This window comes from Cetorhinus maximus, chromosome 1, assembly GCF_964194155.1.
Source record: "Cetorhinus maximus chromosome 1, sCetMax3.hap1.1, whole genome shotgun sequence".
NCBI classification, from domain to species: Eukaryota; Metazoa; Chordata; class Chondrichthyes; order Lamniformes; family Cetorhinidae; genus Cetorhinus; species Cetorhinus maximus.
This window is the reverse complement of record NC_135879.1, coordinates 115,503,785-115,792,142: the sequence shown is the minus strand read 5'-3', so window position 1 is coordinate 115,792,142 and position 288,358 is coordinate 115,503,785. Positions and strand designations below refer to the sequence as shown.

Sequence of the window (288,358 nt, the reverse complement as noted above, 5' to 3'; positions counted from 1 at the left end):
CATCACAGATCATGGTTACAGGATGACATAGGTTGGGATCTGAATATTGAAGGGTATGTGACATTTAGGAAGGACAGGAAGTTAGGAAAAGGTGAAGGGGTGGCTCTGTTAATAAATGATGGTATTTGCACATTAGAGAGGGATGACCTAAGTTCTGGAAACCAGGATGTAGAAGCGGTTTGGGTTGAGATGAGGAATGATAAAGGCAAGAAGTCACTTGTGGGAGTGGTGTACAGGCCCCCTGGCTAATGGCACAGGAGGACAGAGTATAAAAGAAGAGATAATGGGAGCTTGCCAGAAAGGTACAGCAATAATCATGGAGGATTTTAACCTGCATATAGGGCAAAATTTTACCCTTGGCATGCAGGCTTAGCGGGGGCAGGTGGTGGCGGTCAGGAAGCCAAATGCCGCCTGCAATTGGCAGCGCACCACGATTTCATGCTGGCAGGCCAATTAAGACCCACTAAGCGTGAAAGGAGGCTGGGGAATCCGCGAAAAGGGGTGGGTGGGGGCGGAGACATGATGTCCACTGAGTCCAATGACGACCCGCAGCTGATTCTAAACCAGCCCAGGCAGCCCTTGGAAGGCTTTCACGGAAGGACGCTGAAGTCTCCATGGATTGTGTTGCATTTGGACACAGTAGGCGGGAGGGCAGGTCGGCGGGGCAGTTGGCCCCGCGTTTCTTGGATGAATGCCTCACTGCTCTCCTGGAGGAGGTTGCAGCCAGGAGGGAAACCTTTGTCTCCAAAGATGGGAGGAGGAGGCCCCCACGCCTCATCAAAAAGGCCTGAGAGGAGATGGCATCCAGGGTCAGCTCCCACGATGTGGTGAGGCGCACATGGGTGCAGTGCCAGGAGCGCTTCAACGATCTGCTGCGATCAGGAAGGGTGAGTACCGTGTTGGCATGGGTCACTTTGCAGAACAGTTAAGAGCTGCCTGTCCCCTCCCGTGGATCTCAGAGGTGTTAGAGTGTGAGTGGCAAATATCAATGATACAGGATCTGGCCAAGGGGGTGAGGCCTGGCTGCTTGGACTGAGTGCCTTGCAGCTCCAGGGTCACGAATTGGCTGAGCCCTGCGAGGTGTTCCTCAGGTGGGGTTCGTCATGTGCAACACCTCTCTACATGCAGCACGCAGGTAGAGAGTGGACTAATCAATGCTCCTCTATCCTTTCAGGAGAAGACATCCCATAACAATACTAAGAGGCCATGGACTGGTGGGGGACCCCCATACCTCCTAATCCTCATGCGGTACGAGCAGGAGGCCCTGGAGCTCAAGAGGCACTATGCACTGTGGTCAAGCAGCCGAGGAGAGGTTGGGATGCCAGACCTAAGGTAAGAGTGCAGTGCACTAAGGTGAGAATGCTGGCTTTTGCAATCATTCTAGTGTAGTCTTTATATTGATGTAAGCCTTGAACCTGGAGTCCCCATTGATAATGGAAAGACGAGGGCACCATGATGCATGTCTCTGTCTCACCAGGGTGCCTGGCACGCAAGTGAGTGTCATGACTTAAACTAATGACATGTCCTTCTTGTCACTTTTAGGCTCACCAACTGGCGGTCGCTTTGAGGAGCCTGAAGGCCCATCCCTGACCCTGGAGGACCACCAAGCTGAGCACGCACCTGCATCACACCTTCTCTGTCAAGCAGGCACCAGCACAATTGCCAGCATCTCGGTGGGCATAAGATCACCGTGGAGTATCTCGGTGCACATTGGTGAGGGCACTTCACATTTGCTTGAGGTGCAGGTGGAGGCAGAGAGTGCCCAGGGCACCGGCAGTCAGAAGACTGCTGGGGACCAGAACAATGCTCAGTAAATTGCTGATGATGAGCCTCTGGAGTCGTCCATGAGGCAGCAGATGCTTGATGTCCAGCAGGGTGTGCGGGAGGATCTGGCAGAGATGCATCAGAGAATGCATGCATTGGTATCCGCTGTGGAGGAGTCCCTGTGGAGCATGACCACTGCATTAACCCTCATGGATGAGGGCAATGCCTCCTCCATGGAGAGAATGGCGATTCTAATGGACAGTCTGCTCCAGGGACTCAATCAGGGGCTCCTGGGGATGCACTTGGACATGCAAGCCCTCACACCAGCAATGACCTCAGCTGGTCAGTGTCAGTGTGGGAGATGGATTAGGCACCCAGTATCCCAGCTAGGTCCTATGGTGAGCAGGAAGGTCCAATGCGACCTCACGTTGGCGCACGACCTGCCTGTTGTCTCTGCGGGCTCCTCTCAGGGCGCTCCGGATGACAGCAGCAGCTCCTCTGCCCCCCTGCCACTGACCATGGCACCTGATGAGGCTGCGGCGACTGGGGAGATGCCAGCCTTGACACTGCGTTCCCTCCCAGGCAGGGCCAGCACAGGCTCCACGGGCCAGAGGATGACCGCCAAGGTCATCAAGGCCAACAAGACAACAGAGTGAGCAGGCTGTCTCCAATGCCGGTGCCAGCGAAGGGGGAGCACCTAGACGCAGCACCCGCAAGCTTAAGTGTAAAGCAACTTAAGCACAAGATGGCCTTATCACAGGTGATATTTTGTTCCCCCATTTTGCTTTAAATTTTTTCATGGTGTGATTAAAAACACCAGTTAATATTTATTTCAGCTATGTTTCATATTCACAATTAAACGAGATGTTATTTTGTGCAACTGGCCTCTGTATGCTTCATTTGTTCTGTAGGTGCAGGGTAGGCCATTATGTAATGATGGATGTGTGTCTCCTGAAACTTTATTGCAAAGGCACAAAGTGTATGTTGTTGGCCAAGGAAATGGTCCTGTTAGGGATCAAGTATGGAACCTGCAGCCCTGGCATGTGGCAGTGGTTCATCTTTGGTAGGCTAGCTGAAGGAGCGTTGGATCAAAGTGTCCCGGGTGTCCCTGTCTCTCTGGAGGTTGCCCAGGTCAGCGCCTACCCCCTCAGCGTTCTCCTCACCGTGCTCGTCCATCGACTCACTACTGAACTCTCACCTGTTGCCTGTGCAGCTGCATCAAGATCTTCTTCCTCCAGTGGGTCCCCCCTTGCCAGTGCCAGATTGTGCAGAGCGCAGCAAGCGATCGCTATCAGTGCCACACACTCTGGGGGGTTTTGGAGTGCGCCCCCTGAACAGTCCAGGCATTGGAAGCGCATCTTGAGAAGACCTATGGCTCTCTCTACCACCGCCCTTGTGGAGACATGGCTTCTATTGTACCACTGCTCGGCCCCTGTTCTTGCATGGCGGAGAAGCGCCATGAGTCACCTTTTGAGGGGATAGCCCTTGTCACCCAGCAGCCATCCATCCAGTCGGGCTGGAGCACTGAAGAGCCTCAGCACCTGAGAGTGCCTCATGATGTAAGTGTCATGGGAGAGGCCAGGACAGTCTTACAGAATCTGCATCTTGTGATCACACACTATCTGCACGTTCATGGAGTGGAATCACTTCCTGTTGACAAAGGCAGCCAACTCACCCACTGGCACCTTGATAGCAACTTGTGTGCAGTCGATTGCACCCTGGATGTGGGTGAACCCAGCGATCACTGCAAAGCCTCTGGCTCACTCTGCCTGGCTGGCCTCGTTCATATGGTAGTCATGAAAGTCAATGCATGCCTGAACAGAGCGTCTGTCACCAGCTTGACGCAACTCCGGACAGCTGATTGGGAGACTCCACACAGATGCCCCACTGACCCCTGGAAAGAGCTGAAGGTATAGAAGTTGAGGGCCACTGTGACCATGGGGTGTCCACCCACACAGTCGGTGTTGATCTCTGGCCCGATCCTCTGACAGGTGGAGGTCACTGTCTCACTTGAGAGACGAAGCCTCCTTCGGCATTGCACCTTGGATATATTGAGGTAGCTGCATCACTGCCTGTAAACCCTGTCTTCTGCGGCCCCTTCCACCTTGGACTTCCTGTTGGCCCTGCCCCCCTTGTGTCTGTGCCTATCCTCTCACAGGTCATTCCCCTGGAAGCTGCATTGGAACACCTGGCCTCCTCTCCCTTCTGCCCCTCTCTTCTTCCTCAGAAGAGGTGCCTCTAGTGGAGACCACAATCCCCATTACCATGGTTATTGAAGGCTGTCTGATATCTGGAAGGGCCCAAGTGGTCTGAATCCTCTGGGGGCCTGACAGACAACAATGAGTTCTGAAATGAAGCCTAGAAATGCTCAGAATTCAGCTTTGAAGTGAGATGAAGCTGTCCAGTTCACAGAAGCAACCAGCAGCAAGTTTGATCCAAAACTCCTTACTACTCGCATTGACAATGCCAATGACCCTTCTTATCCTGCCCATGGATGAGCTTTTGCTAATTGTGGACTGCCCGCCTGCTCATTTTGCCTGTGCAATGGCCAAAAAATCGCACGGGCTATGTAAAATCAGAGACAATTGGTGTCTCAAGGGCCTTAACTGGCCTTTTAATTAATGGCAGGCGTGCCTCCGTCTCCATCGTGCACCCACCTAGTGAAATATCACGAGAGTGCGCGTTGACGTTGGCACACTCGGCCGACGTCATTGTGCATTATTTCACGCTCGAGCAGGTCGGGCGCGCAGGCGTCTGGCAAGTGCAAACTTCTGCCCATAGACTGAAAAAATCAGATGGGCAAAGATAGTGTAAATGATGAGTTCATAGAATGTTTTCGGGATAGTTTCTAAGAACAGCACATTCTGGGGCCAACCAATGAGCAGGCTATACTGGACCTCATAATGAGCAATGAGATAGGATTAATTGATGACGTCCTAGTGAAGGCACCCCTAGGTAGCAGCGATCATAATTTGATTGAATTTTACATTCATTTTGAGGGAGAAATGAGTGCATCCAAGACTAGTATTTTAAACTTAAATAAGGACAATTATGAGGGTATGAAAGCAGAGCTAGCTAAAGTGAACCGGCAAATGAGATTAAGGGATATGTCATTGAAGTACAGTGACAGACATTTAAAGGGATATTTCAGAATTCACAGAATATATACATTCCAATGAGAGAGAAAAATTCCAAGGGGAGGGCCCACCATCCATGGTTAACTAAAAGAGGTTAAAGACAGTATCAAACATAAATAAAAAGCATATAATTATGCAAAGATGGGTGACAGGCCAGAAGATTGGAAAGAATGTAAAGAACAGCAAAGAATGACAAAAAGATTAATAAGGAGGGAAAAATTAGAGTGTGAGAGAAAGCTAGCTAGTAACATAAAGAAGGATAGTAAGTTTCTATAGATACTTAAAAAAGAAAAGAGTTAACAAGTGAGGGTTGGTCCTATAGAGAGTGCATCTGGGGAATTGCTAATGGAGTGTAGGGCGATGGCGGATGAATTAAACAGGTATTTTGCTTCAGCCTTCACTATGGGGGACACGAGTAACATCCTGGAAATAGCTGTAAATCAGGAAATGGAAGGGAGGGAGGAACTCTGGAAAATTACAATCACCAGGGAAGTGGAATTGAGCAAATTGTTGGCGCTGCAGGCTGACAAATCCCCAGCTCCAGATGGACCTTACCCTAAGGTCTTGAAAGAAGCGGCTAGTGAAATAGTTGATGCACTGGTTTGAATTTTCTAAAATTCCCCAGATTTGGGGAAGGTTCCTTTAGATTGAAAAATAGCAAATATAACTCCTTTCTTCAAATAGAGAGACAGAAAGCAGAAAACTACAGGCTAGTTAGAATAATATGTCATAGGGAAAATGTTCGAAGCTATTATTAAAGATGTTATAGCAGGGTACTTAGAAAAATTCAAGGCAATCAGGCAGAGACAACATGGTTTTACAAAGGGAAATCATGTTTAATCAATTTATTGAAGTTATTTGAAGGAGTCACATGTGCTGTGGATAAAGGGGAACTGGTGGATGCACAGTACTTAAATTTCCAGAAGGCATTTGATAAAGTCTGGAAAGCCTGATGCTTCAGCAAATTATGGATGAGGATTTCAGCAGCAGATGGGCTGAAGCAGGAGTGGAGATGGGCGACATGATGTCGGTGGAAATAAGCTGCCTTTGTCATGGAAAGGATATGGGGTTGGAAGCTGAAATTAAGGTAAAATGGGACAGAGAGGTAGCAATCAGTCTGGTTTCAGCCTCAGACTTTGGCCAGACAAGGGATGGAATAGTGCAGAAATGTAGTTTGAGGGAGGGACCAAAGGCAAAGGCCTTCCCAATATTTAATTGGGGGAAATTTCTTCTCATCTGATTTTGGACATTGGACAAGCAGCATGACAAATCAGAGGCAATGGAGGGGTTCAGACAGATGGAGGTGAGTTAGAGCTGGTTCAAATAAAAGCAAAATACTGCAGATGCTGGAAATCTGAAATAAAAACAGAAAATGCTAAAAAAAAACTCAGCTGGTCTGGCAGCATCTGTGGAGAGAGAAACAGAGTTAACGTTTCGAGTCCATTGAACTCTTCTTCAGAGTTAAAGAGAAGTAGAAGTGGGATGGATTTTACACTGTTTAAGAGTGGGTGGAGCAGGTGGAGCAAAATTGAAGGTCAGGGATAAGTGGGAGCTAAGGAAAAATTTGAGAAAGACGTCATGGACACAGGACAAAGGGTAATGTTAAAGACTGAAGTGGTAGTGTTAAAGACTGAAGAAGGTGCTAATAGTGGCATAAAGGTAAGATAGCAGAATGTGTTAATAGCAGAACAAGGGTTGACACTATTGAAGCAACATTTAAAAACATGTGACAGACGGCCCTGTGTGGGGTGAGGGGGGTGGAGGCAGTGGTTGTGGAAAAGGTATTTTAAAAATTTAAAAGTAAATGAATAAATAAAAAAAATCAAAAATTGAATTAAAAAGGGGTAAAGATGTAGAAGAGAGTTCATGGTCTGAAGTTGTTGAACTCAATGTTAAGTCCAGAAGGCTGTAAAGTGCCTAATTGGACTGGACCAGGGTGCACGGATGGAACGGTCCCTACGGAGTGCTGCTGGGGGGATGAGGGGAAGGTGTGTTTGGTGGCGGCATCATGCTGGAGTTGGCAGAAATGGCAGATGTTGACCCTTTGAATGCGGATGCTGGTGGGGTAAAAAGTGAGGACAAGGGGAGCCCTATCATGGTTCTGGGAGGGAGGGGAAGGGGTGAGGGCAGAGGTGCAGGAGATGGGTTGGACATGGTTTAGGGCCCTGTCAACCATGGTGCGGGAAATCTTTGGTTAAGGATAAAGGAAGACATGTCAGAAGCACCATTTTGGAAGGTAGCATCATTGGAACAGATGTGATGGAGGCGGAGGATCTATGATAATGGGATGGAGTCCTTACAGGAAGAAGGGTGTGAGGAGCTGTAGTTGATGTAGCTTTGGGAGTCGGTGGGCTTGTAATGAATATTGGTAGACAATCTGTCACCAGAAATGGAGACAGAGAGGTCCTGGAAAAATTTATTGATTTTGCTTCCAACTTACACCCATCTCTCAACCTCACATGGTCCATCTCTAACACTTCCCTTTCCTTTCTTGACCTCTCCGTTTCCATTTCTGGTGATAGACTGTCTACCAATATTCATTTCAAACCCACTGACTCCCACAGATGATAGGTTCCCCTTGTTCTCACTTTTCACCACACCAGCCTCAGCATTCAAAGGATCATCCTCTGCCATTTCCGCCAACTCCACCACCAAACACATCTTCCCCTCACCAGCACCCTCCCCCCACCACCACCACCCTGCCTCCAACATGTCAGCATTCTGTAGGGACCATTCCCTCTGTGACACCCTGGTCCACTCCTCTATCACCCCCAACTCCTCATCACCTTCCCACAGCACCTTCCCATGCAATCGCAGAAGGTGCAATACTTGCCTCTTTACCTCCTCCTTCCTCACTGTCCAAGCCCCCAAACACTCCTTTCAGGTGAAGCAGTGCTTCACTTGCACCTCCTTCAATTTGGTCTACTGTATTTGCTGCTCCCAATGCGGTCTCCTCTACACTGCGGAGACTAAATGCAGGCTAGGTGACCACTTTGCGGAACATCTTCACTTAGTCCATAAGCATGACCCAGACCTTTCTATCGCTTGGCATTTCAACACACCATCTTAGTCTCATGCCCACATTTCCTTCCTTGGCCTGCTGCAATGTTCTAGTGAAGCTCAACACAAGCTGGAGGAGTAGCTCATCTTCTGATTAGGCACTTTACAGCTTTCCAGACTTAACATTGAATTCAACAACTTCACAACGTGAACACTCTCTCCCCCATTTTACCACATTTTAAAATCCAATCTTTATTTTTTTATTTTTTTAATTTATTCATTTACTTTTTAATTTTTTTAAATCCTTTTTCCCCAACCCCCACCCACACAGGGCCAACTGTCACTTGCTTCCATAGACCACTGACCCTTTTTCTGCTATTAACACATTGTGCTATCTTACCTTTATGCCACTATCAGCACCTCCTTTAGTCTTTAACACTACTGTTAACATTCCCTTTGTCCTGTGCCCATGACATCTTTGTCAGGCAATGACCATCTCCAACAAGAGAGAATCCAGCCCTTTGATGTTCAATGGCATCACGATCACTGAATGCCCAACTATCAACATCCCGGGGGGTTACCATTGACCATAAATTGAACTTGACTAGCCATATAAATACTGTGGCTAGAAGAGCAGGTCAGAGGCTAGGAATCCTGTGATGAGTAACTCACCTCCTGACTCCCCAAAGCCAGTCCACCATGTACAAGCACAAGCCAGGAGTGTGATGGAATGCTCCTCACTTGCCTGGATGTGTGCAGTCCCCACAGCACTCAAGAAGCTTGACACCATCCAGGACAAAGCAGCCCACTTGATTAGCACCGCATCCACAAACATTCACTCCCTCCACCACCGATGCACAGTAGCAGCAGTGTGTACCATCTACAAGATGCACTGCTGGAATTCATCAAGGCTCCTTCAACAGCACCTTCCAAACCCACGACCACTACCATCTAGAAGGACAAGAGCAGCAGATAGATGGGAACACCACCACCTGGAAGTTCCCCTCCAAGTCACTCACTCCTGATTTGGAAATATATCACCATTCCTTCACTATCGCTGGGTCAAAATCCTGGAACTCTCCTGCCTAACAGCACTGTGGGTGTACCTACACAACATGGACTGCAGCGGTTCAAGAAGGCGGCTCACCACCACCTTCTCAAGGGCAACTATGGATGAGCAATAAATGCTGGCCCAGCCAGCGAAGCCCACATCCCGTGAATGAATAAAAAAAAATTCTCCTTCACTTCCACCTATCCCTGACCTTCTATTTTGCTCCACTTGCTCCACCCCCTCTTAAACAGTATAAAATCCATCACATCTCTATTTCTACTTCTCTTTAGTTCTGAAGAAGTGTCATACAAGGCTCGAAACGTTTACTCTGTTTCTCTCTCCACAGACACTGCCAGACCTGCTGAGTTTTTTCCAACATTTTGAGATAGTGTTGGGTTTAATTAGTGCATATAGAATTTTATTTTGTGCTTTTGGATAACGTAATTGAAACACAGCATGTGGATGAAGAATAGGAGGGGGCCAAGGAGAGATCCTTGGGAGACTCCAGAGGTAACAGTGGTGTAAGAGTGGAAACAGAAGCTATTGCAAGTGATTCTTTAGCTATTTTTAAATTCATTTTTGTGATGTGACTGTCGCTGTAACCAGCTCATCCCTACATGTCCTTGAGAACGTGGTGGTGAGCTGTCTTCTTGAACTGCTGCAGTCCATCTGGTGTAGGTACACCCACTATGCAATTAGTGAGGAAGTTCTAATTCCAATTTTGACCCAGCGACAACAAAAGAACAACAATATAGTTCCAAGTCAGAATGGCGAGTGATTTGGAGGGAACTTGCTGGTGATGATGTTGCCATGTGTCTGCTGCCCTTGCCCTGTAGAGGCTGTAGAGATTGTGGGTTTGGAAGGTGCTGTTGAAGGAGCCTTGGCAAGTTGCTGCAGTGCAGCTTGTACATTGTGCACACAGCTAGCACTGTGTTCCAGTGGTAGAGGGAGTGAATGTTTAAGTTAGTTGATAGGATGCTGATCAAGTTGCTGTTTTTAGAGCTGCACATATCCAGGCAAGTGGATAGTATTCCATCACAATCCTGACTTGTGCATTGTAGAAGGTGGACAGGCTTTGAGGAGTTAGGAGGTGAATTACTTGCTGCACAGTTCCTGCTCTTTTAACCACCATATTTATCCGGTTGGCCCAGTTACATTTCTGGATAATGATAACCCCAAATATGTTGATGGTGCAGGATTTAATAATGGTAATGCTGTTGAACATCAAGGGAAGATCATTAGATTCTCCTTTATTGGAGATGGTCATTGCCTGGCACATGTGTGGCATGAAGGTTACTTAGCACTTATCAGCACAAGTCTGAATGTTGCCCAGGTCTTGCTGTATGCAGACAGGACTGCTACAGAATCTGACATGTTGCAAATGGTACTGAAAACTGTGCAATCATCAGTGAACATACCCATTTCTGATCTTACGATGAAGGGAAGATCATTGAAGCAGCTGTGGATGGTTGGGCCTGGGACATTACCCTGAGGAATTCCTGCAGTGATGTCCTGGAGCTGAGATGATTGACCTCCAACAACCAAAACCATCTTCCTTTGTGCTGTACGAATTCAGCTTGTAGGCAGTTTACTCCCAATTACTGATTGACTTAACTTTTGTTTAGGCTCCTTGATGTCACACTCAATCAAATGATGCCTTGATGTTTCACCTCACCTCTGAGTTCAGCTGTTTTGTCCATGTTTGGACCACGACTGTAAAATGATTTCTGGGTTGCCTTGGCAGAACCTAAGCTGAGCTTCAGTGAGCGGGTTGTTGCTGAGTCAGTGCCACTTGATATCACTGTCAGTGGCACCTTCCATCACTTTGCTGATTGGGAGTAGACTGATGAGGTGATAATTGGCCAGATTGGATTTGTCCTGCTTTTTGTGGACAGGACATACCTAGGCAATATTCCACATTGTCCAATAGATGCCAGTGTTATAGCTGTACTGGAACTGCTTGGTTAATGTCACAGCTGGCTCATGAGCACAACTTTTCAGTCCTACAGCCAAAATGTCATCACCTATAGCATTTGCTTTATCCAGTGCCTTCAGCCATTTCTTGATATCACATGGAGTGAATTGAACTAAAGACTTTATGACGGTGGGGACCTCCAGAGGAGACCATGTTGCATCATGCACTCAGCACTTCTAGCTGAAGATTGTTGCAAATGCTTCAGCCTTGTCTTTTGCACTGACTGTATAGATAAGAATGGAACCAGTGAGTGTTGTCCCACCCAGCTGGACAATGCTGGCGAGGCATTAAAGGAGGATGGTATAGTCAACCATGTCAAAGGCTACAGATGAGGAGAGATAGTTTTCCTTTCTCACCGAGAGATAGGAAATCATTTGTGACTTTGTTAAGAGGTTTTTTGGTGCTGTGGCAGAGATTCAAGAATTGAATTCTGGGGAGGATGTGCAGAGATTTGGGAGGTCTCAACACGTTCAAGGACTTTGGAGAGGAATGGGAGTTTGGAGATGGAGCAGTAATTTACAAGAACGAAAGGGATGATGGCAGAATTTAAGGAGAGAGATAATACCTGAAGAGAGAGAACCAGTCACGATATCAGCTAAAATGGGGACCAGGAAGGGATGTTGGGTGGTCAGCAATTTAGTGTGAATAGGGATGAGAAAACAGGAGGTGGGTCCCATGGACAAGATGTGCTTAGAAAGGGCATGAGAGGATTTAGGAGAGAAACTAGAGAATGGTGTGATTTCAGAAGAAGGGCAGGGGAAAACTTTCAAGGATATTTGGCCCAATGGGTTGGGGAAGGTGGGAAAGTGGCCGAGGTATCCAAATGGTGGTCTCAATCACAGAGACAAAGACATCGATGAGCTCCTTACACTTATTGTTACGGTGAAGATGGAGGAAGAGGATTTGCAGTAGAGAAAAAAAGGTGTGGATTATCTCTACAAGAAAAGGAGACTGGTCATCTTCACTGGTTGCTACCCACAAGTGAGCAGAAGTTGCCGTGGGCAGAGGATAGCTCAGGAAGCAACTCCCTGGAGGACAAACTTCTGTTCTCTTCTGTGGCAGAGAATGGACATGAAGACATTGGTGATGAGCCTATAACAGAAGGATGTCTGTTTTGCTTGCATGAGCTCCAGGATGCCATGGACTTCCTGCCAGAGAGCCTCTGCGGTCAGTATAGACGAGCTTTCATCTAATGTGCAGGGTGTGTCGCAAGGCACTGTGTAGTCATGCATGGAACAGTGATTAGTTCAATAAATGTTGCAGTTCTGCCTCGATACAGAAACTTCTATAACAAACCATGGCATTTTTTAGCGATATTCATATTGGGGCATTGCAAGCTCCGGGCACCATCACCTCCTCGGTCCTGGTCAGCCTGGGAAACTGTATGAACAGCGGTTTCAGTCACTTCACAGACTTCCTGCAGTCCAGCAGATTAATGAGATTGATGTGGAGTGGCATGGCACTATGGGAGCAATACAGATTGACTTCTCTTAACTTGAGAGCCCACCTGTTCCCTCATCAACCAAAACCACCTGGTGCCAGTAACACAGATGAGCCGTATCACAGAAGCTGGCACTGCTGCAGTCTGTGGCCATGCCCACTCAGGCAAGAGCTCCTGGAGGTTGCCTGAGATGGTTGTGTCAAGAGCCCTCACCTAAGTCAGTGCAACCTTCCAAGTACCATTGACCTGGAATGCCTTCCCAGAGTACTCAGTAACACAGATAGAGCAAATAAGACAGGCACTGCGGGCAGGGGGAGGCGGAGGCGGGGGGTTCACCAAGGTGATCCTTAACACTCTTGCCAGTAAAGTCTCCATGCTGAGGGCATAAATTTATAAACTTATCCCTCATCATCAAAGTAGTTACTGATTTAAAGAAAAGCAGAGGATTGTGTTGTTTAAATTGGTAAAGGCACATTGTAAAAATAAATACATCATTCTGCTCTATGTACAGGGATATTATTTTGGTTTTTCCAGAATATAATTTCTAAACAAATATCACCTATGAACTCCACTGATATATTGATCTAATTAAGCATCTATTAATAAACAATTGCATTGAACATGCTATAAACGCAGTTACCAGTTCACCAGTTTGTAAAGTACCCTGTAGCTTGTGAGATTAGTTAATCAGACCGATAGCCTACCTAATTGAATACCATAGTAAATAATCACTACAAATTCAGAGTAGATCAGCTTTGTGCCAGCACCTCTACTAATGTCTTTGTTTAAAAGTCTTGATTCAACCAAAGTTGAATGTAGATATTTATAGTTACTTTTTAACCTATTGTTAATTACTCCCAATATGTACAGACATATATCAGAAAGCAAACCCAAATGCCTGCTGATTCAGTATTCCAAGCTTGTATTGCATTGCTTGAATACAATTAAGCAAAAGTAACTGTAATCTAAGTGCGTAATAAAATGGGCAGAACATTCTGTAGTCTTGGTTATACCCTTGGATAAGAAGCTTGAATGCTTTTGGACAGTGAGTAGCCAGATTTTATGATTGTTAAAGCACATCATGAATTACTGTAGTGTGCAATTTCAGCATCTGATGTTTTCAATAAAAATGATAGATGCATGGAACTTGGTGGAGTTTATATTTCATACCTAAATTGTTGCCATTGTTTTAAGGGATGCACTTCTGCCCCATCTAATTTTCGCTCTCTTCCAGGCTTGTTTAAATACCAAGTCCAATAGTGGGGCGTGGTTTGACTGACTGCAGTTGTACACTGTGGTTTGGCTGACTGCAGTTGTACACCGATATTCCACGCAAATGGCCATTATTCATGTACAAATCTTGACAAACAGTGGACAAATCTGGTGATCCTGTTTCTCAATCTATTACACATATTTCTACACAAGGTTATTGTATAGTGATCAAGAATAAGGACCTTGACCATTTCCCTCTTTAGAATCCAGGGGCATTGTGACCAAATATACCACCCCTGTTGCTGCCAAATGTGAGATTTGCTAATGCAACAGAAATGATCAATATTAGACTGTGCTAGGACTTCAATGCCAATTAACACTAATTAATGTAAAAGTTTTTTTTAAAAACATGTGATTTTCATGGTAGTATTGCTGTTATTTCTGTATTATTCACCATTACCAATTCAGTTTGCTAAATCATAATGTCTTTTATTTTTAGAAAATATGCAAAATCTACAAGGTGACAAGTATTTTTACACCTTTATGATTCTCCAAACCACTTTACAACTAATAAATTGCTTTTGGAGTGTACTCACTATCTTTTGTACGCAAGCGTGGCTATCAATTTGCACAAAGTAAAGTCCCACAGCCAGCAATGAAATAATGAAATAACCTGGTTTACGTTTGGATGAAAGCATTTAAGTTTTCAGCTTCTCTTTAACTTGTGCATCTGTATGAACAGCTTGACAGTTTAACAGCTCAGCTGAAAGATAACCCCCTGGCAATGCAGCATTCCTTCAGTACTTCACTGAAATATGTGGACGTCACTTGTGTAGAGCTTGAACCCATAACCATCCAACTCCACATAAGTGCACTACCATCGGCACTTAAACTATTGATTTATAAGTTTACATCTGTCACAGATACTGGGCTGGGGATGGTGTGGATGGAAATTCAATTCAATAGTAAACACCATTGGCCGTTGAAAAATAAATTAGTAAAGCAAGCGCGCCAACAGCTCCAAGTAACAGGTCACCTCTCCCAGATCTTATTAGTTCAGAAATGTATTTCACTACTCCAAGAATGACCTCTCATTGCTAAAGACATACTCCCTAAAAATAGTTTTAATTATTCAATGTGTTCGAAGTAAAGGTTTACTCCTCCAGATTGTATATTTGCACAATCAGAGCATCCTGTTCAGCTTTGAACAATTCTGTAACTTTTTTTGCTGAAATGAAGTGAAACAGGCAAAACAAAGCACAAGATGATTAATTTATTTATATTTTCATTTTCATGTTCCAGCACAAGTCATTCGAGCGTTTAGGAAAATTATTCTAATCATTAAAGAGTTGTGAAACTTAATATTTGGAACGTAGCTGTGAAGAACTCTTGCAGAAGCATTTCAGAATTAAACTTTGGTGTACACACACTTATGCCAATCAGGCCTCTAGACAGAAACATATAATAACTCCAAACGGTTGAATACCATCTTGAAAGCTGATTGTACACAGTCCTAATCGATTGAGGACGTTGGATAATATGTACTCAGTCTCAACTCATCACGTTTCAGCGTATCGGCTGCTCTCCGCTAGATTCAGCCTGGGGCAACTCTTATAAGTTACGAAAGGATCAGATCAACAATCTTACAGCTAATGTAGCAGCAGAAAATATAATTAATGATAATTGGCGATTACATAACATATACATGTCAGGCCGTTCAAAGGCTTGACTAGCTGTCTGTACTGATCGCACCATCTAGCCTAATTTCCGCGGTACAGGACAGATAGCGAGAAGTAATGCCGGATTAAATAATTGAAACCGATAATTCATACAGTAAGATTAAATGGAGAATTACATTCTGGTGCCTGTATCAGGGAGATGCAAGCTATATGATTAGGCTATATTTGCTTGCTGATTGAGTTAGCACGGGGCAACAATAATATCAATGCAAGCTGGGCGTGTTGGGCACACGTTTCCATGGAGGTGTGGAGGCGAGAGAACAGGTGGAATTGGCTGACATGGTCATGCGGATACTCTGCTTCAGACACTGGGCACCATTTTCTTCCAACGGTCTCCATTGCTGACTCCAATAGTGCAGCAGGCCAGCCTTTTCCCAGAGTTTCCATTCTGGAGACTTGCTGGGTTACCACCGAGGCCCAGATCATCTTCATGCGCATGTAAGACCACCCCGCGGCCAATGATCGTGTTCATTCCATACAGACTGGCCCTCAGGTTCTTCAAGTGCTTAACGATCGTGCTGTTCCTCACCTGGAAGTTGTTGAAGTCCCCGGGGTGGTTAGGGTGATTGACGTTCCGCGGGTTAAAATGGGGTCCGGTGGAGGAGCAGATGCCGCTCAGGACCCCGAATTTGTGGACATGGATAGCCCGCTTGGGCTGCTCAGCATCTTGTGGGAACCCGGCTAGTTGGAAATACGCCTGGAGTTGGGCCCGGGGGCCGTTTTGGTAGAAGACGATGTAGCCGCTTACAGTGGGCAGATCGGCGGTCAGGTCCAAGCTGCGCTGCATGTGACACACGGCGAAGCGCTCAGAGTCGTACCGACCGCGATTTGGGGTTCTCATCTTGAGCCACATCTCCTTCAGCTGGTCTGACATCCCAACAATGCTCTGGGTGTTCAAATGACCCAGGGTCTGGGGCACCTTCAATGCAAGCATCCCACTGAGCAACAGCAACTGCAGCGCTGAACTGTATATGTTTACAATTCCAGTTCCATTCAGGTTTCGCACTATCTTGTAGCTGTCCTGGTAAAGCTGGGACATTATTGCTGTCTGTAATGTGAGGAAGGTGTGCTCTGCACTGTCCGCAACCGGCCGAACACAAGCAACAAGGACTGAGTGCAGAAGTTACACAACTAGAGAGGAGGGCAACTTCACAACAACACGTCATCCCCCGAGCCACAACAGCCCCTCCCCGCAGTTTCCGAGTCCCAGGGTGTCAGCCTGAGCGCACTTATTGTTGCTGCATTTTAAATCAAAGCCGAACCCACAAATTACATCCATGCTCCAGAGGAGAAACTATATGAGAGTGTGGAGTGGCGAAATCCCTGTCTATAAATAATTGTCTGGCACCAAGTTTGCCAAAGGGGTCGGCAGATTCAAGAAACAGAGAAGTAAAAGAAAAAGTTCAAGCAGTAAAGCGCAGATCAAAATAAAAACCCGGCAGTTTTCATGGAAACGTTTGTTCATTTGAGAGGATTTGCGTACATCTAATAAACAAAAATACTGGACTCCTTTTCACTTTCTACTCTCCTGATGGGTCGATCAGGAGGGCACAAGTCTCACCAACCAAAATTAAACCAACAAAAATGCCCAAATTTTAAAGGGGCACAAATAATAAACTGCAAAATATAAGTAAAATAAAGGTTAAATTATCTGCTGCTGCCCGAATAGTTTAAACCTTCTACTCTTTGGCGGTAAACTGGCGGAACAGAACGTGTCTGATTTTGTAAATCGTTTTCATTTCTCTTGCTGTCAGCCGGATATTGGGAGGTATCAATCGCATAGCTGCTTGCTCACATGTGACAATACAAAAGTGACAATGCCCGGCTTCCAACACAGCAACATCTTCACCAGTTGCGACAACAGGAGAGCCATGTGTGTAATATGATATAGCAAACTTTAAAAAATGTATTTTTATAGATTTATTGTACACATTTTAATCCAGAAATCAAGCACAGTGGATGGTCAGAATAACATGTGGCAAGGGCATCAAGGGAATGCTCTAGGCTTATAGGAAGGAATTATTGAGGATGATTAGCAGCGGGAGGCCTATGATTGGGTCAGCAAAGCCTGCTACACAGTCGTAGAGAGATTATATATTATTCATAATTTTAAAAGTAATAACGTTTTTTAAATAAATCCCCCGAGGTTAAAAATATTTGTAATAGATTTTGCTGCTCATTTTTTTCAATGCTTAATAACCCTGACTCACTCAGAGATAACAGAATTAGATTTGCACACAGGAACTAGTCCCAATGTTAAATCACAAGAATATTTAACATAGGAAACTGCCGTCACAGCGTCATCTACAGACATAAGAGGTACTGCAAATAAACGTGGGCGATTTTATACTGGATTTTCTCACAGTTCAGGTGCCTTTGGAGCTTTCAGTGCATTTTGGAATAAATAGTGACCCACATATGAATTTTACCATATAATAGATATTTCTTGAGCTATGTATTTAATTTTTATGTATTACCTTTTTAAAACTGAGGGAACACAACAAGCTGATGTGCCACATATACCCATTTATAGTCAGGTGCTTGGGGTTTAGCAGCGATATGGAGGCCCTGGGGTATTGTGGTGGAGGATCTAGAGTTTGGCAGCTGTGGTAATGAAGTGCTTTAGCATCACTTGATTGGACATGTAGGATTCATCTCACTGGCGGATTTTTGAGGTTTGTTAAGTAACGACTCACTGGGGATAGTGCACTGTAATATCAAGCCCCACTGTTCCCCTGAGCCGTGACAAATGTGAAAAGTTTGTCCAAATCACCAGATTGCCCCAATTCTACCTAATTGTTTAATTTAGATTAACAGAATACAAGCACCAGGTTTGTAAATTTAATAAGTAAATAACTGTTTATTGAACAAATTGTCTTTAACTAGTGACAAAAGAAATATGAACTGCTAACTTCTAACACTATAACTTAAGCTCTACCCCCTTCTTAAATCCCTATACACACACAAACACGACACATAAGACACACAAATCATGGATTTTAAGGATAAGATTAAACCAATCCAGAACGCAGGATTCAATGAGTCGATTTTGATCGGTGTCTTCCAAATTCCTTTCAGTTTTTTGTTGATGACATGAGGTGGTCTTCCAGCACTTTCAGTATTTAGTTCACTGGTTGCGAACTTGCTTTTCAATGTCTCTAACAGTGGTTTCCCCCTTTTCCTTTTTACAGGGGTTTCCTCAGAGAGAGAGAGCAGATTATAGGGATATGAAGAGAGGTTTTAGATGTTTACTCTTTGCAGGTGAAGAGTTTTCTGTTGTTGAGGAATTACTGGAATCTTCCATACACAGGAGATAGAGGTTTTAGGTCTTGTTCCTTTCAGGCTAGGAGCTATTCAGCTGCACTGCTTCTCACACAAAACCTGGTCACCCAGTTAGGAGCCAATTAAAATGCTGTTGTCAGGCAGCTCCCTTGGTCCAGGTCTCCTTTCCGACACCATCCTGCCTTTCATGGCACACTCTGTTCCAGGACTGCAATATTGTATGTATCTCTCATCCTGTTCCAGTAGACATGTCTTCCAACCTGAAGCTATTGTAATTTTACCACAGTCCAACAGAAAATAAAAAGACATGTTCTTTACAACAGTCCAATAGAAATAAAAAGTTAACACTCAGAAGGGGAAGGACATGCATCTGGACAGCATCGGGAGGGGAGGGTAGGTTTCTAAGTTTTTAATAGGTCTCTATAAACATTGTATTAAATGGTTTTGAATGATCTTTGGAAGAATATTGCTTTACTTAGATAAATAAATAGGTTCCATTTTCTGTTGTGGTATACTTTTAAGGATATGAATATGTATCTGTATACATCACTAGAAGGGTAATGATATAATGTATCATGTGATTCAGTCTTAGTCTCACTCTCTGTATGCAGTGAGCAGACAACAGCTCAGATGTGTTTCCAAGCTCTACAATAATGTAAGACTGTTACCTTCTGCTTTACCCTGAATAAATGTGTTAACCAAACCCCTATGCGTGATTGGTGCCTTGGTGTTAATATAGCAAATAAGCTCAAGGACTTATAAGAACATGACATTTTCTGGGATAGATTTTCCCACAGTGCTGGCTTTGAGCCTGATATGCTCAGTGGAGCAGTGGGTGGATTCATTAATATTTGGCTGGCAAATTTTGGGAAGAAAATGCACTCCAGGATAGCTCTCCAGCTTTGGAGCACTGCAGGATTGGGCAATCAAGCCAACTTCTAAATGGTAGATTTGTGGGGAAGGAAAAAAATCTTGAGATGTTAAATCCTAGAGCAGCAGTAACGCTAAATAATTTTGTGGAGTCCAAAGGAGCACTCCTGATTCTTCTTGCACCACAAAAATATAATAAGACATGTTTTGGGGCTCCTCTGGCTGGACAGATACTGGGTAGAGTGTGTATGGCACATCTGCCACCCAGAATTGTCCTAAAATGACAAACATGGCATACTAAACCTTTCCACAACATTTCTGCGGTGCTGCTATCCTATTTCTGCCAGGGATAAAGCCTCAATATCTCCACTTCACTGTTGCTGCCACTGGTAAATGCATGACTGCTTTCATGTACATGAAGAGTACTTTCAAACAGCAAGATTTAGAAACTCCATTTCTGTATCTCATTGAAAGTATTAATTTTATCTAAATGAAGTTTCTTAAAACATACACTCAACTTTTCTTTAAAACTTTTAAAGAATAATCAAAAAGACCAATCTCAAGTTCAGGTTTTCAAAACTGGTTGATGGTTTCAAGTAAAAACTATGGGCAGAATTTTCTTGTTGTCATGCAGGGGCGGGCTACGCATGCACGCACGTAAAATGATGGGTGGTGATGTCGGGCGAGCGTCCCGACGTCACCGCACGCCATCGCAATATTTTGTTGGGCGGGCGTGCGATGATCTCCGATGCGCGCCCGCCATTAATTAACGGGCCACTTAAGACCCTTGAGACATCAATTGACCGCGATTTTTCGGCACCCTTGCAATCTTCAGGTCGGCGCACAGGCTCAATGGGCAGGCGAGTAGGACACATTTGTAGAAACCTCATCCACGGGCTGGATAAGAGGGCTCAGTGGGGTCGTGAGTGTGCACAGTCAAATATTGATGTTTCAAAGTTACTGATACTTGCCTGTATGATCTGCAATAGTTCAAAACGCATACCAGTTGCTTGATCTGGACTCACAACCTTCAGGTCAGCACTCTGCAATGAGGAATCTTTTTTGGGCCTGCAGGTTTTAAGAAGCCTTCCCTTAGCCTGGGAATGAAAGTTGAACTCTCCACTGGAGGCAGCTCCTCTGAGGAAGAAGGGAGGGCTAGAAGGGGGAGGATGCCAGGAGCACATTCAGCCTCCAGGGGAGCCACCTATGGGAGGACAGGCACAGAGTCAAAGAGTGCAGGGCCAAGAGATAGTCCAAGGTGGAAGGGGCCACAGAAGATGCCACTATCCTGCTGACAGGGTGGACAGGCGGCGAAGCAGCTACCTCAAAATGTCTGAGGTGCAGTGCCGAAGGAGGCTCCGTCTCTCGAGGGAGACAGTCAACTATATCTGTCAGATGATTGGGCCTGAGATCTCTGCGAACTGTGTGGGTGGACAAGCCATGCCAGTGGCTCTAAAGGTCACAGCTGCCCTCAACTTCTATGCTTCTGGCTCCTTCCAGGGGTTGGTGGGTAATCTTTGCAGTGTCTCCCAATCAGCTGTCCACACTTGTGTCAAGCAGATTACAGACACTCTGTTCAGGCGTGCATTGACCTTCATCCACTACCGAAGGGACCAGGCAAACCAGACACAGTGAGCCAGAGGCTTCGCGGCCATTGCTGGCTTCCCCCGTGTCCAGGGTGCCATAGACTGCACACATGTGGCCATCGAGGCATCAGCAGGTGTGCTGGTGCCTTCGTCAACAGGAAGGGCTTCCATTCCATGGACGTGCAGATAGTGTGTGATCACAGGATGCTGATTCTTCAAGTCTGTGCAAGGTACCCAGGCAGCTCCCACGGCGCTTACATCCTCAGCCACTCCCAGGTGCCGGGGCTCTTCAGTGCTCCAGCTCAGCTGGATGGATGGCTGCTGGGTGACAAGGGCTATCCCCTCAGAAGGTGGCTCATGACACCTCTCCGCCATCCAAGACCAGAAGCTGAGCAGCGGTACAATAGGAGCCACGCCTCCACAAGGGCTGTGGTGGAGAGAGCCATTGGTCTTCTCAAGATGAGCTTCTGAAGCCTGGACCGCTCAGGGGGCGCACTCCAGTAGCCCCCGGATCATGTGATAGTGGTTGCATGCTGCGCTCTCCACAATCTTGCGCTGGAAAGGGGGGACGCTGTGGATGATGAAGACATAGACGCATTGGCTGCGGCTGCACACGATGAGTCTAGCTGTGAGTCTGAGGATGAGCACGTACAGGGAAATGCAGAGGGGGTAGATGCTGACCCGGGCATACTCCAGGGAGGCAGAGATGCCCAGGGGGCTTTAATCCAATGGACCTTTAGCTAGCACACTGCATATGGACCTCCAGGACAAGCCTGGGCTGTATGCTCCATATTCAAGGCCTAAGTGCAAAATCTGCCTGGTTAGGAACGTTAACTAAGGTCAAAGCAAAAAACTGCAGATGCTGGAAATCCAAAACAAAAACAAAAATAAAAATACCTGGAAAAACTCAGCAGGTCTGACAGCATCTGCGGAGAGGAACACAGTTAACATTTCGAGTCCGTATGACTCTTCATCAGAACTAAGGAAAAATAGAAGAGAGGTGAAATATAAACTGGTTTAAGAGGGGGTGGGACAGGTAGAGCTGGATAGAAGGCCAGTGATAGGTGGAGATTGCCAAAAGATGTCATAGACAAAAGGACAAAGAGGTGTTGATGGTGGTGATATTAGCTAAGAAATGTGCTAATAGGTGACATTAAGGGTAGAAAGCAGGACAAGCAAGGTACAGATGGCCCTAGTTGGGGTGGGGTGGGGGGAAGGGATCGAAATAGACTAAAAGGTAGAGATAAAACAATGGATGGAAATACATTTAAAAATAATGGAGATAGGTGGGAAAAGAAAAATCTATATAAATTATTGGAAGAAAAGGGGATCGGAAAGGGGTGGGGATGGAGGAGAGAGTTCATGATCTAAAATTGTTGAACCCAATATTCCGTCCGGAAAGCTGTAAACTAAGGTCCTTGTTAATGAAGCTGAATGTCCCACAAAACGCTCATTACACTATTGGAAACCATTCACCTGCAGAACAAAAGAGGCAACCTCAGCCATGGTGACATGTCTGAATTTAATATTGCAACTAAAGAAAATTAATGAAACAAAAAGACAACGGTGTTAAAAATCACACCAACTCATAAAGACCTCATTGTGGACCAACACAAAAGCACCAGTGATAAACCCGTGGTATGCCTAAGGTGCCTTATGTTTACGTTTTCGGGTGCTACACCTTGGTGCTGATCCCTCCCTGGGAGTGGCATCTGAGGCAGCCTGCTGACCCTGCTGTGCTGTTGGCCTCGATGACCTAGGCGGTTGTCCTCTGGCCCATGGAGCCTGTGCTGGCCTCGCCTGGGAGGGAGCTGTCAGTTCCACAGCTGGCATCTCCCCAGTCGTCGCAGCCTCACTGGATGCTACCGTCATGGGCAGAGGGGCGGAGGAGCAGCCACCCTCATCAGAAGCGCCCAGAGAAGAGCCCGCAGAGATGGCAGGCAGCTGCTGCGCCAATGTGAGGTCGCTTTGGACCTCCCTGCTCACCGTGGATGGATGGCACTGAGCTCGGAAAATTGGTGCCCAGACCATCTCCCACACTGGCACTGACCAGCTAAGGTCAATGCCGATGTGAGGGTTTGCAGGTCCAAGCACATCCCCAGGAAGCCCTGATGGGTCTCCTGGAGGAGCATCTCCATGATGGTCGCCACTCTCTCCATGGAGGACGCATGGCGCTTGGACATGAGGCTCATTGCTTTGGCGATAGTCCGCGTAGACTCCTCCACCACGGACACCAAGCCAAGCATAGCCTCATGTATCTCCCACAAACCCGGCCGCATTTCCTGTGCTTGCTGCATCGTGGACACTTCCAGAGGTACATCATCAGGTACTGATTGAGCATGTGCCTGGTCCTCTGCAGTCCTCTGACTGCTGGCACCATGGGCACTCTCTATCTCGGCCAGCTCCTTCAGCGACTGTGAAGTGCCCTCACCGCTGTGCCTCGGGACACTACCTGATGTTCTAATTCCCACCGAAGTGTTAGAATATGCGCTGGTGCCTGCCTGGCAGAGATGGTGTGATGCTGGTGAGACTTCATAGCCATCAGGTGTGAGAGGGGGCCTCTGCTGCTCCTCCTCCCGGCCCTGCTCCGCTGATGCTGAAAGGAAGAACAAGGACATTGGATCAGTTAACATGGAGACAATGTCAATGTGCATCCCTGTTCCACGGATCATTATGCGCTCATCCTTCCATAAGCAATGATCAAGCCAAGTTGCAAACTTCAATCACTGAACATTCAGCACACCCATGGCTGCTGGGATAACAATGGTGACCTCACTGCTGGGCATACATACCTGCCCTTGGCACCCCAGCCTCACCGACACCGGTGGACCTGGACGCATGGCGCCTCTCCAAATCTAGGGCCTCCTGCTCGAAGTGGCTGAGAATCGCTAATTGTGCTGGGCCACCGCCAGTCCTCACCCGCTCAGTGACATTATGTGCATTCTTCTCCTGAAAAGGAGAGAAGAGCATTGATTAGTGCTACTTGTATCTGGACTCTCTTCGCGGATGGCCCACCCCAATCAGAGTGGGACATTGCAGGGCTCTTCTCACCCCGCTGCTGCTGAACACTCACACAAAGATGCTAGGCTTGTCCATCCCCCACCCACCCCCTTGGCCAAATGCTGCCTACATCACATTATGCACCACACAGTCTAACCTTCCATAGCAAGGAAGCACAAGCACGTGGAGCACAGAGGACAGCAGATCGATCGGTGCCACGACATCTTGAAGCTCCCCTCCCAGTATGTCATTACTCTGACTTTGACATGTCCTGCAGTTCCAGCGCTGTGCCTAGGTGCAGCTCCTCCAGGTTGCTCCCAAAACAGTCATGTGGGTCTCAGTGTACCACATGCTGCGGGTGCAGAACCCATCTCTTCACCACCCTCTCAGGCTGACCTCAGCATGGGCAATATCTGCTGGCCCACCCAGCGAAGGACACATGCCGTCAATAATTCAATGCAGTCACTACGCTCAGACTTGGGAGGGAGGGGGGCACCAGGGGGGAAAGCCTACCTGCTGGGTTAAGTGACCAATGCCAACATGGTCCTCACCCTTTCTGAGCGCAACAGGTTGTTGAAGCGCTTGCGACACTGGATCCAGGTGCACCGCACCACGTCGCGGGAGCTCACTACCTCCGCCACCTCCTCCCAGGCATGTTTGGTCATGTGGGGGGCCTCCTCCTCTCGTCCTGGGGTACAAGGACCTCCCACCATGCTGCCACCTCCTCAAAGAGGGCAGCAAGGCAATCATCAGAAAAACGAGGGGCACAGTGCCCCCCTGCCCTACCCTCCTGCCTGGCCTGCTCACCAGCAGTGCTCTGGGGAGCCCTTCCACTGGCCATGATTCACAGCCTTTGAAAGGCTGCAGCAACTTTTTAAAACAGGCCGCCGGGTCGCTATTGAACCCAGCGGTCATTGCAGGCCCGCCACCGCCCGTCCACTCCCGCTGTCCTTGGGAGCCACGGTTCACGCTGAGCGGGCCTTAGTTGGCCCGCCCACATAAAATGGCAGCGCAGGCCCGATTGTGGGTGGTGATTGGGTCCGCGCCCACTCCTGCTCCGACCCTACGCCAGCCAGAAAATTCTGCCCTATAAAAACTTTAATGAAGGTGGTCAAATTTAGAGCCAAGTTTAGTCAAGATATTGTGAAATGTGGAGGGGTTGAATTTCGACAAGTATTTCCCTGCTTGTCTGCCATAATACCAGAAAAACACCATGGCTCTTCCATCATAGATATAGCTGATAAGTGGAGAGCCCATGTGAAAGTTCATAACTTTTAATATTTAAAATACAAACCTTATTTTGGCCATTAGAAATTTCAGCTACTGAGGGTAAAATCCAAAGGCTTGTTTTTTCAAAATGTATTTTGAGTTATCTGATTTATCGGTAGATTCAGAATTGCTTATTTACATAACTCTATAGCCACTTTCTTTAAGTGTGGTCTGTAGACTCCCTATCTCTGCAGTTCTGATGTGCTGCTCTTTTACTATGAGTCTTGTTTGACAACGGAAGTGACATTATAGAAAATATTTAAAATAGGATATGTGTACAGATTCATATTTATAATACATTGTGGATGTACATTTTATAGTTTAGACATGTTATAACTATTTATAGAACATTATATTCATAATTTTTGTGTTGTTGAGTTTTTGTGGTGTGAGAAGATTATATTTTTAATATATTGGTAACTGTCTGACAATGGGTGTATCATTAGGCAGAAAATTGTGGAATAGTGTTCAAGTAGAAGGTTAGTTTTTTAAAAAGGATGGAGTTAAGTGGGAACGTGCTACGTGATTGCGGAGGGATAGGAATGCTGGAGAAATTTGTTTTGAATGGTGAGGGAATACAAAAAGTTGGTGGGAGGAGGAAGAAAGAATGAAGCTATTGTAAAGTTGTTGGTAGTGAGAGAGAGGAAAAAAAGATGGTGAATGGGTGGTAAAGGAGGAGTTTGAGTTTAACACAGGCAATAGAGAAAGGTTAGGGGAGGAAAGTGGAGTTCAAGAGAATTTTGTGGCATGTAAGTAATTGGTAAGTTGAGGTATAAATCATTTACCTTTGTACGGCTATAAAATTATCTCATTTTTAAGGTGCATAATCCACAGAAAGATACAGTAAGATATATCAAATTATTAGTAGGGTAAGGGTTAGTGGGGGTGGGGAGGAGGGGGCAAGGGTGTGTTTTTTTTATTCATTCAAGGGATGTGGGCTTTGCTGGCTGAGCTAGTTTCTATTGCCCATCCCTAATTGCCCTTGGGAAGGTGGTGGTGAGCTGCCTTCTTGAACCGCTGCAATCCATGTGGTGTAGGTACACCCACTGTGCTGTTAGGGAGGGAGTTCCAGGATTTTGACCCAGCGATAGTGAAGGAACAGCAATACATTTCCAAGTCAGGATGGTGAATGGCTTGGAGGGGAACTTCCATGTGGTGATGTTCCCATCTATCTGCTACCCTTGTCCTTCTAGATGGTAGTGGTCATGGGTTTGGAAGGAGCCTTATAGATGGTTCCTTAGTGGAGCCAGACCCTCAGGACTGACCTGTCCTCCCTCATGCTGCAATGTGCCAGAGCTCACATCATTCAAACAATCTCAACATTCAAAGATCATAATGTCTGAAATTTAGCAACATGGAGGCAGGGAAGGTCATTGATGAAGTAGCTGAAGATGGTTGAACTGAGGACACTACCCTGAGGAATTCTTGCAGCAAAGTCCTGGGGCTGAGATGATTGGCCTCCAACAATCACAACCATTTTTCTTTGTGGTAGGTATGACTCCAACCAGTGGAGAGTTTTTCCCCTGTTTCCCATGGTATCAATTTTGTTTAGGCTCCTTGATGTCACACTTGGTCACATGCTGCCCTGATGTCAAAGGCAGTCACTCTCACCACACCTATGGAATTCAGCTCTTTTGTCAATGTTTGAACCAAGGCTTTAATGAGGTCTGGAGCCCAAAGTGAGCATTGGCAAGCGTGTTATTGCTGAGTAATTGCCTCTTGACAGTATTTTCAAAAACACCATCCAGCACTTTGCTGATGATTGAGAGTTGACTGATGGGGTAGTAATAGGTCAGAATGGATTTGTCCTGTTTCTTGTTGAAAGGACATGCCTGGATATTTTTCCACATTGTTGGGTAAATAGATGCCTACATTGTAGCTGTACTGGAGCAGCTTGGCTGGGGGTGCGGCTGGTCTGGAGTATGACTCTTTAGTACAACAGACAGTTGTCAGGGCCTTTGCTGTATCCAGTGCCCTCAACCATTTCTTGATAGCATGTGGAGTGAAATGAATTGTTTGAAGGCTAGGATCTGTCATGCTGGAGACCTTAGAAGGAGGCAGAAATGGATCATCCACTCAGCGCTTCTGGCTGAAGATGGTTGCAAATGCTTCAGCCTTATCCTTAGCACTAATGTCCTGGGCTTCCCCATCGTTGAGGATGGGAATGTTTGTAAAGCCTTCTCCCCTGATTAATTGTCCACCATCATTCACAACTGGATGTGGCAGGACAGCAAAGCTTGGGTGTGGGATAGCTTTGCTCTGTCTATCCCTACCAGCTGCAGGCCAGGTCTGGCAGATATGCCCATCGGTACTTGTCCAGTTTCATCAGCGGTGGTGCTATCGAGCCACTCTTGGTGATAGACATTGAAGTTACCCACTCAGACTACATTATGTGCCCCTGCTACCCTCAGTGCTTCTTCCAAGTGTTATGGACAGGGGAGGGAGGCAGAACTGAATTCCTTTATTTTTTCGCCATCTGTCCGTAAGCAGCGGTGTTTTAATTTTTTGAAATAGGCTGTGGCGTGTTTCCCCAGACCCTCTGTTTGTGAGGTCAATTTGTAAAGTGGCTCATAGCAAACTTTCTTCAGGGTTAATGCAGAAGTATAGTTTATTGACTTATTTAAACTCAGGGGTTGGTTGCAATTTCATACACACTTGCAAGCACGGAATAAGAAGATAGGAAAGAGGAATTTTTACAACTATGAATAACTTAAAGAAAAGCACCACAGATATGGATATCAGTTCATGTGATTGCCAGAGTCCAGAAAGTTAGAGTCCAGTGAGGACTCCTTCACGGATGTGCTACAGTTCAGCTAGCAGGATTTTGCAGAATTCCTTTAAAGTTGATGGTGATGTGGTATGAGATGAGGTTTATATAAAAAGACTTGTTCTGCTCAGCAGATGATAGCAGGAATGTTCCAGAGAAATGGGGTTCAAAGAAGCTTAGACTTGATGCAGACTCTTGGTCAGTTGGCGTCCTGCTTTGGTGTTTACTGGCTGGAGTTTAAACAGCAGACTGAACTGCGAGTCTGGAAATGTAATATTAAACTTTCCAAAGGCCAGAAGCTTAGGTCATGTGATGTTGCCCATTGATGAGTCAATTGCAGGCTAACAGTATCTATGCCTCTGGTCAAAATCCATTGTTTACCTTAGGAGATAAATGGTAGCTTTTAGTGTTATCATTTATTGCAAGGGGAATTGAATACAAAGGTAGGGAGGTTATGCTTCACTTGTACAGGGCACTGGTGAGACCACATCTGGATTACTGTATACAGTATTGGTCTCCTTATTTAAGGAAAGATGTACATGCACTGGAAAAGTTCACAGAAAGTTTACTAGGTTAATGCCAGGATTGGGTGGGTTGTCTTTATTAGGAAAGGTTGCATAGGTTAGGCTTGTATCCACTGAAGTTTAGAAGAGTAAGGGGTAACTTGATCGAAACCTTCAAGATTCTGAGGGGTCTTGACATAGTGGATGTGGAGAGGATGTTTCCTCTTGTGGGAGAATCTAGAACTAGGAGTCATAGTTTAAAAGTATGGGGTCGCTCATTTAAGACAGATATGAGGAGAATGTTTTTCTCTCAGAGGGTAGTGAGTCTTTGGAACTATCTTCCTCAAAAGGCAGTGGAAGCAGAGTCTTTGAATATTTGTTGAGGCAGAGCTAGATAGGTTCTTGATTAACAAGGGGGTGAAAGGTTATCGGGGGTTGGCAGGAATGTGGGGTTGAGGTTACAATCAAATCAGCCATGATCTCATTGAATGGAGATCAAACTTGAAGGGCCGACTGGCCTAATTCTGCTCCGTATGTTCGTATGTCTCTGCAGGTATGGCGAGATTCAATGGTTTACACTCTGTTATAGAACCAGGTTGGAGAGATGGATCATCTGCTGGTCCCTGGTTTCATTGATTTTAATGTGCCCTTACAATGAGAAGTGTGAAATTCCACAAATATGAGGGTTGAGCTTTTGTTCTGTAACTGCTGTTGGAAATTTCCAAAAACTGTAGCAAACTTGTGAATCATGTGACCTGTAGCAGCCATCTTTTGGTTCAGCAAAGTGCACTTTTTTAAATAAGCGAAAAAGGTAGGGATTGATTTAACAATTTCTGATCTGAAAGATGTCTTAGGGACATGGGACAAGTGATGTTCAAAATAGAGGAGTGCTGACTGATCAGCTGAGGGAGGGTGGTGGGTGATAATTAGCAGGAAGTCTCTTTGCCCATGTTTTACCTGACACCATTATCTTTCAAGGGGTCCATGCCAATGTTGAGAGCTACTTTCTCCCAACTGTATACCACTATGCTGCTGCCTCAGTTGGGTCTGTCCTGCCAGTGGGACAGGAGATATCCAGGGATGGTGATAGAAGAGTCTGGGACATTGGCTGTAAGGTATGATTCTGTGAGTATGACTATGTCAGGCTGTTGCTTGGCTAGTTTGTGAGACAGCTCTCTCAATTCTAGCACAAGTCCCAAGATGTTAGTGAAGAGGACTTTGCAGGGTCCACTCAACTGGGTGTGCCATTGTTGTTTCAAGTGCTCCAGTTGATGAAGGTGATCCATCTGGTTTTATTCTTATTTGACTATTCTGTAGCCATTTGACACAACTGAGTGGCTTGCTAGAGCATTTCAAAGGGCAGTTAAGAGCCAACCATATTGTTTTGGTATGGAATCACATGTAGACCAGACCAGGTAAGGACAGCAGATTTCTGTCCCTAAAGGACATTGATGAACCAGGTGTTGTCCTATGTCAAATCCATGCCCTTCTTTCTTGCAAATCCCTTGTCCTCAGCGATCATTTCACTATCTCCCATCCCAGTCATTGCCCCTAGAAGGTCTGTACTTACACCCCAAGTTCATGTGACATAATCGTGAGCATATGTGGTGCATAACTGGCTTAGTAATCCATTAGAGATCTGGTTGGATCATATCAAGTGAAATTGAACTGCATTCTCCTCTCTCAAAACCACCCATTACTTACAGATCATTCTGGAGAGCAAAAGTAACCCAATTTTTTTACTCTATTATCAAACTTAATTTCCTCTTCCCTGCTACCTCCACCCTCACCTTGAATAATGGGCTTATGGACTTCTTTGCCGCCAAGGTTGAGACCATGTATTCAGTTAACTCTGCTGCTTCGTCCTTTGTCCACCAATCCAGCCATCCCCTGCTGGCTCTCCTCTGCCTTAACCTTGAATCTATAACTCTCTCTAGCATCTGTCCCATCTCCACCATACTCATTCTTTATGTTCATGGGGCCCACGTCCTGCTTCCTTGACTCCATTCATAGATACAGTCTTCTTCATTTTCAAAACTGCCATTATCACCCCCTATCTGGTAAAAATCTGCCCTCAACCTATAATCCTTGCAAATAAGCACTCATTGAATGTGTTATCATCTCTCAAATCCATGCTTTTCTTTCTTGCAAATTCTTTTGAATATTTCCAATCAGGTTTGTACTCCGCTGCAGTCCCAACCAAAATTGCAAATAACATTATCTGTGATCATGACCATTGACACATTATTCCTCTTCATTCTCCTCAATCTCTCTGAAGCCTTTGTCAGTCAACCACACAATTCTCCTTCAATATCTCACCTCCATTGTTCAGCTGCTCTCACTTGGATTGACTATTAAGTGTCTCCTTTAGACAGAGTATTTGCTGCAATGAACTTTCTTCCACACCATTGTCTCCAGAGCCTCCCCTGGGTAAATCCTTGGCTCCTTTGTCTTCCTTATCTTACGTTGCTCTTGGTGATATCAGCTGCAGCCTTGGGGTTAGCTTTCACTGTATATTGATAACTCCCACTTCTCTTGGCCCCTTCACTGCCTCTGTGTTTTCAGGTTACTTATTTGACATCCAGTTTTGGGTCAGCTCCAATTTCCTCCGAATAAATATTTAGGAAGACCAAAGCCGGAAGGGTAAAATCGTCCGTGTCCACTGGCGTCAGACATGCTTGGCGGTGTGAACGAACAATATGGCGAGAAGGCCAAAAATCGTGAAACCAGTTTGCGATCATCCACTCAGCCGTTGAAGGCGGGCTGTGTTTCCCACCATCGGATATTGGGAACCTCATTGTAATACATCTGCATATCATTACAAGGCCAGCCCACCAGACTCATCTCCCCACGGTGGATTGTCCACCCACGTCAGAGTGATTACACATTGATGTGTTTCCCACCTGTACATAAGCGAAGTGCACCTGGCGAGCAGCACCTTGTTCGGGACTTTGAGGTCTGTTTGCCTACCTTGCTTTGGGCAGCACTTGCAGTCATCAGCACCAGGCTTCACAGGCAGCACCGTAGCACTTTTAGGGGGGTTCACAGGCAGGTATCTGCCTACCAGACCAGCCATAAGCTGGGGGTGGCTTTGTACAGCTGCAGGGCTAGGGCTTGCTTGGGAAAGGGAGACAAGTGGCCTCAGGCAAGGGGAGAGGCTGCAGAGCGAGGGCTGCACTGGGGTAGGAGGGTATCCCAGGGTGTGTGTGGGGGCACATGTTGATCTGTACAAGTGGCCTCAAGATGGTGAGGGCCAAGTAGGCAGTCTCCAGAGCAGGCGAGGCCAGGTGGAGATGTGAGGGTGTGTGTGAGAGTGTGAGTGGTGATGTCCCTTGAGCTGGCAGTGAGTGAAATGCCAGTAAATGTGTGATGGGCTTGAATGTGTGAGTTCAGAGTGATGAGATGGTTGCCTTACCTTGGCAGCACAGATTAGATCATTCATCCTCTACCTGCATCGGGTGGCCAACCTCTTCTGTGCAGTATTAGCACTGACCACCACTGCCATCACCTCCCAAGCCAGAGTGTTAATGTTGCTGCCCCTCCTGCGGCCAGAGCCGGGGTAGAGGACATCACAACTGACCTCCACAGCATTCAAAAGGCGCTCGAGGGATGCGTCACTAAACCTGGGGGCTGCAGTCTTCTAGCCTTTCGGGGTCATGTCTTCTGTGCAGCAGTCGTGGGCTGGAAGCACTGAGAGGTGTGTGTGTGACTGTACTTTAAATATGGTACCTGGTGTGATGAAGCAATGAGGTGACGACGTGGTGGGCGTATTGGAGCCCGCCTGCCATAGAAATGGCATGTTTTGCGGGAATGCATAATTCATGCGACGGGTTTGGGACGATACGGCGTGAGAAGTCGCCATTGCAGCTGGCGGGTAAAACGTCGTTTAAGCCATCTGCTACTGCGCTTAATACAAATCTGGGGCGATTCCACCTATAGTCTTTGAAGCCCAGCCACAAGCCCTATATTTTTGACACGGATTCCATCTGACTCCCTAGCCACTATCTCAGGCTGAACCTGATGTTCACAACTTCAGCATCCTGTTTGAATTCAAGGCGAATTTCTGATTCAATAACAAAGACTGTCACAATGGCTGCTGACTTCTACTTCTGTAACATCACCTATATCCACCCCTACCTCAGCTTACCTGCTGCGGATCCCTTATACATGCTTTTGTTATCTCCAGACTACTGCTTTCCTTGCTGGTCTCACTTCTTCCAATTTTAATAAACTATGTATCACCCAAAACATTGCTTCCTGTATCCTAACCCAGAGGAAGTCTTGCTCACCCATCACACCATGCTTGATAACCTAGGTTGGCACCAAGTCTACTAATGCCTCATATTTAAAATTCCTATCTTCATGTTACACCTCACTCCATTTTATCTCTGCAGCCATCTCTAGTTCCGTAACGTCCTACCTCCTGAACTTTCAGTTCCTCTGACTGGTCCCCTCTTCCTTTCTGCAACCTGGGTCTCATTCTATGAATTCTCTACCCTTGTCAGGAAGATATAATAATTTTCATAATGTTATTGGAATTTAAAAATAGTAATAGTGGGGTCTATGTCTGTGTGTTGAACTTAATTGAATTAAAGGCAGCTGGTCTGAAGGCTTTGATGTAACAGAAGGTAAGCTAAATTTGAAATGTTAAGTAGGTAAACATAGGTGTAAAGGGAACATTTGCATTTTTAAATAAATCAGACTAGATTGATTTCAAAGGAGGGGTGAAATTGTTTCACCTAGCCAGGGGAAGTTAAGAAACAGTGTGTTTATTTTTCCCAAAGATTACTCGTAAAAATGGTACTATAAGAGATTTTTATTATTAGAGGTAGAAGTCCAAAGACATAGTGAAACAATGGGAATTTGCATTTAAAGGGGAAAATATGTATAAAGGAGGGAAGGCTGTGTGCAAAGGAAGGAATTCTAAGATATAACAAGTGTGAAAAGCCCCAGCATCTATGCCTCAAATGGCTGCCTACAAAGAACTGAAGTTAAGAAAATTCACTTTGAATTATATTGTTCAGGTTATCGTGTTTCTTTGCCTGGGTATTTTAAAATCTGTGTGTCTTACTGTTGCCTTCATGAAAGTGTAACTGGGAGTTAGATTAACTAGGGGATTTAGAAGTTATCATAGTAGCAATTTCTAGATCTATGTGTATACTTGAAATCATTTCTTCTATTAATAAAGGTTTAATTTAGTTTTGTAAAAAACCTATAAGATTCGGTGAATTCGAGGCATGCATCTTGAAATTTATACAAATTGCAAAACAGTGGATGGGAAGAGTGTCCTGCAGTCAGCATCATGGTGAAGCAGCCTTGGAAGAGTGTCCTGCAGTCAGCATCGCGGTGAAGCAGTCTGGGAAGAGTGTCCCACAGTCAGCATCACGGTGAAGCAGTCTGGGGTGTGTATCCTGCAGTCAGCGTCGCGGTGAAGCAGTCTGGGAAGAGTGTCCTGCAGTCAGCATTGCGGTGAAGCAGTCTGGGAAGAGTATCCTGCAGTCAGCATCGCGGTGAAGCAGTCTGGGAAGAGTGTCCTGCAGTCAGCATCGCGGTGAAGCAGTCTGGGGTGAGTGTCTTGCAGTCAGTTCTTGTTGAAAATAACAAGAGTGACATCACAAGACAGTGCGAGAGAGCAGCGGAGAGATCAGAACCAGCGTGAGCGCGGGGAAGCTTCAAAAAGTGACGTCAGCACAAAGATAAGAGTTGATTGGTGAGGAGTGAGTAAGTGTTTTTCTCCAGTTTAAAATAGATTATAAGGAAAGGTAAGAGTTCCAGTTTTTGTTTAAAGTACATAAATAATTTAACTTTTTTTTACAGTATTTAACTTAAAGTAAGGGGTTTTTTTTCAACTAGAGGCATGGCAGGGCAGGTTAGTCCTGCGTAATGTACCGCCTGCAACATCTGGGAAGTCCTAGATGCTCCTTGCGCTCTGACCGACCACGTGTACAGGAAGTGCCACTAGCTGCAGCTACTTGAGCTCCAAGTTTCAGAGCTTGAGCGGCAGCTGGAGGCACTGAGGTGCATCTGCGAGGCTGAGAGTTTTGTGGATAGCATGTTTTTAGACATGATCACCCCACAGCTTACGGAAGCATAGACAGAGAGGGAAGAGGTGACCATCAGTCAGAAGAAAGGTGTCAGGCAGGTAGTCAGGAAATCCCCTGGGTGCATCTCGCTCAAGAACTGTTTTTCTGTGTTGGAAAACATTGAGTGTGACGGTTCCTCTGGGGAGTGCAGCTGCGCTCATGGCACTGTGAATGGCTCAGCTACACAGGTGGGGAGGAAAAAGAGGGGAAGAGCAATAGTGGTAGGAGACTCAATAGTAAGGGGAACGGACAGGTGTTTCTGCGGCCATAGACGTGACTCCAGGATGGTATGTTGCCTCCCTGGTGCCAGAGTCAAGGATGTCACTGATTGGCTGCAGGGCATTCTAAAGGGGGAGGGCAAACAGACAGAGATTGTGGTACATATTGATGCCAACAACATAGGTAGAAGAGGGATGAGGTCCTGCAAGCAGAATTTAGGTAGCTAGGAAGCAGATTAAAAAACAGGACCTCAAAGGTAGTAATCTCTGGATTACTTCCGGTGCCAAGCGCTAGTGAATATAGAAATAGGAGGTTAGTCCAGATGAATGTGTGGCTGAAGAGGTGGTGCAGGAGGGAGGGCTTTAGATTTCTGGGACATTGGGACCTCTTCTGGGGGTGGTGGGACCTGTACAAGGTGGACGGGTTGCACCTGAACCGGAATGGGACCAAAATCCTTGCGGGGAGATTTGCTAGTGCTGTTGGGGAGAGTTTAAACTAACTTGGCAGGGATGGGATCCTGAGAGGAGGTTCAGTGGGGGAGATGCACAGCCAAAATTAGAAGAGAAAGCAAGTGAGTCCGGAAGGCATAGAAATTATAGGCCAGTTAAGGAACAAAGGAGTTTGGCAAGGTTGGATGGTATTTATTTTAATGCAAGGAGTCTGACGAATAAGGCAGATGAGTTGAGGGTACAAATTAACACATGGAAGTATGATGTCACTGCTGTCACAGAGACACGGTTGAGAGAGGGGCAGGATTGCCAGCTCATTATTCCAGGATATAGGGTCTTCAGGGAAAACAGGGAAGGAGGTAAAAGAGGAGAGGGTACCGCAATATTGCTCAAGGAATCAATTACAGCAGTAAAGATGGATGACATCTTAGAAGGCTCCTCAAATGAAGCCATATGGGTAGAACTTAAAAACAAAAAAGGAGCAATCACATTGCTGGGAGTGTACAATAGGCCCCCAAACAGTCAGAGAGAAATAGAAGAGCAGATATGTAGGCAAATTTCAGAGAAGTGTAAAAATAATAGGGTAGTAATAGTGGGGGGTTTCAACTTCCCCAACATTAACTGGGTTAGTCATAGTGTGATAGGTTTAGAGGGAGCAGAATTCTTAAAATGCATCCAGGAGAGCTTTTTAAGCCAGTACGTAGACGGTCCTAATTTTAATTTTAGGGAATGAAGCCGGGCAAGTGGTAGAGGTATCAGTGGGGGAGCATTTTGCAGATAGTGATCATAACTCCAATAGATTCAAGATTGTTCTGGAAAAGTACAAGGATGGGCAAGAAATCAGAGTTCTAAATTGGGGGAAGGCCGATTTTAATAAGATCAGATATGATTTGGCCAGAGTGGACTGCAAGCAGCTACTTTTAGGTAAATCTGCATCAGAGCAGTGGGACTCATTCAAGAAGGAAACAGGGAGAGTACAGGGCCAACATATTCCAGTAAAGATAAAGGGTGGGACCAACAAATCCAGGGAACCCTGGATGTCAAGGGATATACAGGATTGGATAAAGAGAAAAAGGGAGGCTTATGGCAGATACCAAGGGTTCAAAACAGCAGAAGCCCTAGAGGAATATAGAATGTGTAGGGGGAACTTAAAAAGGAAATTAGGATAGCAAAAAGGGGACATGAAAAACATTGGCAGGTAAAATAAAGGAAAATCCAAAGTTATTTTACAAGTACATTAAGAGTAAGAGGATAATCAGGGAAAGAGTAGGGCCCATTAAGGACCATAGTGGTAGTTTGTGTGTGGAGCCGGAAGACGTAGGTAGGGTTCTAAATGAATACTTTGTGTCGGTGTTCACAAGTGAGAGGGACGACGTGGGTATCAGGCAAAAGAACTGTGATATAATTAAAGAAATTAGCATAGAAAGGGAGGAGGTGCTAAGTGGTCTGGCAGGCTTTAAAGTAGATAAATCTCCAGGCCCGGATGAAATGTATCCCAGGCTGCTGAGTGAGGCAAGGGAGGAGATAGCAGGGGCACTGGCAATAATTTTCAATGCCTCTCTTGCCACAGGAGAGGTGCCAGAGGACTGGAGGACAGCCAATGTGGTACCGTTATTCAAGAAGGGAGGAAAGGATAAACCAGGGAACTACAGGCCAGTTAGTCTAACCTCAGTGGTGGGGAAACTATTGGAAGCAATTCTGAGGGACTGAGTTAATCTACACTTGGAGAGGCAGGGATTAATCAAGGACAGTCAGCATGGTTTTATTAAAGGGAGGTCATGTCTGACCAATTTGATTGAATTTTTCGAAGAGGTGACCAGGTGTGTAGATGAGGGCAATGCATTTGACGTAGTCTACTTGGACTTCAGCAAGGCTTTTGATAAGGTCCCGCATGAGAGACTGATAACGAAGGTAAGAGCCCATGGGATCCAAGGTAATTTGGCAAATTGGATCCAGAATTGGCTGAGTGGCAGGAAACAGAGGGTGATGGTCGAGGGGTGTTTTTGTGATTGGATGCCTGTGTCCAGTGGGGTTCCACAGGGATCGGTGTTGGGTCCCTTGCTGTTTGTGGTGTATATAAACGATTTAGACTTGAATGTAGGAAGGTTGATCAGTAAGTTTGCGGATGACACAAAAATTGGTGGTGTGGTAAACAGTGAGGAGGATAGCCTTAGATTACAGGAGGATATGGTCAGATGGGCTGATCAGTGGCAAATGGAATTTAATCTGGATAAATGTGAGGTGATGCACTTGGGCGGGACAAACAAGGCATAGGAATACATGATGAATGGTAGGACCCTGGGAAGCACTGAGGATCAGAGGGACCTTGGTGTGCATGTCCACCAGTCCCTTAAGGTCGCGGGACAGGTAGATAAGGTGGTTAAGAAGGCATATGGGGTACTTGCCTTTATTAGCCAAGGCACAGAATATAAGAGCAGGGAGGTTCTGCTGGAGCTGTATAAAACGCTGGTTAGGACACAGCTAGAGTATTGCGTGCAGTTCTGGAATCTGCATTATAGGAAAGATGTGATTGCACTAGAGCGAGTTCAGAGGAGAATTACCAGGATGTTGCCTGGGCTGGAGAGTTTTAGTTATGAGGAGAGATTGGATAGACTGGGGTTATTTTCCCTGGAGCAAATGGAGATTGAGGGGGATATGATTGAGGTGTATAAAATTATGAGGGGCATAGATAGGGTAGACAGGAAGGAACTTTTCCCCTTGGTGGAGGGATCAATAACCAGGGGGCATAGATTTAAGGTAAGGGGCAGGACGTTCAGAGGGGATGTGAGGAAGAGTTTTTTCACCCAGGGGGTGATGGGAAACTGGAACTCACTGCCTGAAAGGGTGGTAGAGGAAGAAACCCTCATAACATTTAAGAAGTATTTGGATGTGCACTTGCGATGCCATGGCATACAAGGTTATGGGCCTAATGCTGGAAAATGGGATTAGAATAGTTAGGTACTTGTTTGACCAGCGCAGACTCGATGGGCCGAAGGGTCTTTTTCTGTGGACCTCCATGACTCTAGTTATGGTAGTTGTTTCAAGTTTCCCTTTGGGATTTGAGCAGTTCAGCATTTAACATCGGCTGTGCCATAACAACCCTCCATATCTCCCCTGCCTTAAAGCCTCCACTTGGGAGTTGGAAAGAAGGCGGTTAAAGAAAAATGCAAGAAAAAATATGGAATATCACAGATCTGAAATGAAGAGAAACAGTGACAACATGTAAAGGATCTACACAAATATGAGGCAGGAGGAGACAGTATAAATGTGAACTTGAAATGGAAGAGAAAGGCATGCTGGCAACAAATCTGGTAAATTGGAATATAGCCCATAGATCTGTCCAAAATACACTCAACGCTTTACCAAATTTTAAAGAAGGGAATGACACAGATGGTTTCATGATGGCATTTCAACTAATTGTAAACCATTTTAAGTGGAACAAATATGTCTTGCTGGAAAGCTCATGATAGCACTTTGTGGTAAAACGCATACTACATTCTCTCGTGGATCAAATAGAAAGTGTGGGCTATTAAATAGTAAAAAAAAAACACTGCTTTTTGTTTAATACTTGAAGCATTCAGGCAAGCTTTAAGAAGCTGTGGAAAGCTCCTTATGACATTTATAGAGCAATAGCAATAGAACTAGATAATCAAAAATTGTGGCTAGATGGGGAGAACGTTACAGATTCTAAGGGTCAGCATCAATTGATATGAAGGGATTGGTTTCTTGAAGTGGTTCTAGATGATTTCAAAGTATGATTGCTTGACCAGGAGTGCAAGACCCTGAGCCAGTAAGGTGAATGAACAAGTCACACTCCAGGTAACGGTAAGGGAGGACTCATCTTTCAGAGTGGGCTGATATGATATTGCTGAGAAGAATATCTAGAGATAAAAGGCAAAAATGCAACACCTTCAACAACTTACATTTACATAGAGTTTCAATGTCACAAAACACAGTTATGTGTGAGCTGCAAAGTCACTTTGAAAAAATAAAAGTCAGATAAGGGAATGCAGCAATTTCATAAGCCTGAGCCCACCATTCAAACTGTGCTGCTTCCTAGCAAATCTACAAATAACAGGTAATTGAGAAAGCATTTGAAAGCATTGCAGAAGATTATGGGGCCACTATAAGATTGCATTACATTTCATTAAGCAGCCAAGTGATGTTAGAACTGTTACACTGATTGCTAATATTAGCAGAGGTCCTGAAAACTCTACTAAGACACAGGAAGACAAACCAAACACTGATGCTGTTCTTACTGAGGTGGAATAATTGCTCGAAAAACCAATAAAAACTTATGTATGCTATAATTTTAATAATTTGTACCTAGGCTCTAAAAGAACAATTAAATGGTACATAGAAATCCTTTTCTGGAAGGAAGCTTAATTGCAGAGAGTAGCTATTGGCGTACACTACAACGTTACTAAAAAGAAACTTAGAGTTGGCACATATTTAAATGCAATTAATCAAAAAAATCAGCTGAAAAAAATACAGATCGTTGAAAAAATGCTGTACTTGACAAAGAAAGATAGCATTTCAAAGACTAAATTTTCTGAATCCCCATCTTATGCCAGTATATATCAGGAAATCATGGGTGCTGGAAAATCTATCAGATATCAAACTAAAGAAGTTTACTGACAGCTAAATATGTCAGAGATGGAGAAATTGGGGAGCTACAGGTTTGTTTGGACCATTAGCACTTTGTCCAACGGATGGTATGAAAACACATTAACACATGCAAGAACCCTGATGCACAGAGGACTCTTCCTGTGTACCCGCCAAATTTTACCAATGCCACCATTCAATCCATCTCTCTCATTACCAGCCCATGGAGATGCAGGGGGATGGTTCCAGTAAAGGCTCATTATTGGATGAGGCATTGAAAGGGGGGTGCCAGAGGAGCAAAGAATAAAAGTGGGGTATGGCTTTGGGGAGCAGAGGCTCTGCAAATGTCAGCTCCTGGTTCTACAGTCCGTAGACTTGGACTTCAAGTTCTGCTTAAAGTATGTTGAAAATAGGATGTTGAATGAGCATCACCCTCACAGGATTGAATTTTCACAACCCCATGGTATTGGGTTTGGCAGCAACGGGTGGTGAGGGGAGTGCTGAGGTACAGATGAATAGTCGAGATCCACATCAGGATGCCGCCCCAAGGCATTCCAGCTGCCAGGGAACTATCCCAGGAAGGCAGACAGTCAAGTTGCATTGTTAAGGCCTCACTTAGGGCTGATTTTGCAGCTTCTCTGCCATTTTGCTGGCAGAGGAGCAGCTACCGTCCATGTTCGGAGACCTCGAGCTCAATGGTGGCAGCCTCCCTATGGCAGGCTGTGGAGGCCATCAGAGCCAGAGGCTCCATGCCACTGAGGAAGTGTATTTTCAAAGGCCATAGCTGCAGCCAAGAACTATCCAGTGGAGGGGTTTCCTCTCCAACTCTCTTGACTTAATGGTCTAGATCTTGTTATTTTAATCCCTGATGTGCAGACCAGCAGGGGCGCCTCCGATTTGCCTCAGCAGCCCCGTCTCTCCCAGTAGTGCAGCTGAGGCCCCAGAGCTGCCAGCCCTCTGATAGTGCTGGCAGCAATGTGGACCTGCACACTGTTTGTAATAGAATGGTGAATTTGGAGACGGCTTCCAGGAAGATTGCTCTGCCAGTCTTGCACCTGGTAGTATAGATTTGGGGCTCTATTTGGTCCCACCGTCAGGGTTCTGAAGACAGCAGCAAAATTCAGCACATGTGGAGACATTGAGGACCAATTTGGAGGACTTGAGGCAGATAGCATGGGTCACACTGGGGGTCCTTCTTTACAGCCACATCAGAGAAGACTTTAACATAATGCAGCACTGCCTGCTGTTAGTGTCACTACTGGGAATTTGTTCCCCAACTAGAGAAACCTCTAGACCAGTTAATGGCCTTCAGGAATTAAAAGAGAAAACGCCAGGAATATTCAGCAGGTCTGGCAACATCTATGGAGAGAGAAACAGAGTTTAAGTTTCAGGTCAATGACACTGTTACCACGGACCGTCAGGCCTTGGTTGACTGTATGGAGAGTGGCTTCTTAGCCCATTGTGGCACTCTCCTACATGGCCTCTAAAATATAACTACCTCCCACAATGAGGGAGTTCATAAACAATATAACCAAAGCAGAGTTCTCATTGTGTCAAAGAGAAAAATGAAAAACTGTTTCTTATAATGCTTTGGGACATTTTACTGTGTTATAAGCATAAATGTAAGTTGTTTAGATGGCTATAGCTAGCTGTAGTTGAAAAATATTTTCTTGTTGTAATTATTGCATTATTATAACACTGGATAGGGATGATGTAGTTGAGGGGTCAATTCCTGCCTAATCAACGGACTTTTGGCTGTTCTCCAAATTTTCTGGTCCCGCCCACACCAATTCCTGCCGTGTGTGGGACCTGAAAATTCTGGTCAAAGTCTATCTAGTTAGAATTAAGGAATAGAGGAGCTTTTACGCTACTAGATGTGTACAATAGTAGACGGAAATTGAGACCAGAATCTTCGGGTCGGTGTGCGGGGGCGGGCCCCACTCGCCGATGCATAAAATAACGTGCGGTGACATCGGGCGTGCGCCTGCCGAGCTGTCAAAGGCCTGTTAAGGCCATTTAAAAACTAATTAAAATACTTAACAGAGCTGCCCATCCAACTTTAAGGTTGGCGGGCAGGTGAAGAGCCCAGGCGGCCTTCGCATTTCTCATGAAACCTCATCCACGGGTGGGATGAGATTTCATGAAGTGTTTATAAATTGAGGAAAAAATTTTATTCAAGTTCATTGACATGTCCCAACTCATGTGGGGACATGTCTTCTCATTTTTTTTTTCTTTATTAAAATTTTTGACAGTCAAATTAATCTCCCTGAGGCAGCTCTGTGCCTCAGGGCGATTTCTGCGCTCTTTCGTGCGCAGGCCCCGACTCAGCCTCCTTCCCCCGCCCGGACAGGGAGCGCTCAGCACTTCCGGGTGGGCATCACGCTAGGTGGGCCTTAATTGGCCTGCTCCCCAGAGAATCAAAATTGCAAGAAAATTACAGAAAGATGCAAGAACTACAGAGTAATGATAATTGGGACACTTCATAATTATCCTAATACATATTAGGTTAGTAATAGTGAATAGGGTAAAGAGGAGGAGGTGTGTACAAGAGAAATGTGTACAAGATAACTTTCTTGGTCAGTGTTTCCAACCCAATGAAGGTGGAATCATTCCTGGATCTAGTCTAGGCAATGAAGTGAGGCATGTTTCAGTGGGAGATTTCTGAGTAACAGTAATCATTTATTCAGGTTTAGAATAATTATGGAAAAGAACACACTACTATCAAGCATAAAAATACTTATCTGGAAGGGTCTAATTTTAATGAACTGTAAAGGGATCTGACTCAAGTGGAGTGAAATCAAAATTGGTAGGCAAAATGCTAACTGAACAATGAGATGCCTGTAAAGAGATGGTTTGGGTAGAGTAGACCCATAAAGGGAAAAAAGAGCTCTCTGGATGACTAAAGATGTAAAGATTAAAAGGAGGCTTATGCCGATTGTAAGATTCATCATACAGTAGAGAACCAAGCCTAGTGTAGAAAGTACAGAAGAGATCTAAAAAAGGGAGTAACTGGGGAAAAGAGAGAGTGTGAGAATAGATTAGTGGTTAACACAAGGAGTACCACAGAAGTCTTTTATAAACGCACAAGCTGCGCTACCCATCCTACCCTGATTTTCATCTCATTGAATGAAAACCCTGCCAGATGACAGAGAAAATATAGAGTTCCTGTAGATATGAACCTTCTCGATGCGTTTCAACATCTTTCCTTGCACACCAAACCTTGAGCTTTGAATAAAGCTGAAGAGAGTGTTACTACATGACCCAGCTAAGCAAGATAATAAGCTCTGTTCCACAAGTACACTTTACTTTTAAGGACGAGGCATAAGTGATGCAGAGGCATAAGTGATGCCAGAAACGATCTGAGAAGGGGCACACAGTGTGGTCAGTTGGAAGCTCACAACATTGACCAGAGGCACATGAGAGTGATAAGTGGGGGGAGGGACCATGGTGCCACACATGATTTACAACAACACAGCTGATCATAAAGAGGAGGCATACACAGGAGGAAAAGTGAAATGGATGTGATTCTATTTACATTTGTGAACACTACATACATGTGTTTAACACCCATGCCACCGATGTGATCCTAATATTCTTTCACCTTCCTGACCCTAACGCAATGGGCAGAATTTTGTTCTCGTTGGGCGGGCTCGGTAGGGGTGAGCGGGAGCAGTCAGGAAGCCGACCGCCACCTGTGATCAAGGTCCGACCACGGTTTCACGCTGGCGGGCCAATTAAGGCCCGCCCATCGCGAACGCCAGCTGCCGAACATACGAGAAGGGGCGGGTGGAGGCGGGGGCCTGTTGGCTGCAGGGTCCAACGGCGACCCGGCGGCCGGTTCAAAAATGGCGCAGACAGCCCCAGGGAGGAGCACCTTGCAGGGCAGATCCAAATCATGGCCCTCAATGTGCAAAACACTCAGTCCAAGCAGCCAGGGCTCATTCCCTTGGCCAGCTCTGGCGTGATTGACAGTTGGCACTCACACTCTAACAACACTGAGCTTCACGGGGTGCATCAGAGTAGCAGCAGCGACATGGCTGCAAACAAAGATGTAGACACCAGGCAGGAGGTGAGGTCGGCTGGGCACTTGGCACCCTGGTTTTCCAATGTGTGCCTCGCCACCCTCCTGGAGGAGGTGGCTGCCCGAAGGGACACCCTTGTCCCCAGAGATGGGAGGCGGAGGCCACTGCACCTCACAAAGAGGCCATGGGAGGAGGTGGCAGCCCGGGTGACACCTGGGTGCAGTGCCAGAAGCGCTTCAATGACCGGCTGCCATCAGGAAGGGTGAGTATCGTGTTGGCATGCGTCAGTGTGTTGAATTGTTTTGGGCTGGCCATCCCCCCTGTGAAGCTCAGGGGTGTTAGAGTGTGAGTGCCAACTGTCAATCATGCTGGAGCTGGCCAAAGGAATGAGCCCTGGCTGCTTGGATGAGTGTTTTGCACCTTGAGGGCCATGACTTGGATCTGCCCTGCAAGGTGCTCCTCACATAGGGTTGGCCAGGCTGCAATGGCGCTGCAGGTAGGAAGTGGACTAATCAATGCTCCTCTGTCCTTTCAGGAGAAGACATCCCATAACAATATTGACAGGTTGCGGACTGGTGGAGGACCCCCACACCTCATCATCCTCTCCCGGTACGAGCAGGAGGCCTTGGAGCTCGAGAGGCACCAGGCACCTCAGACAACCGGCCGGGGTGAGGCTAGGGTGTCAGGCGAAGGTAAGAATGCAGGGTGTCGAGGTGAGAGTTTCGGATGCTGCAAAAAATCGTGTACAGTCTCATCATTGATGGAAGCCTCCAGACTGGATTCCTCATGGGGTATGTGGAACATTCCTTGTTCCAGTCCTACTCCGGCCCCCTCCCACAACTCTTTCTCCGGTACATTGATGATTACTTCGGTGCTGCTTCATGCTCTCGTTGGGACCTGGAAAAATTTATTAACTTTGCTTCCAATCTCTACCCCTCCATCATTTTCACATGGTCCATCTCTGACACTTCTCTTCCCTTCCTTGACCTCTCTGTCTCAATTTCTGATGATAGACTGTCCACCAATATCCATTACAAGCCTACCGACTCCTACAGCTACCTCGACTACAGCTCCTCACACCCCGCTTCCTGTAAGGACTCCATCCCATTCTCTCAGTTCCTTCGCCTCCGTCGCATCTGTTCTGATGACGCTACCTTCAAAAACAGTTCCTCTGACATGTCCTCCTTCTTCCTTAACCGAGGTTTTCCACCCACGGTCGTTGACAGGGCCCTCAACCGTGTCCGGCCCATCTCCCGTGCATCCGCCCTCACGCCTTCTCCTCCCTCCCAGAAACATGATAGGGTCCCCCTTGTCCTCACTTATCACACCACCAGCCTCCGCATTCAAAGGATCACCCTCCGCCATTTCCGCCAACTCCAGCATGATGCCACCACCAAACACATCTTCCCTTCACCCCCCCGGCGGCATTCCGTAGGGATCATTCCCTCCGGGACACCCTGGTCCACTCCTCCATCACCCCCTACTCCTCAACCCCCACCTATGGCACCTCCCCATGCCCACGCAGAAGATGCAACCCCTGCCCCTTCACTTCCTCTCTCCTCACCGTCCAGGGCCCAACACTCCTTTCAAGTGAAGCAGCATTTCACTTGCATTTCCCCTAACTTAGTTTACTGCATTCGTTGCTCCCAATGCGGTCTCCTCTACATTGGAGAGACCAAACGCAAACTGGGCGACCGCTTTGCAGAACACCTGCGGTCTGTCCGCAAGAAAGACCTCCCTGTCACTTGCCATTTTAACACTCCACCCTGCTCTCTTGCCCACATGTCTGTCCTTGGCTTGCTGCATTGTTCCAGTGAAGCCCAACGCAAACTGGAGGAACAGCACCTCATCTTCCGACTAGGCACTTTACAGCCTTCCGGGCTGAATATTGAATTTAACAACTTTAGATCTTAAACTCCCTCCCCCCATCCCCACCCCGTTTCTTCCCCCTCCCTTTTGTTTTTTTCAATAATTTATATAGATTTTTCTTTTCCCGCACATTTCCATTATTTTTAAATCTATACCTGTAATGCCCTGTCAGTCTTTCCACCCCACCCCCACTAGAGCTGTACCTTGAGTGTCCTGCCATCCATTCTTAATTAGCACTTTTCTTAGATAATATCACCACCTTCAACACCTCTTTGATCCTTTTGTCTGTGACATCTTTTGATTATCTGCTCCTATCACTGCTTGCTTGTCCCTACAACCACCCCACCCTCAACTTCTCTCCCCCCGCCCCCCACCTTAAACCAGCTTATATTTCACCCCTCTCCTAACTATACTCAGTTCTGTTGAAGGGTCATGTGGACTCGAAACGTCGACTCTTTTCTTCTCCACCGACGCTGCCAGACCTGCTGAGTTTTTCCAGGTAATTCTATTTTTGTTTTGGATTCCTCATTAGTCATTGAAATTCGGTGTCACCATGATGCAGATCTCCATTGTCTCACCAGGGTGCCTGGCATGCACAGTGACAGTGTCATGACTTAAACTAATGACATATCCTTCTTCTCCCTTAGATCTGCCACCAAGCAGCCAAGCGCAAGATCTCCAGGAGCTCCCCCTGACACTGGAGGACCACCATGCTCCCGAAGAACCTGTGTCACACCTACTCTCTGAACCAGGCACCAGCACAGATACCAGCACCTCGGTGGGCATTAGTTATGCAGCTAGTACCTCGGTGCACATTGGTGAGGGTACTTCACACTCGCTTCAGGTACAGGTGGAGGCAGAGAGTGCTCAGGGTGCTGTCAGTCGGAGGACTCCTGGGGACCAGGACGATGCTCAGTCAAAGGCTGATGATGGGCCTTTGGAGTCGTCCATTAGGCAGCAGATGCTGGATGTCCAGCAGGGAATGAGGGAGGATCTGGCGGATATCCAAGAGGATATGTGTGGAGGAGTCCCTGTGGAGTATAAGCAATGCGTTGACCCTCATGGGTGCGTGCAATGCCTCCTCGAGGAACAGAATTGGGGTTCCTGGGTAGCATTTGGACCTGCAAGCCATCATGCAGGCACTGACCTTAGCTGGTCAGTGTCCGTGTGTCAGATGGATGGGGCACCCAATATCCGAGCTTGGTACCCACCCATCAATGGTAAGCAGGGAGGTCCACAGCAACCTCACGTTGGTGCACAAGTGCTTGTCGTCTCTGCGGGCTCCTCTCAGGGCGCTCTGGATGATGGCAGCCGCTCCTCTGCCCCTGTGCCAGGGACCGTGGCATCTGATGAGTCTGTGGCGACTGGGGAGCTGCCAGCCGTGGCACTGGCTGCTCCCTCCCAGGCAGGGACAGCACAGGCTCCACTGGCCAGAGGACGATCGCCTAGGTCATCAAGGCCAACAAGACAACAGAGTCAGCAGGCTGTCTCCAATCCCAGTGCTCGCGATGGGGGAGCACATTGACGTAGCAGCCGTAAACATAAGTTTAAAGCACCTTAAGCACAAGAGGGACTGGTCACAGGTGATCTTTTGTTCCCCCATTTTGTTTTACTTTTTTTAATGGCGTGACCAACAACAGTGGACATTAATATAAAAAACAAAAAAACTGCGGATGCTGGAAATCCAAAACAAAAACAGAATTACCTGGAAAAACTTAGCAGGTCTGGCAGCAGCGGCGGAGAAGAAAAGAGTTGATGTTTCGAGTCCTCATGACCCTTCAACAGAAGTGAGTAAAATTAGGAGAGGGGTGAAATATAAGCTGGTTTAAGGTGGGGGGAGAGAAGTTGGGGGGTGGGGGGGGTGGTAGTAGGGACAAGCAAGCAGTGATAGGAGCAGATAATCAAAAGATGTCACAGACAAAGGAACAAAGAGGTGTTAAAGGTGGTGATATTATCTAAGAGAATGTGCTAATTAAGAATGGATGGCAGGACACTCAAGGTACAGCTCTAGTGGGGGTGGGGTGGAATGACTGACAGGGCATTACAGGTATAGATTTAAAAATAATGGAAATGTGTGGGAAAAGAAAAATCTATATAAATTATTGGAAAAAACAAAAGGGAGGGGGAAGAAACGGAAAGGGGGTGGGGATGAAGGAGGGAGTTCAAGATCTAAAGTTGTTGAATTCAATATTCAGTCCGGAAGGCTGTAAAGTGCCTAGTCGGAAGATGAGGTGCTGTTCCTCCAGTTTGCGTTGGGCTTCACTGGAACAATGCAGCAAGCCAAGGACAGACATGTGGGCAAGAGAGCAGGGTGGAGTGTTAAAATGGCAAGCGACAGGGAGGTTTGGGTCTTTCTTGCGGACAGACCGCAGGTGTTCTGCAAAGCGGTCGCCCAGTTTACGTTTGGTCTCTCCAACGTAGAGGAGACCGCATTGGGAGCAACGAATGCAGTAAACTAAGTTAGGGGAAATGCAAGTGAAATGCTGCTTCACTTGAAAGGAGTGTTGGGCCCTTGGACGGTGAGGAGAGAGGAAGTGAAGGGGCAGGTGTTACATCTTCTGCGTGGGCATGGGGAGGTGCCATAGGTGGGGGTTGAGGAGTAGGGGGTGATGGAGGAGTGGATCAGGGTGTCCCGGAGGGAATGATCCCTACGGAATGCCGCCAGGGGGGGTGAAGGGAAGATGTGTTTGGTGGTGGCATCATGCTGGAGTTGGCGGAAATGGCGGAGGGTGATCCTTTGAATGCGGAGGCTGGTGGTGTGATAAGTGAGGACAAGGGGGACCCTATCATGTTTCTGGGAGGGAAGAGAAGGCGTGAGAGTGGATGCGCGGGAGATGGGCCGGACACGGTTGAGGGCCCTGTCAACGACCGTGGGTGGAAAACCTCGGTTAAGGAAGAAGGAGGACATGTCAGAGGAACTGTTTTTGAAGGTAGCGTCATCAGAACAGATGCGACGGAGGCGAAGGAACTGAGAGAATGGGATGGAGTCCTCACAGGAAGCGGGGTGTGAGGAGCTGTAGTCGAGGTAGCTGTAGGAGTCGGTAGGCTTGTAATGGATATTGGTGGACAGCCTATCACCTTAAATTGAGACAGAGAGGTCAAGGAAGGGAAGGGAAGTGTCAGAGATGAACCATGTGAAAATGATGGAGGGGTGGAGATTGGAAGCAAAATTAATAAATTTTTCCAGGTCCCAACGAGAGCATGAAGCAGCACCGAAGTAATCATCAATGTACCGGAGAAAGAGTTGTGGGAGGGGGCCGGAGTAGGACTGGAACAAGGAATGTTCCACATACCCCATAAAGAGACAGGCATAGCTGGGGCCCATGCGGGTACCCATAGCCACACCTTTTATTTGGAGGAAGTGAGAGGAGTTAAAGGAGAAATTGTTCAGTGTGAGAACAAGTTCAGCCAGACAGAGGAGAGTAGTGGTGGATGGGGATTGTTCGGGCCTCTGTTCAAGGAAGAAGCTAAGGGCCCTCAGACCATCCTGGTGGGGGATGGAGGTGTAGAGGGATTGGACGTCCATGGTGAAGAGGAAGCGGTTGGGGCCAGGGAACTGGAAATTGTTGATGTGACGTAAGGTGTCAGAGGAATCACGGATGTAGGTGGGAAGGGACTGGACAAGGGGAGAGAGAAGGGAGTCAAGATAACGAGAAATGAGTTCCGTGGGGCAGGAATAGGCTGACACAATCGGTCTGCCGGGACAGTTCTGTTTGTGGATTTTGGGTAGGAGGTAGAAGCGGGCCGTCCGAGGTTGGGCGACTATCAGGTTGGAAGCTGTGGGAGGAAGATCTCCAGAGGAGATGAGGTCAGTGACAGTCCTGGAAACAATGGCTTGATGTTCCGTGGTGGGGTCATGGTCCAGGGAGAGGTAGGAGGAAGTGTCTGCGAGTTGACGCTCAGCCTCCACGAGGTAGAGGTCAATGCGCCAGACAACAACAGCACCACCCTTGTCAGCGGGTTTGATGACAATGTTGGGGTTGGACCTGAGAGAACGGAGTGCAGTAAGTTCAGAGAGAGACAGATTAGAATTGGTGAGAGGAGCAGAGAAATTGAGACAACTAATGTCACGCCGACAGTTCCCAATGAAAAGATCAAGAGAAGGTAAGAATCCAGAGGGAGGGGTCCAGGTGGAGGGAGAATATTGGAGGTGGGTAAAAGGATCCGTTGAACAGGGAGAGGACTCCTGCCCAAAGAAGTGAGCACGGAGATGAAGACGGCGGAAGAAGAGTTCAGCATCATGCCAAGCCCGAAATTCATTGAGATGAGGGCGTAAGGGTATGAAACTAAGTCCTTTGCTGAGCACTGAACGTTCAGCATCGGAGAGGGGAAGGTCAGGGGGTATAGTGAATACACGGCTGGGGCTGGGATTGGAAGATGGGGTGGGGACGGAGGGACAGGTAGGGGTGGAGGGTCCTAGATGGGTGTTGGTGTCGATGAGTTGTTGGAGCTTGCGTTCCTTAGCACTTGAGAGAAAGAGAAAAAGTTTCTTGTTGAGGCGTCGGATGAGACGAAGAATAAAATCGGACATTGTTCTGTTCAATAATCTGTGAGTTCCGACATTAAGTTACATTTGCTTTTGTGTTACTGGCCTGAGTAAGCTTCATTTTGTTTTGTAGGTGCAGAGTATGCCAGTATGTAATGCTGGATGTGGGTGGCTCGAAACTTTACTGCACAGGCACTGAGTGTATCTTGTATCTTGGGGCAAATGAAAGGGTCATTTCTGCGATCCAGGGTGGTGGCAGCAGCCCTGGCATGAGGTGGTAGATCTTATTTGGCAGCCTAGCTGAAGGAGCGTCCGTGGTGTCCCTGCCTCCCTGGAGGTTACCGAGGTCTGGCTCCATGCCTTCAGCGTTCTCTTCACCGTGCTGCTCTTCTGACTCACTACTGGACTCGTCATCTGTGGCCTGTATAGCTGCATCAACTTCCTCTTTCTACAGGAAAGTGCCAGATTGTGGAGAGTGCAGCATGCAACCACTATCAGTGACATCCGCTCTTGGGGATATTGTAGTGCTCCCTTGAACGGTCCAGGCATCGGAAGCGCACCTTCAGAAGACCTATGGTCCTCTCTACCACCACCCTTGTGGAGACATGGCTCCTGTTGTATCGCTGCTCTGCCTCTGTTCTTGGTTAGCGGAGAGGTGTCATGAGCCACCTTTTCAAGGGATAGCCCTCATCACCCAGCAGCTGTCCATCCAGTCGGGCTGGAGCACTGAAGAGCCTCGGCGCCTGGGAATGTCTCAGGATGTACGAGTCATGGGAGCTGCCAGGGTACCTTGCACAGACTTGCAGGATCTGCATCCTGTGGTTGCATGCTATCTGCACGTTCATGGAGTGGAATCCCTTCCTGTTGACGAAGGCATCTGGCTGACCTGCTGGCGCATTGATGGCCACATGTGTGCAGCCTGGACGCGGGGGAACCCAATAATCACTGCTCAGCCCAGCTGGCCTTGTCCTTACGGATATGAATGAAGGTCAATACCCACGTGAACAGAGCTTCTGTCACCAGCGTGACGCAACTGTGGACAGCTGATTGGGAGACTCCACACAGAGCCACTGGCATGGGGTGTCCACCCACACAGTTGGAGCTGATCTCAGACCCGGTCATCTGACAAATGGAAGTCACAGTCTCCCTGGAGAGACGGAGCCTCCTTCGGCATTGCACATCGGACATATTGAGGTAGCTACATCGCCGCTTGTAAACCCTGGCAGCAGGATAGTGGCATCTTCTGTGGCCCCTTCCACCTTGGACTTCCTGATGGCCCTGTGCCTCTTGTGCCTGCACCTCTCCTCCCACAGGTCCCTCCCCTGGAAGCTGCATTGAGACACAGCCTCCTCTCCCTACTGTCCCTCTTCCTCCTCAGAGGAAGTACCTCCAGCAGAGACCACAACCCCATAACCAGGGTAAGGGAAGGTTGTCTGATACCTGGAAGGGTCCACACGGTCGTAATCATCAGGGGGCCTTGAAGACACCAATGAGTCCTGAAATGACGCATGGAAATGCTAAGAATGAAGCCCTGATCAGAGATTAAACTGACAAGTGCCAATAAGCAATCAGCAGCAAGTTATCTCCAAAACTCCTTACTACTCACAATGGCAATGCTGCTGACCCTTTTCATCCTGCTTGTGGATGAGGTTTTGCAAATTGTGGGCTGCCCTCCTGCCCGTGCGACGAGCGAAAAATCGCACGGGCAACGTCAAATCACCATCAATTGGGTTGTCAAGGTCCTTAGCTGGCCTCTTAATTAATGGCGGGCATGGCTCTGACTTCCTCTTGCACCCGCTGACCGAAATATTGCATGAGTGCACGATGACGTCGGGACACTCGCCTGGCGTATTCGTGCGTCATTTCACACTCATTTGGGTCGGGCATGCGCCCGCCCGATGAGTGAAAATTTTGCCCTATGAATTGGTGCTTCCGCAACATCCACAGCGGAGGTGGAGGCAGCCTGCTAACTGCTACGCCCTTTTGTTTTTGATGTCTTTGGTGGCGTCCCCTGGAGGACTGAGACTTGGAAGGCCCCGACCTGCTTTGCGTCTCCTGCTGTTGGGCAGATGTGCCCTCTTTGGCCAGTGGAGCTGAGTCTGATGGGATAACTGGAAGAGGGCATTGGGATCAGCTGGCCATTCCTGGAGTCACCTGGGCTGTCCCTTCCCCTCTCACGTAGCCACCAATGCCTACACTGATGAAGTGTAGCTGCTGCCGCAGTGCAGGACCTATGTCCTGGACCAAGGTCTCCATGACCTCGGTGTGTTGACTCCTCCATTGTGTGCTGATTTCTGAGGAATGTAGCTGATATCCCTTCCTGATGCTCCTGTGATCGTCTCTGCAGCTCCACCAACTGACATAGGATCAATTCCAGAGGCTTGTCATCTGACTCAGACTCAGCAAAGTCCTGGCCTCCAGCAGTCCTCCGAATGCCAGCTACCTCAGATGCCCCTTCCTCTGCCTGCTGTAGACCAGATTGTGTGCTGTGCTCTTCAGGTTGTGACTCCGAGCCAATTCTAGAACTAGGTCACACTGAGGTGTGTGTCTCTGTGCTGATGTAGAGTGTGGGTGAGCACAGTGACAGGTCTTCAACTATGCTGTCCTCCGCTTCCTCATTTGAGGTGTTGTCGGGGCTTGAGCTGAGGGCCTGGCTGGCTGAGGGTGTTGGGCACTTGGCAGAGGTGCCTATGAAGGAAAGTAGTGATGATTAGTACATGGCAGGCGACTCGAAAAATGTTCAATTAAATCAGGGTATTGGTTTTTACAGGATGAGCCGGTGCACGATCGTCACTTGGGTGATTGTCGCCGACCTATCCATTGCCACAGGAAGGTCCACGTCCTCTCTGGCCATGCGTGATGGCTCAGTTCTCGTACTCAGTGAGGACCTTGATGTCGGGCACTCCACCCCAAGTCTGGCCTCTCCCTCTGATTGAGTGCGAGTTCCATAAAGACCCATGGAGAGCGTGTGAGCAGGATACATGCTAGGGCAGATGAAAAGTACGCCTGCCATGTGTGGACGCTGATGGAGCCATGGACGGGATGAGGACGTGGGCTCCAGAGGATATGAGGCCAGATGGAGATGTGAAGGGTGTATGTGAGAGAGTGAGCGGTGAGGTCCCTTGAGCTGGCAGTGTGTGAGATCCCTGTGGAGTGTCACCTGTGAATGGCTGATGGGCTTGTGAATGTGTGAGTTGAGAATGACGAGATGGTTGATTTACCCTGACAGAATGGATGAGATCATTCATCCTCTTTTTCTGCATTGGATGGCTGACCTCCTCTGTGCAGCTTTGGCACGGATCACCTCTGCCACCGCCTGCCAAGCTGGTGTGGTGATGTTAGTGGACCTCCTCCAGCCAGAGCAGGGTTAGAGGACATCGTGGCAGTCCTCCATGGCATCCAGTAGGTGGCCCAGGGAGCTGTCACTAAACTTGGGGGCTGCAGTCTTCTTGCCTTTCGGAGCCATATCTTCTGTGGAACAATCCTGCTCAGCATGCAGTGAGACAGCTTGTGCGGCTGCTCTTTAAATATGGTGCCTGGAGTGAGGTTCTGGTGAGCTCACACCAGGGCGTTTTTCCCTTGTGCGCATAATGAATAAGGCGGGTCGTGGACAATGTGCCGTTAAAACCCCATTTCAGGTGGCGAGAAAAAAGCCGATTTTCCCACTGGCACAGCATTTGGGGTGAAATTTTACGAGCCCGCTGGCGGTGTGTGTGATAGGTGGCTTGCACAGAAAATATGGTGCGACCTACTTCATGACGGCGTAAAGGCAGGTCGTGATCGTCCGGTCAGCCCGCCGACAGCGGGCCGCGTTTCCCACCGTCGGACAGCAGGAAGATAATTGTAATTATCTTCATATCAGCATATTATTAAAAGGCCATCCTACCAGGCTCTTGGAACCCCGCTGTATCGTCCGTCCATGTCAGCGGAAAAGCACACCGATGTGTTTCACAACAGCACAAGGCAACATGCACTTGGCAGCCTTCACTTTGGGGGAACTGAGATGAGTGAGCAGCAGCATTTTCCACAGCTCGCCTGTTGTTTACGGGCCTCAGGGGCACCGAGGGGCAACTGACTGCCTGGCCCAGGAGGCGACTGCTGAGGCGGGGGGGTGGTGTCTGGGGGCAAATGTTGGCCAGCCTCGGGGGCGACTGCTGAGGGGGGGGTGGGGTGTCCAGGGACAAGTGCTGGCCAGCCTCGCAGGAGACCATTGTCAGTGGGGAGGGGGGGTCAAGTGCTGCCCTGGCGTTGCATCCCTCGCACAGGCAATCAAGGTGGGGGTCAGTGTAAGCGAGGGAAGCGGCCACGCATTATATCAACTGACCATGCCTCTGAAATCGAGACAGATCAGGCGCAGCCACAGTGATATGATTGGGGTCAGGCTCCTCGCCTGCCCACCTATGCAAATAATGCAGTGGCACCAAAGTGCCACGAAGTGCTCCATACCTTACCTCCCCTCCTTAAAGGCACTGAGAGCACAGAGTGGATGAGAGAACTCTGTGGCGCCTGCCTACTACATTCTGGCAGCAATGACCAGCACCACCAAGGTGCAGGCAACAGTAATGTTTCCAGGAAGTGCGAGGCCGGACCATCACTGTGGTCTGAAGGCTGCATAGAACACAGGGAACAGGCCCTGTACTGAGACACCTGCCTTTTATCTTGTGCAGAAAGGTTTCACATCTGAGTGACAAGAGCACTGCTCATCAGAACAAGGAGCCACAGGCAGGGGGACATTCTTAGGAGTTTATTGACAATAGTGAACAGTATGTACAAGTGATCAACACCCATGCCCAGGCTGCGCAACTACTTTTACCTAACTTTCCTAACCTTGCCATTACGTCTTGCTGTTCTCCGGACATCCACAGCAGAGGTGGAGGCAATCTGCTAATTGCGTCTGTGATGACTTTGGCTGGCGTCCACTGGAGGGCCGAAGCTTGGTGGGCCCCGGCTTGCTTTCAGGGTCCTGTGTGGCAGTGCCACCGCCACCCTCCTTGGTTTGTGAAGCTGGAGCTGTGGAGGTCACAGGAAGAGGGGATTCGGATGGGCTGGTCACTTCGAGATTTACCTGGGTGGATGGCCCCGGAGTGTGCACCTGCTGATCCTCCTCCCTCTGGGTGCCCGAGGGCCCCTGGCTGACTCCATGAGCAGAAGGGGTAGCTGGAGTGAGATTGAGCAGCCCAGCACCCCTCTCACATACATTCTGTCGGAGGCCAACAATGGCATCAACAATGGAGTTAAGCCCGCGCAGCAGTGCAGGACTAATGTCCTGGACCAAGGTCTCCATGGCAGTGGTCATCCTGCCAGTGTTGACCTCGGTGCGTTGCAATGCTGGCACTATCACCTCAGCCTGAAGATAGATGGACTCTCCATCATGCCTTGAAATCTGAGGAGTGCAGTGGACATCCCTTTCTGACGTTCCCTAGCTTGCTTTTGTAGCTCCAGCAACTGTGACATGACCGAGTCCAGGGACTTGTCATCTGACTCAGGCTCAGCTATATTCTGGCCTCTAGCCGTCCTTCAAGTGCTGGGGACCTGGGAAGTCCCTGCCTCCGCTGCTGTGGATCAGAAAGTGTGATGTGCTCACCAAATTGTGATCCCGAGGCTACTCTAAAGTTAGGTCCCACCGAGGTGTGTGTCTGTGCGCTGGCAGTGAGTGAGGGCCTTGTGGGTGTGTGATGGGTTTGTCAGTGTGTGAGTTGGGAGTGATGAAAAGAGTGAATTACCCTGGCGGAATGGAGGAGATCATTCATCCTTTTGCGACACTGGGTGGCTGTCCTCCTCTGCAGGGTGTTTGTGCTGACCACCGCTGCCACCACCTCCCAAGCCGGGTTGGTGACATTGCTACCCATCTTGCAGCCAGAGTGGGGGTAGGGCACATCCTGGCGGGCCTCCACAACATCCAGCAGTCGCTCAAGCGACCCGTCGCTGAAGCGGGGGGGGGGGGCTGCAGTATTTTTTCCTTTGCTGGCCATGTCTCCCGGTCAGTCGTGGTGAGCTTCTGGTGATGAGTGCTTTGCTGGCGGATACCTTTTAAAGATGGCGGCTGGCATGATGCAACAGCAGGGTGATGGGGTGTGGGCGAATGAGAGCCCGCTCAACATGGGAACGGCGTGTTCGCAGGAGTGAATAAATAATGAGGTGGGCTAGGGACGATATGGCGTGAAAACCCGCCATTTTTGTCAGCGGGTATGATTCCATTTTACCCGCTCTCTGCCGCACTTAGTGCAGTTCTGGGAAAATTCCGCCCTCAGAGGAGGGGAATATCCCACCCATGGTCACTGCTTTCCTCCCTCACCTATGCACCGCGTGACTTCTCCTGCATGGTGATTTCAACCTCCACCTCAATTCATCGCTCTCTCTTTCTTCTGAATTCACTTTTCTTCTGTCCTTCATATAAACTCACCAAACCATTTTCATGGCCACTACCATGATTTTGTTATCTTAAGTGGCCTCAGTATTGCCATTGTGTCAATCGGAGATAAGTCCATCCCTGGTTACCTCCTGGTTTTGGTCTTGTTATGGACAGGAGGGGGTTTAATTTAAATAGCCCTGATTTTTGTAAACACCCATCTGTAAATAGACTTTTGATTTCCCATTTTATAAGTGGTGGTGCATTTTCACAACCCCTCTGTGATGTTTCTGTTTAACACTTATGTTTTTTTGTAAAATGACATTTTAGTTAAAAAGAAGTGTTATATAAAAAACCTGATATGAGGGTGTGCTAAGTCCTGGATGTGTTGCCCTCTGGTGTAGAATAAGGAATAAAGGAACCTCCTGTTTTTTTCACAGGAAGCTGGGGTTTAGAAGCAGATAGCTATGTGTATGTATTCTTATTTATTAAGACACTTCAAATGGCAACAAGAAAGGGATCATCATTATTAGGGGCTTTTGATCCAGCTATTATGGACTTCGTAGTTTATGTCGAGTAAATGGGACAGATTTTCATTGCGAATGAGATTGAAGAGGAAAAGCAGGCCTCAGTATTTCTTACAGTCATCGGAATGAAAAATTTCACTTTACTGAGAACTCTCTTTGCTCCTGACAAGCCATCAGATAAAAACTTTAAAGAGTTTGTGGACGTTTCGAAAAATCATTTCAATCCCAGACCAGCAATTATTGCCGAGAGATTCAAGATTCCCCAAAGAGAACAGCATGAAAGTGAGTCAGTTTCCCAGTTCCTGGCTTAGTTGAGAAAATTAGCCGAACATTGTGACTTTAAAGGTTACCTGGAAGCTGTGTTGCATGATTGCTTGATTTGTGGACTAAGAAATGAAAGACTGCGCAAAGCATAGAAATGGCAGAGAAACAAGCTAGAGATTTGAAAGTGCATTCTAACAATGCTGAAGTTAAAATAGTAAAGCCAGGGTATACTAGCTTCCAAACATGTTACCGCTGTAATGGAATAGGGCATAATGCACGAGGACCCCCAAATCTCTCTGTGCTGCAGCTTTCTCCATTTAAATAATATTCAGCTCCTCCATTCTTTCTGTCAAAGTGCGTAAAGAACAGAGGAGCTGAATATTATTTAAATGGAGAAAGACTGAAGAAAGCTGCAGCACAGAGATTTGGAGGTCCTCATGGATGGTCTTATGGTCTTCTTTGAAGAAATCAGTATGCTTGTCTAACAAGGACTGTAACATGGGGTTGCAATGTGCTCTATTTATTTTAATCCAGTCCAGCCAAATTTCTTTCAGTCAGTTCCTGCCCTTAAGTGATGGACGATCCCCTTTCACAATGATAAATGGCAACCTTTCTATTTGATCTCCATATTCAGCTTGAACAGACATTTTTCCAAGTATATTCACAGGCTCACCAGTGTAGGTGCTAAGCTGGAGGAGGGTAAGTGGAAAACCGCTGATTGTCAATACTGTTGAAAATAAGGCCACATACAGCATGCATTTACATCAAGGGCTGATCACAGTAAAGCAGTACTGCCAAGAAAAGGGCATCATGAGGAGCACATAGGTAAATCGTGCTTGAAAATAAACAGGTAGCTTAAAAGGTGCATTACTTGGAAACAAAATACAAAAGTAATGCAAGTCCAGATGAGACAGAAACTAACAGCGACAATGCAGTAGAGTAATTGTATTGCATTCAGTCTGATCTGAAACTAAATGAAGGACTAAAAGTTGGCATTGCCTTAAATGGTAAAATGGTTGAAATGGAGGTTGACACTGGAGCATCTGTTTCTATTGCTTCAGAGAAGACATCAGAGAAAATTTTCAAGAAATGCCCATTGGAGCAAACCCTCCTCCAGATTAGCACCTACACTGGTGAGCCTGTGAATATACTTGGAAAAATGTCTGTTCAAGCTAAATATGGAGATCAAATAGAAAGATTGCCACTTATCATTGTGAAAGGGGATCGTCCATCGCTTATGAGCAGGAACTGGCTAAAAGAAATTTGGCTGGACTGGAATAAAATAAATAAAGCACATTGCAACCCCATGTTACAGTCCTTGTTAGACAAGCATACTGATGTCTTCATAGAAAATCATAAGACCATCCACGAGGACCCCCAAATCTCTCTGCGCTGCAGCTTTCTTCAGTCTTTCTCCATTTAAATAATATTCAGCTCCTCTATTCTTTATGCTCTTTGACAGGAAGAATGGAGGAGCTTAATATTATTTAAATGGAGAAAGACTGCAGAAAGCTGCAGCACAGAGGGATTTGGGGGTCCTCATGCAAAAAAGCTAGCATACAAGTTCAGCAGGTACTAGGTAAGGCAAATGGAATGGTGGCCTTTATTTCAAAGGGAATGGAGTATAAAAATAGGGAAGTCTTGCTAAAACTATACAAGGCACTAGTTAGACGGCACCTAGAATACAGTGAACAGTTTTGGTCCCCTTATCTAAGGAAAGATATACTGGCATTGGAGGCAGTCCAGAGAAGGTTCACTAGGTTGATCCTGGGGATGGAGTGATTTTCTTATGAGGAGGGGTTGAGTAGGTTGGGCCTGAACTCATTGAAGCTTAGAAGAATGAGAGGCGACTTTATTGAAACATATAAGATTCTTAGGTTTGACAGGGTATATGCTGAAAGGTTGTTTTCCTTTGTGGGAGAGGACTAGAGGGCATAATCTCAGAGTACTGGGGCACCCATTTAAAAGAGAGATGAGGAGGAATTTCTTCTCTCAGAAGGTAGTCAATCTGTGGAATGCTTTACTGCACCTGTAGAGGCTGGGTCGTTAAGTATATTCAAGGCTGAGATAGACAGGTTTTTAATCAGTAAGGGAATCAAGGGTTATGGGGAAAAGGTCGGAAAGTGGAGTTGAGGATTATCAGATCAGCCATGATCTTATTGTATGGTGAAGCAGACGCGATGGGCCAAATGGCCTACCTCTGCTCTTATGTCTACCTCAGCCTTGAATAGACTTATATACTCTTCACTGCTCTCTGAAATGGTTTAGCAAGCCACTCTATTAAAGACAATTAGGGATGGATAATAAGTGCTGGCCTTGGCAGTGACATCCATGTGAATAATTAAAAAAAGGATATTTGAAAATTTGGACATTAGGACATTATTCTTAAAATCTGGAAATAAAATGCTGCGAACAGTAAAAGTGACTATGAAGCTGTTGGATTATCGGAAAAATGTTTTTTAAGGAAGGAAACTTGCCGTTTTTAGGCAGCCTGTTGATATTTGGTCCCAGTCCCACATGTGATTGACTCATAACTGCGCTCTGGAGTAGCCATGCAAGCCACTCAGATTGGAAGATATGAGCGGAAGTAGGCCTCGAGCTAGGTCTGTCATTCAACTAGATCATGACTGATCTGTACATTAAACTCCATTTACCTGTTTTGGTTCCATACGCCTTAATTTAATCTGTTTAGCCTTGGTACCATCCTGATGAATCGGCGCTCCAACCCCCTTCAGGGCCAATATATTCTTCCTGAGGAGCAGTGCCCAGAATTGAACAGTACTCCAGATGCAGAGCTAAGCAGAGCTTTATCCAACTATTACATAATTTCCACCCTTTCGTATTCCAGCTCTCTTGAAAATGAAGACAAGCATTCTACTAGTGTTTAAATTTTTTTGTACATTACCACTATGCGCTTGTCATGGTTTTTGTATGTGGACCCCTAGACCTCTGCTCCATCATGGTTCATAGCTTCTCATCCTTTAGAGAATACTCTGACCTATCTTTCGGGGGTCTTGGAGTTATTAAAGACGTTGAGACCAAACTTGCTGTGAAAGCCCAAGCTTCTCCAAGGTTCTTCAAACCACGTTCAGTTCCCTGCTCAAAATGACAGAAAATCGAGCAGGAACTAGAATGACTTGAAAGCTTACAGATAATTGAGAAAGTTGATTATGCAGAGTGGGCAGCTCCAAGAGTTCCAGTAGTGAAGGATGATTGGTCTATCAGAATATGTGATGACTGTAAAATCACCATTAACCCTTTCGGGGAAGTGCATCATTACCCACTACCAAAAATTGAGGACCTGTTCACTGCTCTGAATGGAGGTGAATTATTCACAAAGCTCGACCTATCACAGGCATTTTTGCAAATGCAGCTGAGTGAAGATTCCAGGGAGTACACAACCCTCAGCACAGAACAGAGGTCCATATCAATATTAACGACTACCATTCAGAATCGCATCATCACCAGCCTTATTCCAGGAGGCCATGGACAAAATTCTGCAGGGCCTCCCTGGTGTAAGCTGCTTCCAAGACAACATGCTCATCACTGGGAAAAACCTCCCAACTCATTTAGAGGACCTAGGCAGGGTCCTGCATAGACTGGAAAATTACGGCATCCATTATAAGAAATCCAAATGCTTATTCCTGAAGCCCTCAGTGGAGTACCTGGGACATGTGATCAATGAAACTGGCCTCTCAACCTCACCCAGAAAGATGGAGGCAGTGGTGAATGTACCACAGCCCAAATATGTTAAGGAGCTTCGTTCGTTTTTGGAACTTTTGAATTACTACGGCAAGTTCATTTCCAGTTTGGCTACCAAGGCAGCACCACTGAATAATCTGCTGAAGAAGAATGCAATATGCTCACAAGCTTGTCAGGAAATATTCAAGGAAGTCAAGCAAGAGCTCACTTCTGCTAAAGTCCTGCCACATTTCAATGAAAAGTTACCTGTCAGCCTGGCTTGTGAAACATCTGGATATGGTGTTGGAGCTGTCATCTCCCACACATTTCCTGATGGCAGTGAAAGGCCCATTGCAACGCTTCACACATATTGTCCAAGGCAGAACAAAGTTATTCCCAAATTGAGAAGGAAGCTCTTGGCCTAATCTATGGAGTCAAGAAGTTCCACCAATATTTGTATGGCGTAAATTCACGTTAATTACAGACCACAAGTCTTTGACCTGGTTGCTTAGCCCGAAGTCACAAGCCCCGGCACATGCCGCTACACGCCTACAATGGCGGGCACTGATCTTATCTGCTTACCAGTACGAAATTACATTTCGCTCTACTGAGAATCATGGAAATGCGGATGCACTTTCCAGACTTCCACAGCTCCACAACCCGAAGTAAAGTCACTGCTTTCAATGTGAACCAGGTAGACACGCCATCTGTTAAAGCAGATCAAATTCGACTTGAAATGCAGAGGGATACTGTGCTCTCCAAAGTTTACCTGTACACACAGGATTGGTGTGTACCCCAAGAAGTGACTACTGACCTTCAACCTTACTACATACGTAGATTTGAGTGGATTCTGCAAGACGGTTGTTGTTATGGGGAATCAGAATTATTGTTCGTCCAAAATTCCAAACACGAATGTTAGAAGAACTTCACCTCAGTCACATGCGAATCATCAAAATGAAAGCATTAGCTTGTCTACATGTATGGTGACCACACCTGGATAAAGCCTTCAAAGGCATGGTCAGTGATTGTCTCCCATGCCAAGAAATGAAGTCTTCTCCTGCACCTGCCCAATTACATCCGTGGGTTTGGCCTGACCACCCATGGCAGAGACTTCATGTGGACTTTGCTGGACCACTTCTTGGACATATGTTCCTGATTGTGGTGGATGCCCGCACAAAGTGGCCTCACCTTATTCCCATGAAGTCGACTACTTCAACAAAGACCACTGATGTCTCGGGAATGTGTTCACTACTTTTGGATTGCCAGAGCAAATTGTGTCTGACAATGACACACAGTTCACATCATGTGAATTTCAAACATTCCTGAAAAACAATGGGGTCAAGCAGATTCTCATCTCGCCTTACCATCCATCCTCAAATGGTGAAACGGAGCGCTTTGTCCAGACATTCAAAACAGCCATATTGAAGGGGAAGACGCAAACAGATCTGAAGTTGAAGCTGAAGAACTTTTTGATGATGTATCGTAACATTTCACATTCAATAACAGGCGTATCTCCTGCTGCGCTGATGTTTGGAAGACGACTGCGTACCAGAATGAATTTGCTGTATCCGGATTTGAAAGGAAAGATTGGTTCAAGGCAGCTTGATCAGAAAAGGTCACATGACACAAGTAAACCAGCTCATGCGTTTAATCTGGATCAGTATGTTTGGGTCTGAAATTACCGTGGGACTCCAACGTGGCTCCTGGGAAGAATCATCAAGTGTCGAGGACCACTGACCTATGGTGTTGAATCTTTCTGTGGAATCTGGAAGAGACATATGGGCCAGATTAGAGAAGCCAAATCCAAGGAACCAAATTTCCAGGGATCTCCAATCACAGTGGAAGATTTCTGGGAAACATCTGTTCCAGTTGGTGAAATCCGACTTGATTCAACTAACAAACCTGGGTGCTAGCACCTGTAGCTGCAACTGTTGAACCTGAACAGAAACAACTGGAAACAGCAGAGCCTTCCATTTCTAAGCCAAAAAGCTGAGATACCTAAGCCAAATCTCTATTCCACAGAGAACCTGTAAACAACCTGACTGATTGGCTCCTGGCTGAAGGGGGAGGAGATGTGATGTTTGTGTTTAATGTTTATGCTTTTCTGTAAAAGAACATTTTCGCTAAAAAATGTTATATAAAAAAAAAACCTGACAGGACAGTGTGCTAAGTCCTGGAAGTATTGCACTCTGGTGTAGAATAAGGAATAAAGGAGTCTTGTTTTTTACACAGAAAGTTGGGGTTCAGAAGCAGATAGCTCTGTGTGTGTGTGTGTGTGTGTATTCCTAATTGTTAAGAACTGACAAAGTACTTCACCCTCAGTTTTGGTGTGATCCAATTCTTTATTAATAACCCCATAGCAAACTCGAGCTGGGATGAGCTAAAAGGGTTAGTTTATTTTACACACACTCAAAGCTACATAGCCCATGGTACATTCATGCAATAAAAGAGAGATAAGGGGAAGAAAGAGGTGTAGAGCAAAGATCACAGACAAAGTAAGAATTATTATTTCACGTGAGTCCAGAATCAAAGTCCAAAGTGTATTCTTTTAGAGTCAGCAGGTTGAAGGCTGATGCTGGATAATTCACATTTACAGTAGAGATGACTTCCACAATGAGATGGGCCCATAAGGATCAAATAGTCTTGTATGCGCTCATATAGAAGTTCAAAAGTTCGAGTATAAAACAGTGTAGGTGTGGAGCCAGGTATTCAAAAACCTGGAATGAGCCCTTTTTCTGCTGCTACCTGCTAGATGGAAAATGGCAGTCTGCCTTTTGCAGCTCTACAAGGCAGGATAATTGATTTGAGCATTTTGCAGGGAGGTGGGGGGGGAGCAGGTGTGGGGGATCATGTGACATAACCCCCACTTCTCGACCTTGGTTTGGATAAAGCATGTATCTTCCTGGTCTGTATTCTTGAGATGGTTGACGTTTCAAACATTAATAAGTTCATTAGAGGTTTCAAGGTCCTTTTGTCCTCGCAGACTGATTGTCTGCGTTGGTCAGGGCCTGGCCTTAGAAATGTACAGGTGTCAAGAAAACAAGAAATTGTAATATTTTCCTTCTGGTAATAATGCTAGCATATTTTCTTATGCACTGTTAGTCAGGTGGTAATTGGATTAAGAGCTACAGTGACTGCAAGGGTCTAAAGCCAACAGTGGTTTTGATATGTTAATGAACTAAGAGGAACTTCAATCAGAGTTTTACATATAGCAGTAGCAGGAATAGTTTTGAGTTGAATTGTTTTGGTTCAAAGGGGATATATGCAGGTTGTAAAAAGGTGTAGGAAATAAGGTAAAGGTTGGGTAAGTTTGTTTTTACAAGTCTAAGAGTGAAAGAACAATTTAATCAATTCTGGGAAGAAAACATTTCTGAAGAGACTGGTTGAAACAATAGAGAGAATAAAGGGAAGGATCGCATTTAAGCAAATACTGAAGCCTATGTGAGGGAGTAGCTGCTTAGGTCTCTTAGGCAACAGCAGGGTAGCTGGTCAGAACTCCCAGATGACAGTGTGAACAAGGCCAGGCTGAAAGAACTAGATGCTGTCAGCCTCAGCGGACACCCCAAGGAACAAGCACTATGTGGTAAAAAATATTGGACTTCTATAGATTCTAAGGATAGTTGCTGAACAGAAAAGGGGAAGGTTGGCTCTGAGGGTAGTTAAATTATGATTTGTGGAACTGTTGTAAAGCACCCTTTACTGTGTGAAGCCATTTGCGTGTTTAAGTGTAATGGTGTTTTATTTGTTTTTTCTTTTAATAAATGTATGCTTTACTATAAAATCATCACAAGTAGTAGGGGACATAATTTCCTGATTTCAGAACCACTCTTCATACTGTACAAATTTCAAAAACTATTTTGGCAGCTGTTTCAAGTTTCCCTCTGGGATTTGAGCAGCTTGGCATTTACCATCCAGTGTGCCATAACAAAACTGGGTGCTCCTCTGGGATGTAAAAGAATAATTCCTTGATTGGTTTGGAATTGGTGAATTGAAAGACAACAAGGGTGAGGAGTATACTGAACCAGGAGTGGTATTGAAAGATTTTACAGTGAGAGACTGTAAAATGGCTTTAGCGGTTACAAAGACTTGTCTGGGAGTAAAAGATATAAACTTGGAGGGTTCATAAAAGGTCACTAAAGCTAAGTTAATAGAACTGGCGGATAAATTGCAGTTGAGGTTAACCATAGGGGCAAAGAAAGTTGGCATAATTGAACTAATAGCACAGCTGGAGGTAGTGAGACTTCAGTTACAAATCAAGAAGCTTGAACTTGAAAAAGCAAAGGAACTGAAGAAACTTGAATTGGAAGTAAAAGGAAAAGAGAGAGAATTGGAATTGAAAAGGCTAGAAACAGAGGAAAAAGAAAAACAAAGGGCATTCCAAAGGGAACTGGCAGGAAAGCAAGTGAGAGAAAAGGCAAGAGAATGAGAAGAAAAAAAAGCAGGAAAGGGAATTAGAAATGCGAGTTTAGAAAAGGAGGAATGAGAAGAGAGAGACAGAGAATTCCGGTTCTAAAAACTGGCAGTTAAAAAAGAGACACCAGAAGGTGAGGGAGAACTTATTTCCAGATCAGAATCCGGTGGGCATATTTAAATTTGTACAAGCTCTTCCATAGTTTGAAGAGATGTTGAAGCATTCTTTATCTCATTTGAGAAGATAGCTAAACAGATGAAATGGCCAAAAGAGATTTGGACATTGCTTTTACAGCCTAGGTTGGTAAGTAGAGCTAATAAGGTATACGCATTGCTTTCAGAAAAATATCTGGGAAATAGGATGCAGTGAAGAAGGCTATTTTGAGTGCCTATGAGTTGGTTCCAGAGGCGTACAGACAGAAATTTTGAAATGTGAGAAAACAGCCTGGACAAACTTATAATGAGTTTGAAAGAGTCAAACAAAGTAATTTTGATGGGTGGATCATGGCATTAAAATTAGAGGGAATCTATTAAGGTCTTAGAGATGTAATTCTTTTGGAAGAATTTAAAGATTCACTTCCTTCTGTAGTAAGAACCCATGCGAAGGAACAAAGGGTTAAAACTGCTAGGTGGACAGCAGAGATAGCAAATGATTATGAGCTGGTCCATAAATCAAAACCCTTTTAAATCTGAGAAAGATAGAAAATAGGAAGGTGAGAGGGAGGTAGGTAGTCAAGGAAGAGAAGGAACAGCTTGAGATTCTAAGGAGATTTCATCTCAGACTAGGGAGGAGGGTGCTGAGAGTGGAAGAGATGTGAGAAAGTTTAAATGTTTTCATTGTAATAAGATTGGCCATATTAAGTCAATGTGCTGGGAGTTAAATGGGAGACGTTTTGGATTAGTAGGGACTACAAAAGGTACTGTAAAGGCAGGGGCTTTAGAACGAAACAAACCTGTAGGATTTGTTCAAGCAGAAAAGCAAGCACAAGTATTAGCTGAAGGTGCGATAATGGGTTCACAGCTTATTCAAAGGAATATTGAAAGGCAGGTTGCAGACATGTTTAAAGATTTCATCTGTGAGGGAAAAGCCTTTTCATGTGTACAAGGTGGAGTCGGCAAAGATATACAAATTTTAAGGGACGCAGGGGTGAGTCAATCCTTAATGTTATGGGATAGTCATATTTGTCGTTTAGAGGGAATTTTGCAAAAAAAGGTATGAATAAAGGGAAACAAAAAGTATTCCATTGTAAGGTGAATTTGAAAAGTAGCTTGAAAATAGGTAACGTAATTGTAGGAGTATTGGATAAATTGCCTATTTCAAGGGTTCAATTTATCTTAGGAAATGACATAGCTGGGTCACAGATGTTAGTGGTGCCTACTGTAGTTGAACAGCCTGTGGAAAAGCAATTCACAGAAGTGTGGCAGGAACATGGTGCAGGTACTGAAAAGCCTGTGGGATATTACTCAACAAAGTTAAATATTCATTAAAAATACTCCACCATTGAGAAGGAAACACTGGGTTTGGTACTGGCATTGCAACATTTTGAAATTTATGTTGCCAACAATTCATCAGAAACAATTGTTTACACTGACCATAACCCAATAAGATTTTTGAAAAGGTTTTGAAATTGGAATGCGTGACTGTTTGGATGGAGTCTATTGCTACAACCATTTAACTTGCAAATTATACATCTGGCTGGATGTGAAAAGCTAATTGCAGGTGCGTTATCAAGGATTTAAGGTGTAAAGAAGATTGGACATGTGAAAACTGGGAAAATGGGCTGAAATGGCCTCTATTTTTACTGAAGCCTTGGGTATATGATCATGTTAATGCATGCATCTTATATTGTATATAGATGTGTATAGAGATAAATAGTAATTAATAGGAAAGAGGTTAAGAAAATGAAACAGTCTTTTTGAATTATGACAATTCATTTTCTAAAAAAGGGGGAGCATCAAGAAAACAAGAAATTGTAATATTTTCCTTCTGGTAATAACACTGGCATATTTTCTTAGGCACTGTTAATCAAGCTGTAATCGGATTAAAAGCTAGAGTGACTGCAAGGGTCTAAAGCCAACAGTGGTTTTGATATGTTAATGAACCAAGAGTAATTTTAATCAGAGTTTTACATAAAGCAATAATGGGAATAGTTTTGAATTGAATTGTTTTAGTTCAAAGAGGACATGCGCAGGTTGTAAAAATTTGTAAGGTAAAGATAAGGCAAATTTGTTTTTACAATCTAAGAGCTAAAGTAAAGGACAATTTAGTCAATTCTGGGAAGAAAGCATTTCTGAAGAGACTGGTTGAAACAATAGAGAAATCAAAGAGAAGGAATGCATTTAAGGAAATACTGAAGCTTATATGAGGGGGTAACTGCTTAGATCTCCCAGAAGACAGCAGGGTAGCTGGTCAGAGCTCCCAGAAGACAGTATGAACAAGGCCAGACTGAAAGAACCAGTTGCTGTCAGCCTCAGAGGACACCCTAAGGAAAAAGCACCGTGTGGTAAAAATTACTTGAAAAGGGGGAGGTTAGCTCTGAGGGTGGTTAAGATTTGTGGAACTGTTATAAAATACTGTTTACTGTGTGAAACCATTCATGTGTTTAAGTGTAATTGTGTTTTGTTTTTTCTTTATTCTTTTAATAAATGCTTACTTTATTATAAAATCATTACAAGTAGTCAGAGACATCATTTCCTGATTTCAGAACAGCTCCACATACTATACAAATTGCAAAAAAACGTTTTGGCAGCTGTTTCAAGTTTCCCACTGTGATTTGAGCAGCTTGGCATTTCTCATCCGTTGTGCCATAACAAAGGGCCTTTGTACATTTCCTTGGGGTTTGATCTTTGCAGTCATAGGGGGCATTTATGCCTCTTTAGAGATAACAAGGTTGCTGCTGTTCTGTAGGCCAGAAATTCCTTTTGTACAAGTCATAGCCAGTCATGGCTTCAGTCATTTTAAAGCCTATGTCCAGTTTTTAAAATTTTGTAAATTAGCCATGCTGATACATACATACACATATATATATATATATATATATAGTATATTTACAAAAATATAGAGTGAGATCTTAGCTCTGGGGAATTCTCCACTCATATCTCCCTATTCCCATCTACATGCTACTTCCTTCTGTGCCCGTCTCTGGAAAAAGATCTCTCCCAATTCACTTACAACAGCAATTTAAAAATCCTAACCCTCCAGCCTTTGGCCCTCCATTCACCATAATATTTATGCAGCTCATTTGTTGGTGCTTTCTTCTTCCCAGAAGGTTGACAGCCATGGATCTGTACCTCTGTCTGTCCTGTGCTGCCCTTAAACATTCCACATAGGTCAATTAGTCCAGTCCATTATATCTGTCATCCATTTCCTGCTCTGCTTACCTCTCCTATGTTTTTCCGTTGATCTTTCCTTCCAATAATTGTCTCTATCTACCATCTTCTCTAATGATGTAACCAAAATATTGCATCTTTCTCTCTTTGATGTTATGCATTAATTTCCTCTTTCCCCCAGCCGTTTCCTCATTAGTCTTTCTATCTGTGAAAGATATGGGGAACTTCCTCCTATATGTCCACATCTTGAATGCATTCATATTATCAATAGTCTCTTTGTTTGTTGTCTGTGTCTCCGAGGCATAAAACACAAATGACAAGATGTGGCACCTCAGCATTTTTTTCCTAAGATTCAGGTTCGGTTTCTTTGATGTTAACATATTCTTCATTCTGTCAAAGCTGGTCTTGGCTATATCAATTCTCCTTCTGCAATGTGCTCAACCAAAGCCTCATCTCCATATAATCCCTCGTACACATTAAAACTATTACTCTCTTTCACCCTCACTGTTCCTTTTGGTATGGCCCCCATCTCCTCTTGCTTAAGTCCAGGTACTTGAACGGATATGACGGACAAATGGTTTAACCTTTTGCTGGACCACATGAAGCACTATTGGCTCCTGCCCTCATCTGCCAAAATTGCTTACTATTTGGGATCATGCTGGAATGCAAGGATAACCCTGGCTTCTTTTCTCTACTGCAAACTGTCTTCTTAAGCTTTTCTCCACCACCCTCGCCTTCAGTAAATGAAAGGAGCTCATGGACTAACTGTCACTAAGATTGAGACTTTCCAATCAGCTACCTCTGCTGCTTCCCTTCCTTTTCCTAGGCCACTGAGCTAAATTTCCTCTAAGGTGCCTCCTGTCCTAGCCCTGAACTTGTCTTTTTTTTTTCTCTCCTATCTCCCCTCATGAGCACCTTTTGTTCAACTTGTCCATGAGACCCACCTCCTGCTCCCTCAACATCATTCTCACCAAACTGCTGACCACCCAAATTCCCTTTCTGGCTTCCATTTGAGTGTATACTTTAACAGTTCTCTCCTTGGGTACCATTCCACTTTCCTTCAAATCTGCCATCATCATGTCTTTCTCAAAAAACCAACCTTCGAACCCTCTGTCCTTCTAACCTCCCTTTCCTCTCCAAATTCCTTGAATGTCATCCCCCAATCTTACCTGGAATTCCACGTTTGAACTCTTCCAAGTACGTTTTTACACTTTCCCTGGCTCTAATTAATGCCACAAATGCGGTGTGACTGTCACAAAGACAAACCTCTTGGTCCTTCTTGACCCGTCTGCAGCCTTTGACACAGGTGACTACATCTTCCTCCTCCAACATCTCTCCGCTGTCAACCAGTTGGATGGGACTGCGCTTGACTGGTTCCATTCTTACCTACTTAGTTGTAGCTAGAAAATACCTGTAATAGCTTTGTTTCCTACTCCCACTCAATTATCTGATGTTCCACCTCCTATTTCTTATCTGGCCCTTGGGGACATCATCCAAAAAAAGTGTACATTTCCACATGCGCACTGATGATATCCAGCTCTACTTCACCACTCTGTCTCTCTCCCTCCCCAGACTGCCTGTCCGAAATCCAGAACTGGATGAGCAGAAATCTCCTCCAAATAAACATAAGGAAGACCAAAGCCAATGTCTTCAATCCCCATCATAAACACCATTTTCTTAGTCACTGACTCCTTTCCTCTTCCTGGCAATTGTCTGAGACTAAATCAGACTTTTCACAACCATGGTGTCATTTTTGACCACTTATTTCTACCTCTGTAAAGTCGCCCAATTATGTCTCTGCCTCAATTCGTTTGCTGTTGAAACCTTCATCCACATCTCTGTTACATATAAAGTTGACTATGTCAATGCATTTCTGGCCGGCCTACCACATTCTACCCTCTGTAAATTTGAGGTCACCCAAAACTTTGCTGAGCATGTCCTAATATGCAACAAGTGCCGTTCACACATCATTCCTGCGTACGCTGACTTCCATTTGCTCCAGTTAAGCAATGGCTCGATTTTAAAATTCTTGTCCATTTTCAAATCTCTCCATGGCCGTGTCTCTCGATATCTCTGTAATATCATCCAGCCCTATAACTCTCTGAGATACATATGCTCCTCCAATTCTGATTTTAGTCATTCCAACATTGGGCCATACCTTCAGAAGTTAAGGTCCTAAACTCTGGAATTTCCTCCTTGAATCTATCTGCCTCGCTTTTATCCTTTAGGACCCTTCTTAAAACCTACTCTGCCCTAATATCTCATGTAGTTCAGTCTCAAACTTTGTTTGATAACCCTCTTGCAAAGCATCTTGGGCATGTTACCACGTAAAGGCGCTACATAAATACAAGTTGCTGTTAACAAAAACAGATGAAGAGGAGATACTCAAATGCTTGATGGTGCTCAAAGTAGAAAACTCATTTGGTCCAGATTTCATGCATCCTAAGTTACCGAGGAAAGCAAGAGTAGAATTTACGGAGGCTCTGGCCACAATCTTCCAATCCTCTTTGGATTTTGGGGTGGGGCCAGGGGACTGGAGGATTGTGGATGGTATAACCCTATTTACAAAGGGGAAAGAGATAAATTTGATAAAAGTTAAACCCCTGTTCGAAAAAGGGGAGAAGGATAAACCTGGTTGCTACAGGCCTGTCAGCCTAATGTTGGTGTTAGAGAAACTTTTAGAGACAATAATCCAGGACAAAATTAACTAGCATTTGGAAAAGTATGGGCTAATAAATGAATGTTAGCATGGATTTTTAAAACGAAAATCGTGTTTGACTAATTGAATCAAGTTCTTTGATGAAGTTACGGAGAGGGTTGAGGTTGTGTATATGGATTTTCAAAAGGCTTCTGACATATATATTTTTGATATATGTTCATACCCTGTATACCCAAGTCAGGTTATCATTTCAAACTTTGCAGACAATTGGAAACATGGGTCAAAATCCTGGAACTCCCTCCCTAACAGCACTGTGGGTGTACCTACACCACACATGGACTGCAGCGGTTCAAGAAGACAGCTCACCACCACCTAGCTAGCTATGCTGACATCCCATGAATGAATGAAAACAAACATGGAAACCTGCGGTCTGTCCGCAAGAAAGACCCAAACCTCCCTGTCGCTTGCCATTTTAACACTCCACGCTGCTCTCTTGCCCACATGTCTGTTCTTGGCTTGCTGCATTGTTCCAGTGAAGCCCAACGCAAACTGGAGGAACAGCACCTCATCTTCCGACTAGGCACTTTACAGCCTTCCGGACTGAATATTGAATTCAACAACTTTAGATCTTGAACTCCCTCCCCCACCCCCACCCCCTTTCCGTTTCTTCCCCCTCCCTTTTGTTTTTTCCAATAATTTATATAGATTTTTCTTTTCCCACACATTTCCATTATTTTTAAATCTATAACTGTAATGCCCTGTCAGTCTTTCCACCCCACCCCCACTAGAGCTGTACCTTGAGTGTCCTGCCATCCATTCTTAATTAGCACATTCTCTTAGATAATATCACCACCTTTAACACCTCTTTGTTCCTTTGTCTGTGACATCTTTTGATTAACTGCTCCTATCACTGCTTGCTTGTCCCTACTACCACCCCCGCGCCCCGCCCCCCCCCCCCCCACTCCCCACCACAACTTCTCTCCCCCCCACCTTAAACCAGCTTATATTTCACCCCTCTCCTAACTTTACTCAGTTCTGCTGAAGGGTCATGAGGACTCGAAACGTCAACTCTTTTCTTCTCCGCCGATGCTGCCAGACCTGCTGAGTTTTTCCAGGTAATTCTGTTTTTGTTATGGAAATGTGTTAGCAATGAGGACGATAGTTACTGTCTTTATGAGGTCATAGTCAACCAGGTGAAATGGGCAGACACGTGGCAGTTGAAATTTAATGCTGAGGAGTGTGAAGTGATACACAGAAAACATAGAAAATAGGAGCAGGAGTAGGTCATTCGGCCCTTCAAGTCAGATTTGATAGGAATAATGATGAGAGGCAATATGAACAAGCATGACCCAGACCTCCCTGTCGCTTGCCATTTCAACACTCCACCCTGCTCTCATGCCCACACATCCGTCCTTGGCCTGCTGCATTGTTCCAGTGAAGCTCAACGCAAACTGGAGGAACAGCACCTCATCTTCCGACTAGGCACTTTACAGCCTTCCGGACTGAATATTGAGTTCAACAAATTTAGATCATGAACTCTCTCCTCCATCCCCACCCCCTTTCCGATCCCCTCCCCCTTTTTTTCCAATAATTTATATAGATTTTTCTTTTCCCACCTATTTCCATTATTTTTAAATGTATTTCCATCCATTGTTTTATCTCTGCCTTTTAGCCTATTTCGATTCCTTCACCCCACCCCACCCCCACTAGGGCTATCTGTACCTTGCTTGTCCTGCTTTCTACCCTTAATTAGCACATTCCTTAGACAATATCATCACCTTCAACACCTCTTTGTCCTTTTGTCTGTGACATCTTTTGGTTATCTCCACCTATCACTGGCCCTCTATCCAGCTCTACCTGTCCCACCCCCCCCACCCCCCACCCACTTAAATCAGCTTATATTTCACCTCTCTTCTATTTTTACTTAGTTCTGTTGAAGAGTCATACGGACTTGAAACGTTAACTGTGTTCCTCTACGCAGATGCTGTCAGACCTGCTGAGTTTTTCCAGGTATTTTTATTTTTGTTTTGGATTTCCAGCATCTGCAGTTTTTTGCTTTTATTTTATTGAACTAAATGGTACAATTTTTAAAGGGGTGCAGGAACAGAGACACCCAGCAGTGTATGTCAACAAATTCTTTATGTTGCAGAGCAAGTTGAAAAGGCTGTTAAAATGCACGTGGGATTTTTGATTTTATTATTAGGGACACAGAGAAAAAAGCAAGGAGGTCATGTTAAACCTGTATGACAGGTTTAGACCTCAGCTCAAGTATTGTATTCAATTCTGGGCACCATACTTCACGAAGGATATTGGTGAGAGTGTAAGAGAGGTTTACTAGAATGGTACCACAGATAAGAGGGGCTTCAGTTATGTGGAGAGAAAGGAGAAGCTGCAGTTATTCTTGCTGGGCAGAAAAGGTCAAGGGGAGGTTTGATAGTGATCAAAATCATGAATGGTTTTGAATGACTAAATAAGAAGAAAGCATTTCTAGTGGCGGAAGGGTTAGTAATCAGAGGACACAGATTTAAGGTATTTGGCAGAAGAACCAGAGGTGACGTGCTGGAAGTGAATTCAGTAGCTACATTACAAAGAAAATTGGATAAATACTTGAATAAAGAAATTACAGGGCTATGAGGCAAGAGCAGGGGAGTGGGATGGATTGGATAGCTCTTTCAAGGAGCCAACAGAGGAATGATGGGCCTCCTTCCTGTAGTGTATGATTGTATAATATTGGCAGAGGTTACAGGGTGTTTTTTCAAGTCATTTCACGCCTTCATGCTAAATAACAGCACAGCATACAGTAACACTAAATTAATAAGTCATTCTTTTATGAATGCAAGAGATTCATATATCCCATGGACAGTCCAGTGTGATATTCTGTAAACTAATTGTTATGTTAAACATGGGTGTAAACATATCAAACACTAAACAGTATATGTATATGAGTGTTTTTAAAGTTTAGCTTTAATTTGTTTGCCCAATGAAATGTCAATATCTAAATAAAAACAAAGTGCTGGAAAAATTCAGCAGCTCTGACAGCATCAAAGCTAGGAGATTGTGGCATAAATCATGTCAATAGACTAGCAATCCAGAGGCACAGGCAAATGCTCTGGGGACATGGGTTCAAATCCCACCATTATAGTTGGTGGAATTTGAATTAAATTAATAAAATCTGGAATCAAAAGCTAGTATCAGTAATAGTGACCATGAAACTACCTGATTCACTAATGCCCTTTAAGGAAGAAAATCTGCCATCCTTACCTGGTCAGCCAAGGCCTACATGCCATACCTACAGCAATTTGGTTGACTCTTAACTGCCCTCTGAAATGGCAGAGCAAACCAATCAGTTCCAAGGACAATTAGGCATGGGAAACAAATGCTGGCCTTGCTAGTGATGCCCATATCGCACAAAAGAATAAAAAAGTTACGTTTCGAATCCAATGTGGCTTCTTTGGAATCTAAGTGGATTTTGAAAATAATATTTTAAAAACTAACATATTTAATAAAGAAGGCGCGCACTTCATCCTAAGATTGTGGCCATCGAGTTTGCATTGCTTATCAGGATGAAAAAATTTAGTCTAATTTTTAAAAAAAGTTATAGTTAATCCTGTAACTCGTTTTAAGACAGGTCCAGTAATTATTACAATAACTGGAAAATAACCGTGTTTGTGTTTGGGGCTGGAAATGAGGTAGTTCTTAAATCTTGTTCCCAGAAACTGTGGATTTTCTCGTCTTTACATTGACTCAGGATAGTTTATAATGTGCAATAACAGGGTTCGAAACTCAAACTGGAAGGGCCATTCGATAATAAAATTTTTTAAACATACACACACCTCCCTCCCTTCGCTGCGGTCCCGCGGCGTGACCGTGCGAGAACGAGGTACGTCTCGGTCTGCGAGCCGCCATCTTGTGGAAGTGCTGGGCAGCCGGGGGAGTGCGTTGGGCCTGTTGCTGGGGGCTGGTTCTTTTAGGTACAAAACACACAGAGACATTGTAGGGGGTGGGGGAGTGGGAAAGAGAGAGAGAGAGAGAGAGAAAAAACAGACAGGTGCAAGGTATTCAGAGGAGGGAGACGCTGACTGGGCACGAGCGCTCCTGCAACAATCGGGCCGGAACCCGGAACAGAGAGGATCGAACGGAGAGACAGAATCGGAACGCGCCCGGACCGTTCTAGAACGCGGAGACATGTCCAAGCGGCACCGCGTCGACCTGGGGGACGATTACTCGTCCAGTAAGAAGCGCGTCACCTCGGACGGGTAGGTTAATCCGCAGCGTAGGGGCACCGGAGGACGGCTGCATCCGAGCCGCTCGCTCGGCCTCCCGGAGGATTGCCGGAGACAGCGGCCTTGTCGGCGAGGGGAGACCGGTAAATCTCAAGCTCTTAAAGCTGAGGGGAGCCGAGCCGAGCGGAAGGGGCGGCTGCGGCTCATCGCGGTTCCGTTCTGCCTCTTGCGGAGAGAGCGCGTTAGTCACCAAGAGCGGCCGAGCAAGTGGAGGCCGAGGGCCCGCGAAACTCTCCCCGATAACCCTGCGACCTGGTGCCATCGGCCTTCGGCTCTCCTGCTCATGTCCCGTCTCAGGTAACTGTCATCGCCGTCGTCGCCGCGGTGTCTTGCAGGGTTTCCGGCTGCTTTTGGCGGGACGGTTGCCTTCTCCTCGGTTGTGTAATGCAAGGAGCCTCAGGAAGACATTGGCGCTACCCCGCGCCTGTCTCTGCACATGGCCGGGCCACGTTTCCGAGGCCACACCAGGGTGTTTTTTTTTAGGATTTCTGCAGGGTAACCTCGGGGAGGTGGTGTGGAAAAAATGTAGCGTTAAAGTTTTCCCCTTCCCTTGTGTCCAGTGCCAGGCGGGCGTAAGCTTTCTACACATTTACTAACTGTTTCTTCTCGAAGTTATTTTTCCTGTGTAGGTGCGTCCTGAATGTCTCTAGAAGAGGCACAGAATGGTTGTCAATCCTCTTCGCTTTTCAGAGACTAAGGTTTGGGGACAAGTAGGGAGATAAGATGATGAGTGATAATGTACACTAACTAGTATTTTAACGTTTATTTCGCTTGTGAAAGGATGCGACCCTGTCTCTTCACCCCCCCCCCCCCCCCCCGGGAAAATCACTAGGATTGCTGGCTAGGCCTTTCTTGACAATCTAACTCCTACAAAAATGCTCCAGATCAATGTCTGTTACGAACGTATTGGATTGAAAGAATTTTTCAGACCGTCTTATGTTGTTCAGAGGGATATAGACAGGTTAAGTGAGTGGGCAAAAACATGGCAGATGGAATATAATGTGGGAAAGTGTGAGGTTATGCACTTTGGCAGGAAGAATAGAGGAGCTGAATATTATTTAAATGGAGAAAGACTGAAGAAAGCTACAGCACAGAGGGATTTGGGGGTCCTCATGCATGAATCCCAAAAAAACTAGCATACATGTTCAGCAGGTAATAGGAATGTTGGCTTTTATTTCAAAGGGAATGGAGTATAAAAATAGGAAAGTCTTGCTAAAGCTATACAAGGCACTAGTTAGACCACACCTAGAACACTGTGAACAGTCTTGGTCCCCTTATCTAAGGAAAGATATACTTGCATTGGAGGCAGTCCAGAAAAGGTTCACTAGGTTGATTCTGGGTATGGCGGGGTTGAGTAGGTTGGGCCTGCTCATTGGAGTTTAAAAGAATGAGAGGTGACCATATTGAAACATATAAGATTCTTAAGGGGGCTTGACAGGGTAGATGCTGAGAAGTTGTTTCCCCTTGTGGGACAGTCTAGGGCCAGAGGGCATAATCTCAGAATAAGGGGGGGCGCCAATTTAAAACAGAGATGAGGAGGAATTTCTTCTCTGAGGGTAGTCAATCCATGGAATTCTTTATTGTAGAGGGCTGTAGAGACTGGGTGGTTAAATATATTCAAGGCAGAGACAGACAGATTTTTGAGCAGTAAGGGAATTGAGGGTATGGGGAAAAGGCAGTGAAGTGGAGTTGAGGATTATCAGATCAGCCATGATCTCATTGAATGTCAGAGCAGACTCGATGGACCAAATGGCCTTCTGCTCCTAAGTCTTGTGGACTTATGGTTCCAGTTTTCTCTCCTCCTTTTCCTAAGGTATTGATTTTTGTAGGATAGCTCCAAGGGTGAAAATATCTCTCCAGGTGTCTCGCCCAAGTGATGCTGTTCATTTATCGCAGGGTGACTGACTACTGGCTGTTTGCAGGCTCAGCTATAATTTAATCATAGAAAATCATAGAATAGTTCCAACATAGGAGGCTATTTGGCCCATCATATCCGTGCCGGCGCTCTGAGAGCAACTCACCTGGTCCTGCTTTCATAACGTGAGAAACAGGAGCAGGAGTAGGCCTTTGAGCCCGCTCTGCCATTCAGTGCGATCATGGCTATTCTTTGACTTCAACACCATTTTCCTGCACTAGCCACATATCCTTTGTTTTTAATATGGAGAAATCTATCGATCTCAGTTTTGAACATAGTGACTGAGCCTGCACAGCCCTCTGGAGCAGAGAATTCCAAAGATTCACCACCCTCTGAGTGAAGAAATAACTTCTCATCTCAGTCCTAAATTGCCTGCCCCTTGTTCTGAGAATTATTTCCTGAATATTCTTCCCTGCCTTCTTCCCATAGCCCTCCAAATCTTTTCTCTTCAAATAATTGCCCAATTCCCCTTTAGAAGCCACGTTTGAATCTGTCTTCACATTCTCAGGCAGTGCATGCCACATCCCAACCAGTCGCTGCTTAAAAAGGTTTTTGTTTATTTATTCTCCTAGTTCTTTTGCCAATTACTTTGATCCCCTCGGTGTCCTCAGGTTTTTGACCCTTCTGACAATGGGAATAGTTTTTTTCCCTATCTACTCTCTTCAGGCTGTTCATGATTTTGAACACCTCAGTCTTCTCTTCTCTCAGGAGAATGGCCTCAGCTTCCCCAAATTATCTAACTCATTGAAGCCTTTTACCCTGAAACCATTCTCGTAAATCTTTTCTTTACCCACTCCAATGCCTTCACGTCTTTTTGAAAGTGTAGTGTCCAGAATTGGACTCAGTGCTCAGTTGAGACTAAACCAATGTTTTATAAATGTTCACCATAACTTCCTTGCTTTGGTATTTTATGCCTCTATGGTGGTGCTGTGGTAATGTCGCTGGACTAGTAATCCAAAGGCCCAGACTAATGCTGTGGGATCATGGGTTCAAATCTCACAACGGCAGCTGATGGAATTTAAATTCAATTAATTAATAAATCTGGAATATAAAGCTAGTCCCTGTAGTGGCGACTATGAAACTATTATCGATTGTTGTAAAAACCCATCTGGTTCTCTAATGTTTCAGGGAAGGAAATCTGTTGTCCTTACCCGGTCTGGCCTACATGTGACTCTAGACCCACAGCAAAGTGGTTGACTCTTAAATGCCCTCAAGGACAAATAGGGATGGGAAACAAATGCTGGCTTTGCCAGCGACACCCACTTCCCATTAAAGAATAAAGAAAAAATTACTATCCCGACAGCTTATAAGACTTCCAAGTTTTGTGTCATCTACAAATTTTGAAATTGTGCCCTGCACACCCAAATTTAGCTCATTAATATAGATAAAAGATAACAGTAGTCCTAATACGGACCCGTTGGAAACCCCACTATATACTCTTCTCTAGTCTGAAAAACAATCGTTCATCACTACTCTCCGTTTCCTCTCAATCAACCAACTTAGTATCCATACTGCAACTATTCCTTTTATTCCATGGGCTTAAACGTTGCTGACAAGCCTGTGGCACTTTATCAATTGCCATTAGGAAGTCCATGCTCACCACTTCAGCCGCATCAACCCTCTCTGTTACCTCATCAGAAAACTCAAATCAAGTTAAACACGGTTTATCCTCAACAAATCAGTGCTGTCTTTCTTTAATTAATGTACATTTGTCCAAGTGACTTAATTTTTGTCCTGGATTATTGTTTCTAAAAGCTTTCCCACCATCAAGGTTAAACTGACTGGTCTGTAGTTACTAGGCTTATCTTCACATCTTCTTTGAACAAGAGTGGAGATTTGCAAGTTTACAGTCCTCTGGCACCACCCTTGTATCTAAGGAGGATTGGAAGGTTATGGTCAGAGCCTGCACAATTTCCAGCCTTACTTCCAGTTGGCGTACAGTATCATAACTATTCTTGCACTTGAGATCAGCTAACTTCCAGATTGGTCAAATTTGCACACCACCAGCCCTTATCCTCTATAATGATGGAGGGGAGAGATCAAGAAAGGAGAGAGAGTGGTTTGCAGAGGCACCCAATTAGTTACACAAAGATTTAGACATAGTTTGCAAATGGACAAGACTAACAGATAAAATTCAATATGTGCAAAGTTTTGCATGTTGGAATTTTAAAAAGGGACACATTTAATGAATCATTGTTGGACTAGATCAGGGAGATGTTGGAGTTGATCTGTATGAAGCACTTAAAACAAATGTATTGTCATTGCAGAGCAGCATTCAACAAAGTAAATAGAGCTGTGTTGCTGAATTAATAGAATATACTTTTAAGCGCTGTGTTCAGTTTTATCGTTAATACGAAAAGGAGACGTCCAAGCCTTCAAAGAATTTGTTAGAAGGCCTGATCTCCAGTGTCAGGTGACTTGACTTATGAAGAAAGGTTAGAAAAACTTTAAACCTTAACTAAGTGAATGAGAAAGGACGAATGGGAAAGTTTAACCCAGTGTCAGTTTCAAGTTAGAGCATGATTGCAGGACAAGAGGACATAGGTGCAAACTGGTAAAATGTAATTTGAAGATTGACATCAGAAGTATTATTCATGCAAAGAGATTAATAACAACTCGCATTTATATGTAATAAAACATCCGAAGTTGCTTCACAAGAGTGGTGTCAGTCAAAATTTGCTGTTGAATCACAGAAGGACCTACTATGACAGATGACCAAAAAGAAAGAAGTAATTTTTAAGGAGCTTCTAGGGCAGATAAAGAGATGGAAAGATTCAGGGAGGGAATTCCAGAGCACAGGGTATAGGCATAGGACAGGGGTAAGCTATTTAGCCTCTTTGGCCTGTTCTATCATTCAGTGAGATCATAGCTCCACATGTCTGTTTTTGCCCCATATCCTGTCAAGCTCAGATTTCAAATTAACAATTCCTGTAGCATCAGTTGTCATTTGTGGAAGAGACGTCCAAACTTCTACCCTTAGCGTGTATAAGTATTTCCCAATTCAACTCATGAAAGTCTAAAAATCAGAGGCAGACCTATCTTCCCTAATCCAAGATTCTCCAGCCAGCAGAAATTGTTTCTATCTACCCTGTCTGCCCCCTAATACCTTGAAAATTTTGATTAGATCACTCTTTAACTTCACTACATTCCAGGGAATACAAACCCAGTTTACTGTAACCTGCCTTTGGACTTCAGAGGTTAAATTACAGCTATCATTCTGGTTGCAGTCCTTTCAAGGTCAATATGTTGAACTTAAAACTAGTTACGTAGGTAAGTTGGCTAAGGTAGATTGGGAAATTATATTAAAAGATGTGATGGTAGATGGAAAAAAAGAGAGTAGGGAAAGTAAGTTTAAGTTCGTTAGAGGCTGGGACAGGAGAAATGATGGGGAATGAGAAAATGGCGTAGATGCTCGACAAGTATGGGTATTTTGTGTTGGTTTTCACAGTAGAAGAGACAAAAATCCACTAGCTAGTCTGCTTATCCAAGTAAGAGCTAAAAAAACACACAACCTCTCGTTTTTCTACACACTTGTTTAATATCTACATTTTTACAATCTACTACTTTATAGCTGTTAGCAGAAGGTTTGAATGTAACTCCCTCTGTAGCCCTAAATCATTTTGTATTTCTCAATTCTGCCCACAAACGCTGCCTGTTTTCATCATCTTGATATCCTCTTCTGTCATTGAAGTTACCCCCCCCCCCGCCACTACCATTTCCCGTATCCTTCCTATAGCCCTCACAATCTGGTATATTTAATTCCCAGTCCCCTCTATTCTGCAGTCATTTCTCAGTAGTGGCTACCATGTCATACTCTCCCAGTTGAATTTGTTCCTTTTTAATTTGGTCCTTATATTCGAAGCATATGTGTAAAGAACATACCTTTGGGCCACGCACTCTAACCTGTCCTGTTCTAATATTTTACTTGCACGTTTCTTAATTCTGTATCCTGGTTTAATTACCTTACATCTTTTAGTTTCCCCTTTACCTGTAGTGGCTTAGTTTTTGAACTATTGTTTATGCCACCTTTCCCACCTCAGCCCTCTTCCCCAGGATCCTCCCCCTACCTCTCTAATCTACGTTTGAGCTGGTTTGAGATGTTCTTTGTCCTGGTACCAGGTGGACAATAAACCTTGTGGGAGTCTCTTATTCACGAAAAATGACATCCATCCACCCCGTATTATTGAATCTCCTACAACTGTCACATTACATTTGCCCATCTCCTCCCCTTTGGCCATCCTCCTGCTCCAAGGTGCTTTGTGTTTCACATGCTGTCTCACTCCAACAGTTTTTACCCTTATCCTTACATTAGCAAGTTAATTATACGTGTTCAATGGGATCGGTCTCTGCAGATCCTTGTCCTCTACTTCACTTGGGTTCCCTTTACTCTTGGGCGCTATTAGTCATACCAACCTCATTCTGAATCTGCACCTCGCTACAAGTTGTGACTGAGGTCTGGACCAGATTGTTTGGCTACTTCTCTTCCTCTCTTTTGTACTGCAGCACCTCCATTTTGCATGCCAGCTAAATGACTTTGAGCCAGAGATATTGGAAATGGAGACATCTACTGCAGATGCGTTTGCTCCGTCTGGGCTGACTCGTTGTTCACAATCCTAATACTGCAGTCCAAACTCACAACACACTCTGCCAAAGCTTAGTTTTCAGCTTGAGAGGTTTTTTTCCCCCCCTTTTTTACACACTAACCTGCGCTAAGCACAAAAACATTGAACAAAATGTTAAATACTTACTGCCTGAAGTGTACATAAACCACCTCCAGTACTGGAGGCAAAAAGCAGAAACTACTTCCAACTCTGCACGATATTCCCACTCTATAACACAGGTGATGTACCTGTAGTTACAATTTGAGATAATGAACTGAAAACATAGTTAAATAATACATTGTGCAATATTCAAACAAATTGACTTCTTTGTAAAGATAGAATCTGCATTTATTTGACATCTTTCACAGCCTCAGGAGATCCCAAAACACTTCAGAGCCAGTGAAGTACTTTGCGTATTGTTACTGTTGTAATAGAGGGAGATAAGGCAGTCAGTTCGTGCACAGCAAAGTCCCACAGACAGCTATGAGGTAATGACCTGATTACCTGTTATAATGATGTTGATTGAGGGATAAATATTGATTAGATACTAGGAGAATCCCTCTAATCTTTTTTTAGTAGTGCTTTGGAATCTTTTATGTCCACCTGAGAGCACTTGGTGACTTAGTTTAACATGCGTATTGGCTGTTGCACTCTCACCTGTGCTTTTGTCACTTTCAGACTTGACTCTTTCAACACCATCCTAGTTGGCCTCCCATCTTCCACCTTCTAAAATAAAAGCAAAAAACTGCGGATGCTGGAAATCCAAAACAAAAATAAAAATACCAGGAAAAACTCAGCAGGTCTGACAGCATCTGCGGAGAGGAACACAGTTAACGTTTCGAGTCCCCATGACTCTTAATGAACGGACTCATACGGACTCGAAACGTTAACTGTGTTCCTCTCCGCAGATGCTGACAGACCTGCTGAGTTTTTCCAGGTATTTTTATTTTTCCACCTTCTAAAGTTCAGCTTATCCAAACCTCTACTCATATCCTGACTTGCAGCAAATTCACCCAACATCCCTGTGCTCGCATTGGCTCCCAGTCCAGCAATGTCTCATTTAAATTTCTTGTCCTTGTGTTCAAATTCTACTGTGGCCTTGTCCCTTCTGCATATTTTGCCTGATAACACCCCTGTGAAGCACCTTGGTACTGTTCACTAAGATAAAGGTGCTATGTAAATGCAAATTATCTCACCTGAAAGGCAAAACCTCTGAAAGTTCAGCAGTCCCTCCAATACTGCACTGGAGGTAGCTGAGATTACATGTTCAAGTTGCTAGAGTTGGAGTTGAACAGATGACAAGGCTCAGGTGTGAGCCATACACTGAATCAAGGCTCTGAAGTTTATTGCCAATATTTTAAAAAAGGGGCCAGATCTAAATATCTCATTCATAAGTGCTGAAGTGTTGTCACAAATGTTCATGTTTTTTCTTGAAGCTCAATGCAATGAAAGGTATCCATCATACTTTTGGATGGATCAGCAAAAATAGTGCTTTCAGTGGTTTCTTCCAATTCATTTGGTGTCTTTGTTACAGTTGCTAAATGTTAGAATTGGTTATTAAAATTAAATTTGTTTGTGCTCTGTATTTCACTTGCACACACAACCTGCAGCTACAAGGAAGAAACCAGTTGCTTCTTTCGCTGAAGAGCTTCTGTTCATTAATTTGAACCTAAATTGGACCTTTAAAATGCCACACAGTATTGGAACTTGGTTTCTGTGAAAGGTTTTGAAGTTTGGATTTTGCCCATTTAATAGAATGGACCCATTAAGTTAACATTAGGGTGTTGAGTTAGACTTGGTTTAAACTTTTCAAAAATCTGGGTTACATTAGTACAGTTAACATGGAAAATTTTGTGGAGAATTCTCTAAATCAAGAGACCAGACTGTTTGAATTCAGTGGGTTAAATTGAGATGGAGATTGACCATTAAGCATTACTTTAGGCTAAAGTTGCTTTTCTGAGGAAATAACTTGTGGAATTGTGTTAGAGCCATCTTTGCTTCTTGACTTTTTTTAAAATACAAAAGTTATCACTTGTATGTATGGATTCTCTTTTTGTGTTGTGGTCATTTTCCACAGTTGCTGTGTGGCCTGAAGAACTGGGCATATATTGTAGGCTGTATAACATAGCTAACATGCTATTTATAAACTTGTGTTTGGAAATCTCCTCGAGGGCTATTGTATGGGATTGTGATCCGTTGCAATGTTAAGCATGGTCGCAGGAAGGGCCATTTCAAAAGGATAGGAAAAGTGGGCATGAATGGAGATGCAGTAGTTGGACCAGGTAAGACTTGGGTTTTAAAAATCTGTAGGTTACTGGAGGAAGAGAACAATGAACAAGTTCCATGGTTTTGAGGCCTTGGAAGATGATGATTTGAGAGCAACATACAGTTGCTTATGAATTTTAATTTCAACACAGTTGGGATGCAGGTAAGTGTGTTTTGGGTGCCACACTTGAAACAATTCCTTTTTACAATTAGATAGCTGGAACCTCAAAAGCCTTTTGTGGTAAAGCATCCCATGTTCCATTAACCGTTTGTAAAAAAAAATATAACTTTAACTTAGAAAGAAGATAAACTAATCAAATATGGAGATGATAAAAACCTCTGGTCCAGTTGGATTGCATTGCATATATTAAAAGTAGTTAGAGAGTAGATAGCAGAGGCACTGTAGCAGGTACAGATACCGGACTCCGTATCCGGGAAGCTCAGGACCAGATGTGTGCCAGACATAGGGATTTTCTGGTTTTTGGGTCCTCCCCTCCTGGTTTTTGGGATGCCAGATAAGAGGTCCTGTACCTGTATATAATAATTCATTGGAAAAAGTAACACAGCAAGAGGACTGGTTGAAAGCTAACGTGATTCCTACACATAAAAGAGATAAAACAAGTCCAGAGATCTATGGGCCAATTAGTGTGGCATCAGTGGTAGGAAAGAGGATGGAATCCTTGCTCAAAGATGTAACATTATTTGCTGAAAATGTCTTTTCAAACAAGAGGAGACTTCTCAAAAATGTTTCATGCTGCAAAATGATAGATATAACACTCACTAATCTTATGCATTGTCATCTGTAAATCATGTATGGTTGTGCTTTGAACATTAAGGATACTTAAGGCCAGGCAGGTGTCCAGTTTCTAGCAGTTGCAGGACCTGGCTTCTTCATCTTGCAAGATCCGGCTTTTTGACGAAAACACTTGACCCGATGAGTCAGATTTGATTAAACGTTCCTTTACTTTGATAGATTATTAACTAGTGGTGATGATAATATGATTGAATTCAATGTTGGATTTGAGAAGAAATGTAACATAGCTGCTCATTCATTCACATGCGCTCTGCCTGAAGGCTGTTCGTCTGCTAATGCTCCATCCTGAACCAATTTCACCATTTTCTTGGCAGTTTTTTTCTCAGTGATGGTTTGCCATTGCCCCATCTTTTGGATGGGTGTGGTGCAGGGGCGGGGGAAGAAGGGAGGTGGAGGGGCAAGGGAGCAGGCCCCAAGAATCGAACCCGCGCTATTGGAGTTACTCTGAACCACAGTAGCTATCTAGTTAACTGGCCCCCCAGAATGTTACTTTGATTCCACATTTTGGTAGGGCCAACAGGGTGAGGCAGAGACTCACAGCAGTACTAAAGACTGACTATTCTCAGGATCTGATGGTTTCCATTCCAGGGTTTTAAAGGAAGTAGGTGAAAAATTTGCAGATGCTTTAATCTTCTAAAGAGTGCGCAATTTAGAAATTGTCCCTTTAAGTTGGAAAATTGCAGATGTAAGTCTTTTGTTCAAGAAAGGTAAGAGTGAGGGAAAATATAGACCTGTTGGTCCAACACCTGTAGTGAGCAAAATACCAGAAGCTGTAAATTAAGGACATAGTCACAGGAATGTTTGGTGCCGGTTAATGGTAACACCATTTCAATACTATTCTAGAACTTGGGAAATTTTAGGAAGTGAAGAAAGTCATAAAAACCAAGCAAAGCTGTCCCAATTTCACAGCTGCAACAAACCTCTTCCCATTTCAATGGCAAAACCTGACCGTGCAGCAGAAATGGGGTTTAACGTTATTTTTGTGGGCCCCTTTAGGCTCTCCAAGATTAATGTGGTCTGCTCCTACCCTGCCATCATCTTCCCCAATCTGCCTTCCTGCCAAACCAGGTGTGTTCCTGCGGAGCCCAATCTTGCTCATTTTGAAAGGACATTCTATCTTAAGTTGTTCAGACAGGATTAGTCGAGAGGGCAGATGCACTCAGGAATTTAAGCTGATTAGAGAGAACCAGCATGGAATTGCCCCTTGAGCCTATTCTGTCATTCAGCAGAATTCTGGCTGATCTGCATCAGAAATCCATCCACCTGCTTTTGCTGCATATCCTTTAATTAACCTTAGCTAGTGAGAATCTGTTTTGGATTCAAAATTCTTAATTAAGCTAGCATCTTTTTGTCGAAAAGAGTTTCACTACCCTTGATGTGAAGAAATGTTTCCTAACATCTGCCCTGAATGGCCTGGCTCTGATTTCACGGCTTTTTTTCCCCTTGTGATAGAGTCCTTCAACAGCGGGAGAATGTTTCGACCCTTTCAATTTAATGTGAAATGTTGATAGTAGAATATCAGCACCAATCATGAAGAGGTTTCCAAAGACCCATGCGCACCTTCACTTCTGTAAGCAGGTTGGATTGCTCATTGTGTGTCCTGTGTAATCTCGTGTAAGTAACCACATTGCGTATATAATTAAATCCACTGTTGGGTGGTATTGGAATATGATAAATGAGCATTGGGGCAACTTGCACTTAGGCCATATACTTTTAGTCATTGAAACAGTGGTCATCCAGTGATGGAATAGAGATAAATATAGTGAACCCCTGCCTTAAAATGGGCAGCTCCTATACTTTCTTGCACTCGCTCTGCTGATGATGACAGTCACGTTGCTTTCCTCCTATGTAAAAATAGTGATTACAGGGTTGTCTGGAGTGCATTTGGACAGTTTAGAATAAAATCTTGGAAATGTTCTGGATTTGAATGAACTTGTATATCTTTTATCAGGTTGAAGTTCTAAAATTGCAGAATAAGTGAATGCTACGTGGATATTACTCTTGTTCAAAAAGGGGTGCAAGGATAAAGCCGGTATCTATAGAGCAGTCAGTTTGACTTCAGTGGTACAGAAACTTTTGGAAACTATAGTTCGGGACAAAGTCAATAGTCACTTTGACAAGTGCATGATAATTAAGGAAAGCCAGCATAGATTAATTAAGGGAAAATCATGGGAGGAGTTAACAGAGAAGTTGATGGGGGCAATACTGTTGATGTGATATATATGGATTTTCAAAAGGCATTTGATACAGTGCCACACAGCAGACTTATGAGCAAAATTCTAGCTCATGGAATAAAAAGGAAAGTAGACACTTGGATAAGACATTGGCTAAGTGACAGGAGAAAGAGAGTAGTGATGAATGGTTGTTTATCAGATTGGAGGAATGTTTGTAGTGGAATCCCTCAGGGCTCAGTGTTGGGACCCTTGTCCTTCCTGATATACATTAATGATCTAGACTGTGTGTTCAGGGCATGATTTCAAAATTTGCAGATGATACAAAGATTAGAAATGGTGTCAATTGTGATGAGGACAGTCTTGAACTTCAAAAGAACATAGACATGTTTGTGGATTGGGCAGACAAGTGGCAGATGAAGTTCAATGCAGAGAAGTGCAAGGTGATTCATTTTGGCAGGAAGAATATGGTGAGACAGTATAAACTAAAGGGAGAAACTCTAAAGGAGGTGCAGGAACAGAGGGACCTTGGTTTACATGTACATAAGTCATTGAAGATGGCAGGGCATGTTGAGAGAGCAGTTAATAAAGCATTAGGTATCTTGGGCTTTGTTAATAGGGGCATTGAGTACAAGAATAAGGAGGCCATGTTGAACTTGTATAAGACACCAGTTAGGCCTCAGCTGAAGCACTGCGTCCAGTTCTGGGCGCCATACTTGGAGAGAGTATAGAGGAGATTCACAGGAATGATCCCAGGGATAAATAACTGTAGATATGAGGATAGATTGGAGAGGTTGGGACACTTTTCCTTGGAGAAAAAAAGACTGAGTGGAGACTTGATAGCGGTATTCAAGATTCTGGGGGCATGGACATGGTAAATAGTGAGAAACTGTTCTCACTCGAGAGTGTTAAGAACTAGAGAGCATAGATTAAAAACAATTGGCAAAAGGAGCAAAAGTAATGTGAGGAATTTTTTTTTCACCCAGAGGATGGTTGGAATCGGGAACAAACTTCCTGAGAAGGTGGTGGAGGCAGGTTCGATTGAGGTATTCAAAAGGGAATTGGATTGCTATCTGAAAAGAGAGAATGTGCAAGGTTATGGGGATAAGACAGGGGAGTGAGAGTAGGTAGAATGCTCTTTCAGAGAGCCAGTGCAGATTCAATTGGCCAAATGGCCTCCTTCACTGTAAAGATTCTGTGATAACCTTGATTTCCAGCAGAATTTCGACCAGGAAGTAGTTGTTACACCAAAAATGTTGGGTGCAAATTAAAGATGCCACTATTTTTACTGGAAATTATTTGCTGTTGTAGGTGTGAACATAGAGAAGGAGATATTGGTTAATATCTGAATGGATGTTGTTTTAGTAGCATGATTGATAGAATTGATTGAGAAGGTAACCCTAAACAGTGTTATTTCTCAATTTTTTATTTTATTTTTTCATTTATGAGATGTAAGCATTGCTGAGTAGAGCAGCATTTATTACCTATCCCCAATTGCCCTTCAGAGAGTGGTGGTGAGCTGCCTTCTTGAACCGCTGCAGTCCATGTGGTGTAGACACACCCACAGTGCTGTTAGGGAAGGAGTTCCAGAATTTTTGACCCAGTGACAGTGAAGGAATGGTGATATAGTTCCAAGTCAAGATGTTGTGTATCTTGGAGGGTAACTGGCAGGTGGTGGTATTCTGCATCCGCTGCCCTTGCCCTTCGAGGTGGTAGAGGTCAAGGGTTTGAAATCTTCTAAATATGATTGTGAATTTGCCCTCATGAATCTTTCATGGGTTTGGCAGGGCATTTTCTGCTCCAATAGAGCATGTTCAACTTGCGATCCAATATTATAGCTTATGGGGAAACTATCCAGAGCAAGTTAAATTTAAAACCAGACTTTTACTGATTGTTCTCATCTGGAGGTTTCAACTTTCTGCCCAATTACAACTTTTCTTGCTGCCTATTTTACTACTACTACTGTGACCATTGCTTCTTCCCTCTTTATTTCCCACAAACATTTTTGCAAAAGGCTTTGAAGTCTTTACCGTGAAAGCAAGGGATTTTTGCAGAGTAAAGAGCATACTTAATTGAACATTTCCAGTTTTTGCTTTCTTGTGCTTCAAGAAATAGATCTTAACTTTTTTTCCTTTTTGAGAAACTGGAGGAAAAGCTAAGGCAGATTGTATAAATACACTGTTAAAATTGTGTTTTAATATCATGAGCATTAAAAGAGGAATGAAAGATGTAGAAGTAGCCACATTTCATGCCTGGGAAGAAGAAAAATTCAAACAAGAAACCAAAAATTCAAATGAAACCAAGAAATGCTTTCATTTCATGGGACTGTATGCATTTTAGGGCATGCATTTAGAACTTTGAGGAGCAGTGGCCAAAGTAGTAATGTGGAGGCTAAGTCCTGTCTTCACATTGAGGATACTCTCAATCATGTCGTGTGACACTGCCACCGTGCTAAATGGGGTAGATTTTGAACAGATCTAGCAACTCAAGACTGGGCATCCTTGAGACGCTGTGGGCCATCAGTAGCAGCAGAATTGCATAAAACCACAGTCTGTAATCTCATGGCTCACCATATCCCCCAGTCTTGTCTTACTGCCATCAAACCGGGGGATCAGCCCTGGTTCGATGAAGAGTGCAGGAGGGCATGCCAGGAGCAGCCATGCCTAAAAATGAGGTGTCAACTTGGTGAAGATATAACACGGGACTACTTGTGTGCTAATCAGCATAAGCAAGCAAGTGATAGACACAGCTAAGCAATTCCACAACCAACGGATCAGATTTAAGTTCTGCAGTCCTGCCACATCCAGTCGTGAATGGTGGTGGACAATCAAACAACTCACTGGAGGAGGATGCTCCACAAATATCCCCATCTTCAATGAAGGGGGAGCCCAGCACATCAGCGCAAAAGACAAGGCTGAAGCATTTACAACGATCTTCAGCCAGAAGTGCTGAGTGGATGATTCTTCTCGGCCGCCTCCTGAGGTCCCCAGCTTCACAGATGCCAGTCTTCAGCCAATTCGGTTCACTCCACATAATATCAAGAAACAGCTGAAGGCACTAGATACTGGGCCCTGACAATATTCCTGGAATAGTACTTGAAGCCTTGTGCTCCAGAATCTGCCACTCCCCTAGCCAGGCTGTTCCAGTACAGCTACAACATTGGCATCTACCCAGCAATGTGGGAAATTGCCCAGGTATGTCCTGTACACAAAAAGCAGGACAAATCCAACCCAGCCATCAGCCTATTCACGATCATCAGCAAAGTGATGTATTGTGTCGTTGACAGTGCTATCAAGCAGCACTTACTCAGAAACAACCTGCTCGCTGATGCTCTGTTTGGGCCCTGCCAGGGCCACTCAGCTCCTGACCTCATTACAGCCTTGGTCCAAACATGGGCAAAAGAGCTGAACTCCAGAGGTGAGAGTGATTACCCTTGGCCTCAAGGCTGCATTTGACTGAGTGTGGCATCAAGGAGACCTAGCAAAGCTGGAGTTGTTGGGGATCAGGGGGGAAACTCTTCAATGGTTGAAGTCATATCTAGCACAGAGAAAGATGGTTGTGGTTGTTGGAGGCCAATCACCACAGCCCCAGGACATCACTGCAGGAATTCCTGATGGTAGTGTCCTAGGTCAAACCGTCTTCACATGCTTCTTCAATGACTTTCCTTCCATCAATAAGGCCACAAATGGGGATGTTCGCTAATGATTGCACAATGTTCAGGACCATTCATGACTTCTCAGATGCTAAAGCAGTCCATGTCCAAATGCAGCAAGAACTGCACAATATTCAGGCTTGGGCTGAAAGGTGGCAATTAACATTTGTGCCACACAAGTGCTAGGCAATGACCATCTCCAACAAGAGAGCATCCAATCATCTCCCCTTGATATTCAATGGCATTACCAACGCTGAATCCTCATTGTCAACATCCTGGGGGTTACCATTAACCAGAAACTGAACTGGACTAGCCATATAAATACTGTGGCTACAAGAGCAGGTCAGAGGTTAGGAATCCTGTGGCAAGTAACTCACCTCCTGACTCCCCAAAGCCTGTCCACCATCAACAAAGCACAAGTCAGGAATGTGATGGATTACACTCCACTTTCCTGGATGAGTGCAGCTCCAACAACACTCAAGAAGCCAGACACCATCCAGGACAAAGCAGCCCGCTTGATTGGCATCCATCCCCAAACATTCACTCCCTCCACCACTGACAAACACTGGCAGCAGTGCGTGCCATCTACAACATGCACAGCAACTTCCAAACCTGTGACCTGTACCACCTAGAAGGAGAAGGGCAGCAGATGCATGGGAACACCACCACCTGGAAGTTCCCCTCCAAACCACACACCATCCTGACTGGGAACCATATCGCTGTTCCTTCGCTGTCGCTGGGTCATGTCCTGTAACACTCTCCCAAACAGCACTGTGGGCATACCTACACTAAATGGACTGCAGCGATTCAAGGAGGCAGCTCACCACCACCACCTCCTCATGGGCAATAAAAATGCTGGCCTCGTCAGTGATGCCCACGTCCCGTGAAAGAAAAGTGATAAAATAGTGGTAAGAAAATTTTTGCTGAGGTTGGAGAACATGTGGTCCACTGCTTGTATATGTTGCGTATATAAGTTGCCTGCACACCCTGATGATGAATAAAAGAAAGGTACACCAGGGCTCGGATTGCTTTCAGCAAGAGGCTGGCCTTTCTACCATCCTACCATCTCGAATTGTACCTGTGGGAGTGATTTAAGCTAGCAGTGCCATTAGAAATTCAGTGAAGGGAGACGGTGGATGCAAGAAATTTTCATGCTCTGCACTCTTTAATTGAAAACATTCAGTAATTCATAGTGCTTTCAATTCAAATTTTGATTTTCCAAATGCAAGGAGCATTTTGAACTCAATAGCTTTGGGATCCAGAATTTGTGGCTACAGGACTCAACACTGATCATACTATTGAAATTAATTTTGGATAGCGTATTTGAGATTATCACTCAAGGTGTGTTTGTACAGCCGGAATGTTTTATTGGCTTGTGTGGTTTTAGTTTTTTTACCCCTGCTAGGCATATTTGGTCCCAGTACACTAATGCTGGCACCAAGTTTAGTCAAAGATGTTGTGCAAGTGTGGTGGTGAAGCTATTGTTTGTTAGTAGAAATCTAAAATGACAACCTGTAGTTCTGTGATTTCTCTTGTACAATTGGAGCAAGCTTGACCATGTGGCCTATTGCTGTTTCTATGTTTCCCCCACTGGCGGGTTTGAAGGTGGGGGACATGTAAAATCCAGTGGGTGGCCTTCCCACCACCTACCCACCCGCCGCCAACCTGTCTATAATTTTACGGAAGGCGGCATTGGGTAGCCTGCCCACACTTGGACCTATTGAGGTACTTAAGGGCCACATTCCACCGCTGCCAGTATTTTACCCATGGTGGGGAGCAGGCCCACGCCATGCAGGAAGCCCATCGGTTTTAGCTGCTTGGGTTGGTGTCGGGCAGTGAGTGGGAGGAACTCCTTTGCGGCTGACTGGGCCAATCGGAGGCATCATTTCCCCCGTCCACCCCTGGCCTTTTGAAGTCAACTCCCCTCTTCGCCAAGACCCCAGACTTGCCTGGGCTCCTCGACATAGTGGGACTGCCTGTAGTCTCAGCAGTGGTCAGTTCTCCCAGCTGGCACCGCTTGGACTACAAATTGGGATTTTCTCCTGAGAAATGGGTGGAAGTCTGACCTTAAAACAACTGAGACTGCTCCCAGTGTTAAATTGCTGTGAGACAGCCATTGGGATCGTGGGCAGCCTTCCTGCTACCACCTCCATCGCCGCCACCAACTTTTTTAGCTGGTAGTGGGGTGCAGCGACTGTAGCGCGCTCTAAAATCCAGCCCCATCCCTGTTTTTTGTTGGTGCAAGGAAGTTAACCAATGACTGATTTTGATCTGATCCCAATTGATTTGTGTTTTTTTTTCAGCGCCAAACTACTGGAATTTGGTTTTTGCTTTTCACACTTGAAAAATCTTGTTAGTACAATGTAAACTCAAGCAAACACACCAGTGAATAGCTTAATAACATTGAGTTGGAAATTATTTAACCAGTTTAGAGACTGGTTTCCTTAGCAGGACCCTCTAAGATTCATGCATTGGTAAATTTATAAAAAATCCTCATGGTTTGCCCTAGTAGAGATGGAATTGTTTAACCTTTTTCATTTGAGCTGTATATCTGAGGAAATAACCAGTGCAATTTTTGGGAGATCATGTTCTTGTCGTCTTTTGTGCCACAGTTCATTTACCACATTTTCATGATTGTGGCATTGTGGATTATGCATGAATACACTGCTAAAGCTTGTGGACTTGAGTCCTCTTGACTTTGTCGGAAGAAATAAGCTGAAGCAGTGACTTGTTTGAGTTCAGCTGTTTTTAAAAAAAAAAACCCTACTGCAAGATCGCATGGGCTCAAATAGGACACATGGTAAATTAATGTAGAGATGGTATGGTACCAGATCTGACGACTAAAGACTGCACATGGGTAGGGGAAAAGGAAGATGGTGAAAGTTTCAGTTTTTAAGCTTTGGAAAGGAAGGAATTAGAGGGGGATATGCTGTGTCATGAAGTTTGATTTCGGGATCGTGTAGATACATGGCGGAGTGTTTAAGATATCATATTTGGAATCAAGTAAGAACAAAAGAAACATTCAAAGGGGCAGTGTCCACTCTGTTGTGAAGTCAGATGTATTTACTATAATGTTATCAATGTGTTAACAGGAAAATAACTACACTTCAGTGTTATGTCCCTAATTCCCTTAGCAATCCTGCTACACTTGTCAGGCAAGATCTGCTTCCCACAAATCCATGCTGATTCTATCTTTCATTACCTGGTGCTTCATTATCACTTCTTTCGGGATACATTCTTACACATTACTTACCACAGATGTCAAGCTCAATTATGTCATTTACCTGGTTTGTTCCTGTGCTCCTTTTTAAAGTTTGTTGTCTTGCTATTTGTTAACTTTCCAATTCTTTGTTACTACTTCCATATCTAATACTCCCTAATAAAATGTGGCAAGGACATGTCTGACAGTGAGGACTTCTTTGGAGTGTGTCTGGACCTGGTTATTTTCCTGTCAGTGGCTGATCAGTATGTGAAGCTTATATCATTCTGATCTGCCTCTGCCTCGGTGCACACGTCCCCTCCCCCCATGCCAACCACCAGCACATCAGTACACAACCAAGAAATGCAGTTTCTATGTGTGACTTACTACCCTTCATCTCCTTTTACACAGAACAACTTGTTCATGTTTACTTCAGGTTCTGGATAGGACTGGCGGGGCCAAATTTGGCCAAAACAGGCCAAATGGGGCCTGTTTCTATGTCGTGTATCCTAAGCAATAACTTACGTAATTTTATTTTGTCTTTATTCCCCACATCACTTACATTTTTGTTGACCAAGCTTTTTCCTCTGTTGACCTTCCATACATTTGTTCTTCTATACTTGGTGTATAATGCTTCTAATCGCCATCCAGTTTTCTTTCCTGTTTATCCCTTCTGATAATTCTGTCAATTTTAATTGTACTTTATTTCGCTGCAATCCTTAAGGCTCTATAGCATGTTGCAAGCAGTGTTGCCAAAGTTCTTGGATGTATTAAGTAACATCCAAGTGCTGGTCAGGTCTGGAAGCACCCTTGCTATGATCAGTTGCTGCACGTAAGAATCCAGTATTGGACCCTGGATCAAATTTCACTCCTATTTCATCTCTACATTCTCAGTTCTATTCCAGTTACCTATAACAGCTTCACCTGTTGCTACAAACATTTCTGTCCTTTGATTATAAAGTTCTTGATTTAATTCAGCCCCTTGACCTAGCGCAGACACCCAAAGTTAGTTTGCTTCACTTGACACATTGTATCTACTCGCAGACTAGATTGGTGCTTTGTTATAATTTTGATCTTTTTCTCAAAAAATAGCTGCCTCCCAAACCGTCGTCGTCTTAAATTTCTTAATCTGTATCTCAGTATGTTTATCTAGCCAGACCTACTAACACGCCCATAATATCCCTCTTTAGTAAGGATACTTGGACCTCTCATTCTATTTGTAAGATACACCAACTTGCATTTATATAATTTTTAAGATAGTAAAAAGCCCCAGAGCACTTAAAAGGAGTAAATTGGACAACATTTTACAGTGGACCACGTAAAGAGATATTGCAGCAGGTGACCAAAAGCTTGTCCAAAGAGGCAAATTTAAAGAGCATGGTAATGGAGGTGAGAGAGAGGTGAAGAAGGATATGGAGGGAATTCCAGAGGGGGTGGCAGAGCGCGGTGGGGTGTGCGCAGAGGCAGAACAGAATGATATAAGCTCACATACTGATCAGCCACTGACAGGAAAATAACCAGGTCCAGACACACTCCAGAGAAGTCCTCAATGTCAGACATGTCCTTGCCACATTTTATTAGGGACTAGAAAGCTGAAAGGATGGCTGCCAGTTATAGGGTGAAGTAAGTGGAGAATGCACAAGAGACGAGAGTCCTTGGAGTAGCCAGCATTATCCAGAACCTTTTGTGGCCATTGGTACCCAGAAATCTAGTTTATGAAAAACACGCACTTGCAATCTTGTGACAAAATGCTGCAACTGTATTAACTCTTGCACCAAATTAAAGCATTTTTGAAGCATATATTTTAACAACTAAGAAACAGAACATGTTTGAAATAAACAAGCAGGTCAGTTAGCATCTGTGATTTAAAAAAAGTCATGATCTAAATTATCTCCATTCAGATATTAATAAACTTGTGATTTCCAGCATTTTCTGTTTGCTTCAGCTACCTGGACAATCATGTATGGAACATTTAAGGCATCCATTTTCTCATGTCTTCATACCCATATGCTCTGGGCACATCCTACACATGTATGAGCTTCAGTTAGCTCTGGCTCTGTACTTAACGTCCATTTCATTTTTGTTTCTGCCAGCTATTTTTTTTCCACTTTCTAGGCCTATGCACTTGGCTCCTGACTTTGGTTTTGATTTGAATTTGAATCCTCAGCTGTCTTATTTACCTTCTTCAAGGACATAATTAGCAGTAGGATTCAATTAAGCCCATTCCAATTATAGAGCTTTTGTCAGCCCACACTTGGAGCCCATTCTGACATCATCAGCTTGATTAAAATTTGGCTGAATGATTTTTTTAAAAATTCTTACAAGGGATGTGGGCGTTACTGGTGAGGTCAGCATTTGTTGCCCATCTCTAATTGCCCTTGAGAAGGTGGTGGTGAGCTGCCTCCTTGAACCGCTGCTGCCCATGTGGTATAGGTACACAGTGCTGTTAGGAAGGGAGTTCCAGGATTTTGACCCAGTGACAGTGAAGGAATGATGATATATTTCCAAGTCAGGGTGGTGAGTGACTTGGAGGGGAACTTCCAGCTGGTGGTGTCCCCATCTATCTGCTGCCCTTGTCCTTCTAGATGATAGAGTTTGTAAGTTTGGAAGGTGTTATCAAGGGAGCCATGGTGAGTTTCTGCAGCATATCTTACACATGGTACACACTGCTGTCACAGTGCATTGGTAGTGGAGGGTGAAGGTGGTGGATTGGTGCCAATCAGGTGGGCTGCTTTGTCCTGGATGGTGTTGAACTTCTCGAGTATTAGGCTTTACTCATCCAGGCAAGCGGAGAGTATTCCATCACATTCCTGACTTGTGCATTGTGGATGGTGGACAGGCTTTGGGGAGTCAGGAGGTGAGTTACTCGCCACAGAATTCCCAGCCTCTGACCTGCTCTTGTAGCCACAGTATTGATATGACTAGTCCAGTTCAGTTTCTGGCCAGTGGTAACCCCCAGGATGTTGATAGTGGGGGATTCAGCGATGGTAATGCCATTGAATGTCATGAGGAGATAGTTGAATTCTCTCTTGTTGGAGGTGGTCATTACCTGGCACTTTTGTGGCACAAATGTTAATTGGAACAATCAGCCCAAGTCTGGATATTGTCCAGGCCTTGCTGCATATGGACAGGGACTGCTTCAGTATCTGAGGAGTCACAAATGGTGCTGAGCATTGTGCAATCATCAGCGAGCACCCCCACTTCTGACCTTATGTTGGAGGAAGGTCATTGAAGCAGCTGAAGATGGTCGGCCTAGGACATAGCTTCCTTCCTTAATTCGTTCTGGACTCTGCTTAGCTACAACTATCGTCATAGGCAGCTGCACCATTGCTATCTCATTTAGCAATTCTTTCATGTTTAATCATCTCTCGCGCCTTCAGGATCCTCGTCTACCATCTTCCCAAACTGTTGAATGACTTCCCGGAGACACATTTACCCCTGCTGCATTCGCTCAGCTTCTGTACTTAGGGAGAGATTCCTTATGACAGCCAACAACTGTACTCGGTCTACTTGCCTCTCAATTTATTCATCCTCCTGTTCTGGCTCAATGTCATCTTACATATAAAAATCTCACCACGCCTTTGATCACTCACTCAACCTCATATGAGGTTTCTCCACATCTAAAGTTATTTCACCAATCCGACTATTTTCATCATCTTTGATCTGCCTTGCTTAATGATCAACTCGTCCCCCTGAGGAATTTGAGGAATGAGCCATATCCCAGGCTCTCTGTGAGTAGAGGTACAGGTATATCCTTTTCCTCCGTGCAACAGTACAAATGGTGTGCTTTGGTGCTGTTGTGACTTGGAGAAATGTTTTTGGTGCTTCTCCGTTCTGATCTGTATGGGAACATGCTTCAGATAAATTGTGAAAAACTGAGTGGAGTGCAGATCTTCTAGTCTTAACCCCAGCAGTTGATCAGATCATAGCACGGATATTCAGATCTACCTTCTCTTCCTGATCCCCTGACAGCCTTCCTATACCCTCCTCTGTTAATGCCATTTGGATTACTGCAACACACACACACACACACACACACACAAACCCCCCCCCGCCCGCCCGCCCATCTCATCTCAGAGATTTGAAAGGAGGAGTGGGCACAGGAATTTTACGATACAAGTTGACCCTGAGTTTGTGTTCTAGCTGTTTGGAAATTAAACTGGCAGTGTAAAGTGTTCTGTGACATTAAGGCATGGGGATACTTATATGGTGCTGAAGTAGCAGAAGTTTGTCTGAAGTGTTAAATATTCTGAATTTACAATTTATTGCTGAAATCTGTAATTGTAATGTGTGATACAATTGATCATGAGATTTTCTGGGTTACTGGAAAATCTCATGACGTTGATTGAACTTAGACATTAAATAGTATTAATTTTGTGTAGTGCAGCCTTATGATTTGGCCATTGTGCTTGTATCACGAAAGTTAAATGGAGTTCCCGCATGATCACTGTTTATTGGTAGTCTATCTCTTAAGATTTGACATGTATAACTTGTAGCCAAGCACCACATGGACTGCAGCAGTTCAAGAAGGCAGCTCACCACCACATTCTTAAGGGCAAGTAGGGATGGGTAATAAATGCTGGCCTAGCCAGCGATGCCCACACCCCATGAATGAATAAAAAAAACCCCATTATATTTTGAAGTTTTCTGTTTGCAGTACCTGCAAATAAAGTTTAAGCCAAAGGCAAGGATACAGAAAGAGAAATGACATACTTGGATTGGCATATGCAGTGAATTATGTTGCTTTTTTTTGTACGAAACATTAACAGGAAAAAGCATGGAAATATGCAGTTACAGTTCTTATCTATACATTTTAAGAGACCATGTGGTGCTTTTCATTTGTAGGATTAAAGAGTTTGCCAGTTGGATATTAATAGTGAATATGCTGCCCTTACACAGAATTGCATTTTTAATTCCTTTTACTGCTACTATAAATCTGAATTTAGGTTAAACAGGCAACATTTTGAGTGGCAATAATGTCTGTTTTCTGTTTAAGTATAATTTTATGGTTGTTCAGCATTCCAGTGTTCGGAGTTAGAAAGTTACAATAAACTCAGAAGCTTTCTATGATCTTGGTTTGAGCCATGAGTGAAGATCCTACTCCTGATAGGTCAGCCAGTAACTACCTTCACTGTTTCAATAATAATTGGAGGTAAGCTATTGATTAGTATTGTATGGGAGATTATTTATTATTTATTTCCATTTATATGGCACTTTCATATATTCTGGGCATCCCAACATGCTTTATTGGTAACTACCTTTTGAAGAGTACCCATAGTGTAACACAGACAAACTCGTCAACTAGTTTCTGCACAGCAAAGACTCTTATATGTCAGTGGTGTAGATGACCAGATAATCTGTTGTTTGAAAAATAAACTTTGGTCTGGACCCTTAAGAATTTCTATACTCTTCTTTGAATGTTGCTTTTGGGGATCTTGTATAAGTATCTATGAAGCCTGGGACACCGGGATCAGTAAACTCATGGAACTTAAAGAACAAATTCTGAATGCCTTTATTTTAATTTCTTATCAGTTCATACCTTGAAAGTACTTAAGTGCCTTAAATTTGTCTCACTTTGTCCATCTCATATCAACTGTTCCAAATTATATTAGCACTTAAATGCTCAAAAAAAACCTCAAAGTTAGGTAAGTGCAAACTACTTGAGTCAGTTAACCCCTCATTGCTAAAGTTGTCAAAGAGGAAGGTTATTAAATACTTACTAACTTTCCTTGTTCACTCAAAAATTAAAGATTATGCAGCAAATCTATGCATCAGATGGAATTAATAAACTTGAGATTACAAAGTTTATATGTATCACTGCATCTTTGTGTCAGCTGGGCTTGACTAATTACCGTGATAGGATAGTCTATGTCCAAATTGACAGTCAGGAAGGTTAGTTTAGATTAAACTCTATGTATAACAATTCTAAATAGTCAGCTGGTTGGATATATAATACAAGTCTAGTTAGTTCATCTTATTCCTGATGAGCTTGCAGCTTTAGCAAAGATTCCAGAAGGTTATAAAACCCCTTATCCTCCTGATTTGGCATAGTGGCATTGATTCTCTTATTCCTCTGGGAAGATTGTGCTCGTGTCTGGGACTGCGGTGGAATGAAGCTCATCTGTTGACATAGTAGTTCTTCCGTACAGTTGCTTGGTAGTAAAGAGAGACATGTTGCTGAAACTTTTCATTTTGCACTCATCAGGACAAACACAAGAATGCCAAATTTCAAACAATCACAACAATTTACTACAGGAGAAAATGGTGCTGATTGGTTGGCAAGTTAAGTGGCTGAGGCGTTGCTTTGGAAGCAGGGCACTATAGGCTCTCAAAGTGACATACATTCATATGCACTGACCTGCTCTCTGCAAACAAAAGAAATATGTTCAAGTCTTCAGCCTTTTTTGAATGAACAAGGAGCTTGGGGAGCCCATAGTTTCTCGTGGCTTGGCTGAGGCATTGCACTAGAAAAATCAGAGTCAACTTGCCAATCCCTAGGTTCAGTTAGCATCCTTTCTCCTGTAGTATAAATAGTGTGATTGTTAGAAATTTTGCATTCTTGCATTTGTCCTGATGAGTGCAAGATGAAAAGCTTTGGCAACATGTCTGTCTTTTCAGCATTATTCTAGCTCTTTCATGTTCTGACGATTGACTGTCTTCTCTTAGTAGAAGCAACTGTACCTCTGTTTTCAGGAATTTAACTGTTTGCAAGAATGCAGAACAAATGAACATACAAATTAGGAGTAGGGTATTCAGCCCTCATGCCTACTGCACCGTTTGATAAGATCATGGCTGATCTGATTGTGGCCTCAACTCCACTTCCTGTTTACCCCAATACCCTTTGACTCCCTTATTAGTCAAGAACCTATCTCCCTCTGCCTTAAAAATATTCAGTGACTCTGCCTCCGCCGATCTCTGGGGAAGAAAATTCCACAGACTCACCACCCTCCGAGAAAAGAAAATCTCCTCATCTCCATCTTAAATGAGAGATCCCTTTATCTTTAAACTGTATGCCCAAGTTCTACTCTCTTCCCGCAATAGAAAACCTGCTTTCAGCATCTACCCTGTCGAGACCCCTCGGGACATTGTTTCAATAAAATCACCGCTCCTCCTCCCAAACCCCAATGAGTACAGACCCAATCTGTATAAGCTTTTTTCGTAATATGACCCCTTAATCCCAGGAATCAGTTGAATTAACCTTCTCTGAACTGCTAATGCAGCTATATCCTTTCTTAAGTAAGTAGACCAAAACTGGTCTCACCAATGCTCTGTACAAATGTAGTAAAACTTCTCTACTTTTATATTCCATTTTCCTTGCAATAAATGACAGCATTCCATTTTGCCTTCCTAATCCCTTGCGGTACCTACACATTAACATTTTGTGATTCATGTACCAGGAAACCCAGGTCCCTCTGAACCTCAGAGTTCTACAATCTCTCTCCGTTTAAATAATATGCTACCTTTCTGTTCCTGCCAAACTGGACAAGTTCACATTTTCCCACGTTATACTCCATCTGCCAAATGTTTGCCCACTCACTTCAACCTATCTAAATCCCCTTGCAGACTCCTTATGCCCCGTTCATAACTTAGTTTCAAGTCGTTGATACAGTTTGTAAATAGTTAAGGCCCCGGCATTGATACCTGTGGCTCCCAACTTGTTACTGTAGCTAACCTGAAAAAGACCCATTTATCCCTACTCCCTGCTTCCTGTTAGCTAACCAATCCTCTATCCATGCTAATATGTTACCCCCTACACCATGAGCTCTTATTTTATGTAGTAACTTTTGATGTGGTACCTTGTCAGATACCTTCTGGAAATCCAAGTACACCTCTTCTATAGGTTCCCCTCCATGTTGATTGTTACTTCCTCAAAGAACTCTATTAGTTAAACATGATTTCCCTTTCACAAAACCATGATGACTTTGCCTGATTGCATTAAGACTTAAGTGTCCTGTTCTAACCTCTTTAATGATAGATTCCAGCATTTTCCCTATGATAGATGTTAAGCTAACTGGCCTGTAGTTTCCTGCTTTCCAGCAAATAATTTGCCTATCTGTACCTTGCAGAGCTCTTAAACTTAAAAGTTCTCTCTCAACCCTTATTATCTCCCTCTTAGTCAAAACATTTCTATTCTGCATTCTCTCCCGTGTTCCCTCTTCCTTTTTATCACAAATGGCACCTTTTGATTCCCAAAGTAAACTCCTTTGGTACCATTTTAACCAATCCAAGCGTTTTTGTTCACTGAGATAAAAGTAAAATACTGCAGATGCTGGAAATCTGAAACAAAAACAAAAATTGCTGGAAAAACTCAGCAGGTCTGACAGCATCTGTGGAGAGAAAGATAGAGTTAACGTTTCGAGTCCATATGACTCTTCAGGATTCAGTTTTTATTCACTGTTGGAAGTGCTTCATTGTTCAATGATGATATCTTCAAGAGACACATGTTTAGCATGAGCAAATTTTTAATTCCATGAGAAAAGCCAGATCTGTCCATTAGTTTCAAAACTACTTTTATTTTGATTATAAGTGATAAGACAAACCAGATAGGAAAAGTGGTCTAACTGTGGCTCACAAGAGGAGTTAAAAAATTGTATTAGATCAAAGGAAGAGGCTTATAATGTTACCTAAAAGTGTAGTAAGGGAATTGGGAGCATTTTAGAATTGAGCAAATGAGGACCAATAAATTGATAAGGAAAGAGAATATGAGAGTAGACTGGCAAGAGACAAAGAAACAGATTGTCAACATTTCTTTAGGTACGTAACTAGGAAGAGATTAGTGAAAGTAAACCTGGACCCATTGGAGACAGAGAGAAGTGAAATTATAATGAGAAATAAGGAATTGGCAGAGACATTAAACAAATACTTGTCTATCTTCATGGTAGAGACACAAAAAACAGAAATAATGGGGAACCAAGGGTTTAGTGAGAATGAGGAACTTGGAGGATCAGTATAAATAAAGAAATAGCCTTGGAGAAATTAATGGTACTAAGTGTAGGGTGCCCAAACTTTCATAAGTCAAAACTGGGACACATTCAAGAGTCTGGGGACAAGGCAGTTGAAGGTAGGAGGTCATATGATGACAATGACATAAACACTAAACAGTCATGCAATCAAAAGAGTGAAAAGCTTGTGGCCAAACTGGCATAATTGCTTATGCTTGCATTACGTTTTGCTGATTTTGGGTACTATAATTTTAGGGTGCAGTTATATCATGAGGTATTAATGTAATTCCATTTAAAGTGAGTGGGGTGGGGGCGCTGCAGAGGTGGTGGCGAAGAATCAGTGAAGGACGGATCAGCCCTGCTCAGGTCTTTACTACAACTTCTGTGCCTGGAGCTGGCCGCCACTCCCATCTCTCTCTTGCTCACCGGCTGCTGTTGCTGTTTGCTGGCTCCGGAAGGTGCTAAGGATGTCTCCTTGAGCAGTGACATTTTCTCTGCTGGCTGGGTCTGGCTCATGGTGCCAATGTGTGTGTGAGCCATTGCCTATTTGTCTGCAGCCAGCAGTGGCTCTAGGTCACTAACTGCACCCCTGGGTTTGAACCTGCTGAAACTTGTGTACTCTTTTTGGGAAAGGTTTTCAAAAGCCATTAATGTTTGTTGTAATTGAGAATGTAATCTCCAGTGCATATTGAAATTCATTTTTTGTTTGATAACTTGGTGAATATGCAGAGTAGCTCATAGGAACTCAATAATCCAGGTGTTAGAATCAAAAACTGCTTTTGTATTTTGCCAGTCTGGCTCAATTTTTGCACTAACTGATGATTCAGAACACTGCCCCACTCCAGCGCTTGCAAACGCTATCCAGGCTGACCTTTCAGTGCAATACTAAGGGAGAGAGGCTCTGTTTTGCAAACATCTGCTTATTCAGTTAAACAAAGAGGCCCTGATATTTAAGGGGAGATGGGAACGTGTGGGGACTTGTGTTTGCAGAGGAGAAGCCCAGAAATGCCTGGAACACGGCTGACCTGGTGAATTTAATGGCAGGAGGGCTTCTTATTTTTTAAAGAAATTCAGTTTCCCCCTCTCAGTAGCCAACTAAATGAATGTCTGGCCAGCTGCCAGGAGGGAAATCCAGCAGCTGGGATACCAATAGCGAGGGAAAGATTTGCTTGACAGGGCAGGGGAAGGAATTTTGGCCACCTTGGCCCACAAGCACTTACTGGTTGGAGCTGGCAGTCTCCACCTTTCTTTAGCTGCCATGTTTGCTGCATTAAACTTAAATGGCTGCCAGAATTGGGGGAGTGAAGCCTTATAATCACAGCCACGTCTCTCCAGAGCAGGCTATTCAGATGGCCAAAACCCGCTGCATTTAAACTGGAAGCAGCACCTTGGCATTGGATTGAAGTAAGGTATAGATTCTCAGGGTGCAGCATGTGAAGGGGTTTTTTTGGGTTTGTAAATGGAACACAAGGGGCGGGTTAAAAGGGGAGACCCGGATATTTTAGTATTCTGGGGAAAGCTGTCAGGCTGGTGGAACTTTTAGTGAAAAGCCTGCACTGCCCCAGCCAAACCGGGATGTCTGGTTACCCTAACTAAGTGGCAACAAATTCCCTAGATCTGACAACCTGCATCTTGGAGTTTTAATAGATATAGGTGCAACGAAGGTGGATGCATTGGTTTTGATCTTCCAGAATTCCTTTGATTCTAAAATAGTTCCTAATGATTGGAAGGTAACAAACATAACCCTGATATTTAAGAAAGGAAATGAGGAATGATAGGCCAGTTAGTCTAACATCAGTAGGAGCGAAAATGCTAGAATCTGTTATTTAGGGATGTGATAACAGAGCTCTTAAAATGATGAAGCAGAATCAACACGGATTTATGAAAGGGAAATCGTGTTTGACAAAACAATTTTGAGGCTATAACTAGTAAGATGAATAAAGAGGAATCAGTGGATGTAGTTGTGTTTGGATTTTCAAAAAGTGTTTGATAAGGTGCCACACAAGTGGTTATTACACAAAATTAGAACTCATGGAATTGGTTATGTTATCATGGATTGACGAATGGTTAACGGAAAGAGAACAGCTGGAATAAACAGGACATTTTCAGATTGGCAGGCACTAACTAATGAGGTACCACAAGGATCAGTGCTTGAACCGTAACTATTTATAATCTATATTAATGAGTTAGATAAGACTGAGTGTAATGTATCCAAGTTTGCTGACCGTACAAAGCTATGTGGAAAATTAAGCACTGAGGAGGACACAAAGAAGCTTTGAGGGATATACACTGGTTGGGTGAGTGGGCAAGAAATGACAGATGGCGAATTATGAAGTTATTCACTTTGGTAGAAAAAATAAAAGAAACAGAATATCTTCTGAATTGTAAGAGACTGGGACATGTTAGCATTCAGGGACCTGCGTGTCCTACATGAATCATGGAAAATAATGTGCTGGTACAGCAAACAATTAGGAAAGCAGATGATATATTAGATCTTGTTACAAAGAGATTGGAGCATATAAGTAAAGAAGCCTCACTGCAATTATACAGGACATTGCTGTGGCCAATCCTGGAGTATTGTGTACAGTTTATGCCTCCATGCCCAAGGAAGCACATGCTTACCCTAGAGGGACTGCAACGAAGGTTCATTAGATGATTCCTGGGATGAGGGATAGAGTAGACTGGCCTGTATTCCCTGGAGTTTAGAAGAATGAGGGGTGATCTAATTGAAACTGTCATGATTTTAAGGGAGACCTTTAACTTTTAAAAAGAAGATTTGAACTCCCAGTTTTTAACTAAATCGCACTGAAAGATTTCATGTGTTAAACAAAAACTTTTACTGCACAAGAATGAAGCAAAGCAAGTACTACTAACTTAACACTATTTTGTAAACCCTTATTATTTAAAGCTGAAAATCCCAATGGGCCACTTCCCGGTCTGCTTTTAATTCCACCCAAAATTGCCCCTGTACATTACAGAATCTTGAGGGTGCCTTCACTCCTCCTGGAATTCAACCAGAGGTGTGCCACAGCTCTCAGGAATTCACTTTGATCCTCCCCTGTTTCCCAGTTTGGTTTCCAGAAATCTCTCTGCTGATCTCTTCCACTAGCTTTACCAAACAGACCTGACATTGCTAATTCTTCATGGACTTGGACTTTTCATTCTGAGCATGAGGACAATTCACTCTCAATTCCTACTTAGTGACTCCAAATCAGGAACAGCCCTGATTCCTAATGGCCTCCATGTTTTTGCTGCTGGCAGATACACCACTGCCTTCTCACAGCCTTTCAAGCTGATTAACTGTTTCTGTGAGAAAAATGCACAGATAAATCCCACACAAAAGACTACAATCTACCTCCATAGCAATGTGGTCCATCTAGGATATCCCAGTAGAGATTTCAGTTATTAACTTCAATTCATATGGATATTTTAAAACCTTCCCTTGTTTACCATTTGTTTTCAAACCTTTCTTTGATCTGGGACTCAGATGAAAAACTTGTACCTCTTCTGAAGACTACTGTGGACATCTCATCCTCACTAAGACTCAAAGGGGTTACCCATTGTTCATGGTTGGCCATTTATGACTGAAGTGAGAAATTTCTTCACTCAAAGGGTTATGAATCTTTGGAATTCTCTACCACAGAGAGCTGTGGATGTTTAGTTGTTGAATATAAGCAAGACAGAAGTTGACAGGATTTTGGTTATTAAGCAAATTAGGGGATATGAGGCTGGTGCGGGAAGGTGAAATTGAGATAGAAGATCAGCCATGAACCTATTGAATGTCGGAGCAGGCTCAAGCGGCCAGATAGCATATTCCTGCTCCTTATGTTCTTATGATTTGATCACTCTTGGGTTTGGTTGTGAAAGCCTCTGTACTTAATCTGGCCTTAAATAATGATGCAATAGAGCACAAGATGATCATGGCTCTCCTTTAGGTCATTCTTTGCAGGCAGCATAACCTTCTATTCAGCCTCGAATGCCGACTGCAAATCAAGTGCTAGCTCTGAAAAAATATTTGCTCTCACCGTGCTGCCCTGGCTATCTATGGTGCTTAGCATTGGCTCTTTCTTTTTGCAAAGTTCAGCAGCATTATCACATGCCATTTTTGGACCCCTCAGCAATTTAGAGCTGCATTTTACTGCAAGTGGCAACCAAGGTTCTGTGATCTGTTGTAGAGCTTAAATCCACAATCGTCTGATTGAGAGGCAAGAGCATTACCAGTGCACTAAGGCTGGTAGCAATCTCCCACAGTTTGTCCATTTGAGGCATTCAATATGTTGGGAATTGAATATATCATAATGTCACATGGTTCATGCGTTGCCCAATTATTTGTTTGAAAATTAGATCCTTCTTAGACCTATTTTATAAAATTTTTTTTATGACATTATGGAAGAAAAATACATTATTAGTTCATTCTACCTTGTCCATCCAGGACACACATCTTGCAGCTCCTTCCCTATCCCAATACTGACTTGATTCCAAGGTTTGGCCAGTACTTGCCTTTTCCCAAGTCCATTCCATATGTTAAACACAGAAGAGCTTCCTGACATCAATCAACTTATTATTTGCTAGTTTTAACTTTGTACCTTTCCCCTAATATCATGGTTTAACTTGAAATCGTCTTCTGGATTTACCTTTTTGAATCACTTGCCATCTTGCACCTTTTGAAGTCCCTTCTCAGTCATCTCTTTTTGTGGCTGCAGAACCCAGGTGTTTCCAGTGTTTTCTTATGATTCCTTATGACTAATGCTAGGGATCAACTTTATGGTATTTCCAAGCACTGCCTCTAAGGTTTAAATGTGTTCCTTGTGTTGAGCAAAACCACAGTATTTGAAGTGCAGTATTTATTTGAGCTGCAGTCTGATCAGAGTGCTTCACGGTTTTAGCGTTCATGCCTCTGACTTGTGCTCCACTGGTTGGCTAATGTAGTTCAGCATTCTTTGCTTTGTTTGGTACTCCATAATGATTGGTCATGTTGACTCCTTTGATCTCTCAACTTGGCTGTTTTATCATACAAAGTTTGAGAAATTTGTTGTTCTGAAGTCTAATTGAAAAAATGGGACTTAAGATGGGGTGAACAAAGCATCCAGATTTTTTTCCCTGTTGGATTGAAGAGTGATTTAAATAGTCAGACATTTGATGGCAAATGCATATCAAATTTTACAGAGTTACGATGTCAAATAATAACTTCCTAATAGACTGAAAATGTAATCCTTGAGATATTATATGCATTATTTGCCTTAGCTCCTATAGTGTTTTTGGTGTTAATTTTAAGAACATACATACTTGATAATCTTGTACTAAAGTAACTATAAATTAAATATAAACTTTTATTCACATCAGGAGGAAAGATAGAGACCGAGACCGTGACAAAGATTATGATCGTTCAAAGGACCGAGATCGGGACAGGGACCGAGACCGAGATAGGGACCGAGACAAAGACTCAAGGAACTCATCTAATCCAGCTTTAACAACGGGAGGTGGCATGCCTCTCATTACAACTCCGGCACTTCACCAGCAGGCTATCAATCCATTTACCAACTTGCCCCACACTCCACGCTATTATGAGATCCTGAAGAAGAGACTTCAGCTGCCTGTGTGGGATTACAAGGAAAGGTTCACTGAAATCCTGACCAAACACCAGTCCTTTGTACTAGTTGGTGAGACTGGCTCCGGAAAGACAACACAGGTTGGTGATTTTGAGTTGGCCTGAAATTAATTATGCAAATATACAGGCTCCTGGGTAATTTAAACCCTATTTTTGCGCAAAAGAAATTTGAATTGTCCAGTGATGTGTGAATTAATTGACTTTAATTTGAGTAGATTGTATTTAACTGACTTGCCAATGATTCAAATTATACAACAGGGAATGTAACTGAGAACCTGGGAGGAGGAAATAGATTGTGTTCTATGCAATAACATGATTTGGTTGTAATGCAGCACATGAGTGGCGAATGCCTTGTGATGGCCTTTTAATCAGCAAGTTCACTGAACCATGGACCACATTGTAGTTTCTTTGCATACTTAAGCATATATGTTGCATACATTAAATATCTACTTCACCTCTGGACATTGGGTGACCTGTGTGCATGAATTATTGAAAAACTGATTTTGAGAGACTTTGGGTGTGTTATAATTGGATTGTGGTCTGTTTCCTCCCAACATACCATTTGATGGTGGAGAGGAAGGACAGACAATTTGTCATCAAGACAGTCAATATTAAACAGCCAACAAGGAGCTATGCTGGAACCTTCAATTTATCGTTCTCCCTATTCCCTCTGTATCCAGCAACTCACCCTGGCAGCTGGCCAAGATCCTAATATCAGTTATAAGTGTGTATATCATGTACTGTTCTAGTAGTGCATCCAGGCAATGATGATGGATTCAAGATGGTAAAGAATAAGAATGGCATTTGGTCTGTATTAATTCACCCATCCACTGATGCTCTACAGTTCTCTTCCCTCCCCCTACAATCCCCAAAGTGACTCCAGTACAAAATTCTGGCAACTGCTCCTAGTTAACAGTCCACACATACCCGCCTCTCTCTTTTCACCCTTTGTTTTGCATGTTTTCCTTCTACTTTTCTTCCTTGACTCATTATTTAAATGCGTTAGTTAGGAGACATTGCCTTGCTCTGGTGTCATCAACCCAAAAATGTAATAAAGGGTTCCTTCTTCCACTTCTAACAAGTTTCACTTTCTTGAAGTTATGAAGATGCTTGAATTGAAGGAAGAGATGAATAATTGAACCCTAACAGCTGACTTTCTTACTACTGGTGTGCCTGTGGCACCTTTGGAGTACTATTAGGGCCACAAACTGTTTCATACCTTGAAGTGGATGCAGCTTAGAAACAGCTGTTGTTCAATCTGGTACTGAGCATTTTTGCCTTGATTGAAAACTGCTGAATATTATATTTTGTATTTTTTTTTAAAAAAATCTTCATTTCAAATTATCACAGTTTGCTATAATTTTAGCTTACAACTTTACTACTGCTTGTGCCTTGAAAGACAGTTATGAAAGAAGGATTGTAAAAAATAAAAAGCCAACTGCACCATTTGATCTCATTCTCTTTTTATGCTGCTTGGCTGATGCAGGACTGAATCTACTGAGGATTGTACTTCATAAATGTGGCAGTGACTAATAGGTTTCCATGCCAGTATGGGAAGTTACTGTAAAGGTTCCACACTGATCCAGCCAGTGTGCAAATGATGGACAAGACGTTGTTCCTTTGAACCTTTGTTTTTTGGCCATTGGGCAAATGGTTCTCCTGATTTTAAAAATGCATTGGAAATTTCTAGAATGCTTGCATTGAATTTAATATGTTATAGGTTTTGTCTGGCGAAGTAAGAAGCTTTTACAGTTTTTCTTCTGAGGAACTGTGATTTTATATTGACGATATGATGGCAACCTCAGTCTCCTTGATTTAGTGGAATGACTGTTAGCACCTTTAACGTTCTGTTTGCCTCTTGGGTCTCCCTGTCATCACATTCTGTTCCCCAGCTTAAGATAGCATAGAGTCAGCATATATCTCCTCCTCTGCCAATAACTCCCCGCTGCCCCTTGGAACTGTGTGAATCCCTGGGGTTTTCATGCCTGATAATAGATGCTTCTTGTTCATACCTGCCTTGAAGGGCTAATCGAAGTCCAGACCCGCACTTGTGTTGTCACCTACTAAATGGAACAAATTCTGGCACCTAAACTTCAGCACCAGCTGTCAAGCTATCAATCTGCCTTTGCGTGTGGAGCACTGAATACAATTTTTAACTGGCTTTTTTTTTCCTTAGTGAAACTACCCATTAAGTGCACAGTCACCTCTTTTCTGAAAAATTGCAAAGCATATGAGGCATTAGAAGAGCTGTCAATTAGCAATATGGGGTAACAGGAATTGAATGTACAGTAAATTAATCTGTGATTTCCTGATTTGCATTCTCTGTCTCCTAAGTGTGTGTTATTCAGTTTCAGTTGTTTACTGAAGGGGTTTAGCGGTTTACAAAAAATGAAACCAGTGCTGCTGGCTAAGTTTATGTCAGTCGTGGCAGCAGTGATTCCACTTGTATTTACTGTATGCTGAACAAAATACTTGTTAAACATCATATTACAATAGGGGGGTGGTGTTCTGTTTTTAAAGAAGAAAAATACTTTAGGCAGCGCAGCGGAGACATAAAATATCGAGTCAACTGTGCACGGGTTTAATACCCTCCATGGAGTTGCTGGTTTCTGGTGCCTTGATATGTGGAATCATAGGGCTCGGGAGTAATGTACTTGAGAAAGTTTGATGTGTGTGTAATGCTTGCATTGTAGTTGGTGTTGAAGATTCAAGCAATTAATTTGTGATTGAATGGATTTACAGATTCCTCAGTGGTGCGTTGATTATGTGCGGGCAGTGGTGGGACCCAAACGTGGTGTGGCCTGTACCCAACCCAGGAGGGTGGCTGCCATGAGCGTGGCTCAGCGGGTAGCTGATGAAATGGATGTGATGCTAGGCCAAGAGGTTGGATACTCCATTAGATTTGAAGACTGCAGCAGTGCAAAAACATGTCTGAAGTAAGTGAACGCTTGTTTTTTTTTTGTGTTGATCGCATTCAGCATAGTTTGTTGAAATTTCCAATGCATAATATATTTGCAGAAAAGCAACTTTAGTGTTGTTTATGCAATACTTTTCCATCCTTTTTAATTGAAAATACTCTTGAGAGTAGATTTGATGACCATTCTTCATTCCTGCATCCATACTGACTTGCTTTTTCTTGCCTTGCTGCTAGAGCTACCCCGACCTCTGGAACGAGTACATTCCTGAGTCATCTGCAATGAATAGAGAGTTCATAAGAGTGTCAATGATAAAGATTAAATCCTAGAATCTGTTCCAAACTCCAGTACTGATTTTTGCAGGGTAGGAGGAAGTCATTGCACTGTCAGTAAAATTTAGCGTGTGCATTTAAAATGTTTGCCTTGAAATTGGCAAGGTGATCTTTCAAAAGCCAAGATTAACTTGCGCTGAAGAAGCCATTATGAATTCTGAGACTAAAGTAGATGCCAGTTGTGCTACACAGTTTATTCTGTGGGTGATAGCTAGTAATCTGCATTTTATACATGACATGAGCAGTAAGAAAAATAGAGATATTGTAAATGTTCTTAGATGTATGCATCATAAAAATATGAAATAATGCAACTCAGAGTACATTATGAGTTAAAGCAGTATCAGCAATGAAATCGTGATAAATTTTGCTAAATGCTACATGACCTGAATTGTGAAACTCATCTTTATTACTCCTGGGAGGAAATCTGAGTTATAATGGTTGCTGTTGTTGTGAAACTGAATATTATTAGAAATGTGAACCTATAAGGAACAGTGTGATGGATTTGCCCAGCTAGTGCGTGAGGCTATGTGGCAGCCGTGCAATAATGTGTAATTTTAAAAAAATAGTTTAATGGTAAACATGGACTATAAGAATGGTAATCGTAGCTTACTACCATTATATTGCTTGAGTGGCCTCTCCAGATATACCGAAAATTTAAAGAAAACCTTTTACGGCTATTTCAGGTTTAATCATTTTAAGTGCAAGTTTTTTTTGAACCAAGTCTAGTTCTGCACTTTTAGATTTAGACCGAGTTAGTTCGTGCAGCCAAATTTTGCTGCTTCAATTCCATATCTAGCCTAAAGCAGTATTGATATTATTGTTTGAGTGAGGATAATTTGTGGCAGTTGTTGATTTGGTGTTTTGGTCCTTGGAAAAGCATATAGTGTGACTTTTAAATTATACCTCAAACAATTTATCAGACTTATTGATTTCAAGTTCTTGAAAGCACACCTGTGACGTGTGATAGCTATGCAGCTTTGAACTGTTTGTCTCTTTTGGTGATGGCTCCATGGATTGGTCACTAGGAACTCCTTTATGTGTATAATTATTTGAACATTGAACTGAACAGCTGTTGTACTATTTGTTTCTAGGTATATGACGGATGGTATGTTGCTTCGAGAAGCTATGAATGACCCTCTACTAGAGCGATATGGTGTAATCATCCTTGACGAGGCCCATGAGCGTACACTAGCAACAGATATTCTTATGGGTGTATTAAAAGAAGTTGTGAAGCAAAGATCAGATTTGAAGGTAAGATTTTAGAAAAAGCAAATGGCAGTTATGCGCCTTGCAACTTTTTTTTTGAGGCCTAAGATCAAATTCAGACCAATGTTGATCAGTGATCATTTGTTAATCATGAAAATAATGTTACATCCTGAAGAATAAGGAAAGAAGCTGCCTTTAAAATAGTGCCTTTCCCGATCCCTGAACATCCCAAAGTGCATCACCAGATAATCTTCTGTCTTTTTTTAGTGTTGTTGGTTGAGGGACAAATATTGATCAGGCAATCAGGAAAACTCTGCTGCTTTTCTTTTGAAAGCTGCCATGAAATCTTTTATGTTGACCTGAGAGCACGGAGCGGGCCTCGACTTAACATTTGATTGAAACACAGCACCTCCATTACTGAACATGGGAATAGGAGTAGGCCTTTTAGACCTTCAAGACTGTTCCTCATTCAGTGAGATCATGTGACCTAACTCCATATATTGGCATTTGCCCTATATCCCTACAAAAACTTTACAGCCCAACCTGACCACTGGGCATGATTTCATTGTACTGTTGTGACCTGCTTTGTCAGCAAGATATATGTGACACATAAAAAAAAAAAATTATTTAAATACGTTTTGCTCTTCAGAATTATAGATTCAATTTCTGTCTAATTACAGCCACTTGGGTTCCTGTAGAATTTCTATTTAGTAGCTCTTATGATTGAACAAGTGGCCAATTGCTGCATTTTACTGTTTGGTAAATAAGCCTGCATTTTAGCTGCTTAGTCATGCTTCATGCTGTATGGTTAGGTGTTCTATTCCGCCAGTACTTAAAACTGAGAAACCTAAAGGTTTATTTTGATGTTCAGTGGTAATGTTTCATTTCATAGTTTTACAATTCTTTGGTAATAGATTTGATTTTCTTACATGACAGAATTTTATACTTTGCAAGTTTTAACCGTGGTCTTTTCTCCTGTGAATTGAGACTAAAGTGCATCACTATTTCTTTCAGATTATCATCATGAGTGCCACACTTGATGCAGGCAAGTTTCAGGTCTACTTTGATAGTTGCCCACTGCTTACCATTCCTGGCCGTACGCATCCTGTAGAAATATTCTATACCCCGGAACCAGAGCGGGATTATCTAGAGTCAGCGATTCGAACAGTAATTCAGATTCATATGTGTGAAGAAGAGGAGGGAGATGTCCTGCTTTTCCTCACAGGTCAAGAGGTAAGAATCAAGATTTATTTGATTGCATTCTATCATCAGTGTAGCCGTGTGATTTTGTCCTTGTAATAACTGGGCTGTAATGAAACTGATTCCTGCAGATTTCCAACTCTTCCATGGACCAAGTGAAAATTGACATGGAATTAATAACATAAGAAAATCAGAATCATACTTTGATATCCATGGTCCTAGTAGAGACGATTATTCTTTTGTAAAATCATTTTGTGAAGATTTTAAATAGAAAATGTTAAACTAATGCTAAGTCAAGGTTAAATTGAGGCTATCAAACCACTTTTAATGTGGTAACTTTTGCCTGAGGGTTGAGTTTAAAGATACTATGGTATTTTTTTCTCTTTTGGCACGATTCCCAAATTCCCCCTCTTTCCACCCTTAGCTCAAGCCGTATGGTGGCTGGGCGAGGTGATGACATCAGCGATGAGGTTGCAGATTTTGTGGTGGAGACTGAAGGGAATTTCTTCAGTCTCCCTGATGTTTAGTTGGAGAAAATTGCAGCTCATCCAAGAGTGGGTGTCTGACAACATAGGAGGTGGGGAAGTAGAGTGACAAATTTACAGGGGTTGATGATGAACGAGGTGAGTGGAAGGGAAAGTGGCTGGGGAGGTAAGCCACGCACACCCCCCCCTCCCGACTCCAAAGGGAGGGGGCACGAGAGGAGGGCTTGAGAGAGGCCAAAGTAGTGAAAAGGAGATAGAAGTAATGACAATCAAAATGGGTGCAGGGAAGGTAGGGTACATAGGCATAGCAGAGACTAAAGAGTCACACATAAACAATTTGAGAGCCCAAAGTTAAAGTCAAAGGTTCAATACTGGCATGAAGTTGACTTGTAGACTAGATGGGGTCAGCTTTGATGATTGACAAACTAATGTTAAGGTTCAGAGACCACTTTGGCCAATGAGTGAATCCAGTTGTTTGAGGGACAAAGTGCCTGGTATTTGGTGTACCGATATGGAATAAGGAACAGTGGGAGTGAAACTAATGGAACTAGAACAGTGTAGTCCAGAGATCTTGAAGTTAGGTGAGAATAAGGAGCTAGTCTAAGGAACAGCCATTCAAAAGTGAGGAGCATAGAAGTCCAGGACGAGCAGAAATAATACTAGCTTGATGAGCTGGTACTAGTCCAGGGAGGGATGAGTGGGGTCGATGGCTACAGGAAGCAAGCAGAAAAATGCAAAGAAGTGGTCATTTAGCAGCAAGGGAGCAGAATCCAGATCTGGATGACAGCCAGCAGGAACAGATGAAAGCTTGCTGTAGAGTGAAAAATTCCCAGCTTATAGACAGGAAACAGACTGCTGAAGCAGACCAGGTATTGGATTAGAAGCAGGTCAGCAAGAATGGCTTTTGTTGGCCATGGTGGAGGTCACATTAAAGTAGAGAAGCTAGTGAAGAAATTGATTTCAGCCCAGGTGTACGTGGATGTCTATCCAGGATCCAACGTGGCCCCGGAGCAAAGCTGAGAAGGCAGTGGTGCAAAATCTTAATATATGAAATGTCTAAGATTCAGGTAGACAAGGAGGTTGTTTCACCTTGCTGGAAAGTCTAAAACCGGGATACAGTCTCAGGTTAAGGGGCTGATTATTTAGAAATGAGATGAGCAATTTTTTCATTCGGGATTGCGGGTACTCAGTTTTTGAGTATATTCAAGGCTGAGATTGATAGATATTTGGGAACTAAGGAAATTGAGGAAAATGGAATTTGGGCAGGAAGGTGGATTTGAGGTCAGAGATCAGCCACGTTCCTACTGAATAGTGGACCAGACGCCAGGGGCAGGATGACCACCTTCTGCCCCTATTTATGTTTTTAACTGTTCCATTTCTCAGTGATTTATATTCATTTTAATTGGAGACACCCACCAATAATAAGCAGACACCATTGTCCGCACGTTTGTTTCTCTTTTAATTAAACGGCAGCTTGCATTTCCAAAAACCCCCTTTTAATGTAATAAAACATCCCAAGGCAGTTCACAGGAGCATTATCAAACAAAATTTAAGCCTGATTTTAATCTTGCTACTGGGGCTCTGGACTGTGGCAACATTAGAATGTTGTAGTTTTATTCGCTGGAAAAATAAGACCACCTCTGACATAGAAATTCATGTCCTTTTTATCTTTAACTTATTTCACAACCTCAGAGCGTCCCAAAGTATTTCATGTCCGTTGCTATACTTTTGGGAATGTAATCATTGTTGTAATGTTGAAAATAAGGCAGCCATTTTGTGCACAGTACGGTTCCACAAACAGCACTGCCATAACATTGCGATAATGTGATTTAATGACGTTGATTGATCCCTGATTCCCCCCCCCGCCCCCCCGCAAAATCACTTCTTAGTTTGTATCTCTCAGTAGCAATGCCTGAGACTGTAGCGAGGACAGGAGAATACAGTGATGCATGGAAATGCTTTGAGACTACGGAGGAGGTTGATCTGTGCATGTGATACTGTAGAGAGTTTTCAGAGATTGTTCTACCATAAGTTTTTTTTTCTATTTCCATAAATACACATATTAGTCTTCAAAAGCAAAATAATGTAAATTGGAATGAATTTAGCACTGAATGTGCGATGAATTATCAGTAAAGTTTATTGATCATTAGTACTTGAGATAGCTTACGTTGAAATGAACTTGCAAATACCAGTTTTACTTTCATTCTAATGCTGATTAGAAAATAGAATTTTGAAAAGCTACAGAAACTAGAGATTGGGGGAAAAACCCCACAATATTCTAGTGAATTCTGGTATAAAGATTCTTTTTATCATATGCTTCATATCATTTCATAGTCAAGGGTTTGGGGGGCAGACAGGAAAGTGGAGTTGAGACCATAACAAGATCAGCTGTGATCTTATCGAATGGCGGAGCAAGCTTGAAGGGCCAAATAACCTACTCCTAAGTCCTATGTTCATGTAATGAGAATGGTTTTGTAGTAGCTTTGTTTACTGTGCAGTTTCCTATTTTACACAGTGAGGTGCAAGTGGAAAATAGTCTCTTATCAAACGTTTTTATTTTATATTGTGACACAGCATTGTGGACGATGCTTTTTTCCAAGATGGCTCTAAGCTCTCTATCCTTGGCCAACTACTGCCAAACTTGACCCTTTCTCCTCCAGTCTGTACTGTTTGACCTTCCTACTCTCTTGCTGCTGTCCCAGACTTGATTCCCTCTTAGATAAACTTACAGCTTCTCTCTGTGCCTCTCTTAGCTTTCTCCGAAGAGCCCATCGAGGCACTCGCCACTGCTTCCTCAAAAGCACCACCCTACTTTCTCACTGACCTTCCTGCCCAGCGAACTGGCTGAAGGCTGATCTTGCCAGTCTTAGTCTTTTCTTTGTCCAACTCGCCCTTACCAGTGCTGGTCCTGTGGACTCTGCCAGTGGTCCAGCTATCATTGCCTCTTTGCATATTTCTCTCCAAAATGCCTGATCAGCCCCAAACAAAGCCCTTGCAATCCATGAGCTTATTGTGGATGATTGGATCAACATCATGGTCTTACCAGAAATCTGACGGAAGGATGATGACACCTACTGCACTAAATGAAGCCTCCTTTCCTGGCTATACCTTCCAGCATTTGCCTTGCCCAGACACTTGTGGAGGTGGCGTGGCTCTTAGAACCAAATCTCCCCCTGGTCTGTCCCCTTGCTCCTTTGGCACTTTCTCCTCTTCTTGAGCCTCTCATCTCTCATTCAAATCTCTTAACACCCATCCAAGGATCATGACAGTTTTCTCAGTGAGCTATCTTCACTGCTTTCCCTCATTTGACCTTTACACCAAGTGACTTCTCATGCTAAATGATTTTAATCTCTATCCCAACTCATCATGTTTTCTGTCCTCCGAGCTCACTGCCCTCTTATCTTCCCTTAATCCCACTCTCTGTATAAATTCCATATTCACGGCCACATGTTTGACCATGCCATCGCATGTGGCCTCACTACCCCGTAATATCAATCACAGATAAGGTCATCTCTGATCACTTCCTTGTACCGCCCTCCACCCACCTCCAAATTCCCATCCAAACCTTATTTCTTCTGTATCTGTCCCTGCAAAACTCTGTCCAATTTACTTAGAGCTGCACTCTCAGTCCTAACTATCTAACCTTTGGCCCTCCATTCACCATGACATTTTTTCAGCTACCAATTTACTCAAAAGCACCGGCACCTCCACTTTAATACCCTAGTCCCCACTGAAACTATTACTTTCTCTCAACCTGTCTCTTCCCTCTGGTCCGAACTTCATCTCTGCCTCCTCAAGTCCAAGAGACAGCGTTAAATGGATAAGGTGGACAACCGATTTAGCCTTTTCATTGTCGGACCTGGCTGAACTACATAAAACTCTTATCAGGTCCTGCTCTCGTTTGCTAAAACTGCTCACTTTTCCAGGACCATCCTGGAATGCAAAGATAACTCTCTACCCCTCTCCTCAGTCCCCTCCACCCTCACTTTCAATGACTAGTGCAAAGAACTCATGGACTTCTTTGTTCCCAAAATTGAAACCATCCAACAAACTTCTCTTAATTCCCCCAACCCTAGCCGGGAGGTCGCATCTTTGTCTTGTTCCACTCTCGTCTCTCCTCATGCCCTCTCAGAGCTTATCTTGTCCATGGGACCTACTTGCTGCTTTCTCAACCCTATTCCTACTGAACTGCTGATCATCCAGTATCCCTTCCTGGCACCCATGTTAACTGATTTTGTTAATGGTTCTCTAACCTAAAGTACTGTCCCTCTCTTCTTTAAATCTGATATAATTGTCTCTCTCATCAAAAAAAATCAACCCCTGACCCCAAGTAATGTTTGAATCCCTCCAAAAAGGTTTCTGCTCCGGCCATAGTAACAAAACGGTTCTTGAGATGACATTTGTGACTTTGATTTGTGACTATGACAAAGGTAAAGTGTCCCTCCTCGTCCTTCTCTATTTGTCTGCAGCCTTTGACATAGTTGACCACGTCATCCTCCTCCCCAACATCATCCAACTGAGTTGAACTGCTCTCGCCTCTTTTCATTCTAAGTTATCTAATTGTAGCCAGAGAATTGCCATCAGTCACTTCTTTTCCCATTCTCGCAGTTAGCTCCAGTATCCCCAAAAGACCTAGACCCCTCATCTCTCTCATCTACATGCTGCCCCTCGGCGACATCATCTGGAAACACACTTGTCAGTTTTCACCTGTATGCTAACAACACCCAGCTCTACCTTACCCCACCTGTCTCAACCCCTCCACTATCTTTAAACTGTCAGACTGCTTATCTGGCATGCAGACAAGATGAGTAGAAACTTCTTGCAATTAAATATTGGGAAGACTGACACCATTGTATTTAATACGTGCTGCAAACTTCACTCCCTCCCACCGATTCCATCCCTCTTCCTGGCAATTGGCTGAGGCTGAAACAGATTGTTAGCAACCTCAGTGTCACATTTGACCCCAAATGAACTTTTAATCGCGCACCCTTGCTGTCACTAGATCAGCTATTTCCACATCTGTAATACACACAGTAATGCCACACACAGCTCACCTGCTGAAACCCTCCTTTGTGCTTTTTGTTACCCCTAGACTTGGGGCTATTCTAACACACTCTTGGCTGACCTCCCACATTCTACCTTCTGTAAACTTGAGGCCCATTCAAAACTCTGTGACCTATTTCCTTGTTTGCAACAGATGTCATTCACAGATCATCCCTGGCCTCACTGACCTACCCTGGCTCCTCCTACCTGGTTAAACAGGGCCTTGGTTTTAAAATTCTCATCTTTGTTTCCAATCCCACTGTGGCCTAGCTCCTCCCTATCTCTTGAAATCTTATCCAGGCCTAAAACCCTCAAAGATATCTGCACTTCAGTCATTCTGGCCTCTTGAGCATCCCTGATTTTAATCGTCCACCTTTGGTGGCCGTGCCTTCAGGTGCTTGAGCATGATGCTCAGGAATTTCCTCCTTAGCTCCCTTCGCCTCTTCACTTCATTTCCTCTTTTTAAGACACTTCTTAAAACCTCTCTCTTTGACCAGGCTTTTGGTCATTTGCCCTAATATCTCCTTATGTGGTTCACTGTCATATTTTGTTTGATAACGCTCCTGTGAAGTGCCTTGGGATGTTTTATGTTAAAGGTGCTATGTAAATACAAATTGTGATAAATTTCATAGCATTACTGCCATGGGAATTTCACTGGAGTGAAATAGATTAGCTATTTCGTCAAGAGGTGGAAATAACACGTGATGTTCCATTCACACTTCGTACCTTGTGTTCACCAAGAATAGAACGATCAGTTCTGATATCTCATGTCAAGGAATGTTCTGTGATGAGGATGCTGTATCCTTTTGGATGTTGGGTATCCTTTTGAAACTGTTAGAAGGCTCCATGAAATAGGTTTTTGTTTGGAGAGTATTTGCTGTGTTTAACCAAAAGCCCAAGTAGATGCCCAAGTGAATTTCCCATACCTAATGTTTTCAGAAATTTGCACATTTTTGAAAACCAAAATATGCAAATTAATACCCTTAAACTGTCTTCTCTTGGAACCAACGAGAGGCATCCTATCACTGATCACAGTAATGTTAAGAAATTTATCACAATTTTTGCATTATATGGTAAACTTGCATGTCTTTAGTACTCATAAATCTCTCTCTCAAGTTCTTCTTCCCTATGAGAACCATTCCTAATCTGGTATGCAATATCTTTTTCAGACTTTTGTAATGATTATGCTGATCTGACCAGGTGGTGGTATATGAGGCATTGTCAGGATCAGGAAGTTGTGTGGGTAAATTTGACAAACCTGAATCTTGTCACTTCATGAACAGCATGCTCAAAATAATACTAAACTAGGATGAGATGACCTCGATGGTGTCAAGGAAGACAGTAGCTGCCTTCACTTTTTGATCCTTAATATAACGTGCAATTCTAGTGTTTTAATATTGAACTATGTCACATGAACAAGCATCTGATTGTTCAGTTGTTTTCAAGTTGACATGTTGCTAACTAGGATGGATGTTCCATCAGACAATTGCACCAGAGTGTTTTAATGCACCGTATTAAGATTTATATTTTATATTTAATTATGTCAATAATCAATATTCTATTAACAAAAGTTATTGCTTCATTTAGCCCAAATGCTAATTCCCTATGACTAAGTTAGACAATCTGCTGCAAGATCTAACTATAGGAAAGTAGATTTCCTATTTTTGGTACCAGAGAGATTAAGGTAGAGGGTAAGCTGACTCCGATTAATTGTAGCCTGTCCGACTGAAGATAACGTTCATCTGGAATGTCACTGCAGCTGTGATTGCCATTCTGTCCTAATTAAGCTTCAAATATTAATCATTTTCAGGAAGGACCTTCTCTAAAGGAAGAGGAGTTTCTTAAGAAAACTGGAAGTCATAGTATCTCATCATTCTGGTTATTGCAGTGTTAAAAGATTTGTATTTCATAAAACTACTTTGGGATTTGAAATAACTAAGTCTTCAGGTCATAGGAAAAGCCTGATGTTCTGGGTGAATTGCTGTGAAATGTATTTTTAACCACCCTTGGGCCAAGCACTTCCTGATTGCCAACTCAGTTTTATTAAGTGCGACTGGATTAATTGAAAGTGACTTCATCTTTCTTTCATCAGCGTGAATTATTATTTCCTGATGCTCTCCTGAGTACATGATAATAATTGCACATTTGCCCCAGGTGTTTATGGGACTAACTTGGTGTTGAAGCTTGATATGCCCCCAATAAAGGAAGACATTTTTTACTTGTAGCTGTCTTCCTGCTTTTGTCAGCCTGCAATCACCCCTTAATGCATTGGTAATGGACTTTATCCAAACCAAGTATCCTGTGCCACTCCCTTGCTCCTACTTCACCTTCAGTGTTTTCACGTCCATAGTGCAAACCTAATGAACCATACAGGTAAGAGAAAAAGCAGTATTGATGGTTAGGTGGTTAAGGAATATGTTTATAAAGTGGAAACTGGATATTGCACCACTTTGGTGTCGACCATTTGTCTCTTCATTCAGAAGATTGAGAGTTCAAGTACCATTCCGGAAACTTGAATCAACTAACCATGGTTAACCAAGGAAGTTAAGGACAGTATGAGATTGAAAGAGAAAACATACAATATGGCAAATATTAGTGATAAACCAGAGGATTGGGAAAGTTTTAAAAAACGAAAGATAACCAAAAATAATAAAGAACGAGAAAACAAACTTTGAGGGTAAACTGGCAAGTAATATAAAAACAGACAGTAAGAGCTTCTTTAAATATAAAAAGGAAGAGAGACCAAAGTGAACATAGGCCCCTTAGGGAATAAGGCTGGGGAAATAATGGGGAACCAGGAAATGGCAGAGGAGTTGAATAAATACTTTGCATCAGTCTTCACGGTAGAAGACACTAATAGTATTCCAAAAATACTAAATAATCAAGGGGCAAAAGCGGTAGGAGGGGGGAGGAAATAAATACCAGGTTGCATCCTAGGATATTAATGGAAGTAGCTACAGAGATAGTGGATGCACTGGTAGTAATCTTACAAGAATCCTTAGATTTTGGAAAACTGCCAATGTAACACCCTTATTCAAAAAGGCAGGGAGACAAAAATTAGGTAACTATGGACCAGTTAGCTTAACATCTGTCATTGAGAAAATGTTATAGTCTATTATAAAGGATGTAAAGCAGAGCATTTAAAAATGCATAATCTAATCAAGCAGAGTCAGCATGGCTTCATGAAGGGGAAATCAGCCTGACAAATTTATTAGAATTCTTTGAGGAGATGACAAGCGGGATAGATGAAGGGGAACCAGTAGATGTGATATATTTGGATTTCCAAAAGTCGTTCGATGAGTTACCACACATAAGGCTACTTAATAAGATAAAAGCCCATGGTGTTGTGGGTAGTATGTTGGCATGCATAGAGGATTGGCTAACTAGCAGAAGATGGAGAGTTGGGATAAAGGGGGCATTTTCAGGATGGCAACCTGTAACCAGTGGAGTACCACAAGGATCAGTGCTGGGGCCACAATTATTTACAATGTGTATTAATGACTTAGATGAGTGAAATGAATGTACTATTGCCAAGTTTGCGGATGACACAAAAATAGGTGGGACGGCAAGTGGCGAGGATGACAGTCGCCAGAGGAATATAGACAGGATAAGTGAGTGGGCAAAAATTTGGCAGATGGAATATAACGTAGGAAAATGAGAGGTTATGCACTTTGGCAGGAAGAAGAGAAGAGCTGAATGTTATTTAAATGGAGAAAGACTGCAGAAAGCTGCAGCACAAAGGGATTTGGGGGTCCTCATGCATGAATCCCAAAAAGCAAGCATACAAATTCAGCAAGTAATGGGGAAGGAAAATGGAATGTTGGCCTTCATTTCAAAGGGAATAGAATATAAAATAAGGAAGTCTTGCTAACACTATACAAGGCACTAGTTATACCACACCTAGAATACTGTGAACAGCTTTGGTCCCCTTATCTAAGGAAAGATATACTGGCATTGAAGGCAGTCCAGAGAAGGTTCACTAGGTTGATCCTGTGTACGATGGGATTTTCTTATGAGGCGGGGTTGAGTAGGTCGGGCCTGCTCATTGGAGTTTAGAAGAATGAGAGGCGACCTTATTGAAACATATAAGATTCTTAGGGGACTTGCCAGCATAGATGCTAAGAGGTTTTTTCCTCTTGTGGGAGAGTCTAGGACCAGAGGGCATAATCTCAGAGTAAGGGGGCGTCCATTTAAAGCAGAGATGAGGAGGAATTTCTTCTCAGAGGGTAGTCAATCTGTGGAATTATTTACCACAGAGGGCTATAGAGGCTGGGTTGTTAAATATATTCAAGGCTGAGATAGACAGATTTTTAATGAATCGAGGGTTATGGGGAAAAGGCAGTAAAATGGAGTTGAGGATTATCAGATTAGCCATGATCTAATTGAATGGTGGAGCAGACTTGATGGGCCGAATGGCCTACTTCTGCTCCATCTTATGGTCTTATGAATCAGATTTTTTGACATTATCACATTGCTAATTGTGTGATTTTGCCATGCGCACATTGTCTTCTCTGTTACCTACATTCAACAGTCACTGCACTTGGAAAAGTACATGTAAGACGGTTATCTCATCAGGAAAGGTTAAGCAGGTTTGGCCTATACTTTGGAGTTTAGAAGAATGAGAGGTGACCTTATTGAAACATACAATTCTGAAGGGGCTTGATAAGATAGATGCTGAGAGGATGTTTCCCCTTGTGGGGGAGTCTAGAACTAGGGGACCCAGTTTAAAAATTAGGAGTCTCCCATTTAAAACCAAGATGAGTTTTTTCTCTCGGGGGCATTAGTATGTTAAATTCTCCTCCACAGAGAGCAGTGGAGGCTGGGTCATTGAATATATTCAAGCTTGAGTTAGATTTTTGATTGACAGGGGAGTCGATGGTTAAGGAAGACAGCCAGGAAGGTGGAGTTGAGGTCACGATGAGATCAGCCATGATCTGGAAGCTCGACACCATCTAGGACAAAGCAGCCTGATTGATCAGCATCCCAAAAACCACTATAAACATTCACTCCTCCTCCACCAGTGCACATTGGCAGCAGTGTGCACCATATACAAGATGTACTGCAGCAGGTCTCCAATGCTTCTTTGACAGCACCTACCAAACCTGTGATAGCACATGCATAAGAACACCGTCACCTACAAGTTCCCCTCGAAGTCGGACAGAATCCTGATCTGGAAATCTATCACTGCCACTATGTCAAAGTCCTGAACAACTCCTCTAAGAGCATGGCAGATTTACCTAAACCAGAAAAGAGCAGCAGTTCAAGAGGCAGCTCACCATCTTCTCATGGACAATTAGAAATGGGCAGTAAATATAGAAAAAGAAAGGCTTGCATTTACATAGTGCCTTTCATGACCCCGGGATGTTTAAAATCATATTACAGCCAATGAAATATTTAGTTTAAGTGTAGTCACTGTAATGTAGGAACTGCGGCAGCCAATTTGCCCACATCAAACTCCCACAAACTGCAATGTGGTAATGACCAGATAATCTGTTTCTTTGTGGTGTTGATTGAGGGATAAAAAATGCCTAGGATACCAAGGATAACTCTCCTGCTTTTCTTTGACATAGTGCTGTGGAATCTTTCACAACCACCTGAGAGGGCAGACAAGACCTTGATTTAACATTTCATCCAAAAGATGATATCTCTGACAGTGTAGCACTCTCTCAGTATTGCATTGGAGTGTCAGCCTTTATCGTAGTACTCAAGTCTTGGAGAGGGATTTGAATTCACAACCTTATGACTCAGGCGAGAATGCTGCTGCCTGTCAATGATGCGCACATCCCATGAACAATTTTTTTTAAAAGATAAGACCATGGAGGCAGATCTTGATTGCCTTTGCCCATTGCCCTTGTGTGTGTCATTACATTTGGGGGCACGGGATAACAATTTGGAACAGAAACTCAACTTAATTTCCCCTTGCATCCAAAATGTATCAGGTTACCTTCAGCAATGTTTAGGCAGAAGTTTGGAATACTTGTATTATGCCACAAAATCAAATGCAGGTTGTCATCAGAAGGTGCAAAACTTTGTTTGAAAATTCAGTACAAAATCAACCAAATAAACTGCAAAGCTTTATTGTTGATAGAAAAGTGTACCTAACATTGTGTATCCTTTGTTGCTGTAGTCATTTTCATCAAGGCTTGAAGGAAATTGAATAATTCAAATTTCATTTTATTATAAAGGATTCTAGGCCTCTTACAGGTGTCTTGGGAATCACATTCTGAAATTCTCTATTTCTATGTGAAAAGTGCAAATCAATGGTCCCTAATGGCTAATGATTTTACTAATACTTTGTGCTAAAGCATGAATTTGGTTGAGTACCTTGTGTTATGTAGTTGCTGTCTTTCTTATTGTATTTTGATGGAAGAAGATTAATTTGTGTAAAATTGGAGTAAATGGTAAAGATAGCAAGGAATTTACAATTGGGACTGATCCAATTGGGACTTTGAACATGAATCTGAATATAGGCTTTTCTGTAGGAGGGATTAGCTTCTAATATGGAGTTAAAGGGCTGATGGGGGTACTATTGCGTTTGTGTATATGGAATTTCAAAACGTGTTTGATAGAATTATGATCTTGATAGAGGCCAGTAATGTGTTTTATATTTTTAGAATCCAAAAACCCAGGCATTTACTAAAAAGAATGAAGCCACAAGGTTCACAGTTTAAAACAAAAGAATTTTATTAAACAATATCTTTAACATAATTGACTATATAAGATAGAGTCTAGTTATTGAAATTCACGTTCCTTGACATTAAAGATATTAAAAGTATAGTGAACACAGTTTTATATATTCTCTAAACCAAACTTCTTAACTCGAATTTCCTTCTACATCATTTGATTTACACCTCCAATAAGCCAGATACTTAGCAGAAATTGGAAGATTAACCACTTGGTTTGAGTGCTGTTTCAAATATCTGCATAAGGATTGAGATTTCTTGGGCCTTATGCTACCTTGAGACCTCCTCCACCAATCCCACAATTGTAGACTGTCTGTGTCTCTGTCACTTTCTCTCTCTCTCTCTCTCTCTCTCTCCTTTTCTCCCCCCACTGCCCCCTCCCTGCCCCACAGTCACTATTGATCATTGACTGGAAGCCAGCTGCTTTTTACCAGAAATCTTTTAGAGAAACCTAGCTGTTAAAGGGACCCTCAACTTAACGTAATACATGGGCTGCAGTCGTCTGCTCCCATTTGCGGTGGGCCTCAGGCAGGAGAGGCAAATATCGGGAGATCACAAAAATCGGTTTCACATCGTCGTAAAACCAGTTTGCGATCGTCCACTCCACCAGTCAATGACAGGTTGCGTTTCCTACCGCTGCACTTTGGGAACCTAATTTTAGTACTTTACCGTCTCATTATAAGATCACTGGAATTATCCCCCCAGCATGTAACATCGGACACGTCAGCATAATTTCACACTGACATGTTTCACAACTGTACTTAAGCGACATGCACCTGGCGAGCTGCACTTCGCTGGGGACTTCGAAGTTTGTTTGCTTACCTTGCTTCAGGCAGCACTCGTGGTCATCAGCACCAGGCTTCACAGGCAGCACCACATCACTTTTTGGGAGGGCTGAAGGGCAAGTCTCTACCTGGCTCTTCAACGGCTGCAAGGCTAGGGCTTGCTTAGGGAAGGGGGAGAAGTGGCCTCAGGCAAGGGAAGAGGCTGCAAGGTGAGGGCTGTACTGGGGAAGAGGGTATCTCATGGTGTATGTGTGGGGGCAAACGTTGACCTGTGCAAGTGACCTCAAGATGGTGAGGGCTGAGGAGGCAGCCTCCAGAGGAGATTAGGCCAGATGGAGATGTGGGGGTGTGTGAGAGAGAGTGAATGGTGATGTCCCTTGAGCTGGCAGTGAGTGAGGTGCTAGTGAATATGTGATGGCCTTGAGTGTGAGAGTTCAGAATGATGAGATATTGCCTTACCCTGGTGGCACGGATGAGATCATTCATTCTCTTTCTGCACTGGATGGCCAAACTCTTCTGTGCAGCGTTGGCACTGACCACCGCCTCCCAAGTCGAAATGGTGAGATTGCTGCACCTCTACGGCCAAAGTGGGAGTGGAGGACATCAAGGCGGGCCTCCAAAAGGCATTTCAGTGATGGGTCACTGAACTCTCCTTGGCTTTCAGGGCCATGTCTTCACTGGAGCAGCCCTGGGCTGTAAGCACTGAGAACAGTTTAGATATGGCACCTGGAGTAAGGGAACAGTGAGATCGATTCAGAGACCGCCTGCCAGTGAGCGCGTTTCCTGTGGCTGCATAATTAATGAGGTTGGAGGCAAGCCATATCCCACGAAAGTCCACCATTGCGGCCAGCAGGTAAAACATAGTTTTTCATGCCCGCTACAGCACTTGGTGCAAAACTGGGATGATTCCACCCATAGATTTTTTTTTGCCTTAAAAGCACATGGGCCATCATAATATGATAGGCTGGTTAGTTAAACTAAAGCCTATTGTATTCGAGTGATAGTGGCAGAATGGATATGACATTGGCTAAGGGACAGAAAGCAGAATGTGTGATGAAGGATGATTTTCAGACTGGAGGGAAGTATGTAGTGGTGTCCTCTAAGGATTTGTGTTAAGACCACTGCTCTTGGTAATATATATTAATGATCTGAACTCTGGTATACAGGGCATATCTTCAAAGTTTACAGCTGATACACAACTGGAAAATGTAGTAAACAATGAGTAGTATGTATCATGGTGAAATCTGCAGATACAGGCAGATGAAATTTAATGCAGTGAAGTATGAAGTGATTTAGTTTGGTAGAGAGAATGAGGAATGACTATAAAATAAAAGATACAGTTTTAAAGGGGGTACAGGAATAGAGACCTGTAGGTGTGTACACACAAATCGTTGAAGGTGGCAGGGCAAGTTGAGAGAGCTGCTGCAAAAGCATATGGGCTTTATAAAAAGGCATAGAAAATAAAAACAAAAAGTTAGGCTAAATCTTTTATATAATACTGCTAAGGCCTCAGCTGGAGTATTGTGTTTAATTTTTGGCACTCCGCTTTATGAAGGATATCAACCTTAGAAAGGGTGCAGAAGAGATTTTATTAGGATGTGTTATGATATGGGAGGTGGCATTTGCCAGGCTGCCCAAATTCCAAAGGGAAACTTGGCCACGCGATCACAACGCTTTCGCAAATTGTATTTATTACAAGAAAGTTTGTGTACTGAAGTCAGAAGTAATGAGTTCACTACCATCTTTAAAGATTTTAAAGATTAAATTAAAACATTTATTAACAAAAGAAAACTTAAACACACAAGACTACAGTTACACAGTTAGGTTTAGTTTTATAACACTTCTCGCAAGATTTCTGCTTAGCTAAACTCCCAACTACACACCCCTTTCAGGCAACACTTCAAATAGATTTTTAATCTATAAAACATTCAGCAATATTACCACAAGCACCCACTGTTGCTATAAAGGAGATATTTCACATCTTCTGTCTTCCTCTCACTCGACAATGGAACTCCAATGGAACTCCAAAGGCTTTTAACACAACCTTGGTTACTGGAACAGCACACTTCATGTTGTCATTATGGCCAGCACTTTTGGGAAAAATAAACTTAATAACTTTGCCTTATTAACCTTGCCAGTTGTAAACATCTTATCGTGTCCCTTTGAAAATCAATCAACCTCTCAACTTATAATGTGAATGGCATTTGCATTTTTAGATATCTGCTGAAACTTTATCCTAGCTTACCCATCTCCGTTTCAAGTGCCTGTTTTACACCTAATCCCTTTTGATGATTCCAACCTTGCAGTCTGACTGTCTGCAGTTTAATTAAACTAAACGTGTGCGTGTGCTGCACACACAAATACACATAAACACACACACACACACACTATATGTACATACACACAGCCCCCATAAGCCTGTTTCAGTATCCCGCAGTAATATTAGGAAAAAACATATCTCCTTTACAAATAAAATCAGTGATGGAGCACTTAAACTTTGTGGACTTGCTCCCACTGCGGTTTCCTCTACATTGGAGAGACCAAACGCAGACTGGGTGACCGCTTTGCAGAACACCTTCGGTCTGTCCACAAGCATTACCCAGACCTCCCTGTCACTTGCCATTTTAACACTCCACCCTGCTCTCTTGCCCACATGTCTGTCCTTGGCTTGCTGCATTGTTCCAGTGAAGCTCAACGCAAACTGGAGGAACAGCACTTCATCTTCCAACTAGGCACTTTACGGCCTTCCAGACTGAATATTGAGTTCAACAATTTTAGATCTTGAACTCCCTCCTCCATCCCCACCCCCTTTCTGTTTCTTCCTCCTCCTTTTTGTTTTTTCCAATAATTTATATAGATTTTTCTTTTCCCACCTATTTCCATTATTTTTAAATGTATTTCCACCCATCGTTTATCTATACCTTTTATGCCCTTTTAGTCTTATTTCACCCCACCCCCACTAGAGCTATCTGTACCTTGCCTGTCCTGCTCTCCACTCTTAATTAGCACATTCTTTTAGATAATATCACCACCTTCAACACCTCTTTGTTCTTTTGTCTGTGACATCTTTTGGTTATCTCCTCCTATCACTGCTTGCTTGTTCCAACAACCCTCCCCCCTTCTCTCCCTCTTCTCCCCCCCCTCCCCCCCCAGTGATAGTTCTGTTGAAGGATCATGAGGACTCGAAACGTCAACTGTGCTCTTCTCCGCCAATGCTGCCAGACCTGCTGAGTTTTTCCAGGTATTTCTGTTTCTGTTTTTGTTTGAGAAGCTAGGGTTGCTCCCCTTAAAGCAAGAGAAGATTAAGACACGATTGATAGAGGAATTTAAAGTTGAGTGGCTTTGACAGCGTAAATAGGGAGAAACTTCAGTGGCGGAAGGATCAGTAATCAGGAAATACAGATTTAAGATGATTGACAAAGGAGCCAGAAGTGATGTGAGGAGAGATTTCTTTATGTAGCACCTTCTGTTCTGGTATGCACTACTTGAAAAGGTGGTAGAAGCAGATTCAATAGTAACTTTCAAAGAAGAAATTGGATAAATACTTGATGGGGAAAGTTTTTACAAGGTATAGGGAAACTACAGGGAAATGGGACGAATTGGATAGTTCTACCCAAAACGCAGGCACAATGGGCTGAATGTCCTCCTGTGTGCCATCATTTGATGTTTCTATACAATATTTATTGAATGCAATTTACATACGAGCAGGAATAGACCATTTAGCCCCCCAAGCCTGTTCAGCCATTCAGTGATCATGACTGATCTGTGACTCCCACTTAACATCTGCTACCAGGTGGTCTATAGACAACTCCCACTATAGTCTTAAATCCTTTTCTATTTCTTAATTCTATCTATAAAGTCCCCAATCCCTGCTTATCTCTAGTTGCATCCTTTACTAGCACTGAAGGGATATCAGCTGTAATCGTTAATGCTACTCCACTCCCTCTACTATTTTTCCTCATCTTTCCTATAGACCTTTTATAACCTGGTATATTTAGTTCCCAGTCCTGCTGACTTATTGCCATTTGTCTGTAATGGTTACCACGTCATGCCCTCCAAGTTGAATTTATGCCTGTAATTCGTTCAGTTTGTTCCTTATACTCATGCATTTGTGTAAAGAATGCTTATTTGGGCCCCACACCCTAACCTGTAGTTATGCTCTAATGTTTTACTGTCATGTTTCTTATAACCCCTGTTTCAATTACTTTACATCCTTTGCCTGTACTGCCTAAAGTTCTGACTGTTGTGCTACCCTCTTCTCATTTGTTTATTTCTGAACTCGTTAAACTATCTTATCCACCTGAGCCCTCCCCCTAATTCCATATGCAAATATTTCTTAATTTATACAGCCTACTTTGAAAGTGGACTTCAGGTATGCTTATAGAGGTAAGTAACTGTGTACTAATGAGGCTAATTTGCATTTATAAATTCTAATTGCAAAAATGAACACCTTTTGTGTACCGGAAAGTGTCATGAAATAAAGGTTAGCTATAGTGCTTTAAGTTAATGTGGGGTGGGGAATGGTGGTGGAGGTGGGGTGAAGGAATCAGGCAAGAGTAAATTCATCAGTCAGAAGAGAAAAGCCAAGGCTGCAGAGCAAAATAGAAATTTGGGTGAAATCAAGCATGTTGTGTCAGGAAAGGACAGCGGGTGTTTAATAAGATAATATATTGGCAATGATGGCCACCTCTGGGAGAAAAATAGTAAATTGTTAAAATTGAAGGTGCCATGTCTGAATGCACAAAGCACTTGTAACAAAGTAAATGAATTAATGGCACAAATAGCGATAAGTAGGTTTGATTTGGTGGTTGTCACTGAGTTGGTTTCTGGGTGAATAAGGTTGGGAACTAGGGTGGTTGGGTTAGAGAGGTATCTCTGATGGTGAAGGATGCGAACAGGGAGAAAGGATCTTGGCCCAGAAAAGCAGGATGTAAAATCAGCCTGAAGAAGTGACAAAAGGCAAAAAATGCTGTTGGGAGTAGTATATAGCACCCCTTCCCCACCACCCCCACCCCTCTGCCAAACATAAAACAGTAATCATAGTGTTGGACCCAGTAAAAATCAAGAAATTAGAGCAGCACGTAACAAGGATAATCTTAGGGCTTCAAACTTCACATAGGCTGGGCAAGTCAAATTGGCAAAAGTAGCCTGAGGAGAGGAGTTTGTGTAATGCAATTGACCATTTTCTAGAAGAATAAATTGAGAAAGCAACTAGCGAATATATTATTTTAGACTGAGTATTGTGTAATGAGAGAGAGTTGATTAGTAATCTTATGGCACCAGACCCTCTCGGTTAGACACCTCATGATTTTTATAGAATCTCATATTAACTTTGAGAATGATGTGGTTAAGTCCAAAACAAGGGTTTTTTAAATTCTTGGGATGTGAGCATCATTGGCAAGGCCTGCATTTGTCGTTCATCCCTAATTACTCTTCAGAAGGTGGTGGCGAGCTACCGCCTTGAACCGCTGCAGTCCATGTTTTCAAGGAGTTAGATATAGCTCTTGGGGCGAAAGAGATTAAAAGATATGGGGAGAAAGCGGGAGCAAGCTATTGAGTTGGATGATCAGCCATGATCATGATGAATGGCAGAGCAGGCTCAAAGGGCTGAATGGCCTACTCCTGCTTCTATTTTCTACATTTCTATGTGGTGTAGATATACCCATAATGCTGTTAGGAAGGAAGGAAGTTCCAACATTTTGATCCAACAACAGTGAAGAAATGGCGATACAGTTCCAAGCCAGGATGGTGTGTAGTTTGTAGAGGAACTTGCAGGTTGTGGTGTTCCCATGTGTCTGCTGCCCTTGTCCTTCTAGTTGGTAGCAGTTGCGGGTTTGGAAGGTGCTGTTGAAGGAACATTGGCAAGTTGCTACAGTGCATTTTGTATATGTTACACTCTTTTTCCACTGTGTGGCTTTGGTAGAAAGTCAAAGTTTAAGATGGTGGATGGGGTGCCAATCAGTTGGGCTGCTTTATCCTGGATGGTGTTGAGCTTCTTGAGTGTTGTTGGAGCAGCACTGATCCAGGCAAGTAGAGAGTATTCCATCACACTCCTGACTTAAGAACATAAGAAATATGAGCAGGAGAAGGCCATTTGGCTTCTTGAACCTGCTCTGTCATTTGATAAGGCCATGGTCGACCTGATTGTGGCAATAACTTCATTTTCCTATTTCCTGCCTGCCCCTCACCCTTGACTCCCTTGTAAACCAAAAATCTGACTAACTAAACCTTGAATATATTTAATGACCCTGCCTCCACTGCCCTCTAGGGTGGAGAATTCCAAATATTAATGACCCTCTAAGAGAAGAAATTCTCCCTTCTCTCCTTTGTCCCGCTTTTTGTGGATGGGACATACCTGAGCAATTTTCCACATTGTCGGGTGGTTTCCAGTGTTGTATCTGTGCTGAAGCAGATCTGTACTGCTAGGGATTTGGCTAGTTCTGGAGCACAAGTCTTCAGTACCACTGCCAAGATGTTGTCAGGGCCCATAGTCTTTGCAGTATCCAGAGCCTTCAGCCATTCCTTGATAACTCACGGAGTGAACTGTAATTTGTGATCCTGGGGACCTCTGGAGGAGGCCAAGATGGATCATCCACTTGGCATTTTTGGCTGAAGGTTGGTGCAAATTCTTCAGCCTTGTCTTTAACGCTGATGTGATAGGCTCCCCTATCATTGAGGATGGGTATCTTTGTGGAACCACCTCCTCCATGAATTGTTTAATTGCCCTTCATCATTCCTGACTGGATGTGGCAGAACTGTAGAGCTTAGATCTGATCCGTTGGTTGTGGGATCATTTCGGTTTGTTTATTGCGTGTTGCTTTTGCTGTTTGGTATGTATGTAGTCCTTTATTGCAGCATCATCTTAGGTATGTCTGGTGCTGCTTCTGACATGCTCACCTGCACTCTTCATTGAAACTCTTTCGAGTTATCAACAGTCACAGATTGCAACTCTTTTGAGTACAATCACAGTTCTTGGTTTCCGGGAGTGGGACATGAACCCACAACCCTCTGATTCAAAGGCGAGGGTGCTATGAACTGAGCCACAGCTGACACCTCCAGGGCCTTGGCTTTGTTTAAATTTAATTACGAAGGAATGAGAGGAGGCTTGGGAAATTAAATTAAAAGGTCTGAAAGGTGATCTGATTGAAACACGTAAAATTCTTAGAAGGCGTGACAAGGTAGACGCTTAGCCGGTGTTTCCCCTGGGTGGGGAGCCGAGAACAAGGGGTTGGCCATTTAGGACTGAAATGAGAAATTTCTACACGCAGGCCTATCAATCTTTGGAGTTCTCTACCCTAGAGGACTCTACTCAGTTATTGAGTATATTGAAGGCTGAGGTCAATAGATTTTTGGACACTTAAGGGAATTGAAGGATATGGGGATAGGGCAAGAAATGGAGTTAACATAATTGAGCTATGATCTTATCATATGAGGCGCAGGCTTGAGGGGACATATAGCTTGCTTCTGCCCCTATTTTTTATGTTCTTAATTTATTAATTAATTTAATTGGGCCAAATTTATATGACAAATCCATATTTGTTCCATTTACGAAACCTGGAGCATGTGCTTATATTTTACAGCCTACTGTTAACTATGCCATTATAAATAAGCTTTCTTCTGAGATTATAAATACTGATCGTTTACTGTACTTTTAAAATGCATTGGTTTAATTCCGTTGTAAATAGGGAATATTATTTTGATGGTATAAGTTTACTGTTTTCTTACAAAGCAAAGCTAATTTCCAAGATGGCTGACTACTTGATTCTGTATCTTCTAAATCTGGGCAAGCTACAGCATAGTACTTAAGACTGGAGCAGAAATCTATTGTATTTTTGAGTCCACCTCATATGAGGTTAAATTAGTTTGCCTGAATTCATGTATTTGGTGGTTAAACATACTTTGTCTTTTGAGATGAGTAATTTGTAAAGTTGTTGTTACTGAATTTGTGTGTCACTCTGAAAGCGGTTAATTGCCTGAAGTGTTGTGAAATGAGGTCAACATAATAAGATGCCATATAAATGCATACTATTCTAAATTAATCCTCCTCGAATGAAGCTGACAGGGAGGAAAAGAACAACGATGTTGCAGTCTTTGAAAATGGTGCTTTTCTTTGAATCTTTAGCCTAATTTCATACCATTCACTTCAATATGCTGGACAGTTTCCGTGTCCTGGATTCAATTTTAAATTTAAATAGATGATTAATAGAAATTTCTTCCCTGCCAATTTTCTTGTCAAGCACAGTGCCTCATGGTGGTGTACAGTGCCATGGGTACGGTTAGTCCTCTTGTTCCTCACCTGAATGAGTATTCTTTGTGTGTGAGCTTCGATAGGGAATGTTGGCAGATTGTTCACTGCTGAGCTTAAACGTGTCGTTGCTCAACATCTACACACTTGCATTTTCCAGCAGATGTCGCTGTATAGTGACCAGGTGTGGAAACTGTTTACTTTCTCCTTCATAGCCTGGGGTATTGAAGCCAATTGTAGTACCCTCAACTGTATTGGCAGATGAGAATTGATATTGGTACCTTTCTGGATTGTGCAGTTCAGTTTTGCTGTTTATTCTTAGCAGTGTGAAAGGACCTTGTAGATTGCTTTGTCTGTCAGCTGTGCATTCACAAATGTTGACATGACATTCAAGTCATAGTCCTCAAGTAGATTTTCAAGAGTTACTTCTCTGCTTCTTAAAGCTTTCACAAATGAGCAAGTTAATTATTGCTTTGACTGCCAAAAGAGTTTGAATTTATTTTTCACATGTCTTTTGTACTTTGACTGACACAACCAGATTGAGACTGGACAACTTATTGGATCCTTCCAGTCACTAGAAAGAATGGTCCATTGACTCATTTTGTGCTGGCTTTTGATGCAGAATTGGAAGGATGTTGTGCTAACTCACAGTATAAAGTCTCTATTTTCTTTTTAACTTTCAAATTCCATGATATTTAGAAAACCTTGTGTAAATTCAAGACCTGAAGAATTCTTGCATATACTGCACATCTTTTATTTGTGAAACTGCATCTTGCTACTGAAAAGCACTGGCCTTGGCAAAATCTTGTGAATCTCTAAGGAGTTATTACATTGTTGGCACTATCATCTTTTGGATGAGATGTTTATCTGGGGCTTCATGTACCTATTCAGATGGATCTAGAATTTTCCAAAGAGGACCAGGAGAATTCTTCCGTTGTCCTGGGTAACATTTTTTTTTAAAAGCTGGTTATTCTTCTCCATACTATTTTATAAAGGATTTTACTGGGTGCAAATTTGAGGTAAAATTGACTATGGAACAATGATTAGACTTTGAAAGTAATTTATTGGCTATGAAGGACTATGGGATGTCCTGAGGATGTGAAAACTGCTGTATAAAATGTAAGTTTATTTTTATAATCGTGTTTGTGAGACCTGAGCGCTATTTGCTAGTAACCTATTGACTACCTTTGGAAAGCTGTAATTATTCAAGATGGACAAGTTTTATTCCATGCTTGATAAGGATAAATTTCTAATGTGTATTCAGTTCCTGTTCAACAGGTTAAAGATTAATATAAGCCTATTAAATTTGTCAAATATGTTGTAGATGTAGTGATCCTTTTATCATTTCTTAAAGTATGTAAACATAAACGTCAATATTAGAGGCTTTTAGATTCCTGAAGATGTTTATACCACTTTAACCTGTGTAGTGATTGGCTTAGAGTACAGAACTGTTTAATACACCATCAAAGATTTTTTACGAAAGATGAATAGCAGTTTTTCTAATGGGAAATGGTATTTTAAGACGAGTGGTGGAAGGATCTAGCTATTTATAATTTGGGGAGAGGGTGGTGATTTATAGCAAATGTGGTCATATACAGATTAGAAGTAACGTTTTTGCACTTTATCCTATTAATTTAAAATCCCTCTTGCAGGCAAAAAATTCAAACTGCCCCCATGATTCACACTAAACAAAACAGTGCTTAACATTCTCAAAAAATTCAAGTTTAAAATTAGACTGGCAGAGATGGTACTGTGAGATTAGCAGCTTTTTTCTCTCAATTCTTGTATTTGTATCTGGGTTACTTACTTTCCTTTGTGCATTTAAAAAAAAAAATCAGATCTACTGGATTTTATTGAGGTCTTATTGAAAAAAATGGATTTTTTAAGAGGTTCTGCCAGAGTTAATTGCTGTTCAGTGTATAATGTTTGAACTTGTGTTATTCTGACAGGAAATTGATGAAGCCTGTAAGCGGATAAAACGCGAAATTGATGACCTAGGTCCTGAAGTTGGAGATATCAAAATCATTCCACTTTATTCCACACTGCCACCCCAACAACAGCAGAGGATATTTGAGCCTCCACCTCCAAAAAAACCAAGCGGAGCCATAGGAAGAAAGGTACAGTAGTTTGGGGGTTTTTGAGCAATGCCCTAGAGCATGAACAGTATGAGTATGTTGTAAAATACAGTATGCCAGTGATCCTGGTGCATTGTATCTGGAAGCACTGGGATACATTATTTAGTACTGAACGTTGTGCAGCGCTTAATTAGAACGGTTCTTTAAATTTGAAAACCACTTGAGCAACCTCTTTCCATTTCATTCTGAGTTTTATATTTTGTAAATAGGTGGGAAGGCAAGTGGTGAGGACCCTACAGAGGGACATAGACAGCTTAAGTCAGTGGACAAAAACTTGGCAGGTGGAATATAATGTGGGAAAATGGGAGATTCTGCACTTTGGCAGGAAGAATAGAGGAGCTGAATATTAATTAAATGGAGAAAGACTGCAGAAAGCTGCAGCACAGAGAGATTTGGGGGTCCTTGTGCATGAATCACAAAAAAGCTAACATACGAGTTCAGCGGGTAATAGGGAAGGCTAATGGAATGTTGGCCTTTATTTCAAAGGGAATGGAGTATAAAAATAGGCAAGTCTTGCTAAAACTATACAACGCACTAGTTAGATCACACCTAGAATACTGAGAACAGTTGTGGTCCCCTTATTTAAGGAAAGATAAACTGGCATTGGAGGCAGTCCAGAGAAGGTTCACTAGGTTGATCCCGGATATGGAGGGATTTTCTGTGATGAGTGTTTGAGTAGGTTGGGCCTACTTGGAGTTCAGAAGAACGAGAGGCCACCTTACATAAGATTCCTAGGGAGCTTGACAGTGTAGATGCTGAGAGGTTGTTTCCCCTTGTGGGAGAGGACCAGAGAGCATAATCTCAGAGTAAGGGGTTGCCCTTTTAGATAGAGATGAGGAGGAATTTCTTCTCTCAAAGGGTAGTCAATCTGTGGAATTCTTTACCACCGAGGACCGTAGAGGCTGGTTTGTTAAGTATATTCAAGGCTGAGATTTACTGATTAAAAATCTGTCTAGAAATCAAGGTCTATGGGGAAAAGGCAGGAAAGTGGAGTTGAGGATGATCAGATCAGCCATGATCTCATTGAATGGTGGAGCAGACCCGATGGGCTGAATGGCCTACTTCTGCTCCTATGTCTTATGTTCCTGTGAAATGCCTTGAGATGTTGTATTACGTTAAAGGCGTTATAAAAGTTTCATTTCTGACGTGTAAAGACCAATTTTGTTCTTTCCAGATGTTATTTTTCTCCTTTCGACCCTTCATTAAAGCAATTTGATTTCCTTATTGTGCTATGGTTACATGTGGTGATCACTCTCTGGTACCCAGTCCAAGTGGCCACTCTTCATCTGTCAACCTTGGTGAGTGTTGATAGGTGGGTTAACTGTACTAAATATCACAACTAAGCCCACTTAAGTACATGCCCATCATCTGTATATAGTGATTCGGAGCATAAATCCTGGCTGATGAAACGTTTTTCTTCTTCTAGAGCTTGGATATTGTAGCCAGTCTTCACACTCACTCTGCTGCTGCACTAGTGTTGGTTAACTCAGCACAAACCATAACTCAAACCTCAACCTTCCTACTCCTTATAGCTCAACAGCTGGAACTTCATATTTCAGCTGCTGTAAGTTATTAGCTTTGTTTCTCCAAATATATCTAGGGTATAATTTCTATTCATTATTCCTACTCGCTAAAAGAAGCTTGTTTTCTCCTCTTCTTTCTCCATGCACTGTCATTACCTCTGCATGAGAGAGCAGAAGGTCCCTGTTTACTTCTGCCAATTGCAGCCTGAAACTGCTGAACAGTGATGTGCCTGGGAAATGGAACTTGTGACTTTTTTTTCTCTCCTTTCCAATTTGGATGAAGTCACCATTGTGCTTCAGTGGAGTAATGAATAATGGTTACATCCAACTTGGGTGCTATTTTCTCTTGTGTTAATGTTACTTACTGCCCCACTCAATAGCTACTGTTGAGCTCCACGCACCCTAATGCTGTGGGTTGGTTACCATACTTAATTTTATTAGCTGTCTCCTGTGTCAACTTTCATCACACTCTTCTGACCGCACTTGTAAATTTATTTTTCTCTTTTCCTTCATCTGCCCCCTCCCTTCTGTTCCTTAAGCTCTTTGTCAAATATTTCTCCTTGTTCTCCTTTTACACGTGAGGGTGATTAAGGTGAAGGTGAAACTTGTTCCAGCCTCTGGATCATTCAATGCCTGAACTCATTCGTGTTTTTGAAAAGCTACCTCCCATCATCAGGTGGAAAATCATTGCATAACTGTGCTGCTAGTTTCCAACTAGATAGGTGTGTTGGCACAGAGCAGTGCCTAGAGAAAAGTCACCGCACTACATCTACATGGTACAGTGAGCTGCCTTTGATGCTTGTTTTTCTCGTCATCATTTACACTATGAATATCACGCATGAACAGATTTAAAGATTTACAACTTGCTAGGGCCTCTGACATGCATAATTATGTACCCTGTGTCTACTGCAACCTCCTCTTGCTTTAACATGGAAATTTGCAATATTTTTGGCACGTCTTCGAATCTTGTTTCTGTCCATCTGCGATCATCCCACCAGTTGCGTTTATCTCTCACTGAAACCCAGCTTTCACCTTTCTCTGACTCTTCCCTTTATAAATTCTCTCCACCTTCTACCTCAGCTTTTGATCCAAAGTTTGTAACTGATTAGCTCTGACCTCCCTGTTTATTCGTATTTGCTGTGTAGAATTGTTTGTCTTTGATCCTTCATCTTTTAACTCAGTGTTAATATGACCTGAAAACTCCATCTGCAGAATTTTAAAAAACTTTTTTGAATCTGCAGCTCTTCTAAAATGGCTGTAACTCTTGGCTTTAGTCTTGCCATTGAATTACATGGAATGTACAGCACAGAAATGGATCATTGAACCCAACTTGTCTGAGTGGATATTTATACTTAACATGAGACCCTCCCTATTCCATCTACCTTATTTCAGCTTTTTGGACTATCTTTATTCCCTTTTCTCTGATGTACTCATTAAAGCTTGTAACAAGGATAAAACTCACAAGTTGCTACATTCTATTCACATTCCTGTACGCCTCAGAAACCTGGACAATAACTAAAGATCTGTGGAAGAAAATAAAGGATTTGAAATGTGGGTGCTAAGACATACGCTAAAAATTCCATATACAGACCATAAGACAAATGAAGAAGTGCTTGAAATTGCAAGAGTGAAACAAATTCTTAAAAAGTGACGTCTGGAAAAGAAAATGTCTGTATTTTGGCCATTTGATCAGAGCTGAAAAACTACAGAGCTCTCTACTAGAGGGAAAGTAGAGGGCAGCAGAAAGAGGAGTCGGCCCAGGTGTAGTTGGATGATGGACATCACAGAGTGGTTACAGATGAGCCACAGTAGATGTGTGAGAATGGTGCAAGACAGGAGCATGATATGCCAGGACAGCAGATGATCTGGCAGGAGTAGCTACAAACAACAGCAGCAGCAACTCATCAAATTTCCTTTTCAAAGCTTCTCAGCCATTTTTTGTGGTAGTAACTTCCACATTACATTTGCTCTGAGAGTGAAGAAATTTCTCCTCTTTTCCCTATTAGATTTACTATCTTGTGTTCATGGTTCCTACTTTTGGATTCTTACACAAATGAAAATGTTCTGTCCATATCTCCCTTGCTCAACCCATGCATAATTTTAAAAACCTCTATCAGAGTCTTGTAAAGTAAGAAGCTCTTCAGTCTTTCCTGATAGGGCTACAATGTCTCCGTCTGGAACAATTTTGTAATTTTTAAAATTTTCTCCAGTGCTTCTAGACCCTTTTTTAAATATAATATAATAGAACTGTACACAATGCTTCAAGTGCAACCTGAATATGGTTTTATGCAAGTTTAGCATAACTTCATTACTTTTGTTTGCTATTCCCACTCAAAATAAATCCCAGTGTTTTGTTAGCCTTTTTAATTGCTTTGCTGACCTGCAATATTGCTTTTAATGGTTTGTTTACCTGTGTACCTAGATCTCTTTGCTCTTTTACCACATTCAGTTTTTTTCCTAAGGTGTACGTGATGTTTCTGTTTTTTCTTTTTACCTCATATTTATCTATGTTGAAGTCCATTTACCAGTTAACTGCCCATTCTTCATAGCTTGCTCCAATTCTGACTTTTTCTTTTCCTCTCCTCTTGGTATTGGAAACAACTGCTGTATGTGCTTCAAGTTTGACTGGCAGTTGACTTAAAACTCTAGATGAGAAGCTGATCTGCCTGTTTTGTGGAAGAGGAAAGGAGTTATTTGGTCCTTGGCTAGTGTGGCATGAGAATAGATCACCTTGTGTCATTAGGTGATGCAGTGCATAGCTGCTCCCCTTTGTGTGAATTAGGTTTGGCCCAATCTAATTCGTTGGATGACTTTTTTTCTCTGCCACCTGTGGAATTCCAGACCACCTGGGCCTGGGTATAAACTAATTTTGTTTGCTTTTCTGGATTGACTTTTATTAGATTATGCTCAAGGACAGAATCAAATAATAGCTTCACAGTACAGCAAGAGGCCTTTTGGTCCATTGTAATTGCCAACTCTTAAAATAATTACACATAGTATCATTTTTATTTTTCAAATATTTATTTGTTTCCTTTTCAAAAGGTATCATGGAATTTGCCTATATTGTGCCCTTAAATCTTTTTTAAAAAAAATTGAAACACACCATTTGTCCCAATATTTCAATGAGATCGCCTCTAAATTTTCTAAACGCTGCAGAATATAGACCCAATTTAGAGGCTGAGTAAATTGGGTCCATATTCTCTGGAGTCTCAAAGAATGAGAGGTGATGTAATTGAACACTCAAGGCTATGAAGGGGCTTAACAGGTTGGATATTGATGCGTTGATTCCCCAGGCTGGGAATCTAGAGCAAGGGTGCACGGTTTTAGGATTAAGTGCTGAACATTTAGGGCAGTGATGAGAAATTTTTTCACTTAAAGGATTCATTTGTGAATCTTCAGAATTCTGTACACCAGAGGGTTGTAAATGTGCCATCGTTGAATATATTTAAGGTTGGGGATAGACAGAGTTTTGGTGGGGAACAGTTGGGAAAGTGCAGAGCAGGCTGGACAGGCCATGTGATCTTCTCCTGGTCATATTTCTAATCATATGTCCCTTTATGCTTGCTGGCTACTAACTCATAACTGGAAATAGTGTTTCTTGGTTGACCTCTCAAAATCTGTCACTTTTTAATACCGCTTGACTTTCTACGTTCTAGTCCAGTTTCCCTGTCTTTCCTCATAATGGGCCAAACCTAGTTCACACAGATAAAGGGGAGCAGCTATTGCACTGCATCACTTAATGACACAAAGTGATCTATTCTCATACCACACTTGCCAAGGACCAAATAACTCCTTTCCTCCTCCACAAAGCAGGCAGTGAAGATCAGCTTCTCATCTAGAGTTTTAAGTCAACTGCCACTCAAACTTGAAGCACATACAGCAGTTGTTCCTTAAGTAAGGTGCCCAAAACCTAACGCAACTGTCCTAAATGTGGCTTAATTATTACCTCCTTGCTTTGGTTCACAATGCCTCTATTCATAAACCTAGGATTCGGTTTATGCTTTAAGCAGCTTTAACAACTTGTCTCCTGCTTTTAGAAGATTTGTGGGCCTGAATGTCAAAGTCTCTGCTGCTTTCTCTTTTAAATTGCCACTTATTGAAACAGTTCTCTGATCCTTGCTAAACATACTGCCTCATGTTCCTCCAGAGTCATTTTCATGTGGCGTCTATTTGTCTGTCCTTAAGGGATACTTTGGGATAGCTAACCGTGAAAGATGAAATTTCTCCTTTTTCAGCTGCACTATTTTTTGCATCTTTCTTTGATCTTGCCTGAAGGGTGTTTTGAATTTTCTAGATTTTTGTGTGTTCTGCACACATCGAGGTGACTGATTCACAGGAATAACATCCATTTTCAATTATTGCTGTGAGACATTCATCTATATATATATATTTTTTAAAACTTCTGCAGTGTTTCTCATAGTTTGAAGAGAAGTTTTTGCTGTCTGTCAGGGAACCATTTTATTTTAAGGTATTTTGGCAGACTTGAGGTAAAGAAGGAATGGAAGTGCAAATGTTGAGTGGGTATGTGTTTGTGGAGGTGGGGGGTGGCGTGGAAGAGAGTTACAGAGGTGAGTGTGAGGAGAATGTAGCTAGATGCAATGCAAATGGTAGTTAAAAACTCCATAAAAATAGTTTGAAGGTTGAGATGCCCAGGATCTCCACATTGGTGTGCTGTATGAATTGGATGGGCTTTTAAAAATTTGTTCTGTGGGTGTGCTTGATACTGTCAAAGCTGCATTTATGACCTAGTTTACCTGAGATGGTGGCGATGGGTCCACTCCATGAACCTCTGCAGTTCTTGGTGCTGGATAGAGAATTCCAGGATATTGACCCAGCAGCATTGAAGGTATGGTGATATGTGCAAGTCAGCATGGTGGGAAGCTAAGACCTTCCCATGATTTTCCTGTTCTTGTCTGTCTTAACAAAGGTTGCAGGGTCAGAAGGTACTGATGGACGTCAGCTTGGTGAATTGTTCATTGCACCCTATAGATTATACAAAGTACAACTCCAGTGTGCCTATATTGGAGGGACTGCACAGTGAATCAGTGTGCTTATGTTGGAGGGACTGCACAGTGAATCAGTGTGCTTATATTGGAGGTATTACACAGTGAATCAGTGTGCTTATATTGGAGGTATTACACAGTGAATCAGTGTGCATATATTGGAGGGACTGCACAGTGAATCGGTGTGCTTATATTGGAGGGACTGCGCTGGAGGGACTGCGCAGTGAATCAGTGTGCTTGTATTGGAGGGACTGCACAGTGAATCAGTGTGCTTGTATTGGAGGGACTGCACAGTGAATCGGTGTGCTTGTATTGGAGAGACTGCACAGTGAATGAGTAGCTGGACCTCTGATCAAACGGCGGGTTTATCCAGCTTGGTGTCAAACCTGTTTTCTACTAGGACTACATATCTGACATGAGCCTTGCAAATGGTGCAGGTGACTTGCAGTGGCATGTTGTAGCCATTGTGTTGATGTGGCTGGTCCGCTTAAGCTCATGATCACTGATAACCCTCAAGATGTTGAATGAGGAATCTGCAATCATGTTGCTGTTGAAGGTTAGAGGAGATAGTTTGGCCTTTTCTTAAAGAGATTCATTTCTCAGCAGTTAGGTGGTGCAAACATTACCTATCATTTTAGGAAACACTTCTAGATGCAAAAGGTGATAGAAGTTTTGAATGAACTGAAGTTAGATACGTTGTAAGTTTTAAATTTGGGACTGAGATTTTTATTATCTAGAGTTATTCAGGGATGTGGGACAAAGGGGTGGAAAAGGAATTGGGTCACAGATCAGCCATGATCTCATTAGAGACTTGAGGGATGGGCTAAATGGCCTACTCCTGATTCTATGATCCTATTTGTTGGCCTGGATATTATCATGTGCTGCTGTGCATCATTATCACAAGAATTATAAATGGAGCTGAACCCTACAATTATCATTGAACAGCTCCACTGCTAACCTAATATCAGAGGTGGGCGCGGATTGGTGAGTAGTGGGTAAGTGTTTTCTCCAGTTTAAAATAGATCAAGCTAAGGAAAGGTAAGAGTTCTAATTTTTGTTTAAAGTATATAAATAATTAAACTTTTTTTTTACTGTATTTAACTTTTCCTTTCAACCAGAGGCATGGCAGGGCAGCTCAGTCCCGTGTTATGTACCACCTGCAACATGTGGGAAGTCCTTGTGCTCTGACCGACCATGTGTGCAGGAAGTGCCACCAGCTGCAGCAACTTGAACTCCGGGTTTGGAGCTTGAGCGGCAGCTGGAGGCACTAGGTGCATCCACGAGGCTGAGAGTTTCGTGGATAGCACGTTTTTAGATGTGGTCCCCCCACGGCTTACAGAAGTGCAGACGGAGAGGGAATGGGTGACCATCAGTCAGAAGAAAGGTGTCAGGCAGGTGGTCAGGAAATCCCCAGGGTGCATCTCGCTCCAGAACCGTTTTTGTGTGTTGGAAAACAGTAAGAGTGATGGTTCCTCTGGGGAGTGCAGCCATGCTCATGGCACTGAAGAGTGGCTCAGCTGCACAGCGGGGGAGGAAAAAGAGGAGAAGAGCAATAATGGTAGGAGACTCAATAGTAAGGGGAACAGACGGGCGTTTCTGCAGCCGTAGACGTGACTCCAGGATGGTATGTTGCTTTCCTGGTGCCAGGGTCAAAGATACCACTAAACGCCTGCGGGGCATTCTAAAGGGGGAGGGCAAACGGACAGAGATAGTGGTACATATTGGTGCCAACGACATAGGTAGAAAGAGGGTTGAGGTCCTGCAAGCAGAATTTAGGGAGCTAGGAAGCAGATTCAAAAACAGGACCTCAAATGTAGTAATCTCTGGATTAGTTCGGTGCCATGCTAGTGAGTATAGAAATAGGAGGTTAGTCCAGATGAATGCATGGCTGGAGAGATGGTGAGGGAGGGAGAGCTTTAGATTTCTGGGACATTGGTACCATTCCTGGGGCGGTGGGACCTGTACACGGCGGATGGGTTGCACCTGAACCGGAATGAGACCAACATCCTTGCGGGGAGGTTTACTAGTGCTGTTGGGGAGAGTTTAAACTAACTTGGCAGGGGGGTGGGATCCTGAGAGGAGGTTCATCAAGGGGAGATGCACAGCCAAAATTAGAAAAGAGAGCAAGTGAGTCTGGGAGGCATAGAAATTATAGGCCAGTTAAGGCACAAAGGAGTTTGGCAAGGTTGGATGGTATTTATTTTAATGCAAGGAGTCTGACGAATGAGGCAGATGAGCTGAAGGCACAAATTAACACATGGAAGTCTGATGTCATTGCTGTCACAGAGATACGGTTGAGAGAGGGGCAGGATTGGCAGCTCAATATTCCAGGATATAGGGTCTTCAGGCGAGACAGGGAAAGAGGTAAAAGAGGGGGAGGTATCGCAATATTGATCAAGGAATCAATTACAGCAGTGAGGAGGGATGACATTTTAGAAGGTTCCTCAAATGAAGCCCTATGGGTAGAACTTAAAAACAAAAAAGGAGCAATCACATTGCTGGGAATGTACTATAGGTCCCCAAACAGTCAAAGAGAAATAGAAGAGCAGATATGTAGGCAAATTTCAGAGAAATGTAAAAATAATAGGGTAGTAATAGTGGGGGATATCAACTTCCCCAACATTAACTGGGTTAGTCATAGTGTGTTAGGTTTAGAGGGAGTAGAATCCTTGAAATGCATCCCAGGAGAGCTTTTTAAGCCAGTATGTAGAAGGTCCTAAAAGTGAGGGAGCTGTTCTGGACTTAATTTTAGGGAATGAAGCCGGGCAAGTGGTAGAGGTATCAGTGGGGGAGCATTTTTGCAGATAGTGATCATAACTCCGTTAGTTTCAAGGTTGTTATGGAAAAGGACAAAGATGGACCAGAATTCAGAGTTCTAAATTGGGGTAAGACCGATTTTAATAAGATCAGATATGATTTGGCCAGAGTGGACTGGGAGTAACTACTTTTCGGTAATTCTGCATCAGAGCAGTGGGACTCATTCAAGAAGGAAATAGGTAGAGTACATGACCAACCTATTCCAGTAAAGATAAAGAATGGGACCAACAAACCCAGGGAACCCTGGATGTCGAGGGATATACAGGATTGGATAAAGGGAAAAAAGAGAGGCTTGTGGCAGATACCAAGGACTCAAAACAGCAGAAGCCCTAGAGGAGTAGAGGATGTGTAGGGGGGAACGTAAAAAGGAAATTAGGATAGCAAAAAGGGGGCATGAGAAAACATTGGCAGGTAAAATAAAGGAAAATCCAAAGTTATTTTACAAGTACATTAAGGGTAAGAGGATAACTAGGGAAAGGATAGGGTCCATTAAGGACCATAGTGGTAATTTGTGTGTGGAGCTGGAAGATGTAGGTAGGGTTCTAAATGAATACTTTGTGTCAGTGTTCACAAGTGAGAGGGATGACCTGGGTATGGAAATCAGACAAAGGACTGTGATATAATTAAAGAAATTAGCATAGAAAGGGAGGAGGTGCTAAGTGGTCTGGCAGGCTTAAAAGTAGATAAATCTCCACGCCCGGATGAATTGTATCCCAAGCTGTTAAGTGAGGAGATAACAGGGGCGCTGGCAATAATTTTCAATACCTCTGGCCACAGGAGAGGTGCCAGAGGATTGGAGGACAGCCAATGTGGTACCGTTATTCAAGAAGGGAGGAAGGGATAAACCAGGGAACTACAGGCCAGTCAGTTTAACCTCAGTGGTGGGGAAACTATTGGAAGCAATTCTGAGGGACAGAATTAATCTACACTTGGAGAGGCAGGGATTAATCAAGGACAGTTAGCATGGTTTTGTTAAGGGGAGGTCATGTCTGACCAATTTGATTGAATTTTTCGAAGAGGTGACCAGGTGTATAGATGAGGGCAACGCATTTGACGTAGTCTACTTGGACTTCAGCAAGGTTTTTGATAAGGTCCCGCATGAGAGACTGATAACGAAGGTAAGAGCCAGTGGGATCCAAGGCAATTTGGCAAATTGGATTCAGAATTGGCTGAATGGCAGGAAACAGAGGGTGATGGTCGAGGGGTGTTTTTGTGACTGGATTCCTGTGTCCAGTGGGGTTCCACAGGGATTGGTGTTTTGATCCCTTGCTGTTTGTGGTATATATAAACGATTTAGACTTGAATGTAGGAGGGTTGATCAGTAAGTTCGCAGATGACACGAAAATTGGTGGGGTGGTAAATAGTGACGAGGATCGTCTTAGATTACAGGAGGATATAGACGGGCTGATCAGTGGCAAATGGAATTTAATCCAGATAAGTGTGAGGTGATGCACTTGGGCAGGACAAACAAGGCACGGGAATACACAATGAATGGTAGGACCATGGGAAGAACCGAGGATCAGTGAGACGTTGGTGTGCATGTCCACCGGCCCCTTAAGCTAGTGGGACAGGCAGGTAAGGTGGTTAAGGAGGCATATGGGATACTTGCTTTTATTAGCCAAGGTATAGAATATAAGAGCAGGGAGGTTATGCTGGTACTGTATAAAACGCTGGTTAGGCCACAGTTAGAGTATTGCGTGCAGTTCTGGAATCCGCATTATAGGAAGGTTGTGATTGCACTAGAGAGAGTACAGAGGAGATTTACCAGGATATTGCCTGGGCTGGAGAGTTTTAATTTTGAGGAGAGATTGGATAGACTGGGGTTATTTTCCTTGGAGCAGAGGAGATTGAGGGGGACATGATTGAGGTGTATAAAATTGAGGGGCATAGATAGGGTAGACAGGAAGGAACTTTTCCCCTTGGTGGAGAGATCAATAACCAGGGGGCATAGATTTAAGGTAAGGGGCAGGAGGTTTAGAGGGGATGTGATGAAGAAGTTTTTCACCTAGAGGATGGTGGGAATCTGGAACCCACTGCCTGGAAGGGTGGTATAACATTTAAGAGGTATTTGGATGTGCACTTGCGATGCCATGGCATACAAGGCTATGGGCCTAGTGCTGTAAAATGGATTAGAATAGTTAGGTACTTGTTTGACTGGCGCAGACTCGATTGGCCGAAGGGCCTTTTTTGTGCTGTAGACCTCTATGACAGAGGGAAAGTCATAGATGAAGCAGGTTGGGCCAAAGCTGCTTTCTGAAGAACTTGACCTCAGTTTTGTTCGGGTTCCTTGGTGCCACATTTGATTGAATAAAGCTTCCATCACGGAGGGAATTGTTTTGTTTATCATCGTATATTGGCTCTTGTGTCTGTATCTGGATCAAGTTGCAATGAGATCTGGAGCTAAGTAGTTATGTCAAAACCAAAATTGAGCACCAGAAAGTTGGTGAGTAGGCAATACCTCCTAGGTATCTTTCTAATGGTGCTGATGCTGCCCCTTTGGGTGTCCACTGTGGCTCGTGTATTTGCCATTAATTCACAATGTTCCAGGTTCAAGTTACACTCCAGGACTTGAGCAGCAAAAATCAAGGCTGACACTTAATTACCGTACTGAGGGAGCACTGCACTTGTTGGATGGGATGTTAAATTGAGGTCCCATCTGTCTATTTGGGTGGATGTAAAAGTTCCCATGGCACTACTTTGAAGAAGAGCAAGCAAGTTATCCCCAGTATCCTGGCCAATATTTATTCTTCAATCAACATCATAAAAAACAGATTATCTGGCCATTATCACATCACTGTTTGTGGGAGCTTGCTGTGCACAAATTAGCTGCCGTCTTTCCTACATTTCAACAGTGACAACACATCGAAAGTACTTCGATGAAAGCAAAATACTGTGGATGCTGGAAACCTGAAATAAAAACAGAAAATGCTGGAAAGACTCAGCAGGCCTGGCAGCATCCGTAGAGAGAAAAACAGTGTTAAAGTTTCGAACACTTATGACTCTTCAGAGCTCTGAAGAGTCATACGGACTCGAAACTTTAACTCTGTTTCTCTCTCCACAGATGCTGCCAGGCCTGCTGAGTCTTTCCAGCGTTTTCCGTTTTTATATCAAAGGTACTTCATTGGCTATGAAACGCTTTGAGCCATCCGGTGGAATTGAAAAGTGCTATATAAATGCAAGTCTTTTTTTTTTTGCTGATTGGGAGAAGGTGGATAGAGCAATAATTGGTTGGTTACATTTATCCTGCATTTTGTGGCTGAGGCATACCTGGCAATTTTTCCCATTGTCCGGTAGATGTCAGTGTAACAGCTGCACTGAAATAGCTTGTTCATTTTGTTATTGGGCACAAGTCTTCTTCAATCCTACAACTGGGATGTTATCAGAGCCCATAGCTGTTGTTTATATTGTACCAACTGCCTCTTAATTTGATGGAATAAACAAAATCGACTGGACACTGGCAGCTCTAATGGCGGGGACCTCTGGAGGAGGCAGAATATGATTTCACACTTCTGACTGAAGATTCTTGCAAACTCGTCAGTTTGTCTCATACTTCCATTTTGAGCTTCCCCATGGGTTGAGGATGGAGCTGTCCACAGAGCTGCCACCTCATGTCGCTGGTTGGTCATCACCATTCTTGACTGAGCATTTGGCTCTGGAGCTGCTCAACTTTATAGCTTTCTGCTTTTGCTGTTTAACAAGCAGATAGGTAGCTCTTATAACTAGGTCAGGTCCTCAGTCTAAGGTATGGGCTGGTGTTGGTCCTGGTATGTCTGTCTACACTGCTCATTTGACACAATGTTGGTCTGATAATGGAGGGGTTGTACCAGACTTTGAGGTTATAGATGAAGGTGGTACATAGTCCTGCTGATGGGTTGCGCTATCTCATGGATGCCCAGTTAACTTGCCCTTGGGGTGTTCTACTACATTAAGGTTACTATGTTTATAGAGGTATTGTCCCACTTAGCGCAGCAACTGTGACACACTCCCCTGATAATAGGTGTCTTCAATATGGTGACAACATCTGATCTTCACTGGGATTGCATTGGTTATTCTTAACCAGTGTTATCATGAAATGACACATATGGGAAAATATAGCGAGGATGAGGACAAGTAGCTTATTCCTTCATCTTGGCTCACTCAATATTTTGTCATACAGGACTCAAACAGCTTGGTTTGTGTGCGTGTTAACCGAGGACTCTTGGTGAACATTGAAGTTCTTCACCCAGAGTACATGCTGTGCCCTTGCTTCCCTCAGTAATTCTTCACATAATCCACATGAAGGGTAACTGATCTGTCAGTTTGGTGGTGATGGTCAGCAGGAGATTTCATTGATTTATTTTGACCTGCAGCAATGGAACTTCATGATGTTCAGAATTAATGTTAAGGACTCCCAGGCCATGTCCGCATGATTGTGTGACACTGTTTATCTCTCTCTCTCCTCTCCTATCCCAGTCCTCTGGTAGGACAGGATGTACTCGGATGTTAATGGAGGAGTCTGTGAATGCTGAGTAGTATGATTCTGTGAGTATGACTGTATCAAGTCACTGCTGCTCTGGGACAGCTCTCCAACTTTAGCGCTAGTAGTCCGATGTTGGTTTGACACTTCAACCAGGCTGAAATTGCTCAAGTCATATAATCCGATACCTGAGTTACTGCTGTGGGACCCTGTGTGATATTTCACTTCTGTTTTTGTAGTGGCGGTTTTACAGCTTGCTGGGCCACTTTGAAGGGCCAGTAAGAGTCAGCCCCCCCTAATGTGAGACTGGAGTCATGTGTAGGTCAGACTGGGTAAGGATGGCAAGTTCTCTTACTTGAAGAATAATTAGGACTGCATGCAAAAGAGGAAATGGGTATTCTGTCATCTGCCAGAATGATTGAAGATTTCACTACAGATTACCTATTTAGTAGCACTTAAAAGACAATGTAGATTTATAAAATGTAGTCTGGTTTAAACACTGGAATATTTTTTTCTGAAGACAGCAGTAGGCCTTTCGTGTTGGGTTGAATAATAGTAAATGTTAAAGAGCTTGCATGTTTTCCAAAGGATTAAAAGCCTACTAGTGATGGTCCCTGATTAATTATCTGCAATCTTGCATAACTCTGAAACATTAAACGTTAAGCTTAGATTCCAGTAAAATAGGTATTTGTTATGTTTAAATCAAAAAAGTTGATCATTTAAGAGTGCAGGATCGCAGCAGGTTAAATCCTTAATGCAGATAGCAGTCAATTTCACACAAAGATTTATACTTCATTGCAGACTAAGCATTCTCTTTTATGCCAGAGGTTTCTCATCAATTTTGAAGTAAATGTTAGAACTTTATCAAATGGATGTGCAAGCGCTTTTAGGGAGGGAAAGGAAGGGAATGAATACGAAATAACTGGCTTACATTGTTGATAGTGGGGGTCCAGAGATTAGTCCCACGTGTAAAAGGCACACAACTGAATATTTTAATGTTTAATCAGAGCGCAGCTGAGTCATACATCTAAATCTCTCGGCTCTTTCACTTCAGAGAGTTGAGTGGTATTTATGGAAAAGTCACGTGATTATTGACGCAAGGACACATTGGGTTAATCTCCTTCCAAGTTTTGTATATCTGCTCATTGACACAACTGCATTTACCACCAACTTGTAATGCAAATGAGAAGTATTTTTATTTAAAAGCCTTAGTATATGCATAACATCTATATAAATCTTCTCAATAAGAATGCAAACTATTTGGGTAAGTTTTTCTTAGACTTAATCTAGGTGGATTTATTTAAATGCAGTAGCATGCAATATTTATGCTAATTGATTTCAGAAAGTATTTATTTGCATTGAGGGGAAATACTGTTTCCATTTAATAGTGCTTTCTAAATGTCCAGCCAATTTTGAATGTTTAAATGTTCAAGAATAACTAGGGAAGTAAGGAAGAACGTGTAATAAATACAATTAGATTTAGAAAAGGGTGAAAAGAACAAAAAATAAATTTAAGAGCTGGAACTAAGACTAAAAAGATGGAAAATGAAATTCTCGGTTGAAAATGCAGTATTCTTGGCAAAATCACTGATTATAATGATACCATATGTTTGGGGACTAAAGTACTGACAGCATTAATGGAAATGCTGATTAAATGTTCTCGATTTCCAAGCATGCTTTTTTTTTTCTCCTTGCCAATTTACTCCTGTGGTGTTGACTATTAGTGTGGATATGGTTCTAAAAGCACTCGTTTGTTGGCCTCTAGGACTTGACTATAATAGACATTATGGAGTATTAATCAGTCGGTAGGTTATTCAACCTTGTGGGGTGCTACCTTGGGCCTCCTTCAACCCAACACGAGAGACTTTATCACAAAAAATATTCCAATGTTTAAGCCAGGCTATATTTTCTACATGCACATTACCTATTTAGTAGGAAGTAGCACTTAAAAGACAACCTGCAGTGAAACGCTATTCCTGTTCTCACCATTATCGTCACACATTTTCTTCCAGCAGAAGTTGCTGGAATATGCTAGCACATAGGGACCCCCACGCTCATTCCCCTCCCCTATCAAGGGATGACGAAGCCGATCCTAGCCCCCCGACAAGCCGACTGGCTCAAGAGTCATTTATCAGCGATGGAATCTAGGGGCTTCCTCGCCTGCATGGCTAAACTATTAATTGAAGAAACTAGCTGTGTTGTTGAGTGCTGTAGATTTCAGGTTTAATCCTATGTGTTTCTTGCTCTTATTGTCCTGCACTTTTCTGTAATTTGGCACACCTCTTACTTGCCACCACTGTCTGATTTTGTCGTGCCTCTTGTCTGTCATCCAGTCTTGGAAGTGGAGAAATTTTCTCCCAACTAAATATTGGGAAAACAGAAGCCTTTGCTTTTGGTCCCTGTCACAAACTCTGTTCCCTCGACACCAGCCTTTCTCCCTCTCCCTGGTCACTGTCTGAGGCCAAAGAAGATGATTCACAATCTTGGCATCCTATTTGGTCCTGAGATGAGCTTCTGACCACATTTCTGTACCACTTCCCATAAATTCAAGTTTATCCAAAATTCTACTGCCCATATCTGAAATTGCACCAAGTCTTGTTTACCTGTCATCCCCGTGCTTGCTGACCCACGTTGGCCTTGATCCATCAATGCCTCGATGTTAAAATTCTCATCCTTGCTTTCAGATTGTTCTATGGCCTCACTCTTCCTATTTCTCTAACTTTCTCAGTCTCATAACCCTCTGAGATCTCTGCGCCCCTCCAATTCTGGCCTCTTGTGTATCACTAGTCTTAATCACTCCATCATTGGTGGCTGTGCCTTCAGCTGCCTGGACCCTGTGCTCTGGAATTGCTATCCTAAACCTCTTTGACTCCCTAGCCCACTCCTCCTTAAAGATGCTCCTTAAAACCGATCTCATTGACCAGGTTTTTCATCACCCATTCTGATAGCTCCTTAATGTTGTTTGATAATGTTCCTGTGAAGTGCCATGGGAAATATTAGTACATTGAAGGTGCTATATAAATGCTATTTGGAATTTTTGGAAACAGGGTTAATAGTGGCACTGAGGTACATCAAGTTAAAGGGTTCTTGAAGATTATTTTGTCCTATTTTGAAAGCATGAGTACTTTTTAAGCATGAAACAGTTCTTTCTGCAGTAAGACTGGGAATTTCCTCAGAGCTGCTTGTGCTCTGACATCACAGAATCACAGTGCAGAAGAGGCCCTTCGGCCCATCGAGCCTGCACCGACACGTGAGAAACACCTGACCTACCTACCTAATCCCATTTGCCAGCACTTGGCCCATAGCCTTGAATGTTATGACGTGCCAAGTGCTCATCCAGGTACATGATCTGAATTGGTTTTACATTTGACATCTAGGCTCGCTGAAATTTGTACTATTTTACGTATGATCATTGTTTCCGGAGCAGCTGTTCCCACAAAGTGGAATCTGATGCCTGATTCAGTTGAAAGTCTTAAATATATTGGAGGATTGTAATTTAATGGAAGCGTTAAGATAACTTCCAGAAAATACGTTTTAAGTCTTGATTGCAAGCAAATGCTCCTTGAATGTTTGTTTAAGGGAGGGCAATTAGGATTCCCTTCCCCAGTGTTTGAATAGCCCTCGCCAGCAGCAGCAGCAGCTCTCTATTTGTACTTGGCACTGTGGATGCGATTTTCCAATTGGTGCTGAAGTGGCGGGAGCTCTCTGCCACCAACACATACTTGGATAATCCCCCCTTATGTGAGGCAAGTGAAACTGAGGCACATCAGGCAGGCGCAAGCTGTAGAAACGTGAAATCACACAGCACAGAAGGAGGCCATTCAGCCCATTATGCCTGCCTGCCTCTTGGTAACTGCAGTCCCATTAGTCCCACTCTCCTTTTTTTTCCTTAAAGACCAGCAAATTGCATCGGTTCTTCTTTTCCCCACATTTAGTCTTGCTATTCTGCTGGAATACCTGCTTGTCATTTATAAAATATTGAAAATGGGGTATTTGTATGCTGAAGGATGCTTGCTACATTTATAGACTATATCATTCATTTGGTACCTTATTTTGACTGTGATGATGTGTTCGAGCTCATTAACTGATGAGGCCACTTGGATATTGCGGCCTTAGATACTGGGTTAACACTAATAAAATGGTTATCTTATGAAGCAGAAAGCATTTTCTTATGAATGTCTTAACTTGGTGAATCAATGTGTGTGCTTGGGCTGAACCTGCTGCACAGTAATTGCTGTTTCTTAGCAAGCTGCCATGTATGCAAAATTGATGAGAACATCAAGAGCCGTGACTCTGCAATGAATGTCTCTTCAGGATATTTCATAAAACATTACCGACTTTTGCTAAACTGTGGTCAATACTACTTGTAGATCATTTTTAGTTTTTGTTCTCTACATTGAGTCAGATCAGAAAATGGTAATTCCATCAACGCAGTCCGCATTGTGTGATCTCTCTCTCTGTCCATTGCTGACACGTCATTGGAACAGGTTTGGTTCCTTAAGAAGATGGTTACATGTTACATTTTTATATATACCGGTTGATCTTTCAAGGCACTGTTTTTATGGGGAGGCAAGTCGCAATGTTTCCAACATTTATCGTAGAAATTTGTCATGATGTAATTACACTCCCCTGTCACACAAAGAAGTCACGTTCAAGCTCCAGATTCTGGGGGAAGCTGAGGCATTCAAGTAAAAAATAAATCTCCTCAAATTGTACAAAGTTTGCTATTTAGTAGTATAAAATTTTATATCTGTTGTATATTCACGGTGGACAATTAATTTAAGGATTAGAAAGGTACTTTTCTTTAGGGGACACTGAGCATAAAAGATATGACACATTGAATATATTGCAGCAGGGTCTAATGTTTACATGGCTATCAACCAACTCTTTATCTGGCATCCTGATGCAGCTCCTTACACTTGCCACCAGATGGTGGTAAAATCAATATATTTACTGCAACATTCCAGCCATCTTTGTAAAGGTTAAGCAAATTGGCCCAAACTAACAGGCCAGACAACATTCTTAGGTCAAATTGAGCTGATGTCATGGCAAAGTCCCTCAATTTATGACGAGGTGGTAACCAAAAGAAAGCGAGCCCAAGTAGACGGTGAATTTCAGGAATCCCTGAAGCATCTAAGTGAAACAAACCACAAAATTAATTGGGAAATAAAACCAAAAGATTTTCTGCTAATAAGCAAGTAACCTGAACTCCCATTCATAACTTGCCTACCCTCCCATATAGGCGCAAATGCTAATCCATTCATTGCTGTCTGCAACTTGTCTTCCAACCCAGACACTGGCTGTCAGCCCCTTCCCTCAAACAACCTATTGGCTGCACTTCCCCCTTGTAACCTGTATCTTCCTCTGCTTCAATAATTTACCCGGTTTTCTGTTTCTAAAAGAGGAAATAATGGTCGTTGCCTTAGCCACTCCCTGTGACTCTTTTCAACTACTTGTATTTATATAACACCCTCAATGTATTAAAATGTCAAGGTGCCTCAGGCATTGTAAATGAAAACATGGTACTGAGCCACATAAGGAGATAATAGGTCAGATAACTAAAATCTTGGTCAAAGAGGTAGATTTTAAGGAGAAAAATGAGGTAGAGAGATGGAGAGGAATTCTAGAACTTAGGCCCTAGGCAGCTGAGGGCACAGCCAGCATTGGTGGAATGATAAAATCGCAGAAGCTCAAGACTTTAGGATGAGGATTATGCGGCTGGAGGAGATTACGGAGATAGGGGGGGGCAAGGCCATGGAGAGATTTGAAAACCAGGATGAGAATGTTAAAATTTAAAATGAGGCGTTTCTCTCCTGTCTGCTAATCTGTCTGTTCTTTGCTGCTTGCCGTTTGTGAAAACCCCCACTTTTGATCACCCTGAACCTCATAGCACCCCGCACTCTCACATCTACTAGTGCTTGTACACCTTGGAACCTCTGCAGATGACCACATTAAACTGGAACCCCAATTCGCCATTAGGACACATTGCTCATGAACCTCAGAACTCACCTCATGCTGCTTCCAGCACTGCCATTACAGTGCTGTGTATCCAGATTGAGTGCACAGGTGAAAGAGTCAAGGTGACTGATTTCGTTTTCACAATAGGCAAAGTCCAAAACTTTAGCCGCAATGCCATGTTTTTAAATTTTTTTTAAAAAGAGACTTAGTAAAGCCATTGATTTGTAATGACTGAATACTGTGTTCGTCACATAGCATATCAACATGAGCAAGGACCTTTTAAAGTTTTTTTTAATGCTGATTTTTAAAAACTGAATTTTGGGATGTTTTCTGATTTTTATTTTTGGGATCAAAGTTCTCCCAAAACTTGGGAGAATATTTAGTCAATGTTGTGTTGGGGGAACTAGATCCCAAAAAGAGGTAATTCAGAGTTTTCAAAAAAGGTTAAATCAGTAAGCCTGTTAGCAATTTTGAACACCACAAAACCTTAAAACGAGCAGGAGACTAAGGGAGCACTGTCCTGTTAAAATGATAATCAGGCCACACAGGAGGCTGCTCAGTAAGATAAGAGCCCATGGTGTTAGAGGCAAGGTACTAGCATGGATAGAAGATTGGCTGTCTGGCAGGAGGCAGAGAGTGGGGATAAGGGGGTCCTTCTCAGGATGGCGGCCGGTGACTAGTGGAGTTCCACAGGGGTCAGTGTTGGGACCACAACTTTTCACTTTATACATTAATGATCTAGACGAAGGAACTTAGGGCATCCTGGCTAAGTTTGCAGATGACACAAAGATAGGTGGAGGGACAGGTAGTATTGAGGAGGCGGAGAGGCTGCAGAAGGATTTGGACAGGTTAGGAGAATGGGCAAAGAAGTGGCAGATGGAATACAACGTGGGGAAGTGGGAGGAATTGCACTTTGGTAGGAAGAATAGAGGCATAGACTATTTTCTAAATGGGGAGAGAATTCAGAAATCTGGAGTGCAAAGAGACTTGGGAGTCCTAGTCCAGGATTCTCTTAAGGTTAACTTGCAGGTTGAGTCGGTAGTTAGGAAGGCAAATGCAATGTTGGCATTTATTTCGAGAGGACTAGAATATAAAAGCAGGGATGTGCTGCTGAGGCTTTATAAGGCTCTGGTCAGACCACATTTAGAATATTGTGAGCAATTTTGGGCCCCGTATCTCAGGAAGGATGTGCTGGATCTGGAGAGGGTCCAGAGGAGGTTCATGAGAACGATCCCAGGAATGAAAGGCTTAACATATGAGGAACGTTTGAGGACTCTGGGTCTATACTCGATGGAGTTTAGAAGGATATGGGGGGATCTGATTGAAACTTACAGAATACTAAAAGGCCTGGATAGAGTGGACGTGGGGAAAATGTTTCCATTAGTAGGAGAGACTAGGACCCGAGGGCAGAGCCTCAGAGTAAAGGGAAGACCTTTTAGAACAGAGATGAGGAGAAACTTCTTTAGCCAGAGAGTGGTGAATCTATGGAATTCATTACCACAGAAGGCTGTGGAGGCCAGGTCATTGAGTGTATTTAAGACCGAGATAGATAGGTTCTTGATTGGTAAGGGGATCAAAGGTTAGGGGGAGAAGGCAGGAGAATGGGGTTGAGAAACTTATCAGCCATGATTGAATGGCGGAGCAGACTCGAGGGGTTGAATGGCCTAATTTCTGCTCCTATGTCTTATGGTAATTCCAAAATTTTTGGCAAGCATATCCTTACAGCAGTAGTGTTCAGAATGAGAGATTTTTTTTTAAGAGCCACATTGTTCATTATTATTGGGATCGCTTAATGTTTCCTTAGCAGCCTTCTCATCCTAACTGAATGAGTTTCCAGAGTTTCCAGGGTTCCCCATGTGGCCTAACTGGTTATTGGATTCTCCTACTCCCTGTTCCCAACGTAGGGCAGCTCCTTTCCCATTTAATGATTTGCCAGTAGCCTTGTCGATAAAAGGCCTGTATCTGCCCAATCCCACATGAAAGGCTTAAAGAAAACATCTCTCAAAATGAATAGGGCTGCCCAGCCTTGATCTTCGTTGGATGAGACCATTGACTCTAATTGTGATGTAAATGCTTAGCTGCAGCAAGCTATCTGACCTTGGTTTACAACACAACCTCATTGGCCTGCAGCAGGGACTGTTTTTGTTTTTAAACCTGTGTAAATTCATTCCTGTTTTAGGCACAGTTTAAATGACTGACTCATTTCCAAATTCTATCCATGAAGGAAAACATTACCTAAGATCCTGAAGTGTGATGAAGCCACTGATCCAGTTCCAATGCTGCCATCCTGTGAGCCTCCCTGCAGTGCTAGGGAGCACCGATAAATCACCACAATACCATTAAGAATAGATAACATGTACTGATTCAAACCCAGCAGAGAATAGAAACAGACAACTTCACCCTGCTTCCAGAAGGTTGATGGGAAATTGAACACATACTATTGAATTGCCATGAATAATCCTCCACTTACATGACTCTATCAGATACAACACATTAACAAGTTCAATAAATATTATTTTGAACCCAGCCACTGATGATACAAGCAATACAAAGATGATGGTGTAAGCTGGTACAAATTAATCTGCTGTGTATGATTTGTATGTGCAAAATTACAGTGGAGTTCGTTACATCAAAATCATTGCTTAGGTTAGGAACTATGGTTTTGTGATCATTTCCTGAGGATCCTGGTGTCAGAGAGCATGTGAACTTACATCGATGTTCCTACCTGTTCAGAATTTTCAGGTTCTAAGATGTGCCAGTGATGTCATTGTGTACAAGGTGTATTTGAGAGAATTCCTCTTTCCTTAGGTCCGAATTGGCCTATGTTCCATCACCTCAGAAAATCAGAGAAACTATTAGAGGGAAATGTTATTGGAAAAAATGTGCAGTGCTACAGGAGATCGGCGTGAGAGTCTCAGTTTAAATCGTATTAAGGACACTTGGACTTTTATTAGGGCTAATGGTTGGATCTTCAGTTTAATGCACTTAATATCTTTTATTTACAAATGTCTAGAAAATTTCAGCATGGTTAGTACAATATCACATCAAATATGAATACTTGTTCTTGGCGGGGTGGGGGGTGTGGTGTAATGCAAATTGAGGGGATAAGAAGCAGAACAAATTAAGGGGAAAAAAAATTATTTTCTAGCAGTTCTTGAAGTACATGGGGGGGGCGAGGGGGTTGATGGGTTGGGTAGATAGGCTGTTTGGAGGTTTGTACACTCTGCCTGACGCCTTGACTTTGCCTCTGCACTTTCCCAATTACAAGCTCTTGATGTGTTCAGTGCCTTCCCGAATGAACCTTCTCCATTTTGGTCAGTCAGCGATGCTTTGAGGACGTCCCTAAAGCATTTCTGATGTCCTCTTGGGAGTTTCCTGCTGTGACCAAGTTCTGAGTGGAGCAGTTGTTTCAGGAGTCTGATGTCAGGCGTACGAACTACATGTCCCACCCAGTGAAACTGGGTTTGCGAGATTAGTGCTTCGATGTTGTGCACGTTGGCTTTGGAGAGGGCGCTGCTTTTGAACTCCTTTCCTGCTAGCATTTGGAGGTTCTTGTGAAGACACTGCTGGTGGTACTTCTCCAGTGCTTTGAGGTGCCTTCTGTAGGTCATCCAAGTCTCTGAAGCTTATACGATCACTGCTGCCCACTAAACCATGACCTTAATCTTGGTTTGAGATCCTGGTCTTCAAATACTACTCTTCATTTGACGAAGGCTGAGTTGGCACATTGGAGGCGATGATGAACTTCGTCATCTATGTCTACCTTCATCGAGAGGAGGTTCCAAAGGTACAGAATTTGGTCCATGTTTTCCAGGATTTCACAGTTGATCTTAATCAATAGGGGGAGATGTTCTGTTGTGGCAGCTGGTTGGAAGAGCACCTTCGTTTTCCGGGTGTTTAGTGAAAGGCCATTTTCTTATGTGGTTCGGAGAAGGAGTCACTAATAACCTGGAGCTGAGTTTCTGAGTGAGCGCACAAGTATCATTTACATTCTGAAGCTCTATAACTGAGGTTTTAATTTTTGATTGAAGGCAGCATAGGTTGAACAATTTCCAATCTCTCCTGTAGATTATCTCCACGCCTGTGGGTAATTTGCTGAAGCTGAAGTGCAAAATTGCAGTGAGGAAAATGGAGAATAGGGTTGGTGCGACGACAGACTTGTTTAACCCGAATCTTCATTGATCGGGTTTGTGGTGAGGATCATGGCTTGCATCTCATTGTGGAGTGGGCATAGGATAGTGACATATTATTGAGGGCAGCCAAATTTGAGCAGGATGCTCCATAAGCCTTCACAGTTGAAATAGCCAAAGGCTTTCAGGAGGTTGTAGAGGCCATGTACAGCGGTTGGTGCTGTTCCTTTCACTTTTTGTGAATTTGGCACACGGTGAAGTTCATGTCTGTGGTGCCTCTCGATAAATGAGAACTGCATTGCAACACTAGAAGGAGTTCTTTGGCCACTGGGAGATGGTGATTGAGGAGGATCCTTTCAATGATCTTCCCTACGGCAGACCCCTCTTTAGTTACTGCATCGAACTTACCTCCCTTCTTGAACTTAATCTAGGGCAATTAGGGATGGGCAATAAATGCTGGCTTGACTGGTAATGCTCACATCCCATGAAAGAATATTTTAAAAAGTCACGATCAGATTGTACCTGAGATACTCTGGCATGCACTCATCTTCCCAGATGAGGGATATGACATTATGCAGCCATTCCAGGAGTATATCTCCACCATATTTCAGAATTTCAGTCGGGATTCCATCTGCTCCAGGGACTTCGTTATTTTTCAGTTGTCGAATGGCTTTTTCAACCTCGCTCTCAATCGGAGTAGTGCTGAGACTGAGCTGGACCGTATTGAGGAATGGAGTTGAGGACGTTCAAGTTGAAGACAGTCTCAGGTGAAGAGTTCTTCAAAATGGTGTCTCCGGTGAGCACTGACTACCCTGTTCTTGATGCTTGACTCTGTGGGTTGGGTCCTTGAGTGCTTGGGCCATAGATCACCCTGAGCATGCTGAAGAAACTGCGCGTGTCGTTGTTGTCCACGAGTTGTTGAATCTCCCATGCTCTTTCTACCCACACAGATTTTATGTTGTACAGCTGCCTTCAAGCACCTGTAAGACTGCAGCTTTTCTCTTGAGCTGTGGTGAAGTTTCCATTCAATGAAAGATTTGCACTCAATTAGCTCCTGTATCTCTTGGTCATTTTCATCAAACCAGTCACATTGTTTCCTAGTAAAGAGACCTAGGAATTCTTCACAGGTGATTGCTATGGTGGACTTTAGAGTCGACAAGGCAATACGGACACTGTAGCTCCTGGCGGCTGCAGGTTGAGAGATTGGCATTGAGGAAGGCTGACTTGGTAGAATCTTTGAGGTCTTCGATGTTAATTTTCAATTGCTTCTGCTGCCTCTGCTGTTTGGGGGCCAGGCTGATGGAGATGGTAGATTGGATAAGGTGGTGATGAGTCCAGCAGTTGTCAGTACCTGTCATAGTGCGGGTGATGTGGATATCTCTGCAGTCCCTTACTCAAACGATGATGTAGTTGAGCAATTGCCAATGTTTGGAACGTGGGTATTACCATGAAGTCTTGTGTTCGTCTCGCTGGCAGAAGAGGGTGTTGGCTATAACAAGGTCGTGTTCTAGGCAATGCGTCATGAGAAGGACACCATTGCAAGTTTGCCTTCCCATTGCTCCTTTGCCTTTCACACCCTTTCAGAGATTTGCGCCCTTCCCGACTCTGGTGTTGAAATCTCCGAGTTGGTGAGATCACTGATTGATTGCACCCAAAGAAGAAACTCTTGGCCCATATTTCTTCAGCCAGTCCTTAAGCTTCAGTGTCTATGGTTGAAAGGAAAGGAAATGCAGAGATCTGAGGGAGGGGAATGTAATCAGACAATGTATTGAGAGCATTTCTAACATTCACTCCAGCTCAGGAAAGTTCCAGGAGTAGAAAACAAATACTTAATAAGTTGTCAGAACAGAGAGGCCTGATTCATCTCAACATCCTGTGAGCGATTTTATCAGCCTGAAGTGGTAGCAAAATGTAAATGGACATGGTGGGTGTAACGTAATGCTGATTTTTCTGCCCGAGGCCCACCCTATGTCATTTTCGAGTGAGCCATGGTTTAAATCATCAGCACTCCTGCTGATTTCAGCAGAAGCCTCATGCATTAGTTTAAAATGGATCTTGTGATTTAGATTTAGTTGAGACTTTGTGCAGTTTTGAGCTGCGCTGCACATTGGGATTGAATGTAGAGCTGGAGGTTATTATTTATTAAACTTTCTCATGTTATCCCTGTTTGCTTTTGTTGTCCTTTTACTTGTAAATATCACATCATGTGCTTGTCATTGTCAGTAAAATAATGAACTTACCAGATGAATTAAAACACCTATTGCGGATCATTTTTGTTTTGTGTGGGTTTTGACCTGTTGAAATTTCATTTTTTGATACACTACAGTAAAGAGTTTATTTGAATAGCCTGGAAGATGTTGGCAGTATTGTTCAAAAATTGCTATGAATTTTCATTATATTTATTTTTCTACCTTTAGGTTGTCGTGTCCACAAATATTGCTGAAACTTCACTCACTATTGACGGTGTTGTGTTTGTGATAGATCCTGGCTTTGCTAAACAGAAGGCAAGTATTTAAATCTGGCCTTATTCCATTTTGAACAAATGTTTGCATTCCTTTATCTGCCCATCCTTTGTAATTTCGACAAGTGTTTCATGGTATTCCTGCCCTTAAACTCCTGCATTTCTTGGTAATAACAGATTTTTAAATGATGTGTTTCATAGTGGTCAATTTTCTTTGCAACCCTTTCCTCTCCTAAAGGAGACAGGCTTCTCATGTTTAGACTATTGGTGTTGGCAACCCTCCATTTCCATACGTGACTGAACCATTATTGAATCGATCTAAAATACTGAGGGTTGAATTGACCACAGGTGATTTTAGTAGCAATCATGAACTTGTAGTCACCATGGTTAATGCGCCATCATTTCTAGCAAGGGTCACTAAATAGTGCATTTTATAGAGTTTTCTGCAGATCATGGAATAGAGTAAACCCAGAGCTAGTTATTATACTGATACTAGCAACAGCAAAGTTTGACAAGTAAACCCATAATGCCTCAATGCAAAGAAAAAGAAGATTGGCTTTGTGGGGAGGATGTAGAAGCAATACTGAAAATCCCAACCATCCCTATAGCCATTGGGATTTTCAGTACTGCTTCTACATCCTCCCCACAAAGCCAGTCTTCTTTTTCTTTGCATTGAGGCATTATGGGTTTACTTTCAAACTTTGCTGTTGCTATTATCACAGGATCTTGCTACTTTTTATTTAAAATAGCGACATTTCTTATTCCATCTCCACCCTCACTGGATGCCATTAAAAAGTAACGCGTAGTTCAGCTGGGATGAATCATCAGCAGCTATGAAGAGCTTATAGTTTGTAATGACAGCCCATTTACCATCCTAAAGCTGACTTTATGGTAATCTACCTCTTTCAATTCATGTAGCAGACACATTGGGTTCCATAGGAGCCATTTAACCCATTGAGCCTGTTCTGCCATTCTGTGAAATCAACTCCATTTTCCAGCAACTTACAACTGTACAAGTACTATTTAATAAATCTATGGTGATCATTTGAACTAAAATCCAGTTAATAAATCTTGTTTGTTGTCAAGTTCCTTTTAACCTTTTGTTCTACAGACCTTTTGCTAGAACACAGGGAAAGTGTAGCTGGGGTTAAGGTGGGTATTGGAGATGGTCAATTTGAGAAAAGAGTAAAGAAGTCAAAACCATCTGAAAATGATGATGGATAAAGAGAGTTCTTTGCCAATGTGTATCTATTTCACTTTTACTGTTGAAATTGATGGACCAGGAAATTGATTTTTTTTAAGTGATCCTCACCATCCAATTATGGATTCTTTTTATGTTACATTTTAAAGAACTGATGCATTTGACTTCATGAGGTAAAAATATTTTCTCGTCCTTTGAACTCCTAATCTGACTAGTACTTAAGTTTTGGTGTTCAATGCAACTTGTGTTCACTGTCTTTTCATGATCAACAGGTATATAACCCACGTATCAGAGTTGAATCGTTATTGGTGACTGCTATCAGCAAAGCATCTGCACAGCAAAGAGCTGGTCGTGCTGGTCGTACTAGACCAGGAAAGTGCTTTAGACTCTATACTGAAAAGGCCTATAAAACTGAAATGCAGGCAAGTTTTATATATTGCTTTACAATCTGTACCTCCTTGTTACACTATATAGATTTAGAGAATTCCAACGATATTTGCCTGGAACTAGAGAATTCTGATGATATTTCTCTGGAACTACCCAGTAGTTCTACTGATAGATGGTTAGTGGATTTGTTTCTCCAACTGAAGGGATATTCAAACTCTTAATCCTTTGACCTAGAAACATGAGTCTGGATTGATCGGTCTACCCTACACCTTATAGCATCACTGAAATCGTACCTGCTGACGTTCCCTTAAATGTAACTTCGACCGTGAGTCTGCAGCTTTATCGGTTTCCACTTCTGATTATCTTCCACAATGCCGGAAAGTGCATATGTATGGATGCCGAGTAAGGATAACATCAAGTGGAGCTGTAATTTGTGCTTTCCCACCCCGTCCTGAATATTTGCTGTTTACTGAATGGGTGATGTATATATAAAAAAAAATGATGTCTGTGGGTTCATCATTATTCTTTGAATTGAAGAAACCTCCATATGTCCCACTGATCTAACTTCCGAGCTGCTTTCATTGTCCCTTTCGGGCTTGAATGCTTCCTTCAAGGAAAGATTTGCTGTTGGCTGTGTTGAGTGGTTTTATGTGTTATCAGCAAAGGAAATATCAGGCAAGGTTATCACACCATGATGCCATTACTGAGGGAAATTGTCCTTCACGGTGTTCAGGGCAACCTTGGTTCTCTCTTGTGAAGACAGACCCTCACAGATAGGTAATCTTCATTAATAATCCCATAATAGTTGCTATTTTCTAAGCCTGACACTGAAATACAATGCCGGCATTTTTGATTTGTTGGCCTACATAACATAGTTTGGTAATCGTCTTGGTGTATGGAAACTAAATTGAGGATGAAGCAAGAAATTTGAAAACTGAATGTTGTTTTGGTCAGACTATTCACAACCTTGGTGTCATAACTGACCTGAGGATGAGCTTCTGACCACATAATCGCACCAAGACCCCCTATTCCCAACTTTGTGGTATTGCCCAACTCTCCCTGTCTCAGCTCATCAGCTGCTGAAACCCTTATCCTATCCATACCTTTGTTACTTCGAGACTTGACTATTCCAATGTGCTGCTGACTGCTCTCCCATGTTTCACTGTAAACTTGAGGTCATCCAAAACTATGGCTGCCAGCATCAGAACTTGTGCCAAGTTGTGTGCTCGTTGACCTATGTTGGCTCCCGGTTAAGCAACATCTCGATTTTTAAAATTCTCATCTTTCTTTTCAAGCCCCTCCTTATCCTGTAATCTCCTCCAGCCCCAGAACCTTCTGAGATAGCAGCACTCCTCTAATTCTGGCCTCTTGAGAACCCCTGATCCCAGTGGCCTTGCCTTTAGCTGCATTGGCTCCAAGCGCTCCGATTCCTTTCCTAAACCCTTCCGTCCCTCTGTCCACTTTTAAGACAGTGGTTAAAACCTGTGTCTTTAACCAAGCTTTTGGGTCAATATGCTAATATCACTCATGTGACTTGCTGTCAAATTGTGTTTTATAATGCTCCTGTGAAGTGCCATAGGACTTTTTGTTATGTTAAAAGTATTACAAAAATACAAGTCGTTCTTGTTTACACAGTGGAGATTGTTATCCTTTCTCAACATGTTTATTTGAACTTTTGTACTTTTTAAAATTAACAGGACAATACTTATCCTGAAATTTTGAGGTCTAACCTGGGTTCTGTAGTTCTTCAACTGAAGAAACTTGGCATTGATGACTTGGTACATTTTGACTTCATGGATCCACCAGGTAAGGAACTGGCCAATCTTTTGAGGTCATCTCCTACTCTACCCTTATTTTCAGAAACATTTAAAGCAGCTTTATCCTCTCTTTATCTATTGAGCCATTGTTTAGATCCATTTTACAAATTTTGAAGTCATCTAGCTTATATTTGTCTCGACTTAGCTGTAAGATTGCTATTACATGTGTATAATGTCATTGGACCTCAGATTGTTTATTTTATTATTCATTCATTGGATGTGGGCTTCGCTGGCTGGGCCAGCATTTACTGTCCATCCCTAGTTGTCCTTGAGAAGGTGGTAGTGAGCTGCCGTTTTGAACCGCTGCAGTCCATGTGGTGTAGGTACGCCCACAGTGCTGTTAGGAAGGGTGTTCCAGGATTTTGACCCAGTGACAGTGAAGGAACGGTGATATATTTCCAAGTCAGGATGGTGAGTGACTTGGGGAACTTCCAGGTAGTGGTGTTCCTATCTATCTGCTGCCCTTGTCCTTCTGGGTGGTAGTGGTCGTGGGTTTGGAAGGTGCTGTCTAAGGAGCCTTGTTGAATTCCTGCAGTGCATCTAGATGGTACACACTGCTGCGACTGTGCCTCAGTGGTGGAAGGAGTGAATATTTGTGAATGTAGTGCCAATCAAGCTGACTGCTTTGTCCTGGACGGTGTCCAGCTTTTTCAGTGTTGTGGGAGCTGGAATCATCCAGGCAAGTGGAGAGTATTCCATCACACTCCTGACTTGTGTCTTATAGATGGTAGACAGGCTTTGGGGAGTCAGGAGGTGTGTTACTCGTCGCACGATTCCTAGCCTCTGACCTGCTCTTGTAGCCACAGTATTTATATGGCTAGTTCAGCTTCTGGTCAATGGTAACTCCCAGGATGTTGATAGTGGGGGATTCATTGATGGTAATGCCATTGAACATCAAGGGTCGACGGTTGGATTTTCTCTTGTTGGAGATGATCATTGCCTGACACTTGTGTGGCGCGAATGTTACTTGCCACTTGTCAACCCAAGCCTGGATATTGACCATGTCTTGCTGCATTTGGACATGACTCCTCAGATACTGAAGCAGTCCATGAATGGTGCTGAACATTGTGCAATCATCAGCGAACATCCCCACTTCTGACCTTATGATGAAAGGAAGGTCATTGATGAAGCAACTGATGATGGTTGGGCCTAGGACACTACCCTGAGGAACCCCTGCAGTGATGTCCTGGAGCTGAGATGACTCACCTCCAAAAACCACAACCATCTCCCTTTATGTTAGGTATGACTCCAACTAGTGGAGAGTTTTCCCCCTGATTCCCATTGACTCCAGTTTTGCTAGGGCTCCTTGATGCCGCACTTGGCCAAATGCTGCCTTGATGTCAAGGGCTGTCACACTCACCTCACCTTGGGAGTTCAGCTCTTTTGTCCATGTTTGAACCAAGGCTGTAATGAGGTCAGGAGCTGAGTGGCCCTGGCAGAATCCAAACTGACCATCAGTGAGCAGGTTATTGCTAAGCAATTGCTGCTAGATCGCACTATTGATGACCCCTTCCATTACTTTACTGATCATCGAGAGTAGACTGATGGGGCAATAATTGGCCGGGTTGGAATTGCCCTGCTTTTTGTGTACAGATCCTACTTGGGCAATTTTCCACATAGCCGGGTAGATGCCACTATTGTAGCTGTACTGGAACAGCTTGGCTATGGGCATGGCAAGTTCTGGAGCACAAGTCTTCAGTACTATTGCCGGAATATTGTCAGGGCCCATAGCCTTTGCAGTATCCAGTGCCTTCAGCCATTTCTTGATATCACGTGGAATGAATTGAATTGGCTGAAGTCTGGCATCTGTGATGTGAGATGGATCATCCACTCGGCACCTCTGGCTGAAGATTGTTGCAAATGCTTCAGCCTTATCTTTTGCACTGCTGTGTTGGGCTCCTCCATCATTGAGGATGAGGATATCTGTGGAACCTCCTCCTCCAGTGAATTGCTTAATTGTCCACCATCATTCACGACAGGATGTGGCAGGACTGCAGAGCTTAGATCTGACCCGTTGGTTGTGGGATCGCTTAGCCCTGTCTATCACTTGCTGCTTATGCTGTTTGGCATGCAAGTAGTCCTGTGTTATAGCTTCACCAGGTTGACACCTCATGTATAGGTATGGTTGGTGTTGCTCCTGGCATGCCCTCCTGCACTCTTCTTTGAACCAGGGTAGATCGTCTGGCTTCATGGTATTGGTACTGTGGGGGATATGCTGGGCCACGAGGTTACAGATTGTCTTCGAGTACAATTCTGCTGCTGATGACCCACAGCGCCTCATGGATGCCCAGTCTTGAGTTGCTAGATCTGTTTGAAATCTAGCCCATTTAGCACAGTGATGGAGGCACACAACACGATGGAGGGTATCCTCAATGTGAACACGGGACTTCGTCTCCACAATGACTGTGCGGTGGTCACTCCTACCGATATTGTCATGGACAGATGCATCTGTGGCAGGCAGTTTGGTGAGGATGAGGTCAAGTATATTTTTCCCTCTTGTTGGTTCCCTCACCACCTGCCACAGACCCAGTCTAGCAGATATGTCATTTAGGACTCGGTCAGTAGTGGTGCTACCGCACCACTTTTGGTGATGGACATTGAAGTCCCCCACTCAGAGTACATTCTGTGCCCTTGCCACCCTCAGTGCTTCCTCCAAGTGATGTTCAACAGGGAGGAGCACTGATTCATCAGCTGAGGGAGGGAGGTACATGGCAATCAGCAGGAGTTTCCTTGCCCGTGTTTGACCTGATGCCATGAGACTTCATGGAGTCCAGAGTCGATGTTGAGGACTTCCAGGGCAACTCCCTTCCCACTGTATACCACTGTGCTGCCACCTTTGCTGGGTCTGTCCTGCCGGTGAGATAGGACATACCCAGGGATGGTGATGGTGGAGCCTGGGACATTATCTGTAAGGTATGATTCTGTGAGGTTGGCTATGTCAGGCTGTTGCTGGACTAGTCTGTGAGACAGATCTCCTTATTTTGGCACTAGCCCCCAGATGCTAGTAAGGAGGACTTTGCATGGTCGACAGTTGTCGTTTACGGTGCCTAGATCGATGCTGGGTCGTCCGTCCAGTTTCATTCTAGGCTTTGTTGCAGAGCTAGGGCTTCTGTAATTCACGTTGTGCAGTTAGTGTGTTCTGAGCCACCATTCTACTTATTGTAAAAGGATTACATGAACTATTTGTGATCACTCTCTCTTGGAGAGCTCTTGGAGGTTATGAAATTCCCATGATAAAGCAGGATCTTGAGTTTCTGAGTTGGCATCCAGGAGCACAGATTCTCCTTCAGGGGTGCCGTGGGATCTTTTACACCCACATCAGGCATTTGGGATTAAGCTTTAATGTTGCTTGTGAAAGTCAGCAACTCTGACAGTGCAAGATTCACATTGTGCTGTACTGAAGTTTCAGCCTAGTTAATGTGTTGCATTCCTAAAGTGGGGCAAGGCTGACTAATGCTTTGACCCGAATTGTGAGCACCACCATTGAGCCCCGTGGACATTCAGGTTAATAGCAACACCAGCAGGAATACTGAGAAAAGAGGATTGAAGGTTGGAGAAAACAGTGATGTTTATTGGAAATTGGCAGCAGGCTTATTTTTCAGTTTGATAAAACATGAAAGTAACTTCTGTGTAAATTTTCCAACCCTGAAGTAATCGTATCATTTTCTATATACAGAGCAAAATGTTTCCAAAAATCTAGGCATTTGTTTGCATTCTGTAAAAGTGAATCTGGTGCTTAGACAGGAAAACCCAATGATTGATGGTATAAATTGCTCTCTTATCTGTTGGCAGAATATATTCCTGGTGAAGTACCAACTCCCTTATCATCTTTTAAAAATGTTTTTCTTCCCTGTTCTATTTGATCCTTGATGTGATTATTTGTCCTTGGGCTTTGAAAATTCTTTAGCCCACAGCAGACAATGCTGAAAGAATATTATTCACTTCATGTCAGTTAAATTACACTATTTGTGTTGGCATGAATGTTTTTGGGTTCAGATTGGCAAAAGACAATATGGCCTGATGTAGATGTCAAGTTTCCCAAATTGAATTCAGCAGAAAGATGAGGCCGCATTGTGAAGTTGTATGTCTAAATATTTATCTATATTAGGGATACCAAATAGTTCATCAGCCGAGTGGTTTTATTTCATCAAAGGTTATGTGTCTAATAATTGTATGTTTTACATTTCAGCTCCTGAGACACTGATGAGGGCCTTGGAGCTTTTGAATTATCTCGCTGCACTGAATGATGATGGAGACCTGACGGAACTTGGGTCCATGATGGCAGAATTCCCATTAGACCCACAGTTGGCCAAGATGGTTATTGCCAGCTGTGAACACAACTGTTCAAATGAGATTCTCTCCATCACTGCAATGTTGTCAGGTAATAAGCGGGGACGCAATTGTCAAAACATGACTTGCAGTTATACAAAACAAATTATTGAGCAGGTTTTGTGGTAGAGTTGATCTATTCCAAGAACATGCTTTGTTTGGATGCCCAGTAAAAGCCATACAATAATGTTGTATTTGAATGGTCTATGGAAAGTAGGCTTTGAAAAGGTTTGAACTGAAGAATGTACAAGCTCAAGCAATTAATTCTGATTACAATTTTCCAGGTTTGATACTTAATTTCAGGTATTTTTTAATCCATTTTTAACATTTTATTCTGCCCATAAATCACTTCTGTTCAAGCAGATGTCTAGTAAAGGAAGAAAGCGTAATGAAGGAGAGGTGTTGATGAATATCGAGACAGCTCAGCATAGTGAGGTTCAATATTCTGCACAAGAAACCAATTTTCACCCCAGTCTTAGAATTTCAATCGCAGAGAAGTAATTTTTCAACCCTACTCCCCTAGGATACAGACACACAAAATATTTTGAATTTCATAATTGGCTAAGAGAAAATGAAGACTTATTTTAAATCTTAAAAGCATTTATAATTGAGCTACAAAAAGTACCATGGTTTGGCAGTTTATGGTTATTTTTGTGTATCCCTTTGGCAGAGATGGGCAGCACTAATGCTCACTGTGACCTGAACATTGGTCACTTGCTTATTTAGGTAACTTGTGGTTTTGTATTTCGTTAATGATGCTGATTCTATCCTGCCTAATGCTTATACAAAACCGTTAATGGGCTGATTACATTTTTGTAAATAATGTTTAGCAAGACAACAGACTTGAACTCTATGTCAGTACAGTACTATAGATTAAATCAGATTCAGAGCAGCTGGGCAGGGCAGAATTTCACCCTTGCTTCCTTTTGTTCTTCCTGGGTTTTTAACCTATTGCAAGGGTGAGATTCAAGTCATCTATTGTACACTTCAACTACTAAACGTTTTGCAGTTACATATATTTTCAGCAGGTTAGGAAAATGCTTGCAGAAGGCATTCCGTTAATACATTATAATAGTTCTGTATTGCCCTATGCACCGCCTTTTTCACTAAAATTTGGTAATTGTGTAGCTTCTGAAACACTCTTGTCTTGCAGATGTGAGTAGGTGTTGATGTTTGGTACCAAGCCAAGGTAGTAGACAGTCCAAGATGCAGTTGGTGACCATGTCCCATCATGCCCTGCCCAATGCTCTCTGAACTGACCTAGCTAGGCCTTGTTCCTGTGTCTGTGAATGAGTGACTCATCCATATGGGCGTCTGTGTTGGGCCCATACCAACATTGTTTAGTCCCACAGTGTTTTGTTCGCCCAACGGAAGCTAAGAAAGCAGCCGACGAAGCCAAGATGCGGTTCGCACATATAGATGGAGATCACCTGACCCTGCTCAACGTTTACCATGCATTCAAGCAGAGTAAGTAAATTTTTACTTCCTATTTATCAAGGGCAGATCTTCAAAATGGGTTGTTTTATAGATTTACATAACTTTGTACAACAAGCTCCTGAATATTGAGCTTCAGCATACATATGTGAGAATTGTTCAACAAGCAATTGCTGTGCACATTTTGTTATTTAAAGAGGGCTTCACATGAAGATCACTACATTCATAGAACTAAATGCTGGCCCAAATTTATATTGATGTTTTTGTTTTAAATTACTCATTTTACAGGACTGCCTGTATCTACTGTCATGGGGAAGTGGTGGCATAGTGCTATTGTCACTGGACTAGTGTTCTAGAGGTGCTCTATGGATCCTGGTTCAAATTCTACCATGGCAGGTGGTGAAATTTGAATTCAATAAAAATCTGGAATTAAAACCACAAAACCGTTACCAATTGTCGTAAAAACCCACCTGGTTCACTAATTACCTTTAGGGAAGGAAATCTGCTGTTATTATCTGGCCTGGCCTACATGTGACTCCAGACCCAGACAACAATGTGGTTGACTCCTAAATGAGAGCAATTAGGGATGGGCAACAAATGCTGGCCTAGCCAAAGATGCCCACATCCCATGAACAAATATAAAAAATACAGTAGTTCCTTGTCACCTTAATAGATTCTGCCCTCTAGGACTTGCTTGTAAACATATTTTATGGTTTTTTTCTTGATTTATTTTATGCTATTAAAGACATTTAGTAACAATGGAATATGATGTTACAACGTCTAAGCTTATGTGTTGATTTGCCCGAAAGGCACTAATCGATGTTTCCACCATTTAAGAATTTACAACAATTTTAGTATCAAAATGTCAAAATCTACAAAGTATGTTCACTGAATTACAACATTTATTTTAATTATTTGTAAAGAGGAATCCCACATATGGGAGGGTTTATAAACAATTTAGTGTAATTCAAAAATCAATAAATTCTTTATTTATATTTGCTTCATCTTTAAGCTCTGTGCAGGAGGAGAGATAAATAACTCTAGGGCATTAAGAGGTGGGTCTTTGTTTCCCAATTACAATTATGTTTTTACTTCACACATGTTATCAGTTTTCTTCTAGTAAATAACCTTTGAATTCTCATTAAAAACCAGAAAGGAACAAGTAGTCGAATAGCTGTACCTATTGCATTCTAATTTGTAAAGGGGATAACATCTGAAGCTATAACTAGGACATTCATAATGGGGTGAAAGTGGAGTTTTTTTTTTAGGTTGATGTTGTGTGCAAGAATATACAGTTACTGGTTTGAAACCAGTAGCTGGATTTCAGGCTCTAACTAGGTAGAACTCCATTTGCATGGTTTGTTGGCATCTTCGTTGGAACTTTATATGCCCTGTATTGGGGAGAGTTCTACACAAACCTGGCTTCAAAGTTGGACACTCCTTCATGGAAGGCATGAGAGCTAGAAAATCGTAAATCCACATTACCCAATTTTCAGTGCATTCAGATAATTGGATGGAAAATTGGACATTGTGCCTATGATATTCCTTAGGGGGTTAATTCTGTGACCTCCATTATGTGTGGGAGTGCCGATCTGTGAATTGCTCTTTAAATTAAAGTGACCCTCATCAAAATTGCTTTTAAATTGAAACGCAACCTGCGCATTTGTATAGCATCTTTCATGTAAACACCATCCCAAGACACTTTACTGACATGTTGTCTCTCAAAATCAGACAGTAAGCCATAGGAAGAGACATTATGAAGGGTGGTCAAAGAGGTGGCCTTTCAAAATGGAGGGGAAGGTGGATGTTATTAGTGAGGAAGTCCCGGAGTGTGTAATGTCAGGTAAACATTCCCAACAACACAGGCATCAGGAGGGTTGAAAAAGGGGGAAGAGAGAGAGAGAGAGAGAGAGAGAGAGAAAACTGGGTGCCGTTGGTATACACGTAGTAAGTTTAAAATTTTGTCTTCAGATGATTTTGCCAAGGAGCAGCATCCAGCTGAGGAAATTGAGGGTGTCGAGGATATTTCCTTGGCTAGGGGAGGGGGAAGGGGTTGGTGTGGTGATCGTGCATGCATAGGTAATAAGTTGGGAACAGAAGACATGACCAGAGATGATATGGCTATGATTGAATAGGTAAGAGTGGAAGAAAGAGCAAGAATATTAGAATTGAAGTTATGCAATAATCGGTTTCATTTAAATTGCGTAATTTGAACTGTAGTTAATTTAAAGTTTGTTCTTTGAATTAACAGTGAACTGTTTTTATTCAAATACATTTACAAGAGGTGGCTACTCTTTCTTCTATTTCTTACCAAACTTTAGGATCCCAAAATGATCAGGTTAAAAAGTTTACCTCATTGCATGGATCCCTTTCACCCCCACCCCATCTCCTCCCCCTGCCCCCCCCACCAAAGAAATTCCCAAATATTGCTTCTAATTTTAATTTCAACTCTATTTTTGGAGAAATCATCACTTGTTTCACAATGTGCAGTTGTCGTTGTCCATATTGTCACTAGTACTCAATTCCAAATGGCTATTGAGCATATTGCTTTTTGCAATCCTTTCAGCGGCTTCAGAAAACTGTATGCTGCAACTTGGAACAAAAAGAAAATACTCATTAGATCAGTCAGCATTTGAAAGAAAGATGGAGGAGTTTATGCATAGCTTTCCAGAAGTATTCCAGCCAAAATATTTCCTTTTAGATGTGGATCTACCTGCTGTGCATTTCCAGTACTTTGGTTTTTATTATGTAAGCATGTCACTTTGTTCATTTCCTTTCGGTCTGGATCACTGTTATAAATTTTAAATTGACTGTTATTTATTGTGGTTTGAATGACCTAGATTGTTTAATTATAAAACATCACATTGCATTGTGAAACATTATAAGTAACCAAGTAAAAACATGTTTCCTTTTTTGCAAACAAAGCATTTGAATGGCAGCTTGGCCCATTGGCAGCACACACCCTGAATCAGAAGGTTATTCAGATTCTACTCCAGGGGCTTGTGAAAGTAATCAATATTTCACTGCAGCAGTGAGGGAATGTTGCATTGTCGGAGGTTACTTCTTTTGAATGAGACATGGTTTGAGGGCAGGGGTGTGGTGGGGTGGAGGTTTAAAAATAAATTCCACAGCATTAGCAAGAAAAGCAATGTTCTCTGTTGTCCTGATCAACATTTATTGCTCAGTCATCCTCCAAAAGATGCATGCATTTGCCTTGTGGTATTGTCCTCAGGAGTCGGAATGTCGAGACAATAATCCATGCTTTGGATATGAACATCAGGTTACTGATTTGGTACATTATGGAGGCTGTGATGCACTGTTGCAGGTGCTGCCTCCCATGAATTGTTAAACTGAGGCCCTGTCTGCCCCCTCAGGTGGATGGAAAAGATGCCTTGGCACTATTTTGCTGAAAAGCTGGGGAGTTTGCCTGTTGCCCTAACCAATATTCATCCCTCAGCCAACACCAACGAAAAAAGATTACCTGGTCACATCTCTTTCCGGTATGGTGGGGGGTGGTGGGGGTGGGGAGGTTTGCTGTACACAGATTGGCCGCCATGTTTGCCTACAAAACAACAGTGACTACGTTAGCAGTGAAGTACTTCGGTATATCCTGAGGAGGACCAGAAGTAGCCATTTAGCCCCTCAAGCCTGTTCCACCATTCAGTTACATCCACGGCTGATCTGTGACCTAACTCCATATATGTATATTTGTCCCATATCCCTTAATAACATTAGATAACACAAACTTATCAACCTCTGTTTTAGATTTAACAATTGATCTAATATCAATTGCTGTTTGTGGAGGACAGTTCCAAACAACTTCTACCCTTCGTGTGCGTAAATGTTCCCTAATGTCACTCCTGAAAGGTTTGTCTCTAATTTTAGGGCTATGGCCCCTTGTCCTCAACTACCCAAACTATCCACTGTTTAACTCTACCTCCTTACCATTTCTCTTTAATATCTTGAAAACTTGGATCAAATCATCCTTGCTCTTCTGAATTTCAGGAAATGCAACTCTAGTTTGCCTAATTTCTCTTTGTGACTTAAACTTTGAGGTCCAAGAATCACCCTGGTAAATCTACACTGTACTCCCTCCAACGTCAGTATATCCTCAAAGTGTGGTGCCCAGAGCTGAATGCGGTACGTCCAGGTGTGGTCTAACCAAGCCTTTCTGTCACTGTAACATGACTTCCAGCCCCTTGTTTTCTAATCCTCTAGACACAAAAGGCAGCATTCCATTAGCCTTTTTGATTATTTTCTGTACCTATCCATAACATTTTAATGATCTGTGTACATGGACCCCCCCCGCCACTCCATTGTTTCTAGTTTTCCATCATTTAGAGAGTGCTCAGTTCTAACCTTTTTAGATCTAAAGGTAACCTCACTATTGCCTAAATTGAAATCCATTCATCACAGTTTGCCCATTCACTTAATCTATTCATATCTCATTGTAACTTTACGCATCCTTCTACCCTGCTTACAATGCCACCTATCTTTGTGTCATTGGCAAACTTGAAAATGTGACTCTATATCCAATTATCTAAGTCGTTAATAAATAACAGTGAATCGTTGTTAAGGCCCCAACACAGAATCCATGTCGTATAGCAATTGAAATTTTTGATTTGACTTAAACCTTAAATTATTATGATTACTTGTATTTCAACAAGCATCATGTAACTTAAGTGCAAATCAATAAAAGGTTTCAGTTGGCCTATGACCATAGTCATTTTTTTTAGACAATTGCCAATATCACAGCATTTTACAGTGCAGGAGGAGGCCATTTGGCCCATCAAGTCTGCACTGACTCTCTGAAAGAGCATTCCGCCTAGTCCCATTCCGCTGCCTTATTTGGTTTCCCTGTTTATTTGACCCACATGTCTGATGTATGTCATGGTGATTATTGAAATTTTCATCAGTAAACCGGTATCATCGATTGTCAAGCTCCTTGATAAAATACTCAATTGGCTGTACGCAGGTTCTGTAACTTGTCTCGCAATCTCTTCTTTGAGTCAGCTTCTGACCTTTTACGTTCCAAGAAGTTGATTAACTGCTGTTAAGATAAAAAGATCCAAACTTCAGTTAGTCTTCACTAATGATCGGCTTATGGGGTGTATTCCAGACCATGCTGAAACACAAGCACAGGTGTAAATTGCACCGTTGGCAGTGCAGTTCAGAATTATTTTACTCAAAGCTCTCAAAACTCCTTGGAGCTTATTTTTCATTTCACATTGTCCACCCAGTACAAGAGCATAGCCTAGATTGATGGGTTCTGAGGAAACCATGTGCTGAGCATGCAACATGTTCTGACATCGTAGATAAATGGTGCTGCTTGTGATCTCTTCCCCTGAGAACTAGGACCTCCACCATTCTGCCAGTTCATTGCTCCCCTTGAAGGTTTAATGGTACATTGGACCTTTACCAGTTCTTCAGTCTCTAAAGAAGTGGGTCCCATTAGATATTAACACAATGTTGACCATTTGATCTTTCCAGCCCCTCTAGGGTTTTTGTGCTTTTTAGCTGCCTTATTTTCCTATAGTGTTAATGCTGGGCACCAAAGCTGGCTGTCATTTTCAAGAGATATTTAAAAACAGAAAGAAAAATCCCAGCTCTTTAGGTCACAAGATAATATCATCATGCGATCAATTGCCCCCCAAGCAGTGATATAAGGAACAAACAAGGCAGATTGAAATAAATGGAAGTGTAAATGTAAAAGGAATAAAGCACAGATTTTAAATTATATTCAGCTCTCTGTGTGGATGCTGGGCCTTTATCATACAACATATCCTTTGGCAATGTCCCAGGCAACACATTACGTGCATCAGAAACAAACCTAGCACTTCCCTGCCTGTACTATCACCAAAGCATTTTAAGAAGAGGGAGAATTCACACTTGTTGCAGATGATCATCATATAAGAAAGTGTTGCACCACCTTTCCCGCAATGTTCAGAACAAAATAGATGAGCTTAGAAAGCTGAAGAATTCAACATCACCCAGTCTGTTGGGCGTGTACTGTATGTTGAAGAATGTCCATTGGCATCACTTCCAGTTTAGGGAGTTGGGTATTTCATTAGATTCATAGAGACATTTTGTTTTCCAACGATGACAGTTGGATCAGTGGTAGATAATTATAAATAATGCTCTTGTCAGGGAGCGAATCAAGCCGAAAAAAAGCTATCTGTAGGGAGCAAATTATTCCTTGTTACTATATAAGTTAAACGCCCACAGATTAAGCTATAACAAAATGGGAAAGTATTATACAATGGTGCTCTATCAAGTTGATTTGTCATGACTTTCTGCATATTCTGGGACATTCAGCATGCCAGGACCCCAGTTCCTTTCAGCATTATGCTGTGTTTGCTCGTATTTCATGGACCATTAGAGTTTGAATTGTTTAGGGACTACGTTCTGTTTAACGCAAAGTGTTTGGAAGTAGCACTGCCAGGCCTTTATGGGTTCTTCATTGGGACCTTTCTAGATTTTCTCAAGTTCATGATGTAGGCAAATGAAAAATATGTACATGGGAAGAACAAAACAAGCAACACATGCTCCACAAGTGGTGTTGAAGTAGTTGAGAATGAAACTGAGACACATATAGGAGTCTTAGTAGACTTGACACTCATCATGTGCAACCCATGACAATCTTGGCAACTGGGGATGGACAATAACCTGGGAGCATATTTACATAAGGGGTGGGGTAAAATCTTTTGAGGTCTTCCGCTTCCCTGGTGGCTTTGCAGATGAATCTGCTGCTTTAGTTGATAGTTGTCTGTGCCAGTCAGGAAGGTCTGTGCTGAGCTAATTCACCCCATTTGGGGTGATATGGATCCCTACAATGTATAAGAGCTATTCAGGATTGTTCATTGACTCCAGCTAGATTGTATATTGGGTAGGCGCATGTGGAAGAGGACAGTGAGCAAGGACAGAATTGACTTGGCACAGAACCTACTAACGCTCTGTGTTTATGCATGAAGAATGGCTGCTGCCAGAACATGTAAAACAGCATAGAAGTGTGAATTGGCATTGGCATCTTTGAGAGAAGGCAAGCAGGTAGTGAGGAAAGAAATTATCAGAATATTTTGTTTCATGAACAGAAAATTCTCTTTGTAGCCCAATAACCCAGCAAAATGGAAATTTGGATTAAGTGACCTTGAATTCAGAATACCATTACGTTAATTTATTGAATTTACTAATTTTCCTACAAAGTAGAATGTCAGTTACTCAAATTAAATGCAGCAGTCAGATTGTTTCCCCCACTTACAATTAACAACATTTTTAAAGACCTGGTACTAGTGCAAAATATTAAATTTGCCTCAGCTGGCAGTTGTTGTGGCTAATTTTAGTTAAGACTATCTAGTTTTTAATAGCATTTTTCTTACAAATTGTAAGTGGGGCTGTGTAGTTTTACGGTTTAATGTCATGGTTTGCATTTGACCAGGCATCATTCTGACTGGGTGGATGGGTGATCTGCCTTTGATAATGACACCTTTGTGAAAGCTGACATTAAAAAAAATGCTTGAAGACACCGAGAGTGAATCCCTGTGATTCTTCCCTTGTGCCTGTGGCAAAGCACTTTGTCTCCATTTGGCACTTCCTCACAACAGTCTTCAGGATTCTGATTTGGGTTGGGTACTTGCAAATTTATGACCTTGATGGGGACATTTCATAAAACGGGCTATTTTATGCTGCAGTGGCTTTTTAATTGCTTTATAAAGCCATAATTCAATTGCAGTATGTTTATTAATCACAATGCACTATTTTTATTTTTAGACCATGAGTCGGTTCAGTGGTGCTATGACAACTTTATTAACTACAGATCCTTGATGTCTGCTGACAATGTACGTCAACAGCTGTCACGAATCATGGACCGATTCAACTTGCCTCGGAGGAGTACAGAATTCACAAGTCGAGACTATTACATAAACATTAGAAAGGCGCTGGTTTCTGGCTACTTTATGCAGGTATAGTAAAAATTGTTACTTCTCGTGTTTGTGAAATGTACAATAATTCAACATTCGGAGATTCTTTCATTCATTTGTAGTTTTAAACCTCTGCTGGTTGTAAAATCAAGCATTGTGCTACATGTGCCAATTGTGTGTGTTTGCACAGTGTGGTAGAAACAAGCTGCTAACGGGAACAGTTTTTTTAATGTAAAAAAGAAAGCACTTCAGAAATAAATTGTGAACAAAGGGTAAAAAGCAGGAAGACTGAAACGTGGGAATGAGAACTGCTGGTAAAGGAGCTGAAAGTGAAGTGCAACTCAAAGCAAAATAAGATCATAATGGAATGAAACTTAAAATCAAAGAAAAATATTGCCCTGAAAGTTGAATGTAAAGAAGAGATCAGAGTGGGGAGCTTGAGACTCGCCAAATACTCGAACCAGGGAGTACAAAATGCAATATGACAATTGCCTATTGGACTATGCTTGCTGGGTGAAAACAAGTTCAGCATCAGCTGTGGTAGCCTGCTTCAGCCCACTATACTGGAAAGTGGCAGTCGTCTTTGGATCATTATGTTAGCAAGAGTTGATACCTTCGTAAGACAAATGAGCATGAAAACACAAAAGTGTTCTGTTACACGAGCATGCAGAAACTGAGGGGGCGGAAATCAGCAAACTTTGTAATTTTGTAGCCAACTTAAAACTTCAGTTTACATATTGAACAGTAACAGAATCAGACATAGGTCATTCAGTCCCTCTAACCTGTTCCACCATTCAATTATGTGATGACTGATCTATACCTCCAACTCCATTGGATGGGGTTATTTATATTTTTACAAATCAAACCTATGTTATGATTTCTACAACATTCCCTATTATTTCACAAGGGAAAAGAATTTATTGGTCAATGTTTCTGGCTTGATGTTCATCAGTTCTAAATTCATTGAGCAGCTGAATGCTTTAACTTTTAAAAGAAATGGAAGATATGAGCGTACTTGTATTTCAGAATCAGAAAATGGATTAGGTCTTTTTGGTGATCTGAACTGAGCAAAATTTAAGCTGTTTGTTGTTATGACATGACAGGTGATGTGCAGCAGGCAAACCAAATCCACAAGGGAAACTTGGCCACGCCGTCTCAACGGTTTTGCAATTTGTATTTATTATGAGAAGATTTGTGCATTGAATTTAGAAGCAATGAGCCCACTAATACCTTTAGAGATTTTAAAAATTAAATTAAAACATTTATTAACAAAAGATAAGATTTCAAGCACATACATAAGATTACAGTTACTTAATAGTATAACAAATCCCAAAATTCCTAATTAACCTAACTCCCAACTACACACCCTCTTTAAGGCAACAGCCCAAAATAGATTTAAAATTTAGATAAGCAATCCAGCAAGTTTAACACAGACCCACACAACAATGGAATTCCAAAGGCTTTCTCCAACTTTGGTTACTGGACATGGCAGACTTCTGCAAAAGTAGCTGTAGGCTTTTCCCCTAGGCTGTTTTACACGGTCCTTTTAGATCTTACATGGCCCCCCCCAACACACCCTTCCACCCTTTGTATTTCTCTCTCTTTAATCTGTAACTTCCATTGTTGTGTATGTCTTTGGAAATTTACTTTTCCCATAATATAAAAATCTTTCATGTTACCAATATGGTCAGTACCTTTGGGAAAAATAAACTTACTGCTTGGCCTTGCTTATCTTGTTAGTTGTAAACATCCTGTCATCCCTTTGAAACCTAAACAATGTCTTTGCTTACCTAAAAATGCAAATTTCCTTCACACCCTACATGCTGCCCTCATCCATGTTTATATTCATTTGCATTTCCAATGCCTTTTACCCCTAACTTCTTTTGATAATTTCAACCTTACAGTCTACCTGACTCTAATTCAATTAAATCTCACAGACAACCATACACACTCACATTCATTAACCTATTTTGCAATAAACCACAATAACATAATGCAAAATGTTAGCTTCGTGACGTCATGTAGCTGTGAGAATTCATACGGTTGGTCAGCAGTTTGAAAAGTACTTACAACCTTTTATTCGTGCAGATTTTTCTCCCTTTCCAATTGTAGATTTATTTGAATCTTCTCTTTTTGCTACTTTGGAGTTTTGTTATTGATCTTCATTTCACTTAATAGTAGGTGAGAATTCCTAACAAAACAACCCATGGGTTTGTGCATTGATGAAAAATGATGTGCTATACTTTTACTAGGGTATCCATTACTGTACAGTGGTAATCTTAAATATGCTGGTTATTGCATGAAGTATTGCTGCTAGCTTCCTACTCAAATCTGTTGTTACTTCACAAAGCCACAGGTTACTTAACTCTTGAATTTAGAAATTATAATTTTGCATATTTGTTGCTTTGGACGTTTTGTCAGATTCAAGGCTTATCAGCTCTTATAGATGATTTTTTATCATCCAAAAAAATTAGACAAACACTGATCTAAATTATGCTGTGCAGTCGCTAGGATTTGAGGCAAGGTGGCTGTGCATTTTTTTAGATGCATTGTGAAAAGAGTTCTGTTGTATAATCCTAGGCCTTGCATGCAGTTAGAGAATATCTTTCTTGTCCCATGGCCCCCCTCTCCACTGCATACCCCCATGTTTTGCAGTTTTAACTGTTTCCCTTCTCTGATTCTCTTTTTATTTTGTCATCTCTGCTGTTTCTGTTTTACTCCCACTCTTGCCCCACTGCACCATACCTTCCACCCAAAGTACAGGAGCTTTATGTTCTCTCTGCTTTGCTTCTTTGCACATTCTCTCTGTCTTCTTTCTCTTCTCTCCACCCTCCCCCCCTTTACACCCCCCAAGTTGGATTGTACCTAGGGACTGCTTTGAGTTAAATGTTGCACATTGTGTAGAATTGGTGGTGGTGATGACAGAATCATTTTGATAACTTTAAGGGCTCTGTCTAATGTTGCCGTCTGATTGGCAAAAGTGTAATCCTTCCGATTGAATATTGGTGCTAGTAGTTTTTAAAAAATATTGCAAGAAGCAGCATTGGAGTTTGTCTCTTTCTTGATTTTCAAGCTTCAGGAATTACTTTTAGCAGCTCAGGAATTATTTTTAGCAGCGGTTGTAGTTTTTCTCATCCTCGCTGGGGCTTTAATTATGTTTCGAAAATTTTTTAAAAACTTGCCCTTGGTACCAACAGGAATAGATAATGGACAGTTGTAAATGGTAATAGTCTTGCTTGTCAACACCACAACCACAGCACATATAATAGCTTTTGTATTCTCTAGGTTTGAGCAAATTGCTTTTGATGCCATTCTGAAAAAAATTAGTTTGCAACCAACAGTTGGCGGGGGGGTGGGGGGGAGTGGGGGGGATTGGTGAAAGGGTTATCAGTTGACTGATCATAAATTTCTTTGTAACAATACAGTAGCTCTCTGTATAGTATCTAAGGACTTGTTGAGTGAGTGCGCAGATTAAAACAGGACTGATATAATCAAACAGGTAGTTACTGTCTCTGAAGATAAAAAATTTGCTTTACCTCAAATATAATCAAAAAAGACGAGTTATTTGACCTTCAGCATAAATGGAAACTGTTGAGGCTGAATAGGGTGATTGTATTGTTAAAGGGGCCGTTTATTTATTAGTTATTTTAAGTGCACATCTCCGTGCTGTGGGTGTGCTGAAATACAAATGAAAGGCATATGGTAGAATGAGTGATGGGAGAAAATTGAGTAGTGGATGGCATCAGATTTAAAAAAACCTACCATCAGAATCAAAAAGCCTGGAAATAGATGTAGGTTATTATAAATGGTATGACTCATGCTCTTCAGAGGAATGGTAGATATTGATAATTTAATGGGATGCTGGGGCTTGACAGTGAAATAATAAGTTCATTGCAGTGCCGGAAATGCAATGCGGTGTTATGTGGAACTCTTGGCAGAGAAATGAAAAACTGTTTGTGAATGCTATGAATTGCAAGAAACTTTAGTTTTAGTCAAGCTAGTTAAATATTTGTGACAGGTGCATACTTTATACTTCAGTAAATTATAAAATATTTCTAGTATTTTAAGATCATAAGATTTCTGAAAGATCCACAGTTATTTATATGAAGGGGAGACATTTAAACTTCATGAAGTTAACCATGACCAGGTTAAGGCAATAGTAAAGATATCTACTTTGTAGTAAAACAATAGTTGTTGGATGACCTTCACACTGGAAACTTCAATGCTGCAAAAAATGAATAAATAAAAAGCATGGCTTACTGGTTGTTGTTTGTTTTGTGTTAATGACTTTTTTTTAATATGTCTGAGATATTTCCGATACCTTTAGCAAGGCACAGTGACACAATAAATCTGATGACAAATCTTTGTATAAGTTGCTTTTATTTTGAGCATTAAACAAATTTTGCTTTTTGATATTTTTGTGACCTTTACATTCATTCTCTACTTTGGAAAGAATAGTACTTAACCCAGAGAGCATTCCCAAAGTATTTTATTCTCCCTGTATTTTTTTAAACTGTTGATACGTATTTCAACCATAAATGTCCAGAAGAAGGTGTGCTTTTCTTTGTAAACTTGAAAAAAAATTTGATGCATCCATGTGACTGAATAACAATTAAAATATCATGGATACTAGACTTTTCCTTTTGACTACAGGCTTAATTGACAATTCAATTTATACGAGGCTCGCAGCATCTTACAATAAGAATGCTCCAAAGAATAGTAGGTTCTTGTTTCCTTTTTTTCCACCCCTACCTGCCCTCTCCCCAAACTTCTACCAGAATGCTGTGTGATGACTAATGGCTATTTTCTGTCTAACTTTTTGTTTTAGGTGGCTCACTTGGAACGCACAGGCCACTATTTGACGGTGAAAGATAACCAGGTTGTGCAGCTTCATCCCTCTACTGTCCTGGACCATAAACCCGAGTGGGTGCTCTACAATGAATTTGTACTTACCACTAAAAATTACATCCGCACCTGTACAGACATCAAACCTGAATGGTAATGTTCTGCGACACGGATTTTGTAGTATTTTTCTGCATTTGCTGCAAGCTGCTTTATAGCCTCATTAGTTAGGTTTTTAATTTTGAACATCCAGTCTTGAATCATGAAATGAATTTCCAGCATCAATTAAAATAGTTCAAACCAGGCTCAAACTTAGTTACTTTAATTAAATAATAATTGTTGACCTCTACCTTTAATTCTGAAGTTTTATCTAGATTGAGAAAAACATCAACAACAGGATTTTAATATGGCAAAAAGAAAGGGTTAAATGATCATTAACCAAAACTTGTTGACTTGGTCATGTTGATGCACATTTCCTGCAAAATATTTACACTTTGCCATTTCACTGAGTCAATGGAAAAGTTAAATAGCTGTTCTTTTGGGTGAAATTGTACAACTGAAGCATAGCTCATGTGTTATATAATGCTCAGAGAAGCATTGGTTACCATTCCTGGAGCATTCTTGTAATGGTCATTAAAACTATCCACTTGTGTTACTTAGTCATTACCAAATACCTATAATCAGGCTGCAGACATTGTGATCAATCATATTTAAATGATTTAGACTGTATAATTTAATAGCATTTGTATGTTCAATTTACGTGGGATTTTAGTGGTGGCTGACTATTGCCTTTTATATTCTGCCTCAACCTACATGAGATTGCAGGGATCAGAAAATGTAGGCTGTATCTGGTGATCTTGTTTTTTCTGCATGCATGGACTGTTCTACAGCTTTCCTTAGTCGAGAAAACCATGCATTTATAAGCATTATCATCCTGTTTGAAAATGCAATGGGAAAAAAAACTTTGAACTATTTATGAATGAATTATCACATGCATTGCCCCTCTCAACCCTTCCACTGCCTCTTAAGTTACTAAATTGTTTGTCCAACATACAGTGCTGTATGAGCAGAAATTTCCTCCAGCTAAATATTCATTTCCTGCTGCAAACTCTATTCCTTAGCCACTCTCGCCATCTCTCTTCCTGGCAACTATTTGAAGCTGAACCCAGACTATAACCTTGGTGTTATATTTGATCCTGAGATGAGCTTCCAGCCATGTATCCACATCATTAAGACCACTTATTTCCATTAAATCGCTTGACACCCCCCTCCCCCAGCCACCCCAATCTCGTCTACTGCTAAAATTCTCATTCGTATTCATCCTTTCTTATCTCAAGACTTGACTATTCCGATGCACTGACTGGCCTCTTATGTTCCACCCTGTGTAAACTTGAGGCCATCTAAAACACTGTTGCCCATGTCTTAACTCGCACCAAGCCCAGTTCACCCATCACTCCTCTACTGCTAACCTACACTGGTCAAGTAACACCTTGATTTTAAAATTCTCACTGCCTTCATGGCTTCGTCCTTTCCTACCTTTATATTATCCTTCAGCTGTACGACTCTTAGATGTTTGCATGCCTCTAATCTGTCCCCTTGAGTATTCCAGGTTTTAATCATTTCTCCATTGGCAGCTGTGCCTTCAGATGTCTTGGTCCTAATTCCCTCCCAAAACCCCTGCGCCTTGATATCTCCCTATTCCTTTAAAACATTCCTTAAAAACCTACCTCTTTGACACTAAGCTTTTAGCCATCTGCACAAGTATATACTTATTTGGCTTAACATCAAATTCTGTTTTGATAACACTCCTGTGACATACCCTGGGATATTTAATTACATTAAGGGTGCTATATTGTTGTTGTTTGGATTGGAAAATTGCAAATGTTGCTCCGTTATTCAAGACGGGATGGTGTGGGTGGAGAGCACCAAAAAAATCTATAAACTTGTTAAGTCAGCTGTAGGGAAGTTATAGGAATCTTATGAGCAGAGTGACCAGGTTGCTTCCACGTAACTCGGACTTCAGCCTTTCACCTTTATATATCAATGACTTGATTGAAGAAATAGAAAGCAGTATAACAAAGTTTGTAAGGAGACACATTCACTTGTGTAGAAGGAGCAGGCAGTTAAAAAGTGGCACAGTCAATCTAAGTCAAACTGGCAGTTGGGGTTCAATGTAGGGAAGTGAAGTAACCCACCTTGGATTCAAGAAAGACAGATGAGAGTATTATTTAATGGTGAGAAAAATGAATTGGAGTAGTAAAGAGCTTGAACAATACATATCCACAAATCTCTAACTATTTTGTGTATCTGAGTACATTATTTAAAAGTGAGTGGAATGTTGGTCTTTATCTCAAGAAAGTTGGAATTGAGGGGTGGGGAGGACCAAGTATTCTTCAGTTGTTAAGACTCCTTCTGAAGTACTGCATTCAGTCTTGGGCACTGCACCCCGAGCATATATTAGCTTTGGAAGAGATGTAGGGCTGTTTCACCAGAATTATACCAGGGCTTAAAGGGCAGGTTACATGAACTTAGCTTGTATTCCTTTGAGGTTAGAGTTGAGGAGTGAATTAATTTTGAGTGTTCAAAATAAGTTACTGGATGGGGAGAAGCAGAAACTATTTTCTCTGGTGGATAAAGAACAAAGACTTGCATTTATATAGTGCCTTCCACAGCCACTCAGTATCTCAGCAAATTGAGGACTTTTTGAAGTCCCAGGCAATTCATGAATGAAATGAGGAAACTTTTTTTTTACATGAAAGGTAGAAATCTGGGATGCTCTTTAGATTTATAACTTAGAGTTTGTCAGATAATAGATTCAGTACAAACATTGATATGTTGGGGATCTCAGAAGTAACTAACTTCGCCAAATATGAAATGAGAAACATTGATTAATTTCTTCAGAGATTTCAGCTACCACCACCCTCAAATAAACTGAAAGGAAGAGGTAGGGGGAGGAGAAGAAAGTTATTTTTTTTTAAGTATTTTCAAGACGTCTTTCATGCTCAGCACAATATTCAGCATCATTTGTGACACCTCAGATACTGAAGCAGTCCATGTCCAAATGCAGCAAGACCTGGGCAATATCCAGGCTTGGGATGACAAGTGGCAAGTAACACTTGTGCCATGCATGTGCTAGGCAATGACCATCTCCAAGAAGAGAAAATCCAACCATCGTCCCTTGATGTTCAATGGCATTGCCATCACTGATTCCCCCACTAGCAACATCCTGGAGGTTACCATTGACCAGAAGCTGAACTAGACTAGCCATATAAATACTGTGCCTGAGAAAGGTCAGAGGCTAGGAATCCTGCAGCAAGTAACTCACCACCTGACTCCCCAAAGTCTGTCCACCATCTACAAGGCATAAGTCGGGAGTGTGATGGAATACTCCCCACTTGTCTGGATGAGTGCAGCTCAAACAACACTGAAGAAGCTTGACACCATCCAGGACAAAGCAGCCCACTTGACTGGCACCACATCCACAAACATTCACTCCCTCCACCACCGATGCACAGTAGCAGCAGTGTGTACCATCTATAAGATGCATTGGAAGAATTCACAAGCTTCCTTAGGGCAGCACCATCACAACCACTACCATCTAGAAGGACAAGGGCAGCAGACACATGGGAACACCACCACCTGGAAGTTACCCTCCAAGGTACTCACCACTCTGCCTTACATGGACTGCAGCAGTTCAAGAGGGCAGCTCACCATCACTTTCTCAAGGGCAACTTGGGATGTGCAATAAATGCTGGCCTAGCCAGCGACATCCACAAGCCATGAATGAATTTTTTTTTTAAATCTGTGCTGGATCTAGTAATGGGAATTGAACCAGAGTAGATCAGAGAACAAAGCATAGGGAAATGATTGAGGGAACGAGTATTGGCCAGGATACCAGAGATAACTCCTCTATTCTACTTTGAAATAGTACCATGGGAACTTATACATCCACCCAAAGAGGCAGGCGGGACCTTGGTTTAATGTCTCATCCAAAATGAGTGGTAAGAATGTGGAATATGTTGCCATATGGAGCAGCTGGGCTGAATAACAGAGATTAATTGAAGGGGAAGTACATGAGTGGGGAGAAAGGAATAGGCTGTATGGTGATGGGCTTAGATGAAGAAGGGTGGGATGAAGCTCATGTAAGGTATAAACACCCACTTAGACCATTTCGATTGAATGGCCTGTTTCAGTGCTGCAGACTCTATGCAAGAACTTCAGACCAAAAGACTAGAACGTTCCCATTTCAACTCCCTGATTTGAACTATAGCTTCCAGAAGCTAATGCATACACAGCAGCTTCATGCTGAAAGCTCTCAAAGAAAAATACACCTTTATGGATAATCAAATTTTAAAAATTAATGTGTGTACTTCTTGCATCAGATAATGTTCTCAAGAACTATTTTAGCATTGGGTTTCTTTGTTGGGAGAAGTAAAGAGGGAATACAAGATCTATCAACTTATATGCTTGGGACTTCAATTTAATTTGCCTCTGTGCTCCATTGTTTTAGGAACTGTCTTTTGTCATTCAGGACATTTTCTTGCAGGAAAATACAAAGCCATGGTCTTGAAAATGGGCAACATTTTGGTGGATTTTTACCCTTTGCCCTGCTGAACCTAGCTACCTAACAGTTTCCCAGCCCACAACCCCCCCCACCCCCCCACACACCCAACCAAACTCGGAGGACTGTAATGATGAGCCAAGTTTTATGAGAGCACTCTCAATCCAATTTTCCTGCACTGTAAAACCAAGGCTTGCTTGCCAAAAAATTTTCACTTAGCCCCTAATTACACTTCAACATGGAAGCAGGAGGGGTCATTTAAAGGGCATATATGCTTAGTAATATGCATTCTTGGTAGGTGAGGCAAGCCCTCATTACCAGGTTAAACAAAGTAAAATCATTAATCATTCTGTACTGCATGGCCACCTCCTTCCATTGCCCCCATTTTGGGCCCTATAGTACTTTGAGCCAATGAGAGTTTCCCTCCACTCCCTAGCTTCCTGCATCAGCGTTTTTATCTGTCACCAGGTCAGCCTAAACAGGCATAAATTATACATTGACTTATTTCTGATCAGCTTAGCATTTGTTTGGAAAATCTAGGCTCCTGCTTCCATGTTGAAATGCGATTAGGGGTTAAGTGAAATTTTTTGGCAAGTAAGCTTTGGTTTTTGGCTTTGGCAGGAAAATTGGATTGTGAGTGCCCTCCTAAACCAGGGGAGCGGTCCTAGACTGATTTTTAGACTTCTGTCTACCATTTGAATGGGCGCATGGTGTGTGTAAAACATTTGCAGGGGATCATGGTTGCATTCTGGTTAGCTGTAAGTCTTTTAAGGGGCATTAGCTGGAATTGCTCTGTTGCAATGGAACAATAGTAATAATACATGTCCACTGAGAGTGATATCAACTTCTGACTATCAGTAATGGCTCATTGGAGGTTTTGATATGGGACGGTGATCAAAGGATGGTGGTCCTGTTTGGCAGCAAAAGATAGCCAACTCCCAAAGGTAAGTTTCAAACTGCATGGTGAATTGGTGAGCTGGTGATTTATATCTGCCAGGCCATGCTTGACTCCAGGGATTTTCCTAGAGTTGCTTTGTAACCAACTGTCGTTAGCTGATAGAGGTGATTTGCTGATTCCTCCTCTCTTGTGTGGAAGTATTGAAATCTTAGCCTACTTTGCCTGCTCATCTTTCAAACAACTCTCGAGGTTATGCATCTCCTAAGTTGGAAATTATGGCTGAAAACTATTTTATGGTATTCTGTATTAAATTCTTTTTTAAAAACCAATATTGCAAAAGTTGCACTAGCTATTCCGCGCCCCCCCCCCCCCCCCCCCCCATTTTACAGCAGCAATTGTGTTGTGTTCAACTTTTGACTACCTTTTGATCTCCATAGTTTGTTAATCCAACCGTTCAGTTTTCTAATGATATTTAAACTGTAGCTATCTAGGTAATGGAGTGCACAGGTTGAAAACATCTTCACATAGTTCTAACTAATTCTATCAAGTGGCAACATTTTTTTTAAAAAAAGCAAAGTTTGATTTCTGCCTGAGTTTGTTGATGCTTGTAGCTTTTCTATTTTGTAAATTTTCAGAAATGGTAAAATTTACCCTTTTTTTTAATAGGTTAGTGAAGATCGCTCCTCAATACTATGAAATGGGCAACTTTCCCCAGTGCGAGGCCAAAAGACAACTGGAACGCATTATTGGCAAACTTCAGTCCAAGGAATATTCTCAATACTGAAGTAATTCTTAAGTAGGAGGCCAGACAAATGCAGATTTCATATTGAAGAAGTATGGACTTCAGATTCTGCCCAATATAACAAATTTAATTTGTCTATTAAGGAAAACCTATGGATGTTTTCTTTCAAATGGCTGGACAATTCCTCACTTTATTTTTTAAAAAACCTTGTTTATGACAGGTTGTGTAACACTGTGTTGAGCAACATAGTATGTTGCTGGTGTTATGTGGCTTTTTTTATTGTTATGTTGACTTTTGTCACAAACCCTGTTGGGTTTTATGGGGCTGGGGTGGGCAAAGGTTTCAGAATAATGCTGTAACTGTTAATTTTTAAAGAGTTTCATCATTATTACAATCCTATCTGAATTTCTTGTAGTGATTCAGAGTTGGCAATTAAAGTATGTATTTCTCAACCACATACTGCATGATCCTGCCCATGTTGACATTCTTACTAGAAAGTTGTAGAGATTCAAAGAACTTGGAAAATTTATATGTAGGCGCCTCTGAATTTTCCCAACACCAATTTTTGACTTAAATAAAGGTATAGTGACAAGTTAAGTTTTGTGTATGCAGTGTCTTATTGGAAAAAGGTAGTTTGAAATAAATTTTCATCATTGATTCTCTACGTTCTTTGGGTAAGCCAAACAATTTTTAGAAGGGACCACAGATGACACATACCTTTAGGTGATTTTATTTTTGCACAGTGCATGTGACTCCTGTTCCTGCCTTCTGTTATGTTACCCCTGTATGGCCATCTTTCCTTTGGCATCCAGCCCATTTATACTGTTACCATAAGTAGTAGCTTTATTTCTGACAGCACTCTTTGTTTTGTGGTCAGTGTGCTGATCATTTCAACTTTACATATGTGTTTTGCTGAATTTGGGTTTTTAAGATCTTTACCAACTACAGAAAGTGCAGAAGTTGTGAAAGTTGGAGTTGATATCATTTTGGAGATGTTATTGAGAAAGTTAAAATGCTTTTAGAAGCCAAAAGGAAAAAGCCTTTTGGGTGGACAGCCAAGGGCTTGAAGAGCTTTTTGAATTCGGAATAGCTGAAACAACACTTCCTGTCATAGTGCTACCCAATCCATATGCAAGAGAATAGTGAAGAGCAGGATTCTGATTTTATACATCAACTAAAAACGTATATGAATGGAGATTTTTGGGGGGTGGTTTTCGTACCTTAGAGAACTGAAAGAGACCATTTGGCCCATTGCGCCTGTACTGGCTCTTGGAAAATAGCTGTCCAATTTAGTCCTACACCCCAACTTTTTCCCCATGACCTGTAAATGAGCCCACTTAAAGTGCATGTCCAGTTGCCTTTTGAACTTTCCTATTGATTCTTCTTCCACCATTTTTTCAAGTTGGGCGTTCCACATCCTAACAACCTTCTGTGGAAAAATGTTGTCCCATTTTCCTTTTACTGCTACTTTTGCCAACTATTTTAAATCCAGATCTGGTTACTGACACAGCCAGAGGAAAGAGTTTCAAAGCCACTCAATTTTGAATATCTCTTTGCTTAACCGTCTCTTTTCTAAGACTAAGCTCAACTTCTCCAACCTTTCCACTTAACTGAAGTCCGTTATCCCTGGTATCATCCTCTGTACCCTCTCCAAGGCCATTTTTACATTTTTTCTAAAGTGTGGTACCCAAGATGGTACACAATACTTTGGCTGAGGCCTAACCAGTGACTTGTAAATGTTTGGCAACTCCTTGTTTTTGTATTCAGTGCTCCTATTTACAAAGCCCAAGTATCCCATATGCTTTCCTTATGGCCTTATCAACTTGCCCTGCTATCTTCAAAAATTTGTGAACATGCACCCTCAAGTGTTTCTGTTCTTACACCACCTCCATCACTACTTAGATTGTACTGCTTCTCTATTATGTTTCTCCCTAAGTGCATCATATCACACTTAACTACATTAAATTACATCTGCCATCTCTGCCAATTTCACCAGTCTGCATTTCTGAAACCTGCTATTATCCTGCTCGCTATTTACTACATTGGCAAGTTTTGTTACAATCTGCAAACTTTGAAATTGCACTCCCTGTACCCAAGCCCAAGTCATTTATATATAGCAGAAAAAGCAACAATCCTGCTACCGACACCTGGGCAGACCCTGCTGCACACTTCTCTCCAGCAAGAAAAACATGTTCACCACAGTGCACTGTCACCTATCCCTTAGCCAATTATATACTCAAGTTACCACCCTCACTTTAATCCCATGTGCTTCTATTTTCTGAATGCCTGTTATGTGGCACTTCAATTGCATGCCTTTTGAAAGTCCTTAAATACAACATCTACTGCGCTACCTTCATGAACCACTTTTTGTTACTTCATCAAAGAACTTCATTCTACAAATTAAGTCAGACATGATTTGTTTTTAACAAATCAGTGCTAGCTATTTCTTATTAACCCATGCTTCTCCAAAGAAATTAATTTTATACTTGACAATGGTCTCTAGTAGTTTTCACACCATTGACATTAGTCTGACTGGCTTGTAGTTATAAGGTTTATCTCCTTTTTTGAATAGGGGTGTAATATTTGCAATCCCTCAGCCCTCTCGGACCACTCCCATATCTGAGGGGGTGGTCAGAGCTCCTGCTATCTCCGTCCTTGCTTCTCTCAGCAACCTAGGAGATATCCCATCTGGAATGATTGGCTTGTTAATCTTGAGTGATGCAAACCTATTTAACACCTCTTTCTATCAATTTTTATCCTATTGAATATCCCTACTCCCTCTCTTTGTGAAAACTGATGCAAAATAATCAGTGATGCCTTCTGCCTCCACATGAAGACTTTCTTCTTTGTCCTTAACGGGCCCCACTATTCATTTAAGTACCCTTTTACTTTATTTACAAAAGACTTTGAATTCTCTTTTTATGTTAATATGCTAATTTTCTCTCATATTCCCTCATTGCCCTTATACCTTTTCATTTTCCCCGGTACTCTGTATTTTGCCTGGCTTTCTCCTGTACTCTGTACCTGACATGCCATAAACCTTTTTTTATTTTATGTTATTTTTCTCTATTTTCTTTTGTTATCCAGGGAGCTTTCAATACATTATCTTTTTTTTAGTGGATGAAAGCCTATCAGATTCCTGTTTTTAAAAACACATAACTGTGCTGATGTGTTACTGGTATTTAAATGTCTCAGGTAAGCTTTTAAAATTGTGATAATTACAGACTAATGGTTATGCCCCTTGGCCATATTCATCCCTGCAGCCAGCTAATGTCACCAAATTTACTTTTCTGTTGTGTTCCTTTTGGGGAAAGGTTAGTTTTTTTTTAAAAAAAACAAGGAACGTTTGCCATTCAGAATGGACAGATGTGTGCTGGAGGAAAATGTTTCATTCCTGGTGAATCATTCAAACTAAATGCTGTGATGATCTGCTGAATTGAATTGGTGGACTTCCCAAACAGGAGTTTTGAACACCACTCCATGCGTAAGGGAAATGATGTACATTGTTTTCTGAACAAATTGTGCACTATCAGATAGGTCAGTTATGAAAGTCACCATGAGGCACGGCTCTTTTCCTATAATTGAAGAGTTACACGAATTGCAGCATCTTGTAAGAAACATAAGCCTTTTTTATTGAAAAAATGCTCCTTCGCTGTTCCTGGCTATAATTTGAGAATGGTTGTAGAAATCCATACTATGACTATAAAATTGCTGTTTATTTGTTCTCTTACTGATTAATTGAGTATGCCATCCAACTGAGAGAACTTCAGAAGCTGATTACTTTTTGCTCTCACAATCGCCAAACCTCAGTCCTTTCAGAAAAAAAAATTATCCTGAGATGAGACATTTAGACCAGGCTTGATGTTGACTATTGTGGACTTCAACCAACTTATTTAAACTTCTGGGGAAAATTATAACTTAAGCAATGTTCTGAAATTTGACTTACAAAAAGATAATTGGAAAAGTTGCATAAAATATTATGATATACATATTTTCCTGGATTCACTTTTTAAAATACTGAGGTTTGCTGTAAACTTAGTTTTTCACTGGATTTGATTTTATGCTGCACTTTCAGCTGCACATGATGATAGAATCAATGTGGCCTGTGGCACTTTCTTTCAACTTCAATACACAATCAAAAGATAATTATCACTTATGACAATTATATTTTTATTTACATCAGATCCTTACCTCATGCCTCACCACGGCTGTAGTTACTGGGCTATATTTGTCTCCCTATCTCCTTAATATTTGCTGGTCTCTACACCCTAAACACTTCTTCCATTCCTGTTGTATTCCGTTTTTGTACAGTTCTGTCCCAACCTTGTGGAATCGACCTCAACATAAATGGGCCAGGGTGCACAGCACTTGGGACCTTGAAACATTATTGCAGAACTACTGCTTTTGCTGTGTGCAATACAAAGTAGGCCACAACAGCCAGCTGGTACAGTGCTTTCCTGCGTTAGTATCTTTGATATGCTGCTTAAACAAGTGTCTATTTTTTTAATCTGAACTACGTACTCAAGTGACTGTGTAGAAGATTATGCGTAAATTTTAATGGTAACAAATTTTCCAATATTTCCCTCCCCCCTCTGACTTTCAACCAATTTTATTTTTTTTAAATTGGGAATTTGAAAATGCTTAAACTAAATATCCTGATTATGCAGCTAATATTATTTCACCTTCATGAAACCTATGAGTTTTGGTGTTCCATTAACTATTTGCTTAGAAACTTCCATTACTGATTTCAATACCCATGCAGTATTTTTTATGATTAAAAAAATAAATTAATCACTTTTTTGGGGGAACCGATTTGTGATTTAATTTTCCACCAGCATCAGAAAATATTTTTCTCAATCATAGAATTGTAGATTAGTAACAGCACAGAAAGAGGCAATTCAGCCCATCGTGTCCATGTCGGTCTCAGCAAAAGTAACTCAGCTAGGCCCATTCCCCCATCCTTTTCTTGTAGCCCTGTAAACCTTTTCTGTTGAGGTGCTTGTCCAATTCCCTTTAGTAAGTCATGATTGAATCTGTCTCCCAGTCTGACCTTCCTGTCCTAGGCGTCCTACACTGTTCCATTGAAGCTCAGCATGAGCTCGACGAACAGCACCTCATCTTTCAATTAAGTACTTTATAGCCTTCTGGACTCAATTCTGAGTTCAAAATTTCAGATCATAACTGCCCCCATTTTTCTTTTGGGCGGCAAAACTGTTGGTGGTGATGCTGCCTTCCCATTTACACCTCCCCCTAGACACATTTCTTGTTTTTTCGTTTGTGTCACCTTTTTTTTGCCTTTCACTATTATCCCTAATGTCATTTAATCACTGCTGCCTATCACAGGGCTTCCGTTTTGTTCTTTCCTCCGTGCTTTCCCTGCCTGTCCGAAAAAATGTTACATCTCTAAGCCCACAGTTTTGGTGAAGGGTCACCAACCTGAAGCATTAACTCTCCAGCCACAGAAGCTGCCAGACCAGCAGAGTATTTCCAGCATTTCCCATTTTCTCCTTCCGTCGGACACTTGCATACAAATAACCTGGAAAAAAGGATCGTGAACGCAAGTCCTGGTGGGATATCATGTTCCTGCACCTAAAAAGAAATAAGATAAAACATTTAAGCGACAATTAATCATCTGCAATCATTTCTATTTGCACTTGGGATGTGAGCATTGCTGGCAAGACCAGCATACATGGCCAATCCCTAACACCCTTGAGAAGGTAGTGGTGAGCTGCCTTCTTGAACCGCTGCAGTCCAATTGGCGTATGTACACCCACAGCGCTGTTAGGGAGGGAGTTCCAGGTTTTGACCCAGTGACTAATTGAAGGAACGGCAATATAGTTCCAAGTTGGAGCAGTGTGTAGCTTGGTTGGAAACGTGCAGGTGGTGGTGCTCCCATGCATTTGCTGCCCTTGTTCTTCTAGGTGATATGAGGCTCGGGGTGCTTTCAAAGAAGCCTTGGTGTGTTGCTGCAGTGCATCTTGTATATAGTACACAATGCTGCCAATGTGCCTCGTTGGTGGAGCGAGTGAATGTTTAAAGAGGTGTATGGGGTGCCAATCAACTAGGCTGTTTTGTCCTGGACAGTGTTCCATCACATTCCTGAGATGTGCCTTGTAGATGGTGGAAAGGCTTTGAGGATTCAGGAGGTGAGTGACCTGCTCTTGTAGCCACAGTATTTATGTGGCTGGTCCAGTTAATTTTGCGTCTGTGGTGACCCCAAGATATTGACGGTGGGGATTCAATGTTGATATTGCTGTTGAATGAATGTCAAGGGGTTAGACTATCTTGTTGGAGATGGTGGTTGCCTGGGGTTTGTGTGACGTGAATGTTACTTGCCACTTTTCAGCCTGAACGTTGTCCAGCTTTTGCTTCATGTGAGCACAAACTGCTTCATTATCTGAAGAGTTGTGAATGGTACTGCAATCATAAGCAAACATCTCACTTCTGACTTTGATGGACGGAGGATTGTTGATGAAGCAGCTTAAAAGGACTGAGGTGATGATACAGTCCTAAAGAACTCTTGCAATGATGTCCTGGAACTGAGGTGATTGGCCTCCAATCAACAGAACCACCTTCCTTTGTGCTAGATATGACTCCAACCAGTGGAGAGTTTTCTCCTGACTCCCATTGACTTCGATTTTGACAGGGCTCCTTGATGCCACACACAGTCAAATGCTGCCTTGATGTCAAGGGCAGTCACTCTCACCTCACCAATGCAATTTAGCTCTTTAATCCATGGTTAACCTAAGGCTGTAAAGAGGTCTAGAGCTTGAGCGGTCCTGATGGAACTCAAACTGAGTATTGGTGAGCAGGTTATTGTTGAGGAAGTACCACTTGACAACATTGTCAACGACTCCTTCCACCACTTCACTGATGTTTGAGAGTAGGCTGCTGAGGCTATAACTGACCGGACTGGTGTTGTCTAGCTTTTTGTAGACAGGGCACACCTGGGCAATTTTCCATTTTTTTATGAGCCGATGTCCGTATTTTAGCTCTATTGAAACAGCTTCACTCGGAGCACAATTTGTTCTGGAGCATAAGTCAATTAGGTAGTCTCAAGCTCACCACTACTGATGCTTACTTTGTATTCCAGATTTATTTAATTAACTGGATTTCAATTTCTCAGCTGCCTGGTAGGATTGAAATTCCTACCTCTGGATCATTAGTCCAGACGCAAGGAGAACTCTGATACCAAGTTGTTTGGAAAAGCACCCTGAACTCTCATGAGTTATCCCATTGGTTATCACCACTTTGCTAGTTTGAAACTCTGCATTCAAAAAAATTGCACCCATGGGGAAAACACTGATGACAAAATTAACACAAAATGTTTTTGTAACCTGCATTAAGTCATATACTTGTAGGCTCTGTTAAGAACTCTTGCATTTGTCTATTGATAGGTGTATCTATTTTTCGCTAAACTGCATTTAAGGGATTTTTGGATCATGAAAATAATCTAGAAAGCTATTTGCATTTACTCAAATCATGAGATTAAACTAGAACATGTTTCCACAAACCTCTGTTATTCATGATTGAGCCTATAATTCAAGCAGATGTCCAACCACTGTCGTGCAATCGTTCCAAATTAAACGTCTGCCTTAATAGCTGGGCTTAGTTTGGCCTAAAGACTTTGTCTCCGCATCCAAGGTTCTTTTGTAATATCAAAATAAAATCAGATTTGAAAACTCAGGAAACGTATGAACAAGAAAGGCCAATGAGCCAAACAAATTAATGAATCCAGAAAAATCTTGCGCATCTATTTTTGAGTTTTCACCTTCATAATATTCTGCAAATCCTAAAAATGCCTTTAATTAATTTGAACCTGTGTATCCTTGTCCTGCTCGTGAAATGTTTGGATTTACTTTTTCCATAAAATCTCTGACCTTAGCTCTATAAAGTTACCTTTTTGCCTATTTCTAGGCTGAAAAGGTCAAGTTTCCAGTCTTTTTTCAAACTCATCTGACATGAGGGATCAGTCTCATGGCTTTTTTTCTGCATTGCCTTCAACACTTTAATGCCTGTCTTGTGTTTTGATGACCAGAGCTGGGAACATATTTAAAGTGCAGTCAGTGGCATTGAAAGGATTACATAAGTAAAATTAGTTCAGCAAGTCAGCCCAACTCTACCTCAAAAGAAAAGCTTTGGACACTTCAATGTCCTGGTGACCATTAACTTAGACTTACCTTGCAACCAGGGTGAGTATCCTCTAATGGTACAAGAAAACCATCAACTGCGTAGTAGCTGCAACCTAGCTAGTTTTGGGCAACTCGCATTACAAGCTAACTACTTGGAGTAATCTGCATATCTTTACCATGCATTGTGAGTGAGGAGGTTTATTATTTGCCAGAACAAAAATAGCTGGAAAAACTCAGCAGGGCTGACAGCATCTGTGGAGAGGAAGACAAGAGTTAACGTTTCGAGTCCATATGACTCTTCATCAGATGAAGAGTCATACAAACTCGAAACGTTAACTCTGTCTTCCTCTCCACAGATGCTGTCAGACCTGCTGAGTTTTTCCAGCTATTTTTGTTTTTGTTTCAAGATTTCCAGCATCCGCAGTATTTTGCTTTTATCCTATTATTTGCCAGATTGTGCAGATGACTTTCACCTTTTGTAGTGAATTCCTCTGTTGGAGACATTAGAGTACAATAGATGTCTTAACCACCTGTATTTAATATATTACCTTGTTAATTTACTTGTGATACTAGTATTTTTATTAGGAGAAAGCAAAGTACTGTAGTAATCTAAAATGCATTCCTTTGTAAAAGGAATACTTTTAAACCCCTTTCATTTATATTAAAAGGGAAAAGGTATTATGATTTTGTTGCAGACCCCGAGATTTGCACTTTGGAGGAAATAACTAGGATGGCTGCTGGAATGAACATTTTATTTAAAAAAAGGGACACAAATGCTTTCCAGTTGCCTTATGTATGCCATGTTGTGACCTATCCCTTCATTTCAGGAATTATGATGACTACAACTAAAAATGAACAATTGCATTTCTCAAGCATCCTTCAGGCTTAAAAGGATATGGAATGTTTACCACTGGTGGCTTTTTAAAGATGGAATTAATAAGCATACTAAAGTTATAGGAAAGTAGAGCTATGGATTTAGATTAGGTAGCTCCAATGGGAGAGCTAGCATCAGCAAAAGTGGGCTAGAAGGCCTGTTGAATTCATTTCTATTATTCAATCAGCACAAGCCCAGCCTGATAATAAGCTCACCTCCCAAATCTTGCTCTATGTAATATCTCAGTTCTACCTAGCTCAGAATGGAGCATCATTTTCTCTGTTCCATGAGAAAAATGAAACTATCACTGTTGTATGAAACTGAGTGGTGCTGAGAGAACCAGTTACACTGAATAGAAGTGTCAAAAAATCCATTCACCCGTTTCTATATAAGATAAACTTGGCACCAAATGTGGCTCATTAGTCAGAGGACTGAATTATACATGTTTACCAACTGACAGGAAATCATCCTGCAGGTAAGATCAAGGAATATTTTACAAAGACAGATTGGCATCCTTTCCTACCTGGACCGCTATCAAAGTATTTTGAGTATGGAAAACTTCGATATTAGTTAAGTGTTGCTGAATCTAATCATTTTCCCTGAAGCAGATTATAGAATATAAAGCTACAGTGGTCGGTCTCAATGTGGGTGGATGGGAGTTGGGGAGCAGGGAGCAGGAGTAACTATGAAATTGCCTGAACCTTCAGGCAAAGTCAGGCAGGAGGAAGTAACTTGTATGTCTGTGTTTAAGTTGAAGGTTTCATTGTTGGAGAATGAAGGTCTAACGTCAAAGAACAAGATGAAGTATAATAGCTCCCTCTGCTCTGCACTAATCATGTGCTTCGTCTGTAACCTCAAAAATACCCTATTTTGTAACTTTTTTAAAAATTCAGTATCAGCTATTCAAAAGATTATGACATTGGCATTTTTCAGCAGTGAGCAGTTTTGTGCTGTAGCCCCACATCCAGCAGGAACTTTGGGGAAAATCCAATTCATTTTTTGAAGCCACTAGCAAGAAGACTTGCATGGATATTAATGAGGAATTGTAAAAAAAAAGGCTTCTCTAAACCTGTTCATGCTACAGGAGCAAAGAGTTCTCTTCCTTATTAAGTAAAAACATGGCATCTTTTTATACAATTTTCTTTTATAGTTCTCTTCCTGCTGGATGCAGCGCTGTTTTATGACCACAGTTACTAAAACCGATTGACAAACAGAGATGAGATGCCCATGCCTTTTCACACAATACTGTTGCTATTGTTCGGAAATAGAGTTTAAGTAAGTTATATTGGTATTTGTGGGTGTTAGGAATGAGTTTTAGCTTCAATATTTAAGTTTGATTTGTATTTTTGTACCTGTGTGTTAAGAAAAGGTCAAGTTGAGTTTTAGTTTCACTTTAAAAGGTGCCTGCAATTCTAATGAGAGTTTATGATTGTTGGGGAATTTAAGCAAACACAGAGAAGAAAAAACTGGGCTGTTGCCTAGCAACAGGGGTCCAAAGAGGCAGGCCCCTCCCACAGACACACCCACTAGAAACAGCAGTTTGATTTGGAAGCTGTTGGAGTTTGGTTGGGTTTTGAAGACAGCTGCCAGGCAGAAGCAACCTAGGAGGAGCAGATAACCAGCTCCAAGCTAAAGTTGGTTGAAAGCTTCCAGAGAGAGACTGGAGCAAAAGGGACAGATAGCAAGTCCCAAGCTAAAGAAGAAAGTCCCCAAATCCAATGGAATGGAACAGGAGAAAGTCCCAAGCAGACCTTCTAGTCAAAGGATGGACAGGAACCTGGAAAAGGTCCTGTTAAATGAAGTTAAGAGTGAGGGGCAGAGAAAGGGTCCAAGCTTAAAGCTCCAAACTTCAGGAAGCAGATTAAAATCAATATAAAGGCTTGTGGGAAGTCAGAAGGTCCAAAGAAGCAACTGAAGGTCTGTAAATCTTTGCTATGGGCATGTGAAGCAGTGGTATACTGTTGACTGAGTCGGTGAGAGAGAGTGTTTAGAAGTAAGCTTGAATGCATGTGATGACCCATGGGAGAGGAATATCGGAAGGAGAGTTTGAAACTCTGGAGGTGAACCCTTGTGGAAGGCTTCTGAAAGAAAGCGTCAGTTTGGGTGAAGATTCCAAAGCGAGTTCTTGGAAAGTGGAGATTGGAAACCTTTGTGTGAAAGACAGAATTCAGTGAGACTGGCTCATGGTGTGCCAAGTGTCTGGGGGAGCCTGAGGAAAGATCCATTGCATCTGGTTGAGGTGGCATCTGTCACTTGATTTCAGAGTGTGGTGTGTCTGACCACGGGTCGCTAATTGGTTTACATGGACTGTACTTACTATGAACATTAGAGTATAAGAGAGCTTTTGTAACTTGCGATACCCTTACAAATCTGTATATATCTGTAAAGGTATAGTTGTGGGTGAAGACGTATTGTAATATAGTTCATCTTGTTTAATAAATGTTTTATGCTTTTGTTAAAAGTTCATTAGCTGACTCTGGCGCCTCTGTTCAGTAGCCCCTCTCCACAGTTCTAAGCAAACAAAATAAACAATATCAACCTGGTTTCCACCCTGGGATCAGACCTGTCCAGTGGTAACCTCAGTTGGGGACCATACCACTATCATTTCTTTTCCCAAGCCATACATGGCTTTATGGTACTCCTTGCTGTGATGAAAAGCCTGTGTTTCAAAAGCTTGTGTTATCAGTATCACTGAAGAGAAAAGGCAGGCTTTTCGAGAGCAAAATTTAAACCAGCTCTGTCAACATTACTGTTTTGCCTCTGTTAGAAACAAAGGTAGTGTCAAAACATATAAATATTTTTACACTGGATATAAATCCTGCTGGCAAAGATAATATCTTATCCACTGTGTCAACAAGCCTTTAGGTGTATTGTGTTGGAATGATACTTGAGGATAAGTCTATTTTCCTCTAATATTCCTTTAACTCACTGTCAGCTTAGGTTACATTAGTAAAGCACTGGTGTTTTCATCCTGCCTTGATGTTATCTGAATCCACCTGTCTTACTGCATTGCACTAGTTCTGTGGCATGAGTGTTAGCCGAGGCTCAGTTGATAGTACACTCATCTCTGAGAGAGAAGATTGTGCGTTCAAGTCCAACTCCATGACTAGGCTAAAAGCAAAAAACTGCGGATGCTGGAAATCCAAAACAAAAATAACAATACCTGGAAAAACTCAGCAGGTCTGGCAGCATCTGCGGAGAGGAACACAGTTAACATTTCGAGTCCGTATGACTCTTCAACAGAACTAAGTAACAATAGAAAAGAGGTGAAATATAAACTGGTTTAAGAGGGGGGTGGGAGTAGAGCTGGATAGAGGGCCAGTGATAGGTGGAGATAGCCAAAAGATGTCATAGACAAAAGGACAAAGAGGTGTTGAAGGTGGTGATATTATCTAAGGAATGTGCTAATAAAGGGTAGAAAGCAGGACAAGCAAGGTACAGATAGCCCTAGTGGGGGTGGAGTGGGGTGAAGGGAAGGGATCGAAATAGGCTAAAAGGTAGAGATAAAACAATGGATGGAAATACATTTAAAAATAATGGAAATAGGTGGGAAAAGAAAAATCTATATAAATTATTGGGGAAAAAAGGGGGGGGATCGGAAAGGGGGTGAGGATGGGGGAGAGAGTTCGTGATCTAAAATTGTTGAACTCAATATTCAGTCCGGAAGGCTGTAAAGTGCCTAGCCGGAAGATGAGGTGCAACAGAGGGCGCTGGTGAGAAGTGACTGAAGCATTCTGGGATAAGTCATCGCAGTCACCACGATTCAGGAGGGAATTGAGGAGGACCCACTGTCAAAGAACGGAATAGCCCCAAACATTACATTGCTGTAGTGTTTCCATCCCTCCCTCCTCAAACCTAAAAAAAGAGAGGAAGAGGCAGTGCTTTCAGGAGTGCACCAGACCTGCGAGGGATACTCTTCTGAAAGTGCATTTTAAAGAAAAAGCAGCTGATAGGTGAGTAAATCCTGGGAGCAGACTCGGAGGGAGGAGCACCGGAACGGTGAGTATAAACCTAGCTTAAAAACAAAAAACTGCGGATGCTGGAAATCCAAAACAAAAACAGAAATACCTGGAAAAACTCAGCAGGTCTGGCAGCATCGGCGGAGAAGAACAAAGTTGACGTTTCGAGTCCTCATGACCCTTCAAGAGGTTCTGTTGAAGGGTCATGAGGACTCGAAACGTCAACTTTGTTCTTCTCCGCCAATAAACCTAGCTTACCTTGGGGATTCGCGGCCTTGTCTCGAGGGAGCAGACTCGGAGGGAGGAGCACCAGAGCGGTGACCTCGCAGCACAGAGTAACTGAAGCCAAAATTGAAAAAGTGATGTCACAGGAAAGCTGTGACCTGATTGGTTGGTAGGAAATCACCAAATTTGAAAAAAAAATACTGCAAAGCTAATTAATAAATTAATTATCTAAGTAGAGATGGCTGGGCAGGTGATGTGCTGTAGCTGTATGATGTGGGAGCTGGCAGATCGCATTGCGAGCCACAGTGACCACATCTGCAGCAAGTGTTGGTTGCCGGAGGAACTCCAGCTCAGAATTGATGAGCTGGAGTCCGAGCTCCGGACACTGCGGCACATCCGGGAGGGTGAGAGTTACCTGGACGCTTTGTATCAGGAGGCGGTCACACCCGGTAGATTAAGTACCTCAAGTCCGGTCAGGGTCACCGGGGTGTGACTGCAAGTGAGGCAGGTAGAGGGATCCTGTGTTCAGGAACAGAGAAGCCTCAACTCTTGACCTTGTCCAACGGGTACGAGGTACTTGCTCCCTGTGTGGATGAGGAAGAGGGCTGTAGGGAGGATGAGCCAGCTGACCACGGCACCGTGGCACAGGAGGCCATTCAAGAGGGGGGAACAAAAAGACAAGTAATAGTTGTAGGGGATTCTATAATTAGGGGAATTGATAGCTTCCTTTGTAAGCAGGATCGAGAGTCCCGCATGGTATGTTGCCTGCCTGGTACCAGGGTGAGGGACATCTCTGACTGGCTTGAAAGGATATTGGAGAGGGATAGGGAGGAGGAGGATCCAGTTGTTGTTGTCCACGTCGGGGCAAATAACATAGGTAAGACTAGGAAAGAGGATCTGTTTGGGGATTATCAGGAACTAGGAACTAAATTAAAGAACAGGTCCTCAAGGGTTATAATCTCCAGATTACTACCTGAGCCACGTGCAAATTGGCATAGGGACGTGAAAATAAGGGAAGTAAACACGTGGCTAAAGGAGTGGTGCGGGAAAGAGGAGTTCCATTTCGTGGGGCACTGGCATCAGTATTGGAACAGGAGGGGTCTGTACCATTGGGACGGTCTCCACCTGAACCGATCTGGGACCAATGTGAGGGAGGGAAGGGTAAAACTCCAAGAAATGTGACTAATGGGAAACAAAGCAGCAGGTTAGCGTGTGGGGGGTGGATTCAACTTAATGGAAAATTATGAAAAAACTGAGAAGGAGAGCCCAGGAGAGGCTATTAAAGTCTCTAGAACACAAAAGAGGACAGAGTTTTTGGAAAGGGCTAGGAATCTAACTTCAAGCACATCAGATAAAGGGACGACAATGAGAAAGGGGACGGGAAATATAGGATTGAAGGTGTTGTATCTGAATGCACGCAGTATACGAAATAAGGTAAATGAGCTTGTGGCGCAGATTGAAATTGGCAGGTATGATGTGGTGGGCATTACGGAGACATGGCTGCAAGGGGATCAGGACTGGGAGCTAAATATCCAAGGATATACATCCCATCGAAAAGATAGGCAGGTTGGAAGATGGGGTGGGGTTGCTTTGTTAGTAAGAAATGAAATTAAATCGATAGCAAGAAATGATGTAGGGTCAGATGATGTAGAATCTGTGTGGGTAGAGTTGAGGAACCGCAAAGGTAAAACAACCATAATGGGAGTTATGTACAGGTCTCCGAACAGTAGTCAGGATGTGAGGCACCAGATACACCAGGAGATAGAAAAGTTGTGTAAGAAAGGCAAGGTTACAGTGATCATGGGGGGTTTCAATATGCAGGTAGACTGGGAAAATCAGGTTGGTAGTGGATCCCAAGAAAAGGAATTTGTGGAATGTCTACGAGATGGCTTTTTGGAGCAACTTGTGGTGGAGCCCACTAGGGAACAGGCAATTCTAGATTTAGTGATGTGTAATGAGGCAGATTTGATAAGGGAGCTTAAGGTGAAGGAACCCTCAGGAGGAAGTGACCATAATATGATAGAATTTACCCTGCAATTTGAGAGGAAAAAGCTGGAATCAGATGTAACGGTATTACAGTTGAATAAAGGCAGCTACAGAGGCATGAGGGAGGAGCTGGCCAGAATTGACTGGGAGATAAGCCTAGCAGGAAAGACAGTGGAACAGCAATGGCAGGAGTTTCTGGGAGTAATTTGGGAGACACAGCAAAAATTCATCCCTAGGAAGAGGAAGCATACTAAAGGGAGAACGAGGCAGCCGTGGCTGACAAGGGAAGTCAGGGACAGCATAAAAGCTAAAGAGAAAGCATACAATGCGGCGAAGAGCAGTGGAAAACCAGGGGATTGGGAAGCCTACAAAGACCAACAGAGGACAACTAAAAAAGAAATAAGGAGGGAGAAGATTAAATATGAGGGTAAACTAGCCAGTAATATAAAAGAAGATTGCAAGAGTTTTTATTAGATATATAAAGGGTAAGAGAGAGGCAAAAGTAGACGTTGGGCTGCTGGAAAATGACGCTGGAGAAGTAGTAGTGGGGAACAAAGAAATGGCAGAGGAACTGAATAGGTACTTTGCGTCAGTCTTCACAGTGGAAGACACGAGTGACATCCCCAAAGTTCAAGAGAGTCGGGGAGCAGAGGTGAGAATGGTGGCCATTATCAAGGAGAAGGTGCTAGGAAAGCTGAAAGGTCTGAAGGTGGATAAATCACCTGGACCAGATGGATTACACCCCAGAGTTCTGAAGGAGATAGCTGAAGAGATAGTGGAGGCGTTAGTGGTGATCTTTCAGGAATCACTCGAATCAGGGAGGGTCCCAGAGGACTGGAAAATCGCTAATGTAACCCCCCTGTTTAAGAAGGGAGTGAGGTAAAAGATCGGAAATTACAGGCCAATTAGCCTGACCTCGGCTGTTGGTAAGATTTTAGAGTCCATTATTAAGGATGAGATTTCAGAAAACTTGGAAGTGCATGGTAAAATCGGGCAAAGTCAGCATGGTTTCATCAAGGGGAGGTCATGCCTGACAAATCTGTTAGAATTCTTTGAGGAGGTAACGAGTGGGTTAGACAAAGGAGAGCCAATGGACGTTATCTACTTGGACTTCCAGAAGGCCTTTGACAAGGTGCCGCACAGGAGGCTGCTCAGTAAGATAAGAGCCCATGGTGTTAGAGGCAAGGTACTAGCATGGATAGAAGATTGGCTGTCTGGCAGGAGGCAGAGAGTGGGAAGAAGGGTGTCCTTCTCAGGATGGTGGCCGGTGACTAGTGGAGTTCCGCAGGGATCAGTGTTGGTACCACAACTTTTCACTTTATACATTAATGATCTAGATGAAGGAACTGAGGGCATCCTGGCTACATTTGCAGATGATACAAAGATAGGTGGAGGGACAGGTAGTATTGAGGAGGCGGGGAGGCTGCAGAAGGATTTGGACAGGTTAGGAGAATGGGCAAAGAAGTGGCAGATGGAATACAACGTGGGGAAGTGGGAGGAATTGCACTTTGGTAGGAAGAATAGAGGCATAGACTATTTTCTAAATGGGGAGAGAATTCAGAAGTCTGGAGTGCAAAGGGACTTGGGAGTTCTAGTCCAGGATTCTCTTAAGGTTAACTTGCAGGTTGAGTCGGTAGTTAGGAAGGCAAATGCAATGTTGGCATTTATTTCGAGAGGACTAGAATATAAAAGCAGGGATGTGCTGCTGAGGCTTTATAAGGCTCTGGTCAGACCACATTTGGAATATTGTGAGCAATTTTGGGCCCCGTATCTCAGGAAGGATGTGCTGGCCCTGGAGAGGGTCCAGAGGAGGATGAATGATCCCAGGAATGAAAGGCTTAACATATGAGGAACGTTTGAGGACTCTGGGTCTATACTCGATGGAGTTCAGAAGGATGAGGGGGGATCTGATTGAAACTTACAGAATACTGAAAGGCCTGGATAGAGTGGACATGGGGAAGATGTTTCCATTAGTAGGAGAGACTAGGACCCGAGGGCACAGCCTCAGAGTAAAGGGAAGACTTTTTAGAACAGAGATGAGGAGAAACTTCTTTAGCCAGAGAGTGGTGGATCTATGGAATTCATTGCCACAGAAGGCTGTGGAGGCCAGGTCATTGAGTGTATTTAAGACCGAGATAGATAGATTCTTGATTGGTAAGGGATCAAAGATTACGGGGAGAAGGCGGGAGAATAGGGCTGAGAAACTTATCAGCCATGATTGAATGGCGGAGCAGACTCGATGGGCCGAATGGCCTAATTCTGCTCCTATGTCTTATGTTCCTCCAGTTTGCGTTGAGCTTCACTGGAACAATGCAGCAGGCCAAGGACGGACATGTGGGCATGAGAGCAGGGTGGAGTGTTGAAATGGCAAGCGACAGGGAGGTCTGGGTCATGCTTGCGGACAGACCGAAGGTGTTCTGCAAAGCGGTCACCCAGTCTGCATTTCGTCTCTCCAATGTAGAGGAAACTGCATTGGGAGCAACGAATGCAGTAGACTATATTGAGGGAAGTGCAAGTGAAATGCTGCTTCACTTGAAAGGAGCGTTTGGGCCCTTGGACGGTGAGGAGAGGGGAAGTAAAGGGGCAGCTTTGCACCTTCTGCATTTGCATGGAATGGTGCCATGGGAGGGGGTTGAGGTGTAGGGGGTGATGGAGGAATGGACCAGGGTGTCCCGGAGGATCCCTGCGTAATGCCGCCGGGGGGGGTGAAGGGAAGATGTGTTTGGTGGTGGCATCATGCTGGAGTTGGCGGAAATGGCGGAGGATTATCCTTTGAATGCGGAGGCTGGTGGGGTGATAAGTGAGGACAAGGGGGACCCTATCATGGTTCTGGGAGGGAGAGGAAGGTGTGGGGGCGGATGCGCAGGAGATGGGCCGGACACGGTTGAGGGCCCTGTCAACCACTGTGGGTGGAAAACCTCGGTTCAGGAAGAAGGAAGACATGTCAGAGGCACTGCTTTGGAAAGTGGCATCATCAGAACAGATGTGATGGAGGCGAAGGAACTGAGAGAATGGGATGGAGTCCTTACAGGAAGTGGGGTGTGAGGAGCTGTAGTCGAGGTAGCTGTGGGAGTCGGTAGGCTTGTAATGAATATTGGTGGACAGTCTATCACCAGAAATTGAGACAGAGAGGTCAAGGAAGGGAAGGGAAGTGTCAGAGATAGACCATGTGAAAATGATGGAGGGGTAGAAATTGTAAGCAAAATTAATAATTTTTTCCAGGTCCAGACGAGAGCATGAAGCAGCACCAAAGCAATCATCAATCTACTGAAGAGTTGTGGGAGGGGACCGGAGTAGGACTGGAACAAGGAATGTTCCACATACCCCATAAAGAGACAGGCATAACTGGGGCCCATGCGGGTACCCATAGCCACACCTTTTATTTGGAGGAAGTGAGAGGAGTTTAAGGAGAAATTGTTCAGTGTGAGAACAAGTTCAGCCAGATGGAGGAGAGTAGTGGTGGATGGGGATTGTTCGGGCCTCTGTTCGAGGAAGAAGCGGAGAGCCATCAGACCATTCCAGTGAGGGATGGAGGTGTAGAGGGATTGGACGTCCATGGTGAAGAGGAGGCGGTTGGGGCCAGGGAACTGGAAATTGGTATGATGTAGGGTGTCAGAGGAATCACGGATGTAGGTGGGAAGGGACTGGACAAGGGGAGAGAGAATGGAGTCAAGATAGCAAGAAATGAGTTCCGTGGGGCAGGAACAGGCTGACAAGATCGGTCTGTCGGGACAGTCCTGTTTGTTGATTTTGTGTAGGAGGTAGAAGCGGGCCGTCCGAGGTTAGGAGACTATCAGGTTGGAAGCTGTGGAAGGAAGATCTCCAGAGGAGATGAGGTCAGTTACAGTCCTAACATGACTAGGCTGACACTCCAGTGCAGTACTGGAGCATTGCACTGTCAGAGGTACCATCTTTTGGATGAGATGTTAAGCTGAGGCCCTGTCTGCCCTCTTATCTGAACGTAAAAGATCCCATGGCGCTATTTTGAAGCAGTGCAGAGGAGTTATTCCCAGTGTCCTGGCCAATATTTATTCCTTAATTATGATATGTATATATTTTTATATTTCTGTGTTTATGTATACATTCTGTATAGGTAAGGGTAATTTTGTCTGTGTGTGTCCAGGGTTAATCTAAGGTGAGGTTGTTGGAGTCAGATTGTAGAATTTAAGGGATGAAAGTCTAAAGGTGTTATCTTCTTGCATTTTGAAATGAGGCCTTAAGATTGGTGTTAACTTACAAGGAAAAAGAGTAGATCTGAATTTGGCATTTGGGCATAAGTTTTGAAATTGATTTTGTAGCTGTTACGTTTTAAAGGAGTCTCAAATGTAATAAAGAACATTTACATTTTACAGGAGATTTGAGAGTAAACAGGGGCGGGCATTTTAAATTTTATTGTCTCGAAATAGAGATAAGATAGGAACATGAAGGTTTCAATATTTGGGAACCTGAGTTTTCAAAGCAATGTTTAAAGACAATGGAGAACTAAAATGAAAGGGGTGAAAAGGCATTTATGAAAACAGGGTTTCAGCTGTAGTCGTTGCTGTGGGGGGATTCCGACTGAAAGCTAACTCCAGTGTTTTGGAGTGTGCTGAAAAGCTGTGGAAATCTTTTAATTGAAGAAAGCAACTCAGTTTTGGGCCAAGAGAATATTTGTCCTGAGAAACGGTTTGTTTTAAATCTCCCTTTGAAAAACCCACCTTGGCGTGGATTGAACTTCTGTTTAAAGTGAAAGCAATTTCTCAGTTTAGGTAATAGTTCCTGGATTTTATGGTTAAGAGTCTATAAGGGCTGTTGCCAACAAGATAGTTTTATTGTGCACCTTCAATAAAGCATTTTGAGGGTTATTTTGTAAGTTTTTTTCTAACTGTGTATCTTAACTTTTGTGTTTAACTTGTATTCTTTTTTCATTTTCTTTTAATAAACATTTTTAATTCTTCAAATTTTAAAAGTTATCACTGGAGTGCTGTGCTTTTGTGTTCAGTAGCTTTCCCTCCTCGTTTCTACATGCAGGAAAAAAAAATTACGATCAGCCAAGACTGATTTTAAACCGAGATCTGGCTTGCTCAGCATTAACATCAGTTGCGGTTGTTACATAATCAACATCACAAAATCAGATTAACTGGTCATTGACAGATTGCTGCATGTGGGAGCTTGCTGCCACATTTCCAACATTACAACAGTACCTTCAAAAGGCACTTAATTGGCTTTAGGACATCCTGTATTCATAAATGCAAGTCATTCTTTTATAATTTCTATTTTTATTAATGAATACTCAAATCAGCACAATATAAATAGTTAGTCAAAGCAGCAGAAATTATAAAATAATAATCTGTAATTTCATGTTGTCTTGCCCACTTTTCAGAATTTTTCCTTTGTTCTTTTACATTATTTAAAAGATGTGAAAAATGCACCAAGACAGTAGTAAAAATACCTTGAACTGAATTTCGCCTGGACCTACTTTTCAAAACAAAATCCTCATGTACTGTACAAGAAAGCATTTTCCATGCAGCTGTTCATTAGCAAATACATATTTGCTCAGTCTGCCCACCCTTCACACTTCATTCCTCTATAATAGCTGTATTACAACTGTAAATTTTCATATCAATAGAATTGTGAATAACTATGGTACATTGTAGCATCAGTAAGTATTATCCAAGAACAGAAATGAACCTTGTTTTTGTTAGGGAGGAGAATGCTGTTCTAATACTTAACATGGAATAACCTGGTGGCCATTCCCCTATTGCAATAGCCAAATTTAAATTCAGCAAAACAAACCTTGAGAAAGATAGCTACCTCTCACTGCTGTCACCAACCACTTACTGTACAGGGAAATATGGTAATGGCTGAACTAGTTACTGTGAAAGAAATAGAATGTTTGTGGATGACAACTTCCTGATTACTGGTGGTAAGTAGTGAAGTTGCACTTCACTGAACTTTGCTTGATTAAATCTTTTGTAGAGCTGGATTCCTACCTGTGAAAGTTATTACATTGTTTTCAATTAAAATGGCAAGATTCTCCAATTAAATCAATGGTTCAATGCTAAATAAATAGCTGCCGCAAAATAAAATTACAATGTAATTCATTTCATTTCAGAAACAATAAGATTCAAAGTTTGCTGAATTAAATTCAATTATTTTGTTTTTCTGCTGTTCGCACACCAGCATCTCAATCATCATGATGTCTTTCTATTAAACATCAGGGGAACCAGAAAGTTGCATAAATTACATAATAGAATTTATGCCCTGCATCTTTGTTAATGTCTGGGATGAAGAAGCTAATTGATGCATTTAAAGGGAGGCTAGATAAACAACCTTGAGCAAGATTAGAGGGATGTAGAGAAAGAGAATGGTGATGTTAGACAACTCAAAATTGAAAATGGGAGGTTCCTATGAGCAACTGAAAAGGAAAGCGCAAGACTGTGAGGTGTGGAGAAATGAGCAGAAGAGCTGCCCTTAGGGAGATCACCACTACTGCTGATAAACACATCGTGGGAGAAAGCAACAGAAAGATATGCTGATAGGTTGGATGAAGAGAGGTGGGACGAGGTTCAAGTGGAGCATTAATTTCAGCATAGACCAGTTAGATTAAATGGCCTGTTTCTGTGCTGTACATTAAATGCTATATGTAGAATTACAGAGCTTCTTATTTTGGAAAAAACAAAGTATGCTTGAAAAACAGGTTTGGATTTTTTTGCTCCAATGTTTAGTTATGATGTGACTGTATTTTGTAAGTGTCCCTTCCGCTGTTTGCAACAGGCAAGGTATGAACCATACCTAATCAGCCCGTGCTTGCAAAACTCAAAACATAGTGTGTAACATTAGATGTGATTCTACAATTGGACAATATTTGCTAAATAATCCTCAATGTGCTAAGAATGCAGTGTGGTGCATTTGCGTGTACTGGAAGCTACATATAATAATACACAGGGCTGTGTTCTTTGCAGACAGAAAGAACATGTACACACATTGCGCCTGTTTCAGCTAAACAAAATAAGTGACAGCCATTCACTGGCTCATTCCCCGGGGCAATGTTTTGACCAATCAGAGTCAAGCTGCTTGGTTTAAATTTCAAACAATGCTTAGCAGTTAACTGTCAGTCACAATCAACTGATGCATTTTCCATGGCAACACTTCTACCAATCAGAGTCCACTTGCCAACCAATCAGCACTCCCTTCTTGTACAGTACAAATATGAAGTTTCCCCTGACATTAGTATTTTCTTGAAAATTGTTCTGATGAGTGCAAGACAAAAAGTGTCTCTCTTTTCAGCAGTACTTCTACACCTACTATTCTTTGCCTTATTTATTGCAGCATCCATTGCCAACTGATGCAGTGCAGTATTCCCAACTGCCCTATCCTTCACTCCCAGAGACTTAAAACCCTAGGATATTTTACATTAAAGACGCAATATATATGCAAACTGTCACCCAACTCACTCTTGGTGGGGGGGCGGGGGGGGCGGAGGTGTGGTGTGTGGTCGTACTCTCTCTAACTCTTTCAGTGTTCTCTCTCCCAACCTCACTATGTTGCCATCCAGAAAGTTAACCCTGTTGACATCCGTGAATTCACTATAGAAGAATCTATTGATATTCTGATGCTATTAATGTTCTGGTCTCATGAGTGGCCACTCTTGCCTTGTGCCCCCATTGCTTCCGCCCCCCACCCCCAGCCAACATATTCTTCCTACCTGACTATTTATTCTATCAATAACCCCATTCAAACCACCACAATAATATCATAGCACTTACCACCAAGTTCCATTTAGGCCTCACCCCTTCTCTACTAACATCTCCTTAGAGCACCTCACTCTAGCTCTTCTGACCCTCACTTGAAATGTTCTTTGTATGCCATTCTCCTCAAGTCTACACCATAAATTAAGACTTTTTCCTCTAAGACACTGCACCACGTTGCTTCATCATTCTTGGTGACTTCAACTTACACCTAGACTCCCTGCGCCCCTTTTTCCCTGATCGAGATTAGGAGGGCAGGGATATCAACCTACTCCACTTAAATGCCTCCCATCCATGGTAAGTATAACCCTTTCAACCATGCCATTTGTGATGAGTACTCATTGTGAAGATATAATATATTCAAACAACTATCCCTCCTCTGCACTGAGGAAGATGTAAGTTTAACTATGATCCCATCCCCTGAGGGTGGGAGGTCTGTATATTGTTTTTCCTTCAAATTATTAAATGAGTGCATCCTTAATGCTGGACATACTCTGCTTGACTCTCTTTCTCTCTTGTGGAGTCTCCTTGGAATGAAGCTATTTCCCAGATGACACTTGCTGATGGAAGTTTGAATCCTATCCAAAGTCTCGTAACCTGTAATTGAACCATACTCAAAGAAACAGTTGATTATTGACCAGATATTAACTACTAGAACCAAGTGGGGTAGAGCTGTCACCAGGAACTAGCACTCTTCCTATATGCCTTCAGAGCTGCAAACCGATGATCTAATGGGGAGGATGGTGCAAGCTGGACAAACGGTGGGAAGATTGCCATTGCCCTCTATTGATAAATTGTCTGGTTCTTAACTGCAGCCTGTCCCCAAGCCTTAGCTCTGCCAACCTGCATATAAGCTCTATGAACTTTGATAAATGAGAGAGAGCGTGAATATTTTGTATCAAACAAACAAAAAATTCTACACACAGATTTATCTGCTTAGTTTGGAGACTCTCAGTGATGAATTCTGCCTATTTCAAGTATCTGGCTAAACAAAAAAAAAATCAAAATTGATATAAAAGTATTCTGCTAGCTACTATCTGCTTCTGACTGGAGAGAAAGTGCTGGAAGCGATGAATCTGCTTAGAAAAATAAATGCCATAAATTTCTATTGTGCGTATTCAGTGAAAACTGTCGGGCACTTCATCTATTGATTCTATAATTCCCAACTGATGATATACCTAGTCTGAAAATAATTGTTACTATATATTCTAATCATGGTTTAAAGGTAATTTTTATTTCAAAGATGAAGAATGAAATGGCGCAGAACTGAAGCCGAGTCTCTCAAAATCATGACTTCCTGATTGATGAACATTTGCCGCTTTGATTGTGGCTTTGGCTTTTACCCTATAACAACAGCTGTTAACTTTGATGAAATTGTGACTAAACCCAAGAAGAAAGCACAAACTAATTTCTATAAGTATCCTGCAGCAAAACAGTTTGAAGCCATGGGTAAGTTAGAAGTGTTTGAAACTAAATGGTAAAAAATAAAATTGACTAAATTGAAAGTGATTTCTGTAATGGCTGTTAAGGTGACATTTAAAATGCCTTGGGAAACTCAATAGAAAGGTAAGCTTTTGTGTTGAGTAGTTGAACAGTTTTATTTTGAGAAAATAATTTGAGAATTTATAGGTAGAGAACTCTGTATTCTGATTTTAATTTCTAGGGCTAGCCAAATGAACCAAAACATTTTATTTTTCCTCCAGTGGCATATATTCTTATGTTTATACTATCCATTTGAGCATGTATTCTCACCATCAGCACATTGAGTAATGACAATGTACATTTATGTAATGCCTTGAGTGAAGAACATGCCCACGGTTGCTTCGGAGAGGAGAGATTGACTAATAGAAGAATTAGAAGAGATGAGCATACGTCTAGTTGAAAAGATTCTGAGGCAGATTTTAAAGATGGAGAAGTAGAAAGGAACATTATTGACATTAATTAAGACCTCTCTTAGCTACCGTAGATAATTCAGCCAAAGCTATCCCTTCTTTAGCCCTGTCAACGTTGATTAACAGATAGGATGTACAACTATTTAATCTATGGCAGATTCTTTCCAACAACTAACTGACCCATGATCAGCATAAATTGATGCATGATATATTGTTTAATTTTCAGCAGTGCATTCACTTGCATGAGCTTGCTTTTGAATGCTTGAAGTGATAAGAAAAAGCCTTGGAAAATTTAAGGCAAACCTGAGAACTCTGAAAAGAAAGTTATTTGATTTTTTTAATGTTCTCTGGCAATAAACACTTTTCTAGCAATGATTATGCTATGAATTTTCACATTGTTCTCTTAATGCCTGCAAGTGCAATTCATGCCAGTGAACCTGATGAGCTCCTTAAGTTCTTGGAGTTTTCTGGTATCATAATTTCTAATGTGGAATATCACAAAACTACTTTGGGAGAGGACAGGATTGCTTTCCTTGGAATCAATCAAAACAGAAATGAAATTGGGGTTGATTTTTACTTTTGGTGCCATCCTCATTGCAAATGTGAAGCTGCCAATTCTATTGCTAAGTGAAACGACAGAAAGCCAAATTTCACTTTAATAAAGCTATCAAATCTTTGCCAGAGCTAAGAGTTGGACAGTCAGTCAGAGTGCAGACATTGAACACTCTCAACAACAGCCCACTTGGCAACATTGGACCTGTGTAGAGATGTTGTCACCTCAATAGTACATGGTGAAAATGAACAGCCAGATACACCCATTGTGACCGCAGACATATACATGCAACTGGAGAAGCTGCAGCTTCACAGCAGACAGCTGATGAGGAAGATGTGAGTTCACCAACACATGGAACTGAACAACCATCAGTCCCAGAGGTCAGTCATTCCCCAACAAAGGCAATGGATCAACACAAACAATTACCACAGTAGCAACACTCGCCTCAGCAGTGATAGTGACATTCCCCGGAAAGGAAACATCACCGTAGGTACAAGTGGACACCAAACAGCCGATAACAACCCTCACACGTACCATTAGAAGACCTGAATGCTTTAAAGATTGTGTGCAATTTGTGTGTAGGGATAGACAAAAGTGGGACAGATTAGAATGAATTCACACGTGTACAAAAAACTGTTATGATTTTCATTGTAGATTATTGTATGTGCCTGACTTGCAATTGCAAATGATAGTGTCAGCTGGTTGTTTTTTCCTTTTTACGAAAGGGGAGCTGTTTGGAAAAGTGCCTTTGTGCGCTGTGGCTTGCCGTAGTCATGTGACCTCATGTCATCCTTTGTGTATAAAGGCTTTCGAGCAGAAGCCATTTCATCCACCACTTGGAACAGATTGGATGCCTCAGCATTTGTTTGTTGTTCCCTGGCTGCCACCTTCAATAAAGTGAAAGTGCATCATTGCAACAGTGAAACAGTGTGTACAAAAAAGGATTGATTGTGTACAATGCCACAAATGGTACTTTCCAGAGGGGTGATAGTTGCCAGCTTAGCTTTGGGCTATTGTTAATGGGCTCCATAAGAGATATGTGCACAATTAAGGAGTATAATTGCCTTCATCTTCTTCCTGATATTAATTTACTTCACCTTGTTTGGAGTCAGGCTGAAGTGAACAAGTTGATAGAAACCCAGGAAAAATATATTGGCCGTTGGTGGGAGAGTGGAATACAGTGCAGATCCACTAGATCCACTTAATTGCCAGCAATTAAAGATCAAAGTATGGGGATAGGTTGTGAAATCTTAGTTTTTATATCCTTGAGTTTGTACGGTTGAAGGATGAGTTAATAAATGTCTTTAAAATATTAAGGGATTTGATAGGGTACATGGAGAGGAACTATTTCCTCTTGTGGGAGAATCCAATCTTAAAATTAGAGCTAAGCCATTAAAGACTTAAATCAGGAAAGGCTTTCTTCTACACACACGTATTGGAACTCTTCACACCCCACCACCCCCTCCAAAAGGCAGTAGATTTTGAATCAGTTTAATTTTTTAAGACTGAGATTGACATTTTTTTACTAGGTAATGGTTTCAAGAGAAATGAAGTAAAGACTGGTAAATGGAGTTGAAATACAGATCAGTCTCAATCTGATTGATGACACAGGCTTGAGGGTTGAATGGCCTAATTCTATTCCCATGATTTAGTGACCTTCCCCCATATGGCTAACACATTTGTTATTGGAGAATGGCCCCCAGCCCCAAAAAAGACTACCCTTCTTTGGCACAGGAGGACCTCCAACCTTTCTGCATCAAAATGTTGTCCACAGGTCTGTTGCACCATTGTGACATTTCTGTCAATTACACCATTTCCTTTTCAATGAGGGTAGCTGCCTTTCCGGATTTTATGCTCCCCAAGCATGTGTACTCCAGGCAAGGTTTTCATGTGCTATTTGGTTATTGAAATAATGGGGATGCTATTTTCACTAGAGTGTAGAGTGTTTCTTGGAGCTGGTATACTTGGTCACCACCTTTGTCCCCTCCGACATGGTGTGCTTGGCCAGTTCCCCGGGCAGCAGCAGGCGCACAGCAGTCTAGATCTCCTGGGAGCTGATAGTGCTGTGCTTGTTGTAATGGCCCATGCGGGAAGCCTCACCTGTGATGCACTTGAAAATGTCGTTGATGAACGAGTTCATGATGCTCATGGCCTTGGAGGAGACGCAGGTGTCGGGGTGAACCTGCTTCATCATTTTGTAGATGTAGATGGAGTAACTCTCTTTCCTGGATCTTTTCCTCCTCTTGCTGCCTTTTGGTGGCGCCTTCTTCTGGGCTTTCTTGGCGCCCTTCTTGGAAATTGGTGCTTTCTTCTCACAGCCATGGTTACGGTAAACTGAAGACACCTGGATTCACAAAAAATTTAGTGTGTCCTGCCTGTCCCCTAAGCTGCTGGTGAACAGGAGCATGGTCATGGGCAAGCAGGGTCTCACTTTTGCCATTTTTGGAATATTAGGATTTAGGTGCAATCCCATCACATTACACCTTTTGTACTTCCCAGCCCCCCTCCCCCCACCCTCAAAGCCCATACTAGACAATACTCCCTGTAAGGTTAGGGGGTTAAATCATTGTATCTGATGTCTCTACATAACTTTGATATTTACATGTGGAAAATATAGCAAAATAACCACCCTGGCTAGCTTCAGCAACTCTTGATCTGGATTTACGTCATTCAATTTAACAACTTTTCCAGTTCTGAATGAACAGCATTTTGGTTGCTATATTGTCTCCTTTTCTATGTACGGTGCTTCAAGAATATGACATCAGATAACAGCACCAAATTTATCAGACATTTAGCGCAGGATTTTCCAGTGGGCTTCAGGACTCCAGTGTTGGAACCAAGCAGGGGCCCCAAGCCAGCATTTGCTGGCAGCCAGACTGGCAGAGCTATTTTTCCAGAGGCAGTCTCCTAACTGTCTGCCTCTGCGCTTGATGTCCTTTCAAAAATGGTGCGTGAGCCACCAATACTGCCAGCCCAATTAGAGGAACAGCAGCTCTACAGCCTTGGAGACCCAGCCTGGAGCAATGAACACTGCTGAGGCAGGTATGAGAATGCAAAGGTGCCTCAAAATGGAGGTACTCTTGGAGATGTAAATTTAAACTAAAAATTCAGAGGGTCCAAGCAGGCAGTAGCCTCGGAGCGGAGGTCATGCCCTCCAGCGGCAGCATTAGACAGCACTTTCCATACCAACTACCGCTACCATCTAGAATGGCAGGGGCAGCAGATGGATGGGAACACCACTACCTGGAAGTTCCCGTCCAAGCCACTCACCTGACTCGGAAATATATTGCTGTTCCTTCACTATCGCTGGGTCAAAATCCTGGAACTCCCGCACTAACAGGACAGTTGTGTACCTACACCACATGGACTGCAGTGGTTCAAGAAGGCAGCTCAACACCACCACCTCAAGGGCAATAAGGGATGGGCAATAAATGCTGGCCTAGCCAGCAGTGCCAACATCCCATGAATGAAAAAGAAATTGGGCTATGATTGCAATCTTTGCTGCCGGTGGCTCTATTTTTATGGGCTGGAGCCTTTGGCTATGAAGGATGCCCAGCCTGCCATAGGTAGGCCACCTCCACAGAACTCCGCATGCAGTGGGGAACAGCTCAGCTGCTGGTAAAGTGCCAGTGAGCCCTCTAAAGACAAGGGCTCATAGAGTTGGGAGTAATATATTAGCATAGATAGAGGATTGGTTAATCGACAAGAGGCAAAGAGTGGGCATAAACAAGACATTTTCAATTTGGCAGACTGTGACTAGTGGAGTCCTGCAAGGATCAGTGGTTGGGGCCTCAGCTATTTATGATTTAGATGAAGAGACAGAGTAATGTATCTAAGTTTACTGATGAATCAAAGCTAGGAGGAAAAGTAAGTTGTGGGGAGGACACAGACCCCTAAGCCCCCTAAGAAGCTTACATGTTTCAATAAGGTCACCTCTCATTCTTCTAAACTCCAATGAGTACAGACCTAACCTGCTCAACCTCTCCTCATAAGAAAATCCCTCCATCCCCAGGATCAACCTAGTGAACCTTCTCTGGACTGCCTCCAATGCCAGTATATCTTTTTTTAGATAAGGGGACCAAAACTGTTCACAGTATTCTAGGTGTGGTCTAACTAGTGCGTTGTATAGTTTTAGCAATACTTCCCTATTTTTATACTCCATTTCCTTTAAAATAAAAGCCAATATTCTATTAGCCTCCCCTATTACCTGCTGTATTTGTATGCTAGTTTTTTGTGTTTCATGCACGAGGATCCTCAAATCCCTCTGTGCTGCAGCTTTCTGCAGTCTTTCTCCATTTAAAAAAAATTCAGCTCCTCTATTCTTCCTGCCAAAGTGCATAATCTCACATTTTCCTACATTATATTCCACCTGCCAAGTTTTTGTCCACTGACTTAAGCTGTCTATGTCCCTCTGTAGAGTCTTTGTGTCGTCCTCACCACTTGCCTTCCCACCTATTTACAAAATATGACAAAATATAAAACTCTGAGAATGAAATGGAAGGAGGTTGCTCAAATGGTTTTCAAATTTAAAGAACCGTTCTAATTAACTGCTGCACAATGTTCAGTACTAAATAATGTATCCCAGTGCTTCCAAATACAATGCACCAGGATCACTGGCACACTGTATTTTGCAACATACTCGTACTGTTCCTGCTCTAAGGCATTGCTAAAAAATCCCTGGTTGGAGAACCTAGAACATGGGAGCAGAGTCTCAGGATAAGGGACCAAACATTTAGGACTGAGACGAGGAGAAATTACTTCATTCAAAGGGTTGTGAATCTTTGGAATTCTGTACCCCAGAGGGTTGTAGATGCTCCATTGTTGAATACATTTAAGGCTGAGTTGGACAGATTTTTGGTCCCTTGGGGAATCAAGGGATATGGAGAGCATGCAGGAAAGTGGAGTTGAAGGCCAAGATCAACCATAATTGTATTGAATGGCGGAGCAGGCTTAATGGGCTGTATGGTTGTTGTCTCCTATTTCTTGTGTTCCTGGGATCAAGTCTAATATCTATCCAATTAAACCTAATGATCTTTTCTCAGTATGTGTTCTTTTTCATACATATTTATGATTTTATGAATGCAACAGACAACCAGTCTCTTCAGCATGGATAGATTGTGATCACTTCAAAACATTTTCAGCCTTAGTAGCTCCAAAGTTGCAATTAGTAACCTCTAAATTGAGATTTCATAATCAATCCCAATCTCTTCAACAGCAACTTTCAACTCGGTAACCTTTACTGCCAAGAAGAACAAGGGCAGTAGACTCTGGGAACAACACTACCTGCAATTTCCTCCCCCAAGTCTCACTATTCTTACTTGGAAGCTATTGCTATTCCTTCTTTATTTCCAGGTCAAAATCCTGGAATTCCCTACCTAACTACTGTGGACAAATCTATAACACACACAATGCAGCGGTTCAAGAAGGTGGCTCATTAGCAAATTCTCAAGGGCAATTGGGGATGGACAATAAATGCTGGCCTTGCCAGCAATGCCCATTTTCCATGATCAAATAAAACAAATAAATTAGTTGATGTTGAGGAAATGGTTGTAATTGTTATTCGGGAAAAATTCCTGACTTTAAGTATCCATGATTTCAACATCCTATTTTATTAAAAACTGGGTTGAGATAATACAAATTACAGGCCCTGAATGTATGGTAGCATTGAGAGATAATCTAATGAAGGGAATATTGCTAGGCAAAGCAAATCCATGACAGTGCTATGTTTTTGATACAATACAGTAGCTTTTTCTGAAAGTACTGCCTAATCACTGTGCATTAGCTACAACTAATTTTGTGTTCACTATATCCTTAAGGGACAGTGATTATTGTAGGTTTAGGTCAACTATGAAAAAGAACAAAGAATAATCCAGAGTAAGAATAATTAACTGGGGGAAACCAACTTCAACGTGGGTAAGAATAGATAAAAGCAAAAAACTGCGGATGCTGGAAATCCAAAACAAAAACAAAAATACCTGGAAAAACTCAGCAGGTCTGACAGCATCTGCTGAGAGGAACACAGTTAACGTTTCGAGTCCATATGACTCTTCAACAGAACTAAGGAAAAATAGAAAAGAGGTGAAATATAAACTGGTTTAAGGGGGGTGGGACAGGTAGAGCTGGATAGAGGGCCAGTGATAGGTGGAAATAACCAAAAGATGTCATAGACAAAAGGACAAAGAGGTGTTGAAGCTGGTGATATTATCTAAGGAATGTGATAATAAAGGTACAGATAGCCCTAGTGGGGTTGGGGTGGGGGGAAGGGATCGAAATGGGCTAAAAGGCAGAGATAAAACAATGGATGGAAATACATTTAAAAATAATGGAAATAGGTGGGAAAAGAAAAATCTATATAAATTATTGGAAAAAAGGGGGATCGGAAAGGGGGTGGGGATGGAGGAGAGAGTTCATGATCTAAAATTATTGAACTCAATATTCAGTCCGGAAGGCTGTAAAGTGCCTAGTCGGAAGATGAGGTGCTGTTCCTTCAGTTTGCATTGAACTTCACTGGAACAATGCAGCAGGCCAAGGACAGACATGTGGGCATGAGAGCAGGGTGGAGTGTTAAAATGGCAAGCGACAGGGAGGTCTGGGTCATGCTTGCAGACAGACCGAAGGTGTTCCGCAAAGCGGTCACCCAGTCTGCGTTTGGAGTCTCCAATGTACAGGAAACCGCATTGGGAGCAGTGAATGCAGTAGACTAAATTGAGGGAAGTGCAAGTGAAATGCTGCTTCACTTGAAAGGAGTGTTTGGGCCCTTGGACAGTGAGGAGAGCGGAAGTAAAGGGGCAAGTGTTGCACCTTCTGCGGTTGCATGGGAAGGTGCCGTGGGCGGGGGTTGAGGTGTAGGGGGTGATGGAGGAGTGGACCAGGGTGTCCTGGAGGGAACGATCCCTGCGGAATGCCACCAGGGGGTAGAAGGGAAGATGTGTTTGGTGGTGGCATCATGCTGGAGATGGCGAAGGATGATCCTTTGAATGCGGAAGCTGGTGGGGTGATAAGTGAGGACAAGGGGGACCCTATCATGGTTCTGGGAGGGAGAGGAAGGTGTGAGGGCGGATGCGCGGGAGATGGGCCGGACACGGTTGAGGGCCCTGTCAACCACTGTGGGTGGAAAACCTTGGTCAAGGAAGAAGGAAGACATGTCAGAGGAACTGTTTTTGAAAGTGGCATCATCAGAACAGATGCAACGGAGGCGAAGAATCTGAGAGAATGGGATGGAGTCCTTACAGGAAGCGGGGTGTGAGGAGCTGTAGTCGAGGTAGCTGTGGGAGTCGGTAGGCTTGTAATGAATATTGGTGGACAGTCTATCACCAGAAATTGAGACAGAGAGGTCAAGGAAAGGAAGGGAAGTGTCAGAGATGGACCATGTGAAAATGATGGAGGGGTGGAAATTGTAAGCAAAATTAATAAATTTTTCCAGGTCCAGACGAGAGCATGAAGCAGCACCGAAGCAATCATCAATCTACCGGAGAAAGAGTTGTGGGAGGGGACCGGAGTAGGACTGGAACAAGGAATGTTCCACATACCCCATAAAGAGACAGGCATAACTGGGGCCCATGCGGGTACCCATAGCCACACCTTTTATTTGGAGGAAGTGAGAGGAGTTTAAGGAGAAATGGTTCAACGTGAGAACAAGTTCAGCCAGATGGAGGAGAGTAGTGGCGGTTGGGGATTGTTCGGGCCTCTGTTCGAGGAAGAAACGGAAAGCGATCAGACCATCCCGGTGGGGGATGGAGGTGTAGAGGGATTGGATGTCCATGGTGAAGAACAGGCAGTTGGGGCCAAGGAACTGGAAATTGTTGATATGATGTAGGGTGTCAGAGTAAGAATAGATCTGGGCTGAATAAATAGGAATCAAATGTTGGCAGGAAAATGGTGTGCTTGAACAATGGGCTACCTTCGAAGAAGAGAGAGTTCGTACAGAGTCAAGGTATATTCCCATGAAGGGGAAAGATAAGACTAATAAATCCAGAGCTTCCTGGATGACAAAAGAGATGGAGATTAAGATGAAGGAGAAACACTGTGCTTATGACAGATATCAGGTGTATAATCAAATGGAGAACCAGGCTGAATATAAAAGGTCCAGAGGGGAAGTAAAAAAGTAAATAGGAGAAGCAGAAAGTATGAAAAGAGACTGGCAGCTAACATAAAAGCGAATCCCAACATTTTCAATCGGCATATATATAGTAAAATGGTGGTGAATCTATCTAGTTCATATGTGACTCCAGGCCCAGAGCAATACGTTTGACTCTAAACTGCCCTGTGAAATGGCCTCACAGGTCACTCAGTTCAAGGACAATTAGGGATGGGCAACAAATCCAATGCTGACATCCCATGAAAGAATAAATTTTAAAAAGTGAGAAGTAGGGCCATTTATGGACCAAAAATGGGATTTATGCATGTTGGTAGGGGGCATAGCTGAAGATATTAAATGAATACTTTGTATCTGTCTTTACCAAGGAAGAAGATGCTGCCCAGGCCACATTGAAAGATGAGGTAATTAATACACTGGAAGGATTTAAAATTGATAAGTAAGAATTAAGGCACCAGGACCAAAAGTATTGCATCCAAGGATGTCATGAAGCTATCAATGTATATAACATTATTGGAAATTATTTTTAAAGAAAAATAGAGGGTTTGTCTGTGGGTGTGTCTTAATTGGATAAAGCCAGATTGCTGGATGTTTTGATGTATACTGGTTTTGAAATGTAAGAGAGGTAGAGTGCATTTGCAATTTTGTTGAATAGAGCATTCAAGAAGGGGAGTGAAATCTGGCACCTAGCTAGCAGAGACCAAGCAGTGTTTATATTACTAATTAAATTGGTACCATGAAAGGGATTTTATTGTTAGAAGAGGTGGAGTTCAAAGGGGCTGGTGATACAATGATAATTTACGTTCAATGAGATTTGCTGGGTATAACCGATAACAGTTTTGTGTGTGCAGAGCAGAGGCAATGTAACATCAAAGCCTAAAAGCCTACCACTCTGTCTGCAAAGGGACTAAGGTGAAAGGAACTTCATTTTGAATTTGTAAGGTGAAAATGCTTTGCCTGGTGTCTGCTTAAAGTCTTTGGGTTGCTGTTGGCTTAATGGAGATTAGTTTGGGAATTGTTAAAAGTTATGATGGTAGTAATTTGTAGCCATGCGTATATATTTTAACTTCTGTAAATTAATAAATGTCTCATTCATTTTGATATAAAACCTCTTGAGAACTCGTGGTCTGATTCCTGAATTTAGAGCTGCATCTCAAATATACCACTTAAAAATATAAGTTATGACAGTTGTTTAAAGTTTCCCTCTGGGATTATGAAATAACTCAGCTTTACCAACTGCTGTGTCATAACAAAGGATACTGAGAGAAGTGGAAGTGGAAATTGCGGGAACACTGAGCATAATTTTCCAGTCTTTCTTAGGTTTGTGTGGTGCCAGAGGACTGAAGAATTGCAAAGGTTACACCTTTGTTCAAAAAAGGGTATAAAGATAATCCCAGCAACCAGTCAGTATAACCTTGGTGGTATAGAAGCTCCTAGAAACAATAATTCAGGACAAAATTAACAGTCACATGGACAAATGAAGGTTAATTAAGGAAAGCTGGTGCAGATTTGTTAACGAAAAATCATGTTTAACCAACTTTCTGGAGTTTTTTGATGAGGTAACGGAGAAGGGGGCAATGCTGTTGACATGGTGTACTTGGACTTGGCATTTGTTATAGTGTCACACAGCAGACCTGTGAGCAAAGTTGTCTCATGGAATAAAAGGGACAAGAGCAATATGGATATGAATTTGGATTAGTGACAGGAAACAAAGTAATGGTCAATGACTGTTTTTTGAGCTGGAGGAATTTTTATAGTGGAGTTCCCCAGAGATCAGTGTTGGAACCTTGCTCTTTTTGATATATGTGTATGACCCAGACCTTGGTGTATAGAACACAATTTCAAAATCTGTGGATTATACAAAACTTGGAAGCATTGTGATCTGTGAGGAGGATAGTGTAGAACTTTAAAAAGACATAGACAAGTTGATGGAATGGGCAGACAGGCAGCATTTGAAATTCAATGTGGAAAAATGTGAGGTGATTCATTTTGGTAGGAAGAACATGGACAGACAATATAAAATAAAGGGTACAATTCTAAAGGGGGTGCAGGAGCAGAGAGACCTGGATGTATATGTGCACAAGCCATTGAAAGAGGCAGGACAGATTGAGAGAGTGTTTAATAAAACATACAGGTATCATAGGCTTTATTGATAGGAGCATAGAGTACAAGAGCAAGGAGGTTATGTTGAAATTGTATAAACACTAGTTCAACCTCAGCTGAAGTGTTGCATCTAGTTCCGGGTGTCACACTTTAGGAAAGATGTGAAGGCAGTGGAGAGAGTGCAGAAAAATTCCCGAAAATGGTTTCAGTATGAGGAGCTTCTATTCAGAAGATAGATTGGAGAAGTTAGGACTGGCTGAGAGGAGATTTGATAGAGGGATTCAAAGTCATGAGGGGTCTAGACAAAGTAGATAAAGAGAAACTGTTCCCACTTGTGAAAGGAAAAAGAACGGGAGGGCACAGATTTAAAGTAATGGCAAAAGAAGCAAAAGCGATATGAGGAAAATCTCATGCAGCATGTGGCTGAGGTCTGGAGTGCACTGCCCGAGCGTGTGAGGGAGGCAATTCAATCAAAGCATTCAAAAGAGAATTAGATTATTATCTGAAAAGGAAAAATATGTGCAGAGTTATGGGGAGAAGGCAGTGGAATGGCCTAGGTAAATTGCTCATTCGGAGAGCTAGTGCAGGCACAATGGGCCAAATGGCTGCCTCCTGCACTGTAACAACTGTGATGGACCTTTGGAAACCTAACTTTGCATTTTTCAGCAGATATATAAGATCATTTTTAATGGATTTCTTGGACAAAACCTGTGTGTAACCTTAGCTGTCTCACCCATCCAAATTTGGAAATAAATACTTTCCTGTATTTTGATCTTGTTAGGTGACAATTGGAAGGTTTCAAGTCTCATGCCATATGCCTACCTTTACAAATGTCTTAACCTGGGGCACACTGGCTCAATATAAGGTAGATTTAAGAATGCCATCTCTATTCCTTTACTCTTCATGTAAATTGAAATAACTGTTTCTAAATTGTAAGTTTCACAGCTTTGAATTGGATTAACTAAAGCTCTATTTTGAAAGTGCTTGCAGATCTTTATCAAATCTCACAGAAGGAGACCATTTAGTCCATTGTGTCTATGGCTTTGAAAGAACTATCCAATTAGTTCCACTCCCCTGCTCTTTGCCCATAGCCCTATCCTGTATTGTACAAGTTTTCTCTATATCTAAAATGGAAAAATTCCAGTAGATTTACAAGGAATAGACTTATTGGCATTCAAGGGATAATTTGCCATCACAATCCTTTCAATTAGAACATATGTTTTTTTTTAGTATGTTTGCCACCATGCATCTGGTGCACACTACTTAGCCTGAAGATTGGGGATGCTAAGTTACCTCAGGTTTCTTTTTACTCCCAGGGTAAATCAGATTTTCTGAATTAATTCTGCCATAAATGAGAGCCTTTATTGAATGCTATCCTCATTCAATCTCCATGTACCGAATACATGATTTATAAGGAAGATGGTAGTGACCTCTATGTTATCTCTCCAGCAGCAGGCAAGCATTCAATCAACTTGATGAACCAATAGTGATGGTGAGGAGATACACGATTTGTCAGCAGACTTGGTCATCGGCTCTGTTCAGGCTATCTGATCATGGTTGGGACAATTTTCTCTTTTGTGCCTGTTATCCGGGGAACCCAATTGGGAAATATTGGAAGGCTACTATTAATCATGTGTTGTTAAAGGCTCTGATAGAATCTGCATGAGAACTAGAAAACTGGCCAAATTGGCTGCCTTTTTCAGTGGTAATTTATTTTACTCTGGATTAATAGCACCATAAAATCAGTATCTATAGTTTTTCACTGATTAACACACAAAGCAACAAAGATTTTTTTAAAAACAACACTCATTGTTGATTTTCTTCAGCTCAAATGAAATTGGCCAGGTAGCTAGTTGAGCAGGCAAGGTCATGATGGTCACTTCTAACTTCCTAACATGGGAAATCAGTATACAGCCTTATTTCTGTGCAGAAATGCCATTGCCTAGCCTGGGAGAAAGAGGTAAAATGCTGTTTCACAAAAATTAGAGTTCTTAATTTAATCTTAGACATGGCCAATTCAATCTAAATCATTTGAGATCTGTGGATTTTATGATTTTGCTTCAACCACTCAGTATTAGTTTTGAGGGATTGAATTTTTTGAGTATCTCTGATATGATTTGAGACCTGGTAAATATTATAACAATGGAACATTGCTTCTACAATTCCCAATCAAAATATCAGAGAAACATTCAGGATAAATCTTTCACTCTACTTCTAAGATAATAGAATCTTGCATTTTAAACTGGAATGAAAGTAAGACATCAGTTTTTTTTATACAATTGCCTGTCGATAAACATCATATTATTTGCCACAGAACCAGAAATTACTATTTTTCCCATTGTATGAATTAAAGTTTGGTTCAAGGATGCTGAAATTTTAGCAAAACCAGATGCTGGAAATCTGAAATAAAAACAGAAAATGCTGGAAATACTTAGCAGATCAGGCAGCATCTGTGTGGAGAAAAACAGAGTTAACGTTTCAGGCCTGTGACTTTTAATCCAAACTGAGGAAAGTTGGAAACATAATAGTTTTGAAGCAATTTACAGCGAGAGAGTGAGGGGAGTGGGGCCATTTACAGCGAGAGAGTCTGAGAGAAACAGCGTGGTCATTTGCAGGAAGAGTGTGTGAGAGAAGCAGCATAGTCATCTACAGCGAGAGAGTGTGAGAGAAACAGTATGGTCATTTACAGGAAGAGAGTGTGAGAGAAGCAGCGGGGCCATTTCAGAATCACAGAATCTCACAATGCAGAAGAGGCCTTTCGGCCCTTTGAGTCTGCACCAACACGTGAGAAACACCTGACCTACCTAACCCCATTTACCAGCACTAGGCCCATAGCCTTGAATACTTTTTAAAGGATGTGAGGCAAACCGCCTCCCCCACCCTCTCAAGCAGCGCATTCCAGATTGTCACCACCCTCTGGGTAAAAAAATTTTCCTCACACTCCCCCTAAACCTCCTGCCCCTCACCTTGAACTTATGTCCTCTCGTGACTGATCCTTTAACTAAGGGGAACAGCTGCTCCCTATCCACCTTGTCCATGCCCCTCATAATCTTGTACACCTCGATCAGGTTACCCCTCAGTCTTCTCTGCTCCAACGAAAACAACCCAAGTCTATCCAACCTCTCTTCATAACTTAAATGTTTCATCCCAGGCAACATCCTGGTGAATATCCTCTGCACCCCCTCCAGTGCAATCACATCCTTCCTATAATGTGGTGACCAGAACTGCACAGACTACTCCAGCTGTGGCCTCACCAAGGTTCTATACAACTCCAACATGATCTCCCTACTTTTGTAATCTATGCCTCGATTGATAAAGGCAAGTGTCCCATATGCCTTTTTCACCATCCCACTAACATGCTCCTCCACCTTCAGAGATCTATGGACACACACGCCAAGGTCCCTTTGTTCCTCAGAACTTCCTAGTGTCATGCCATTCATTGAATATTCCCTTGTCAAATTACTCCTTCCAAAGTGTATCATCTCACACTTTTCAGGGTTAAATTCCATCTACCACTTATCTGCCCATTTGACCATCCCATCTATATCATCCTGTAGCCCAAGACACTCAACCTCACCCAGCCAATCTTTGTGTCATACGCAAACTTACTAATCCTACCCCCCACATAGTCATCTACGTCGTTTATATAAATGACAAATAATAGGGGACCGAGCACAGATCCCTGTGGTAAGCCGCTGGACACTAAGTCACTAAAGTATCCTTCTGTTATCACCCTCTGCCTCCTACAACTAAGCCAATTTTGAATCCACCTTATCAAATTACCCTGTATCCCATGTGCATTTGCCTTCTTTATAAGTCTCCCTTGTGGGACCTTGTCAAAGGCTTTGCTGAAATCCATATAAACTACATCAACTGCACTACCCTCATCCACACACCTGGTTACCTCCTCAAAAAATTCATTCAAATTTGTTAGGCTCTGACAAAGCCATGCTGACTATCCCTAATCAAACCTTGCCTCTCCAAGTGGAGACAGATTCTCTCCTTCAGAATTTTCTCCAATAGTTTCCCTACCACTACTACTGGACTGTAGTTCCCTGGCTTATCTCTACAACCCTTCTTAAATAGCGGAACCACATTAGCTGTTCTCCAGTCCTCTGGCACCTCCCCCGTGGCCAGAGAGGAATTAAAAGTTTGGGTCAGAGTCCCTGCGATCTCTTCCCTTGCCTCTCTCAGCAGTCTGGGACCCAAATCATCCGGACCTGGAGATTTGTCCACTTTTAAGCCTGCCAACACCTCCAATACCTTTTCACTCCCTATATCAATTTGCTCAAGAACCTCGCAGTCTCTCTCCCCGAGTTCAATACCTTCATCCTCGTTCTCTTGGGTGAAGACAGATGTGAAGTATTCATTCAACACTCTAGTGATGTCCTCTGGCTCCACCCATAGATTGCCCCCTTGGTCCCTAATGGGCCCTACTCTTTCCCTGGTCATCCTCTTCCCATTGTTATACTTATGGAATATCTTGGGATTTTCCCTACTTTTACCAACCAGAGCTTTCTCATATCCCCTCTTTGCTCTCCTAATTGCTTTCTTAAGCTTCACCCTGCACTTTCTGTACTCCACTAATGCCTCCGCTGATTTGCTTCCCTTGTACCTGCTAAAAGCCTCTCTTTTCCTTCTCATCGTATCCTGAATATCTCTAGTCATCCATGGTTCTCTGGGCTTGTTATTCCTTCCTATTACCCTAGAGGGAACATGTTGAGCCTGTACCCTCCCCATTTTGTTTTTGAACTTAGCCCTGCTCTTCTGTAGATTTCCCCACAAGTAGCTGTTCCCAGTCTATCTTGGCCAGATCCTGCCTTATTTTACTAAAATCCACACTCCCCCAATCCAAAACATGTTTTTGCAACTTGTCTATTTCTTTGTCCATAACAAGCTTAAATTGTACCATGTTGTGGTCACTATCATTAAAATGCTCCCCACCACCACCTCAGCTACCTGTCCAGCTTCATTCCCCAGAATTAGGTCCAGCACTGCGCCGTCCCTTGTTGGACCCTCTACATATTGACCATTTACAGGGAGCGAGTGCAAGAGGAATGGGGTTTTTAACAGTGAGAGAGTGCGAGAAGAGTGTAAGACCATTAAAGAACACGAGGGAAAAGATTGTGGAGAGCAGCTGATTGGTGAGTAGGATTGGTGAGTATTTCTAGTCTTTAAAGTAAATGTAAGGTCTTTAGTTTGCATTTAGATCTCTAGCCTTTTTTTTCTCTTTTTCTTAAAGATTGCTTATAAGTATAATATTGATACTGATGTGTATGAAAAAAAATCATAAAGTGTAAAGAGTGGGGATACTAGAGTAATTAATTAATAAATTGAATGAAATGCAATAGCGGTGGCAGGACGGGTGTAGTGTTGCTGTTGCAGCTTGTGGGGCTGCTGGACACCAGAGCGAACACATTTGTACCAAGTGTTTGCAGCTCGAGGAACTTCAGATCCAAGTTAAGGAGCTGGAGTCTGAGCTGCAGACATTGCGCCACATCAGAGAGGGGGAAAGCTACCTGGACACTTGCTCCAGGAGGCAGTCACACCTCTCAGATTAGGTAATTCAAATTTGCTCTGTGATCAGGGACAGGAGGGTGTGACTGCAGGTGAAGTAGGTGTGGGGACCCAGGGGGTGGCGTTTGAGGAGCCTCACCCTCTGAAATGGTCCAACAGTTACAAGGTTCTTGCAAGCTGTGTGGATGAGAGCAGGGACTGCAGGGAGGATGATAAAACTGACAATGGCACCGTGGTACAGGGAGCCATTCAAGTTGGGGGGAGGAAATGGGAGCATAGTAGCAGTAGGGGACAGTATAATTAGGGAGATAGATATTGTTCTATGCAGCTGTGAGCATGAGTCCTGAAGGCTGTGTTGCCTGCCTGGTGTCAGGGTTAAGGACATCTCCTCAGGGCTGGAGAGAAACTTGATTGGGAAGGGAGGGATCCAGTTGTCGTCATTCATGTTGGCACCAATGACATTGAGAGGATTAGAAAAGAGGTCCTGCTGAAAGAATTTGAACAGTTAGGAGTTAAATTAAAAAGCAGAACCTCCAAGGTAATAATCTTGAGATTGCTACCTGAGCCATAGGCAAACTAACATAGGGTAAATAAAATCAATGAGTTAAATGCGTGGCTCAGAGATTGGTGTGGGAGGAATGGTTTTCAGTTCACGGGGCACTGGCACCAGTACTGGGGTTGAAGACTGGGGTTGAAGGGAACTGTTCCGGTTGGACGAGCTTCATTTGAACCATTCTGGGACCAGTGTCCTGGAGAACCAAATAATTAGGGCTATAGAGAGGGCTTTAAACTAAATAGAGGTGGGGGGAGGATTCTGGAAAGGGGATATGTAGGCTTACAAAGCAAAAGGATATGGCAGCCTTGCAGGGCAGCTATTTAGGTAATGGTGCCCAGAGTGTGACGGGAAGAGACAGAGTGTACAAACATAAAAAAACAGCAGCAAATAGGGTCAAAGGGAGAAAAAAATGGTAAAAAGGCAAAATTAATGGCCCTTGACTTAAATGCACATAGTATTCGGAACAAAATAAATGAATTAATGGCACAAATAGAGGTTAATGGGTATGATTTTATAGCCATTACTGAGACGTGGTTATAAGCAGATCAAAGCTGTAAACTAAATATTCAGGGGTATGTGACTTTTCCAAAGGACAGGCAGGAAGGAAAGGGTGGTGGGGTAGCTTTGTTAGCACTGGATGGAATAAGTACGATAGCAAGAAAGGATTTTGGATCGAAGATGTAGAATCCATATGAGTGGCGGTAAGAAATAACAAGGGGAAGAAGACACTGGTGAGACTAGTCTATAGGCCTCCTGACAGTAGCTATATTGTAGGACAGAGAATAAATCAGGAGATAATGAGGGTAGGTAAAAAGAGGAGGTGGTGGCATAGTGGCATTGTCACTGGACTAGTATTCCAGAGACCCCGGGTAATGCTCTGGGCACCTGAGTTCGAATCCCACAGTGGCAGATGGCGAAATTTGAATCCAATAAAAATCTAAAATTAAAAATCCTATGATGACCTTGAAACCAGTGCCAATTGTTGCAAAAACCCATCTGGTTCACTAATGTCCTTTAGGGAAAGCAATCTGTTGTCCTCACCTGGTCTGACCTACATGCGACTCCAGACCCACAGCAATGTGGTTGACTCTTTTAAAAAAAAAAGAGGGATGTGTAATAAATGCTGGCCTAGCTAGTGATGCCCACATACCATGAGCGAATTAAAAAAAAAAGCAGTACATTAATCATGGATGACATTAACCTTCATGTAGATTAGGAAAATCAAGTTGGCAGAGGTAGAAATGAGCAAGAATTCATAGTGTATTCGGGACAGTTTCTTAGAACAATATGTTGTGAATCCAACCAGGGATCAGGTTATTTTGGATCCGGTAATGTGTAATGAGGAAAGTTTAATAAACGATCTCAGGGTAAAGGATCCCCTAGGAAACAGTGACCATAATATGGAAGAATTTAGCATTCAGTTTGAGAGTGAGAAACTTGGGTCAGAAACAACTGTGCTAAACATAAATAAGGGTAATTACAAAGCAATGAGGGCAGAGTTGGCTGAAGTAGACTGGTAAAGTAGCTTAACAGAAAAGACGGTTGATGAACAATGGCAGATGTTTAAGAAAATAGCTCATGACTGTCAACAAAGATATATCCCAGTGAGGAAGAAGGATTCAAGGAAAGGGATAAACAAACCTTGGTTAAGCAATGAAGTTGAGGACAGTATCAAATTGAAAGACAAAACATACAATTTGCAAAGATTAGTGGTAAGACAGAGGATTGGGAAAGTTTTAAAAACCATCAAAATATGACCAAAAAATAATATAGGGAGAAAATAAACTGAGGGTAAACTAGCAAGTAATATAAAAATGGACAGTAAGAGCTTCTTTAAGTATATAAAAAGGAAGAGAGAGGCCAAAGTGAACATAGGCCCCTTAGAAAATAAGGCTGGGGAAATAAAAATGGGTAACCAGGAAGTGGCAGAGGAGTTGAATAAATATTTTGCATCAGTCTTCACAGTAGAAGACACTAATAGCATTCCAAAAATACTAAATAATCAAGGGGCAAAGGGGGGGAGGGAAATAAATGCAATAACTATCACTAGAGAAAAAGTACTAGGGAAACTAATGGGGCTAAAGGCCAATAAGTCCCTGGACCTGATGGGCTGTATCCTAGGATATTAAAGGAAGTAGCTACAGAGATAGTGCATGCACTGGTAGTAATCTTCCAAGAATACTTAGATTCTGGAAAAGTTCCAGAGGATTAGAGAAAGGCCAATGTAACACCCTTATTTAAAAAGGGAGGGAGACAAAAGACAGATAACTATAGGCCAGTTAGCTTAACATCTGTCATTGGGAAAATGTTAGAGTCTATTATAAAGGATGTATTATTTAGAAATACATAATCTAATTAAACATAGTCAGCATGGCTTCATGAAGGGGAAATCATGCCTAACAAATTTATTAGAATTCAAAGGGAATGGAGTATAAAAATTGGGAAGTCTTGCTAAAACTATACAAGGCACTAGTTAGACCACTGTGAACAATTTCGGTCCCCTTATCTAAGGAAAGATATACTGGCATTGGAGGCAGTCCAGAGAAGGTTCACTAGGTTGATCCCAGTAATGGAGGGATTTTCTTATGAGGAGAGATTGAATAGGTTGGGCCTGTACTCACTGCCCATAAGATTCTTAGGGGGCTTGACAGGGTAGATGCTGAGAGGTGTTGTTTCCCCTTGTGGAAGAGTCTAGGACCAGAGGCCATAATCTCAGAGTAAGGGGACGCCCATTTAAAACAGGGATGAGGAGGAATTTCTTCTCTCAGAGGATAGTGAATCTGTGGAATTCTTTACCGCAGAGGGCTGTAGAGGCTGTGCCGTTAAGTATATTCAAGGCTGAGATAGACAGATTTTTAATCAGTAAGGGAATCAAGAGTTATAGGGAAAAGGCAGGAAGTGAAGTTGAGGATTATCAGATCAACCATGATCTCATTGAATGGCAGAGCAGACTCGATGGGCCTAATGGCCTATTTCTGCTCCTGTGTCTTACGGTCTTATGATCTAAGTGAAAGGGGGGAGGGCGAAGAAAAACAAAGGGAAGGTCTGGGATAGGGCGGAGGGCAGGAGAGATTAAATGACAGAAGGTTTCATGGTACAAGGCCAAAGGGAGTGGCGATGGGTAAATTAAAGAAACAAAAGATGTATCTAGATGAGGTGCGAATGGCTGCATAGCAAGCACCCAAATGCAAAGTAAAAGGATAAAGAAAGAAACGAGACAAAAACCGAAACAGCGAAAAAAAATCAAAACAAAATGGGGGGTTATGATCTAAAATTGTTGAACTCAGTGTTGAGTCCAGAAGGCTGTGGAGTGCTGAGTCAAGAGGTGAGGTGCTGCTCCTTGAGCTTGCATTGGGCTTCACTGGAACACTGTCGTAGGCCAAGGATAGCAAAGTCAGATTGGGAGCAAGGTGGAGAATTAAAATGACAAGCGACAGGAAGCTCAGGGTCATGCTTGTGAACAGAATGGAAGTGTTTCGCAAAGTAGTTACAGTCTGCTTTCGGTCTCCTCAATGTAGAGGACACTACATCGTGAACTACGAATACAATGTGCTAAATTGAGAGAAGTAACAAATAAATTGCTGCTTCACTTGGAAGGAGTGTTCGGGGCTTTTGATGATGAGAAAGGAGGATGTAAAAGGGCAAGTTGCACCTCCTTCAGTTGGTTGAAAAGGTACTGTAGGAAAGGGGCAGGTGTTGGGGGTGACTGAGGAGAGGACCAGGTGTCGCAGAGGGAATGGTCTCTTCGGAATGCTGAAAGGGGAGGATAGGGTAAGTTGTCTTTGGTAGTGGCATCCTACTGGAGATGGTGGAAATGGGGGAGAATGATTTGATGCATACGGAGGCTGGCGGGTAGAAAATAAGGACAAGGGGAACCCTATCATGGTTCACAGAAATGTGTGAAGTAGATCGGGCATGGTAGAGGTCCCTATCAACCACAGTGGGAGGGAAGCTTCAGTTGAGGAAAGAAGAAAGCATATCAGAAGTGCTAGTATGGAAGGTTGCATTGTTCAAGCAGATGTGATGAAGATGGGGAAACTGGGAGAATGGAATGAAGTCTTTTAAAAAAAGGTGTGAGTAAGTATAGTCAAAGTAGTTGTGGGAGTCTGCAAGCTTGTCGTGGATATTAGTGGATATCCTATCCCCAGAAATGAGGACAGAGAAGAGGAGGAAGGGAAGGGAAGAGTCAGAAATGGGCCAGGTGATGGTGATAGAAGGGTGGAAATTGGAAACAAAATCAATGAAATTTTCCAGTTCAGGGTGAGAGCAGGAAATGGCACTGATACAGTCATCAATGTGCTGGAAAAAGAGGTGAGGGAAGGGACCTGAGCAGGCCTGAAACAAGGAATGTTCCACATATCCCACAGGACTAGCCAAGCCTGAAGCCAAGCTATTCCAGTATAACAACAATGGCATTTATTGGACAATGTGAACAATTGCCGAGGTACAGCTCAGACATGATGGGCCGAAGGAACTGTTTCTGTGCTGTATAACTCTGACTCTATGACTATGTGTCCTGTCCACCAAAAAAAAGCAGGACAAATTCAATCCAGCAATTACCACCCCATAGTCTACTCTCAATCATCAACAAAGTGATGGAAGATGACACTGACAGTACTATTAAGCAGTATTTGCAACAATCTTCAGCTGGTATGGCATCAGGGAGCTCTAGCAAAATTGAACTCAATGGGAATGGTGGGGAAAACTCTCCACTGGTTGGAGTCATACCGAGCACAAAGGAAAATGATTGTGGTTGTTGGACGCCAATCATTGCAGCTCCAAGACATTGTTGCAGTAATTCCTCAGGGTATTGTCCTAGGGCCAACCACCTTCAGCTGCTTCATCAATGATTTCCCCTCCATTGTAAGGTCAAACTTGGGGAGTTCAATGATTGCAGTGTTCAATTTCATTCACAACTCCTCAAATATTCAACCAGTCCTTTTCTGCATGCAGTAAGACCTGGGCTGATAAGTGGCAAGTAACATTCATGCCACCAAAGTACCAGATAATGTACATTTCCAATAAGAGCAAATCTAACCATCTCTCCTTGATGATCTACAGCATTACCATCGCAGAATCCCCCACCATCGATATCCTGGGGATTATCATTGATCAGAAATTGAACCAGACATATAAATACTGTAGATATGAGAGCAGGTTAGAGAACGGGAACTCTGCGCAGAGTAGCTCACTTCCTGACTCCCTGAAGCCTGTGCACCATCAACAAGGCACAAGTCAGGAGTGTGATGGAATACTCTCCACTTGCTTGGATGACTGCGACTCCAGTAACAGTCAAGGAGCTCAAAACCATCCATGAGAAAGCAATTCACTTGATCGGCACCCATCCACCACTGTTGTAGGGTGGCCAAGTTGCCTATTTGTAATAGAGTTATGTAATTTTTATTTATTCTTTGGTTAGTGGGGGTTGTTTCTTGCTTGTTGGCAGAGTCTCGCTTTTTCGCACTCATTTTGGCTGAGGTTTCCTGCCCGATATGGAGGACGGGGCCATTTTGCGCACCCTGTATTGCTTGTGAATCTCTTACTGCACTTTTCATGGCCAGCGCAATCTCTAGCGCCTTCTTGAAATCCAGATTCACGTTGGACAATAATCTTTTCAGAATAGTGTCCTCTTTCACACCGCACACTAAATGATCTCGGAGCATGTCGTTCAGAGTCTCACCGAACTCACAATGTTCCGTTAGCTACTTCAAATTTGCCACATGGCATGCAATTGTCTCACCTGGGGCTCTAGTTCACGAATTAAACCTGAACCTCTGCATCATGACTGAGGGCTTGGGTTAAAAATGTCCCTTCATGAGGTCCACCAATTCATCAAAATTCTTTGAAACTGGGGTACTGGGTACCATGAAATTTCGAATCAAACTGTAGGTTTTGCTCCCACAAGTACTCAAGAGGATCGCTCACCTCTTCCCCCATAATCTCGTACGCTTGAAAAAAGAACGTGAGGCGAGCTATGTATTGAGACCAATTGTCTGTGGCTGTTTCAAAAGGATCAATTCTCCCAAATTGTGGCATTTTGATAGAGGATAACTTCTTAATTCTAATGGAGCTTGCTACTTACAATCACTGGGCGAGGTACAGTGCCGAGATCTTTTTAACTTGATTTCTTCTGTTCAATCCTGTTTTATCCTCATCACCAGTTTGTTATAGGGTAGCCGAGTTGCCTATTTGTAATAGAATTGAAGTGCAGACATTCTTAAGTGGAAACATTAAGTTTATTTACAATATACTCAGCAGCAATTACACATGTGCTTTCAACTCTAACTCTATATCTACACTGACCACGGAGGTAGCCCACGCTACTCCCCTATTGGTTACTACAGATCATATGATCTTCCCTAACAAGTATTATTCTTAAAGGTACATTACACACTAAATAAAACTGTAATTACTACAACCATCTTAAATATTCACTCCCTCCACCACAGGTGCACAGTGGCAGCTGTGTCTATCGTGTACTGTGTGTACAAGGTGCACTGCAGCAACTTGCCAAAGCTTCTTCGACAACACCTTCAAAACCTGTTGCGCTGCGAGTGGTAATGACCTGGAACTTGCTGCCCACGAGCATGGTGCAAGCAGGAACAATCAATGATTTCAAAAAGAAATTGGGTGGGCCCTTGAAGGGAATAAACTTCAAGGGCTACGGGGATCAAGCAGGGGAAGAGGGACTGACTGGATAGCTCCATGGGGGAAGCTGGCATTGACTCGATGGCCCAAATGGCCTCCCTCTGTGATGTAAATGACCACCCAGAAGGACAAAACAGCAGGAGCATGAGAACACCAGCACCCACTAGTTCCGCTCCAAGTAACATTATTCTGACTTGTAACTATGTCGCCATTCCTTCATTGTTACTGGATCAAAATCCTGGAACTCCCTGCCTAACAGCATTGTGGGAGTATCTGTGGACAACAATGGTTCAAAGAGGCAGTTCACCACCACTTTTTCAAGGTGAATTAAGGATGGCAATAAATGCTGGTGCAGCCAGCGATAGCTACATCCCATGAATAATAAAATAACTTGTATTGTTCAGTACTGCCAAAAGCGAACATGTGAATGAAAGACTTGTCTCTCCTTATTAGTATCATTGTGGCACAGAAGGAGCCTTTCGGCCCATCAAGTCCATGCTTGCTCTATGTAGAGCAATCCAGTCAGTCTTTTTCCCTTGACATTTCCATTGCCCTACAAGTGCCCATCCAATTTCCTTTTGAAATCATTGATCTTCTATGCTACCACCACTTCATAGGCATCAAGCTCTAGGTCATTACTTACTCGCAGTGATAGAAAGTTGTTCCCCTCAGTCCCCCTGAATCTCTTGCCCAAAATCAGAAATCTGTGTTCCCTAGCCCTTGTATGATCAGCTGATGGAAACAGCCTTTCTTTGTCTACCCAATCTAAACTTGTCATAACTTTGTGCACCTCAAACAAATGCCCTTTCAATCCCCTATGCTCCAACAAGAAGAACCGTGCAGCTAAAATCCCTCACCCCTGTAACCTTTATGGAAAATCTTCTCTGCGCCCTCTCAAGGACCCGTGCACCTTTTTAAAGTGTGGTGAACAGAACTTGGCGCAGTACTCTAGCTTTGGTCTAAAGTTTTATATAACCAGAGCATAACTTCCCTGCTTTTGTACTCAATACCTTTCATATGAATAAAAACAAAAAGCTAAAAGCTACTGCGGATGCTGGAAATCCAAAACAAAAACAGAATTACCTGGAAAAACTCAGCAGGTCTGGCAGCATCGGTGGAGAAGAAATCAGTTAACGTTTCGAGTCTTCACGACCCTTCGGCAGAACTGAAGCATAGTTAGGAGAAAGGTGAAATATAAGCTGGATTAAGGTGGGGGGGCGGGGGGAGAGAGAAGCTGAGGGTGTGGTGATTGTGAAGATAAGCAAGCAGTGATAGGAGCAGATAATCATAAGATGTCACAGACAAAAGGATCAAAGAGGTGTTGAAGGTGGTGATATTTGTCTAAGAAAAGTGCTAATTAAGAATGGAAGACAGGACACTCAAGGTACAGCTCTAGTGGGGGTGGGGTGGAAAGACTAACAAGGTTTTAGTTTTAGATTTAAAAATAATGGACCCATATACTTTACTCTCTCAATATGTCCTGTCACCTTCAAAGATCTATGCACATGAACCCCCAGATTTTTCTGTCCCCGTACATTCTTTATAACTGTGTCTAAATTGCCTCTTCATATCTCTTCTGCCAAAATACATCACCTCACTTTTCTGCATTAAATTCCATCTGCCATTCATCTGCCAATTCTGCTAGTCTATCTGTGTCCTGCTGCAATTGATTAGTATTATCCTCACTGTTTGCCACACTTCCAAATTTGGTATCGTCAGCAAATGTTGAATTTTTACTCTGCATTCCAATATTCAAGTCGTTTATATCTATCAAAAAAGCAGTGGTTCTAACACACCTTTGGAGAACACCACTCTCTACCATCCTCCAGTCTGACATTTACCATAATGCATTTGTTTCTGTCCTTAAGCCAATGTTTTATCCAAGCTGACACTGACCCTTGTATTCCATGAGCATCAATTTTGCTAACCTTCTGTTTATGTGGTACATTGTCAAACACTTCCTTAAAATCCATATAGCCAACACCCATTACATTCCCTTCATTAGCCTTTTTTGTTGCTTCATTAAAAAAAATCAATTATGTCAGGGATAGATTTTAGGTGTTTTCTCTTATTTTGCCTGTGATCAATATATTTTTTATGAGGATATGCATATTTTCTTACCCTCAGTGTAGTTGACTTAATTTTTAATAACCCAGAAGCAAGCTTCTGTGTATTTAAAAATGAAGAATGTTATTTTATTTGACACACTTGCCCCAGAGGTTAATGAAAACTTGATGTCTCACTCACTTGACTCACCCACACTATCACACACACACAAAATTAGATACAGTTGAAGATAAAACAGTAATTATAACAATGGAATTTAACTCAGTCTCCATTTCAGTGCAGGCCTGATGTTTCTCATTTGAGTTGATACTTCTGCTGAAGTTAAGGCCTTGTAAAAGCATGGATTTCTCAGTAACTGTGAAGGTTCTTATAGTTGATCTGCCTGGAGGCAGATGCGTCCTGTGAACTTTAAGGTGGAACAGGTAATAGGAGAGTCCTTCTATCTCTTTCAAGCTATTGCTGTTGGGTATTTTGGCTGCTAAGTTGACCGTAACGGTCCAGTGGCTTTTGATGGCATTTCATGAACTCTGAAGAATTCTGCTCTGAATTGAGTTTAAGTTCTGCTCTATCTTTTTTAGCAGGGAGCCAAGAGTCTTATTATGTGACCTTGCATGAAGCACGAGTCATTGTCCAAATAAGGTGTTGTGGTAATTCAATAAGCAGTCTAGGTTGTGGCTTCTCACACCTGTGGTTTGTCAGTCAAAGGCCTTTGTGCAAGAAAGGCATCAGCATATTACAATGAAGGTGTTGATGGGGTTTTCTTAACCTTTTTGTCTGATAAACACTGAGTCAATATCAGAAAGAATGTCCTCTTTGTTCTCTCTGGAGACAAGATAGTTTCTTAATTCACAAAAGACGCCTGGTGACCCTTTCAGTCTTTCAAAATGTAGCATTAGCTTTAAAGATTTGTAATATCTTCATGCCAGTACTGGGTGTAACAATTAGATTAGTCAAGCACAATCTGCCTTTTACAAATCCATGCTGACTCTCCTTAATTAACTCAAATCTCTGCAAGTGCCTATTGATTTTTTTCTCTGATTATTGTTTCTAAAACCTTACCCACCATTGATGTTAAACTCACCAGTCTGTAGTTACTAGGAATATTGCCTGTGTTTGGCACATCCTGTTGTTTAACATGCTTTTGAAGGAAATAATTAAAGAGGGGTAGCATCAGTGAAGAGGACTCATGTTGGAATGAAACATCTCATTTTTAAGGCATGTGTGTTTGAGAACTATCATTTTTTGCTTTTGTCAATATTTGTTAAACCTGTGTAAGAGTTGCCTTATTTAAAGTTTTTTGTTTTTATTTAAAGTAATAATGACTGACTTCTATAATAAGTAATTTAACTTTCCTTATCCATAAAGTGAAAGTTACGGTGTAACATCACCACATGTTCTATCAATTTCCCAGCCTCAGAAAAGCCAGCAATGATATAAAAATTAATTTTAAAAAATCTGTTCTTGGGTATGTGCGAAGGCCACATTTTTTCTTCACTAGTCACTCTGAGGGCATTAAGGGTCAACAATGTGTGTGCGTAACTGGAATCACATTTAGGCCATACCTTATAGAGGGGGCAGATTCCTTCCCTGAAGGACATTAATGACCTATTTGAGTTTTTATGACAATCAAACAGTTGTTATGTTTATTTTATCTGGTGCTTTCACACAAATTACCAGAATTATTGAATTCAATTTTCCCAATGGACAGGTTGGAATTTGAGCTCACAACCTCCAGGTTGCTAATTCAGTACCATGACCACTAGGCTACTGTCCACATTAAACAGAAATAGAGTACTTCACTGATGGCCAAAATATTGGGCCGTAACTTCCGACTAGCATCAGAAAGTGGTGGCCCGCAGGAATTAGAAGAAATAAATACCTACTTACTTGGTCTTGAAAATTACACCGATCCTTCCATTCGATGGAACGGTTTGGGGCCTGCATTGAAAGACTCCTTGCAGGCCCCAGCAAAGTGTAGCTCAAGGAGGCCACCCCTCCTTTTTTACAGCACTTACTGCTATAAAACAGGTAAGTTTAAAGGCCAGGGAAATTGACAGTCCAGGTAAGTGTCTAAGGTAAGTGGATAGGATTTGGGGGGTAGGGGTGACCAGGGCAGTCCAGGGGTGCTGAGTTGGAGGTTTAGGGGTGGTGGGGTCAGTTGGACAGGCGTGGGGGGTGGGGGGGGGGGGGGGGGCGGGGGTCGGAAGTCTGTTTGCAGGGGTCCGAGATACTGGAGGAGTTGTGAGGTGGAGTGGGTTCCGAAATCCGGAGTGGTGTGGTTCCGAGATACTGAGGGAGGGGTCGTGAGGGGAGTCGGAGATCCGGGAGGGTGGATTTGGAGGTCCTTGGGGGTTCGTGGGAGGTCGGGGGCTTAGATCAATCAATGGTCCGGGGGCTGGTCAGAAGTCCGTGGGAAGGCGGTGTCCAAAGTCCGGGGGGCGGGGGGGAGGGGGTGGGGGTGGGGGTGGCGTCGAGGGTGTCGGGGGAATGGGAGGTGTCGGAGGTTGGGGAGGATCGGGGAGTCCCATGGGTGGTTGTTAGGGGAGTCCCGTGGAGTTGATCTGGATCTTTACAATAGTTACACAGAAGCTAGAAGATGTTTTAATTCTTCTAGCTTTTTCTGAGTTACTATTGATGTAATCCTGGCAGAACTATCTGAAGTTTGCGATTTAAACCGCATTTTCAGATGGTTCCCAGTGCAGTGCAATTGCCCAGAGGAAGTGTGCACTTCTGAGCAATTGCCATGGAAACCCTTACCTGGAAACCTCCCAGAGGGATTCCCCAGTGCATCTTTGGGTCCCCCAAATCCAACGCTGGGGAGCTCGGAGGTTACAGGCCAAAATTTTATTTAAGTTATCAGCTCATCATATAGTATTTCTCATCAATAAGTTCTAGTCATTTCATGCTTAAAGGTAATAACCGTATTGTACAAACCTCTTTTGACATATATTTGAAGAAATATTCAGACTTCCAAAGTGTTAAACTTAGGTGTATAAATATGTAATGAAAATGGTTATTTTTGGGAGCTTTACAAAATGCATGTTAAAATGTTGGGAGCTGCAATCATTTTAATTTGATTCTGCACTGATTAAATCATATATTAGTAAACTTGCTGCAACTTCATTTTTTATTATCAATTAGTTAATTTGGACAAAATATATTTCAAGATGTGAATGATTAGATTTTGCAACTATTATCAGTAAACACTGCAACATGGTAAAGAATGGGGGCCTATTCCTTCACTAACCATGCTAACATTCAGTCTATCATTGAGAGTTTTCTGCCTTTGTGAGGTCAGTGATTATCTAATTTACCATATGTATGAAAATTGGTTCCAAAGTATCCTTCTGACTAAACCTGACCTGTGACTTAAGGGGCCTGCAAGAGATGTAAATGCCAGGGCCGCTCTATTGGGTTCCTGTGGGTAATATTTTAATGTGTTGTTAATATTTTACAGGCTAGTTCCAGTGAAAATTTCTTTAGGAAAAAGAAAACATGCTTGAAATGGATGAAAATTTGTATGGATAATTAATAATTGCAGTTTCTCTGTGTGATTTTGTGCTATAAGAAGTGGTGCTTGAGCTATGGAGCTGTTCTATAGAAAAAAAATCAAGGAAATCTCCATCGTGGTATTTGCTTCTGGTTGATTGCATTTTAAAGAAGGGAAAACAGGGCTCTCAACAGCTAATAGATGGTCCATTATTTAGACAGAGTACAGTACATGGTCTCTTCCCAATAGTACCTGCATTTAAATTTACTCCAGACTAAAGGAATAAAGGTTTCCTCTGTATTTCAATTGCAAGGACACTATAGGCAGAATTTTCGGGTTGGCGAGTGGGGGCGGGGCCCACTCACCGACGCGTAAAATGATGCGCGGCAATGTTGGACGTGTGTCCCGATGTCACTGCGTGTCATTTAGATTGTCAGTTCGGCGGACGCGTAGCCGACGCGGATGCACGCCCACCAAACTGTCAAAGGCCTATTAAGAAAGTAATTAAAGTTGTTAAGAATGCTGCCTGTCCAACCTTAAGGTTAGCGGGCAGGCGAAGAGCCCAGACGGCCATCGCATTTTTCATGAAACCTCATCCACGAGCGGGATGAGGTTTCATGAAGGGTTTATTAATTAAATAAAACATTTTGAAAAGATTAATGTGGCAGTTTCACATGAGGGGACATGTCCTTAAATTTTTTTTATCTGTTATTAAAAATTTCAGAACTTAAACTAATCTCCCTGAGGCACCTCCATGCCTCGGAGATTTCTGTGCTCTTCCATGCGCGAAAGAGCGTAGGCTCTGACTCAGGAAATCGCGCACCCCCCCCGCCCGCACAGGGAGCGGACAGCACTTCCGGGTGTGCGGTACGCTGGGCAGCCTTAATTGGCCCGCCCACGTAAAATGGCAGCACGCACCCGATCAGGGGCGCTGATCGGGTTCGTGCTTGCTCCCGCCTGCTCCTGCTCTACCCCACTGACGGGGGGGAATGTTCAGCCCTATGTGTTGCATGGTGATTTTTTTTTAGGGTTAATTGATAAATTTACCATCTTGAAGCTGTATATGCTGACATTCTCAGTTCCATATTTCAAATAATACAGCCTTGTAAACTTTCCTAAACTGCCTGTGCGCCAAAATTATATGTAGGTGGTTATAGTTTACGCTATCAATGTTCATACAATAAAAATATTTTTGTTCAGATGTTAATACAAATTTAACAAAAATATATGTGGAATAAATATAAACCTGGTGGTATAGACTTTTGTGCATTTGCAATGTATCATACAATAACAGATTGTTTGGCTTGTGCAATATAAGCCTTTCCACTATATTGGCTCAGTAGTATTCTTGCCTCGGGAAGAAGGTCATGGGTCCAAGCCCCACACCAGAGACTTGAGCATCTGATCGAGGCTAACTCTTCATTGCAGTACAGTCCTCACTTCTTACACCATCCCAATTTATCCTGGACAGCCTTTTATATCAGACAAATAGCGCTAACCATTCTCCGTTACTATAGGCATCAATCACAAAAGTGCTTTTTAAACTGTGTTCAGGAGACTGCTATTTTGGGCTGTTAAACTGTGGTTTGCCCCTTGTTAAAGTTCAATTATCTATTGTCAGGAAGATATAATAATTCTCATAATGTTATTGGAATTTATTATAAAATAGTGGTATCTGTATCTATGTGTGTGTGTGTGTGTGAGAGAAAGAGACCTAATTGGATTAAAGGCAGCTGGTCTGAAGGCTTTGATGTGGTAGCTGATAAACTAGGTTTGAAATGTTAAGTAGGAAAAATAGGTGTTAAGGGAATATTTGCATTTTTAAATAAACCAGGCTAGATTGTTTTCAAAAGAGGGAGTGAAATGTGTCACCTAGCCAGGTGAAGTTCAGAAACAGTGTGTTTATTTTTCCCAAAGATTACTGGTAAAACTTAGTACTATGAGAGATTTTTATTATCAGAAAGGTAAAGTCCAAAGACAAACTGAAACAATAGGAATTTGCATTCAAAGGAGAAAATATGTATAAAGGAGCGAAGGCTGTGTGTAAGGATGGCATCTTAAGATCTAACAAGTGTGAAAAGCCTTCAGCATCTACGCTTCAAGCTGCTGTCTACACCAAACTGAAGTTAAGAAAAGTCACTTTGAATTCGACTGGGTTCAAGGTACCATGTTTCATTGCCTGGGTTTTTAAAAAAAAAATCTATGCATCTAACTGTTGCCTCAATGAAAGTGTAACCCAGAGTCAGATCAAGTAGGGGATTTAGAAGTTCTTATAATAGTAATTTATAGACATATGTATGTGCTTAAAATCATTTTTCTTATTAATAAATGTTTAATCTAGTTTTGTAAAAACCTATAGGACTCGGTGGTCTTATTACTACTGAATTCAAGGCACACATCTCGAAATTTATACAAATTGCAAAACAAGTTGTAGCAGTTGTTTCAAGTTTCCCTCTGCGATTTGAACAACTCAGCATTTACTATCGGCTGTGCCATAACACTATCATTGTGGCTTTTAGAGTTCCTGCAAGTACTGCAAGCCCTCTGAGCTGGACACCTTTCAACTCCATTAAAAATTAACATGACAGTCTGACTGACTTGAATTAATTCAGGTTTTGATCAATTCGTACTTAAACTTGAGATATAGCTGACTTTTATCATCCCATACATTATTCCAAATTATGAAACCTAAAAACTACCCATTATACTATGCCTGGGGAGCCTTCTGCTTCACTAATTTTCAGCAGTGCATTCAGCAAAGTCACACAACAAGGTTGTGAATAATCATGTAGCAGTTGTGACCATCACAGCATAGCTGAGGAACAGATAATGAGGAAATGTACAAACAATTGAATCGACATACAGTAAATTAAAGGAATTGTACTGTGTCTCTAGATACTGTACTGATTGAGTAAACAATGCTGTAAAGGATGGGTATTGCCTGCTTTAAAGCATTGCTTTAAAGTTATGAGAGCATTTGATAATTACATCCTGTGAGGAGTTGTAACAAAGCAACTGCTGCCAAATTTCTTCAGCACACTCACTGCTGTTCTGCTAGTGATTGTATATTGAACAGTCTCTGTGGGTCTTGTTGAAGGGGAAGCATGAATTTTGTTTTATTTTTCAGAATTGACCATGTGAGAAGAAGTAATTTTATATGCTATTCCGGCCATTTTGTATAGCGGGCTAATTGTATTCATATCAGTGTTAAGGTCAGCAGCTATTTGTGATCACTAAAACAGATGATGACATAGTAATTTATTTCATTCAGGCTGAGGGAAGGGATATTACAACTCAATAAAACGGGGAGAAGTGAGCCCATTGGAAGCTGGGAGTAACTTCATACTGTTTCCTGTAAAGACTGCAATTCTGCGAAGAGCATGATATAAAGTATAAATGTGGCATGGAATTTTCAAGTGTGTTAAAATGCTAATAAGAGATGTCTTTTCTGCAGTTTAGAGTATTAGATACCTCCTAGATAATTTTTAGTCAATGTTGATTTTAGTTTGTTTATTACAGTAAAGTCTTACAACTTGAAATCTTGTTGTGCAATTCCTTTAAATTGGCTACTGGGAATTCCTTTTTCTTAAATTATCGGTCTCTATGGAGATTGTAACAAACATATAATTGCAAATATTTTCTTGACGTTTTAAAATGCTTTTGTTTTAAATGTGATATTGTGAAGTAGAGTTGGTGACCCATCATTTTCCTTTTTTTGCATCCAGAAAATTGTACTCTCATTCTTCAACTGGAGATACAATGGATTTGTACGCTCTCCAATCCCTCTTAAAGCTGAGTTTGGACTCCTATCTCTACCCGTCACCCCTCCCCTTGACTGATGGGATGATAATCTCACTCTGATAATTGCATGAGTTTCAACTGCAATGGGTTTCAGCATTCTCAATCCATTCCCTAGTGGATCCTAATGTGGACACTGAATCAGCAACTGCACTCAGATAGGCTGAAAGCAATGCTGGTGTGGGAAATGGAAAGGTCCCATTGATGCAATCGAATTTGTTATTCTGAGATTGAATTTAAAGCACATTGTTGGGGGCGTGTGGATAGGTAGTCAATATATTTATGTACAGCAGCAGGTTAGCATAATGAATGTACTTATATCTGACTGTTACTTGGAATTAGGAAAACCATGCTGACAACTGTAACAAAATATAAGAACATGGGAAACAACTATCTGGACCAACTAAGCTTATCCTGTTCCAAGCTAAAATCCCCTCTTAATGTTAAAGTGTTTCAACCACTTGTGACAAGAACTACAATTTAAATATACTACACTATTGTCTGAAGAGACAAATAACTCCAACAAAATTAAGAAATTATGACCTTTTCCAGCAGGCAAATGGCTGTTTCTATGTAAAGCTCCGTTGAACAGGTTCAAACATAATCTAATGATCTTGCTCAGCTTTTGCACAGCTGTAGACTAACCCATGAATGCCCTGTTGTTTGGGAACAGAGAATGGTGGGTTACGATATAAAAAAGCTCCTCAGTTCCATCAGCCGTCCTGCAGAAGAAGGTGACGAAATGGTACACCTGACTTCAAACCCTATAACACTGAGGAAGACATACTGCAAGTAATTAGTTTATTATGTAAGTACAAACACCAAGAATCATTGTATACATGTTCAGTAATAATCACCAATATTTTAATAGTGTAACTGCGACCTGGGACAATAAAGCTATATTTTCACCCATAGAAACTGGGGTCAAATCAAACTTAAAACTGATGAATTAAAGTTTCCATTTTATATAGGCTGTAGGTCCCAGGTGAAATGAATTTGAACAGTTCCTAGTGCTTAAGAATGGCCGCAGCATTAATTGTCAAACTTGTTCAAAGGTATCACAGGATGATTACTGTGGCATATGAAAAGAAAATCATACTAGTGCAACAGATTATGCTTTTTGAAGTGATACCTGAGAGCATTGTTAGAACGATAATGATTATAAATGTTTCAACGTGAGACGCCCTGTAAACACACTCCTCGAGATCCCTAACTTCTAAAGAAAATCAGTGTTGCTTACTGAAAAACACCTTGAGATGTTTATCTGCATTCAAAATACTAATTGATTCAGGCCAGGCTGTTGTTTTAAAGATAACAGCGCTATTCCTGTGGAAAATGTTTTGAATAGACAATTGGATCTCTCATGATGTTGCTCACAATGAATTAGAAGTTATCTGCAAGGCGGGAATGTTGCTATTTAGGATTGACACCATTGCACATTTTGAATTTGGAATGAAAGGAGGGAGCAAGAGAAAACAAGGAACCATAGGCCAATTAGCTTGACATCAGTAGTAGAGAAATGTTAGAATCTATTGTTGGGGACATGGTAAGAGGCATTTAGAAAATCATAACATGATTTTATGGAAGGGAAGTCATGTTTGACAGATCTGTTATAAGTAGTCATTTGGTAGTACAGAACTTGAGTATTGCTGAAAAAAGAGACATGCCAAAGCTTTTCATCTTGCATTCATCAGGACACTTCACAAGAATACCAATATAAGGGGGAAACAACAATTTATTCTATATGTTAAGAAAGTGCTGATTGGTTGGTAAGTGGACTCTGATTGGTAGAGACATTGCCATGGAGAATGCACCAGTGATGGTGACTGAAAGTTAACTGCTAAGCATTGTTTGAAATTGAAAATCCTGACCATTAACCAATGCCTTCACCAATCAGGGTGAAGCAGGGCCCATGTACAATATGGACGGGTTGCACTTGAACAGAGCTGGGACTAAGTTCCTTGCGGGGCGTTTTGCTAGTGCTGTTGGAAGGGCTTTAAGCTAACTTGGCAGGAGTATGGGAACCAAGAGAAAATATTAGAGAGGAATACCAGAGTGCACAAAATACTGGGAGGGATGGATATTACTAGTATAGAGAATAGTAAGTTAATAGGTAACGTCGGGGTAAGGGAGAAAGTAACAAATCTAAATCAGGGTTATGATGCATGTATGTGAATGCACGGTGTATAGTAAATAAGATTAGGGGGTTACAGGCACAGATTGCCATGTGGAAATATGATGTGGTGATAACAGAAGGAAGGAAGGACAGAACTGAGTGTTAAATATTTCTGGGTATAAGGTGTTCAGAAGATATAGGAAAGGAAGAAAAGGAGGAGGGGTGGCAGTATTGATTAAGGAGAGCATTGCAGTGCTGGGGAAAGAGGATGTCCTAGAGGGTTCAAGGACAGAATCAATTTGGCTAGAGCTAAGGAACAATAAAGGTGCAATTATATTTTTTAGTGTAGTCTATAGACCACCAAATAGTGAGAAGGACGCAAAAGAGCAAATCTGCAGGGAAATTACAGAGCTGCAAGCATTATAGAGTAGTTATAATGGGTGACTTTAATTACCCGAAAGTAGACTGGGACAGTGGTAGTGTAAAGGGCGGAGAGGAGCAAAAGTTCCTAGATTGTCTTCAGGAGAATTTTCTACAGCAGTATGTGTCCAATCCAACAAGAAAAGACACACTGTTGGACCTGGTTCTTGGAAATGAAATGGATCAAGTATCAGTGGGGGAACATTTAGGGGACAGTGATCATTGTATTGTATGTTTTAGGATGATGATAGAAAAGGACGATAGGCAATCCAGAGTAAGAATAATTAACTGGACAAGGGCCGACTTCAATGGGACAAGATGGAGCTTGACCAGATAGACTGGAATGAAAGATTGGCAGGAGTAACTATAGTTGAACAATGGGCTACCTTCAAAAAAGAATTGGTTCGGGCGCAGTCAAGGTATATTCCATCAAGAGAGAAAGGTAGGGCAAACAAATCCAGAGCTGCCTGGATGAAAAAGGAAATTAAAATTAAGATAAAGAAAAAAAAGTGTGCTAATGACAGGTGTCAGGTAGAAAATACAATTGAGAATCAACAGGAGTACAGAAGGTTAAGAGGGGAAAAAGCATATTACAAAAGCGAAAAGAGATTATGAGGAAAGACTGGCAGCCAACAAAAAGGGGAATCCCAAAGTCTTCTATAGGCATATAAATAGTAAAAGGGTGGTGAAAGGAGGAATAGGGCCAATTAGGGACCTAAAAGGGAATTTACGCATGGACGAAGGGACCATGGCTGAGGTATTAAATGAATACTTTGCATCCATCTTTAACAAGGAGGTAGACGCTACCCAGGCCATGGTGACAGGTGAGGAAACTGTCACTAGAAAGATTCAAAATTGATGAGGAGGAAGTTTTGAATAGACTGTCGCTACTTAAAGTTGACAAGGCACCGGACCAGATGGGATGCATCCAAGGGTATTGAAGGAAGTGACAGTAGAAATTGCAGTAGCACTCTCTCCTTTAAACCTGATGTCTTCATCCCTCTCCTCAAATAAACCAACCTTTGCAAACTACCACCTCATCTGCAGCCTCCCTTTCCTTTCCAAAGTCCTTGAATATGTTATCACCTCCCAAATCCATGTCCATCTTTGGCAGAACTCCATGTTTGAATGCTTCCTGTCAGATTTCCTCCCCTGCCACAGTACAAAACAGTATCAAAGTCACGAATGACATCCAGTGTGACTGAACTAAATGTAATTTAACGTTCCTCATTCTTCTTGATCTGTCTGCAGTCTTTGACATGGTTGCCCACACCATCCTGCTCCAACGCTCTCCCCTGTCATCCAGCTAGATGGGACTGCTCTCGTCTGGTTCTATTCTTATCTATCTAACTGTACCCAGAGTATCACTTGCAATGGCTTCTCTTCCTGTTCCCATGCTGTTACCTCTAGTGCCTCCCAAGGATCTCTCCTTGTCCCCTCCTAATTCTCATCTACATACTGCCCCTGAGTGACATCTTCCAGAAGTGAGGAATTAGTTTTCAATTGTATGCTGATGACACCCAGTTCTATAGCACCTCCACCTCCCTCCCTCCACTCTTGCCAAGTTATCAGACTGCTTATCTAGCATCCAGTACTGGATGAGCAGAAATTTCCTCCAATTAAACATTGGGAAAACCAAAGCCATTGTTTTCAATCAAGGCTCCAAACTCTGTTCCCTAATTATCAACTCTGTACCTTTCCCTGGCAATGTCTGAGATGAAACCAGTCTGTTTGGAACCTTGGTAACTTTGGGACTGCGAGATGAGAATCTGCCCACAAGATTGCACCATCACTAGGCAGTTTCAGCAGCAGATGGGTTGAGACAGGGGCAAAGTCGGGTGATGTTGCAATGCACCCCTGGCTGGTCTCCTTCATTCTACCTTCTGTATCCAAAACTGCTGCCCATGTTCTAACTCACACCTAGTTCTGTTAAGCAATCATCTGCATTGAATTCCAGTCAAGCAATATCTTGATTTAAAAATTCTCAGCCTTGTTTTTAAATAGTCTCCCCACTCTTTCTCTCTGTAATCTCCTCCAGCACCAGGTATTGGTGAAACTGAGATTTCAACCTGTTGAAGCTGCAATACAAGACTTATGCAGCTGAAGCAGCATGCTACAGACAGAACTAAGTGGTTTACACAAACAATAGATCAGATCAAGTTCTGCAGTCCTACCACATCCACTCATGAATGGTGCTGGGCAGTTAAATCCCAAACAGATGGCGAGGCTCCATGGCCATTTTCATTCTGAATGATGGAGAAGCCCAGCACATGAATGCAGAAGAGAAGGCTGAGGCATTTGCAACCATCTTTAGCCAGAAATGTCGAGTGGATGATCCATGTCTGCCTCTTCCTGAGGGTCCCCACTGTTATCGAAGCCAGTCTTCCACTAATTCAATTTATCTAAGTGGTATTAAGAAATGGATACAGTCAAGGTTAGGGGCCTTGACAACATCCTGACTGTAGTGCTGAAGACTTGTGTTCCAGAACGAACCGCACCTCTGGCCGAGTTGTACTAGTATGGCTACAACACCCAAAGAATTGCCCAGATATGTCCTGTCCACAAAAAAACAGAACAAATTCAATAAATTAGGCATTACTGTCCCACTAGTCTATTCTCAATCATCAGCAAAGTGATGGAAGGTATCGACAGTGCTATCAAGTGACACTTACCCATAACCTGCACACTGATGCTCAGCTTGGGTTCCAGTAGGACCACTTGGCTCTGGCATTAGTTCAAACATGGACAAAAGAGCTAAATTCCAGGTGAGAAGTGAGAGTGACTGCCCTTGACATTATGGCAAAATCTGACTAAGTACAACACCAAGGAGTTCTAGAAAAATTGAAGTCAATGGGAATTGGGAGAAAACTCTTCACTGGTTGGAGTCACACCCACACATCGAAGATGGTTGTGGGTGTTTCTGGCCAATCATCTCAGTCCCAGGACATTGCTGCAGGAGTTCCTCAGGGTAGTGTCCTACAATTAATCTGTATCATGAAGATCAGAAGCGGGAATGTTTGCTACTATAACTAAATTGTATGATGGGAACAGTTTATAATGGAATGTCTAGTTTGGCTATCCATTCAATGGCCTCCTGAATTGCTAAGTGGAGAAATGAGATGCCTCCTGCAATGGATCTTAGTGGGCAGGTTCCTATTGTGTGTTCCATGGCCTGAGACTCATGGCCACAAACACACTTTGAGTCATCCATGTGTGGAGAAGAGCGTACATGAACTGTGCAGCTTTGGTTGATCGCTGTCTATTGTCTTCGAGAGAGGTCACAGCCAGAGACCTCCGCTGTTGGGTCAGTGATGAGTGATTCTTTACACTGCATGTGTCCCAGTATTCCATCTGGATAGTAGGTTGATACCAGCTGCATGAATATTAGCTGCATGAATATTAGCTGCCATTTCCCAGAATGGTCAGAGTGAATTGAAACGCTTTTCAAGTCTTCTTGATGGGAAGGTTAAATTATTCTGATTCTTTGCATCTCACAGAGAAGGATGGTATGGCAGGCGGAGTAATGTGGAAAAACACAGGGAGCTCTTCAGTTGGAGTGGACTTAAGGTTCCCTGACACTGTCCTCATGGTGGCATTTAGCTACACACCCATGGTCCAGGAGGACATTGAGGCAGAGCAGACTAGGGCCACTGTTGTAGTTCAATGTGTTCTAGCTCTGTTCACCCATGACATTCCAGTGAGTTTCTGGACCAGGATTACCCTAGTTTTTACTTTTTGGCTGATGTTGATGAGAAGAGTTGGATAGATGAGAATGCTATGCAGCATGATACCCAAGTATCTTGGGTAGGGGTCATGGACAAGTCGTCTTCCTCCGAAGGAAACATTGAGATGTTCTCTGATGATTGCACACTGCTTAGTTTCATTCGGAATTCCTCAGATAATGAAGCAGTACATTCCTCAGGTAGCAAAACCACTGGACAGCATCCAGGCTTGGGCTGATAAGTGGCAAATAATATTCATGGCACACAAGTGCCAGCCAATGACTATCTCCAAAAAGAGATTGTCTGTGTCATTCAAAGATATTGCCATTGTTGAATCCCCCAACATGCATATCCTGGAAGTCAGCATTGACCAAAATCTTAATTGGACCAACCACCCAAATATTATTGCTCCAAAAGCAGGTCAGAGGCTGGGTATTCTGCAATAAATGACTCACCTCCTGACTCCCAAAAACCTTTCCACAGGGCACAAGTCAGAAGTGTGATACATTTGCCTGGATGAGTGCAGTTCCAAAAGCACTCAAGTAGCTTGCTACCATTCAGGCCAAAGCAGCCCTCTTGATCTGCACACTATCAATCATCTTAAGCATTCACTCCCTCCATCACTGGCAAACCATGGCTGCAGTGTTACAATCTACAAAATGCACTGCAGCAACTTCCAATGTTCTCAAACACGCAACCTCCACCACCCAGAAAGATAAGGGAAACAGGCACATGGAAGCACCACCATCTCCAAATCACATACCATACTGATTCAGAAATTCCTTCATTGTTATTGGATCAAAATCCAGGAACTTCCTACCATCACCACAGGGACTGGAGTGGTTTAAGAAGGTGGCTCACAACCACCTTCCCAAGAGCAATTAAGGATGATCCTCGCCATCGATGTCCACATCCTTCGAAAAAATAAATAAAGAATAAAAATAGTTGCTTGGTAGTACAAAACTTGAGTATTTGCTGAAAAAAAGAGACATTCTGTCAAAGGTTTTTGTCTTGCACTCATCAGGACAGAAGCAAGATGCCAAATTTACAAGGGAACAATTTATACTGCATGAGAAAAGAGTGCTGATTGTTTGGTAAATTAGCCCTGATTGTTCGAGGTGTTGCCATGGAGCATGCACCAAGGAGCTTTTGTTCCCCATGCTTTGGTTTAATTCAAAACAGGAGTAATATCTGGACATATTCCTTTTTGCCTACAGAGGACAGGTTCCTGCGTATGAATAGATATAGCTTCTGGAAAGCATAAGTGAGCCACATTATCAGCCCGGCTGATAATCTTAAATTGTAATTTTTAGCACACTCAGGATTGGTCAGAAAGTACTGTCCAATCATGGAATCTCATCTATCATTAGACATTATGTTCTGAGTTTGTAAGCACGGGTTGGTTGAGTACAGTCAGTACTTTGCCTATTGTGAACAGCTGAAGGGACGTGCTGTTTGATGTAATCTGCCAGTCATTGGGACATATGGCCTACGTACCTGGCACTGCACAAGTATATATATGAATTTCAGTGCCAGTGCGATGCCAGATGTCTCAATCAGGTTATTCACTTTGGTAGGAAGAATAGTAAAACAGAGTATCTTTAAATGGTGAAAATCTATTAAATGATGGTGTTCAGATGAATTGGGGTACTTGTACAAGAAATGCAGAAGGTTAACATGCAAGTAACTACAGCAAATAATTAAGAACACAAGTTGTATCTTAGCCTTTATTATAAGGGGATTAAAGCATATGAGTATTGATGTCTTGCTGCATTTGCAGAGGACTTTAATGAGATTACACCTGGAGTATTGCATGCAATTTTAGTCTCTCTATCTACTTGTCTCGGAGGGGCTGCAGCCTAGGTTCATGAGATTGATTCCTGGGATTTGAAGGTTGTCCTATAAGGAGAGGTTAAGTAGAATGGGCATATGCTTTGGAGTTTAGAAGAATGAGAGATGATCTCAATGAAGCATATAGGATTCTAAGGATGCTTGACTAGGTAGATGCTGAAAGGCTGTTTCCCCTGACTAGAGTCTATAATTAGGGGGCATAGTCTCAGGTTAAGGGGTCAACCATTTAGGATTGAGATGAGAAATTTCTTCACTCAGATGGTCGTAAATCCTTGGAATGTTCTACCCCAGAGGGCTACTCCTTCCTTGTCATTGCCAGCTTTCTGTCCCATGAGGCAATGGTTTACACCTTGGTGGTCAACTCTGTGTAAAATATCACCTGGGGTGTATCTCACAAGCTGCACTCTGGCATGGCAGTCTCTGCCTCATTTGCTGCAGAGAAAGACAGCGGGCTGTGATAGTTCACGATTCACTGGGCCCTGTTTTCTTTATGCCCTCTTCTGGGCCAGCTGAATTTTCTGCTTCTGCTCACCCCTTTCAATCTCCCTCTAGAGGTCAGGGCCATCAGCCACTGTCTTCAGTTATCAGTGTCAATGTCTATCATCTTCGTATCTCACTTATAGGCATCCTTGTAGAGTAGGTATTGATGTCCATTAGGTTGTGACCCAATGGCTAGTTCACAGTACAGAAGTTCTTTGGGCATACAGCTATCATCCATCCAATGAATGTGGATGAGCCAGCACAGACGTTGTTGGCTTAGCAATGAGTTTACACTGATGGAATTAACACATTCCAGGACCTCTGAGATGGTTAACTTATCTTGCCAAGAAATACCACCTGAGACAGCGAAGGTGGAAACTGTTTAGCCTTTTCTCCTGCCTAGCATATGTTGTCCAGGTCTCACTACTCTAGAGGTGCGTGCTGCGGATGCAGGTTTGGTAGTCTTGCAGTTTGGCATTCTCAATCAGGTTGCTGTTGGTCTGTATTCTTACTCAATTTGGACATAATAATTGCAGCTTTTACAATGCTGATTGAAGGCATTGATTTCAGCATCAAGTGACAGATTGCTGGTGATTGTGGAGCCTAGATATGTGAAGCTACCAATAACCTCCACATTGTCAATGCTGATGGATGGCAGTATGGCAACACCCTAGACCATGACATTTGTCTTCCTGATGCTGATGGTGAAACCAAACTCTTTACAGGCATGAGAGTCTGTCGAATTGCCACAGGAGATGTTCCTCAGTATGGAATGTCAATGTGGCATTGTCAGCGTAGAGCAACTCTTTGATGAGGGCTTGGTATACTCTTGTCTTGGATTTCAGGCGTGCAAGTCTGAACAGCATTCTATCAGTTCTAGTATTTAAGTAGACACCATCGTAGATGAACTGAGGCATATGACAGTAGCAAAGTGAAGAATATGCCAAAGAATGTTAGTGCCAGAACGCAATCCTGTTTGACCCCACTGCGGATCTCAAAAGGTTCCTATGTTGCCCAGTCATAGCTGACCTTACCCATCATGTTGTCAGGGAAAGAGGAGATCAAATTGAGCAGCTTTGGAGGGCAGCCAGTTTTCTCCAGAAGCCTAAATAGACCACCTCTGCTCACATGGCCATATGTCTTGAAGAGATCAATGAAGGCAATATAGAATGGTCTCCTTTGTTCATGGAACTTCTCCTGCAGCTGCCGGACTGAGAAGATCATGTTAATTGTAGATCATCTTGTTCTGAAACCACACTGGTATACGGGGTAGATGTGTTCGGCCAAGATCTGCAATCTGACAGGGGCAACATGTGCAAATATTTTTCCCAGGATGCTTAGCAGGGAGGTGCCTTGATAGTTTGTGCAATCGCTGTGGACAACCTTGTTCTTGTACAGGATCAGAACCTTTGCGTCACACATATCCTAGGGCACTGCTCCTTCCCTCCAGCAGAGACAGGAAAGTTTGTGCAGATGCTGCAGGAGTGCTGGTTTCCTGTGCTTGATGAATTCAGTCGACAACATCAGCACCTGGAGCTTTGCCCATGGCATGCAAGTCAATATTTTTGCATAGCTCCTCCACTGTGGATTCGATATTCAGCTCTTCTATGACAGGCTGGGTCTCTATGGTGTCTAAAGCTTCCTCAGTCTCAGTGTTCTCCCTAGAGTACAACTCAAGCTAGTGTTCCACCCATCTCTCCAACTGTTTATTACAGTCGGTGATGACCTCCCCAGCCTTTGTTTTCAATTAAGCTGTTTTCTTTGCTGATGGACCTGTTGCCTTTGTGATTCCATCATACATGCTCCTAGCGTTCCTTGTGTTGAAGGACATCTGGATATTCTGGCAAAGTTGTAACCAGTAGTCATTGGTGCACCACCTAGGGGTCCGTTGGACTTTACTTCGAGCAGTTCTTCATGCAGTCAGAGTCTTCTTCCTCGGATCTCTCTTGTGATTAATGAGAGCAATTGCTTGGCTTCAATGACAGGTTCCATGACAGCAATGTTAGCCTCGAACTAGTCAGCATGTTCAGTTCTTGCTTCCCATATGTTGAGAGTTTGGCATTGTAAATGGTGTTTCAAAATATGTTGCATTTCACTTCTGCACGCTGTGTGGAAGTGCCAGAGAGTGCCTATTCAATCGAAGAGAGTAACTGTTAGTTACTGTTTTATCTGGATAGGCAGTATGACTGACAATGATACAAGGACAGCAAATCTGCTTTGAATGAAAAAGACTTCAAGGGTTGCATTCCAACCTTGATGCACAACAGGGAGTGATCTGTATCACGATGAGCTCTGTGATAGCTGTATGTGTTGAGAACACTGTTGAGTCATATCTGGTGATGATCAGGTCCAGCTGGTGCCGATGCCCTGATCTTGAATGTCTCCAGGACACCTTGTGGCATGGTGTCATGAAAGAAAGTGTTAGTTAAAGAAAGCACATGATAGTAGCAAAGCTCATGTAGTCTCTGTCCATTCTCATCTATCTTTCTCAAGCCATGATGTCCAAGGCAGGAATGTCATGCCTCATGGTCTGCATCCACTCTCTTGTTGGAATCCCCCAGTAGGTAAAGATGTTCTGATTTAGAGATTCTGCTGAAAGCAGTGTCAAGCTCCTCACAGAACTGGTATTTCAGCTCTGTAGTGGAACACAGAGTTGGTGCATAGATTCTGATGAAGTTAACAGAGGCAGATAGGGAGAACAGGTTCTTAACCATTTGTGCAGGGTTCTATCATCGAAAGTAACAAGATCACACAGCAAAGCCTACATCTTGCTCATGCATTTCCTCTGAACTCTTCCCTGCTAGTGTAAGGTTTTTCTTTCAATGGTCCACTCTCCACAACCCTGGTCTCTAATGTCAATGTTCAGCCTGTCAAATTCCATGTCGATCACAGCCATCTTGTGCATGTAATCGATCAGCTGCAAGTCGTCTGTCAATCCCGTGCACATTGTCCTGATGTTTAGATTTGCCAACAAAGAGTTGGCATCTTTTTTCTTTTCATTTGTTTGCCTGGATTCAGTCCACTTGCTGAGCAGAGACTCTAGGCTCCAAGCACCCATTTGAAGTATATGGACTGTGGCAGGTCAGCACCTTACTAGGCGGGGGCTGTCCAACTTAAGGTGCGTGGCGGCTGACCAGTGGAACATGATGGTCCTTCCCACCATCAGAGATAGCACATAGCATCTGTTCTCCATGTCAATTAAATTGAGCTTATCACTATAACTGTTGTCTCCCATGTAGTTATAATGCTCTGCAGCAAAACTGAAGTGTTCTCTTCAGGCCACAAGCCTGGGCAAAATTTATGGAGATGCTGGGCTGCCCACACCCTTCACTCAACCTCCCCAGTTAGGTCCAAAGGAATGCAAAGCACTACGTTTGGCATCGGCTTGGTTGCAGGAGTTTCTGGAAAGAAGACATATTTAGACATTAGTCTGTGTTTGGGCTGCACTCCATATTTTTTGTCAGAGCTGCTCGCTTAACCTTCAACTCTCCCAAGGTATCCAACAAGGCAGTGGAGCTATTTTCCCATAGCTGGGAGATTGGTTAATGAGTGCCAGGACATGGTCCACGTGCTAGTGAGCCTGTACACTGTATGTCTGAAGGCCAAACCTCCTCTGAATTCTTCTGAAGCTTCAGCCTGGGACTGCAAGGGATCTAGTTTAGGTGTGTTGCCACGAGGCAGCATAGCAAAAGGCTTGCCGATGAAGGGGCTGTGCACTGACAGGGAGAGACTCAAGCACTTGGTTCTCTTTTTTGCATTGCTGCTGGTCAGCAGTGTGAGCTGAAAATGAAAAGCAAACTAGCACACAAAAGCGGAAATCATGCTAACTCTCTTCACCCACACACTAGATGCATCACATTGACCTATGCGATGCTCAGCCAATGAATATGTTAAAGGCTGAGATTGATAGATTTTTGATGGAAAAGTGGAGTTGAAGCTGAGGATCATCCATTATTTGAAATTGTAGAGCAGGCTTAGAGGGGCCGCATGGCCTACTCCTGCTCCTGTTTCTTCTTTTCTTACTGCAGGATTGAAAAGACTGCAGCAATTAAAGTTGCAGCTTCCTGGAGGACTAACAGCTGAATGTTTTCTCCTCCATCTTATTGAACAAAGAATGATTTCTATTTCTAAGCCTATTTAAGATGGGAGAGTTTTCTGGAGCTGAAACACCTCATAGAATCTTTGTTGCATTGAGAAGGCATAAAAACAGAGTGAAATGTTTTTCTGGTCCAGAATTTATTGAACAAATTAGGAAATCAAATGAAAAATTGCTGGCTATGCACATGATAAAAACATTTAAGGAAGTAGTCAAAGCTCTGTGGATGGAGGTGGCAGTGGCACCACCTTTTTATCCCCAGCATGGCAGACCAGTGCTGGAAAAACTTAAATGGCCTGACAAGGGGAGGCAAGGTAAGAGGACTGCCACTTCTTGGCATCTTCGGATATGCTCCACTGATTATCCTCATTTCTTAAATGGATCGCCAAATTATAATGCACCAGTGCACCCTGATTGAATGTCTATCCAACACTTTCACTTGCAACCTATGTTTGGAAATCTCCTTACAATCTTTACTTGCGCACAACCTCTTGTAACATCCCATGTTACAAAGATCCTGTTGTCCCTGCTATATAAATTTTGTACACCCACCTGAATTTTGTTCCAGGGCAACTGGCTCATAATGCTTACCCTGGATAAATGTGAGGTAACCCCATACAAGACTTGGGCATGTTGTTCCTGATGTGGAACTGTCAGCATTAGTGATCTAGTGTTGGGTACAGGAGACTAGATCTAAAAACTGTGCTTGTGCCTGCTGCAGAACTTTAAAGAATCTATCTCCCAATGTGTCCACAGATGATTCCATCTCATCAATCTCAGAATGCTAAATTATCAGATCATTTATTTTTCTGTAGATCATTCACAGCCAATTTGATTTTGATTTGAATGAAGATGATGATGACACAGCTTGATCCTTCTAATTATCCCTATGACTAATCAATTTCACTGCTCGTGTAACTTAACTCTGTTTTCTACACACTACATCAGAGACTTTCCACTCGGTAGTGTCAATATAGTGGAGATGGATTTTCCATTATAATAGCTTGCTACAGGAAATTATGATAATGGGCCAGAATTTACAGTCAAAATAATGGTGAAGCTAATGGTGCTCACCATTATTTATGCATACATGAATAAAGCTACTTCGGGTGAGGGCAAATGAGCAGTTAAACACAAAAGTGTCCAAGATGCCACCTGGCTACATCTGTTAGCCTTTCAAAAATGACACCTTGCTGTATTATTGACAGTTAGTATTTGCCCATTTCAGTCTAATACCCTTTTTTAATAGTGTGAGAAGTCTTAATTACAGCCAACAGCCTCTCTGGCACAGAAAATCAACTATAACAAGTACGGAGTCACATTTCTTCAGCTCTTAATGATTGGAGAATTTATTTTTAACTTTCTCTTGGATTTAAAAAAGAGAGAAAAAAGAAACTATCTTTATTACGCCTCTCTAGTTCACTCTCAGTACCTGCTTTGACACGGAATTCATAATTTTAACACACTTCCTGATTCAGATTCTGCACTATTCAATCCTCAATTTTACAATCTGATTTGTTGAGGAGAATACACAGTTGTTATTTGCCCTGTTCCCACAGATCCCACAAGCCCGCTAGAGGGTATCATGCCATTCAATTCAATCAATTCAATTTCACTTTATTACCCATATGGAAATTCATATTGGATAACATTGTTCGTTCATTAAAAAAAATTATAAATAAATGAATAATTACAATATAAGAAAGTTACCCTATCATAGAGATCTAACTTTAATTAATATGTATTAAACATCTATTCCACTTCATTAAAATAATCAGTGAGTGAGTCCTCACCCATACATCAAACCCCTGTTAGAAGTTCTTATAGAGAAGGGCATACATGAGCTCAGGAACTGATTAGTCTTGCATCTGAGGGATTGTAGCCTTTTCCCTGAATGCAACCAACAGCAATGCTGAAACGAGGGGTGATTCTCATCGTTCATGACACTTTACTTTTGTCAAAATTCTTCGAGAGCTGATGTAATCAAGAAAGATCTGCTCATCAAATACACTTCCTGCCTGGTTCAATAAGCTCTGTATCCCCCAAGAGTCTGTTTTCCTAGACAACAGTGCCAAGTGAGACATCCAAGGATAGCACTCTCAACAACAGACGTATAAAAGAGTTTAAAAACAAAAAGCTAAAAGCTACTGTGGATGCTGGAAATCCAAAACAAAAACAGAATTACCTGGAAAAACTCAGTAAGTCTGGCAGCATCGGCGGAGAAGAAATCAGTTAACGTTTCGAGCCTTCATGGCCCTTCGGCAGAACTGCAGCATAGTTTCAACAAGGGAGAAATATAAATTTATATTTCTACCTTGTTGAAACTATGCTGCAGTTCTGCCGAAGGGCCATGAAGGTTCGAAACGTTAACTGATTTCTTCTCCGCCGATGCTGCCAGACTTGCTGAGTTTTTCCAGGTAATTCTGTTTTTGTATAAAAGAGTTTCATGATTTTAGGATCTGCTCAGAAGGATTTTAATTTTCTGAGGTAGTATAACTGTGTATGTCCCTTGGCTACCACTTCTGCACAGTTCCCTTCAATTCAACTCATCATCTGCTCTGACACCTAAATACTTGTAGTTAGTAACTATTTCAATGTTCATATCATGACTCTTCACAGGAACAACATAATTAACTGGCTTTTCCCTAAAGCTTATAACTAGTTCTTTTGCCTTGTTTTCTTTCAGTTTAAGAGAATTGTTATTGCACCATTTTACTGAACTTCTCCACCGAGTTCCTATAGTTTACTTCATGTTCCTGATGAAATCCACAAATACCACATCAGTAGCATACTTCAGGATCATTTTGTCTCATATCCCACTTACAGCAACTTGCAGTGCAAATTCTCATGGAAATTAAGTGGACAAGGGCAAGATTAATAAAGTTGGGTGCCATTCATTCTCCAGCTACAGTAACTTCTAACCAATGTGTCATATATAATATTTTTCATGTTTAGATAAATGACCTCCAAATGTTACACTCTATTCTGTCAAATCAAACTTTTCTTGGGGTGAGACCGGGGTTGGGGGGGCAGTGCGGGTGTTCTACATCCTTCTCCCCCATCCTAGAAAGAAAGAATAAAAGTTTGCATTTATCTTATGCATTTCACATTCTCAGGACATCTCAAAGTGCTTTACAGCAATGGTCAATGCACTGTCAAGGCAAATGTAGTGGTCAATTTTACACAAAGCAGGACCCCACAACCAGCAATCAGAAGAACCATCAGTAAATCTGTTTTGGTGATTGAGGGATGAATATTGGCCAGGATACTATGAGAGCTATCTTGCTCTTCTTTGAATAATGGTATTGAATAATGGGATCTTTTAAATGTACATTTGGTTTAATGCCAGTCTGAAAGACAGCACGTCTGACAATGGAGTACTCTCTCTCACTACTCCATCAAAGTGTCCTAAATTATTTTCTGAGGCAGGGCACAAAACCGCAACTTTCTGACTTGATTCTCTCCAGTATCCTGATCAATTTTTATCCTTCAACCAATATCACTAAAAAAAAATTAACTGGTTATCACTGCATCTTCCATGGCCATTTTTTCTGATGTTAGATCTAACACAGTGAGACCAGCAGGGAAATAAAAGCTCAGAAGTAGAAACAACGAGAATAAGGGAGAAGAGCTGGAAGACAAAAGAGCGGCAGCGGCAGCACTGGGAGTGAGGGCACAGCGGTATCAGCAGGGATATAAAAAAGCAGTAGCATAGTTGCACTGTGTGTGAGAGCACAGTGAGGCCAGAGGGAGGATAAAGGAGTTGGGGGGTTTGTAGATTCAGAACTGACTGACTGGGTTGGGTTGGAATAAACAATCAGTGATGTCACAGGGAAGAAGCTAAATGATTGGTCGATGAGTATTTTTTCTCCTTTTCTCACTAAACTGGGGCATCCTTTCAAATTAGGAGCTGGGAATTGAAAAATTTCAATTCAGATAAGTATACTAGTACGTGAACTAATAAGCGTGTAAGCACAGAGCTGGTCCAGCAGTATTAATCAAAGTGAATAGTTCAAACAAGGTACTAACTAAATTGTTAAGAGGGAATAGAGAGTTTTTTCCATCATGGATGGGCATTTAAGACCTCACTTCACTCACTCACTTTTCCAGAACCGCTCCATCCAATTCAGGGATGCGGGGAGTCAGAGCCTATCCCAACAGGCAATGGGCACTAGGTGGGGTACACCCAGGACGGGACTCCAGTCCATCACAGGGCACACACACATGGGCAATTTAGCATGGTCAATTCACTTAACCAGCACGTCTTTTAGAGTCATAGAGGTCTATAGCACAGAAAAAGGCCCTTTGGCCCATCGAGTCTGCGCTGGTCAAACAAGTACCTAACTATTCTAATCTCATTTTCCAGTACTAGGCCCATAGCCTTGTATGCCATAGCATTACAAGTGCACATCTTAAATGTCATGAGGGTTTCTGCCTCTACCACGCTTTCAGGCAGTGAGTTCCAGATTGCCACCACCCTCTGGGTGAAAAAATTCTTCCTCACATCCCCTCTAAACCTCCTGCCCCTTGCCTTAAATCTATGCCCCCTGGTTGTTGATCCCTCCACCAAGGGGAAAAGTTCCTTCCTGTCTCCCAATCTTTGCCCCTCATAATTTTAAAACCATGTCCCCCCTCAATCTCCTCTGCTCCAAGGAAAATAACCTCAGTCTATCTAATCTCTCCTCTTAACTAAAACTCTCTAGCCCAGACAACATCCTGGTAAATCTCCTCTGCACTCTCTCTAGTGCAATCACATCCTTCCTATAATGCGGATTCCAGAACTGCACGCAATACTCTAACTGTGGCCTAACCAGCATTTTATACAGTTCCAGCATATTCTATTATATTCTATGCCTCAGTTAATAAAGGCAAGGATCCCATATGCCTCCTTAACCACCTTATCTACCTGTTCCACTACCTTAAGGGACTGGTGCATATGCACACCAAGGTCCCTCTGATCCTCGGGTCCTACCATTCATCGTGTATTCCAGTGCCTTGTTTGTCCTGCCCAAGTGCATCACCTCACACTTATCTGGATTAAATTCCAGTCGCCACTGATCAGCCCATCTGGCCAGCTCGTCTATATCCTCCTATAATCTAAGGCTATCCTCCTCACTATTTACCACCCCACCAATTTTCGTGTCATCCGCGAACCTACTGATCACCCCTCCTACAATCAAGTCTAAATCGTTTATATATACCACAAACAGCAAGGGACCCAACACCGATCCCTGTGGAACCCCACTGGACACAGGCATCCAGTCACAAAAACGCCCCTTGACTATCACCCTCTCTTTCCTGCCACTCAGCCAATTCTGGATCCAATTTGCTAAACTGCCTTGGATCCCACGGGCTCTTACCTTCGTTATCAGTCTCCCATGCAGGACCTTATCAAAAGCCTTGCTGAAGTCCAAGTAGACTACGTCAAATGCATTGCCCTCATCTACACACCTGGTCACCTCTTTGAAAAATCAATCAAATTGGTCAGACATGACCTCCCCTTAACAAAACCATGCTAACTGTCCTTGCTTAATCCCTGCCTCTCCAAGTGTAGGTTAATTCTGTCCCTCAGAATTGCTTCCAATAGTTTCCCCACCACTGAGGTTAGACTGACTGGCCTATAGTTCTCTGGTTTATCCCTTCCTCCCTTCTTGAATAACAATACCACATTGGGTGTCCCCCAATTCTCTGGCACCTCTTCTGTGGCCAGAGAGGTATTGAAAATTATTGCCAGCACCCCTGCCATCTCCTCCCCTGCCTCACTCAATAGCCTGGGATACATTTCATCCGGGCCTGGAGATTTATCTACTTTTAAGTCTGCCAGACCACTTAGCACCTCCTCCCTTTCTATGCTAATTTATTTAATTATATCACAGTCCTTCTGCCTGATTTCCACACCCACGTTGTCCCTCTCACTTGTGAACACTGACACAAAGTATTCATTTAGAAACCTACCCATGTCTTCTGGCTCCACACACAAATTACCACTATGGTCCTTAATTGGCACTACTCTTTCCCTAGTTATCCTCTTACTCTTAATGTACTTGTAAAATAACTTTGTATTTTCCTTTATTTTACCTGCCAATGTTTTCTCATGCCCCCTTTTTGATCTCCTAATTTCCTTTTTAAGTTCCCCCCTACGTATTCTATACTCCTCTAGGGCTGTTTTAAGCCCTCGGTATCTGCCATAAGCCTCTCTTTTTCTCTTTATCCAATCCTGTATATCCTTCGACATCTAGGGTTCCCTGGATTTGTTGGTCCCACCCTTTATCTTTCCTGGAATACGTTGGCCCTGTACTCTCCCTATTTCCCTCTTGTATAAGTCCCACTGCTCTCACCTAGATTTTTCAAAATGTAGCTGCTCCCAGTCCACTCTGGCCAAATGACACTTGATCTTATTAAAATCGGCCTTCCCCCAATTTAGAACTCTGAGTTCTGGCCCTTCCTTGTCCTTTTCCATAACAACCTTGAATTTAACTGAGTTATGATCACTATCTGCAAAATGCTCTCCCACTGATACCTCTACCACTTGCTTGGCTTCATTCCCTAAAATTAAGTCCAGGACCGCCCCCTCTCTTGTAGGACCTTTTTACGTACTGGCTTAAAAGGCTCTCCTGGATGTATTTAAAGAATTCCGCTCCCTCTAAACCTATCACACTATGACTAACACAGTTAATGTTGGGGAAGTTAAATCCTCCACTATTACCACCCTATTATTTTTACACGTCTCTGCCTACGTTTTGCCTACATATCTGCTCTTCTATTTCTCTTTGACTGTTTGGGGGCCTATTGTACACTCCCAGCAATGTGATTGCTCCTTTTTTGTTTTTAAGTTCTACCCATTTGGCTTCTTCTAAGATCTCATCCCTCCTTACTGCTGTAATTGATTCCTTGATCAATATTGCGAACCCCCCTCCTCTTTTACCTCCTTCCCTGTCTCAGCTGAAGACCCTATACCCTGGAATATTGAGCTGCCAATCCTGCTCCTCTCTCAACCATGTCTCTGTGACAGCAATGACATCATACTTCTATGTGTTAATTTGTGCCCTCAACTCATCTGCCATATTCGTCAGACTCCTTGCATTAAAATAAATACCATCCAACCTTGTCAAACTCCCTTGTGCCTTAACTGGCCTATAATTTCTATGCCTTCCAGACTCACTTGCTCTCTCTTCTAATTTTGGCTGTGCATCTTACCCTGCTGAACCTCCTCTCAGGATCCCATCCCTCTGCCAAGTTAGTTTAAACCCTCCCCAACAGCACTAGCAAACCTCCCCGCTAGGATGTTGGTCCCATTCCGGTTCAGGTGCAACCTGTCCGCCTTGTACATGTCCCACCGCCTCCAGAAATGGTACCAATGTCCCAGAAATCTAAAGCCCTCCCTCCTGCACCATCTCACCAGCTATGCATTCATCTGGACTAACCTCCTATTTCTATACTCACTAGCGCGTGGCACCGGAAGTAATCCAGAGATTACTACCTTTGAGGTCCTGTTTTTTAATCTGCTTCCTAGCTCCCTAAATTCTGCTTGCAGGACCTCATCCCTCTTTCTACCTATGTCATTGGCACCAATATGTACCACAATCTCTGTGTGTTTGCCCTCCCCCTTTAGGATGCCCTGCAGCCGTTCAGTGACATCCTTGACCCTGGCACCAGGGAGGCAACATGCCATATTGGATTCATGTCTACAGCCACAGAAACGCCTGTCTGTTCCCCTTATTATCGAGTCTCCTACCACTATTGCTCTTCCCCCCTTTTTCCTCCCCCGCTGTGCAGCTGAGCCACTCACAGTGCCATGTGTGTGGCTGCATTCCCCAGAGAAACCGTCACTCTCACCGTTTTCCAACACAGAAAAATGGTTCTTGAGCAAGATGCACCCTGGGGCTTCATGACTACCTGCCTGACACCTTTCTTCTGACTGATGGTCACACATTCCCTCTCTGCCTGTGCTTCCGTAAGCTGTGGGGTGACCACATCTAAAAACGTGCTATCCACAAAACTCTCAGCCTCGCAGATGCACCTCAGTGCCTCCAGCTGCCGCTCAAGCTCTGAAACTTGGAGCTCAAGTTGCTGCAGCTGGTGGCACTTCCTGCACACGTGGTCGGTCAGAGGGCAAGGAGCGTCTAGGACTTCCCACATTTTGCAGGCGGTACATAACACGGGACTGAGCTGCCCTGCAATGCCTCTAGTTGAAAAAAAAACCCTTACTTTATGTTAAATACAGTAAAAAAACGGTTAAATTATTTATGTACTTTAAATAGAAACTAGAAGTCTTACCTTTCCTTAGCTTAATCTATTTTAAACTGAAGAAAAACTGAAGAAAAACACTTACCCACTACTCACCAATCAGCTCTCACCTTGGTGCTAATGTCACTTTTTAAAGCTTCCCCACATTCGCACTGGTTCTGATCTCTCCACCGCTCCCTTGCGCTGTCTTGTGATGTCACTTGTTTTTATTGGAAAAATGTACTTTATTCATAAAATATCTGAAAGAACATTAGAAAACATTTCTAAATGGCCATCACAAAAAGTGCAATCAGATTCAATTTTTACACATGGATCACGAGGTGCTTCAAAACAATCAATGAATATTAAAATCATTTCAATATGGTCATCACAGACAGTCAAACAGTGCAATGGGAATGGAGTTATTGACATACATCATGTTGCACTCTGAGGTTCTTCTGTACAATTATAATACATTTAGTATTCACTACATACCATCTTTGTGAGTCGTACAGCCCATCGGTGCACTATGGCAGAAACGACCAACAAATTTTGGGCAGACCAAACAGTGTCTTTCACCGAGCTGATGATCCTCCAGCTACAGTTGATGTTTGTCCTGGTGTGTCCCCCTGGGAACAGCCCGTAGAGCACAGAGTCCTGTGTCACAGCACTGTTCGGGGTGAACCTCGACAAAAACCACTGTATCTCTCTCCAGACCTTCTTTGCAAAGGCACATTCCACAAGGAGTTTAACAACAGTCTCTTCCCCACCACAGCCACCTCGAGGGCAACGTGCAGAGGGGGTGAGACTCCTGGTGTATAGGAAGGATCTGACGGGGAGGGCCTTTCTCACCACCAGCGAAGCTACGTCTTGGTGCTTGTTGGAAAATTCTGGCAATGAGGCATTCTGCCAAATGACTTTGACAGTCTGCTTGGGCAACCATCCGACAGGATCCACCATCTCCTTTTCCTGCAGGGCCTCTAGGATGTTACGTGCCAACCACTGCCTGATGGATTTGTGGTCAAAGGTGTTCCTCTGCATAAATTTTTTCCACAAGAGACAGGTGGTACAGTATGATCCAACTATTTGGAGCGTTCCGCAGCAGCGTGACCAGACCTATCCTTCGCCACACTGGGGACAGGTAGAACCTCAGCACATAGTGACACTTGGTGTTTGCATACTGATGGCCTACGCACAGCTTGATGCATGTCACTCTTGTTATTTTCAACAAGAACTGGCTGCAGGACACTCTTCCCAGACTGCTTCACCACGATGCTGACTGCAGGACACTCTTCCCAGACTGCTTCACCACGATGCTGACTGCAGGATACTCTTCCCAGACTGCTTCAATGCAATGCTGACTGCAGGATACTCTTCCCAGACTGCTTCACTGCGATGCTGATGGCAGAACATTCTTCCCCTTTTGGCATTTGAGACCTGTTTTTTTGTCATTTCTGCATCATATGGTAACTTAAGCACCCTTTACATCTCTTGTGGATCAGATGTATGGGAAGTGCCTTCAATTGCTTGAGTTCAAACTCAGGATTTCTGAGCTTGAGGAGCAGCTGGAGCCACTGCGGAGCTTCAGTGAGGATGAGTATTTCTTGGATCATATGTTCCAGGCGGTAGTCACTCCACAGGCAGTAAAATAGTGGATGGCTGGCCATCAGGAAGAGGTAGGAAGTAAGGAGACTTCAGGGTTTTTGCAAAACTTCAACAGATACTCAGCATTGGAGACTGCTGGGAATGATGACACCTTGAAGGAGTTTAGCTCAGACCATGGCAGTAATGGGCAGCAGACTGCACGAGAGGGGACACAAAGTGTAGAAATACAGTTGTTATAGGAGATTCCATAGTTAGGAACTATTGCTAGATCTGGTGCTTGGAAATGAGATGGGCCAAGTGGACCAAGTGTCTGTGGAGAAACACTTGGTTAAGAGTGATCATCATTGTTCTGATCCCCAGCTGAGATTACCCCTGGACAAGCCTGATCTCAGGGTGGAACCCAGCCTGATAGATCCTAACTTTCATTTGTTTGTTTAAATACGTGGAGGGTAGCTACTGAACAGTCATAGGAGTCAGCTGATCTACTTTTTACAAAAGAATAAAACATTCATTCAACAAAAGATGAACTAAATTACAAAACTCCTTCACCCAGAGCTATACCTTTACAGATTTATACAGATTTGTAAGGAAAACACAAGTCACAAAAGCTATCTTATACTTTAATGTACACAGTAATTGCCCAGTCCATGTAAACCTATGGCACTCTGTGTCAGACACACCACACTCTGACCTCAAGTAACAGATGCCACCTTAACCAGATGTTATGGATCTCTCAACTCCCCCCAGACACTTGACACACCGTGAGCCAGCCAGTCTCACTGAATTCCATCCTTCACACGAGGGTTTCCAATCTCCACTCACCAAGATCTCATCTTGGAATCTTCTCCCAAACCGATACTTTCTCTCAGACACCTTCCACAAGGGTTCACCTCCAGGGTTTCGAACTCTCCTTCTGATGTTCCTCTTCCCTGGGTCACCACATGCATTCAAGCTGTCTTCCATTCACACACTCTCACCAACTCAACCATTAACAATATACCACTGTTTCACATGCCCATAGCAAAGCATTACAGACCTTCAGTGTCCCTTTGAACCTTCTTGCAGGCTGTTCTCACTTCAAATCTAAAGGTTGGAGCCTTTCTCCCTGCCCCTCACTCTTAACTTCACTTAACAGGACATTTCCCAGGTTCCTGAGCTTCCTCTGAGTTCAAGGTCTCCGTTGGACTTTCCCCTCTTCCACTCGCCTGGATTTTTGGCATTTTTCTTTGCTTGGGACCTTTTTGTTCTTTTGGGATATCTGCAGTTCCCTCTCCCAGTGCCTAGTCTCTCTCGGGTCTTGGCTTCAACTGAACTTAAAATTGCTGTTTCTGTGTAGTATGTCTGTGGGAGGAACCTGCCTATCTGGCCCCCTGTTACTAGGCAACAGCACTGTTTTTCTACTCGTGTGTTTACCTTTACCTTATAGCAGTCGTAAACTCCTCATTAGAAATGAAAGTAGCCTTTTAAAATGAAACTAAAACTCTATTTGATCTCGCTTAACACAGATACAGAAATACAAATCAAACTTAAACTTTAACGCTAAAACGCATACCTAACACCCACAAATACAAATTTAACATATTTAAACTATCTCTATTTCCTACCAATCATATCAAAAGGTTTATAATCGTAATGCAGAAGAGCAAGGAATGTCCAAATTGGAAGAGGGTTGATTTCAATGGGATGATAAGGGATCTGACCAGGGTAAAATGGTAGCAAAGGCTGAAAGGAAAAACTGCAATGGAACAATGAATTATCTTTAAGGAGGAGGTTCTTCAGGTACAGGCTGGGTACATTCCAACAAGGGCAAAAGGTAGGGGAACTAAATAAGAGCCCCTTGGATGACCAGGGAGATTTAGAATATGATCCATGTCAGGTGAATTCTTCAAGCAAGAGCCAGGTCAAATACCTGGTAAGGAGGGGAAATGAAGAGGGGTTGAGGTTACATTCAGATCAGCCATGATCTTGTTGAATGGCAGATCAGGCTTGAGGGGCCAAGTGGCCTACTCCTGCTCCTAGTTCATATGTACGTATGCATTCGTATGTAGGAACATAGGGCTGGTAAGGAGAGAATGGAATGGCAGGCAACATAAAAGGGAACCCAAAAATCTTCTACTGGCATGTAGATAGTAAGCAGGTAGTAAGAGGTGGAGTGGGTCCTCTTAGGGTCAAAGAGGGTTATATATGCTGGGCAAGGTGAGAATACTTAATGAGTTATTTGTATTGGTGTTTACTAAGGAAGACGAATGTGACAAAATATTGGTAGAAGCAGAGATGGTAGAGGTAATGGATGGGGTGAAAATTGAAAGGCAGGAAAGTCTGTCTATGCTTAGAGTGGATAAGTTGTCTTGTCTGGATGGCTTACATTCAGGTTGCCAAAGGAAATGGGGGTGGAGATATTGGAAGGGCTTTCCATAATAATCTAATCATCCCTAGATACAGGGGAAGTGCCAGAGGATTGGAGAGTGGCAAATTTGACATCCATATTCAAGAAAGAGTAAGGCAGTCCTAGCAGCTACAGGGCAGCTAGTTTAACTTCAGTTTTGGGTTAAGGTTTAGAAACAATAATCAGGGGGGAAAAATCAACAGGCACTTGGAGACATTTGAATCTTGAATCAATTAAGGATGGCCAAAACGGATTTGTAAAAGGTAGATCGTGCTTGACTAATCTAATATCGTTATGTTGTTATGTTAGTTGTGCTGGAACTATATAAAACATTAGTTAGGCCACAACTTGAGTGCTGTGTGCAGTTCTGGTCACTTCATTACAAAAAGAATGTAATTACACTAGAGAGAGTGCAGAGGAGATTTACGAGGATGTTGCAGAACTGGAAAATTGCAGCTTTGAGGAAAGATTTGTTAGGCTGTAGTTGTTCTCCTTGGAACAGAGGAGGCTGAGGAGAGATTTGACTGAGATGCACAAAATTGAGGGGGCCTGGATAGAATGTATGGGAAGGGCCTATTAATTTAGCAGAGAGGTCAGTGACTAGGGGGCATAGATTTAAAGTAATTGGTAAAAAGATTAGAGGGGAGATGAGGAAAGGTTTTTTTCACCCAGAGGGTTGTGGGGGTATGGAATTCACTGCCTGAAAGGGTAGTAGAGGCAGAAACCCTCAGCTCATTTAAAAGGTGGCTGGATATGCACCTCAAGTGCCATAACCTGCAGGACTATGGACCAAATGCTGGAAAGTGGGATTAGGCTGGGTGGCTAGTTTTTTGCCTGGTGGAGACACAATGGACCAAGTGGCCTCTTTCTGTGCCGTAAGCTTTCTATGATTTTTTTAAAAATGAAGTAACAAAGAAAGTTGATGAAGGGAATGTCTATATGGATTTTAAGAAAGTGTTTGACAACGTACTACATAAAAGGCTGGTAAACAAAATTGAGGCTCATGGAATAGGAGGATCAATTTCAACTTGGATAAAAAAAATTGGCTTAAGGACAGAAAACCACAAGTTGTGCCAAAGAGTCATTTTTCAGATTGCAGGAAGGTAGACAGTGATGTTCCCCAAGGGTCAGTGCTAGGAGCACTGCCTTTTTTTTTGCTTTATTTAAATTACTTGGATATTGGAATAGAGAGTAAAATTTCAAAATTTGCTAGTGTTACCAAACTTGGATGAGTCGCAAACAGTGACGATGATCGACTGCATTAGCACATAGGCTACCAAAATGGGCAGACAAGTGGCAGATGGAATTTAATATAGTGAAGTGTTGGTGATACATTTATAGCAGAAGGGATAAGGAAAGGAGAAGTTGGTGGTGTAGTGGTAATGTCACAGGATTAGTATTCCAGAGGCTCAGGCTAATTGTCTGGGGGCATGGGTTTGAATCCCACTATGGCAACTGTTGGAATTTGAATTCAATTAACAATTCTAGAACTATAAAAGCTAATATCAGTAATGGTGACCATGAAACTATTGTTTATTATTATAAAAACCCATCTGGTTCACTAATGTCCTTTAGGAAAGGAAATTTGTCATCCTTACCTGGTCTGGCCTACATATGAATCCAGCAGAGCAATATGGTTGACTCTTACCTGCCCTCTGAAATGACCTAGCCTCTCAATTGAAGGGCAATTAAGGATGGGCAAAAATTGCATTGCCAGTGATGCCCACATTCCATGAAAGAATAAACAATTTAAAAAAGGCAATGTAAGACTTAATGGCACAATTCTAAAGAGTGTGCAGGGACAGAGAGGCCTGGGGGTGCATGTGCATCTTTGAAGGTGGCAGGACATATTGAGAAAGTAGTTAACAAATCATATGGGATCTTGGGCTTCATAAATAGTTGGATTGAGTACAAAAGCAGGGAAGTTAAACCTTTATAAAGCTCTGGTTAAGCCCCAACTGCTGTATTGCATCCAGTTCTAGTCATCACACTTTGAGGGTTCTTGAGAGGATCTAGAAAATATTTATCAGAATGGTGGATTTAACTACTAGGTTAGGTTGAAATTTTGGGATTTTTTGTCTTGGAGCAAAGATGATTGAGTGGAGATTTGACAGACATGTACAATATTATGACAGGTTTGGATATGGTAGCCAAGCAAACATTGTTTCCGTCAACTGATAATACCAGGACTAGGAGACAGAAATTTAAAGTTTTGGGGAAATGATGCATAGGGAACGTGAGGAAGAACTCTACAAAGCGAGTGGTAATGGCTTGGAACTCACTGCCCACAGGGTGGTGGAAGCAAAGATGATCAATGATTTCAAAAGGAAATTGAATGGGCACTTGAAGGAAATAAATTTGCAAGGCAATGGCGACAGAGCTGAGGAACAAGATTGTATTTCTTCATGAGAGCTGGCACAGGCCTGATGGGCCGAACGACCTCAAATTCTCAATTTAGGAACTTGTGACCGCTGGGTTGCTAGTTTAATACCATAGTCACTGACATTACCATTTTCCTAGAAAATAAATGTCTCAAATGATGGTAATCCTAAAAATGCCATTATGCCATTTCTATGCTTCAATAAACCAGCACCACCCTCTCAAACTTTGAATAGTCCCACGTGGGTATCTGCCCCCAGCCACACCCATGCTTTATTGTGAACATGTTAGCTGAACATCATTCAGATTTACAGAACTGTTGTGAGAATGTTCTGGAAATCACTAAAATATAACCATGAGTCTTATTTGTTTAAAAAAATACATTCCACTTTAGCCACACTAAGAATTTTACAGTTTTTAGTTTTGAAACTAAAGGGTTGCTAAAATCTCTCACTTGCTCTCTATGAGATGTACTTCAGCCATATTCCCAAAACGCAGCTCCTACGGTCCAGTTTAAATTTCAAACAAAAGCATTGTACTCCTGTGTGAAGTGCAAATTCAAGTTTCAATAGGTATTTGCCGTTTAAATTAAAATATTCCCATCTAAAGAGGTTGCATAATCAGGCTGTCTGAAGTTCTTGTGAGGTATGTGTTAACCAGGCCCTGCCACTATCCCTCTCCCATGTGCATCAAAGCACGCTGTCGAGGATTATTTAGACTAATTCAGAAACTCTCCCGTGCATTTTCCATTGCTGATAAGGAATTCAAATTAGACTCAGGAACTGAATGCTGGAATTTTCCAGATCATAGTGCTACAGAGTATAACAATAAGAGAAAACAACACTCAAGAAGTTCGACACCATCCAGGACAAAGCAGCCCACTTGATTGGCACCCATTACACAAACATTCACTCCCCTCCACCACTGATGTACAATGGCAGCAGTGTGTACCATCTACAAGGTGCACTGCAGGAACTCACCAAGGCTCCTTAGGCAGCACCTTCCAAACATGAAGCTACCATCTAGAAGGACAATGGCAGCGGGCCGCCACCTGGAAGTTCCCCTCCAAGCCATTCACCATCCTGACTTGGAAATATATCACAGTTCCTTCACTATCACGGGGTCAAAATCCTGGAACTCCCTCCCTAACAGCACTTTGGGTGTACCTACACCATATGGACTGCAGCAGTTCAAAAAGGTAGCTCACCACCACCTTCTCAAGGGCAATCAGGTATGGGCAATAAATGCTGGCCTTGCCAGCGACGCCCACATCCCATGAATGAATTAAATAAAAACACCAATCGATGTCTGATAAAATACACCAACCCTTTAGCAGCAGGGCTGTTTCTATAACGTGTTATGACTGTATCTACTTCAATTGAAAATCACCTTACCAACTGTACTTTTTTTACTTTGCGAAATCAAGAAAATTCCGTAATCCGAACGGAAAAAGTCTGTGTATTTTTCAGATACTCGGTTTGCGAATCAAAGATTGGTGAATGTCGGAGGTCCGGATTTCACTTTGAACCCGGCTTAGTGCAGCCTCTACGCGAACTAACTTGCACAGTGTACTGCCAATGCAGTAGGACGAAGAGAAAGCAGTATCGGTCACATGGCAACGAGTCCCTACAGCGTATCTAATTAATATCAAAAGGAAATGCCAAGTAGACAAGTAGCGCAGCTCCGGACCCGACCTGCAGACCCACATCTACACAAAACACAGGCTATTTGTGGAATGGTTTTCATGTGATCAACATACTTGAATATTCCATTGTCGCAGTTAAATTTAGTTAAAGTTAGTGATTTTCCAGTCACATGCCTGGCTTCCAAAAGGGGTCAAAAGCTCTTCGAAGCCCACATATTGAACTGAAGCCAAAAAATAAACTAAGTGCAAATTTGATACAAAATCTAAGTATCGTTAAAATGATTGAGTAAACTTAAGACGCAAACTTGTTTTATATATAGTTTTAGCAACATTTTTTTTGTCTCAGCATGTACGTAGCATAATGCTTATGCAAGTGTTGCTAAATTGGTGCGCGGGTTTATACCGCTGCTATGACACTGCTTTTCAGTGGTAGGAAAGCAATGCTGTCTGCAGCGAACTCCACAAACCAGTAATAGCAATACTGTCTTTTCCCACGATACGCTGTTATATTTGGAAGAGAATTCTGGTGCACGGCGTGTTTATTCATTACCCGAGTAAGTGATCGCGAACCTAAACTTTGCTTCCTCTTAAAACGAGCGAGCTCGTCTAATTACCCCGCTGGTTTTGCTCGAAAGCTGGATTCTCCAAAGTGGGTTGACGCTGTCTCAAGCGTTCTGGTTTAAAAGTGTTGGCTTTTCAATTTCTGCTGGAATGAGAATTTTCCAAGTGAGATCACGACTGAATCTTTGCGTGCAGTAGTAGGCTGTACTATATTGTTGTGGAGTATAGGTCGATAGCAACAGAACTCTCCAAGGTTTCAGACGTTTTCCATTACGTATTCAACACCTGCATAGACACCCAGCTCATCATCCTCACATGACCTGGAAACACGCTTTTTATATTAACCTGGGCAGTCAGGAGGAAATATCTTGGTGGCTGTTAAATTAGAGCTAGGCATAACGAACATTTTTATAGTCTTGTCGACACTGTCCAGACTATCTGCTGAGCTGATTTTCTACCTCGAAAATAAGGTGGTCGGCCGTGGAAAGGGGTGTGAGGTTCCAGTATTTTACAATCTCTAATTCTGATCCGAAGAAAAGTGCTGGTCGGAATAACGATCTTTCCTGCGAATTAGGTGAGCAAAGTGGGATTGTGATATTCGTTACTCTACAACCGACTGGGAGATCCTGTGCTATTATCTAACTAGTTCTGATAATTTAAGGAAATATCCAGCCCAAGATCTCGGGTTAGACTGGCGAAACAGATATTCCACCTAAAGGGAAAAAGCTGGTGACTGTGGTTAGAAGTGTGCAGCCTTTCATATCTGAAGTTTAGTATGAATTCAGGATATAACATATAGCATTTTGGTGCCGGTGGATATTGGACTCCGTTTAAAGGGGTTGATCTTCGTCAGGAAATGTTGCAGTAACTGATTAGTGTCAAAACACCGATTTTACAGCGCGTTATTAACAACCGTTTCGTATCTACACCGGGGTGACTGGACTCGTGCGAAGACTGTGAAAACAGTTCCGCAGAGACTAAGTGATCATCTTTGAAACACTGTATAGACATGGCCCCTGGCGGGATTTGATTCATTTAATCATATTACGTTCCTTGTAGAATCTGGTCCGGTTATAGCTCTGAGGAGTGCCGATTGGTCGACAGTCTCCTGGGACGGAAAGTGAAAGTTAAAAGGACAACAGACATCTCAGGTGCTGACTGCACTGAACAGCTGGGTTAACCCCATAAAACGTTCATTTCGACCTCATTGCATCGTCCGGGTTGGTGACCAACGCGAAGGCTGGCAAGAAAAGATAAATCAAGAAATTAAATCGGAACCGTTCCTCTCTCACCCCACCCCCTGCATCATCATCTGGAATCTCTCTGACAGGAGTAGGTGACAGTCTACCTGTCATTCCCAGCCCCCTCTGCTGGACTTGCCAGGAAGCTAGGACCGCGCACGTGACACTTTTGCCTTATTCCCCAGGAGTAGAAATTACCACCGAGAGAGAGCGAGAAAGTCTCGCATTGTATTGCAATTTGCCGGCATTAACTCTGTAGCAGTCCATTTGAAAGCTCTCAGCACTTACCCCTGTGCCTGACTTGACTGCATTTTGTTTACCTCCCCCCTCCTCACCCTCACTCTCACTCTCCTCCACCACACCAAGCAGCCTTTTTTCCCTTGCCTTGTCTCTGGACTTGTGGTCACGCCAGCGGTAGAGGGAGGAAAAAAAAGGAGGCGTGCGCGCACGTGACTGCAGGAGGGGTTTGAGGAGAAGCTGAAGCTCTTTGCCGGTGACCAGTCCGAGCCGCTGGAAGAGGGGGTGGGGGAGGGGCTGCCACAGGTGGTTTCCAGGCGGTGCTGAGGAGGCGGCGGCAGCGGCAGCGGCGCGCGGGCTGGAGTCTGGAATCCGGACCCGGGAGCACGCGCCTCGCTCACGTGACTGCGGCTCGGCCACCGACTGTCCAGCGCTCGCTCCCGCGCTTAGCCCCCATCCATCCATCCATCATCCACCTTCCATCCATCCATCCATCCCTCCATCCATCATCCATCCATCTCCGGCTCCTACTGATGATGGCGGGCTGTGGACTAAATGAAGACCTCCTCTTCTCCTCGTTTGTCTTCAGCTACATCAAGGAGAACCCGTTCACTCAGCAGGTAAGGTAACAACATAAAGCAGGCGATTTGTCGTTTTGGGGGGGGGGGGGTGGGTGCTGCTGATTGTTGTTGTTTTTTTCTGCAGAGTACCGCTAGCTGTAGGGTTAATCCTTTTCTCAGGGACCGAAAAAGAAGATAATTTTAACATGAATACAATAAAAGGGGGTGAGTGCAAGCCGAGTTCGCCGGCGCCTGTGAGGAAAATGAACTTGTCGGTGCAAATGTTTAACGATGTGTGCAATAAATCAACATTAGGCAGATTATTCCTCCCCCCCCCCCCCCAAAACAATACTGAAAACGTGTCCGAAGCAGGATGTTATTCGGGCAGCGTGTGTTACTGTAACTATGTAACCATGTAAAGTGCATCGCGGGTGGTTGGCAGGTGACAGTTTTATTTGTCAGAAACGAGCCAGCTTCCATTTGGAGTAATTTAATTTTCAAAAATCTGGACATGTCAATGTGCTTTTTCCCAGAAGTGGCTGGATTTATATCTTAACCGGGTAATCGAAGCAGACACCCCATGTAGTAAAAGTGCTGCTGATCTAATGGAAAAGGAGAGGGAGCCCAGAGTCACCGTCTCTAGGAGACTGGAGACCAAACTTCCCGTTGCCAGTGTAATGTTACTGATCAGAGCCCGATCGAGCAACAACGCGAGTTAATAATACATTAATACAGTAAACACAAGAGGCGGAGGCGCCAGGAGCTTCAGATCTGTGGGACAAAATGCCGTTTCGACTCAGCTATGTATTGGCCCCGTGTAAAATTTACTGTATATAGGTTACTGTAAAACAGCCTTTTCCTCCGCAACGTGATCAAGAAATTACACCCCAACAGAACTATTACATCAAATTACCGTATTTGGTCGGTCTTGCTGTTTGTGCATTTAAAATATGAGTAAATATTCATTATCTTGAGCCAATGAAGCAAAGTTGCCAACCGGGTACGTTACTTGGTGTGGTTCTCCTGGGAGGTTTTTAAACATCTGATTATTTTACACTCGGGTAAACCACAGAGCCATGTAACCAGGAAGTTTGTGTCCCTGTGGACGGTTATCATCCTAATGATATGCTGCAAGGGATCTACTGTACGGCTAAATCTGGGGACTTTCCGTCCAGGATCAGCATTTTGACACGGGGGTGGAATTGAGAGGGGCTGGTGGTTCAGGGTTAATATTTAGGGCACCGCTGTCTTTCAAGAACGTCGGAAGTCGGGGTGATAAAAAGTTTTACACAACCGTTTAATATCTTCTGAAGTATTTTGTCTATGCACACGCCACACAGTCTACCTGAAATGGTGGGGATGTCATTAATTCTGGGTCTCCTCGACAGCCGATAGTAGCTGTAATTAAGAGATTGGCTTCTCACACACTGTCAATCGAGCGATAACTTTGATAAACTCAGCAACCAAGGTTAACAATTTAGCCTGAGGGGCTTAGCCATCTAATGAGTTTCACGCTTCTAGACAACGTTCAAACATCGTTTCGGTTGGGTTGAAATCAAATTGTTTAAATGTTTGATTGGCGCACGCAGTTATTTGAGGGGGAGGAAACACTGTGTAGGCGGTGAAATGTCAAGTCGAATTGAAAGGACTTTGCGAAAAAGAACGAAGATAACATTTTGATGTAATTGAGAGGAGATGGCGAGTATACTGTTAGGGCGAGAGTCAGCACATCAAAGCTTCAAAAAGATTTTGGGGAAGGGCCTTTTACCTTCTTTGCAATTGCAAAAAGGGCAGATCAGTGGATTGACATTGGCGACAACATTGCGGAAGACCAGGCACAGATTAAAAGGCCGATTCTTACAGTTTTAGCATAATTAATGGTTTAAAAAAAATCCAATTGAAAAAAAAAGGACTAACGTAAACTTGTAATGTACAACTGGTGATATATTGGATTATTGCATAATTAGCGTTGTCTGCTTAAGATCGTACAGCTGTGCCAGGTTAGATGATTCAATAATTTTTAACCAAAAAACAATATCCAGAAAAAAAACACGAGATAAATATAGATTTGTAGATGGTACCATTTGCCTGCACTTCCTATATAACATCACTTCAATTCTAACAAGAGCTTCTTTAAATTTCTAAAAATATGTACATGAAGTTTACAGGCTTTCTAAGAATATGATTTGATACACCCTGAGGCCTGTCACTTTTAGCTGGTTGCCAATATGTTGGCCTGGTTATGGGTGCTTGGGTGTGAGTGAATCTGGCTCGGGGGAAGGGAACCAATGTATTCTTGGTATTTTCCAAAATGCTCACGCAGGTTCTACATTACTCACTCTGACAGGCAGATGTCCCACATGTGCAAGAATCATTCTTTCCAAGCAAGCTTATTGATCCATTCTTTGCAAGGCTGTAGTGAAGTTCAGAATTATGCCTTGAATTCTTTTTATAAGAAGCTGTAAGGTCAATCATAGGACATATGTCAGTTTACTTTTGACTGCTATGTCTATTTTATGGGTATATTTAATATTTTTTCTGTACTTACAAAGATCTGTTAAATGATATGACAGAAGTGTTTTGCATACATTCTTTATTCATTAGGTGTCAGCCTTGGCTCAATGGTTTGCTTTTTTTCATTCTGAGTCAGAGGGTTTGAGTACAAGCCTCAATCCAGGACTTAAGCACAGAAATCTGACTGAATATTGCTCTCTTGGAGGCATACTTTTTTGAATGATACATTCAACTGAGGTCCTGTCTGCCCCCTTGGGTGGGTATGCAAATCTCAGGGCACTATTTGAAGGGGAGCAGGAGAGTTCTCCTGTTTGTCCTTGTCAACATTTCTCCTTCATTACCAACAGGTTAATTGTTCATTTATTTCATTGCTTTTTGTGGAACCTAGATGAGCACAAATTAGCTATTGCATTGCCTTACGTGGCTTGCACCTGTTTCTTTGCTCCTACTTTTACAATAGTGAGAACGCTTCATTAGCCTTTAATCAGCTGTGAAGTACTTTGGGACATCCTGATGTTGTGAAAGGCACTATATAAATAAAAGTTACTTTCTTTCTATTTATGTCAGTAAATGTTAGAGCTGTATTATCTTGCTTGGATCATAATCAATATTTACACTTAATTCCCATGTAACACTTGGTTATGTTTTTAAGGGAAGGCCTTGATATTTTTATAATGTTAAAATTATTTTAAATGGGACTTTTTCTACACAAGCCCTTTAACTTATGGTACCCTAGCTTTTTAAGCACCTTGGGATGTTTTACTACATTGTGCTATTTAAATTCTTGTTGTTGTTGCAAAAGCATTCCTCTAATGATTTTTAAGGTTAATTCATGACATCCACTCCGTTGTAAAGAAACAAAGAAAATCTCAGAGTTTTTGTAATTTCCTGTAGAGTAAGTATTTCAAAATATTTCTCATTGTCCACAGGTTCTGATTATCAGTTTTTACTGTTAGTTTTTCAGATCAATAAAATAACTGGAGGCAGGTGACATAATTGTGCAATATAGCCACAGAGTTGTAGAACAATGATGCATGACTATGATTCCCAGAGATTGTGTTGAATGGAGGTCATCATTTCATCACAGAGTGGCAGAAATTTGGAATGAGAGAAAATTCAAATCCTTTTGTGCATTTCCTAATGTCTGCTAACAAATCAGCATAGGCACAGGCTTATTGCTGGTTGCAAGCCCAGTTTCACAGCTGGGGATGATGTGCAGCTAGAGAGATCCAAGTGCAAGTGGAAATAAATAGATAACGTAAATGATTGCCTAGAGATGTTGTGACATCAGAAAAATATAATGCTTAGACCTACTCCTTAAACACCATAGAGGCTAGCAAGTCCTGTGGCAATTTTTCCTTCCAGTTTTCTGCCCTTATCTTCTAAAGAAAATAAGGGTGAAGCAGGCTCAAGGGTCTTTATAGGGTGGAATCTTGCCCACTTTGAACATTTTCAGAAAAAATGGGTTCAGACCCCAGAAACACATTGGGGAGCTGATCCAATGTGTTATTTTCAAATTTTGCTTCTGGACCCTTGTCCAATCCTGCCTTTGTGGGGCTGATAAGTTTATGCCCATGGTCTATCCCACTCCTATTCCCTAACCACATGTAATAGCATAAAAAACTATTAGTGGTGGGAAATTGAATATTTTATGGGCCGATTATGAACTTATCTATACTTACTCCAGTGTTCCAATATTCTTTTTGAAGTATGGAGACCAGAAATATGTACAATACTTGAAGTATGGTTTAACTGAGGTTATATAAAAATTTAACATTACCTCCCTGCTTTTGTATTTTTCCCCTCTAAAAATGACCCCCAGTACTTTTTGTTTGTATTCTCAACTTGTGGTTGCTATTTTCAACAATTTATGTGTGTACATTCCCAGATATCTTTGCACCTCTACCTTACTTTTCAAGGAATAAATGATCTCCTTACTCCGTCTCCTACAATGAAACATGAGATCATTTATTTTATTGAGTTGGCAGAAGTAAAATATACTTCTATATTAAATTGATGGTGCAAACAGATCAAAGCGTACTTGTATGGGAGCAAACTTCTTTTATACTTTTTTAATGAGACCTTTTTGCTTTGTATTAGGAATTAATTATTTAAAAATTTTTCCACAAAGGTAAATTTATTCACATGTAATTTTCATGTTCCCACGTCTATTCCAATTGCTACATTGGTAGTTCGGACTGTTCCCAAGACGGGACTTTTTACCAATGCAGTGGAATTGCAGGGATGGAGAATTGGTTTTGGAGATTATTCCACCTGATTCACAATTCTCCTATATCTCCGGCTTTGTGAATTAATGTGCTGACCTCTGTACCTAATTTTTAATACTATGCTTCTAATGAGTACTCCCACTAAATCTGTTACAGTATCGATTCTTTTAATCACTATTTAAAATAAAATGATTGCAGGGTCATTCCTGGACTCCAGCCAAGAGGAGTATTTGGATGGAGAACCTTCTGGAAGGCAGGCGATCATGTAGTCATGCAACATAGGAGGGGGTCATTCAGCCCATTTTTCGTGTGTTGGTTCTTTGTAAGCGTTTTTCAATTCGTCCCGTTCACCTACTCTTTCTTCAAAGCCATGCAAGCTTTTCCTTTTTAATTATATATACAGTTCTCTTTTGAAAGTTACTATTGAATTTGCTACCACCATCCTTTCATGCAGTGCTTGCAGGTCCTAACAACTTCCTGCTTAGAAAGATTTCGCATCAACACACCTTCCTTCCACCCCCTCAGTTCTTTTGTCAATTCCCTTAGATCTATATCCTCTGATTACCAGTTACCTTGCCATGAGAAATAGTTCCTCCTATCTACTACAGATAAAAATCCTCATAATTTTGAACACCCCCATTAAATATCCCCTAAACCTTCTATGCTGCTCGGGAGGACAATCAGATAACTGGTGAGCAGCACATGATTTTCTGCCCATTAAAATTAGTGGATGGAAATCATTGGTGGTGTGCTTACAATTTCTTATAATGTCTGTACAAGTGTGGAAACTGCCCTTATTTGTCCAATGAACGATATTTACATGTATTAATAGTTGCTTTTTCCGATTGCTTACACAGGATTATGTAGGATGCATGGTGCAGAAACAGGCCATTTAGCCCAACCAGCCTATGCTGCTGTTTATGCTCCACTCAAGCCTCCTCCCATATCTTCTCATCTAAATCTAGCATCATAGCTCTCTATTCTCTTCTCCCTTATATGCTTGTCTAGTTTTCCCCTTAAATGCATCTAGAACATTTGCTTCAGCCATTCCCTGTGTAGCGTGCTCCATATTCTTACTACTCTTTGGGTGAAGAAGTTTCTTCTGAATTGCCTATTGGATGTCTTGGGCTGACTATCTTATACTGATGACCTCTAGTTATTCTCTTCCCTACAACAGGATCAAATGGCCCAAATGTGCTGGTATCAGAATCATTGGAGATGGGGCATAAGTTGGAAGATGCGCGTTAGGACACTGAGGAAGAGCTGACATGCACATGTGCACTGAAATTGCCTAGGAAATTTAAACTTCCGATGGGCTGATTCTTGCTGCCTGGGACCCTCCATGAATGTCCCTGACACTAACCTAAGGGTCAGAGACTTGGGTCAGGCATGTGGGACTTACCTGAAATACCTGGAAATGTTACGCTGCTTAATACCTAGTCTAACTCAGTGACTAGCAAGTAAAATTGAATTGAACACCACAACCAACCTCTGACTCAAACTAACACTCTGTCATGCCACCAACTTGACTACCCCCCCCACCCCCCCAACCACCTCCAACCACCCAACTACCCACACATCCATTCACTAACCCACTCGCTTACTGAGTTGGACCTGATTACGACAGCTAGTGCCGTAAAAAGGGGGCATGTCCTCTTCTTCCTTTGACTCGCCAATGCTCACTAGACTTGCCCTGGAGAGGCTGCGCTAATTCATTTCTGCTGCAGCTGGGATCAGAAGTCCAGGCTGAAAATGGACAGTTCCATTGGGGTGCAGAAAACTTTGCAGGCAGTGGCAATGCTCCCAGATTTGCAGCTGACTGGAAAATCTGGGCCAATTTTAAACAGGATCAATTAGCTCACTCCTGGCTTTTTTCAAGTCAAAAGAGAGCCAGCCTGTCAATCCTTTCCTGAACCCACACATTTCTGGTATCATCCCTGTAAATCTTCTCTTAACCCTCTTC

At 42.6% G+C, this 288,358-nt stretch overlaps 2 protein-coding genes across 3 annotated transcripts; one reads left to right on the top strand and one right to left on the bottom strand.

Annotated features, from left to right (window-relative positions):
- Positions 1–14,837: 14,837 nt before the first annotated feature.
- On the bottom strand, positions 14,838–16,448 carry sod3a (superoxide dismutase 3, extracellular a). The gene has a single exon (XM_078545765.1). The coding sequence runs from the start codon at positions 16,356–16,358 to the stop codon at positions 15,621–15,623; it is 738 nt and encodes a 245-aa protein (XP_078401891.1). The 5' UTR covers positions 16,359–16,448; the 3' UTR covers positions 14,838–15,620.
- Positions 16,449–75,583: 59,135 nt separating this feature from the next.
- Positions 75,584–193,100, top strand: dhx15 (DEAH (Asp-Glu-Ala-His) box helicase 15). Of its 2 annotated transcripts, none has more exons than XM_078545742.1 (14): positions 75,584–75,805; positions 108,735–109,080; positions 111,742–111,935; positions 113,338–113,497; positions 114,467–114,685; positions 137,843–138,010; positions 164,333–164,419; positions 165,850–165,999; positions 167,662–167,770; positions 171,971–172,162; positions 173,455–173,577; positions 181,312–181,502; positions 186,289–186,458; positions 192,428–193,100. In XM_078545742.1, the coding sequence occupies exons 1-14, from the start codon at positions 75,735–75,737 to the stop codon at positions 192,543–192,545; spliced, it is 2,298 nt and encodes a 765-aa protein (XP_078401868.1). In that variant the 5' UTR covers positions 75,584–75,734; the 3' UTR covers positions 192,546–193,100. The 2 variants fall into 2 exon arrangements, with proteins under 2 accessions (XP_078401868.1, XP_078401877.1); XM_078545751.1 differs by having other exon boundaries at positions 75,795–76,129.
- Positions 193,101–288,358: the final 95,258 nt, after the last annotated feature.

Bases quoted from the DNA above. Each gene is read 5' to 3' on its own strand.
- sod3a (XM_078545765.1), bottom strand. From the start codon at position 16,358: ATGTCCCAGCTTTACCAGGACAGCTACAAGATAGTGCGAAACCTGAAT.
- dhx15 (XM_078545742.1), top strand. From the start codon at position 75,735: ATGTCCAAGCGGCACCGCGTCGACCTGGGGGACGATTACTCGTCCAGT. The intron at 109,081-111,741 runs GTTGGTGATTTT...ATGGATTTACAG, and splicing joins GCTCCGGAAAGACAACACAG to ATTCCTCAGTGGTGCGTTGA. The intron at 173,578-181,311 runs GTAAGTAAATTT...TTTTATTTTTAG, and splicing joins TTACCATGCATTCAAGCAGA to ACCATGAGTCGGTTCAGTGG.